This window comes from Leiobunum rupestre, chromosome 3 (genome assembly GCF_980474605.1).
Source record: "Leiobunum rupestre chromosome 3, qqLeiRupe1.1.hap1, whole genome shotgun sequence".
In the NCBI taxonomy this organism is placed as follows: domain Eukaryota; kingdom Metazoa; phylum Arthropoda; class Arachnida; order Opiliones; family Sclerosomatidae; genus Leiobunum; species Leiobunum rupestre.
Genome location: NC_143386.1, coordinates 26,375,669 through 26,664,026, shown reverse-complemented (window position 1 = coordinate 26,664,026; position 288,358 = coordinate 26,375,669). Strand labels below are relative to the sequence as shown.

Here is a 288,358-nt window from a genome sequence, read left to right as displayed (position 1 = left end):
AAAATGCTAAAATTTACACGATCTTGGAGAAACGTCCCAAGTTAGTGTTTCAATCTCTTTAAGTATAAATAAATATTTATTCTTTTTAATAACGAATGCCTTTGTTACCGCCCATCAATGTTTCGACGTTTGGAAACTATTGTTTTTGAGTGATTCACTGACAAGGAGACATCCCGAAGTGTAACCCACCGATTTTGTTCAAACTCGGGGGCTTGGTAGACCTTTATGTAACTTGAAAAGTCCTAAAGGGAATTTATTCAATGGGCAACCGTTTTGCCATGGCAACGAAAAAGGTTTTTGACAACAAAAAATTTAAATTTTCCCATTGAAAATAACATGGGATTCTGACCGATTCCTAGGGCCCCCCCTGTGAAAAATTTTAACAAATTTCAAAATTTAGAAATTGCCAAAAATAGAACAAATAGATAAAATTAAAAAAAACATCAAAATTGATCAACTTTTGATCAATTTGAGGTCAAAATCACATGTTATTTTCAATGGGAAAATTTAATATTTTGTGTTGTCAAAAACATTTTGGGTTGCCATGGCAAAACGGTTGCCCATTGAATAAATTCCCGTTAGGATTTTTCAAGTTACATGAAGGTCTACCAAGCCCCCGAGTTTGAACCAAATCGGTGGGTTACACTTCGGGATGTCTCCTTGTGAGTGCGGTTTATCTAGACCATGAAAATTGTATAGTTTATACGATTTATATCATTAAGAATTGAGGGACTAACCAGTTCTTAAAAATCTGCCCACCGATTACAGGCCTATAAAATTAAGAAACTTCCGGTAATGATAATCTAATAACAATATTTATAATCAGCTAGGCTAATATCCGAGTCATCTAGCGACTTTTAATGTCATTAATTTAGGTGGCCGAGTTAAATTGCGCAGGAGGGTGGTGGCAAGCCCTTAACGCCAGACCCGTACATGGGGGGGGGGGTCACCAGGGGATGCTCAGCGCCCCCAAATTAATACTTGAAAATCCCCAACCCGAACGACCCCAAAAAAATCGATTGCTCAACTACCAAAAGATATTATCTAAAATATTTGTGTCATAATCAAAAAGGAGAGCTACATCACAATTTAATTTCAGTAAATATTTAAAACGTTTTTACTATAGGTTTGAAAAAATTTGTTTTCGCGCGTTTCACTGCACCAAAAGTTGAGATATTTCAATTAAAGAAAAACCGAACTAGCCAATCAAAAGTGTTTCGACGGATATAACATGGCTTTAGTATTTTTGGGCTACACCAGGATACACGAAATAGAGAAAAATTATTAACCAATACTATACTACAACAATGGTAATTGGTAAAACGTTTTAGGACTGCAGTACATGCTTGCTATTTCATCGACATGTATCGTACTATAATAAAGAAAACTATTAGGTAATCGTCTTAAAAATTAGTTGTTATAATTTCAATGAAAAAGACGAATCCTTAAATTATATTAAAAAGTAATACCAACTAATATCATATAACATCGGTTACCTGTACTTTTAATAAAATATTCTGTTTTCAACGAAGTCGAAATTCATAACTTAAAAAATAACCAAATAAAGCACATTTTGGTATATTTACTAATTTCAGGAGCTAGTGGGAGTTAAAAATGAACGCCCCCGAGTTTTGGTGGCTGGTTACAGGTCCTTCACGCCACGCGAGCCAACAGTTCCCTACACTCACAATTTACCGTTAACCTCTCCACGTTTTTAAGAAAAGGTGAAGCCGAAAAACTTGAGAGAAATCCCCTTTAATCATTGTGGACGAAAGTTGCAAACTCAAGGCTGAAGGAGCTGGTGCGAGATTTCACCTAGTATCACTATCCGGAATCGAACCTGGTTCCTCTTGCTGCAGGGCCAAAGCGTTCACCCCTTCGCCACCCCACATCTTGAAATTTGAAAAGAGACTAGAATGTTATAGTGGAAGAATAGTATTAAAATTAAAATTTATAAATATTAGGAAGAGCAGACAATCTTAAAAACCAGATCCGAAAATTTACGATCACTAACTGAGAGCTATATCAAAAGCCTATAGCATAAATTGCATGGTATACCGGGTAAAATTTCTTTCGGGAAACATTTGAGCACCATCAAACGGTAGAAACCTTTAAAAATAGACACGTGGGTATAAAATTGCTTTAAAGTTTATCGGTTAAATATTTATACTTTTTAATTTGTTAAACCTAATTTAAGGACGACTTAGTATTATCAAAAGTGAAATAATTACCAAAAGTGTGACAATCCCTGTAATTTTGTATGCTAAAGGTTTAATGTATGCTGGACTCGAGATAGACCACATAAAAGACTATTTATTGTCTCCTTTCTGGATCTTTTTTTTTGTCTATGGTATTATATCGTAAGTAGATGGCGATAGCATCTCCACAGAACAACGAAAAATAAAAAATACACTAACTTTGACAAGTGCTACTTAGTTCCTCCGCTCCTCACTACGCGACGTTATTTGTTGTTTATAACTTCCTTCCCTCCCCAAGGCATACTTTCCCTTCTCCCCTCCCAACTTGTATTTCGCTCGTAAAATTCATTCTGAAATAGGTCCGATTGACACACTTTTGGTAATTATGTCACTTTTTGTATTATTATTGTGATAGTGATGTTAAGTCTCTGACTTGAAAATTGTACAAAAATAAAGACTTAAGCCTAGAACACGTTTTTAACCTAGGCTTAGTGAAGCAGCCCCTACGTTTGGTCTATAATCAACCCCGATCGCGGAAGCGCAATATAGAAGTTGGCAGTGTAATGAACAGTTTCCGGGGACATTTTAACAAGTTAGCTACAACCAAAACAATTAATGCTATCGCCTATTTATTTATTGGTAAAATTACAACCTATTGCCGGAAATGTATCGTTAGTCCGGAAAAACGTACAAACGCCAAAAAAAATTAAAGATAAGTAAGTAGCTGCAATCGTAAAATCCTTTTTAAGGCAAAAGACGTCATCATTCTAAAGTTTGTTCTATAATGAAGAGAATCTTGATCTTCGATACCCTGTCAGGAAAAAGATACTTTACGGTCGCCTTAATGTTTTTTATTCAACTGAAAAGAATAAAAAAATAGCGTATCGAATTCTTTGGAAAAATATCTTTTCGAGATATTTGCCAAAATGTCACTTATCTTTCTCTGGCTGGAATCCCGAAAAGTATTCCTCAAATCAATCACTGCAGCGCGACCTTAGTGGCGTCTGACACACACTGCGCCGATTACAAGGACCGGCGGTGGAAAAATGCGTTTCTTTTGTTGGAAGGCCGCGAAAATTTCTTTTAAATGTAGTCTTTTTCCGATTTCTTCCCCGTTTATTTTGCAGCGCGCGATTTTCTTCTTTATCTGATCGAGTTCGTGAAGAGCAAAGATTTCCAATAACGTTTTGCCAGTGTATACAAACCCCGAGTTAGAACCCCCCCAACAATGATATTTCTCTAATATCAAAGAATCCCAATTGAAGAAGCAGCGGCGAATCGGATACTTGAGAGGTTAAGAACCGTGAACTTCGACAGTTACCATCCTTTTCAAAACGGGGTCGGACATTCAGAAAAAAAGAATTTTTTGGTTGTTGGATTTGTTTGTTTTTCGGAGGCCGTAGAGAAGACTCCTGATACGTGTCTAGCGCTAGAAGTCTTAGCTAAACATGATGTTGCGTGAAATCTAAAAACATGACCTGTAAACTTTAAAAATATAACTTGTAATTGTTAACTATTATTAACATTTAAAGTATTTCGACATTTGGAAACTATTGTTTGAGTGTGGTTTAAATTAAAGTTTTTCTAAAATATATTGAAAAGTTATCTAGACCATGAAAATTGTGAAGTAACTGGTTGTATAGTTTATTCGATTTATATCATTAAGAATTGAGGGACTAAACAATTCCTAAAATTCTGCCCACCATTTACATCCATATACAATTGAGTGGCTTTTGGCAATGATAATCTAATTACAATAACAATAATAATAAATAAATAATAATAATCAGCTAAGCTAATACTCAATGCACCACCCTAGGCCTAAGTCATCGAGCGACTTTTAAAGCCTTTAATTCAAGTGGCTGGGTTACAATGCGTAGGAGGGTGGTGGCAACAGCTCCCTACACTAACTCTTACCGTTAACCTCAACAAGTTTTTATGGAAGGGGAAACCGAATATCTAGCTAGGCTAATATCCAAGTCATCTAGCAACATTCAATGCCGTTAATTCGTAGGAGGGTGGTGACCGGCCCTTGGTGACACGCGAGCCAACAGTTCCCTACCCTTACCTCGGATCTGTAGATGGCTCCGGCTCCGGAACCGAAAGCGGCTCCAAAACCGTCTGGAGCTGGAACCGGATCTAAATTTCGGTTCCTACTATTATCTGGAGCCGGATCTGGATCTGGATCTGAATCCACGAAGCCGGTTCCGGAACAGGCTCCTCCTTTATCGTAATGTTTATATAGAAAACAATTAAATGTACAATTGCTCGCAAAAAAAGTCTCAGGTTGAGTTTTGCTTGCCTGCGTCTGTCGGGGGTCTGTTGATACATGGTTTTAGGAAAAAGTATTATGTATGGACGTTTTCCGCGCGTTATACTTTTTTCCTAAAACCATGTAACTATGTATCGACAGACCACCGACGGACGCAGTCAAGCAAACTAACCCTGGGACTTTTTTTGCGACCAACTATACTAAAGCGGAATTAAAGAAATTAACAAACGTATTAATTCAGTTATAATGCAAACTTAATTATTAATTACATTAAAACTTAAACGAAAAGGTTTTCAATTTTATAAAAACTTAATTAAATGAAAGGTTATTAATTGTATTAAAACTTAATTAAATGAAAGGTTATTAATTGTATTAAAACTTAATTAAATGAAAGGTTATTAATTGTATTAAAACTTAATTAAATGAAAGGTTATTAGTTTAATTAAAACTTAATTAAATGAAAGGTTATTAATTGTATTAAAACTGAAATAAATTAAAAGGTTTTTAATTGTATTAAAACTTAATTAAATGGTTATTAATTGTATTAAAACTTAATTAAAAGGTTATTAATTGTATTAAAACCTAATTAAATTAAAAGGTTATTAATTGTATTAAAACTTAATTAAATGAAAGGTTATTAATTGTATTAAAACTTAATTAAAAGGTTATTAATTGTATTAAAACCTAATTAAATTAAAAGGTTATTAATTGTTATAAAACTTAATTAAATGAAAGGTTATTAATTGTATTAAAACTTAATTAAATGAAAGGTTATTAATTGTATTAAAACTGAAATAAATTAAAAGGTTATTAATTGTATTAAAACTTAATTAAAAGGTTATTAATTGTATTAAAACTTAATTAAAAGGTTATTAATTGTATTAAAACCTAATTAAATTAAAAGGTTATTCATTGTATTAAAACCTAATAAAATTAAAAGGTTATTAATTGTATTAAAACTTAAATAAATAAAAGGTTATTAATTGTATTAAAACTGAAATAAATTAAAAGGTTATTAATTGTATTAAAACTTAATTAAAATGTTATTAATTGTATTAAGACTTAATTAAAAGGTTATTCATTGTATTAAAACCTAATTAAATTAAAAGGTTATTCATTGTATTAAAACTTAAATAAATAAAAGGTTATTAATTGTATTAAAACTGAAATAAATTAAAAGGTTATTAATTGTATTAAAACTTAATTAAAAGGTTATTAATTGTATTAAAACTGAAATAAATTAAAAGGATATTAATTGTATTAAAACTTAATTAAAAGGTTATTAATTGTATTAAAACTTAAATAAATGATAAGGTTATTAATTGTATTAAAACTTAACTAAATTAAAGGGTTATTAATTGTATTAAAACTTAATTAAATGAAAAGGTTATTAATTGTATTAAAACTTAATTAAATGAAAAGGTTATTCATTGTGTTAAAACTTAACTGAGGACTTAATTATTAATTAATATAAAACGTAATTATTAAAAAAAATTGAAGACGAAGAATAACATAAACGTTAAAAATCGCCGTCTGTTGTATTACATTAACTAAATTTAAGAAAAACCACGGGTTTTAAATTATTGCTACGAATTTAGATTTATTTTAAATCAAAGATTTTACCAAGTGATTTACCGGCTCCGTTTAACGTGGAATCGGAACTGGAACCGAACCAAAAAGAGTGGATCTGGAGCCACGGTTCCAGATCCGGAACGGATTATTTTGGATCTGGACCCGGAGCCGGCGGCCTCTGCAGCCGTAGGGGTCGGAGCCGGAGTCGGAGCTGGAACCATGCGGAGCACTAACAAATATTTATAGAAAGGGAAAACCGAAGAGCTTGGTCTAAAACCCCTTAAACCAATGGTGAGAAAACTTGTAAACTCAACGCAGAAAGAGTTGTTCCGAGTTTTAACCCACTGCCACAAGTTGGAAATGAACCCGACTCCTCTTGCTGCGAGGTGAAAGTGCTAACCACTCCGTAACGTAATTACATAATTACAGTCAAAGATAGAGCTTAGAAACTAATTACGTCAAGAGTGCATTCAGGCATATGGGCGTAGCGCATTAGCTAGGCTAATCAGCTAGGCCAATACCCAAGGCACCAACTTAAGCCCAAGTCATCTACCGACTTATCATCATTCTTGCATATTTAGTGATGTAAGCTCGTCTAGATTTTACTCACAGAACGTGTCATATTCTAAATTTCGTTTCTGATATAATCACAATTGTTAAAATATTTGGCATAAGAAAGTGTATTTGAAAGATATTTAAATGGTACGGTTAATTTCCAATCATTTAGTATTATTACTATATATTTATCATAAAATAATAACTTGTTGAGGTTAACATTATTAGTTAGTGTAGGGATCTGTTGGCTCGTGGCTTGCAAGGCTTGCCACCATCCTCCTACGCATTGTAACCCAGCCACCTGAATTAAAGGCTTTAAAAGTCGCTCGATGACTTAGGTCTAGGGTGGTGCCTTGGGTATTAGCCTAACTGATGATTATTATTATTTTTATTAAATATTCAATAGCAAATAGATTTGCTAGATTTAAAATCCTCTGAAGACCTTACCTGTTAAAAAAATTGTTTGTTGAGTCTGATTTGGCCTAAATCATACAATAATATTGAATCAGTCTTGCCCAATGGCGTGTTTAAAATATACCAGTAGTAAATAATGATCTTCTATTATATTATTCTTCCTATTGTGGTTTACTTGAAACGTACTTTTTCATAATTTTAGTCATTTTCTAAGACCATTTTGTAGGATTTTTACATATGTTTAAGCCGGAAACTACTGAGGTAAAGCCTATTCGGGTGGTTACCAATACAAACACAAATTATAAATAATATAAAAATAAGATAACATGAATTTTAATATTACATATATTTAACATAATAAATAAGATATTAAAAAATTAATTTAAAGGGAATATAAATATTTTCAGACGAAGCGTATAATTTCTGATTAAAGAACCAAAGTTTATTTTTAAACCAGGTTTCCTACATATAACTCCATTATTTCTTGATGTAAATTAATTTGATTACAACAGACTATAGTGTCTAACGGTCAGACTAAAATCCAAAAAATAAGTTGGTCACAATGGTAACTGACACGCCTAATTATGATAATGATAATGAAGAGTACGATTTAAAAAAAAATATTTTCAACTAAAGCGCTTATTCATAACATCTTACAATTAATTAAAAACAATGTTTTAATTGAACATTAATGCTATGAAATATTTGGTCGTGTTCAGTGACGTTTAAAGGGAATATAACCTCAGGTATTTGGTGTCAGACACCAACGTTTTCAGCTTTGTCCGCTCTTGCCGTTGGCTTCAAAAATGTTTGGCGCCACTGTACAGGGTAATTTGAAAACGTGAAGGGATCTTCCATAAAGATTGCTTTGCAGGTTATATTCTCTTTAATGTAATTTGATGGAATATTTGCAGTTCAAGGGTTAGTGAAAATAATAACCGAGAAACATTTTGAATCGTGTCGCAGTTATTGCTTCCGGGGTTTGGTTCATTGAAAAGTTCCTTGATCTTGCGAAGGTTCATGTTCCATTTTTACGTCCTAAATGTATCCTTTGGCAGATTTATTATAGCCTTCTGGTTCTTCCAAGTCGTATTTTATTAGCAATGACAAATATAGGCGGCGTGTGCGAAGAATTTAGAGCGCGCTCTTACGGGGAAAATATAATTAACTATGTCTTTGCACGCGATTTCTGCTTTCCCGGTAATAGCCTTTCAATTTAAATGAAAGCTGGAACTTGTTAGATATGCATAATGGATAGTCCTTTGTAGTCCAGTATCTATCGGACTTTAGAAGCTATATATAGATATCTTGCTGGTTGAGATGACCATTGCTAAAATGAAACGGAGATCAACCAATTAAAAATGCCTCGGGCCTTAATGATGATGCTACGGAAGGTAACAAACACGGCTGGCCAAGTAGAAAATATATGTGTAAAGTATCGATGCATTCAATCAAATGTTCTTTTTATCATTTAAACAGGCTGTAGAGCGCCCACTAACTGCAATGGTTTAAAGTAGTGCCATTATTATAACATGAATATCTAGATTCATACTTGGTTTAACCTATACTGAAACTATACGGATTAGTTAAAGAAACTACCGATTAATCATTGAAACTACCGATTAATTATAGAAACCTCCGATTAATTATAAAAACTACCGATTAATCATATAAGTTAGCGAAAAACATAGATATTACCGATTAGTTATATAAACTGCAGATTAATTATAGAAACTACCAATTAATTATATAAACTACCAAAAAATCATATAAATTAACGATTAAAGATTGAAACTACCGATTAATTATATAAACTGCAGATTATTCAAAGAAACTACCGATTAATCATAGAAATTAACTATTAACCATAGAAACTACGGATTAGTTATTAAAACTACTGATTTATCATAGAAATTACCGATTAATTATAGAAATCTCCGATTAATCATAGAAACTACCGATTAATTATATAAACTGCAGATTAATTATATAAACTGCAGATTAATTTTAGAAATTACCGATTAACCATAGAAATTAACAATTAACCATAGAAATTAACAATTAACCATAGAAATTAACAATTAACCATAGAAATTAATAATTAACCTTATAAACTACCGATTAATTATAGAAACTACCTATTAATGGATCCAAGAAAATACCTATTAATTGATTATAAAATCTACAGACAATTCATTAAAAAAACTATTGATAAATTGTTAAGAATTTCGATTCGTAGAGATGGAAATGCCTGAAATGTAAAAAATTAAATTTCACTACTGTCGTCTTGGCCAGTTAGAAAATGCTGTAAGCTGTGTAAGACAGAATACGACCCTACCGTCTACAATTCAATACCAAATATAACATTTTAAACAAAGTTCTCGGCTGTCATAATCTATTTCTTAATGTAAACTTACATTTTGATTGAATTTCAACCTAAGCTCTAGCTTATTTCAAAGAAATTTTATTTTGAAATGTAAATGGCAATATTTCTTTAACTAAAATTGAAATGAAATTTTCAAAATGTAAAAGGTAAAATTTCGAAACGTAAACCTACACTTAGATTGGAATTCGGAGTAAACTCTAACACTGTTTTAAGTGAAAATTATTATTTCAAAATCGAAATGAAGTTTCAATGGTTTATGCCCACTAGCGCAGTTCCCATTTGCGCGGTTTCTCAAAAGCGCAGTGTCCCAAAAGCGTGGTTCCCAAAAGCGCAGTGTCCCAAAAGCGCGGTTCCCATTTGCGCAGTTCCCAATAGCGCGGTTTCCCAAAAGCGCGGTTTCCTGTTTGCGCACTTTCCCGAAAGCGCCCGGCTAACCTAACCTATCCTAATTTTCATTAATTTTTATATACATATACGTAATAATTGAAACCACGCTTTTGGGAAACCGCGCTATTGGGAACTGCGCTTTTGGGAACCGCGCTTTTGGGACACTGCGCTTTTGAGAACTGTGCTTTTGGGAAACCGCGCATATGGGAACTGCGCTAACGGGAACTGCGCTAATAGGCATATACCGTTTCGATAACCATAAGTTGGTTCCTTCAGCGTTTTTTTTTTCACTTAAGGGGCGTTCAGCTAAACAACTTTAAAAAGCTAATTAGTTTGGACAACTAGAAAATTTTATCGGATACGTGACCAATTATTGGTTGTTCAAATTGGTCGAGATATCCAACTTTTTGAAATTCAACCATTGAAATTATGCTATTCACTGACGAGGGAACTTTAATAATCAGCTAGGCTAATACTTAAGGCCCCACCTTGGGCCCAACTCATCGAGGGACTTTTAATGCCTTTAAACAGGTGGCCGGGCTACAATGCGTAGGAAGTGATGGCAAGCCCTTCATGCCACGCGAGCCAACAGCTCCCTACACCCACTATTGAAACCTATGACTCGTCATCTGCTTACTATAGAGTGTCGCTGTTATCGAAATAGCAGACATGAATAATTTTGACAGGCTAAAGCCTAATTTCTAACTTTCATACACGAAACAGTATAGCAGACGATAATAATTAATGCAAATAATCCTATATATTGGAGGAACGCAAATCGTTAGTGTGAACAATTGCCGTACTATTGTGACACACAAAAATTCAATGAAAACGCATTGTTTGGTGGAAAAGTAAGAGCAGCGTAAGGTAACCAACTTATTTCCTACCAATAAAATTGCATATTCGAAATGATAATTTACTTAAACGACTTCACCACACGAGGCAAATTTTCTTCGATAATTTAAAATATTTATCTATAAGTGGAATGAAAGCGCTTCTGTTTGTACCGCATTAAATATTTATAGTTCGTGAAACTTTTTGGCTGGTTAAATAAAACTCAATTGGAACCTTGATCGAATTTTTTGACGGTGAACTACAAGTCTCTGAGGCTATCCAGAACCCTTTGGGAATTTCAATCGCCGGAGGTTCCGGGTCTATTGACTTTGGCGTTCTTGAAGCATTCCTCGGGGAGACGCTGTTGGAATGGGCAAAAAAGAGACAGAGCTCAAGTGACGTTCTTATTTGCGCGACGTGTTTTATTAATTTGAGTGGCCGCTTTTCGATTCTATACATAGTGAGCTCAAAACGTCGCTTTATATTCGAACAATAGAAAAGCTTTTAGGTCGACGGCTGGTTACAGCCCTCAAAATCCCTTTGGAGGCGATGCTCCATTAATTTGCTGTAAACGGTCTGCCTCAAAATGGCCATTTGAGGCCAACGCCGGACCCCGGCCTCTCTCAGCAGACATCTGCCGCCTCCGCCATTCCCGACAACCGCCCGTATTTTGTGTGTGTGTGTCTTTGGCGAGTAATGACACGGTAGACGCCGAAACCCGGCAATTTATTTCACTTTTGCTCTTTCTGTCATTTTTATCCCGCGAGAAATTGCACCTTTTCTGACAATGGCCGCGTACTTTGTCTATCCCCAAAGCAACACTTTACCGCAAACAAGGAACGACGCCGAGTTCCTATTGATCGCAGCTCGCGACTGCAATTTCAAAATGAAAACGAAGAGCCCAACCGGGACTTTAAAGCCATAAATCTCCGCCTTTAGCTTCCCCCAAACCCCAACCCCCAACCCCTCAACCCCCGAGCCTCGCCGTCTTCATTCTTTAGCCTCTATAAGTACGCCGAGTGAATATTGGAAAAGTTAAAAAACGGATCTCTGAATTTGGAATTAAAATCAGAACAGATTTCTTTCCCCTCGCGCGTCGTTCGCTTTTATACGCTGGCAAGTCCCGACTCGCCCTGACTCTCGACGCCCGGACTCGCCTCAACTTGACGTGCGCCGGTTGAGACGCGTGCAAATAGCAGAAGCTCTCTCTTTCTCAATAAACTGGGGATTTTATACACACACACACGCGCACAAAAGAATATGGACGATCTGTTTTTCCTTAAAGAAGGAAGCGGTAAAACTCGAATTTCGCGTCGTACAAAATGGTTTGACCCGCGCGAATTTCCATAAAAGAGGGCTGTCGGAGGGGGAAGGCAAAATACGTCGACTCGAGGAACAAAACTGAACAATAAACTTGGGAATTATTCGCAATATTGAATTGAAATTTATACAATATAAACACATCGAGGGACCAAGCGATTCTTTCTTTTTCGCTTAAGAGGGATAAATAATAATAAATATTCAATCTCGACACAAAGACGAGAAATTGAGAATGTAAAAATAAACAGAGTATATAGCAGACAGGCAGCTAGTATTTCCTGAGAAACGTCTCCTCGTGGAATTCTCTTTCTTCGAGGCATATATAGAAAGTTATGAATAAACATAAAATGATCAATTGCTGCGTTTGTTTCGAATGCTTATGTGGAAAACACTGAATAACGACTCGAGATAAATAACAAACACCTATTTTGAGTGCATGCTTGCTTAGAGGAAAGGATAATAGAAGAAAATATACTATGTAACTTTACTACTATTTACTTTATTACACACATAAAGATCACACAGAATATGTTCAAGTGCAGTTACCTGTACGTTATTATTATGGTCCGTGGGCGTGAATTTCTTCAATTCATTTTCAGCTTTATAGTTTGACAATTTTGGCCAGTACATTGCCTAGGTAACGGCAAGGTTCGAGCTTTCAAGAATTCAGACCCACAAAAAGAAATGGCGTTGCAAATAAGAAACGGTTTCATTATAGCATAATTGGGATGTAGGTTGTTAGCTTCCATAAAACCGACGTTAAAGGTAGGGAGCTGTTGGCTCACGTGGCATGAAGGGTTTGCTCCTACGAAAAATAAACTCGGTCACCAGTAATTCGAGGATCGTAAAATTAATTTTGCACGTGAAAATACGCCGCCATGTTAGGGTATAAAAGCCTGCTGTACATCATGATAGTAGTGTCGCGATCAAAAACGTAATTTTTGAAATCAGTCAATTGACTTCACAAGTCCCTAGTTTACTTAGGCCTGTGTGGTTCCTTGTGTATTAGCTTAGCCGATTATTATTATTTATTTAGTTGAATTCGCAAAATTTAAGAAAAAGGAAGATAACGGTACATATTTCATTAATTTAAATGGTTGTAATATAAATGATTGTTTTGCCTCAATGGAAGAGATTAAGCCTAACGTTGTGAAAACCCCTTATAAGGTTAGTTAATTAGAAGCTAACAAACAAATAGTCACATCGTTAAAATGTGCCCCCTGGTAGGGAGGTGTTCACTGGCCTTAATAATCACGTAGGCAACGATGTGATCTGGCTAACACAATAATCTAATTGTACGCATGGGGAACACTTGGTTTGGATCACGATTAAGACGTTACTAGAGCACATAGGCTCATTGTGAGAACTGTTCTTTAAAGGGAATATAACCTGCAAACAGGGCCGTCTTTACCTAATTGGAGGCCCCTGGGCAAAGCTATGGGCGATCCCTTGTAACTCCACCCAAGTTTCTAGCCTCCAGTCCATCATCGCTCTAATCTACCACTATCAGTTCAAATAGTTTCACTTGTCCTACTAAACGTTACTAAAGAAAGAGCTTATTCCGAATTTAAAAATACTAGCAACCAAAAGTCTTTTTTCGTTTTAGATTTACCCTGTCTATAGACGCGACTAAATACGAAGTTTAGGACTTTCGAGCAATGTTAAATATTGTTTTTTTTTTTAATTTCTTTTGCATTTCACAATTTGAAAAATGGGGCCCTCCAGAATCTGGGGGCCCTAGGGCAGTGCCCTTTTTGCCCAATGGGAAAGACGGCACTGCCTGCAAAGCAATCCTTAAAAATGTTCCTGTACAGTGGCGCCAAACGTTTTAAAACAAAAGAGACCAGAGCTGCAATCGTTGGGGTTCCACATCAAATAGCTGAGGTTAAATTCCCTTTAAGCGTGTATGATCTTAACTCGTTACTTTTTAGGGGATCTCTATGCGAAATATTTAGTGACCTATAATTTGTTTTCAATTTGCTGTGTAGTTCAAGTAGCACATTTTCATTTTTGAAACTAGTACATGGCATAAATGATTAACTACTCACCTAAAAATCACCAAAATCATTTTAAGCAGAAGTTCCTAATTGGTCAATATTTAGCATTTGAAGATAGCTAGGGATGCACCGATATATTGGCTTTCATGGCCGATAATATCGGCCGATATTAACAAAGTTATCTAATCATAACAGTAGTGTATATGATAAAATCATTGTAAAAGACGGTTCAGTACACTGTCATACCATTTTATTCAAATTTTTCATAAAAAGAAGTTTGCAAGAGCATATCCGAATATGTATCTTTTCATTTTACTTGATATACATTTTCTATCACAAATCGAATATCGTTGTTTTTTATTTGATAACACTCGTAACCAAGTGTCTAAAAAAGGTACGATTTATCTTCTGAAGTCTGATGTACGTGGCTTTGCTTAAGCCGATATTGGCCGATACCGATATTAGAAAAATAGGCCGATATATCGGTGCGTCCCTAACGATAACGACATTGAAAATGGTCAAATCAACCAGCAAAATGTTAATCTACCATAATTACCCGAAAAATGTGATCTTTAAAGTTGTGCCTTCCTGCTGTGCAAGAGAAATGAATGAACTATAATTAGAAAAACGGTTTCTTTTTTTCAGTGCCAAATATAACACAGAATGCTTCGTTAACGTTTTTCGAGGTCTTGCCATTTGCCGGAATCGGTGAAACTCGCCCTAAGATCATAAGAGTCATCTCTGTAATCGCTACTCATTTTATAGTCCAACGGTAGCGCTCTAATCATTTTGTAATCACTGTAGTCGATTCTTGATGGCTTTATCCGAACAAAGATCACAGATTTCGTAATGGGTCCGTGAGGGCCGTAGTCACAGATTTCGTAATAAATCCGTGAGGGCCATAGTCACAAATTTCGTAATGGATCCATGAGGGCCGTGGTCACAGATTTCGCAATGGATCCATGAGGGCCATGGTCACAGATTTCGCAATGGATCCGTGAGGGCCGTGGTCACAGATTTCGCAATGGATCCATGAGGGCCCTAGTCACAGATTTCGTAATGGGTCCGTGAGGGCCGTAGTCACAGATTTCGTAATGGATCCGTGAGGGCCGTGGTCACAGATTTCGCAATGGGTCCGTGAGGGCCGTGGTCACAGATTTCGCAATGGATCCGTGAGGGCCGTGGTCACAGATTTCACAATGGATCCGTGAGGGCCATAGTCACAGATTTCGTAATGGATCCGTGAGGGCCGTGGTCACAGATTTCGCAATGGATCCGTGAGGGCCGTGGTCACAGATTTCACAATGGATCCGTGAGGGCCATAGTCACAGATTTCGTAATGGATCCATGAGGGCCATGGTCTTAGATTTCGCAATGGATCCGTGAGGGCCCTAGTCACAGATTTCGCAATGGATCCGTGAGGGCCGTGGTCACAGATTTCGCAATGGGTCCGTGAGGGCCGTGGTCACAGATTTCGCAATGGGTCCGTGAGGGCCGTGGTCACAGATTTCGCAATGGATCCGTGAGGGATGTAGTCACAGATTTCGTAATGGGTCCGTGAGGGCTGTAGTCAATCACAGATAATGTAATGATACCGTAATAGCCTTAGTCGATCACATATTTGGTAGTCGATGTTCATAAAAATGTGACTTGCACTTGATATCGTCAAATAATAATTTTGTTAAATATTATATTTGGCTTAAAGGATTTTAAATCCTTAAGAAATTTTGAAAATCTGTGGGTTATTTGAAAGTTTTGAAAAAGATTTAGACACTTTTGCTCTGAATTTCTAATTATGAAGCCGGATTCCGAAGTCACGGTGGATTTTTTAAAGCCCAGTTTTCTCGTTTTGGGCAAATTCAGCAACTAACAAAAAGCACTTCCTTTGAAACGCTCATCTGTCCAATAAAATATAAAAGAAAAGCAACGAATCAAACTGGGAAGATTTTAGATATGCTTCCAATTCTGAGGGACAAAATGAAACCTTGGGACTTATTTTAACTTGTGAAACCGTTCCAGGAAGAGCGCGTCATTCGAAAGGAAATGAAAAGTTTCATAAAAACGGACAAATCTCGAAGATTATGAAAAACGCTTTTTTCGATAAATGAAAAGCCAAGTAGACCATATTAAAAACGGTGAAGCCCATTTTGAAACTCGTTTTTCTGAAACCGCTCGGAATTAGTTGTAAATGTCTAGTATTATTTCCAGACGAAGCGTGTAATTCCTGATTAAGGACCAAAGTTTATTTTTAAACCAGGTTTACTACATATAACTCTGTTACTTCTTGTCCTAAAAAATCCGAATTTTAACAGACTATAGTGCTCCTTAGCGGCCTAAGCGAGAAGTTCAATTGCGTAAATAGATGGATTTTATTAAACATAGTGTCTAATAAGCAGACTAAAATCGAAAAAATAAGTTGGTCACCATGGTAACTGACACACCTAATTATGGTGATGATAATTAAGATAGCATATTCTTAAAATTAATTAAAAACAAAGTTTTAATTGAACATTAATGCTGTGATAGTACGTTGAAATATTAAGTCGTGTTCAGTGGCATTTAAAAAAAAATAGTTGTCTTCCAAATTTAGACACTTTTGGATCTGCATATTAAATTTTAAACTTTCCACGGAAGCCCGTAAAAAAATAATATTTATTTACTATTTTACAAACAGTAATAAAAGAGTAGATTGCAAATTATTCGTTACCGCCTCAATTTTGTTATGAAACGAAGCGCGTACGTTTAAAATACCAAAATATAAAGTTTCATTCCTTTCCGTTTCGTAGTTAATTATAAGTAATTAATAGAACCGCCAAACAATTTGAATTTTAGCGTGGTGATTGACATCATTGACTAAACCTTATTTCTAATTGGCCGCTATCCCTAACATAGAGTTTAGACTTGGATACAAAATGTAGATGCTACTGATTCCGTGGCCGAATCCGAAAAATTTCCTATGGAACCGCGAGATTCTACTACTGAATTTTGTACGCGAGTGCTAAATTGGCATCGCCATATCTAGCAAGGATATTACAAGAATGATCTTGGTAGGATAGTGGGAACTATGTAATCTACCTGATGCAGTGGGGAAAATTCTTAAAAAACCCTATTCAATGATGTCACAAACTAGGCGCGATAAAATTATCGTTCAAAATAAAAGCCGCATCTAGGCGCTACACGTAAATTTCCTTTAAATACTAAATACACTTAACGACGGTATATAGTCAAGTGAGTTACATTTTAAGTCAATGATAAAATTAACAAGAAAAATATAAAGTAGTTAAGTTTCTATTCCAAAAATATATATGCAACTTACTCTTTAAGCGTTTAATTTTATAAAATTTGATAGTCGTTATAAAATATTACTGTAGTGGAGTGAACGAAGTAAACGAAGCTTTCTTATCAAAATCTTTATGCAATACATATTTGCTCCAGTGTAGGAGCGGCTTATATTAAGGTACATTTGTAGAGTATCATTTCGCAACAACAATTCAAAAATGGAGTGAAAATGGTGTATTAATCATTACAAAGTAGCTAGTGGCTTTTCCCCTCTAAGTACTCAGCTCTACAATTGTGTATATTTATTTAAATTACAATTAATTATTAAAAACCTACACAAATAAACTCGGTGGCCTGTCAGGAGAATGGTTTAAGGGTCAGTAAAGTAGCAAAGGTTACCAATTTCAATGGCTGTGGATAACCTAACTTTTTTATTCCTGGGTCTATGAAATTCACCAATCGATGGCTATGCCTAATTTTTTGCAGTGTTTCTATTAAATTGGGACAGTTTAAGGTTAAGTTGCGGGTTAAGTTAGGTTAGTATAAGGGGTAGGTTAGGTAAGAGTTAAATTGGGTTACGGTTAAGTCAGGCGAGATTAAGGTCAGGCTAGAGTTCCGGTAGGTTAGGGTTTGAGTTATTATAGGATACAAGTAGGTTTTCATAAGATAAGATTAGTTTAGGTTAAGGTTAGCTTGGGCTAGAGTTACTCTAGCTTAGGGCTCGGGCTAAGTTAGAGTTAGAGTTATGTTAGATTAGGTTTACAATTTAGATTTAGGTTAAGATTGCGTAAGGTTAAAATCGTATATGTTGAATTTATTGACCATGGTTTTTAATTTAAAACAATAACATTTTACGACGACCGATACTTCATGGTAGTAATTTTATTTAAAAAATATTTACAATTAAAATTAATTATTATTTTATGCGTAAGGTTAAGTTAAATTAGTAAGTAGGCCTATATTAATTCTAAGGTCTTTTGCTTTACAAATTACTTAGAGTGGTGAAGGATATTTGACCAAAGATAATTGGAAGCCGTTGCTACGTTTAATCACAAAGTTATTTCATCAAGAAATAGGTAAATCAGCGAGCATACGCGAAGGTAAAATTTATTAGTTGTTTCTCTTTACTAAATCTGTCAATTTGATTTCGAGACTCTAGTTTCATCGTCTTTCCTAAAGCCGAATCAAATTTAAATTTTATGTTCGATTATATGAAATGTTGTTAAGTCGTTATAATCGTCTTACTGAGATAGGTTTATTAATTATCGTAAGCGAAGAAATAGTGACAAAAGACGAAAGAAGGGGGAGGAGCCATCAACAACAGGACACGAAGTCGTACGCCGCGGCGCTCATTTTTCCCTTCCTTAGTAGACAACAATAAAGTGGGAGATTTTAGTCACTTGTCGAAAGGGAAAATTCTAAAAGTCTCCGGGTCTCTTTAGGCCTTTGTTGAGTCATAACGGTCGTACGATGGCGCTCAGTACGTCAGTACAAATCCCTTTATATATATATATATATAATAGCCCCCGTATATGTATAAACTCTATTCAGGTATCGCGTGATTAAGACGCCAAGTCTAAACATACAAAGGGGATTTCTGCTCGGCGACGGAAGGGAAGCGGAATGTTTTCCGAACGCCTGATCGCCCCGCACGCCTCATTTGGCGAGACGCGCCAGGTAATCAGAGGGTTTGGACCACCTCCTTGGCCCCCACGCGAGACAGTCTGCGGCTGGCTAGCGCCGCCTGGTGGGCCTCCCTCGAACCGCGCGCGTCTCTTTTCGGCGCGGATATGATTGACGACAGGCCAACCGATAATCGCGAATTTATTTTGTATACCTTCGGACTTAACCGGAAGCGTAATGGCGGCCCTCTCATTACTTTGGATTATAGTTCGTCTTTTAAACTTTTCCCGTTTCAAGTCGGAAGTGAGTAACTTTCGGCGACTGACTCATTTGAATGCCAACGCTGGAGGTGATTAAAAGCGTCACCACTCGCCTGACTTTTTCCCGGAGACACGGTAATGCGATGTTTGTTTCCGCCCAGCGTCCCCTGCAGGAGCTTTTCGGTACTTATTAGAACCGAATCCGTCGCCAGAACTGCGTACGTTATCGATGAAGACGCAAAAACGGCAGAAATAACGGCTTTACCAGTTTTTGGGATTAAGATTTTCTTTTGAAGAATGGTTTCAAACGTTCAAGTCGTGTTTGTGTTAATTTCAATTATTCGAATTGTGTCTCGAATGTCCGGAATTCTTTGGTCCTAATATAAGAACGAAATGGGTTTCAGATGTCGGAATTTCTTGTTTCGTCATTTATAGGTTCCATTTAATTTCATTTCCACAATAAATAACTTTAATTTTTTTTATACTTTTCGTTAAACAAGATTAGGTTAGGTTATGTGAAGTTGGGTGAAGTGAGATTAGGGTAGCTTAGGTGAGGTTGGGTGAAGTGAGATTAGGGTATTTTGGGTAGGTTAGGTGAGGTGATGTGTAGTGCGGTTAGGTTAGCTTATTTTAAGTTTACTGAGGTGACGTTAGGTGAGTTGAGGTGCAGTTATAGCTTAGATTACGTGAAGTAAGATTTAATTTCAATAAAATTGTTATTCTAATATTACAAAAATATGTGTTTTATAATTCCTGGCGATCATTTGCAATTTTAAATGCATTTGACAACTTTGAAACCGCATTTCGGATAATAGGAGGCATATTCAGAGTTCGTTCAACTGATTTTTTTTATAATTTTAAAATAGAGCTAATACCCAAGGCACCACCTTCGACCACATAAGCAATGTTGCTTGTGCGTGATCAAGTAACAGGTGGCCGGGTTACAATGCGTAGGAGGGTGGTGGCAAGCCCTTCATGCAACAGCTCCCTACACTAACTATTACCGTTAACCTCAGCAAGTTTTTATGGGAAGGGAAACCGAAGATCTCGGGGGAAAACCCCTTTAACCAGTGGGGAGATAACTTACAAACTCTACGCAGAAGGAATGGTTCCGGATTTTCACCCAGTGCTACTAGCTGGGATCGAACCCGGCTCCACTTGCTGCGAGGCGAAAGTGCTAACCACTCCGCCACCCCAATATTCCGGAAAACTCGAACAAATGATAAGAAATAGTTTCCAACCATTGTCGGAGCCGTGTAAATTATTTGGTGTGCCCTGAGCACAATGCGATATGGGGCGGTTGGGGCCCTTTAAGGCATTTGCATTTTTTGCAGGAGTATAAACAATAACAATTAATGGCTTTAAAAGTCGCTGGATGACTTAGGCCTAAGGTTTTGCCTTGGCTATTTGCGTAGATATACATTTTTAATTTTGATTTTTTCTGTAGTAATAATAAAAGGGGCAAATTTCAGAAACTGCTGTTTGATTTACACCAATGGCAATGAATCCTAGTTAAAGTTCACAAAATTATCCCTGTGTGTTCAATTTTAGTGTAAAATGTTTCACAGCGAACCTGCGCTTAATCTATAATATTACCAATATCCATGGTAAGCCTCAGTTAGGCGTAAAAGTAGACTTTTTTGTCATCGGTTACTTACTTAAAGGGAGTACAGAGTAGGTTGTCCATGATATATCAATTAATTTCATGTTTTGGACGCTAGGAGCCCTGTTGATTGGTTTTTAGGCTGTAAGGTTTGCAGGTGCAACAGTCTTTACCATCTTATGCATGATTAGGAAGATGATTCTACCAAACACCTCTGGGGGAAAGTTTTATCGTGGTATACTAGAGTACAGATGTTTCCGTGTACGAAATGGGAAATTGAAATAAAAATCCTATCCCCAATAAGTGCTACCCTTACTTTCAATACACTTTATACTCCCTTTAAATTAAGCTAAACTGAGTAAAATTAAATATACAAACCTTAAAAGAGGCTTTAGGCTTAGCGAGTCTCAAATAAAAATCATACGTGGAGAAGCTTTTTGATATTGTTAAAAAAAATATGCGCTAAATAATCAAACAAACTTACCGCTTATAATTAGCGAATCAGAGAGCATCAAACTAATTTCCAGGCAAATTTGAAAGCGGTGGCTTTGAGCAATGAAAGCTGAATACACGAGAAATGCTGTTTGCTGAGTCATTTATTTATTTTCAGTGAAAGGACTGTGAAGTCTCTTTCATAAGAATTTTATTCATTTTTTCGTAACTAATCGCATTCCGACCATATATTTAAAATAAAACATGCCCGTTGAAACTAGGAAAACTAGCTTTAACGAACCTACGGTGGCGTAGAAAATGGGATGGGTACAGTGGTACAATGCGCAGCTAAGCCGATAATTTAATTATTTACACTTCGGGATAATGACTATATTCACGCTCTAACAGTAAGATCCTCCTACTTAAAGCAAGAGTCGGCTGGACGTCAAGTAGCTCTTTTTTCAACAGATGTCGCTATCGTCGACATGAAAACAAGATAGTTCAGCTGCATTTTGACCTGAAAGGCGGGTACTTATAGGTACGCTTCGCGTTGATTGGGTAGTCTGTAAATTTGACGATAAATTATAAAATTATAGTAATTTTTAAGTATATACTTTATATGGGAAATAAAATTATGGTTAAAGTTTACTTAGTAGAGTATAAGTTGTCTAATTATAATACTCTACAATGGTTCTCTGACGACGTCATTGTTTCGCTATTTTGGATTTTAGCTTCCTTTGACATTAATAGATGGCACCACGCTCTCCACTGAAGTCGCTTTTTTCGAAGAACCGGATAGATTCATGGCCATCTCTAATAACAGGGTGCCTTTTCATAATACAGGTGGCAATGATAGAGCCGACAACTGCTTTAAAAAATATAAAACTTGCCAGGTATATCATTGGTTCCATAAAGCTTACGACTTCGACGCGATTGAAACACACGACAATGAAGTTTTTATTCCCCTCTCGTGGGGGTAAAATTCTATCTTGATAGAACAGTGATGCGAGATCGCGAAAATGAAATTTCCCTTTCTCCGCGTAAAAATTGACTTTTCGGACCAACAATTTCGTAGTTCTGTTCGTGTTTACTTAAAACATTACATAAGTAACCCTGGGAATAATAGTTTTCAATTTTTTCAAAATAATTTTATCGGTAGGCCACTAGTAGAGAAAATAAAGCGTTATTTATATTTTCAAAATCGAACTACTTATCCATAATTTATCTCGAATATTGTTGGATTTTTCAGTTTAGATCTTTATCAAAACGTTAAATAAATTATCAAAGCAGGGGTGCTCATTCAACCAAAATTCGACCAAAGTCTTACTTTGCCTTACTTAATTTTGACAAATCTTCTGAATCCCTAATAGCTTCGATTTAGAATCACCCCCTAATTTCCCTTTTCCAAATTTTCGAGGTCTAAATTTCCCTATATGTCCGAATTTTCCCTCTATCTGGCATCACTGCTCCTGATATAAAAAAAAATTCCTTAAATGTTTTATTTCGATGCCAAAGTGAGCAATAAATTATATATTTATTCATAGATTAATTTTATTCGGTAAAATATGAATATTACGAATTACAAATGCAGATGAAAGTTCAAATGCTTCGTCCGGAAATTGCTTACTCTGTCCTTTAATATTCTTTCCTTGTGGTTGAAAATAACGCGTGTTTAATATTGGTGCCTACTCCCCTGAGGGAATACAGGAAAGTATAACGGATAGCATCATTCAAATTTCACATCTTTTGTCGCCTAAGAAAATGTCATAAATGGACGTTTATGCAGTCTATCATAAATATTGAAATTTATTTCCGCAGATCGAGCTCCGACAGTGGTGCTAAATTTCGGCTCCTGGTTTATAAAAAAATGGTGTCTTAAGGTTTATTTTCGGTTCTCGATTGTATAACTGGCGTAAATTTGATTGATTTGGTCGCACCCAACACATCACTATATGGATGAAAACTATTGTTTTTGGACGAAACCTGACGTCATTTTGGAAAATGGTGTATAAAGTTTATAAACCCTATTCGATAACTGCTTACGTTTTTAGGCGATTTTGCTGACATTTTCTGTAGTTGTTGGTTCCACTTGGAAGAAGAGACCATTGGTTGTAGGTCGACGCCATCTTGGAAAATGGTATCGACTGTGCTCCCATCTGGTGAACCACCTCGTTACAAAGAGGCTGTATTTTTATATACAAGTCTTCAATAAAATCTTGAATCTTGTAGAAAGGATAATCAATAACAGCCGTAATTTTAATTGAATATGAAGACTCGCTCGGCCTGTACTCTAAACTAAATCCTAGTTCTAATACAAGATAATTTCATTTCCTTCCTGAAATATTTATTTCATCTTTATAATTCAAATAAAGAGCAAAAGTATCCCCGAAATGAAATAAATACCCCCCTTTCAATATCCAAAAATATCCATTAAAATATGAATTTTAATGCACGGTATATTTCGTTTGATTCCACCAGAATGATCTTCTTGTTAAGACTAGCGAAATTTCGATGGGGATTTTGGGTGGATATCTAATACTCGGAAAATAGCGTATCTTTTATTCGGATAAAAACAGAAAATCCAGAGAGAAATGTATATAAGCTCTCTAACCCGTAAGAAGCAATTTTATTACTCTCATTGCAGATTACCGAATTCTTGGGATGGGGTGCGCGGCTCGGGGGGACTTACCCCTACAGTCAAATTGCTTCACTTTGGAAGACAATGGTCTCCGGGATCTTACCCGGCTCTTATGCAGAATGAAATGGCGGCGGGGACTCCCTCGCTTCATGAATAAATAAAAATATTGCTCGAATACCGAAATAATGGGAAACATTGTTTTTCGGAATTCCTGAGAAAAGCAACTCACTCACGGGGAGTATCTGCCCCTAGTGATGTCGGCGATATAGTTATACAACGCCATCTACCGTGGCGTATGAAAAACGAAAAAACGCCACATTCTCTTGATGGGTCGTGGCACGCAACTTGGGCATATAAAGCGTACACAGGGTGTTTCGATTCGCTCGATCAGAGCGCTTGTTTCGGGAGATATAAAAGGTTTTGCCAAATTTTATGCTATTTTAAAAGTGAGGGAATAAATTTAATTTTCAGGTTTCAACCATTTTGAGAAACTGCATTTAAAACTATTCAATAAAAACGATATCGAAGTTATTTTATTCAAAGTATAGTTCACAAGAGCCTTAAACCACAACTTAAATCCTCCAAGAATGCCTTTTAGTATTTTTTCTATTCAGTAGGATAAGTAAGCATGGGCTTTTTCATGTTTCTGTAGTACCATTTAATCACATTTTCATCTTCGTGTATCCTGATTTATCACGAAATTTCAAAAGCCAGTGCTATATTCTGCATAGCTACTCGTCGGTCCCTCTTCGCGCTTCTGGTGAGTCAGTGTGCACGAATTGGTTTGGAACTTTTAACTTGTTTTAATCGCTTGAGAAGCAGGTGATTGATTTTAGAAGGAACATATATATGAATACACATGGAATGTATAAGGTAGCATATAGTGGTCCTGATTATTCTCATGGAAATGGGCGTGATTTTCAGTCTAGATTTTCGCTCGTGACAGCGGAAAGCCAATGATGAAAATAGGCGCAACATCATACATTTGACGTAGTTTAAAGCAAGTGTCGGCTGGACGTCAAGTAGCTCTTTTTTCAACAGATGTCGCTATCGTCGACATGAAAACAAGATAGTTAAGCTACATATTGACCCAAAAGACGGGTACTACTAGGTACCCTTCGCGTTGATTGGCTCGTCTGTAAATTTGACGATAAATTAAATGATAGTAATTTTTAAGAATAAATTTTATACGGGATATATAATTATGGTTAAAGTCTAAGTTGTCTAATTATAATACTCTACAATGATTCTCTGACGACGTTATTGTTTCGCTATTTTGGATTTTAGCTTCCTTTTCCATCTCTAATAAGAGCGGCCTTTTCATAATACAGGTGGCAATGATAGAGCCGACAATTGCTTTAAGCCCCATCCATATTTGTGGCAAGGTGCCAATGGATCCCAGGACATTCCAAGTATAATTATACATAATTCCCAAGTTTTATTTGTCAGATTCTCCGCTCCTCGAATGGAAAATTGTATTGCTCCAACCCGGGCTTTCCGTTCCAACTGCGGCAAAACGGCGAGAACCTTCACGTTAAACTAAGTACAGTAGCGCCATCTATGTACAGGCAGAGTAAAAAGATTCTTAAGCCAACTTCAAAACACGCGCCTTTTTACTACATTGATAAATATTGCGTGAAGAAAAAAAAGGGTTTTTTTAATAATCATTTAAGCTAATACCCAAGACGCATATTTAATCAAAATAAATTCAGTAAAAGGGTGGTTCATCCAACTTTGGATTAAAAACGTGTTACTGGATATTGCACTTTGGGATTTAGTGATTTTCAAAAGTCTCATGTGCCGCTCGCGCCATCTATCGATTTTTCGTGTTTTGCTGATACAAACACGACGGCGTGTTTCTTATACATGCGTTTTTCAGGACAAAAGAATTAGACCTTTTTTGGCTTTCCGTACATTTTGCGATTTGGTTTTATCAGCTTTTCCATGACAACACCATTTTTTATGCCATTCGTAACGCGCTCGAAAATACCATGGCGAAGGTAGAGTGTAATACAGGGCCGGACTGTCTAGTAGTTGACCGCACCGGCTATGCAATCGGGTTGGCCCCATTTCCCATTAATGCACAATATTTCCACTTTGGCCCCCAATTTGAGTTGGCCCCGATCTGACCGGCGATTGCCGGTTAGCCGCCCGGGTCAGTCCGGGCCTGGTGTAATATCCAGTAACACATTTTAAATCCAAGATCCAACCATACCCATTCGTTTCATAGTTTTTGAGAAAATGACCGGATCGAGCGATAGGCAACACCCTTTACGCGTAGTCGTTTCCTTTTCCTTTTAAGCCTTGTCGTGGGCCTTGGCCGGGTAAATATAAAGACCGCACATCTTCAATCTTTTGAAAGGTTACTGGCTCGCTATCCAGAAAAGGAATTAGAGACACGAGCGCTTCTTCTATGACGTGACTTCATAGATTTAAAGAGAAATGTTCTGCCCGCGATGCCACGTAGATATATATACTTGGGTGGCCGTACAGCCATATAATCATGATAAAAATATAAGGAAGGATGCGTGTTACGTAGGCCGGAATGGAAAAACATCATTCTATGTCCTTCTCTCTTAAAGAATTCGCGAAAAATGCGAATCTTCAGAGAGGAAAAGGCGGTAACCGGGCCATTGAGTACGCTAGTCTCCAGGCTGTTGCTGCTTAATTGAGTCGCTTTCCCAAATGGAAACGTTACGATCACGTCCTGGTTAAAGAGTTGCTTTCAAGTTCTTCCTTCCGAAAAATCGATTTTAGTTTTAAGAGCGAATTAAATATGAAATACTGACTTTTTCGGTCGTGAGAAATCATTAAATAAAAAGTTATAAAATTCACATACTCATAGTTCGGTTTGAAAATTGTGGATGGCTGTGTACATTATCTAATAAAGTCAGATAATCCACGGTTGAAGAGTTGATATTGAGTTGGTGGGCTCTAAATCTAGTTTGCTTATTTTCTTAATATTATTAATTAACTTTTATTTTCTGAATAGTAAAAACTAAAAATTAGAACTGCTTGGTAAATTTCAACTGTTTTGGATCAAAATTGATAACCGTGCCTGAACATCATGAAATAGATAAAACCATGTATGTTAAACCGCATCTCTCAAAACTTTTCATTATAAATTCATGGAATAGTTCTTTTATTAAAATAAGCTACTCTTGCTGAACTGGCTTCTATGTATCTCATTCGTCACGAAAAACGTAGAAGTTCATTTCAGCTTATGCTTAAAAAAAGGCTGCCTCGTCGAATTTACTCTTATGTCCAGTGACTTTCATAGTTAAACGTCATCGATACGTCACCCGTGACGCAGCAGCAACATCAAAATGAGAAGGCCAATGTTACATTATCGAAAGGCCTATTACCCTACAATGTTTAGTTCGATTCAAAACGTGAAATTATGGAACTCGGCACTTCTCTAGTATAATTTTCCTTTTCAAAGAAACAACTCGCCTTCTATCGCATTGTATGTTAAAACATATTTGTATTAAATTTCTTAAAATTTATTCCAAGATTAGATTTAATTGTTCTTCACGGTTGACCAGAACCACAATCAGTGCAATTAATTCTAACTTCTAATCGATCATCGACATCATGTATGAGCATTTTACAGTAAAAATATTTAATCGGGTAATATGCAGGAGTGGATCTCAAACTCCTTAAAATTAAGTGAACCATATAATTTTGTGTAAGGCGTTTAAAACACAAGCTATTAATAATAATAATCAGCTAGGCTAATACTGAAGGCACCACAATTATAGGCCTAAGTCGTCCAGCGACTTTTATTCCCTTTAATTCTGGTGGGCGGGTTACATTGCGTAGAAAGATGGTCCCACGACATCCGTCGGCTCATTATGGTACATGGACTATTATTTTAACCACATTGGATCAAACGGGGATCAAACTATTATTTGATCCACATTGGATCAAACTATTATTTGATCTACATTGGATCAAACGGGGATCAAATAATCGCCGCTTTGTAATGCGAAATGTTAGTCCATATCCCCTTAGCTTCATTTTTCCAAAATTATCAGCCATTTCCCAATATTTTAGTCGCCGGCCGAATATAATAGAGGGATTTGTATTGTAAGGTAGGCAAAGGACGTCAGTGATCAGGGCCATCAGTTCAAGGTTGTTTCCCCTTTTGGGGGTTTTTAAAGTTTACTGCGCTTTGGGGGTGTGAGATTCTATTATTGGCGTTATACTTTTCCCCTCTCATTTCCTTCCTTATATTAAGAAAGACTCAAAGAGGATTGCCAAAAATATTTTTACCGTTTAGTTTCCCCATTGTAAGCGATAAAAGCCCGGGTAGTGTGTTTTTCCACTTCGTGAGAACAAGAAGCACGTGTCCCGTGTGTGTATAAAATTCCAGAAAATAGTCAGTCCCTGGGACGTCAGCGAAATTCCCCAAAAAGTGGGAGCGGACAAAAAGAAGTAAAGAAAGGAGAGGAGACCAGGTCGGAGTTCCAGAGGAGCGAGATGAAAATTTAAGTCTCCGGTGCGAACTAATAATTTTTAAAATAATTAAAAGTCAGAAGTTTGATTTTTAAACAGGCCTAAGTAATGAAGGCTTCGCGCTAGATCAACAAAAAAAATTGTACGCGCAGTGTTACGACCTTATGGGTCAGCTTCAAAGGCCCGACACCAGTTTGATCGCCACACCAAGACCTGACTACGCCGAACTTACGTCGGACTCACGCCGGCACCCCACGTTGGACCGCTTGACCAGTACGTTGGACTCTCGTTCTCGGCAGCGATGGATTCTCATCAGCAGCAACGTTTAAGTATCATTACGGTATTTTAAAAGAACCGCTCGTAAAATGTTGCAAACTGTTTACAAACTGTGAACCAATGTTTGCCCTTTTATTATTTTATTAATTTCGATATATATCGACTATATACATTCTGTGCCCCAAGAAATAATGCCCCCGCGAATATTTGATTGTATATTACTGATTCTAGTTCATAAGTTAGTTTATTTTTACTACGCCTAGTTGTTAGGATCAAGTGTAATGTTTGTTTATCTTTAAAACTTAGTATGGTATTAAATAACTAATTCTTTGGCAATCCTCAAATTAGTTTGAATTTCTTAGTATCTTTAAAATTTACCCCTAGACAACAACCCTTAATATTCATTTTTGCAGTTTAAATCCCCTAGACACTATAACGTTAATTTTGGACCCTCGCTAACCCGATCATAGCAGTTACGCGAGTACCCGGGCAAGTTAATTTTAATTGTAGCAGTAATTAACAAACTCCCTAATATTTTTAACGCTACAGCTTGAGAAAGTTTTGATCCAATTCTGATGCAGTGTCTATAGAAATTTGAATAATGAAATAAAATTATGTAAGGTTATCTGAAACGGTGTTTAATACATCTCCAGGATAGTTAATAATAATGCAAGAGGTTGAGCTATTAACAAAACTAAAACTGTGTAGATGTAAATCCGAGGCATTGATAAAGCGATGTCTCTATTTCGAACAATATTTAACTGATTCGCACGATAAGCTTTCTCACGGGTATGTCTTACAGAAACAAGTTATTAAAAAGGATTTTAGTTAAGTTAATTAGAATCTGAATTATTAAGACTAACGTCATAAGTGTAAGAGTGACCACTCAATCTCCGCTAATTTTATAAAACTAGGATCAAACTTTGATAAATATGTTGAAATTAAATGAAACAAGTCACAGTGAGGCAATAGGTCCCCTATTCTTAATTTCATAAAAATTTGATATTCTTTCATTATATCCCAAATATTCGCAATTAAAAATTAGTTCTTGTTATTAAAGAGCTTCAAGAATTTCGAAAAAAGTATAACGAAAAAAAATAGTGAGAGGATTTCCTGGTTTCTTTTGACAAATGTCAAAATTTTTAATAATTACGAATTTTGAGTTTATTTTTGGAATTTTTTAACAAATGGTAACTAAGCACTTTTATGAGTTTAATGCGAATTGAAGAAAGTTAAAATCTTGGTAAAGTTTTGATTAGGTTTTAAAATATAAACTATAAAATTAAGTAGAACAAAAGTACATATATTAAGGCCTAGGATTATAATTGCTTTATTTGATTAAAAAAATTCAATATTGAGCAACGCCAGGTTTGATTCAAAAATCATTTAAATTTGATTGTCAATTAAGATTTAATTGAATTAAAATACTTGGTATCCAAAGTTCGTAAACTCTTAATTAGAAATAATAATTAAAAATTATAATTGATAATTAATCATTAATCATTAATATTATCAATAATAATTATTATTAAGTATATTTATAAATAAAAATTATGTAATAAAAATTGTTAAATGTTTTCTTTGATGTGTACTTTTGATCCAATCTTGATCAGGATTTATGGGTTCCAAAAATATTTTATCCTTTCTGGATATAACTTGATCCAATCTTCATCGAGATCATTTGATACAAAATTAAATGATCTTTCTCGAAATGACTTGATCCAATGTTGATCAAGTTCATTTGATCAAAAATTATATGATCTTTCTCGATATGACTTGATCCAATGTTGATCAAGATCATTTGATCCAAAATTATATGATCTTTCTGGATATGACTTGATCTTATTTTGATCAAGATTATTTGATTCAATTATTTTTTAGTATTTCTGGATATGACTTGATCCAATCTTGATACAGATTATATGATACTTTCTGGATTAAACTGGATCCAATCTGGATAGAAGTTCTTTGATCCTTTCTGGATATGATTTGATCCAATCTGGATTCAATGCCCAAATTTTGATCAAGTGATTTTAGTAAGGGCTGCTACAGTAACGGGAAAAAGGCCACTGAACTTCAGTTTAGGCTTACTATTCGGTCGTCGTGAATCCTGCCAAGTATTTATAAAGTGCCACAAGCTGTGATCGAACCTGGCTCCTTTTTCTGCGAGGTGAGAGTGCTAACCACTCCGCCGCCCCACCGCAGTTGTTTGACCAAACTTAGGTCGTTTGGAAAAGCGTGATCGAAGATTCTTTATACGCAACTCGGTCCGGATCTGAAATTCATAATCTCCGTTATATTCATTGGAAATCAAGGCAAATTGAACAATTTGGCAATCTTGCCAAAATATGCCTCTCCTCGGAAGAATTTGCCCTTGGGCGTATTAACTACTGGACACGGCACTCAACGATATTTCGCCATGTTCAAAGCGTCCTCCAAATAAACGTAATCCCGGTGCTAACCCAACCAGTATAATATTTTTTATTATAATTATAATAAATATTACAAATGTTATTGCCCTAAACAAATTTCCAATATCAATAGAAAAAAAAACAACTTTAGACCCAAAACGTTATTAAATTAACAAAGCAACAAAATGAGAAATAGAAAATACAAAATTTAAAATTATTAGAACGCTGACGAAACGTAAAATATACGTGCGAAAAACTATTTTATAGACAAAAACCAACCCATTGTATTATAGGTCTTAAACAATCAAATTTATATGGAAAACAAAAGTTAAAGAGAAAACCAAAACTATAAGTGAAAGCACTAATAAAAACTGCGTGGGCTCATGACGACAACCCAACGAAGCCGATAAAAATCAATGCAAATGTAAAATCGTGGACATGAATTCTCCCCCACATTATCAATACTTTAGATAGACGAAATAAAACAAGAAAAATAACCAATAGAAAAATATATAATAACCCAACCAAGTATCAAGTTAATTAAAATACTTAGGAATCAAGAAAAAATCAATCTAAATACCCAAAGTAATGACCATTGTATTATCAGAAATATGCAATAAAAAATAAATAATAATAACCCAATCAAACAACAAGGTAATTCAAATACTTAGAAATCCAGAAAATGTCGATCCATATACCCACGGTAATGAAAATTGTAATAGAAAAAATCAAAAACACCTTACCGTTAACAATACCCGGCTTATAACGCACACAAAAAAACCCTTAACTGAATAGTGAAGGCTTAACAACAGCGCTTATCTCAAAATAAATAAAACCAACTTAACCACTTTAATGAAAATGTATCACACATTTGAAGCCGATAAGAAAACACGTAAAATAAATTACGAAGTTACGAGTAAAGTAAGCAAAACGAAAAAAGCGCGTTATATACCACTTGAAATTGTATTCATCAATGACCCTTAACGGTTCAAAAGTACCGTTAGACACAAAACTAATTGGATTACCCACGGGCTCTTATCTCTGCTGACTGCGCTAAAACAAGATTTGACCTTTATCATTTCATACGTAAAACATTTAAGACTTTAAAAACTATATAATAGTGGTAGAACACTCGCCTGTCATGCAAGAGGGCTCGCAAAATGATACTATGACGTATACCGTGAACATTTGGTGGAAACCCTGCCATTTGGACGTTGACACGACTACCGTAACCCTTAGCACTCGGTTCGTCAAAGATTCGTCACGTGCAATCACAATTCGCAAAAGAAAATTATATTACATTTAATGACTAAAAGAGGGCTCTTTTGGAAAAACCTTTTCTGTTCATTAATATGTTAACCTTGTATTTTTCAATTGCTGCACTAAACACGTTATTTCCTGAAACATTCTCATCACGTTTTATCACCGAGAAGATTCAAACGCATTGTTTTTTTTTTTAATTTATTTCACATTATTAATCAGATGCTTACTGTCCACAATAGTTCTAGGGATTCCAAATAATATTAAAAAGGGACTATTATAACGCGGAAGTTAGATATTTGCCTTAACTCCATTAACAATCGTGCTACAAGGGTTTTATTGCGTTTTCACTGTCACGTCAAAATCCCATCTTCCCGCTGCAGATGTAACGGATAATTACAAGTTACGGAACATCAATGCAATAAAGTACTGTTCAATAAAGACACATTAGCTGAATACAACCATTAGTGAAGGATTTTCCCCTCAAATTGTTAAATCAGTCAATGGTCAATGGATTCCGAGAAGACTCAGAGTGGAGCACCAACGTGATATCACACGTGTTTCTTCACCTGATGACTTTGCGCGTAGTTGACGAATTTACTAACGTACATATCAATTTTTTTATTTACGAATTTCGTGATAAGCAACGTTTGCGATTCTTGTTTCAAAGTCTGCTTATTGTGAAATACTTTGACTAGCTGTTTTAGCAGCTACTTTCCTAACAATGGAATTTACATAGTGATGAAAAATAACCATTGCTGACTGCTTCTGGCATTTCCCTCTGCCACTTTAAATTCAGATTGATATCGGATAAGAACTCAATTTCCGACTGAAAGGTTTTGCAGTATTTATGTTCGCTGGTTTTAATATGACAATTATGTTGCTACAGTGGTCCAGAAAGACAATCGTTCTTCTGTTGCTTCTGAACGTCTTCGTTTTATTTGGGAAGTCAAAAGGACAATTAAGCGGAGGTGTTAGTGGGGGAAAAGGAGGAGCGAATGCAAACTTAGGAAGTGGAAGTGGTAGCCTTGGAGGAGGTGGTAGCTTAGGAACGAATTTGGGTGGAAGTAAAGGTGGCCTAAGTGGAGGTCTTGGAGGAGGAAATGGTCGCCTAAGTGGAGGTCTGGGCGGAGGAAATGGTGGCATAGGTGGAGGTAAAGGTGGCCTAAGTGGAGGTCTAGGAGGAGGAAATGGTGGCATAGGGGGAGGTTTAGGTGGAGGTAAAGGTGGCCTAAGTGGAGGTCTGGGAGGAGGAAATGGTGGTCTAAGTGGAGGTCTGGGAGGAGGAAATGGTGGTCTAAGTGGAGGTCTGGGAGGAGGAAATGGTGGCCTAAGTGGAGGTCTGGGAGGAGGAAATGGTGGCCTAAGTGGAGGTCTGGGAGGAGGAAATGGTAGCCTAAGTGGAGGTCTGGGAGGAGGAAATGGTGGCCTAAATGGAGGTCTGGGAGGAGGAAATGGTGGCATAGGGGGAAGTTTAGGTGGAGGTAAAGGTGGCCTAGGAGGAGGTCTGGGTGGAGGAAATAGTGGATTAGGAGGTAGTCTGGGTGGGGGAAATAGTGAATTAGGTGGTGGTCTGGGTGGAGGAAATAGTGGTGGTCTAGGTGGTGGAAATAGTGGATTAGGTGGAGGAAGTAGTGGATTAGGTGGTAGTCTGGGTGGAGGAAATAGTGGATTAGGTGGTGGTCTGGGTGGAGGAAATAGTGGTGGTCTAGGTGGTGGAAATAGTGGATTAGGTGGAGGAAGTAGTGGATTAGGTGGTAGTCTGGGTGGAGGAAATAGTGGATTAGGTGGTGGTCTGGGTGGAGGAAATAGTGGTGGTCTAGGTGGTGGTCTGGGTGGAGGAAATAGTGGTGGTCTAGGGGGTGGAAATAGTGGATTAGGTGGAGGAAGTAGTGGATTAGGTGGTAGTCTGGGTGGAGGAAATAGTGGATTAGGTGGTAGTTTGGGTGGAGGCAAAAGACGATTAGGTGGTAGTCTAGGTGGATCGAATGGAGGTGGGCAAGGGGGAAGTCTGGGTGGATCGAATGGAAGTGAGCAAGGGGGTAGTCTGGGTGGATCGAATGGAGGAAGCGGTAGTTTAAACGGGGGTGGTTTAAATGGTGGTACGAAATCAGGAGGTGGAAAAGGAAATGTAGGTGGAGGAAAAGGCAGAAAAAATGGTGGTGGAGTTTCAGTTGGATCTGGAGGTAATGGAAGAGGAGGTAATATTAAATTAAATGGCGGTGGAAGTCGTGGAGGCAATACAGGAAATAGTGGTGGTCTGAGAGTTGGAGGCACTAATGGTGGTGGACAAAACAGTGGAAAATTCTTGAAAAACCTTCAAGGAAAACTACAATCTGCGAAGACATCTGGAGGAAATAGACAAGTTAGCGTTATGCAAAGTAAGTGAATACTTATTCATACTCTTAAATATCTGAGAGATTCCACTCTTTCTTATTAACGTTATCATTTGCCTTAGATGGTGGTAGTCAAGGGGTTTCTTACGTTCCCACTGGTGATGTACGAATGGTACAAGGTGGACAAGTACGAAGCAGTGGTGTTTCCTACGTTCCAGCCGGTGGTGTACGAATGGTACAAGGTGGACAAGTGGGAAGTGGTGGAGTTTCCTATGTTCCAGCTGGTGGTGTACGAATGGTACAAGGTGGACAAGTAGGAAGTGGTGGAGTTTCCTATGTTCCAGCTGGTGGTGTACGAATGGTACAAGGTGGACAAGTAGGAAGCGGTGGTGTTTCTTACGTTCCTACCGGAGGAATGAGAGTTGTTCAGGGAGGCTCTTCTCAAATTTCGTCAGGTGGCGTAAAATACGTTCCAGCTGGTGGTATGCGTGTTGCACAAGGCGGTAGTCAGTTAGGAGGTGGGGGTATGAGAACAGTACAAGGAGGCTCTACAGGACAGTTCAGTAGTGGTGGCCAGCGAGGTATACAAGGAGGTAGTACCGGGCAATTAAGAGGAGTTCCAGGTGGTTCAATGGTTGGCAACGTGAAAAGTGGTACGACTTTATCTCGACAAGTTCTTAAAAGAAATGGAGGTTAGAACTTTTGTCCAGTATTTGTAGAAACGGGAAATGCGTTCAACGGTTATAATTTCAAGTCTGTTAAGTTGAGTTTCTCTGTACCGTATACTAAATAAATATATTATGAAAAAGTAAACCTTTTACTATCGTGTGTAAAGTAGAAGCACTGGCATCCTTTTGTAGGAATATAAATACGTCAAAATTGGAATAGCGAAATTCCGTACAGTAATACTTAAAAGTTAAAGTTGGTTCGGTGAAAAAGGTAAATTTCAACCGAAGAGCTATCCGCTTTCTAGAAACCTGTACACCAATTACAGGAACATGAATCTGAGTACAGCCTTTGGTTTTGCTAAATCTGAAATCAGTTACATCATCAACTTTAGTACACTCAAAGCTTCATCTTATATGACAATTACGAGGAGTGATCAGTCCCTCCCTTCGTTTCCAACTGAGGGTAACAATATTTTTAATACAAATAGTCAAATATTCAACCCATGAGATTTGTTTCTGTCAGTTCTGCATTAGTTCGAAATAACCATTTATTCATTTTCATTATTGGTTAAGAAATTCGATTTATTTAAAGTTCAACCAAAACTTAACTAAACAAGTGCTGAGACCTGCCCAAATTTCCAGTCCTGCCAGACACTGAACATGCCTTCTAAGAATAGAAATTCCAGTTGAATTTGTAGCTTAATTGGTCTCACATTCTAATTTCGTACCGTTCCCATAAATTGCACCGCCCATAGCTCCTCAAGTGGCTTTAATTTTCGTAACAATGTCACACATGGCCACGTATGTCAATAGAGCAGATCAGCCGACTGGGCAGGACCAAGGCTAATTTATCTCTTGTAACAATTTCGCTTAGATCGGAGCTACCGACCATTCTTCAATCCCAAATGACGCCCTAAGGGTCCGGGCAGACTAACCCTCGGTCGCCAATCCTATTGCACGCAAACGTTGATTGCTATATGCATAAAACCACCCGAAGTACATAAGCACGCAAACCCTCACGTTGCTAAATTTATTTGCTTGAATCACATTCTTTCCATGGTTCGCGTTGCTTCATCGAAATACGATGTGTATGAGAATTAGGGCGAAGTACAGTTTGTACATCGTAATAGTGATTTTTCGAAAACAAATATAACGATGACGACGTATAATTAGGCCCCTCTATTTTAGGGTCTCCATTTTGTTCATTCGACGGGGGAGTGCAATAAAAACTTGTAGAGGTTAACGTTAATAGTCAGTGTAGGGAGCTTTTGCTTTGCAGTATAGCTCGGCTACCTGAAGTAATGGCATTAAAAGTCGCTAGATGACATGGGCCTAAGGTGGTGCCTTGGGTATAAGCCTAGCTGATTATTATTATTATTAAACATAACACTGCAAATATTTTTTATTGGTCCTAAAAGGGGTTCACCTATAAATCTCGAAGGGTGCAAAATGGGCGCCAAAATCACTCAGCGCCTAGGAGCCTATAGTGATACAAACGGGCCTTTTGGCTACTTCATCTCTTATAAGACGTTTTATATACTTGTGATAATAATCTCCATTCTCTATGGCGTGTCGTAGCTCTATTTATACGAATGCCCCCTCCTATCGTTCAAACACGGAGAAAATGGAGGCTCATTACTGAATATTAATTACGTCAAATATTGGAGCGTGCCCACTGACTTGGGAAATTTCAATTATCCCTTTCATCGTTAAAAATCAAAAGGGTGCCAAGCCAGCCAAGGCCCGAAGCTGCCGCCGAGTTACGCGCCAACTAAAGCCGAGACTGCAGCGGCGAATAATTTTATCTGGAACAAAAGATTCAATTATCGTCACCGCATTAAAAGCTCCTGTTGAAAATTGGGCAGTAGAATAAATAGCCCAATTTTTTCGAATGGCCGGGGTGAGAGAAGGCTGAGAGACAGAGAGCGAGCGTTAGGCCTAGCTGGCTCCCAACCTCGGCGCAAAACCTTTCATTAGAGGGGCCGCGCTAACCGTGCCTCATCTTCGGGCGGCGCGAGGTCGTCAGCCTCCGGATGCGCGGTCGATACTTCCGTCACGGACTCTCAAAATAGGAAATCATTTTTAGCAAATCTCCAGAGAGGGAAAAGAGAGAAGGGAATATGAGAGGACCAAAAAGTTTCGAAACGAATGTTTGCAAACCCGCCAGTTTTGATATTTTTCTGACGAAATTTATTCTCGCTGATAAAATGAGGCGGAAATATGTGTTTAACGAGTAAATCTGTATTTAAAGTATAATAGTGTTAATTGAATATTACCAGGGAGAGTTAAGATTATATAACATTGAAGGCGTAATGTTTGTTTGAACTAAACCATTTTTTTTGTTCCATTAAACGGAATATAACGCAAGAGTCATTTGACTACTTAAGAAATCTCTTCAAATCTAAATCAAATGATACGAATCACTTTTATTTTACATTTTATTCCGAAAACTACAAAAAAACTAGTTTCCTATCGCAATGTCAAAAAAGGCTATTTTTCTGTGACCGTTTTGAACACGCATATTCTTAATTTTTCCTAATTTAAAAAATAAAATCATAGAAAGACATTGTTTAACAATTACTACTAAATTAAATAACCTTATGTCCTGCCCTATCAAATTTAGATTTTGTTGAAATTTGCAAAGGTATTAAATTGAATATAACCTCAGGTATTTGTTGTAGAACACCAACGTTTGCAGCTCTGGCCGCTCTTGCCTTTGGCTTTAGAAATGTTTGGCGCCACTGCACAGGGTAATTTGGAAAATTGAAGGGGTCTTCCATAAAGATTGCTTTGCAGGTTATATTCCTTTTAAAGGTCCAAAGAATCGTTTTAATAATTTGGGTCACGTGACTGGAATAGCTTTCGACGTCCCAAAACACGTGATTCTGTAGCACCAGCATCAAAATTCAAACTATCCTGTGTCCTTTAATGTAACTAAGAAACAGTTAGTCCCAAGTCGCTCGATGACTTGGGCCTAAGCCTTGGGTATTTGCCTAGCTGATTATTATTATTTTGTATTATTAAAAATTTAAAGAGCTAAAAATGATCCCCAGTTTTTGACTTTTCTGAAATTGGTCAATTTCTAACCTATTGACTAAATATTTCATAGTTATTCAAATTTCGTTACAATATAAGTGGCACCGAATTTAATCGGACCGGCTAAAATTTATGTTGTTGTCCAAATAATTATATAATTTACTGCTTTAAAAATTTTAAGGAGTTGTAGGGGATGAGTTAGGAAGTATGCCTGTTTTTTCCCATTTTCCTTGAGTTATAAAAAACCGCCAGAGAGCTTCAAAGTGTGGCCTACTAGCCCCTGGAAGTAGGCTGCTACAAGGGCAAAACCAGGCAGCAGAGAAACGCGAACATTAAGCTTTTGGTTCGTGTGATAGGTAAAAAAGGGCTTTGAAAACCAATCGAGGTACCCAGCGTAAAAAAGTAAATTTTAACAGAATTTAAAGTCCCTGCTTCTTGGTTTTGCGCTTGTTGCAGCCTACTTTCAGGCTGGAGCTCTAATAACTCATCGTAGGAAAATGGGGAAAAACAGGCATACTTCTCAACCCACCCCCTACAACTCCTTCAAATTTTTGCATAACCTTTTGAAACACCTTGTATATGACTTTTATCAATTTTCCTTAAAATAAATGTTTTTTTTTCATAGGGAATTGTTCAAAAAATTAACATGTGTATCATTTTTCGCTCATAAGTATTGGAAATTATAGTTTTAATTGTCTCAGAAACATTTTTGATAACATTATGTATTCCAGGACAAATCAATGAGGGTTTATATACTAGTTTCCATACTATTTTTCTATTCTCCAATAAACAAGATAAGGTTTTTTACAGGGCCTTAGTTATCTACAAAAAAGTACAAAACCTTTTACAAAAACATTGTAATGAAATGAGGTTTGGTTATCCTAAATTTTAAATTTATTTAAAATATAATTTAAATTTAAATGATTGAAATTTGTGTGGCCTTCCTAATAAGGATCATATTACCTTCAAACTGAGTCGTAGATCACAACTCAAAATCAAGAAGAACCAATGATATTACTAATTTTGTGATTAAATAAATTTTCTGTTCAAGGCTTTGCTGCTCCCAAATTATTATTTTCAGACTTTTGCTTTAGATAAATTATTTGGTAGTTCACCTACTCTTATTTTCCTATAAAGGTCAAAAGGATTTGACTTGGAATACATTTATTGAAACGCCTTTTCTTTCAGGATGAGAAAAAAAAATTATTTTTTATTTCCAAAAATATGATTCTATATTTAACGTAATGCAATGAGAGGTGATAACTTGTAGCGGCTTATTTTTGTTAACCCGTAATAAATCTTTATCGTTTGAATACGACACCTGGTGAAATAAATTCAAACTATTCCGAGAATTATGGGAAATCGCATTTTACCCAGAGTTCTTTGAAATATTTCCAGAAAGACCAGAAATATCGTCTGATTAGGAAAAGTTTTTTTTTTATTAAATCGTTCCTGCATTATCTTAGTAATTTAATGATAATGAAAAAGTTGAATACTTTAAACAGGTAAGCAATTTATTCCTAAACTATTCTTTATAGTTTTCGTACATAAAATTATAACAAAATACTACATTTTTATAGATAAAGTTGAAATTTGTATCTAAGCCTAGGTGGTAATGTGAGGAATAGAAATCTCATATACATATTTCAAACATGGAAAACCATAGTGGTGTAAATATAGTTACCGTTGCTATTGCTATGTAGTTTTTAATATGACAATGATTTTATTTGTAGATTAGTGGTTAGTTTTTCATCAAGTAACTGTGATATAGCGTAACCTAACATACCAACTGAAAATTGGTCAAAACAGTTGGCAAAATTTATTAAAATCTTCAGTGAACAGGAAATATAAAAACAATCACAAGTCAGGTAAACATTTTACGAGAGGATATAAAATGGCCAGATCAAAGAAAGTTAGGAACACCATAACGATACGCAAGATCACTTACCAGTAGACAAACACGCAGCCTACACAGTACCAGGAAGAGCTGATCAATTTCAGGAATATATAATTGTTTTCTACTTCTGGAATTTTTTACATCTGCTAATTTTTCACGAGCTACAGCATAACCAGCCATTACAAATTTATAAAATCTCATAAACGTTTCTTTGCTTTCGAAGCCTGTATAAAATTGTAACTTCTTCTTACGCTGAATGACTTATTAGTTGCTTTGTAAACCTCAAATTGCATCTCAAGATTTATGAATTGTTTACATTTATTCGTTAATTCATTTAAGGTGACTTCGTTATTTTTTTCTAGAATTGAAACCTTCTCTTTAAGCTCCTTATTTTCAAATATCAACTGTTTAATCAGAGCATCCTTTCCATTGATAATTGATGGGTAATGGTCTTTTATTATATACGAATGTTCACAGTGGCTGATGGTAAACTCATTCTTCATGCTTATTTGTGGTACTGGTAACGTACTTTCCTCGTTGTTAATAACAACATCTGCTCCTAGCGACAATGTTTCATCCGGAGGAAGAACTAGATAGTTATAACCTAACCATTCTGTAAATAAAAACAAGATAAAAATGTTATAAATGACAATGGATTTATAATTTAATTTCCAACCTTTGAGAGGCTTTAAAACAACATGTTCAAATGATTTCCAAGGAAAGTAACGAGGGAGAAAGTCATTGTAATGTTTGGCTCCAGCTGGGTTGAAATGGTATCCGCAGATTTTGCTAGTTGCTGAAGGAATCCAGTTTCAAAATTGGCTTTTGAACTTGTGCATGGTTTTGAAATCATGAGGAGCTGATTGAATCCTACTAATCCATTCCTCTTTCAAAGTCTTGTCCCTTGGAAACAAATGAGAAAGCTAGCTTTACTCTAGTAGCTGTTTTTACCACAACCAATAACACAACATCTTGTTCCTCCCCTTTTGGGAGTTTCTGAATAACTGAAAATAATATACTATCATTAAAAATTGAACATTCAATAAAATAAGCGAAAATATTTATTATTAATTACCTGTTTTGTCTCTCCATTTCGTTTGAAAATCGTATTTTACACGTAAACTGATTAAGCCTTTCCGATAACTTACGTAGCAGACGATTTATACGGTCCTAGCTAAGCAGACGGAAATCGCGAAAATGTTGATACCCATAATACCTAGCGAATCCCCAGTAGATGGCGCGTTTCAAATGATAAAGATCTATACCAGGAATCCATAACGCTACTTGGAATGAATAACGGCTTCGATTCCCCGCCGTTGTGGCGGAACATAGTAGGCGGAGCTTATAAGCCTTTGTTTGTCACTGAATTTGACGTTATTTAAGGCGGTATAAGCCATTTTAGCCCCTCCCACAATGTTCCGCCACAAAATACCACAGGGGATATGGGGAGATACTCATTCCAAGTAGCATTATGGATTCCTGGTAATACTAATAGTAGGAATTTTATACATTTTTTTAAAGAAACTTAATTGATTGTATTATAGGGGCACCAAAATTACGCTTTGGAAATTTAGGTGGTTTCAAGATGCACCCGCGGGATATTTTGAGAAAATGCTTCATATTTAGTCTCAAATATATTTATTTATACTTTACGATGCGCGGGTCGAATTTTGCGCCTGCATGAGACGGAAAAAGTACATTATTCTGTTTTAAACAAGATCCGCCAATTTTTATGAAAATCAGCCTAATGTTTCTTTTGAAGCATTGACAAGCTTTTGAAAGAAAAATACGTTCGTCATACTAGTACCATTTTTAGTGTAGCAAAATCCGAACGACACTATCTCAATTTGATATCATAGTTACAGATATCTCAAATGTTCAAATTTTAGAAACAGTAATTGAAATAAAATAATAGTAATACACTTTAATTTTTTAATTTCTTTTGTAACTGCAGGCACTTTTAAATATTTTATGGAAACTAAATTTTAGTTATTTATTTTAAATACATTTTATTTAATAAATAAAGATAAAATATATAGTTGATGTCTAAACAGAAATATTTAAATGAAGGTGGAAATTTTCTTTCCCAAAAAAAAACGCCAAAATAGCAAATACACCTAAGTCAATTTACTAGGTTTTGGAATTAATGTAGCGAATTGATATTGAATAGTAAGATCGACTTAACATGTGACCTTCAAAACAGCGAGATTAAACTGCTAATTGTAACTTAAATACATTCGGCTAATAGCCCAGACAGACTAGAGTTGAATAGGAATCTGAAAATTGATACATCCATAGGTAGTTTTTAGCGCGAAAAAAATATATTAAAAGTCCCCGAGCCTAGGACGCTTGCGCTCGCTGCCATCTTGGAAAATAGCCTATAGCTCTAAAACTACATAACCAAATTTGTTTTTGTCTTTGGGTAACATGCACGAAAATGCCAGTTTTATTCCAATTTTGGTGGAGGTATTAACTTATTTTACCAATGACCTATGACCTTTTGACAATAAGGACGTTCTTTAAATTTTCAACGATAGATATTGCACGTAGAATAAGAATGACCCCATATTTGTTACTTTTGGTTAAATTGCTTACGACTAATGGCGTCCATTTTCCAAGATGGCGGCGAACGCAAGCGCCCTAGGCCCGCGAGCTTTTTGGGCTAAAACCACCTATTTACCAATTTTCAGCTTTATGGGAAAATGTTCCATATATTCAACCGAGGGGCAGTTCACTCCTTTTTGGAGCGCAGATTTAATCGGATTAAATCCGATTAAATGTATTAAATCGAGTTAATCACGATTAAATTTTTAATCCGATTTACTCACGATTAAACTTTTTAATCATGATTTAATGATTAATGAAATTAAAAACGACTTCGTTATATTTGCATATTTAATAAAATATTTATGATATTTACAATGAAAGTCCGACTAGTTTCGTCGTGCCTAGCATGATATATTCAGGGACTGAACTTTCCTGGTGAGTCCTGCGTCATCTTTATACAAAATTAACTCGACCTTTGTCACGGTATAACCGATCGTTTGACAAAAAATAATTATTTTATTTTTTCCCTTTTTTTTGTTGTTACCCTTAGGTGCCATCTGGAGGTCTTTTAAGTTATACAATTAAAATAAAGGGGGGTTTAATTATTATTTCTAACAAAATTAAATTGAGAGGATAATGTTTAAATTTAAGAGTTACAATAATTTGTTAATCTAGTACAGGTTTTAATTTTTAACTGAAATTTTAATTAATTCATTAATCATCAACTACGCATATTGAACTTGCAAACATCCTAAGCCTTAATCATGATTTAATCATGATTAAACTTTTTAATCATGATTTAATCCAGATTTAATCGGCTTAATCATGACCTATTTTTTTAATCACGATTTAATCGGCTTAATCATGATCTAATTTTTTTAATCACGATTTAATAGACTTAATCATGATCTAATCTTTTTAATCACGATTTAATAGACTTAATCATGATCTAATCTTTTTAATCACGATTTAATAGACTTAATCATGATTACATCTAGTTAATCATGATCAGGTTTTAATAATTTTTTTGTATCGCCATCTAATCTTACATCGATAAAATTAAACCAATTAACTTTACTGACGTATATAATTTGGAGTATTTAAATCTAAAAAGAATATGCCCCAATTCCGCGAGAAAATTGAAATATTGCGGTTAAACAATTATAAAAACAGGTGTTAATTATAAAAATCGTCATAAAATCTCGCATAAAAGGCTTCATTATAAATTAACGAATATAAATTTAAGTACAATATAAACTTACCCAAACAATATAATAATGTATCGATGGATGCCAAACTAAGCTCCTCAAGGTTTAAAAACGGAATGCCGCTTTTTTTCTGGAATTTTCTAACTTATCATTTCGTTGACGCGAGCGAGCGAACGTAAAGTTCTAAAACCGAGCCGTCTAAAACTCAGAGGGACACGTAAAGTAGAAATGTAATAAACTATATTTTATTTTAGACGAAACTATGATTTTTTTTATAAGAAATGATATTAATTTTTCCGAGTACTTTCATTCTCAAAACGTAATTTAATCAGCTTAATCGAGATTTAATCTTTTAAATCACGATTTAATCGTATTAATCGCGATTTAATCAACTTAATCACAATCTAGATTTAATCGTGATTTAATCCTGATTTAATCGCGATTTATTCCTGATTTAATCGCGATTTAATCCATTTAATCATTTTAATCATGATTTAATCGGATTTAATCGGCCAAGAGCGCAGATTTAATCATGGGAGTGAACTGCCCCTCGTATTCAACCCTAGAACCCATTTTTAATGAGGGTAGGACACGTTTCGCTTAGACGTTTCATAGTTACACTAATAAATAATTAGTTATTTTTACCTCCGATAGCCTTAAATTATTTTACCTCAGATAGGCTTAAATTATTTTACCTAGGATAGCCTTAAATTTCTTTTCCTCGGATAGGCCTAGATTATTTTTACCTCAGAAAGGCTTAAATTATTTACCTCGGATAGGCTTAAATTATTTTTACCTCGGATAGGCTTAAATTGCTTTTCCTCGGATAGGCTTAAATTATTTTACCTCAGATAGGTTTAAATTATTTTTCCTCTGATAACCTTAAATTACTTTTCCTCAGTTAGGTTAAAATTATTTTTACCTCAGAAAGGCTTAAATTATTTTTACCTCGGATCGGTTTAAATTATTTTTCCTGTGATAACCTTAAATTACTTTTCCAAAGAAAGGTTTAAATTATTTTTCCTCTGATAACCTTAAATTACTTTACCAAAGAAAGGTTTAAATTATTTTTACCTCAGAAAGGCTTAAATTATTTTTACCTCGGATAGGCTTAAATTACTTTTCCTCAAATAGGCTTAAATAATTTTACCTCGGATAGGCTTAATTTATTTTTACCTCAGATAGGCTTAAATTATTTTAAGTGGTTTAAAAGATTATGCTGTCATGAGGTAAGCAAAAAGCTCCATGTAAAGTTTAGTAACAATTTGGTTAAATTATGAGTTTTTCATTAAATATTTTAAGTAAATGTCTTTATCTATCCAACCCAAAATCCTGTTAGATAAACTGCTGCGTGAATTAATAAAAATTGTTAACTCAACCTACAGCTAATTTGTATGTGTGCAAAAAAATTCCCAAATATTTATTGACCTCTGATTAGTTACCGACTCGATCGGCTTTTCTTACAAAGTATGAAAACGCGGCACTTGTACGGCCAGTTGTAAGTTTAACTCAAACAAACCGTTTGTGTCCCTGAGGAAGTTTAGATGATGTTGACATAAGAGTTTGAAAGTTTCCTGTAGAAATACCGTTTTTAGGGTCAACCGAGGGGACCTGTCACCAATTTCATTACAGCGGGTCGGAGCAAACTGCCGTAGACCAAAACCCTTTGTAATATTTTTTTATCAATCTGCGTATTGCGGATAAATTAATGGTTAGAGGCTGGGAATTTCAACGGTGCTCTGATTAGCTCATTCATTCGTTTACCGAAAAGGCTCAGTTTGTAAAGTATATTAATTTGTTTTGTTAAAAATATTATTTTAAAAGTAAAACTAAATTTTATATGTACTTCTTCCCTTAACTTCCTCTCTGGCTATCTATCGTTATCTTGAACCAGCTATCTATCGTTATCTTGAACCAGCTATCTATCGTTATCTTGAACCAGCTATCTATCGTTATCTTGAACCAGCTATCTATCGTTATCTTAAACCAGCTATCTATCGTTATCTTGAACCGGCTATCTATCGTTATCTTGAACCGGCTATCTATCGTTATCTTGAACCGGCTATCTATCGTTATCTTGAACCGGCTATTTATCGCTATCTTGAACCGGCTATTTATCGTTATCTTGAACCAGCTATTTATCGTAATCTTGAACCGGCTATCTATCGTTATCTTGAACAGGCTATTTATCGCTATCTTGAACCGGCTATTTATCGTTATCTTGAACCAGCTTTTTATCGTTATCTTGAACCGGCTATCTATCGTTATCTTGAACCGGCTATCTATCGTTATCTTGAACCGGCTATCTATCGTTATCTTGAACCGGCTATCTATCGTTATCTTGAACCGGCTATCTATCGTTATCTTGAACCGGCTATCTATCGCTATCTTGAACCGGCTATCTATCGTTATCTTGAATCGGCTATTTATCGCTATCTTGAACCGGCTATTTATCGCTATCTTGAACCGGCTATCTATCGCTATCTTGAACCGGCTATCTATCGTTATCTTGAACCGGCTATTTATCGCTATCTTGAACCGGCTATTTATCGCTATCTTGAACCGGCTATCTATCGTTATCTTGAACCGGCTATTTATCGCTATCTTGAACCGGCTATCTATCGTTATCTTGAACCGGCTATCTATCGTTATCTTGAACCGGCTATCTATCGTTATCTTGAACCGGCTATTTATCGTTATCTTGAACCGGCTATTTATCGTTATCTTGAACCGGCTATTTATCGCTATCTTGAACCGGCTATCTATCGTTATCTTGAACCGGCTATTTATCGCTATCTTGAACCGGCTATCTATCGTTATCTTGAACCGGCTATCTATCGTTATCTTGAACCGGCTATCTATCGTTATCTTGAACCGGCTATCTATCGTTATCTTGAACCGGCTATCTATCGTTATCTTGAACCGGCTATCTATCGTTACCTTGAACCGGCTATCTATCGTTACCTTGAACCGGCTATCTATCGTTACCTTGAACCGGCTATTTATCGCTATCTTGAACCGGCTATCTATCGTTATCTTGAACCGGCTATCTATCGTTATCTTGAACCGGCTATTTATCGTTATCTTGAACTGGCTATCTATCGTTATCTTGAACCGGCTATTTATCGCTATCTTGAACCGGCTATCTATCGTTATCTTGAACCGGCTATTTATCGTTATCTTGAACCGGCTATCTATCGTTATCTTGAACCGGCTATCTGTCGTTATCTTGAACCGGCTATCTATCGTTATCTTGAACCAGCTATTTATCGTTATCTTGAACCGGCTATTTATCGTTATCTTGAACCGGCTATTTATCGTTATCTTGAACCGGCTATCTATCGTTATCTTGAACCGGCTATCTATCGTTATCTTGAACCGGCTATCTATCGTTATCTTGAACCGGCTATCTATCGTTATCTTGAACCGGCTATCTATCGTTATCTTGAACCGGCTATCTATCGTTATCGTGAACCGGCTATCTATCGTTATCTTGAACCGGCTATCTATCGTTATCTTGAACCGGCTATCTATCGTTATCTTGAACCGGCTATCTATCGTTATCTTGAACCGGCTATTTATCGTTATCTTGAACCGGCTATTTATCGCTATCTTGAACCGGCTATCTATCGTTATCTTGAACCGGCTATCTATCGTTATCTTGAACCGGCTATCTATCGTTATCTTGAACCGGCTATCTATCGTTATCTTGAACCGGCTATCTATCGTTATCTTGAGCCGGCTATCTATCGTTATCTTGAGCCGGCTATCTATCGTTATCTCAGTGCCGTCTTTCCCATTGGGCAAATAGGGCACTGCCCTAGGGCCCCAAGGTTCTGGAGGGCCCCATTTCATTTTTATTTATTAAAAAATATTAAATCTTAAAAATATTGTTTTTCTCATTTTCTGTATTAGTATATTGTCTATTCACATAAAACGCAAAGTTTCATCAGGAGCCCAGCTTTATCCTAAAAATTATATATTTATCTAAAACATGTCTGCTCGTGATATAGACCGAGTTGACCGTAGAATATTCAGGCTCGGAAACGCCTGAAACCAGGACGATCATAAGCTGTCGTGTTTCCTGCTTTACTAAGGAAAACCGAAATTAAACTGTCTGCGACAAAAATACGTGTGGCTGTGAAGTTTGCGGGTTAGTACTACGGAGTTTTTTTATATACAGTAGCACATTTTGATTTTGAGGTATGATTTTTCACATACTTTATGAACTATAGCATGGTTGAACGCATTAAAATTAAAAAGAGATATTAAGCAATTACTGTGATTTTAAGAACGTTTAACGCTCTGTCTAGATGTTCCAATGACCGACGGACGGTCGCCCCGGTCTGTAGATTTTTCTATGTCATTTAGAATTAACAAAATCAAAATTTTAGGAATTTTTAAGACGGCGCCATAATTCTGCCGAGCTTGGATCTTATTAAGCATTATTTTTATTTTTTATTTAAATTACTGAATGATCTGAATCATCATTACGTAATTTACGTTATTGCCTGAAAGTCCAAAACCTTTTAATCAATCGTAAACTAAGTACAGTAGACGTCGCGAAGAAAGTCTTTTATGTATAGATGAAACTACTTGAAAACCAACAAAATAGTACTCACGACCTAAATTAATTAATTTATGTTTTGTTTCAAGATTAATTTTTATATAGTAGATACCTTTTTGTGGATAAGTAAAATGAAGCGGACTTATATGAGTGGATATGAAAAAAGGAAAAAAGCCGCGGCGGAGGAGAAGAAAATGAGTAAAATTCCAAAGCTAACATCTTGGCTCAAATCAGATGTAATGACAGTTACCAGTACCAGTACTTCTGAAAACGCAGCATCGCCATGTACATCCGATTCTGCTTCCTATCAAGAATTTACTCTAGTTGAAGAGAATTGTAACGAACCAGACATACCCGCTCCTGCAGATACTGGGGAAGTAATGAGAGTTCTACAACAAGAAATAGACGTGTCGTTTACTACAAAAGGCTTAGAGAGTTTCGTCACAGATATACCTGTTTCTGCAGATTCAAGGGAAATAGATTTTCCGACACCTAATCCTTTAACGGCTACGAAGACGGATTTGAAAAATTACGTCACAGATCCTGGTTTATGGTGTATTAAGGAAAACGACACCTTGGAATACTGGATTCGGCAAGGACCAACTTCATGCCAGAACATTGATTGCGACTTTTCTAACTCATGCAGACTATATGTCGAAGTCGGAGGACAGAAAACTTTGTCACGCTATTTATCTAAGAAGGTTTTCAATCGTGAATTACGAAATGGCGAGATGGTTAAAAGGGAATGGCTACTTTATTCACCTTTTCATAGTCGTGTGTACTGCTTTGTGTGTCGTCTTTTGTCCAAGAAAGAATCCCCATTTGCAACATCTGGATTTAATGACTGGAAACACTGCATTTATATAGAGGCACATGAAAATTCAGAAGAACATCGCAACTGCATGACAGCTTATTTGATAAGACATAAAGAAATCGGAACTGTGGATTCCATATTAACTAAACATCATCGTTCAGAACAAGAATACTGGTATAAAGTGTTAACACGTGTGGTTTCTGTCATTCGCTTTCTAGCCTCAAGGGGTTTGCCGTTTCGTGGTGATAACCAAACAATTGGATCAACCAAAAATGGTAACTTTTTAGGTATTCTAGATCTTTTGAGCGAGTTTGACCCTTTTTTAAACGAGCATTTAAAATTGTACGGAAATCCAGGAAAGGGTCACACGTCATATCTTTCAGCTAATATTTGCGAAGAATTTATAGAAATTATGGGGCAATACGTTCTTAGTGCTATTCTAGATGAATTAAAAATATCGAAGTACTATTCTATAAGTGTTGATTCAACTCCGGATATAACCCATATTGATCAACTTAGTTTTATCGTCCGGTACATGCGAGGAAGTGCAACTGTGGAGCGTTTTCTCAAGTTTATACCTATATTTTCCCATAAATCAAAGGATCTAGCAGACACGGTTGTGGATTTCTTAGACAAGAACGATATACCGTTATCTAACTGCCGTGGTCAATCCTATGACAACGCCTCAAATATGGCTGGGCGATATACTAGTTTACAAGCACGAATACGTCAGTTAAATGAGTACGCCATCTATGTTCCTTGCGCTGGACACAGCTTAAACTTAGTAGGATTAAAAGCAGCAGAGTGTTGTCAACAATCTGTAAAGTTCTTTGACTTTGTTCAACGTTTATATTCATTTTTCTCGGCATCTACACATCGATGGAATATTCTAGTATCATCTTTAGGAAAGAATCTTGTGGTCAAACGTCTGTCGGACACGAGGTGGTCTGCTCACTTTGATGCTGTACATGCCTTGCTTCAAGGTTACGAGAAAATTAGACACGCATTGGGTTCTTTATCAGGTGACATGGACCAATATGTAAACGCGAGGAGAGAAGCCGTAGGATTACAGAAAAAAATGGATAAATTGGAAACGATATTTCTAACAATTCTTTGGAACGATATTCTCGAAAAAGTAAACAAAACAAGTAAGGTCTTGCAATCGGAAGATATGAATATACTTACTGCTACAAGTCTTCTTGAGTCTCTGAAATCATATCTCCAAGAAATTAGAGATACATTTATTGAATATGAACTGAAGGCCAAAAATCGGTGTCCAGATTTGGATTACAGTGACGTGAACCGAAGGGAACCAAAACGAAGTGTACGTATAACCGCGTATGATGGACCAGAAAAAGAGACCGTTCTACACAAAAGTGAAAAGTTTAAGGTGGAAAGTTTCCTCCCTGTTCTGGATTCTCTGAAATCTGACCTGGAAAAACGAGCTGAAGCTTATTCAACGATTGGAAATCTGTTTTCGTTCTTTAGCCAATTGAAAACTACAACTTCTGATGAACTGATGGAAAAGTGTAAACATTTGGCTAATGTTTATCATGAAGACATTGAGTATAAAGACCTTTTAAGTGAATGCAATCATTTGAAGCACTACACTGACGAAAATTGTAAGACTATTAATGATTTGTACCGAAAAATAATTTTTGACGACTTACAATCAGTTTTTCCGAATGTTGAAATTGCCCTCAGAATTTTCATGTGCATGGTGGTGACTAACTGTTCTGGCGAACGCTCGTTTTCAAGATTAAAACTTATGAAGACTCCGCTAAGAACTACTATGGGCCAACAGCGTTTGAACTGTCTTGCTCTAATTTGTTTGGAAAGTGACCTTTTAAAATCCATTGACTTTAATCCTATTATACAGTCATTCTTTGCTAAGAAATTTCGCAGATGTCACGTTGATGTAAAATAAAAATGTACTTTCAAAAGTTACTGTACAAGGTGACTCTATTTAAATTGTACCATTAAGATATTAAATTAAGTACCTTCTCTAACCAGGGTAAATATATAACAAAGACTGTTGGTTGACGATAGACTTCGCACTGGAGGTTAGAACAAGTGAAAAATATCTAAAAATGGTAGAAAAATCCATCTAAGTATGTAGGAGGGGGGAAGCTAAACCCTAACAAATTCAGAAAAATTAAAAACGTCGAGAAGAACTCTGACCGATAGGTCTTCGAGTAGGTTAATTTTCGAATTGGAGGTTAGAAACTTGGTTGGGCTTATTGGGGGCCCCCGCGCACCGCTTTGCCCAGGGGCCCCCAATCATGTAAAGACGGCCCTGCGTTATCTTGAACCGGGTATCTATCGTTATCTTGAACCGGCTATCTATCGTTATCTTGAACCGGCTATTTATCGTTATCTTGAACCGGCTATCTATCGTTATCTTGAACCGGCTATTTATCGCTATCTTGAACCGGCTATCTATCGTTATCTTGAACCGGCTATTTATCGCTATCTTGAACCGGCTATCTATCGTTATCTTGAACCGACTATCTATCGTTATCTTGAACCGGCTATCTATCGTTATCTTAAACCGGCTATTTATCGTTATCTTGAACCGGCTATTTATCGTTATCTTGAACCGGCTATTTATCGTTATCTTGAACCGGCTATTTATCGCTATCTTGAACCGGCTATCTATCGTTATCTTGAACCGGCTATCTATCGTTATCTTGAACCGGCTATTTATCGTTATCTTGAACCGGCTATCTATCGTTACCTTGAACCGGCTATCTATCGTTATCTTGAACCGGCTATCTATCGTTATCTTGAACTGGCTATTTATCGTTATCTTGAACCGGCTATTTATCGTTATCTTGAACCGGCTATTTATCGTTATCTTGAACCGGCTATCTATCGTTATCTTGAACCGGCTATTTATCGTTATCTTAAACCCGCTATCGCGAGAGTTTTACGGATGGTTCTATATATAAATTATCTGAACTTCTTTAATTTCGTGATTCAAATTAACCGCAAATAACTTAAATGTTTGATATAGTGTTCTAAGCTAGCAGAACGGTCAAGGCTGCCGACAGCGGACCCGTGGCCCACTAAATTACAAATTCCGGGCCCCAAGAGAACCATTTCTATAAATTCTATTGGAGAAAGCTATACTTCTTCGGAAAGAAACCCGGAAGAAGTAAACCTACTTTGTATAAATACGGGCCTGAGAACAGTACAATTATTAAGCACATACAGATAACAGGACTAGTAGAATTGAAACATTTTTTAAACGGCAAAATTAACCCAAATTAGGAATAGATTGGTAATTATGTCACTTTTGCAAAAATTAAGTTTTCAAAACCAAATTTTACTACCAAAATAAGGTAGAATCTTCGATTAACTTTGGATTAATTAAACACAGGGCTTACCGCTCCAGCTTAAAACTTCATTATGTAGAAGAAAAGATTGAGCCTTATAAACCCTCTATCAGAGGAAATCCCCATTGCGCATGCACAAAATGTTTGTCAAACGTTATCATCTTCACATTTTGAGCCAAGGCTTAGTGACACCCCTTTCTTTTCAACTAAATAATTTGGTAAAATCCTAATTAATATACTCTCAGGCTACAAATTTCCGTAATTAAGTTCGTACCATTGACTCGGTTGCTTATATGGCTTGGTTCTGATGGTGTAATACCTAGCAACTCAAATGCATGATCGCTAAATATTTTTAGTTTCAATTGCTGTGATGGAGAATCGCCATGCCAACGTTCACCTCTTTCTCTCTCCCCCTAGATCTCCCCTTGATCCACTTATAGCGCATGCGCTTTTGTCATTTCCGTTTGGGCGCCGATTTCACCAATAGAGGTTTCATAGCCATCGTTTTTGCTTCTGTGGGATATCCCTGTTTTTAATTAATCCAAGGTAGAACTGGCCAATAAAATAGACCCTATGAATAGAGTACGAGCGATTGACGCGCAGCGCCTCTAGGGGCGAGCTCGCGCGTAACTTGGTTAAAAATAAACTACAATTCCCGTTGACGCTAATGTAATTGTAGCGATGATATAAAGTAAATTAACAAACTGTTTTTCGAAAAAATATTTGATTAACATTTTTCCATAATAAATGAATTTAAAAGAAACCCAAAAAAATCTTTTAAGATACATTTTATCGTTTTATTTTCGAAATTGGCGGTCTCAAAGTTCATGCGTATGCCTAGATATACATCTAGGGAGAAAGCGCTGATTCCCGGTGAATTTTAAATACTTCTATTTTGTACAACCTAGAGTAATATTGTATAGAAATTATATGACAATTAAAATTAAATAACTTACATTAATTGTTATATCGTAGACTTTTTTGAAAAGTCCAGGTTCGTTAAAACTTGGGTCTATTTGAAAGATCATGTTTAAATAAACTCAAAAATATCAGTCCTAAAATTTTATCTTTTTTTAATGACGATAAATTAATTTTTAAACGATTGAAATCTACCCGCCAAGTGAGCTGCCATTTTCTTTAGTCTTCCCTCAGACAGACCGCACGCGGAGCAAGCGCGCGCAGAAACAGAGTGCTGTTATAGCGCGTACAGCGCGTGATTAAAGTCCTAAAACGTCACAGCGAAACAAAATGGCAGCTCGCTTGGCGGGTAAATTTCGCTCGTTTAAAAATTAATATATCGTCATTAAAAAAGATACAATTTTACGACTGATATTTTTGAGTATATTTAAACATGATCTTTCAAATAGATCCAAGTTTTACCCAACCTGGACTTTTCCTTTAACTGTTTCCGTAACGTTAAATATACGATTGCTTACCAAAAGAGCTTGACCTTTTCTATACGTAGATTCTTTAAAATAGGTTCTAAGTCTAATTAAAGCCAAAAATCCCACGTATTTCGTTATTTGTTTCGTATTACAATTAGCGTTCGCCATCATTTCACGATAGTACTCGGGTTTTCCCGTTTCAAAATACGCGGTAGAATAAACCGATGCTTAAGACTGATGAGCAAGATTCACCGCCTTAAAATTTTCGTCTACTTTAGAGATACATTGTGAACGAACCAATGGATGAAAAGTTATGAAACTAGCTTTTAAATAAACCTTGAAACTTTTTTCAAGTCATATCTATAAATTCACTGATGACAAAATTCGCGAAAAGTATTAATATCGTTCCGAATTACAATCTACTTTCTAAAATCTCATTTAGCTTTCTAATACGCGCGTTGACAACACACACTTTACCTAGACCAGCTGTTCGATTATTTACATGGCGCGTTAAAAATTTTATTTTTGAATGTTATAAAGGGATAAACGATTTTTCAAGTCGATTTTATATTAGATTTAAGTTCATATAAACGGGAAAACGTGAGAGTGAAATATTTTTTATATCGTTTGGTAGGTTAATTAACGTTTAATTATCGCCAACTTTACATTAATTTCAATTGGGTGAGGAGAAACATTCTACAAAGCCTATAGCTTCGTTTACGCTATACTATTCATATAATGTACCTCTCTCACATGGCAAAAATTAAAGCCTAGCCGGGATGGTACATCCTAATTGAAAAAAAAAACAAGCGATAACATTCGGGACTTCTCGCTGGGAAAAGCGGGAAACGGTGACCATAAAGATACTTTGTACGGTTACACCGTTGGCGCGATAAGCCGCGGCAAACCCCTTAAATATTACACGAGGCTGCAGACGTATATTGAAAATAGCGTCACGTATGCCTCGAACCTAAAATTGTATATCGCGTATATAGCGTACTTTATTCACAGGCGTTATATCTCTATATCTTGTCTTTCAGTGAGCAGCGAGGCTCTTCGTTTAACGAGTCTGGACGTGCCCAGCACGGTGAAGATGGGATCGGCCGTTTGGATTAACTGCACTTTAGACAAAGAAGATGACGACCTCTATTCCGTTAAGTGGTATAAAAACGACGACGAATTTTATCGCTATCTGCCCCGGGACAAGCCAGCGCTGCAGAAGTACGAGATTCCAGGGATATACATTGACGTAAGTGCGACCAGCGAAAAAAACTCACCACCCTACCCCGAAATGGTTTCTCGTTATATTCCGCGGACGATCTAAACGGCGGTGGCCACCCACTCTTACGTTTTTTTAAAGTTTTCACCCTCTTAAATAGAAATAACTGAGTCATTCGCTAAGTGAAATATCACTCTATATTCTCGCCCTTTTATTTTCGAGTTTAATATGTGCTTTGCCAAAAGTCGCGTCGTCCCTTGTTATTCTAAAAGTGGAAACCAGACATCTGCCGTTGCTTCAGAGCGACAAGGATCGTGTATGTACGAAGGAGGAGAAACGACGGGTAAAATTTCGCTTAGTAGATTTCAGTCTTTCGAATTTCGATTGCGTCCAGACCAAATACCCTCGCTTCACTGTTATGGAATTTGTTCCGGAGATCATCGAAACAAGACATCCCCCCTTTCTTAAAGGCTTTCTTAAAGGGTCACATAAGCGTTTGAAAAATTCGACAGACATTTCAAATGGCCTTTTCTCGTGATAACAGATTCGACCAATCAAATTCTGGCATCTAACACGGAATGGTACTGTAATTTAAACAATACCGTGAACCTTTAATCAGGAGGACAATGTCCATCTTTTATTTAATTACTATTTATGGCACGCTTCTCATCCTTATAACATACATGATCCATGTGGAAATGATTATTTTTGTATAAATCAGGAACTCATATTAGGTTGCCCCGGTGTATTTCAAAAATCAAAATGCGTCAGATCATGCTCAAAAGGGTCAAGCCAAAGGTTAAATCGAATTTCTAAAAAGGCTAATGATCCCTCTCATTCTATAGATTTTGGGGTTCTGGTTCCGGATTTTATAAAAATTTTCACTTAAAAGACTCTATTCAAAGTTTTTTTTTCCGGAGCCTGGAGTCCTAAGAATGAATGTGGAGCTCATCGCGATAAATACAGGATAAATTATGGTCGATGGCTGGTTCTTATGTGGTAGCGCCTACGATCTAGCGTTTGCTTTGGCCAAATTTAAGAAAAATTCCTCAATCTGGGCGTCATAATTGCTCTGTTTTACCATGGAGAAACCACTAAGCCGAAATGCAAATATTAATCTTCTATAGCTTCTATATCATCCATCAACGCTAAACCTCTACTAATGCTCAACCTATCTAGTTTTCAACGACCACCGAATGAGGGTGTAGCGATAGCTTTCGGTCGCGAATTGTTTCGAGGAAATTTTATATCCGCCAAAACCCTAGTTTGCAAAGAAATTTTAAATTAAAAACGTCGTTGAATTTCCAGAGAAAAATGCGAAAATATTTTTTGTACTTTTTAATGCATAGTTAAAAAGTTTCTTGTTTAGGGTTTAAATTTCATTTTCAATAAATGCGAATAATAAAAGTGTGGGGCGTCGCCCATTAAAAAAACACATTTTTTTCTTCGTGTATTCTGCTTTAACAGAAACGAATTTTCGCTTCGTGTATCCTACTTCACCAAAAAATGCTATCAGCTTCTTTTAATTGATACAGCATGTTCTGAAGACAAGCTAAAACCTTTCAATTTACTATCTGTATTAGACAAAGAGAACGAAAAACTGGCTAACGTTGAAAACATGATTAGACCACAAATTGACTCTTTATTCTTTTGCAAAGAATTATTTTTCTTGAAGGACCGAAAGAAACAATAAATAAAAATTATCCCCATTTTTGGTCGCTGTTGTCGACCGCGTTGTTTCGGAGAAAAACTATTAATCCTCGGTTCTTCGGGGACCGTCTGGGTTATTATTAAACTCGGGAAATATTTTCTCAAAGCGCGTGGTGTCGCGACGTATGAAGATAGAAAACCGAAAAGTGACACTACTTTTACGTTGTCGGAAATGTCGGGTTTTTTAACTGCACATTTTTCTTCCCAGCGGGTAATTTTTATATGATGCTGATGTCATTTTTACTGCTCGAAATTTAATGCGGGCTTTCAAAGAACCATTACGGTTGTACCCCGCCGGAATGGCTTCTCTGCCGCGCCCCAAATTGAGAGTTGCCTCCAGCGGAAGAGAACGGAAACGAAAATGCTTCTCGTAAAGTGTTTTGATAAACGAGTCCTCTTTTTAACAGGCGTCTAAGTGAATCGAAAACTTACGGATGGACCATTTAAAATCCACGTAACAATATCTATAAAAACCGGCAAGATAAATTACTAAATAGCTAGAACTGGTTTTCGCTATTGCAAAACGCTGAGACGGCGAGTGATGGCGCAATACAAATTTTATTTAGCCTAAAGTCTAGTTTTCACTTGGGTAAAATCGCCAGGACGACGCAAAAACCAGTTGTATTAGGCCTAAACTCTAGTTTTCACTAAGGCAAAAACAGCGAGACGACGCAAAAACAAACTGTATATTATGCCTAAAGTTTGTTTTTCCATAGGGCAAAAACAAACTGTATTAGGCCTAAATTCTAGTTTTCACTAAGACAAAAACGGCAAGACGACGCAAAAACAAAACTCTATTAGGCCTAAATTATTGTTTTCACTAAGGCAAAAACAAACTGTATTAGGCCTAAAGTTTGTGTTTCAATAGGGCAAAAACAAACTGTATTAGGTCTAAATTCTAGTTTTCACTAAGACAAAAACGGCAAAACGACGCAAAAACAAAACTCTATTAGGCCTAAATTCTTGTTTTCACTAAGGCAAAAACAAACTGTATTAGGCCTAAAGTTTGTTTTTCTATAGGGCAAAAACAAACTGTATTAGTCCCTTAACTGGTCAGAGTGTGCAATAATTGGTGGCTTTACCGGGGAGTCGGGTCCGGCTCTTGTAACCCAAAAGGGCGGTGGTGCACTGGGAGATGTTAGCTCTGATCAAATGGTGCTATCTCCACTTCCGACTTCGGTCAGGTATGGGCTGGAAACTGGGTTTCGGTTCAGGCTAACAGAGACGGTTCAGGCAAACTGGCCGCCTCGGAGGATTGGGTAGCCTGCTGTAGGGTGGCGGGTTTCCGTATGAGGCGCAGTGGTCCCGTTTCCCGGCCTTTTGGGGCAACACCGGGTGTCCGGTGCCAGCTGTGCCGGGTTACGTGGACCGCTGTGTGCCCGTCGTTCCCCTTTAGGAGCTCTTTCTGAAGGGTGTGGCTCTCTACCTACGTAGGTACGGTTTCGGCTGGTGTTGCTATAACATCCACTCTCTATCTTACAGCTGTGCGCGAAGTGGGAACTGGCCTTTTGTCGCGATGAGTGGCTTGCGTCGAGGGTGAGACCATCAGTAGTAGGGTACTACTACCCATGCTGGATTTATCACCTGTCCGGGCTTGTGGACGCTAGCGTAGGGCATTATGATGAGACCACCGGTGTAGTAGGCTTTTTGATTCGCTTGGAGCACCGGAATATAAATTTATGACCCAATGTATTAGGCCTAAAATATGGTTAAAGGCCGCGATGGTGAGCGATGACTCAAAGCTTTTTGTGCTGAAGATTCCAATGAGGAAACACTCTAATTCGCACTGTTGCTTACATTAATTCGGGATGTGTTTGTGAATATATGTATCTATACCAAAGAAATCAAAAGGCAAATTGTCTAATATGTGAGGCTAATGACTTCCGCTCTGTTAACACGGTCAGTTTTAATATTTGGTTTCATGCGATAGGTGGAGAAGTCGAAGGAAGGCAACGTGTTCCTGAGACGAACGGACCACAACACGGAAGGGACATATCGGTGCGAAGCTTCCGCCGAATCACCCACATTCCAGACAGTCAGTGCCACCAAAGAACTCTCCATTTACGGTAACTCTTAGCTTTTACTTTACACTCCCGTTCACTCTACAGAAAAGTTTTTTTAGAAATCTCTAAATCAACTTGAAAATTCTGAAATCTTGGTCGAAAATCAGTTCCAAAATTCCAAAAACCGAAATAAACACATGTTAATAATATTAGCACTATACATAAATATGGACACTATACTTCCGGTATTACAAATCGTTATATATTTATGAAATCTGATTCTTGAATTAATTAGTTTTTATTTACTGTTCTAATTTATTGCAAAATTGAATTTATTTAATAGTAACCGACAGCGTTTTTCTATATGCAAACAGTAACGAAAAATAATTTATCATATCAATAACTTAGTCACAAATTACGCGACGTAGTTAGTAAGGTCATTGGTTCTTGCAAAAGTAACCAGAAGTTCATAAAAGTAAGGCTATCCCATTCACCTCACAACAAGGTTCGATCCTAGCTTGGATGAAGACTCGGAAAAACTCATTCTGCTTAGAGTTTGCTTAAAGTTCTCTCTCCACTGGTTAAAAGGGTTTTCTACGAGCTCTTCGCTTTCCCCTTCCATAAAAACTTTTTGAGGTTATCGGTAATAGCGAATCTAGGGAGCTGTTGATTTACGTGGCATGAAAGATTGAAAGGCTTGCTACCATTAATCAGCGTTAAAAGCCATATTAGGGAGCGTGCAATATTAGAACCTTTACAGAAATACTAGATCCTATATTCCCTTTAACTTTCCATCAAATGTATTTTCTATTGTACTCCGCTCAACAATATAAGAAGAATGACCAATTCGCTTACAAGATCATCGATACCATTGAGTTTTATCTTTCGTTCCGTCTTTTAATTTTTGTATGCATTCTGCTCTGCTAATAACAAAGAAACTTGCGATCTTAGACCTATCATTTTTTATAATCGTAGTACAGAATGTTAACATATAATGAAGAGTCAAAACAAAGCGATAAGGAGACGCGTCAATTTCGGCGATTTTTCCACTACTCTGCTTTGTTGGTCGGAGTATTAATTTCCTAAGTGTAAACAGTAATTAAGTAGGTTCATTATATAATACCAAGAACGTATATATGTATAAGAACGTTGAAGGATCAAATTGGCGCCTGGTGCCATGATTTAATCGGTTTCAGAATAATTCCGCCCTAAACATCGCGTGCGGTGCGCGCTAAAGGTTAAAACCGTTTCTAGTTCAAGCGCGCGCTGCACGCGGATTTTAGGGCGGAGCTTTACTGAAACCGATTAAATCATGGCCCAAGCGATGCCTTTTGTTCAACGTTCTTATACATATATACGTTCTTGATAATACTTTTAAGGATAACGGTGATAATAGACTGGTTGAAGGACATGATCAAGTGTAGATTGTAATCTAGCGCTGGCCTAACCTGCTCATTATAATTGTGTGGATTTCAGAACTATTTGGAATCTAGGGTGTCGAGTATTTCCTTAAGTTACGTTTAGCATAAATAACGAAATTAACGTATGTATGGTGATTGATAGTCCATCGTGGAGTGATTGCGTAATCGGATGTTACGAAAAACGAAACTCTTCGCTGCCTAAATGACTGCCAAGTTAGTGTGAGGGCAATAAATTGCGCTTAGGTATCAAATTTAAAAATAAATAAATATATAGCGTTTTCCATTTGATTGCTTGAGAATCGCTCCGAATCGGTCTCTGACGTCATAGATCTCGCCCCGATAGACTTGAGTAAAACCGCAAATGGAACATTCCATAAACATATTCCCGCGCTTTTTGGTTTTTAGTCTACTAGTAATTTGAATTTTCGCGTCGAATAGCATGACTCATAGCGTCTCGTCGTTCTAAGCCTTAGTCTGCCATTTTGCCCAAAAATCTAAAAGGGTCACGCAAAAATTTGCTCCGATCTTGATCTCGATCCGTTGATCGGTCGAAATCTGCAATTTAGAGCGCTCGAGAACAGTCAAATGGAAAACGCTATTAGAAATCGTGAAATATTGTAAAACAAATTAAGTTCGCCTATTTCGGGGTTCAGAAAGTGAAAAGTACGAAATTTCAGAAAAATTCAGGTAATAAATAAGCGCTTTAATAAAATAGAGCATGGATGCGCAAGCTACTATTTATATGGTCCTTGTCTGGTTTTCCAGAGGAAATAGACGCGAAAAACCTGTGTTAGGCCTAACGAAAATATTTTGCGTCGACGAGAAAAAAATGTTAGGCCTAACCGTGAATTAATGCATCAATGATTGCCATCGCGCTGTTTTGGCATTTCACCAACAATAAGGAAAAATACGTTCATAAAGTGAATATTGACCCTATTTGAGATGAATGTGGATGGTAGTAGATTTCTTTGGAAGGCCAGGCGAATCTGGTAACCAACCAACCGAAAATATTTCTTTCAGTAATAAGAGAGGATCTTTTATCGAAGCGCAAGGTGGAAATATCGCGTTGCATACCCTAATTAGCAAGTGGAGTTTTTCTTCTGTATCTACCCTGTTGGAAAAAGTCGTTCTCGTATCGGCGGGAAATAAGAGCTAAAAAAAACTATTAAGTCAGCACCTAAGGAAAGATAATTATCGAATTCGATAAAAGAATGTTTGCATCTGGCATGAGAATTATCTTTCCTTAAATACCGCTTGGATTATTCTGTTCCACGCTTCTTTATTAACTCTGCTCATCCGATATGAGGTTAATCAGAAGTTTGGTAAAAATAATCAACTAGGCTAATACCCAAGGCCCAAGTCATCTAGCGAATGTTAATGCTTTTAATTCGGGTGACCGGGTTACAATACGTAAGAGGGTGGTGGCAAGTCCTTCAGGCCGCGTGAGCCAACAGCTATCTACATTCACTATTACCGTTAACCTCAACAAGTTTTTATGGAAGGAAAAACCAGAATAACCACTTGCAAACTTAACGCAGAAGGAGTAGTTCTGGGTTTTCATGCAGTGGCACGAACTAGGGTAGAACCCGGCTCCTCTTGCTGTGAGGTGAAAGTGCTAACCACTCCACCGCCCTACTTATAACATATCTCTTATACGAGGAGAGAATTCATCTAAGCCATTAAAATGAAACGTGTTCCTTCGTAGGCTCGACGCAGATTCCGTGCACACCGCGCCAAGGCTTAAAACTTACCAAATCTATTAGTTCGCCTAAAGCATTTTTCTTCCCTCGCGGGTATCGAAAAATCAACTCGAGCATGATAATTATATTAGCACGAGAAGTAAATAATTACTTCTCTCTTAAGATGTATATTGTATACTACTCGTCTAATTTAGAACAGGGCAAATTATGTTAGATAAATTTCAACCTCGGAAATGAAGTATTTTTAAATAAAAAACGGCTGGATTGTAAATATGGAGTCCCTATTTTGCTGATAAAGAGTGTGCAGTGTGTTATTTCTGATTTTCTCTGAAAAAAAGACCAATTCTATTTTCACATTTAGACAGCTAAATTTTCGTTCTTCAACTTTTCATTTTTTGAACCCCGAAATTAACGAACTTTAGCTATATTCACCCTGTCTATTGAATTGAAAGATACGCCATTGCTTCCAAATAAGCCGGAGCCACACACAATTAAAATAGAGAGGTTAAGCCAAAGTTTTCCAACTCTGGAAAAAGATGGTGGTAGGCCTAACAGCTCCCCCATGGTCACCTAAGGTGCTGTGTTTGTTGCTCCTAGATGGCCACACACTCCCCCAGAACTATTAAAGGCTCTCGGAGAGTTATCAGAAAAGTACTGTTTTACATGGTCATTGGCGAAACGAACTATAACATTTAAAAAAATTAGTGTCAAGGAAAAGGATTTTTTATGTTACTGAAGCGAAGTGTGAAAGAAGTAGGTTTTGGCATTGCGTAATTTGCGAACGTCACCTTACGCGGCTAACTTCGTTGAGCGTTTTAGTAGCAATTAGCTGAAACACTTAAAAACTAAGTTTACGAAAGCAATCAATTAATGAACACGTGTTGATGAAAGACGCGAGGGTGTTGCTCCGCGCATAATGCCATTTGCGGCTGAGCTTAAATTCAGTCCACGCTTTGGGCAAAACTCAGTCATTACTGGTTGCGAGTCATGTCTCGCAAATTTGACTTTCTAAATGGATGTAAAGTCGACGGCTCGCGCCTTCATTCGCAGGCGGCCTGGCTCGCGTCAAACAGATTACAGCGAAGGCAACAGTTACAGGATTGTAGTTCGCGAACTTTCTCTAAGTCAATGTTGCTAAATGTTCCATATACTTCAAACTAATTAGCATAGTCCTCGCTCGCTTCACGTCATCAAAGCCGATGTCGCGTTTCCTCTCAAAGACACCTTGGCTCAGTTTACTGATCGGCCAAACTATCCATATACTCGCGTTCGTTAGGAACTCGACGTTTCGAGGCTTTCAGATATAACAGCTCCTAGATCGACTTTGCTTAATAGATTATAGCAAGACTGTATTTCTACTTAGGGATAATGATTATGTTGAGGTGATTTTTAGCAAGCTTCCGATCCATATCACACTCCAAAAACAAGCTCCTTACAACTAAAAAATTAAATAAGCTCGGTATTTCATTGGTTCCCTAAAACGGACGTCTTCCGACTAGGACTGTGTGAGTTCTCGAACATCATCGATTACTCGGCATTTTCTGAGGTCGAGTTCGAGTACTCCGTAAACTAGTTTGAGTTCTAGAAATAACCGTTTTGAGTCAGATTACCCTGACAACACTGCTATCGTTTTTAGTCGGCTGGAAACGTTTACCTGGTAACGTTGTTGCTTCACACCAAAAATGGAGATAATATAGCACATAAACGACCTTCATTAACACGAGTTAACTAATTTCGTAAACTTAATTTTTAAGTGTTTCCGCTATGTAGGTTATTAATCCTACACCTAATAAAAAATCCATGCCTGTACGATGAACGGTTTGAAACATGCATAAGGCAGATAATTTGGTCAGCCATTTTCCAAGGTGGCGGTGATCGCTCATACCGGACGATTTTTAATTTTTAGCAAATTTTTTCCAAGGAATATTTCTATATTAGATGGACTAGTATGCCGATGAATTTTAAATTATCTAAAACAGCGAAAAATACCAATATTTTTGTGATTCTTTTCCCAAATTTTCATTGAGTTGAAATTCTATTTATGTTTCATACCCACAATGTATTTCTTTATGCTTAGGGTAAACGACGACAACGCTCGCTTCAATCGCGTTAGAAGAGGTAATTTTTAAAGAACCAATGAGATTCCGGGCTTTGTTGATTTGTTTAAGGAGGAAGGAGTTTACTGGTGGTGCCTGAGTGGAATTGGAAGCAATAAATACCTCCTTGATTTTACATAAAACATCGCTTAAAATAGTATAAGAAGTTCTTTATGTAGTAAATCAGTTTAAATATTTATTCACTTCCCACCAAATCATTTAATCTGGCGCCATGTAGTATAAATAAAGCATAAAAATAGAACATTTACGGGACTCGCTCAAATGTTTCTTTCCATGTAAGTAGTTTATTGGTAAAAGCGGATACACGTCGACGAAATTACAAAACAAATATATAATACTATGTTACCAAAGACTATGAAAGGTTTCACAAGGACAACCCGCGCCTGTGTTCTTAACCGAAAATAAACTCACCGCAAGATGGCGCTAAGCGTCTAAGAGTTGGGGGCAAACCAAAGACAAATCAGCCAAGAGCTACTTTTATCCTTTTACTAGCGGACTCGTACGCGCGTGGCTTCTGGCTAATAACAATAAAAAAAATGGATTTAGACGATCAAGAATTTGAAGAAATTTTTAATGGTAAGTTTAATTGCAAAATATATTTATATGTAATGTTAAAAACGTTTCTATTTAGAAAAGTAGACCAGAGAATATACTGACCATTTACAAATAGTTTCCGTAACTTGCAATTATCGGTACTGCTAAAAACACAGTTTCGAACGGTTTTAAGGAGATGAGGCACGTCAAAAATAAAGTAGATGGCCCTTTCGTCTACGGCATACGGATTTTCACATTTAGAAGTAAATTCTTTAGATACATTCGTATTGTAGAATTTTCGATTGGTGGAAGCGCCATCACCCACAATGCAAACAATCTTGAAACCCGACATTTCCAGTCTTTTCACGGCTTCCCATACTATATTATCCAGCATTTCTGATGTTAAAGAATTTTTTGCAAAATGGGCCAGTGGAAACTTAATGTCGGAAGTAGCGCCTCTAATCATCACCATTAAAGCGTGCGTAGCCAGAGGTTTATCGGTCGCTGATAGATCTTCCATTTTAGCAATATTTTCGTAAGTATCATTCAGCTTGGTATAACCAATTATGTCGCCGTTGCCCTTTTTGTATACCAGATCTTGCTTTATCTTGATTTCATCCAGTAACAAACAGAAAAATTGTTTGTGTAAAGGTAATGATTTAGGTTTTATTTCATTGGCAAGATCTTCAAATGTTTTGTCATGAAAACCCGGATTGACTTTAAATTCCGCATTATGGCGTAGTAATGTACTACGTTTTCTTAAATCATTGTACATTGATCTGGATTTTCGATACATATACAAACACCACTGAATTACTAGCGGATCCCATCTACGTTGACATTTTCAGCTGCGTTTCCAAGAGAAGGTCAGTAAATTTCTTTGTTGGTTCACCTTTTTCAACATGCTTTTCCAACTCATTTATTAGAGCTTCGTGTTCGGACTCATCTAGAGATTTGCCTTTCGTCTCGATTCTGGATTCAATTTGTCGTTGTAGAGATAGTAGCCGTTTTTCTAGCCTAACATTTTCTTCCATGGTTTTCTTTAAATTATCGTCAAGTTCCTGCTTGTTCATATTGCCAATTCTAATTTTTTTGTGGCAGGCCCTTCGTTATTAATCTCACTCGCACGCTTTTCGACAACATTTTCCTAAACGTACCATTAAGGCTTAAGCATTTCTCACAACTGCTTTCTTCAGATAACAAACAGCAATCATTGTGACGGAGAAGTGCCGTAAAAGAGCATAAATTCATAACTTTCGAGTTCATTTTTTCATAGTGCTCAATGTAATTTTGGTTGGGGTTGCCCTTACAAATTTGGAGCTCATCAATCCATCAGTTGATGCTATTAGAGTTGGTAAGTTTCTTAAAAGGGGGTGATTAACTTGTAGCTTTCCAAATACTTCAATTTTGTACGAAAACAGATCGTCAACAATCACAGTTAAAGCTGTTTTCATTATACAATTATCGTTATACATTTTTAAAAACCGAACTTCTCCGGGTAGGAATGTTAAATACCAGTCAATTGGAAGCTCGAAGCTGAATAACTGCATTTTTTTTAAGTTTGAAGGGTGTAGAGAATAGCTATGATCGTGAACGCCACTTATTTCTCTATTACTAAGCTCGAAGTTTAAATCTTCTTTATTAAATTCCTCGCGTTCCATATTTGGAAAGGTGATATTCGAGCCGACATTCAAATCATTCTTATAAAAATTTTCATGTTGGTACTTAATACGATTATGATTATTCAATTTTATGGTCCCAAAACGCTCTCTTCTTGTCTTATCTTCTAATCCAATATTTACCGGATTCGGGAATTCCTCCGTAGGTCCTTTTCCACCATGAAAATGCTTCGAACACAAAAAACTGTTGTAGGGGACATTACTCGCTTCAAAATCAGGACGATTTAACCATTCAATCCAATTCAAACATTTCTTGGGATCCTTTTTGTATTTCGGGAATGGGATAAAGAAAACACCTTTCATATGTTCTTTGAAAGTGTACCGGCCGTCGCTTCTACATCTTAAGTGCACACACGTTTTATTTTTTGGCATAGTTTTTAAGTTTAAAATGAACTATTAATAACTTATAATAATACCTATTTAAAAGCTACAAATACCGAAATTAACACCGTTGAAAAGTATAAATTCAAATCTAAAAAAAAAGCATTAAGCAGACGAAAAAGAAACGGAAATATCTGACGAAAAGGAAACGGAAATACCTATCTTACTATCAGCGCGTGCGCGAAATATTAGTTCGGTAAAAATCTACAAGAGAGCGCGACCGTACGCCCCGACTTCCTCTCTTGTGCTTCTCGTAACAAGGTGGAAGGCAGGGAGCCGGCCACGCGGGTTGTCCTTGTGAAACCTTTCATAGTCTTTGATGTTACAGGCTTTATACCTTTCCTTTAGTATAGACCAATCTTATTTTATAATTTTTTTTATTTTAGATACAGGATAACTGTTTTTTTTTACCTATACTCAAATCTGACTGGAAAAGCCTTTCTAAAAAATTAAATTTTTTTTTAATAACTCTAGATAACAAGAAGAGTATAAGGCTTAATTTTACTTTATGAGAATGGATAATATGTTCCGTCTCCTAACCCAACCTAACCTAACCTAACCCAACCTTACTTAAACTAACCCAACCTAACCTAACCTAACCCAACTTACTTAAACTAACCCAACCAAACCTAACCTAACCCAACCTTACTTAACCTAACTAAAACCAACCTAACTTAGCCTAACCTAACGTAACCTTACTTAACCGAACCCAACGCAACGTAACCTAACCCAACGCAAAATAAGCTAACCCAACGCAACCTAACCTAACCCAACGCAACCTAACCTAACCCAATGCAACCTAAGCTAACCCAACGCAATCTAACCTAACCCAACGCAACCTAAGCTAACCCAACGCAACCTAACCTAGCCCAATGCAACCTAACCTAACCCAACCAAACTCAACCCAACCTAACCTAGAGTTAAGCCAACTTTGGGGTACGTGGCGTTTTCCACTACACTCATTCCCATAAAGTAAAATTTAGCCGAATATAATAAATTACTTAACTCAACAAATACCCCTCATTTAGAATAGCACCAGAAACCCTAGAACTATGAAATTTCATTCAAAATTAAGCCTTTTTCTTTATGGCTTTCCATCTAGATTAATTATATAGCATTATAAATCAGAAAACACAGAACTAAATTACGACTGTTAGATTAAATGATTCATGATTTTTGTTCTCGTATAAAACTCTCATCTGTGACGCAACGTTTATACAAACCCCCCGCTTACTGCGTTGCGTAATTTGCGAACGCCCCCTAACATTACTTCCTTAAAACCTTCGTAAACAACCGTTGATTTTTCAAAATAAATATAGTGTTATATTATACTATCATTCATTTTCAGTTAAAAAATAAATTTTATTTTGAATATTTAACGCTACATTTAAATTTTAATATTTAACGCTACATTTAAATTTTAATATTTAGTGCTACATTTTAAATTTAATATGTAATTCTAAATTTTAAGTTTAATATTTAATACTACATTTTAAGTTTAATATTTAATACTACATTGTATGTTTAATATTTAATACTACATTTTAAGTTTAATAAATATTTAATACTACATTTTAAGTTTAATAAATATTTAATACTACATTTCAATTTAATATTTAATACTACATTTCAATTTAATATTTAATACTACATTTCAATTTAATATTTAATACTACATTTCAATTTAATATTTAATACTACATTTCAATTTAATATTTAATACTACATTTCAATTTAATATTTAATACTACATTTCAATTTAATATTTAATACTACATTTCAATTTAATATTTAATACTACATTTCAATTTAATATTTAATACTACATTTCAATTTAATATTTAATACTACATTTCAATTTAATATTTAATACTACATTTCAATTTAATATTTAATACTACATTTCAATTTAATATTTAATACTACATTTCAATTTAATATTTAATACTACATTTCAATTTAATATTTAATACTACATTTCAATTTAATATTTAATACTACATTTCAATTTAATATTTAATACTACATTTCAATTTAATATTTAATTGTGCATTTTATATTTATTAATTCATGCTACATTTAAATTTAATATTTAATAATACATTGTAAGTTTAATATTTAATACTATATTTAGAGTATAATATTTAATATTTTTATTTTTTTAAGATTCTCCTTTACGTTAATTTTAAAGTGCATTTTAGAAATTTTCTTTATTTTGTTAAAAATAGTTATTGTTATATTAAAAATATTTATTATTATATAAACAATATTTATTATTATATAAACAATATTTATTATTATATCAACAATATTTATTATTATATCAACAATATTTATTATTATATAAACAATATTTATTATTATATAAACAATATTTATTATTATATAAACAATATTTATTATTATATCAACAATATTTATTATTATATCAACAATATGTATTATTATATCAACAATATTTATTATTATATCAACTATATTTATTATTATATAAACAATATTTATTATTATATAAACAATATTTATTATTATATAAACAATATTTATTATTATATTAAAAATATTTATTATTAAATTATTATATTAAAATTCGATAATCAAATAATTTTAACTAATCAACGTATCAACCTACTGTTTGGTGTTGCTCAATGTTTAAATTCGAAACTGAAATAAACATTTGTAAGAAAGGCCAATCCATAAAATATTTCTGCTTGCTTTCACTGTTTTTTCTACGTCATCCACCACCAATTTCGCTAAAACTAAACAAAAAGTTGACTGTACATTTTGCATTTTCTGGTAAGATTTCCCCAAACATTTTACACGGAGCTCGGGGAGGATTAATGACTTCGGAGTTCAAAATGATTTCAATTTATTTTCGATACTAATTAAATGAATTATTATTGCAATACTCATATCAACTCTGTGAAAGTATTGTTAATACTTAGATATTTATTAGCTAGTATTTTATGACAAACAACAATCTTTACCTGAGAAACCAAGTGGCGGATACATATGGGGGGCGCGTGCCCCCCTTCACGCGGGTGGCCCAGCACCAAGCGCGGTTCACGGCAAGGTGAGGGTGGGCCCCCGTCATGTGACTTGATGATTTGTCATTACACCCATAGCTCAAGATGTCTTTTAGCACCCCTCCCCCTTGAGTTTTTTCTGTATCCGCCACTCAGTAACCTGATACACTACCGTGGCTGTCAATGAAATGTTAAGCCTTAGAATTTTGCGCATTGGGAAGTGGTTTGCTGTAGCTAAGGCTCATATAGGAGTTGTTGCATATATAATTCAAATATAGTTTTGGTGGTCTGCATGGGAATAATTTGTCATAGTCAGAATACCATTTCGACTCAATATCAAATTTAATTATTGTCTCGATTTACACTTCTGTTTAAGTTATTGAGAACGAAATTGTGACGAAAACACTGGCGTTGGAGTCGGGAGGATGGGAGACGATTTTGAGCGTTGATCGCAATCCCCCTCACACTCAAAGAGCAAGCTCTTTCTAACCAGTTCCACCTAATCCATAAGGCAGACTAGGCTAAGTTCCTCGGGCCTGCGAAAATTTTAGGGTAAATTAGGGCGTACGATTCCATATAATAGGGTTTACAAAGGTGGTGGTATTTATTGGAGGGAGTATTAGGGAATCACCTGATCAGGTTATTCCCGTCGTAATTCTCACATGTGTGAGAATGATCAGTTAGCCAGATCTGGCTCTTATTAGATATTCCCCTCACCTAGTAATCTGATCACAAATTGAATCTGATTCATTTTCCAAACACTGCAAATTCTAAATTCACATCAAGATCACAATAAATCACTTGTAGATCACCAATATCTGTCCCAATTTTAGATCACTACTACACTCTAAGATCACATGTATCCAAAGTGATCCAATAACGTTCCCATGTGTTCAGAAAATGATCGTTTACGATCCCTATGTGAACATTTACGATCCTTATGTGATCAATGTTAAGTGATCTGTATGTGCACTAAGAGATCATATTTGTCTCAATTTTAGATCGCTAGTACACAAAAGAACGCAAATGGTACACAATACATTAGGAAGTGGGGATCACATAAGAACGCAAAGAGTACACTAGACGTATGTATTCTCCTCAACTGTATAGAAAATCATGCATTTAAAGAAACAAGTTTATTTCCAAATTTTATTGATTTCCACTGACATTTTAACAGCTTTAGTGCCTTATTTATAAAATTAGTGTCCAAGAACAAATTTCACTAAAATACCCATCGCCTGTACATACTGCTTGGGGTAATCAATTTCAAACGAATAATAAAAGGCGATTAATATGTTCACCCAATCTTTATTTTGTTCTCCAAGTGGAACAACACTTACTAACCCAAGGATGGTAGCATTTTCAGGTGAGCAGTCACGGAAAGATATTCTAGTATTAACATGACCTGGTTTTAATTTTTCCAAGGTATCTTCGAATAATTCTGGTTGTATTATATATTGCAATAATTAATATTTGGCATAACACTTTTTAAACAAACACACATGAAACTATTAATTGTCAAAAAAATAATAGTTCTATTTATTTCCAGTAAGATTAAATTTAACTTAGCAATGAAATTAATAATAATACTACAACTTAATAATTTTTGGAATTTATTTTTAATGAACCCTAATTATTTTTCTAATTTAATTAAAATACTTCAACATGCGTGTGAAAAACATTATATAGGAAGATATTCTTTAAAATAGGAAGATCAATTAACGCTTCGCGACAAATTGTGAAATAGTTTTAAGATATCGTATAGAATATATAGGTAAAAAGCAACCATGCATTATTTGATTGTTGTTCAGTGAGAAAGATTACAAAACTAACTTACCGATACTTCTTTTATTATAGTTTCAGACTTTACTCCTTTAGTATTGGTAACCAAAATTGATTGGACTTATTGTTTGGGATATTACATGTTAAAATTTAAAAAGTTCCCAAATTGAGTAATTATTGTAACCAAAAATGGGTTGTTTGTGTTAAATAAAAAAGCCCAAATTTAGTTATTATTGTAACCCAAAATGTGTTGTTTTGGGTATTAACACAGTTTTGGGTTACGAATAACAACAAAATTAACCCAACTTTGGGTTGTAAGTTTTACCCATTTCTTTGTTGAAATTAAAACAACCCTAAATAATGACCCAGCGTTGGGTTACAAAAATAATCCTTTTTTGTCAATTTTGACCTGTTTTAAGAGTGTAGGCATTTTGTACTCTGAATTTTACGTTACATACACAAAATCTAGAATATTGCTACAAGCATACGGAATTAGTTAGTTCCAAGCCAAAACTAGGACTCATATGCAATGTATATTGAAGCTTCATAGAATCTGCCAAATTGAAATCCTGACTTTTAGGGCTTAGTTTTAAATTCCTGGACTTTTTGACCCATTTTCATTTTCCCTGACATTTCCAGGTTTTACAGACCGTGTCCGAACCCTGCATAGCTTTCCCACCTAAATTTTGATGCAAGTCAGGTAATTACCCAATGTGTAGGGTATCTTGATATTCAATTTGGTACCCCAAAATGGTATTTGCGCATCCCTAATATTTTTCAAAATGATAACTTTCTAAACTAAACAATTTCTACAATTAGGACCATTTCACTCGCCTGTTTTTTACATCCCTCTTTTGAGAATGTGGTCCAGTAGATGTACCAGGCTGTGAAAAATTGTCACTTACAGCAACACTCGCTATTTTTAAAAAGCCTTTAGCAAGCCTTTAGGGTCTTTAGATGTCTTTTCACCGAATGCTTTGTTTCGTTCCTTTCTTATCCTCAACCTTAAGGCAGAGATAAACTGAGTCTAAAAAAAAATTGAGCCTTTTTACCGAATATTGAAAAAGGGGGAAGAAATGTAATAAAAAATTACCCATGTTTTTTTTCCTGGCGCTTGCAGACAGGGATATTTTGCTGTCATTTCCATACCAATCTGTGCGCAAACATTTTGATTGCAAACTTTGGGATCTCTTACGTAATGAGCTCCACATTCTTATTTTTTTCTTGAGATCACAATTTAAATCATCATCAATCAGTGGGATTGGATTAGGGCTATTAGGGGGACTGTCTACAGAACCGTCACTAAAAATATTTCCATTAACTTCCATTTCTTCATTTTCAGGCATTTCATTTTCTAGATTGTCTACATTACGTAAGCAGCCTGGGTGATGGCCACGACAATGTACCTTAAATGCACCGTAGCTGTTAGTTTTATAAGGGCACACTCTAAATAAGGGCACACTCTACAAGAAATGCTAAACAAGCTTTCGTTCTTATGAAGTTTGATAACATGTTCGTTTAATGTATGGATGAATTTTGTTGTAAAATTGCACATTTCACAAGAATAATTTTGATTATTCTCAGTCATTTTAAAACAAAAGGAAAAAGCCAGGCTATTTACTAATTAAACATTACTCTTATTAAAACGTACCAGATACTAGTCAAAACTATAGCAACAGAAATTAGGTTGGCCGGGTTAGGGCTAGCTCGCCGTGGTACATAAAAAGCCTAGCCCAGAATTATTAAAGATAAACTAAGTATACTCAATACTGTCTAATACTTCAAACATCCACGTAAATTACAGACTCATATATAACAAATACCAACTTTTTGAAACTGCCATTGTGAGAATAAAAAGTATAGTAACTACGAGTCTACAATGAACAAAATTGAGCCAAAAAACTGTTAACGCATTCAACGGACCAACTAAACCATGGACAAATAAATTACTTCTGGACAAAGAATATAAAGTATATAATAAGAGTATATTCTTTGTTCTGGAGAGGTAAAGTAGGCGCGTGTTCAGCTGCACGATTTAACGTGGTGCCTAGTTGAGTGTCGACACCTATGGATGCGCTGAATTCCAAGTGTATACCTCTATAGTTTCCTGGTTTTACTATTTAGTATACAGTTTCTTACTGTAAAATTGAAATTGAATATCGATACAAAATAAAAGTTACGATGTTATTGTTCTAATCTGAAGGTGAGATACTAAAATATTATTCCCAAGAACAAAGTGAAAAATATAGTAACATTATTTAACATTATTTTAATTGAAATGTTTATATTCAAAATAGAAAAACGATCATAGTAAAATACAATAACAATTAATTTTAATTAGAAATGTCAAATTTTGATTGAAAAATATTATTGAAAAAAATTTACAATGGGAAAGTAGAATCACAGAAATGTTTGGGACGCAGGGATTCAAGAATAGTAGTAAAAATAGAAATAGCCTATAAAGTAATTGAAATTTTATCTTTTAAAGTGTACCGAAATAAAATTGAAATTTAAGTGATTTCCATATGTAAAAAAACTGTCTAGATGAAAAAGGAAAAGTGATCTGTAAACGTCTAGCGATCTCATTCCTGCTAAGACTATATAAGAACGCTTTACTTTGAATATAGATCACTCGAGAAAATTTGGAGATCGCCTATGAACTATTTAAGATCACATTAATATCACTTTAAGATCACTCTTGGTACACCGTAAACGATCTTTTAATGTTCGAATGTGATCTGAGAGTGAATTAAAAATTTGCAGTGAATAATTCTTCTGACCAGACTCAGTTCTCTAAAGAGTATTCTGACTTAAGTTGTATCTCGACAAAAGCAAAATAAACAGTAATTAAAATTTCAAAAGGATTTGTAAAATCGCTAACTGTGAGGCATCTAAAATCTGGTCACTTTCTTCTATCGTTTTATAATGAATTCAGATTAGTTTCGGGCTAAACTATTTGGTTTGCATTTTGACCCGTATCAACTTTTCTGATAATATCTGAACGTAACTACAGATAACTTTATGTCTGAGTTATCATAATAATTTCCTCTAATCAGATAACGCAACCTTTTCATATAGCTCATGAAAAATGTAATAATAATTTTAAATTTACGGTCCCCTAACTGTACGTTACATGTTAATCAAGATGCTATGAAACTTTTATACAAAGGCATACTAATAAGAAATTACGTTACATATGGTAAGATTACGTATTTAAAAACAAAATGGAAAAGTTACTTTAAAGAAAACCTATTTGTTTAATAATGATATTAATATTTTTGATAGTTTATCTAAATTTAAATGCAGTTCCTTCAAATTTGATGGTTTCTCTTTATTGTGAAATAGCGATCTTTTAAGAATTTCCATGCCATTCTTATTAATATTGTTTTAATCATATTTTATTATTGCGAAAGACACATGCTTCAATAAGAATTTACACTTAGTAATACCTTTATGATAAACTCCTTTTATTATTAAAAAATAAATAAGATTGTTAGCAAAGTAAAACAATTAACAGAGTTCAACTTAATTTATCTCCGCAGTAAGTCAAAGTTTTCAAAATAATATTTCAGCAATGTGGTATTAAGAAGGGGTCCTCTTTATAACTTCATCCAAAATATTCGGTAATTAAAGTGTAGGGTAACGACCATCATTGGGTCATACAAAGGCGGCCGGGAGGGGGGGGGGGTTGGAACTGATCTGAGATTGGTTCTATAATGAGGGTGTAGGCTATAATAATCGCGATGAGTATCTCCTTCGCGCGGGTAACAGCTGAAACCATAATTAATCCGTGCCTCTCCTCGTGGCGGTTGCTATTAAATTGCAGCTCTTCCGACGGAGGGCCCGATGATCGCGGGCAACCTCCCGAAGTACGACCCGGGCGATATCATAAACGTCACTTGCAAATCTGGAAGATCGAAGCCCCCGGCGACGCTGAAGTGGACGATCAATAGCAATGAAGTGAGCGAGATTCTCCCCTTCCTGCACCCACCATCTCGATACTTAACCCTGTTGCCTTACTTCGAATACGTGATAACTCACGTTTCAAGAGATACGCTGGTTTTCGCTTTCATTGAATTATTAATTTGTTTTAGAGCAAAGGTTCCCAAATAGGCGATTTTTTGATAAATGGAGATCTTGACCTTCGAAATTAGTAAAAACAAGGATAGTAGATACAGAGACGAGAAACTTTATTGGCGGCCTCTGTTGGAATATATCAGCTAAAGCGACCTAAACGCAAGGAGAGTTATTGTAAACAAAAAAAATGGCGGTCACCTAATTTTAGCGGTTCTTGACGAGGCTTAAGTGTTCAAAACAAATGGGCATTTTTTTATTTAAGCTCGTAGTTTTATTTTTAATATAACATCCAAATGGTAAAAACTAACTACAATAATACTGCCCATAGTGAACCACGTCTTAAAAATGGCCGCGGTTTTTTTACATCTAACTCCCCGTGAATATGAAGACGTTTAAAATCGTAATTTTTTTCCTGCTTTCTTGTCCCTGTATCTACTGTCCTTGGTAAAAAGTAAAAACACTTCAATCTCGACCTGAGAAATGGTGATCTCAACGTTCGAAATTGTTATCATTTAGATTTGAAATCTGGGTATAGCTCTTACTTACGTAATGCATAATCGACTTTTTGGACACCCCACGCGGTTCTAGAGGGTGGCCCATGAGGAGCACTTTCATATTTTTTAAAGTGTTTCACTATGGTCTTAATAAATCATCTCATTATTATCCAGAATAGCTACTGGCCTCATAGAAAATAGTAATACTTGGAAAGACCAATACTAGGTAGATTATTCGATTGTTAGAGCACCATGACAACGGGGAAAGGGTATACAATGTCATGAAGTTATTTAAAAGTTCCACTGGAGGCGCTGCCGTACTACACCGAAGGTGCTACCTTCAGAGTCACGGTGTAGTTTGAGTAGCTTCTGCCACGAAGTTCTTTTGTTACTGGTTGAGTATCTGTTAAGCGGTAGTTGTTAGACCTTGGTAGCTCCTAGACAAAGCCGATTGAAACCTACCCTTTCCCTTGGCATAGTGTTCTATTTCTACTAGCTTTAAAATATAAAGCGGGCTTTATATCAACGGAATAAGTGTTGCGTCTGGTTTAAAAACCATTGACCAACCGGTAAGAAAAGTGATTAGCTAACCATTGTTTTACCACCAATCGGTAACTGCATTTAACTAAAACCAAGATAAAGCCACGCTGAGGATCTTGTCTTTGATCTGTCATCTTAAGAATATTTTAGGATTAACTTAACAAATTTCATATATCCACCTGAAAAAGGTCAGTAGCTTAAAGTCGTATTATGTTAATTCTAAATATTAAAAATCCATCTGCCACACCGCTTTTATCTTAATTAATCTTAAAATGTTAGATGCTTAACTTCAAAATATGATCTTCAATGGTGATATTTGAAAACCAAAATGTCACGTTTGGAATTAGCACGTATTCGTCTTAAGGAAGTGGATTTAACTACGGGGCATCCAACCCTATGTCTCTCTCTGCCTCTCTTCATTCAAAGTCGCGTGACTTGAGGAATCTCCAGTCGTTGTAATAGAATTCTCTTCGCCACAGGCTCTTCCTCATTATCTCATTAACTATCCAGCTATTAACGATTCGGAGGGGCTAACCATCACAATGCTGGGGCTATTCTTCAAAGCGGACGCGATGTTCTTCACGGACGGCACTCTAACGATCAACTGCACCTCCATCGTGTCCCACGTCTTCGCCATGAGCAGCGAGCAGCTCATTCTGGGAGACAAAACGCCGCAGGTGATCGCCGACCCTCTGCCCAGCTCCACCTTCAAAGCTTCAGGTACGTCCCTGTCCCTTCCACCCACCTCCCTCTTCATTACCGAGTCTCGGCACGTGTTCAACTAGCGTTTTCCTTTAAAATTTATAACATTAATTTTGGATCCGGATTGTACTTGATGTCCTTCCTGATTCTTTAGAACAGTCGCTTTGAAGTCAGAATTCTCCTCAAAGGCAATCGCGTTCTTTTGAATGATTAACCGACCAATTGTCTTAACTCTTATGACGAAAATCTATTTTAAAATTCCTTAAGTATGTTAAGCATGAATAATTTTAGATTTGGGCTTATACAGCTTCAATTAAATCTTCATCCATCTCTGTATACACACAATTGGTGAACAAGGGAATCAGTAGCGTAGAAAGAGAAGTACCAAGGCTATGGACTGCATCGCAAAGAGTGTTAAAAAACGCGAATAAGTAGAATAGTCCGTAATGAAAAAGGATAAAAAAGCTATACCCTAAAAAAATTTAAGATATTTAAAAACTTACAAATAGCTCCTGCCAATAGTGTCTTCGAGCAAACATAAAGACGCGAATCTCGAACCAAATAGATCTTCGAGTGAAAAATTAAATGAAATAAAATGAAATAGCCCGAAATTCCAAGGGTACGAGCTATAGTTTTGTAAGTTTTTAAATTTCATCAAATTTGTTTAAGCTTTAGCTTGTGTATCCTTTTTCAGGATGGACAATTCTTTACTTACTTTCTTATTAATGAACTGAGGCGTAGCTTTGCGTGTTTCCAAATTTCTCACCTTCGGAAATTAAATTGCTCACTGTACATTTTTCAAATTGGCATACATTTTATATGTACCTTGACCTGGGCTACAATAAAAACGTTAACAAACAAAACTTAAAAGTAGCTTCACAGATTCGCCTAAATAACAGACTCGCACTTTCAAGGAAATCCACCGATTTTATTTACCATAACTTGAAAATTCCTAAAGGGAAAGTTTCAATGGGCTATAGTTTTGCTATGGCAACCGAAAATGTTTTTCAAAACGCAATATAAAATTTGTTTTATGTGATTTAACACGGGAAGATCATAGATTTTAAGGTAAAAAAATTAAAAATTGACAAAATTAAAATTTATACAAAATATCAAAAATTGGGTCCAATTTACCTAAATTCATTTAAATTTACTAAATTTTGCTTATATATATATAGCTTGTTTTACTTCATTTATTTTAAATTTTTGGTATTAACCCAATATTACTCAATTTTACCCAATTTAATATTGACTTTGTCCAATTTAGTCGAATTTACCTCAATGATTTGGGATTTACCACATTTGAATAGTCTAATTTACCGAAAAATACTCGCATTAACCATTTTTTTTTAATATTTTTTATACATTTTAGATTTTTCATTTTTCGAATTTTTTCACATTTATAAATTATTTTTTTTGTGTTGTCAAATACATTCTTGGTTGTCATGCCAAAATTACAGCCCATTGAAAGTTTTACCTCTTGGAATTTTCCAGCTACGTCAAGGTCTACGAAATCCGTCGGGAGGTCTGCTTGTTTATACAATATTCCCTGCTAAAGTTTCTAAAAATAATTAAAAAACATTTTACAACTATTTGTATGTAAAAAATTAATACTAGTTAATAATATCTAACCTACATACCTGGAAGCTTAATTGCCAAGTAGTGGGCAACTCGAGAAGTTAATAAATTGCTAAGTCGATTTTTTTGTACTTCAAATGGCAAATCGTGTGCAAGCCGACAACAATCAGGTAATTTATGAACTTATCTAGTTGGCACCTAGGAGCAACAAACACAAAGATAACGCAGCTAGCCTTTAAACACTCTAAGGCAGTGTTGTGTACAAATTTCATTGGACGAGCCTTCATGCTGAACGTTTTACGGGCGGGGGAAGACAATTTTCCAAAATTTTCCCTTTCCGACGCCAGCAGGCGCTAAAGCTTCTAACCAATGAAAAATGTACGCAAGAAAATGCACGACTTTTGACAAATTGCTTTATCCTTGTGTGTGTTGCTCCTAGCTGCCAAAATGTCCACGTAAATGTCTCGTGTGTTTTTTTCATTCATTAATGTAGCAACTTGATCGACACCCCCTACCTTTTTTAGGTTGTCTAACCAATGAAAATTGTACACAAGAAAATCCACTTGTGTGGGGTGCTGTGTTTGTTGCTCCTAGGTGGCTCAATGTAAGCCAAAAGTTAGTTTCCACTGCAAACACAGTAATTTATTTTGTACCCAGTCGCGGCATCATTTAGCAGGCCAGATAGAGCATGACTTACCTTGGTACTTGAAAATATTACTAAGAGGATGCAAAGTAATTAAAAATTAAATAATTTACATTTCTTTTAAATTGCACACAAAAAATCAATTGTAATCATTCTAAGGGGGGCTCAAAAGATTTAGAAGCTCTAACGTACTTGGCCTACCTACCTGACTCTACCCCTGGTTTTACTTAACGTAATTATAGTTACAAAGGGAATAATTTAGTCCTACAGCACACATATTTTGTTCCCTTCAATATTCCATTATGTTAATTTATCTGCGAGTGTTTTCCCCCTTTTGACGATGAAGACACAAGAGTTGGTTTCATAACGTTTTTGAAGTGGGGAGGCCCACAAAGAGAGATAACAAAACTTCAAACCAAGTTACTTGTTTCGTAATGGAGATATTAGAGCGAAATCTTACTCATTTATTATTTATACTTTTAAACAAACCATTATGTACAATGAAATAACGATATCGCCTTAATTGTGTAACTATTCTACTTATAATGTTGTTATATTTTTAAATATGCTCTCTTCATGTAGATCACCTTAGCTCTTCACAAAAATTTACTTTATCGCTGGTGTAATATTTTGAACTGAAGAATAGTCACAAATTCAAAGTATACCGAAGTAGCACTATTTAGTTTGTGTGAATTGTTTAAATAAGATTTTATATAATCACAGGTACAACGACAACCAAGATAGACCTATTGTGTCACCGTTACAACCACGGCAGCTATGTAATTTCGCTTGATATTGATGCTTAAAAAAGTACATCTTTAGAATCTAATTTATCCAATTAATTACCAATATTTAACAGGCAAATAACAAGAATAATCAGCTAGGCTATTACACAAGGCACCACCTAAGGATATTAAATCGTTCGGATTTAAAATAATTAGTTAAACAAAACATCTATTTGAGACTTGGCGAAACAACCGTACAAGTACCATTAAAAAATTCCCTAAACTCGAACTTCAAAATTATTTCTGGTTGATATTTTAACGCTCTTTTCTGAGTGTTTTCACATTGCGAAGGTCATAGTGGCGCAGTAGGTCGAGGACTCTTAATATTCTTCGAGTAGTTATAGGTCACTATGTAAACGACCGAAGTCTAGAAGACAAATCCTATTCATCATATTCTAAACTCTACCGAGATCCCTACCAGTCTTCACCATCACCTGAAGCTGTTAGATTATAACACGCTTAATGCTCAGACTAAGAGTCCTTGAAACACGGAGGATGTCAAACAGGAATTCTATAAGCAGGAGCTTCAGGCGTTTAGATCATTCTGTGTATAGATAGAGGTTCAACACCAAAGTTTCATCGGAAGCCCCTGTTTTAGCTTCCAAACATTAGAAACTTATAACTTACATTAGTGCCACTTGTAGTAAGGATTTCTTAGCTTCGTTAAAAGCGCGCCACAAATTTCATGCAACGTGGTGACGTGAAATAGAAGTTATATCTGGTAAGTATCTATTAAATCGTCATATACATAAACAAAAAAAATGGTAGAAAGCATTTGGGAACTATCTTTTAAATTCGTTAAAATTCATATTAAGCTTAGATATAGAAATTTTGGAGTAGAATCACAAAATTGTTTTTCTTTAAAGAAGTAAAACTGGGCGCCAAAATCCAGGGTCTGCGAAATTAAAATACAGGGTGTTTCAATTTGCTCGATCAGGGCTTTAGGTATGGAAGGCTTTGGTTTCTAAATTTCAGAAAAATCAAACAAGTGTTCTCGGTTTTGGAAAATGTATTTTTCCACCGGTAGAGCATAGTCGTAAATTTAAAAATAAATCTGGTTCGGTCAAAAAAGCCCTAATTTTCAAAGAGCTTGGAGGTTGTGGGGAAAAAAAACAGTTCTACTACTAGCCAATAGCCTTTAACGTACACAATCTTAAATAAAAACAAACAATCGTGTATATTTATTGTAGGGAACTACTGCTTTCAGCTATGTTTTGAGTATTCAAATCTGCAACACCCTGTAGAGAGCCCTTTTATTTGGTATAAGTGACCAAAACCCTGCGTAGCCATGGTTTTCAGCTACTGAAGAGAAGTTAGTAGTTTACCTTTTTTGTTGGTAGAATGACTACCAAGTTACGTTGAAAGCCATAAATACCAGTAAAAACACGTTTTTTATCTAAATTTTTAAAAACGGAACGAGTGTTTATAAGAGTCATTTTGATGATTCTATCCAATAATTTGTCATTATTTCGCCGAATTAAGCTTCCATTTTCATAGAGACGCGTTTTAAATTTCCATAAGCCTTGGTCTCAAAGAAAAATTAGTTGGTGAAGGAGATTCCTCACTCATCGTTACCTGAAAATTACACTTAACACCAAGTTTGCAGAGTATGTGTGAACTTTGTAAGCTAGGTCAATAAATATTTTTAGGTGTCAACGAAGTTAACAGGGCCCTTTAAGGTGCCGAGCGAAATCAAAGCTTTGTTGCAATTAGTAAAACAGCGAATCGTTTAATTATCTGTTGCAGATGATGCCCCTCTAATAACAGGAAGCCAAACCAAATACCGAGTCGGAGATTCAGTTAATGTCAATTGCACTTCAGCCAATCCCAGGTTTCCACCCGAACTCAATTGGTTCATCAATGACGGCCAGGTAAGGCTATATTCTCGTGTTTAGATCATGTATATCAAAGCACAACGCAGTAACCTTTTGAAGATTTGTTGCGACAACTCCACTTGTGGTATTTGATATAAGAAATATTTATTTAAAAGATTTTTAGGAAAAAATGGGAAGTTTGTAGTCGATTTTATTGAAGGTACAATGCCTAGTAAATAAAGGAAACTATAGGAAAACTTGTAATAAAAGTATAGAACTTACAACAGGAAACTATAAATGTATACACTTGGAATGCCTACGGATGCGTTCCCACTGTGCTCAGAAAGCAGCTCGATAAACGGGCGGGGCTTAAACTACGTCGAATATAAGACCAAATGCGTTTTTTCAAATTCATTGGCTGACTGTCGTCGCTAAGAAACCATGCTAAGGAAAAGAAATCAACGATACTAACTCGAAAAACAGACTTACCATAATATAAATCTAAGAAACCCTGATTAGTTTTCTTCCTAAACCTGGTCTAAAGCACATTATTTAGATGGTAAAAAAGAGCAAAGGAGACAAGGCTTAGTGTCGACTAGGAGCCGAGTCTAGCTTAACACGTCGCGAGCAAAATCTTCACTGTGAGCCACACCCGTTTTTATGAAAATCATCAGGACCACAATAGTCTTCCCTAGATATTCCCAATCTATTCAAATATAGTTTGCTGGTTACAAATATTTCAGAAGGGAAAACAGTTGGTTTTTAAAGGGAATCAGATTTAAAGTAACTGTCGGTTTTATCATTGCCACCTGTATTATGTCGCTCAATAACTGATGTAATCTGGGTTGCAATGTTTCAAACGTCTAAAATTAATGTAAAATCGGAAGACCTTCAAAATAGGTATATTTTTTAGAATATACCAGGTGTGGTCAACCTGCACATGCGAACTTCTACAAAGAAACCAGTTACGGACTGTCTAAAACACGGGCCCCTAACCGTGAGGTCTATTAGGCCAAGGATTCTACATTTTTAGAAGGATAGGAAGTGATGGCGCTTTCGCGCCGGGAAGAAAACTCGCTACTGCGCAGTAGCTCCTTCCAAAAATTACCCATCCAAGGTCAAATATCACTAGCGTGAAGGCGCCAAAGCCCATTTCGCCGTTGAGCGATTTGGCCTTGGGGGTGAGTAAAAGCGGTAAAAGTGACGTCACTCTTTTGTAAAACTCCACGCTCTTCCCGCCAGGCCGTTTATACAGGCGAACCTAGTCACTTCCTATCCTTCTAAAAATATAGAATCCTTGATAAGGCACCCTGACCATGCTCTTGCATAGTCACAGACTCCCCTGCCTTTTGGCAATACGCCACCAACAATTGTAAGATAAACTAACATTTCAGGACAGAGTCCATTATTAAATGTATTACGTTCCGAAACTCTACAAACGTTCCGTGATGCATATGTAACATAATAACTCATAAATATACCATAAATGAATTTTACATAAAGAAACCTTGTTCACGGGATATGACGTAAATTAAGCGAATAGGCCTTTGTATAAAGTAACATTGGTCTTCTTGTTTTGATGTTGCTGCTGCGTCACGGGCGATGGATCGATGAAAAGCCCTGAACATAAGAGTAAATTCGACGAGACATCTTGTTTTTACTGAACTTCTCCGTATTTCGAACAAAAAACAAGTTTAGCAAGCGTAGCTTATTTTATAGAAAGGCCTATTCCAAAATAAGCGTCATCAACTTTATAGAAGGGAAACGGAAGTTAGTTAAACGGATTTTGAATAAACGCAGAATTCATCGAGTTTCTTACTTTGACAATCTATAACTTAGCTCGTGCCTCGTGAACACCCAATTTTTTTTTCCATTTCAACTTTTTCAATATCACACCATAGATATATATAATGCTTATGGATTCCCTACTGCGGGAAAACGCAGACAGCAAATGTCTTTCAGCAGTCAGCGCCATCTAGTGACGTCACTTCAAAGTGAGTCGGAAATTGGGTGGAAAACTTTGTTTTTAACCAGTCTGTCGTCTGCTCGTGAATCCACGTGTATGATTTACGTGAGCCGCGGCCGCGGCCACAAATGTCTTGAATTTACTATTCCTGATTTTATATCACTGGTAAAACTTAAGGTAAGTTGATTAGACTTTAGCATAATTTTAAAAAAAACCTTCAAAACTTCATTATTAATTAAAAGAAAAAAACCATCTGAATTCTGAAAAGACTTTTAAGAGCCGAATGGAAACAAGGTTTGAATTTGATCATGTGCAGAAGATTTAAAAACTCGAATTTCCGGCTAACCTGGAAGGGGGTGGTAGGGGGCGCGTTTTTTTTTCTCCTCAAACGGAGAGCGTGGCTGAATGCCTTGAGAAGCCTACGATTAGGAAATCCATAAGCATTATACAGGGTGTTTCAAAAGGTTTTGCAAAAAAATTAAGGAGTTGTAGGGGGTGAGTTGAGAAGTATGCCTGTTTATTCCCATTTTCCTACGATGAGTTAAAGAGCGCCAGGCGGCCAGAGAGCTTCAAAGTGTGGCCTACTAGCCCCTGGAAGTAGGCTGCAACAAGGGCAAAACCAACTGCACATTTGCAGGCAACCCGTGGTCGACCTTCTTCGCTCCTGTTCTGTAAAACGAACAATACGTTTGTAACGAACCAATCGTAGAGAAGTTCTAGTAAAAATTAAGTAACATACCCAGAATGTGCCTGCCTCCCGTAATCGAAGATGGACATTGGTAAAAGTCCGTGAGACTGAGATGCGCTGGTTCGGGTAGAGACGTTGAGCAGCCAAAGCATTGCCATCCGCTAGTCCATACACGAAATGAATATCCTACAGTTCTTCCGAAGTGAACTCCATTGTGGCAGTTTGAATGTGATGAGAAATCGCGGTCCATCACGACTTTAAACACTGTTTAAGTTTACTTTTTTTACGCTGGTTACATCGATTTGTTTACAAAGTCCTTTTTTACCTATCACACGAACCCAAACCTTAATGTTCGCATTTCCCTGCTGCTTGGTTTGGCGCTTGATGCAGCCTACTTCCAGGGGCTAGTAGGCCACACTTTGAAGCTCTCTGACACTCTTTTAACTCATCGTAGGGAAATGGAAAAAAAATCAGGCATGCTTCTCAACTCACCTCCTACAACTCCTTAAAATTTTTACATAACCTTTTGAAACACCTGTATATATCCATGATCACACGGATTATAAGAATTATCCCTCTACGGTACATTCCGTGTGAAACAAGTTCTATAAATTGCACTGGACTGCTCACATATAGGGCACTCTGATTGTTTATTAGTTTTACTGATATCGGCAGATTTCCGAGGATAGCCAGAGTTCCTACACAGTACTGATGAGCCCCAAAAGGGCGAAACCGGTCTACTGTTGGAATCTCTGGCTGAAATTTTGACTTTTAAAAAAAAGTTCTTATTGAAATATTTTATGTGGAAATTTGATTCAAAGATTCTTATGAGTACTGCGAATAGCCAAAATACATAAAATCAGAAGTAAATAATATATTTCTTACGAGATAAGTATGAATCTACCTATTTTCTAAAGTTATTCGCTTTGAACATGTACCAACGTAGATTCCCGTTGTTTGAAAAACGTTTGAGAAGAAACAAAAGTGCCAGGTGAACACCGCCATATATCAATTTTCAATTATTTTCATCGGTAAAATATGATTTATCAATTCGCAGTGTAATGTTTACATTTTGAATCTTAAAGAGAAGTAATAGACTTGCCAAATTTGGAGCCGAGGTGCGGTACACCATAAGTCTATAATATTGTTCCATAGGTGTGTATCTTTGGATAATATTTTACTGAGAACTAATCATGGAGTGACATCATCACAAGAAATAAATCACCGCCTAGCGAGGCGTTGTCAAGGACTAACAAGTTGTAAGTGAGACGCGGTTGCGAGCGGACACAAAACGGTTACGAAGCCCGTTATAGCGTCTCTAGTGAATAGCTCTCAGTAAAACGTTTGTACGTTAAGAATCGAAAGTGTCATACTCATATTAAAATCTTATAAACTTATGGTATACACATCCGCGATTTGGCGGGAAATTTGCGCCCAACGGAATCTGCGTCGAGACTGCGATAGTACATGTTTTATTTTATTGGCTTCTCGTAGTAGCTTATAGAATAAAATTGTGATAAAACCTAGCTAACAAACAGTTTATTTGCGGAACATCATTTGACTTTGTTTTAATGGCTTTTAGGCTCCCAAAAATTACATAATAGCGTATAGTCACGAGAAATCCGAGGTTCCAGTGGTGGGGCTTCAGTTCCAAGTCCGGCAGCACCATTTCGACAAAGGCGGCGAGTTAAGGTTAAAATGCACTGCAACAGTATCCAAGATTATCAACACGAGAAGCGAGGAGAAAGTTCTGGGAAGTCACCAGTGGACGTCCGGCTTACACGCCTCCGAAAGCTCACAAAAGGGTTCGTTTTCTTCATAATTTACTTAACACCTACAAGTATAACACTTCTTTATTAAATTCATACTAATTTTCCGTTCGAACCTTTCTTAGGACACTGATACCCTCGCCCAGTGAGAATTATCATATAGTCCTTACTAGTTTATTTAGCCTTGGGCTCATTTAGACACTAGGGGGCTCTGTACTGAACCAAAGCTGAACTAACCCTTGATTCCAAATATAACTCTGAAAATCAGTTCAGTGACTATTGGTGATAATGAGCACAACACAAACAAGGAACCAGAGGTTCTTTAAGGTACATGGAGGTGTACACTATACCCGAGTTTGAACAAAATCGGTGATTATCACCTCGGGTCGTCTCCTTGTAAGTGGCTTCTATTTAAGAGAGAGGTTAAGCCAGCGACAGAAACCACCTAGGAGGAACTTGTAGGAGTGAAGTCGTACCTTTGTGTGTTCCTCAAGATCCGTGGCACGTGTTAATTGGATCATGCTAACTAGGAGCCACAAACACAGCACCCCACACAAGGAGAACGCAACCCGTCAAAAGTCATCTATTTTCTTGTGTACAGTTTTCATTGGTTAGACGCTTTAGCGCCTGCTGCCGTTGGAAGGGGAAAATTCGGAAATTGTCTTCCCACGCCCGTAAAACGTGCAGCGTAAAGGCTCCTCCAATGAAATTTGTACACAACACTGCGTTAGCGTGTTTAAAGGCTAGCTGCGTTCTTCTTGTGTGTGGTGCTGTGTTTGTTGCTCTCAGATGCTAAGGAGAGTGCATCGCGCACCGTTATTTAATAAAAGCGGGATCTTGGACCAAGAATCTAAGGGGACTCACTGTTCAGGCTTTAAAAAGCACGCGTCCATACTGGGAATAAGAAAATCACGCGTAATTTTAGTTCAATGTGGACAAACTTGGCGTCGCTGAAGTTGATTTCCGACTTTGTTTGGTAGAGAAGCTGGAGCGTTCCCGTTCAAATTTAACATACAGGGGATGTTGTTGTCGGTTAAATGATTAGGCTTAAGAAGTAAAGTTTTAGACCTTTTATTTTTTAAATTGGTTCTTTAAAAGATTAGGTATGGTAACTAACCATTGTGTTAAGTAAAAATAACCAGTAAACCGCATATGGCCGAGGTTTTTTTTATAAAATTCACTGGAATCCATTTCATTTATAAACCTAACTTTATCGCACGTTCTGTCGCCAGAACCCCTACTAAGTCTCTCGTAGTTATAGTTGAACATAATTCTTGAGGAGCTTCAAAGCGGCTGGTGAGCCTCAGTAAGCCTTCCGATTTAGGCCACGCTTACCGTGACAAAATATTCAGAACAGTGAGTCCCCTTAGATTCTTGGTCCATGGTAGGACAAATCCCCTAGTGTTTTGTAGCGCCATCTTCGGCTTAGTCGGTGTAAAAATCTTTCTCATTACCCCAAATTATAACTTAACTGATTTTCGGAGTTATTGTTCAATGAAAGTGTAGTTCAGCACAGAGCCCTCTAGTGTCTAAATATGCCCAAAGCGAAATTTTTTACTACCAAGGACGAGGGTCAGGGTCCAAAAACGTTCCGATTAAAACAATATGGAAGGGTCTTGCTTCTTGTTATTTGGTTTCTTATGCTTTTACGTACAATGAACCGACCTACCACCACCAAGCTTCAAAATCAATTTAAATACCAAGCCATAACCCAATATGAACTTTACGAAATGCGATAGCGGATGTATGCATTGGAATGACCCCGGCTCGAGTTAAGCGACCTATAACAATTTCAAATTCCTAGCAAAAACAAATTTTTAATAATTTTAAATGAATAATTTATAATACCTGTCTTACGTCGAGAAGATAATTACCATGCATAATTTATGACTATGTTGAGACGATTAATGAGATGCTGAACTGATTGGATTTTTTTAAAGGGAAGGAGCTTACTCTGAGAGCATAAAAGTTGTCGTAAATAAATGCAATACAAATAAATATAATCAGATGTATTCCCGCATAAGGCATTTTGAAAAAGCAACGAGAACTTGCTTAGGTTTATTTAAGTATATCATATATATACATTATATGCTACAGTTAGTTTCTTATTTGCAAAGCGTATCGGTAGATTGTCTAGAATAATATATGTGCAATTGAAAAATGTGCCCCTATTGTAGTTTCATAGTACAAAACACTCTTTATATGGATATCATATTTTAGGAGCTTTTATTGGACCGTAATTTTAATCTAATAAACCCGCTTTCGTAACCCTTATTTGCATAGGATATAACTGATTAAAATTGATTTATTCATTATTTAATTTAACAACTTCTTCGGATTCTATTAACATTATTTTTATTAATATGGTTTTCGTAGTAATAGCAAAGATGATTTAGAGTTTTATAGCTCAGCTTTAAATTTTGTCAAAAGATTTTCGACTAGCCCCAAAATATTGGTCTATTTTTAATTGCTATATATTTTAACCGGCACACAGAATTTTAAAACCGCAATGGTTTTTAAGTAATTGAAACGCTGATGGCTCGAATCCGCTTGTAATATGCTAAAAGTTAACAATCGCTTATCTAGCGAATTTGGGCAGGCAAATTCAAAGACACTCTAATCCAATTGAAAAGTGTAAAAGAACACAGTTAAAATGCATAGTCTAATAAAAAAACCTACTACAAAACAGTAACTGAGGTACAATGGTCATTCCATGACAAATCAACCAGAGGTATAATAATAATTCTTTAATAACAATAACATAGAGGTTACAGTTTTTTTGGCGTGGCCAAGTCGAAAAACGACTTTTAGGCCTAGGGTTTAGAAGAAAAAAAAAGAAATAATAAAAGTAAATAAACATAAGTATACAAGTGATTTGAATACAGAAATTGTGACACTATGACCAGTAATCAGGTCTATTAGTAATGTAGATTCTAGTAAGCGATCTATAAATTTCAATACTTGTATTTAACGGTAGATGAGATTGATCCCCACTACTCTCTTAGATTTCGCTAAAATTTGGTTTATAGGGTAATTTTGGGCCAAAAATCCGATTTCCAATTTTTGTTTAATGAACTTTAAATGGTTTTGGAGATATTTGATACCAAATTTGGCCAAAAATGGAAAAAAGGCACCATGGCCTCTAAAGTAAAAAATTCATACCTTTTGATATAATAGTCCGATTTTAACCAAAATAAAGTTATTATAAAGAAATGTTTGCGTTCTTTTCAAATAAAAATCAAGAACATTCTACATTGAACCGTTAGTTATGAAAATTAAGATTGAATCATTTGACCTTTGACCTTTACTTGTTACTCAATTTTTTAAAATATTTTAATAACTTTTTTCGAATTCCCCATCCATGATTTACTAGATAATGTTGAAACCCCAATATATTATTTTTAGTTTTCGAGAAAAAAATTATTTTCTACAGCACCAATTGACCAAGTAAATGCCGCAGTTCTTTCGTCAATAAAAGATACGAAACCCTTCGGAGCAATGAGACTTTGTTTTGGTTAAAATCGGACTATTATATCAAAAGATATGCATTTTTGACTGTAGAGGCCATGGTCACTTTTTTCCATTTTTTAAAGTTCATTAAAAAAAATTGGAAATCGGCTTTTTGGCCCAAAAATACCCTATAAACCAAATTTTAGCGAAATCTAAGAGGGTAGGCTGGACAAATTTTAAAAAATGGTTGATTTGTCATGGAATTTGCCACAAGCCAGTAGTACGTTATATAATGGAACGAATAATGGGGGTTTTCATACTATGGTATGAACTTATGATTGTTAGTTCTAGGTAAGAACTTACTTACTATACCGTAATATTTAGGAAGTTGGGATTTATATATATATTTTTCTTGGGACTATTTTTAGGGGTGTGGCTTATCATCCGATGCGGCATGTTTACAGTAATTCACGCTAATTTATTTCATTTATTGCAGATATTTATTTCCCTAATTTTATGTAGTGCAGCAATTATGACAATAAATTACACGAACCTAATTAAAATATAATTCTATAAACCTATCAAATGTGAATATATATCGTGATACCCGGAAAATATTCTACGCCTACAAGGAGAGAGCCTGCAATCGTAATAATCAAGGCCCAAGTCATCTAGCGACTTTTAATGCCTTTAAACAGGTCGCCGGGTTACAATGCGTAGGAGGGTGGTGGCAAGCTCCCTAGACTAACTATTACCGTTAACCTCTAAAAGTGGGGAGATAACTGGCAAACTCTACGCAGAAAGAGTGGTTCCGAGTTTTAATCCAGTGCCATAAGTTGGAATCGAACCCGGTTCCTCTTGTTGCGAGGCGAAAGTGCTAACCACTCCGCCACCCCACCTAAAACGGAGTGTTTCCCCCCCCCCCCCCCCGTGCTGCCGTCGGAAGGGGAAAAATCGGAAATTGTCTTACCCCATTCCGTAAAACTTTAAGCGTAAAGGCTCGTCCAATGAAATTTGTACACAACACTGCCTTAGCGTGTTTAAAGGCTAGCTGCGTTCTCCTTGTGTTTGTTGCTCCTAGCAAATCTATACTAAATCCAGATTTGTTTTTGAATTTTGCAGTGACGAACAAGTGCAGTCGAATCACGAAATGGAAGTACTGGATTTTTTTGTTAGCGTTGATTTTGTAACGTCACACTCGGTCATTGCCCAACGAAGAAATTCTCGTGTAAATATATTTATATAAGCGTGTGTACAAAATATATTTATAAATGCCTGAGTATACGATATTACGGCTATTATTGCGCTCCAAATGTTTGGCGTTGTTTCCTATTTAATATATTGAAATATAACAAAAAATACAAAATGTCAATACTTGATGTTTATATTATACGGTATTATATGAAAAAAATTGTATAATCTATATTATACGTAGGTCTAATTTTGGGAATTAATGCTAAATGCTTTTTATAGGAAAACAAACTTAAAACAAAAAAGAAAATATCGGTCTCAAATTCTTGTTGTAATAGTTATGATCATCATTGTAATATTCGTTTTCCGTTTCTTTTCGTGCTTATGGAGGAACAAAGAACAATAAAATTATCCATTTTTTCTTTTATAAGAGTCCGGTAGTTCATTTTGTTGGCAGTAAGATCTAACTCTTACCTACTTTAACTAACGTTTATTTCCCATTTGGACCAATTATTTGAACTTCAGTGTATATTCTAATTTTGACCAATTATTTGAACTTCAGTGCATATTCTAATTTTGACCAATTATTTGAACTATAGTTAATTTCTCCTTTGGACAAATTATTTGAACTATAATTTATTTCCACTTTGGACCAATTGTTTGAACTATAGTTTATTTCCAATTTGGATAAATTATTTGAACTATATTTTATTTCTCCTATGGACAAATTATTTGAACTATAGTTTATTTCCAATTTGGACTAATTATTTGAACTATAGTTCATTTCTCCCTTGGACAAATTATTTGAACTATAGTTTATTTATCCCTTGGACAAATTATTTGAACTATAATACATTTATCCGTTGGACAAATTATTTGAACTGTATTACATTTATCCCTTGGACAAATTATTTGAACTATATTACATTTATCCTTTGGACCAATTATTTAAACTATAGTTTATTTCCCATTTGGACGAATTATTTGAACTATAGTCTATTTCTGCCTGGGACAAATTATTTGAACTATAGTTTATTTCTCCCTTGGACAAATTATTTGAACTATAGTTTATTTCTCCCTTAGACAATTTATTTGAACTATAGTTTATTTATCCCTTGGACAAATTATTTGAACTATATTACATTTATCCTTTGGACAAATTATTTGAACTATAGTTTATTTCCATTTTGGACCAATTATTTGAACCATATTGCATTTATCCTTTGGACAAATTATTTGAACTATAGTTTATTTCCACTTTGGACCAAGCATACGGTTCACCATTATAAAAAGCGTCGGTTTAGCAGATAAAAATCCAACACCTAAGTTAACTTTTCGCGTTGCTCTATGTTACACTATGTTAACTGAGAAGGCTAATTAAGAGTAAATTAACTAATTGCATATTAACAGAACTGTAACAAAATACTTCAATAAATGAATCTGTTCGATTTTAATTTATTAACAAAGCTCAAACAATGTGAAAAAGTAAAAAAGAGCAAGAAGGTAATCTGAGTTTTGTTAAAGGATTAACCAGCGTGTTTTATCCCTTGTCATACACGCTGTAGTTTGAGCCCTTTCTATCGCTTCGTTGGTCCCACTCCACTTTTGTTGGATATTAATATATCTTTGTTTATCACCATTTTGTTGGCCTTTCTTTACACTTGGACGATAACAGAGACTTCAAACAAGGAATATGTTACTGACCACTTCAACGATCACAAACCAGGGTAACTACCATATTTTCAGATTTATTTTACCTCACTTTTCCCTGTTTACCCTTTACGTATTTTATCTTAAGTTAATGAATTTACTTGAAATTGTATTTTAGTAGGAAGGTAATGCTTTAACTAAAAAAAAGTTTTATTGCGTCGTTGGCAATACAATGTTTAAAAATGAAACAAACGCTTAAGGTACAACAGAAAATTTAAACTCGCCGGCTTATTACATTTATTTAAAATTCCCAGAAAGTGGCGGCTCTTGTCTAGTTGCGTTTGCTTGCACTAGATGTCGTTAGCGTAATAATAAAAACAAGTTAAGTAAGCTTCAAAACCTAGCTTAAAGGTGTGGCGAATTGGGAGCTTCTCGCGTGGATTGGCTTTTCGGAATCACGTGATTATTATCTTATTAAACACGTGGTGTCGGGAAGCCATTAGACGGCAGACAACTCGCCTTTCAATTTAAGGCCTCGAAGGTGCTGCCACCTAGAAGCGCTTTTAAAAGCATTTTTTAAATTTTTTAGATAGAGCCGCCACTTACTTTAAGTTTTAAGCTTATTTCGAAATCTATAACATTTCCAGGTGAGTGGCAATCCTACTAACTTACCAACAAATCGCCGGTTTAAAGAGAAAACTCCTATTGAAAATCAAGCGATTTATAATTTCGATAAAGAGTGTCCAGCTGGTTTTAATGATAAGTTATGTGTCAAGCTAATTATCGGTGGTGTTCTAGCATTTTTTGTAGAGCGTTTAGCTTGTTAAATTGGACGCCTGCTTTCATCCTGGTAGGGTGCTTTTCCGCTAGCCTTCGACCAAATCTCGATTTTTGCCTCTTGGTTTTATTTTACCAGTTTTCCAAGAATGCATTTATATTCAGGGAAATTACTATTCTGATACGATTTGTATTTTTCTCATAGTCAGTCATTATGTTTCTTCCACTAAAATCAATCCAAGTATGGCACTGTGACGTCCTAGTACTTCAACTATATTCTTTCCTATAGATAAAAAATTTGCGACCAAAATGGCGGCCATGGCCAAAGCTACGGAGTAATAATAATAATAATCAGCTAGGCTAATACCCAAAGCACCATCTTAGTCCTAAGTCATCAAGCGACTTTTAAAGCCATTAATTCTGGTGGCCGGGTTACAATGCGTAGGAGGGTGGTGGCAAGCCCTTCATGCCACGCGAGCCCACAGCTCCCTACACCAACTATTACCGTTATCCTCAACAAGTTTTTACGCTACTATTTTATACGGAACTGATTTTAATGTAAAGTAGTAAAATAAGCTATGCAATATCTTCGTTTAGCGAAAAACGTCGACCGTTCGACAATACTTAAACGTCACGTTATGAAAAGAAAATCGAAAACGATTCAAAATCTGAAGACTTTCTCAAACATAAGAAATGTTGTTAAAATAGCTGTATCGAACCGCATAGCAAAAGAGCTTGCCGATGATGATTAGTGCACTGTACATAAATACCGAGTAAAACTACCACTGTTACCAAGAAAGGTTTGATCAATATCATCAGTTCCGTTGGCGGAGTCACGGAGTGGTTAGCACTTTCGCCTCGCAGCAAGACGAGCCGGGTTCGATTACAGCTTGTGGCACTGGGTGAAACTCGAAACCACTCCTTCTGCGTAGAGTTTGCAAGTTCTCTCCCCACTGGTTAAAGGGGTTTTCCCCTTTTCATAAAATTTTGTAGAGGTGGCATGAAGGGCTTGCCACCACCCTTCTACGCATTCGCATTGTAACCCGGTCACCTGTTTAAAGGCATTATAAGTTGCTAGATGACTTGGGCCTTGGGTATTAGCCTAGCTAATTATTATAGGGAGCCACCAGAAATATTTCTGAAGCACCTCTTAAAATGTTCAAAAAGCACCTGTTAAATGCATTTCCGAACTTGAAACTCAACGGAGACTATTCTGTAAAAATTAAAAATTACAAAAAAATAATGATCCGTCAAATATGACAATGCGCGTGGGCAGAAGAAATATCAACATGTATTGATGTATTGGTCAAATTAAAAATAATGCCGACGTAGGTGATTTTAATTAAATAATTTTTCTGGCGCGAAAATTGCCATAGGATCCGGATAAGAGATGGCGCCACCGGTATCGCCAGTTAGTAGCGCGCGTTTCAACACTAGCAGAGGACGACGCAAAAACTAACCAGTTTGCATTTTATATTGCCAATTTATTTAATTTGTAAAATTGTTTAAATATGCAGAGATCGTTTTGTTCAGCCAGAGATTGTTTCGCAGATAAAAAACAAATCTCTGGTTTTTCTTTTTTCAAGTTTCTAAAGGAAGTAAGTGAGTATGCGTTTTTATTAAGATCTATATTAACTTTTTTCCTAAACATTTTTATTAACATTTTGTGGCTGGAAAATTTAAAAATCGAAAAACTTACAAATAAATCAACAGTATACGTTACAGTTTATGTTTATCATAGAATATACTCTATTTATTTCTCAAATTATTGTCTTATGAAACTTCAAACTAAAAATAGGCTAACAGTATATTCAGTTGTGTCAACAATGTTTTACGTTAATGAAGGTAAAATAACACTTCCAGAAGCACTTAAAATTGCTTTTTAATATTTACTGAAAATTTATAAATACCAAATATAGTTATCAGTATATCTAACACCAAGAATGGATTTATTTATATTTAGGAAGAAGGATTATGTTGCGACAATCGCCGGGCACGTTGAACACCTTTCCCTCGTCTCGCGCGGGGGGAAAGACAAAACGTCACCGGCGTTTGATTTCCATCGCGTTAGGTGAAGTAAATTTTAAGCAGCCAATGAAATACCGGGACTATTCGTTTTATTTTAAGCGGAGGAGCGTACTGGGGGGGCCAACGGGTGGATTGAGAGAAAGGCTAAAAACCGTCTCGACATAGACATTCTCACTAGGTATAAATAAATGCATTCTTGCTAACACACAAGCTCTTTTTAAACCATCGGTGTTTTTGTCTTAGTCAAATCAAATAAGATAAATCAATTATTGACCCTACGAACGTGCTTAATTATTTTAAAGGTAAAAAAAACGCGAAAGACTTCTTTTGGAAATGTATTTGTACCAAGCTATTAATTTTTGAAATTTATAACAGAAATAAATGAGGTTTTTGACACAAGTTTTAATTTGCTCTCTTACGTGACAAACATTAAAGGGAATCGCAACAATTCCTCAGTGGGCAAATTGATAAGGACTCTGCTTTCATAATTCTGAAACTGTCTTTGAAAACATGATACATTTCTTTATTGGGTTTTGAGTACAAAGTGCCCTCAAAAAATTTTAAAAATATAGATATAGATATAGACCACGATTCTTAGGTGCCGATGTCCATATTCATCTTTGCCGTTCGAGGAGGAATAACCTGACTACTGTAACGAATATTTTTCAATACGTTACCCCTCTTTTAGATTTTGTTAGGGAAACAATTATTTTACGTCCCTCGGCATCCCCATATGGTCGCGTTGGATAGTTTGTAGGAATGGGAAGTAGTTAGAGAAATAGTCTAGAGGAATGGTGAAAAATTGTGCACTTTATGATAGAAGCATGAAACTTTCTGTAAGTAAAATTAAACACTTATTAAGCCGATTAAAGATTGGAGCCATTCTCTATCTGGTCTGTGACGCTTGTGACAAACGAGTTAAGTCAGTCACAATCTGTAAAATCCATAAGTGAACGACCCCCACTCTAACAGAGGCGCGCGCTTCTCCGAAACCGAGCGGAAGGGAGAGATTGTTTTGGGGGACGTCGCTAAAACAATTTTCATTTCTAAACTATAAAAAACGAAAAGTTTAGTTTAAAGGGAATATAACCTGCAAAGCAATCTTTACGGAAGACCCCTTCAATTTTTCAAATTTCCCTGTACAGTGGCGCCAAACGAAAGGCAAGAGCGGCCAGAGCTGCAAGCGTTGGTGTTCCACACCAAATACCTGAGGTTATATTCCCTTTAAATGCTCATTTTATTAACAAATAATGCAGTGAACTAAACGTATGGTTTTACTTAATTGATCGAAATATCTTTAACCTTTAAGTATGAGGTTTTTGATTTTAATTTTATAATTTTTACTGGCATCAAAACTAATTTAACAATTTATGACAATATTATTTTCTGGTCTAACTTAACGGCATTAAAATATTAACAATGTTTAATGTTTGATTAATTACAAAGATATTTATTAATTAATTGAGAAGTTATTAATTTTCATTTTCGAAATTTATGATTTTAACTATAATTATTCAAAGAATTTGGATTACACCCGCCACATTTACACAGAGCTGTGCATGGTAATTGGGCTTTAACACAGCTACATTGTCCTTTACAAATCTGTTTGCAACCGCATTTAATTATTTCGCGGCAGGCGACACTAGCTGGCGGTAAAGTTATCCAAGTTATTTGCCATTCACTGTTGCTATTGTTTTTGATCCATCCAAAATCAGACGGAATAGGTAGTTGTGGGGACTTATTTAAAGACTGACCCCATATATGGCCGGCTTGGTAAGCGACCCGTAGTAAATGCTGATTAAGGGCATCTCTAGTCGGTGGAATGTTTTCTATGTCTCTATTTTTTTGCGTAAACATACTTTGTCTAGCTTCATTAATATCTTCCTCTGAGCTACAGCGGTCGTACATTAAAATGACAAAGCGCTCGATTTTTGGTAGCAATTCTTTGACTTCGGATACTGATACCCCTTTGGTCAATTGTTGTAACGTCGGAGTTACTCCTCCATATGAGCTCCAGGTCGCCCAAGCTGTTCGTTTCCCTTTCCCATTAAAACTAGATACGGTATCGCACCCTGTCAGAGCGTGAAATGATGGAAGAGCCTCACATTTTTCAATTCCTAATTTGTTAGCGATTGACGTAGCGTCCAAATATCGGAAAGACTTTCCGGTTCCAAAGCAACAATCAAACGCTCACTTCTTACTTTCAGAGCAAAACTAATACAAAGAACAAGGACGTCGGTATCTACTGTTCTTATCAATGCCCTTTTCAATCCCTGTTTGCAACTATGAGCTACGTGTAGCAATATTCTGGTGTCCGCCTCTTCATGTGTACATGGTGAAACGTCTTGAAGATACATGGTATTATTAGAAAGTTAATTAAGACATCACCTGGGAAATTTGATCTGGCTACTTCATGACTTAAAAACACGAAGAGTTATTCCTTATTGTCGTCTAACCTTAAAAATTCGGACCAATTTTTTGGAACCGCTTTGCTTCCTTCATATCTTCTTCTGACTCCTTTACCTCGTTTTTTTCTAGTTTGAGTTTTTAAGCTGTTTTCTACATAAGCATCAAATACGATGTCGATTCGACGAACGCTTTCTTTAAATTGACTTGAAATATACTGTATGAAGTGTTGTGCATATTCGAAGAAAGTACGCGCTGTCCCAGGTTTGATCATATTTACAAGAACTGCTCCGTCTATAACTATCACGTCGACCTCTGGAACGGAAGTATGATATTCGTCTTCAGCCAGAACGTCTTCCAGGCAGTGCGTTAGATCAGATTTATTTCCAAATCTTATGATTCCATTGTCTGGCAGTGACGGGGGAAAGGGTTGATTTTCATGTCTAAAGAATTATTTTATGTCACCTTCGCGAAACTGGCATGCAATGTATAATTTAGAAAATAAGTCCCGGTCTTTTTTCATTGTCATAATTTGTAATTGATTCCGTGATTTATTTTTTTCTGGAGGTCTTTTGAATAAAGGAAATTTGTTCTTCTTCAGTGATTCGTCTAGCAAAATTGAGCGTTCCACCAAACGTTTTAAAAAAAAATCTTTGCATTGTTCTTTCCCTGCATTTTTTAAACTTTTAAGTGAAATGGCGATCTGTTTATCAACGATTTGACGGCTGTCTAAGACAATTAGGTCATTCGAGGACTCAGTAAAGGGGTTTCCCATATCTTTAATGACGTCTATGAGTGATTTTACGTCTTTTGAGAATTTTACTTGTTTGCTTGGTGTGTTTTCATGATGTTTATGATTATTTTCTTCTTTACCTTTCCCAAGTATATTGGTGAACTCCTTTACTATTCGGGCTAGTTCTGGTCCTGCAACCATCCACCTTAGGAGAGCTGTTGGTTTTTCCGTCAAACCAACAGCACCACCATCACCTTTGACGCATGCGTTATTCTGTTCGTGACTTTCGTCTAACGACATTCTCGAAAACGGACGTTCGGATTTCTTGACTGTAAATTTGCCTTTGCAAAATTCGTTGTAGACGTCTGGGTGCGTATCTTGAAGAGTTACCATGTCACGAAGGTGGATGGCAACTGCTCGTGCGTAATTTGTATGGTCAAGAGCGTAAAACATCCAAATCAAACTTTTCAAGCTTTCGACATATAATTTGAAATTGCCTTCGTGTATCGCTCGATCCCACACAATAATGCTTAACTCGATGTTTAAAATGAGATCCCAAAATTGGAATTGAGGGCTTTCTTTGGATTTAAATTCGCACCATTGTTCAAACGCCAAATTCGTGTGACTATCGAGCTTATAGGCCTCTTTTCTTAAATGAAAAAGGACACACGCTGTCACTTGATGTGCTCTTCCAGTTTTCTTTACGTGTGAGGCTTTTATAAATGAGTTGGCCGTACCTGATGAAGCCACATTTGCTTGTTCAATAGCAGATATCCATCCACTGCCTTCTAAAAGATCACCTAAAGATTTCAGAAGTGTCATTTTTATGTGAAGGCCACCAAGCATGACCACCATTGTATTTTCTCCGTGTGTTTCTGGCCACATCCATTGGATCTCTTTTGCGAGTTTGTAAAGAGGTTGATCACAAGCTATTACCGGAGTTTGGCCGGGATTTAAAATAGCTGTCGCTTTTCGGATAACGTCCATCGAATGGCGAATCATTGCCACTGATTTGGATTCATCAGGGAATAATGGCAGCAAAGCGGATACAGATATTGGTTCTTTTTCGCCAAGCAATTCGTTTAAAATGGAGGTCGTTGAACTATGGAACGCTGCCCATGACATACAGCGGTCATTAACCTGTTGCTGACTGATGTAATTTGATACTTTATCGCACCATAATAGTTCTTTGTTGAAAGCTTTCTTTACCAAAACCTCATCGGCCACTTCTAATTCTACGAGACCTTTTATTTCAGGAACTTGAATCTTTTTCTTCAATGACGAAACTGGTGGGACATTTGAGTAGCTCTCGGGCAGCAAGGAAACCTTTCGGACAGATCTCTGAAAGTCTAGATTTTGTTTTTCACCTATTTTCCCACACTCTGGATGCTGAAATAGTGAAATTCCAGTGCCGTGAAATGACCCTTGCGCAGAGGTTTCTGACGGGTTATGGTCTATGTTGTCCACCGCAGATGTAGTAAATACACCAGTATTTAATGACGGCGGACACACTGCCCCTACACCCTCGAAATGTCTAAGAGACGTATTAGCAAGATCGGAAAAGCAACCAAGAACACGGTCGTATGAAACGGAGAGACCAAGTTTATATAATAACTCTATTACGTCTTTTGATGTGGTTTTAGCGTGTATCATAGAACCCAAAAATAGAGGTAGCGGTGTTTCCATTTCTTCGACATGCTTTAAATTCGATGCAATATTTCGTATTCTAAAACAACAGTGGAATGCCAGTAACTGAGCTATAGATACGCAAGGCTGAGTCAAGTAATCCGCCTGTGTTGTTATATTGGATCCAATAATTATCATGGTAATTATCATAAGCAAAGTTTTAGGCACAGAATTTTCTTGACAACCCGGAGAGAATGATCCATTAAATTTGTTGCGTTTTCGTTGAAGTAGATCCCTTCGAACAATTTTTGCAGCACGTGAAAGTATCACAGCTTCACTTTCCGCATCCGTGATACATGACGATTTCAGTGATTTTCCAATTAAATCGTTAGGGACGAGTAGTACGTCTTTGCCTTCTTTATGAGCTTCAAGTTCAGGAAAGTAACATAAAAGTTGGTTTTTAAAGCGCGTAGAGTGTGCGTTAAACGTTGCGCTACCACCAAGCTGAATAACTCTATCAACATAAAGTTTTCTTAATTCACTCAATTTGAAAACCACGGATATTTCTTCACTAAGAGTACTTTCAACGTAAGAAATTAGTTCAGCAAATGCGGTTTTTTCGAATGAACCTGACTCTTCCATATTAGATAATTTTGGGCGGTCTCTATCACGATTGTAAAGGTTGACTAAACAAGCATTATGATAATTTGCTTCGATAGCGATCATATCTCCCTGACTTAGCTTCGCTTTAAGTTTTTGATCGTTTAAATTAAACGCGCAAAGTCTTACACGATTATCTAAATCAAACGTCGATGCTTCGTGTAATGTCTTCGAATTAGTACCAATTTCATCACAGAAAAAACACTTTGCAGTGGAAGGTTTACTCACTTCTAGAGCAGAAAAGTTTCTTGTAAATTTCTTTCTTTTACTAGTATTTGAGTCATCTATTTCATTAGTAGTACACCGTTTGGTCGCTCTCGTAACTTCCGTTTTGTTAACACGTAAACTACACTTTTTATGGAACTTGGCTTTCATAGTATTAAGAGTTTTTTCGAGACCAGAACCATCATCTAAACAGTTAATGCTCAATCCACGTGGTAATGAGTTTAGCTTACTCAAAGTTTCGATATTTTCCGAAATCGATTTATAGCTAGCTGATTTAAATCGCTCCTGGTATTCAGCGGGACATGTTAATTTTTCGGTAGCTACATTTTGACATATAAAGCACAAATTCCAGTTAATAGAAATATGTTCTTTCTCTTTAGGAACCAAGGATTTGTCCGCGACTAATTTAAATTTACTCATAATTTTAAGGAAGCGAAATCGCGATCTACAGAAAAACTGAAGCCGCAAAAAGTGGACGTTAATCCTACCAACTATTTCGAAAGTGGAGACTACAGAATGACTAACCAAAAGCGAAAGTATGCCTATAGGATTTTCCAACAATTCCGAACCAGATTCCCCAAATACTATACAATGATAACAAACACGTGTAGAAAGCCTTATTGGGTTTTTTCTCAAGAAGGGAAATAAATGTTCTGGCATTCGTTTGAACATACATTACTAACGCTTTTAAAAAATCTGATATGTGTACCTTGTTTAGCGTAAAACGTTTTTTAAACATGTGTTCTTAAAAGAAGCGGAATTGAAGAGAGGATTCATATGGAAATTTTTGTATAGCAAAGTTTGAAAATTGCTTTAGCGACGTCCCCGAAAACAATCTCTCCCTTCCGCTCCGTTTCGGAGAAGCGCGCGCCTCTGTTAGAGGGGGGTCGTTCACTTATGGATTTTACAGATTGTGACTGACTTAACTCGTTTTTCACAAGCGTCACAGACCAGATAGAGAATGCCTCCAATCTTTAATCGGCTTAATAAGTGTTCAATTTTAATTACAGAAAGATTCATGCTTCTATCATAAAGTGCACAATTTAAATTAAAACTGGTTTATATCCTCTAGACTAAAAGGCCAAAAGAGGGATCCAACGTGTTTCCATTGTTACTACTCTGCTAAAAGGAATCTCTATAGATGCTCGAAATTGCCCTCCTGTCAACCCAGGCCCTGATTTATAGTTTTACGATCGTCTTTAGAATCGACGGTGAATAGCGTATAGTGTGCATGCCACGTGTATTTATTATTGAACTCGAACCTTTGCCAGATTTTCTCGACCAATGCTTACAATTATAGTAGTGCGCCTCGATTTTGGTGATTGGTCAAATCATAGTCTCCCTCCACGTGACAGCCCGTCATAGTAATTCGATTGGGTAACTAAAAACCAGGACGGACCCAAAAAGTCACGTGGCTTATACAACAAAACTGGGAGACAAGAAGAAAAGGGAGAGAAGAAAAACGGTATCTCCGGACCGAAAGGGAAGGATGATCTTAAACCACCGCTCCAGATGACCTTAATAAAAAAGGAACATAGTTTTCGCGCTGGTCGCAATCTATGAATGTCTCCAGCCAATTGATCAGTTATCGCGGGACCATGGTTTTCCTCTGACGATCACCACCACGACACCTCGTAGACGATAGTAGTAGCCTCATCGTATCTCCAACGTCTCAAGCCTTCAACTCGTCTCTTCAACTCTAAGAACTCTCTCCTCGCATCTACATATTTCATTTATTTTCAAGTCTCGAGACCAACGATAATCAAGAATAGTGATGAGTACTTTTATATGGCGCAATTAGTGTATATAGTAGACCGCGTATTTTTAGTAGTCTGGCATTGGTCGAGTGCATGCTGCATGTAGTTATTTTGGGGGTCATGTAAATTAATCTAGTAGTATTTTATTTGTTAGCGGTATTGTTTGTGTTTTATTTAGTAGTTCGATGCGCCTCAAATTACAATTTACAACCAGTTGCCCATTGGCTGAATGTAGTCACATTGGCAGACGTCCCGCTTGAAACTTTTGCTTGTGCTTAAAGATATCTAGTAGGATTTCATCGACGCTAGAACTAGAAGCGAGTCCCGATCTAGTTTCGTGAGGTCATCGAGTTGGTTTTTGTGAACCACGAGCCTTTTTTTTTACAAAAATCGTCAATCGTGAATTTTTTGCGCCTAATAAAATTTGTATGCCTTTTTTAGAAGAAAATTTATCGCAACTTTTTGTCTATTTTTTTAAAAAAATCCAACAAATTTCTTCTGGGTACATTAGTTTTTAATTAGAATGTTTTGAAACTTCACTCAAATGCGTGAGCAGACGAACTTCTAATTATATTTCTATACTACGCATGCCCAATTTTCTTCTTCAACTAAAATCAAACGTGTGAACAAAAAGATTTCCAAACGCTAAGAACCGCAGCGAGATCGAAACGAGGCAAAACGTTCTAGGGGGTACGTGTGAACGTGGCTATACAAAGTTTAACGTGTATGAAAACTGAAAAGCTAGTAGCGCTTCCGTGTATTTTGAACTATTTCTAGCTCACGCTAAAAGCTTCCGTGAAATCAGGGCTTAAAAAGATATCAAATCAGACCGGTGTCTCATTGCTTCTCTAGATTGAAACACACCATGGTCGGGAGAAAATTCGACCATGATGTCCAAGAAAAAATAAATTATTGATTTCCCCATTAATTATTTAATAAGCTTATTACAATTTATTTCAATTCAAATTTAATAAAGAAAATCACCAAATATAGTGTTACACAAAAAGGATAGTCTTAAAAGACGAATTCACCTTTTATGAAAACTCGATCTTTCGATGTGTTTTAAATATTATGTTTTTTAGTTTTAAATGGTATTTTAACATAGAAGACCGATGGATCGTACGTAATATTACCAACTTTCATTTATTAATAAGACATGGATATATACGCTCCGTGTTATCGCCGCCTACCGACAGAGTTTCAAATCATCTTGAAAAAACGCGTTTCGTCTTACAGTAAACTTACGAGTTAGTTTAAGGTAGGAGCACCAAACACAGCACCCCACACAAGGAGAACGCAACCCGTCAAATGTATTCTATTTTCTTGCGTACAGTTTTCATTGGTTAGACGCTTTAGCGCCTGCTGCCGTCGGAAGGGGAAAATTCGGAAATTGTCTTCCCCTTGACCATAAAAAGTTCAGCGTAAAGGTTCGTCCAATGAAATTTGTACACAACACTGCGTTAGCGTGTTTAAAGGGTAGCTGCGTTCTCCTTGTGTTTGTTGCTCCTAGTTCACAGCGATAATTTTAGAGCCGAAAGGTTAGTTTTCGATTCTTTTAATGTTTTATAATTAATATGAGTAGTTTACTAGATCTAAAAATATTACATATTTATAAAATTATCTTTAATAAGTTAGGCCTTTGTTCGTGTAAATAGTCCGAGGCTTAGTTGAGTAGGTGGTATTTAGACAGAGATAATACATGCACGGTTTGCTTTTCGGCATTTTAGAAGGTTAATACATACTACGCATTCCTTGTAAGGTAAATATACATAAAACCTAAAGCTTTAATTAATTTAAATACCGTTAAGGAGTGAAAACTGACAGATAATAGAAATTCCGGCTTATTTTATCGCCATTTTGAAAATTTAAAGTCACGTGGTACAAATGACCTTCGCAGACTCCCATAGAACCTCTCGGGGTGATCGATCCTTTAAAATGAGCTGTGAAATATCTTCGGACCTATCTACTAATGTGCCTTACTACACGGACAATGTTTTTGCACCGGATGAAGAAAGGCCAATTTTCTTTATCTCTGAGGCGTAACACTTAATGAAAACTGTTAGGAATGCTTTGTTTTCATCGACAAGAAAACTTTGGAAAAATAATGAAGAAATTTCTTCTAAGGTTTTTTTGAAACTATATTATAAGCAACTTCGTGCAAAAGGACAATTTAAGCACGTAGGAAAATTGACATACTCTCATGTTCACCTAAAAATGAAGGTATTACAGATTGAAGGGCAAGAAAATTGTTAAATAAATTAATCTCAATCATCTAGTTTTTAAGGTATTTTTAGCTACTCAACTATTGAGCGAATCTGTTGCCAAAGGAATTGAATGTTTGCTTCCGTATGGGAAAATTAAATACAAAGAAACTTTGGAATTCATTAGGACTTTTAACAAGTTATTTGACCTCTGCAATGTTAAAAACTGCTCGGAAGGGTCAAGAAAAATGAAACCAAACAAGAGGCCCTATGTAAATTTCGATGATGACAGATTAATAGTTAGTAATTTTAAATAAGGTTTTCTCTACTCCGAACTAGTGTAGTATAAAATAATGAAGAGGCTTTACAACGTTTTCATGTACACTATAGGACTTAAATAAAAAAATTATTTTTCCTATGTAAAAACGTTGTAAAGTCTCATTATTTTTATAATATTTTTAAAGTCTACTAATATTTTCCACTTCTTATTTAATTTCCGCTAGTGGGTATACAGACAGATTTCATCAACTATTTAGATAACTGGCAGCACGAAGTTATGACCTGTAATATTTAAAATCAGCGGGATATTTAATAGTTTTCTATGGCTGTAAATTCAACTAGTTAATCCTTTTTGCATTGTTTTTCAAAAACTTCTGGAAAGTTTTTGAAATACAACTTATGATTTGATCTTTATCTAATAACTTTTCATTTAAAACATTTATTTAATTAGAGTAATATGCTTATATTGAGTTTTATTAGTTAATTGCTAAGCCTAACCAATGTTTTTTGTTTTTCAAGTTTTCAAACCAGTATTCGCATTTATTTTATCACAATTTTAAATAAATAACCAGAATGTTATTCATATTATTTAATAAATAGCTTTATTATTCTTTAAATTAAGTCAATGTCATTTAGCATACCAGCTGCTTATTATTTTTCAAAGCAACTTAAAGGTGTAGAGCTCCACAAGTTAACCATTTTAGTTATCCAAGAAATAGAAGCTTGTGGTTTCTTTGTTATTAGATTAGTGACAGACAACCTCAAAACAAATTTCGCCATGATGCGATTGCTTGGTAATGGTCCTCGCTCCACCCTTTTACCAACAGTACTACTTCCTGTGGACAAAAGCAGAGTCTTGAATCTTAGTTTTGTAATGAAGAATGTCAAAACTAGATTCCTAGAAACTGATAGTGAAGAAGGCTCTGAAGATGTTTCGGGTCTTTTTGAAGCTCGTATGTCCATTTAACGTACTTACGTTAAATGGACATACGAGCTTCAAAAAGACGAAAACATCAAACCAGTTCGTTGCCTCACGAGAAAAGCTGTTTACCAAAGTAATATTGAAAAGATGAGTGTAAGGCGAGCAATAGATATATTTTCAACTCCTGTAATGCCTAATGAACTACCAAGGAAGTCATCCACAAGCGCACAAGTTTAAAACAGCGGGTCCAACTATCACTTATATGAAAGTTATTCAAAAGTGGTATGACATTCACAATGTAGCCACTATGAGTCTTGGATACAGGTCCAGAAATCAGAACAAGTGTCCATTCTTCTCTGTTAATGACGAGAGACTGGCTTGGCTAGAAAATTATTTTCCTCAATATCTAGAAAAAGTTCAAACCGACTGTCAGAAGAAAATATTGACAAAGGAAACATATGAATCTATTAGAATAACTTCATTGTCTACAATATCTCGCGTGTCATACCTCCTTAAATCTGGTTTCCAGTTTGTCTTAACAAGAAATTTAACGAAATGTTTTTCAGCAAATGGCTGGAGGGAATGACATGCTTGATGCAAGAGCCACTATATTCAGTTTGGAATCCATCCTTAACAAAACCTAAAACATCTAACGTTCCCCAAGACAGCTTCACAGATCTATCAGCCGTGATTGATACTAGACTCGATGAATTTTCAACTATTTTTAACATCAATGAAGTTATGTTACCAACTGAAGTTACTGACATACTAAATGCTTTGGATGAGTACCCAGATACACAGAGATGCACCTTACGGCTAGCAAGTATCGCATACTTGGCTGGTTATGTTGTACAAATCCTAGAAGAAAAACATTTTTGCGAATTGTGCCTTGAAAATGTATCACAGACTAATTCTGACTCACCATTAGTGGGATTGATAAAATTATCCGACAGAGGAAACCTTAGGTATCCCCAGCAAAGCTTTATCATGTTCATGGCTATAGTAACAACATTCATAGAGAGAGCTGTACCCTATCTCCGGGTATCACCTGCAATTTTAAAAAACATTGAAATCCACTTTATAGCCAAAAATTGCTTTATGCCCTTACATCCAATATGATTTGAATAATAACCACCCTGATTTAATTTGTAGAAAGGTCGTACCTCCAATTATCACAAATATTACCAAAACTCTGTCCGCAAAATTTGAGAAAGTGAAAGAACTTGTGCGTAAGCCTCTTTCTCGAAAAGTACTCAAGTTGTAAACTCTAGTTTTCTAAATTTTTCCTATCTATTGTTTAGTTGTGTATCATTCAGTGGGAAATCCACCTTGGTTTATTACATTTATCAGATTTAAATACATTCCAAGTTTCCATCACTATTTTCTTTCATAGTGATCTTCCAAGTGACAGTTAGTTAATTAATTAAAAATTAAAATTCATTTATTTTACTACTTTAATTAAATTAAATTTTTAAACATTAATACAAAACAAAGGCCTCTGGAAGTTACTACATAACAAAAATACAGCTGTAAGGAGAACCTGTTTATGTTTACATTTTTATACAGAAAACGTCGACGGCGACTTCTGGCTCCAGAATTACCAAATTTTTATAACGTTTTTCAAAACTTTACTTTGCGTTAAAAAAATCTCAAGAGGTGTTTAACTTTTTTATTATTAATTAACTTAATTATTACTAAAAAAATATTTTACAAAAAATTACACATTACGCGATAATAATTGAAGGTTTAAAAATGACAGGTAGTTCCTATTGGCACATTATATTAGCGGATTATGTTCCTTTGAGGCCGTAGGGGTAATATTGTAATGAGGACCTTTATGATAACTTTTTTCTATACCTTGATGATAGTGGTTAATAATAGTTTTCCTCTATTTTTTTGTCAATTTTTGGCTCTTTCTACAAATTGTAAATTTCATGCTCAAGAAAAACGCTTCATTTGTACTAAGTCAGCATTTGAACCAAGATATTCTGGAGCAAGAATTTGGGCGATATCGTGCGGCAGGAGGAAGAAATACCAATCCTTCAGCCTGGCTTTCTCAACGTAATATTGATAAACTTAAAGGAGTTGTGTGGGATGCAATAAATGGAAACACAAAAATCCTTTAAAACAATGTTTTTAATTTATTACATTTAATAAAATATCCCGTATTTTACCAAAGGACATTATTTGTACATATTAGTAACATAATTCATAAATAAATCTTTATAATTAACTAAAAATAATTATTATTAAGCAAAACAATAGTATTTAAATATTAAAATATTATATTTTAAAGTATAATGTCCAGCTCTGTACCTTAACATTTAAAAATAATGGCATCTTTATAAATATGAACTTATTTCTGTACGTGAAAATAATTTTTGGAACTTATATGTAGTAATAGATAAATAGGAACTTATGTATAAGGTCTAGTCGTATTTTATTTAAAAACATTTATTACGTAACTAAAGTGATTTAAACCTAATTACCCCATACGTATATATATATACCAGTAGATTGGACTAAAACCTTATTTGAATTTCAAAATACATAACTATAAGTATTTTACTGGTATTTATGTACTGGTATCTATATATTTAGTAATATCGACATACGCTTTAGTCAAAATAGTTAGTTGAAACATATGTAACATAATTACTCATAAGTATGCCTCTGTATAATATTTCTATTGAAAAAAATTCAATGAGACCTTGTTTCACGCGTAACATACATTAAGCAGACCCAAAAATTCAAAAATGCGTATAATCCTTGCGCTATTGAAAAGGTTACCATGGAAATGAAATCATGTGATCGCAAGGTACGAACTAAACTTGACATAGGTCAAGCCAGAAACGCGCGAGGAATTCTCACGCGTATTTCGTCACGGAGTTGTAAGTGACGTAATTTACGTCATATCCCATGAACAAGGTTTCATTAGCGATAAGGCTTTTATGGTATACTTATGAGTGATTATGTTACATATGGTTGAAATGATAATCACAAATATTGTAAGTACAGGATCGTCAGCAAGGAATTGTAAATCTTGAGTAAGGCTTGTTGATGGCACGTAAGTCTGCATCGGGATCATCAGCCAGAAATTTTAGATCTTGAAGTGAATTTGATGCAATTTTTATATTAATTTCAGCTCTTTTTTTTCCAGCAAATATTTTTCCTGTTATTCCATGTTCTTTGTTTTTTTCCTTAAGAGCATTTCTGAGAGCCTTTTTACACCTTAAACTTTCTTTGGCGGCACACTGATAATGTTCTTTAATTTCTTTGACAAGACATTTAAAAAAATGCTTAATAGTTTTGAAAAGTATTTTTGATTGGAATTAATACCTTGTGTTGTCATTTCCCAATCTTTCATCACAGTGTCATTTTTAATATCTCGTTAATGGTTATTTCTTTTAAATTAACGTGTTTAGTCTGGGATGGCTCCAATTTATAAAACTTATCAGCAATATCTTTTATTTTTATAAATAAATTGAAACATTCACCCGAGACATTAACCAGGCTTCCTTTTGATACAGTTTTTGTCTAGTAATGACAATGAAAATTTCAATGACCTTGAACCAGGTCTTCAAGGTCATTCAAATTGTATCTCGAGAACCATTAGGATTAGAAGAATGGTTCAATTAGAAATGTGTTCTACGTTTACGTTTAAGTCTAAACAGCTTTGACCCGATCTAATTTGACCAATGCGAAGCCGAGAAATTTTAAACCAAAAACCAGAAGGTCATGTGTGGTATTCTAATCAAGACACGACATTTAAGTGCTTTTAAATCGAAAACTACCAGATCTAATGGATCAATGACCACCAAGGCTTTTTAAGTAAATTACCTTTTACCCGAGGTAAATAAACCAATAAAACTCCAAAATAAACGTTAATTAATTAATTTAAATTTAAATTTAAATGACCTTGAAGACTTGGTTCAAGGTCATTGAAATTTTCATTCTCATAGGTCCCCCTGTACCTTCTATGTAACCTGCAAATTTCAAATTCTTACATAAAACACATTTTGAGTAATTGGCTCTGTATCGTTTTTTAGTTAACACCCTGTATATATAATGCCCCTTAGACATGGTCTCAATCATACATTCCAAAGTTTCGAGTATAATGGTGTCGAAATCTAAAAAAAAAAACAAAAAAAAACAATATTGTAGCTAAGACTTAATAGTTTCAAGGGAACATTTCGCTTACCATTTATATTCTCCATTTAAGCTCTATTTCATTTAGTTAGAATGTATTGTGAAGTAAAATTAATATAGTATACCATAAACTTAAATTTGCATAAAAAATATAAATATTACAATACATGTAATAGTTAGTGTAGGGAGCTGTTGGCTCGATCTCATGGCATGCAGGGCTTGCCACCACCCTCCTACGCATTGTAACCCGGCCACCAGAATTAATGGCTTCAAAAGTCGCTTGATGACTTAGGCCTAAGGTGGTGCCTTGGGTATTAGCCTAGCTGATTATTATTATTATTTATTATTATTATATAATAATGACGACTTGACGGATAATGAGTGGCGTCCAAAATTGAATTGATGGGGAAAAAGGGAAATGGAGATTTTCAGAGATTCCTCACCGTAGCGTCACGATTTCGTAGCGGATGTTAATAGCCCTAATATACCCCAAGACGGAAACGGCTCCAACTCCAGCTTGCTATTAATCTCATATATTTTCAATCAGTTTCTCCTTTCCTACCCACAATTCCCGCGGAAGTTCGTTAAAATCATTTCAAGGTAAATTTTAAGCCTAAATTCATAATTTTATGTCCGTTTCATAGCCCACAATCTATCTTTACAATCAACGATAATTTTAAGGCGGGGAATTACCGGAGCTGTCGGAGTGTCGGTTGCATTATAGTATTAATATTATTGGATTAACAATAATATATAAGAGTATCCAGAAGAGTATCAAGGCATCTTATGGCTAAACCTTTATCATTAATCCAAGCTGGAACTGTTGAATTAAAACAAGTTTAACTACATAACATAACTTGTTGAGGTTAACGTTAATAGTTAGTGTAGGGATCTGTTGGCTCGCGTGGCTTAAAGGGCTTGCCACCACCCTCCAACGCATCATAATCCGCCCACCTGAATTAATGGCTTTAAAAGTCGCTTGATGACTTAGACCTAAGGTGGTGCCTTGGGTATTAGCCTAGCTGATTATTTAAAAAAAAGTACTGAAATGTATTGAATCTCTTTTGATTTAAATAATAAATAGCTTTAGTGTTAACAATAACTATGCTGTATATTAAATATGGTATGTAAATATTAATCTTTAATTTTTTCATATTAATATATTATATTAAGATTCCACGATAGTGGAATCTTTATAAAGGGCCAACATGCTTCTCCATATACTTTGAAAGCACTATTAATGCTATCAAAAACGTAAGCTTTTTTTTCACTTTTAAATTTTAAGCGATTTTCATGCCCAAGATTCAGTATTAGGGAGGCTAGCGATAGCTTAACGAGTTTGTTATTACTGTCAACTTAAAATATAAAACACTTCATAATCGCAATACATTGCATGGTTTACTCGACAGTAGGTAAAATGCTACCGAAGGCTTTGCTTTATTGAAACATTTTTGACATGACGGCTTTACTTATCGGCTGGGAAGTTCATGAGCAACCCTGTTCCAAAGTTTGAAAATAAAATTTTTGGTCGGTACCGCCCTAAAAGTTTTAAATCTTCTCAGTGTTAATAAACGTAAATAAATTTGGTTGTGGTGCATTTAATTATACATAATGAATTATTTAAAAATATAAAATAACCATAATCTTGTGTAAATTAATTGTAATCAACATTTAAAAACTTAAACCTTTGCACCCCTTCACGTATACGGTAATAGCTAAATTATACAACTTTCTTATATAATAATTAATCATTCTGGATCGATTAGTTTTTACATATTTAATCTTAGCTATCACATAGTACTAACTATTATTACTAAACATTTTTATTAAAGTTAATGGTTTATTTGGTTGAGCTGCTTTTAATAATGTGTACATTGTTTATTAAAATAACCATAATCTTTTTAAATTAATTTTATTTCACTTTTAAAAATTTATGCCTACGCACGCATGAATGTAACACTATAAGAGCTGCAGTATCAAAAATTCCCAGTAAACTAATTATATAGTATCAATTATTATTTTAATCATTGTTAACTATTGTCAATTATTAAGAGCTTTACCGTTTAATAAAATTTTGAAATTGGTGCCTCAAAGATAAAAATTAGTATGACATCTCTCATGGTCTATGGGAAAGATAATCACTTGATCAGTACCCAGCAAACACAAATCGTCCCTAGGACGTCCCTGCATGGTCCATATAGCCCAGCTACGACCAATCCAAAATACGTCACTGTAACTCCAAAAGTAAGTTTTGGGGTGGTCTCTTAGAAAGAAACGGATGATTCGCTGTTTTCCAAGCTTATTTGGGCCAATAACTTTTTATTATTTTGCTTCTAGAGTGTATAATTTTTCACTCTTATTCAAGGGTTCACTTAAAGCCCTAATTTATAAAGCAGTAGTTTATTTAGTGAAATTTTAACTCCAAAAGTAAGTTTTGGGGTGGTGTCTTGAAAGGAACGGATGATTCCGAGGGGTCGGACATTTACCAAAATCCCGTACACTTTGTCTAAAATCGCAAAATCTTTTAACTCTCTCTATGGTAAATTAACATTGAAATCCCAAAATCAATTCAACATGTAATGATAAAATCGCCAAAATCTCTACGAAATCCCGAAATCCCGTACAAAATAATGGCAAGTGTCCGACCCCTCGGATGATTCGCTGTTTTCAAAGTACATTTTAGCCAATAACTTTTTATTATTTTACTTTTAGGTTGTATTATTGTTCAATCTCATTCAAGGGTTCACTTAAAGCCCTAATTTATAAAGTAGTAGTTTATTTAGTGAAATTGTAACTTCAAAAGTAAGTTTTGGGGTGGTGTCTTTGAAAGGAACGGATGATTCGCTGTTTTCAAAGTACATTTTGGCCAATAAATTTTTATTATTTTGCTTTTAGGTTGTATTATTGTTCAACCTCATTCAAGGCTTTACTTAAAGCCCTAATTCATAAAGCAGTAGTTTATTTAGTCAAATTGTAACTACAAAAGTAAGTTTTGAGGTGGTCTCTTTGAAAGTAATGGAGAGTTTACTGTTTTCAAAGTTCATTTTGGCCAACAACTTATTATTATTTTGCTTCTAGGGTGTATTATTTTTCACTCTCATTCAAGGGTTCACTTATAGCCCTAATTTATAAAGTAGTAGTTTATTTAGTGAAATTGTAACTCCAAAAGTAAGTTTTGGGGTGGTCTCTTTGAAAAGTATAGCGGAACGATCACTGTTTTCAAAGTTCACTTTGGCCCATTACATTTCATTATTTTTCACTCTCAGTCAAGGGTTCACTTAAAGCTCAAATTTATAAAGCAATAATTTATTGAAATGCATTAATATATAGCTTTCAAAATTAAAATAGGAGAAAATATGTATGGTTTGCAATATTTTTTTTGTAATTCACAATTGTATGTATTTCATATTTTAAATTATGAAATAAAAGTTTCACTGAAAATTGGAAATTTACTGTGAATAAATTATTTTTAATTAATATTAAATAGTAATTAACGTCCCTAAGACGTCGTTGCTGGCGCAAAATGAATCCAAAATAAAACCCCAGATGAACTATTAAAAAATTCAGCTGACATCCCTAGGATCGTCCTAGAGGCTAGGGATGTCCATAGGCTCTAGACAAACCGGACATTTGGGCGTCTGTTAACGTCCGAGTTCGACCGACGTCAACCGCGGATTTTGGGGTGTCCTACGGACGAAGGAAAGATCCGAGTGTGACGTCAATCGGATGTCCAAGGGACGATTTTGTGTTTGCTGGGTAGAGATGTGGCCGTGTTTAAGAAACAGCGTTGCCAGATCGAAAATCTGAAATTATCGTATCTAGGCCAAAATATTATCGATTTTCCTGGAAAATATCGTACATTTCTTTTTAGCGCTAAATTTTAATTCATACATAAATGCATTGAATTTAGATGATTTTTTTAAAGCACTACAGGAGTTTTATTTCAGGGAAATAAACAAAATGTCTATTATCATTATTAACTGAACTTAATATGTTTAAAAATGTATTAAAAAATGCGATAATAGCTAGGAGTAATAAACTCACACTCAGGACTACGCGTACAGAAAATGTATATCATTCATTTTTAGGTAGAAAAGTTATATAAATTAATAATAAAATATAAATCGTTCGTAGGTTTTTTATAAAATCTAAAGATTAGGCAGAATTATCGAAATAATGCTACGATATCGTACGCCATGATAATTATAGTACGCCCTAAAAATTTTCATTAAATTATCGCACTGTTCGATAATTATCGTACGTCTCATCATTGTTATAAAATTTTACAAGCTTTCTGTCACATCATTGTCATCGAAATAAACTATTGTAGATAAATGGTAATTATTAGATAAGCGTTCTGGCGAGGGTATTCTTTCTCTATTTTTAATCAATATTACATTACGAAACTGATCTGTAACAGTGTTTTCCCTTGTTCAGTTTTCATATTACATAATCACATCCATCAAATACCAAAATGCTATAAATACAAAATGTAAATGTCAAAATATTGTCTATTTAATAAAAAAAACCTATCCAAGTAGCTTTGTCTTTCAATTTCAATATTAATGACCTTATGCAAAAATAACCAACTACATTCTGAGGATTCAATCTGTGAAATTCTACAATTGGCGATTCCAGATGATCTAATGCTGGGTCACTTTTAATGCGGATGTAAAATAAAAAGTTTCGCATTAGATTTAATAAAATCTTCCACTGGGAAATCAAGATCAGTTTTCTCTGAGATTTGTGTCTTTCACTGGTACTCAACGAATCAACAGATTCCAATAACTTTTTTCAAAAGTTAACTAGTTGTCTGAAAAAATTAGCATATTTAACTTGCTCACTAGAACCAGTTATACACCTATAGCTTGTTATCTAAACCCTAATGGACAATTAGAAGTCAATTTTACATAAAACAATTATACATTGTTTAGTATAACATATTTAAAACTATTTTAAATACTGTTAATTACATCCAATAATATAGTAAAATATCCTACAGCAAAGTATTGATCTGTTCTATTTAAAATATTTTTAAAAATAAAACTTTTTATTTTCCAACTTATGGCTTTCATTTACAAACATAAATTTTAGGCAAAATATGCCCTGTGGGGCAGAGCAAAGGGACAGCTATTAAATAAAAAATGCTTTTATCAAAGCAGTTGAAAGGTTGAATTAAGGGGGAGAAGTTGAGATCTATGAAGGCGCAGATATTGAAAATGTTTTAGGTTTAAAGAGTTTTGTTTTTGGAATTTTCAAAAGCAAAATATATTTCTAAAATAATTTCCATCGATTTTCGTCACCTTTTATATATTTTAAAACCCTTCCCTTAAATTTGAGCCTTGAAACTGTAACAGTAAACTGAGAAAATTTTTAATTGTAAAGGATTACGTGTAAAATGACAGCATTTATCTTCTATATACACATATAGAGTAGTTTCACTCAAAAAGCATGGGTGACGTCGTATCACGTAACACTGAAATCACTGTATAAATACATATATAACAGAAACTGAACTAGAAAAAAGTCATAAATAAAAGAGATTTGCAATAATTTTAATCAAGACGGTGTTCAAGTTAACAGAGAAAATTTGGATGTAACTAAAGCTTCTATCTTTACAATCAACAGATGGCATTCTCTTCCTATAGAGAGCCTGTAAGTGCAAATAGAGCCGTGTGTCGTAGAAAAGATAAGTCATTGTTTTTCTTCAACTAACAATAAATTCTAATAGGCCTTTCTAGAAAGAAACATGGCGTTTTAATGTAACTCTTAAAGGGGCTCCAAAGTTCGGTGGCAAAAAAAAATTGAGCATGCTTTTCTCCCCCCCCCCCAACCCCTCACTCGACCGTAAATTTCGCACTTTACTGACTTTACACACATTTTGCCACAGAACTTTGGAGCCCCTTTAAGTCTCTTTTTTTACTACCAGCGCTTACTCGACTTGTGTGGAGCTTCAGATTTTCATTAGGCATGCCAAAACTGTATAAAGCGTAATTATAAGATGGATTAATGAGGTTAATTATTAGAGTAGTATCGCTCGGTAGCTTTGGGCTATGGCCGCCATTTTGAGGGCAGTTTTTTATCTATAGGAAAAAGCATGGGTGACGTTGACATACGTCACGCCGATATTACTCTATTCATGATTCTACTTTAAACGAAAAGTTTAAAAATGCAGACTATGATAGATAGAAATTAGTATATGACTTATATAACATCAATTTAGTTCTTCAAGATAATTAGCTTACATAGAACGTTGCCAACTCCTTTAACCGTTTAATTTCTTTTATATTCATACAACATTTTTAATTTAACATAAAAAAGGTAAATTAATTCCGTTATAACTCATTACGAGTACTAATTTGCAAAATAAATCTGCACGAGCTAGTTACAACAACGTAGCAGACGTCTATCGGATGGAAAATCAACGCCAGAAGCCCAGAAATAAGCTTTTCATTTGAAAAATATGGTGCCGTATCAACTATCAAGCAATGTAGCCTACCTCGTATTTTTGTCTTTTTCTTTCTAGATTTTGGTCATACAGCCCTATTAATTTATCCATGGCTAAATGCGCGTGATTTTAAAAATTGGTTTAGCCATTTTCACTGTGTGTTGTTGTGTGTTACAATTGCATTTTAATACTGGGCACTTTATCAGTTTGGGTAGTAGCAAAGACTAGTTTCTGGCGGATATTTGAAGTCGGCAAGTATGGTAATGCAGCTTCAACAAAATATTGGAGAGTCTCCCCTGTTGCAATGAGTGCTTTGCAGGGGTACCGAAGATTTCTACGATCAGCACTGCTAATAAGCCTAAATAGTGGTGAGTGTGAGGCTGGTGTGCTCAATTCATTGAAATCATAAGCCTCAAAAGCATAATATTTTTCACAGTAGCGGAGAATCACACCACCCATGTATGCCAACGTAACTGGGTTAATATAAACTGGCCTGTTGCAGGTACACGGGGAAGTTTATCAAGAATTGTCATTATGTTATTAGGCATGATTTTTGTACAATCATGTTCATCTTCAGAAAATATGTCTTGGGCTGTAGAAACACATTCAGTTTCTGGAATTCCAGAGATTGATGTAAAGGCTGTCTTTAAAGTTTGTCTTTAAGTGTGTAAATACATGTATAGTCAATAAAAGTGTTTTAAATCCAATCTAGACGTTCATCGCTATTTGCATAAAATGGAATTTAGTCAATATTTCGGCTTTGGAGGTAATGGGAGCGATTTCTAACATTATTCATATCAAAAAACATTTTTCATTACTGATAGATACTCATTTGTAGACTGACAGTTTTTAATTTGATAGATAGTGGGTGTGTAAATTGGTTATTTTTTAAAAAGTCTAACGCTGTTGTGACTTGGGTAGAAAAAAAATATTGTTTCCAAATTTGTAGGACAGACATGTTTTCGAGTTAGGTTTTTGACTGGTTTGAACTTCAAGTTTGAAGCTCATATTTTTGTAGTTCATATAGCTATTTAACATATGTCCCTGAAGAATCATCTCTCGCTTTAGCTTCCAAAAATTATGTTCTCACATTTTTAATGGCTTGGGTCAAAACTGACGAATAATTTTTAGAAAACTAAAAGGCTAACCGTTTCTGATTTTCTCCGTTACAAAAACGACAAATTTAAAGAAAAAAGTGAGACCTTGGTTTTTGTCTCAACTCTACAAGGCGATTTAATTATTCAAAGCGTCCGCGTCGGTCGAACTGCGTCGAAGTTAATCATAATTTAGTCCCCTTTTGAATATTAACGATCCCAATGCGCGCGGAACCACCCTTGTTTATTAATATTAGTGGTTTAGATCGTAAATACCGCGTTAAGAGTCGTACCAAGGCCTAGTGGCGCTTTGGGGCCGGTATGTACGGCGAATAAGCGGCTCGCTTCCTCCTACACTTCATTATCTTTCTTTCGCATTAGCAGTAGGAGAAGCCAGCTCAGGCAACCGTCCGAGTACGAACCGGAGAAAATCTTCGTGAAGTAAATTGATTTTGATGATCTCAAGATTCCAGACCCGCCAAGAATCGTTGGCGTTTCCATAGAAACAGGAAATGATTTGTCGTGGACTCCTTTTCCTTTACTACGCGCGCCGGAGAACAATCTTCGTCGGCGTAATCGTATTAGCGTATCCTGCGGGGTTACGTCCGTGACGCCCTCTCACCTTATAACTGCTTCTAATCGGAATTCCAACGTTTGATACGACCTCGCAACTCCACCCCGGACGCATTCTGCAAATAATATTGCCGCTCTTACAATTAACAAAACAAATGATCCGAAAATATTGATAAAAATGGAAGTTCTCGGCCATTATCGGTTCTTAAATGGACCCCAGGGATCGCTTCGAATAATATTACGATCGTAAGTGGAATAAAGTGTATAAATGATGATTTTTAAAGTTTCTCACAGTCTGCCAGTATGTTCAAAGTAAAACAATGGTAATTGGACCGTTAATTTTAATAAGAAAAAACGAGGTACATGTACTTCAATAGAATATCCCATTAAAATAGGTAATGCATAAATAAATACATCCTTGCTGACATATTTCACCATAGTACGTGATATTCCCTTGGGATTATTTACCATTTTTACGAAAAGGAATCCATACCTCTACTTGGAATGCTTATCCTGCCGTATCGCGTAAGATAACTCTGACGGCTTTGTCCCCGCCTACGAGAGTAAAAATCCCCTCTGCGCGCGCTCCCCTTTCACGTTGTTGTTTGTTAAGTTAACATAGTGACGTCAAAAAAACCGGCAGCCACATCGAGACGAAAATCTGCCGCGATAAGCATTCCAAGTAGAGGTATGGATTCCTGTTCTTAATAATAATAACTATATTGAGTCGATATACCCGTTAAAAATATAATCGATCCTAAAATTTAGGTCACGTAATAATAAAAATAATAATCAGCTTGGCTAATACCCAAGGCACCACCCTAGGCCCAGGTCATCTAGTGACTTTTATTGCCTTTAATTCAGGATAATGACTTTGTTGAGACGATTTTTAGCGTTGCTTCCAATCCATATCACGCTCAAACAGTAAGCTCCTTACCCCTAAACCAAATAAATAAGCCCGATGTCTCATTGACTCCCTAAAACCTAGGAGCACCAAACACAGCACCCCACACAAGGAGCAAAGAGTAAGGAGGAAATAGAGATAAAACAACCGTTAGAGGTCCGCAACGAAACGTTCACCACCGAGGGGGTTGACAATGGGGGAAAACATCTGTAAGCCGAGCTTCAAAATAGTTATCGCAGCGCCATTTCGGGATTCTTCGTAGTCGAAAAGGCACAAATTTAATTGCAACAATAGCGCCAAAGAGAATTCTTCGATAGCGCTTGGTCTTACCTTAGAGTACCTTTTCAATTTGTAAATGAATTTAGATCATAAATATAAATCTACGAAAAGTTTCAAAACGAAAAGCAGGACAAGAGTCCCGAAATGGCGCTGCTGTAGCTATTTTGAAGCTCGGTTTACAGAGGTTTTCCCCCATTGCCAACCGTTGCGGGGGACCTCTCCCGGTTGTTTTATCTCTATTTCCTCCATACTCTTTGCAAGGAGAACGCAACCCATCAAAAGTCGTGCATTTTCTTGTGTTCAGTTTTCATTGGTAAGACGCTTTAGCGCCTACTGCCGTCGGAAGGGGAAAATTCGGAAAATTGCTTCCCCCCGCCCGCAAAACGTTCATCGTAAAGGCTCGCCTAATGAAAGTTGTACACAATACTGCCTTAGCGTGTTTAATGTTATCCGTGTGTAAGGCTGGTGTGTTTTTTGCTCCTAGCCAAAACTGACGCGATTGAGGCCGGGAATCCTCTAACATAGTCAGATAAATAAATATATTCTTGGTTCAACTAAATTCTAGTAGAAATTTTATCGTGAAAAGGATAAACATACTTTCGGTGCCTTAGGGACCATAAAGATCTCTAAACCCCATTTTAAAATCTGAAAGGCTAATTTGTTCAACCTTTCAAACTACACGTGAAATCCGAATATTTTCCTTTAAAAAGTCTTAATATTCCGAACAGATAAAACGAAAAGACTACTTTTGTTTTGGTGTCACGTCTCTATGTTTTGAAGAATCTAAATTAAAATTTTATTGTTTTCAGCCTTATAATTCAACAAAACAACACTTTCACTCAAAAAATATAGCGTTAGATATAGAAAATATCATACTTATGAACGTTATGTTACTATGCTTATAATATCAAAAAATAGATTGTGTACAAGAATCCACGATAATATTTGGTAGTATTCGTCACCGAAACGAGTCTAGGTGGGGTAACGGCGCTAGCTTCGCCTATGATTTAGTGTTTGCTACAAACAATTTAAAAAGTCATAAGTACGTTTTTTCTTTAATGAACTTATCAAAATATAAGCAAACGATGCCAATATTATATTAAAATGCAAGTATTTTTATTTATAAAGTCAAATCTTCAAATAACGACGAGGAAAAACTAATAGCGTCTGCTTTAGCCGCTACCTATCTAGCTTTCAATGGCGTACCAAAGGGGGCGTAGCGATAGTTCTCCGTCGCGAATACACTATAAGGTAATGTACCATCAAGATTGTATTTATTTATACTTAAGGAGAATGCCAATGTTGATACGAACCGCGGTCAACATTATCTAGGCTAGAGCCTAACGCCGCCGATCCAACGCCGAAATTTTCTCTGGCGCCGAACCACCGCCGCGGATAAATTTTGATCCCGCCTCCGAAATTTTCAAAAGAGGGGAGAAACCTTTACCCCTTCGCGCCACCTAGGAGCAACAAACACAAGGAGAACGCAGCTAGCCTTTAAACACGCTAACGAAGGGTTGTGTACGAATTTCATTGGACGAGCGTCACGAGCCTTTACGCTGAACGTTTTACGGGCGGGGGAAGACAATTTCCGAATTTTCCCCTTCCGACGGCAGCAGGCGCTAAAGCGTCTAACCAATGAAAAATGTACACCAGAAAATCCACGACTTTTGACGGGTTGCGTTCTCCTTGTGTGGGGTGTTGTGTTTGTTGCTCCTAGGTGCCACCGCCAAGGATTTTTAAAACAATTGGCGCTCCATCTTGCCGCCGGGTGATTTTCGCCAAACGACGCCGCCTACCCAAACCAAATTGGCGCTATGCTCTAATCTAGGTTAACCCCGTCACGAGAAGGGGGGCGGGGGAGGAAAAACCAGTAGCGGCGCTAAGGTTTTTTCACAGGTGGGCTAATTATTTTGTGGCCCCGAAGAATTTTGTGGCCCTTAGCGGGAACCTTTGATTGACCATATTTCGCAAAAGTGGTGAAATCGAGTAAACCCACAATTTTCCAGGAAGCGAGAAGAGCATGGTCGTTTTATTGTTGCGGCTCTCGTCGCGTTTTCCGGACCCCCTACTGACCTTGTATCTGACCTGGAGGGGACACGTGCATGCCTGGGGTATTTCCCTAAATTCCCATAAGCCCCTTTCTTTTCAACTTTCTCTCAATTTCCGCTATCTTCCTCCCGAATCTATACGTTTATGGTCTACTACCTTTTTGAGTAAACAAATTGATTTTGAAAGATTTTTTCCAGAAAAACGTTTCTTCGCAATAAAACAAATTTCTAGAGATAATGAAAATTCATAAATTAAAATATGTGGCCTCTTAATTATGAATATGTGGCCCTTTCAATATAAATATGTGGCTATGTGGCCCCTCTCAGAAATGCAGGGGGCTAAAGCCCACTTCAGCCCACCCTTAGCGCCGCTACTGGGAAAAACGTCACGTACACATGCTTCAAGCTCCTCCAAATACGTCAGTGTTAGATTTTGTTTAGGAGGAAGGACCTTATTTTTCGGGCATGAGATGGATTGGAAGCCACGCCCAAAATCGTCTCAACATTTTTGGTACTCGATATTTCCTTTGAGATCATTTGCTATTATTTTCATGTTTTTAAATTGTTAAGCCAGGTGGCGCCACATCCTTAGACATTTAATGTCATTCTCTCTTCTTCATCTAAACATGGATTAAAAACTAAGGATGTTCAGCTGAGCTAGAATATCTCTACTAAAAGAAGTGTAGCTTGGTGTCCCAAACTAGTATATGTCATCCCCATCCCACCCCTCCTTTTACTGCGGCTAACGGAAAAATAATTTTAAATACGGCGCCGCCTTTCATTTATTCACGGCACCAAATGTCACGTCGGGCTCTCGTAGCTTGTTTGAAATATAACGGTTTTAATTTTATAACTACAGGCGAGCCAACTCAGCCAAGGCTTAATGTTATTTATAAATTAAATGCATTTAGTAATTGAAAGGCTTACCCATTGATAAATCTGAATAGGAAATTTCTTTGGCATAGTTTGATGAAGACAAACCTAATGTTTCATATGTATAATTCGAAAACATAATCAATTTTAATCATCTCCGTGGTAACCGTTGTTCAACATTCGTCTGCTCCTCAGCTCTAGCCTACATGTAGGTCACGTGTGACGCACAACGAGGTAGAATAAATAGAGATCCAAACAAATCTGGGATTCGCGGGACACGTTTTATTAGAGTAGGAGAATTATGCTTAAAGGGGCTCCAAAGTTCGGGGGCAAAATGTGTGTAAAGTCAGTAAAGTGCGAGATTTACGGTTGACTCTGCCCGCCTCTGCCAAGGCCGAGTGAGTGGTTGGGGGGGGGGGGATGAAAAGCATGCTCAATTTTCTTTTTTTTTTGCCACCGAACTTTGGAGCCCCTTTAAGTTTCAACTTTATCCAATCGTGTTGGCGCCATCTGTTTCTATAAGCAGACACTTTTGCAACATATATTAAAGTTTAGTTTTCCAATAACACGATAAATGGCGCCAACACGATTTGATTAAGTTAATTTACTAGGCCTAACTCTCCAACTCAACAAATACTATCCCGCGAAACGGTAGGTCCTGGAAGGCGGATTTGGATCTCTATTTATTCTACCTCATTGGTGACGCAACAAAAACAAATATTACATCCGTTTTGACGATTTCGCCCGCGAGATAGCGTTCGTGACAGGTATTTTTAATGTTCCTAGCTATGCTGAACATCCTTAGTGTTTTTAATCCATGATCTAAAATTCTAAATATTCCTATCAGTGTTTCCACTTTGCGGCGAAAAAGGGCGTTTTCGGCGAAAACTGTCTCGGTGGGCACAATAAATTTTAAAACCGGCGAAAACCATTGAAAACGGCGCAAATTGCGGCGAAAATATTTTTCGATATTTTCAGTCAGAAAAACTAAAAAATTGTCGTCTCTGTAGTCCCTCTACTCTGACCCCTATGACCGCCCATTCAATTTTTATATATACCAATAAAAAATGTGTAACATTTAAAGAAATAAAATGTATTTTTTTATATAAAAAAATATTCGGCCGTATTCTGCATGACCCCGCAAGTAAGAAGGGAAACGCCTACTTACTTCGGCGCTACCATTCGACGAGAGCTCACTGATTTCCCTCTTCTTCCCCTCTTGCTTGGCCAATTGAAGGGCTGCAGCGACGTCACTAGTGTGACGTCACTCTTGACGACCAATGTTCCGGAAATAACGTTAAAACGCCCCCTACACCAAAATTGAGCGTACAGTGTCATCTAGTGTTATTTTAGGGAAGATAATTTGCAATGCCATCTATTTTTCATTTTTTATTCAAAACTTTTGTAATGCCATCTTCTTACAAACAAAAAAGTAATAGCCCTAAAACAATGCCATCTACTTTAAATTTCATTAACTTTAGAGCAACATCTTTTATGATAATAACAATAATTAAAAATAGCCTTCCATAGTAATCTGAATCTTGTTTGAAATTAAAACAGAATAAAAATAATTATTTTTTACAATATTTTTATTACATATTCAGCTTTAGTGTACAATTTATTGAATAAAATTTACATAAAAGTACAGCCAACTTTGACCACTCAGTTGCGCGGGAAAAACGGAAGAGCTTCGTGAAGTTTCCAACAAGTGACGAATATTCTTTAGTTTGTTTACTTTATGGAATTAAATTCTAACAAGAAATATTAACCTGTAGGCTATATAAAATTTTGCACCTATAAGTCATATCGAAATAGGAACCTGTAGGAGTAGCGAATTAGTGATTGTATTATCAGTAGCTACTAAGCGGCTGGAGCTCTGTTCCAACAGCCAAATGTAGGCGGTGGTGATAATTACACCTTTTATGTTGCTATAATTGGCTGTATTCAAATAGGGATGGCTCTTAAATCCACCTATGAAAATAACTGCTCAAACATTCGCCATCCCTACAGGTTTTTTTCTCTAAATCGCAAAAATAAATAAAGGTTTTTAGTATATTGTTTGGAAAATGTGTAGAAATTTGTGAAATAAATATTTGACTCAATTCGATTTTGTGAAATATTTTGTTAAGCACTAAGCAATTGTTTAAAAATGAGTGATGAAGACCCTTCATATACTGTGGAGGAAGTGGAAGCCTCGATTCCCCATCTTAATGAACCCAAATGTGAAGAGCTTCAGCGGCATAAAAGCAGTGCTCATAACTATAAGCAGAATAATCGATGGGACACAGTTGCACTCGTGGTTAATCTGATTTGCTAGCTCCCAAAATTTCCTCATCTGATATGAAAATAATGGAACAACCTACAAACTGATGCAAGAAATAACAATACTGGTAACGGATAATATCCAGACATACTTAAAAATGAACCACTTAAAATAAAACACTTGTACATATTATTGAATAAGTGTCGTACGGAATAGGGGCTTTCTGTGAAAAATCTGGAATATATAAAGAGTGCACTGCAAATTTGAGGTACATTTAAAGAACACAATAAAAACACATTAAGATCACCTAAAACGGTATCGATTTAAGATCACATGCACTTCCGGAATGTTTGAAGAACACATACAAAGTGTCCTAAAAGTGCTCTAATCATGTTCTTAGCACTTTTCAACGTTCTTAAAACGTTCACATTATATGAACTAAAAATGTTCTTATGCTATTAAAGTGAACTTAATATGTTCTGAAAGTGTGTGGTGCTCTTAAATTCCCAATTTAAGAGCACCTAAAGTGTTCTACAGATGTTGTTTTTGGAAGTGTACTTAAAATGTTCCTGGAAAAATAAAAATCAATTTAATGGAATTTTATTTACATTTATTTACCAATAAAAATGAAAATGAATTTAATGAAATTTTAATTTTATTTGTTTAAATAAAAAAACCTATTTTATATTGAAATAGAGATTAATTTAAGAAAATGTTAATTATATTTGTTTAAATAAAAAAACCTATTTTAATTTGATTCAGAAAGGAATTTTAGTAGGAAATAAAACTTAACCAATAATTCTAAGATACAGTCGACTCGGTTCAAATAATACCCCCCCCCCCCCCCGGGTCAAACAGAAGTTACCCAAGGTACAGCAAATTAACCCAAAAAGACCCACCAAAATAATCTAATACAGCTGCCAGTAGATTACATAAAAGTCTAGAAAGTCTGGTACTGCAATAGAAATAGTACCTGGTGGCAGTACTTGACCATTACAAACCAGATTGGTGTTTTTTCTCATACTTTTGTTATCCACTGGTAGCAGTATTAGATTAATTTCGTGCTTCGCACTTGGAATAGTTGAGAAATAACACCTGGTGGCCGTACTTGACCATTACAAACCAAATTGTATTTTTCCTATACTTTTTGTTATCAACTGGCAGCTGCATTAGATCATTTTAGTCACTGGCACTTTGAATAGTTGAGAAATAGTACCTGGTGGCAGTACTTGACCATTACAAACCAGATTTGTGTTTTTTTTCTCATACTTTTTGTTATCAACTGGTAGCAGTATTAGATTATTTTGGTGTTTTGCACTTTGAATAGTTGAGAAATAACACCTGGAGGCAGTACTTGACCATTACAAACTAAATTGTTTTTCCTATACTTTTTGTTATCAACTGCAAGCAATATTAGATTATTTTGGTCGCTCTCAGCCTCACACTGAGTAGTTAAGAAATAGCAACCATTACGAATGGTCAAGTACTGTAAACTAGGTGCTATTTCTCAACTAATTTTAGATCAAAACACCCAAATAATGTAATAGAGCTGCCAGTGGTTTAAATATTTAAAATGAAAAATCTAATATTCTGAATCAAAAAGTTTTGAACATTAAAATGTGTTCAAAACCTTAACACGTTATGCCTGTGTAATATGAAAAACCAGAGACATCTCAAGATCACTTTGAAAGAATAGTGTTCTTGATATGCGAACCAAACGTTCTTGAAATGTAAAGTGTTCTGAAAATTTTAATTCTACAATTTTAGAACACTTGAACACTTTAATAACACCATAGTTTACAAGAAGAACACATAATGATTTTTAAGAACACTGTGAGTTTACATAGACACATTACAAGATCACATGGGAGCACATAAGTGTTCTCGACATGTTCTCTAAATGTACCTCAAATTTGCAGTGTGGTAATATGCGAGGAGATAATTGTTACATTCAGCATTTTTAATTAAGTTCATTCGGTAGTATGCATCTGCAAATAAAAATATTTGTATTTCCAAATTTATAATGTAATCGTAATTTACAAAGAGTATTGTACCATTGGCTCTTCAATTTTATCATTTTGTACCTGAAAGCCGCTTGTGTTGATGAGCGTTACTGAACGTAGCCCAGTTTCGTGGTTACTAGACAAAACACGTTGAAAAGAGCCTTATCTGTAAAAAATAACGCCAATTAATTATAACCTTATGTTCAACGATTGTAAAGTACATATTAAATACCTGCTTCTTCAATGATGCGCTTAGCTAAATATTCTCAATTCCATGCTACCTTCGTTAAAAAATTTTACTTCTTCCGCTAAGCCTATCGTTTCAATTCCCACGACAGCAGCAATAACTCCCATTGCAGTTTCGGCATAATTCACTTGACAAATGATATTAAAAATGTCGGAAAATTTTAACCGGAAGTTGGGAATTAAAAACAAGTAATACGTCACACTAAAGCAACCCTTCAATTGGCCAAGCAAGAGGGGAAAGAAGAGGGAAATCGGTGAGCTCTCGTCGAATGGTAGGGCCGAAGCAAGTAGGCGGTTCCCTTCTTACTTGCGGGGTCATGCAGAATACGGCCGATTGCCTAAATCTAAAATTGGAAATAAAGAGAAGTAAAATATGCAGTGACACTCAATAAAAAAAATTAAGGTAAATCTATGGGGGGAAATTGCGGCGAAAAAGGCGGCGAAAATCGACTATAGAACCGGCGAAAACTGGTAAAATTTCCCCTAAAATAGGCGAAAATCTCTACCGCAGAGTGGAAACAAATTTCCTATGAAACAGAGACGCGCCAGAACGGAACCTGAAAGCCACGCGCGCCGAGCTAGAAGCTCGTAGATTTGTAATCTTCTTGTAAAAATAGTTCGTTGTTAATAGTGAACGTATCGATTTCTTATTAACTGAAGTTTGCAGACTACCGATCAGAGCTAAGTTTATCAGAACTAGTTTTAATTAGATTTAAGAAGAAAGTCACTTCTAGGCTTCAGACCGCAACGTAACAGTTATCAAGATCGCATTCTCACCATTAGGTATTTGGAAGAACTGACGGTTTTTTTTGACCGAGGCTTAGCTCCAAATATTTAAATGTGCTTAATTATGAGTTAATGGACAGGTTAAGCCAGCACCAGAAAATGTCCGGAAAACGTGTAGAGGGAACTTGTAGAAGGTGCAAGCTGTACACACAAAGGTACGTCTACAATCCTACAAATTCCCCCTTTCGGCTCTATTATTGCCACCTGTTTTACGAAAAGGCCCCTGTTAGAGATGGCCATGAATCTATCCGATTCTTTGAAAAAAGTGAATTTAGTGTAGAACTAAAAGCTAAATTCACCAACCAAACTGGCAGAATTTGAAATTACATTCATGCGCGCGACATGAACCACTTATTTGCCTTATTTGCTTGCTTTTTTGCCCAAAACATGGCGGGTTATTTTTATCTAAAAAGCCGTAAGAAAAATGTTTAATTGCGATTTTTAACTTTTGGGTGGTTTTGGGCATTTCAGGCATTTGGGCAGTTTCTGACCACTTCATAAATATACTTCAATAAATTCCTATTCGTATTTATCGTTTTATGATGAAAATATTTTTATAACTATCTACATTTACAATAAGGTGGTTTCTTTTCGCTTGTTCCGGGATTTCGGAGTAGGGTGGCGAATCGAGGGGTCCGACCTTTGTACAAAATCCCGTACACTTCTCAAGAAATCTCCGAAGAAATCGCGAAATCCCTGACGAAATCGCAAAATCTCTGACCAAATTTCAAAATTTCTGACGAAATCGCGAAATCTTTGACGAAATCGCAAAATCTCTGACGAAGTCACGAAATATTTGACGAAATCGCGAAATCTCAGACGAAATCGCGAAATCTCAGACGAAATCGCGAAATCCCTGACGAAATCGCAAAATCTCTGACCAAATATCAAAATTTCTGACGAAATCGCAAAATCTTATGAAATCGCGAAATCTCAGACGAAATCTTTGAAGAAATCGCAAAATCTCTGACGAAGTCGCGAAATCTTATGAAATCGCAAAATCTCTGACGAAACCGCGAAATCTCCGACGAAATCGCGAAATGTTTGACGAAATCGCGAAATCACAGAGATTTCGAAATCCCGTACGCTTTTTTTGGGAATGTCCGACCCCTCGTGGTGAATAGTTTGAATCGGAGTAAAAACGTTATTACAAAATGGCTACCCGTGGTCTTTCTTAGCAGATAAATTCTGACTAGCAAACGATCAAATCCAATTTACTCCTTTACACCTCCTTTTCAGAAGGAGTAAAAAGAGTAGACCTAATTTAACAGCTTTAACAACTAAAACGCTATCATGTTTGAGGGGCCCACTTCATGAACGGTCCGTGGGGCCCACCTGCCATTGGGCAGGTTCACTCTATGGCCAGTCTGCCACTGGGGCAGAGTAATTCTCATCCCCGGAACACGCGAATAAAACGGTTTATGGTAAAAAGAGAACACTTTTATTCCGAGAACAGGCGAAAGGAAACCACCTATAAATATTTTAACCTCAAAACGTTGCCTACGTTATTATAGAGGCCTGTGCACGGGAAATTTCTATAATTTATTTGTGGTATTTTAGTTCGGGAATTCTGACTAAGTACCAGGTTCTCTCGTATCTGGTCCCCGTTGCCTAGGCAACGGCGAGTTTTCAACTTTCAGTCAAAACCATAGAAATATAAAGGAGACTAGAACCACTGCGCTATCCGGTAATCACAAGGAAAACGGCCAAGCTAGTTCGCTGCCATTAGAGTGGAATCGCTACTAATCCACGCAGGAGTGCGCCATCTTTAAAAAAATAAACTTTAAAGTTTTTCAAATAGGTGGCGTGCTTCCACAAAAAATACTGGCGATTCCATATTGATGTCGCATTCATTCAACAATCAATTTTATCAAATTATTTTTTTTATATTCGGGGGCTGCCATTAAATTAGCCCCCTTTTTCTTTTATCAATTATCTCCTAAACAAACTTGTCGCATTCGTTAAAAAGAGTGTCGCATTAATTCGCACTGACGTCTCATAAGTCATTATAGTAAAGGTTATTAAAATTATTAACTATTATGTGGAGGCTACCGTTAAGTTAGACCCACACTTTCTCCACTTATTTTCTCATAAACAATTTTTCGCATTCAAAATTAAATATGTCGCATTTCATAGCATTGATGTGTTGTGGCTAGGATATTGTGTATTTGTTGTTTAACGAAATTATGGGGGCTGTTGCTAACTTAACCCCCCCCTTTAGTTTTAACTATATCTAGTTAATGGTTAAGTCGCATCTCTTTTTTTCGTTGTCGCATTTGGTCGCATTGTGGGTGCATAAGATCTAAAGATAAATTTCCCGGGGAAAAAAATAGGGGGCCACCTTAATGGAGCCCATCGGGAAGCTGAAAGTTGTTTATATGTCGAAAGAACCATGAAATGGTTTTACGAACATTTGGCTGAAACCGAGTTGAAGAGTATTAATCGGTTATTTTGTAATTAAATTTGGAAGTTTGGATATACTAAGTTTCGAATGAAATTTTGACAAACAAAAACCAGCGTCCTCCGATTTTCTTCCGGTGCCATGGCAACCGGCTTAAAGCCTCAGTATTAATCTATACACTTTGATTTTGCGTCTTCCGTTGTGTGGCTCTGCGCATGCTCTGCGGGTGGAAGCCTTTTTGAAAGAAAATGGCAGCCAATTTTTAGTGGGAAAGATAGACTTCGAAACGGAAATAACCATTTCAGAGCGTTCGTACTTGCTTGTTAGTTAAATGTAAGTGTTATTAATATTTAATTATTTATTATTTAAAGTAAAAGCAGCACTTGTACATAAAATACGAAAAAATAAATTAAAATTCTATTTATTCGCTACCGAAAGTTAGCGCTACGCTATCTTTTGGTTGGGTTCGAAAACTAGATATCTTGCGTATTCGTAATTGTTATTAGCGGTTGGCTGCCAGTAGGACTTTTTATGTTAGGTAATTAAGAATATTAGAGGTATATGATTAAAGAAATAGAAGCTGTGAAGATTAATATTTGCATTTATTTCCCTACTGGTTTTAGGGGTTGTCCCCTGAGTTCTAACTTGTTGAGGTTAACGGTAATTCACGACGGAAACGAGTGTAGGCGGCGTAACGGCGCTAGCTTCGCCGTGGTAGCGTCGGCTACAGAATAATTAAAAAGGCATAAGAATGTTGTTTCTTAAATAAACTTATCAAAATATAAGCAAACGATGCAAAAATGATATTAAAATGCAAGTATCATTATTTATAAAGTTAAATTTACGAATAACGATAAGGAAAAACTAATAGCGTCTGCATTAGCCGCTACCTATCTAGGTTTCAATGGTGAAACATAGGGGCGTAGCGATAGTTTTCGGTCGGTCGTGAATAGTGAGTGTAGGGAGCTGTCGGCTCGCGTGGCATGAAGAGCTTTCCCCCACCCTCCTACGCATTGTAACCCGGCCACATGATTTAAAGGTAGCTAGATGACTTATTATTTATTATTATTTATAATTTTATACTTAAATAATTTAACAAAAATAGACTCTAGATCATAACCGCATTTTAATGATTTCCAGTTATTAAAATAAAATAAAATAAAAACAACCACTTTTGCATAGTAAAAATTTTTAAAACATTTTATTTAAAAATGTTGGTCACGACTAGTTTAATTTTAAATAATGGTAATATTTTATAGGATTTTTTTTCGAATTTAGGCTTTGAATTTCGTACAGCTTATTTACGTTCTTCAATTTGAAATTTCGTTTAGTCTGGCCAATGTGAACATTGTCGCAAATGCACGGTAAATATTCCTTAGATTTCGGAGTTCATAGTTTATTCATTAATAGATTGAAAGTAAATATAAAGTTTAATATACAGGGTGTTTTTTTTGCTTCGAATAGTGATTTTTTTTTTCAAAAACTATGTTCTCTAGATGATGATTTTTTTTAAAAAACGAATTAAAAGCTACTATAGCGCAATACTAAATGAGGAACCCGATTTCAAGACCCATTGGGGCTTGACTAACTGGTTTGATTTTATTTTTGGCCACATCTATTGAGCGACATTCGAAATGAGTCGAAGCCGAGACTCGCTTTGTATAAAATTCCATATTTATAATGGACAACAGTTAATTTCACAATTATACCACCAGGTTTATCAAAATCTAAGGGTAACGGGCGCTAGTTACTTAAAAAACAGGCCCGGACTGACTCCTTTAGGGTCCTCGGGCGGGGTGGGGGTATGGAATAAAAATCTAAATGGTTATTCATAGGACAACAAATAACGTTTAAAGTGTACTAGATTCTACGTGCACATTAATGTGAAACGTCAAACGCGTCTAAAGGACTTTTAGGAAAAATTTATTATAAGCAATTTGAGGGCCCCTTGAGTCCGGGCCTGGTTAAAAACCAATTGCATCGCGCATTAGCAGACGATTTTTCGATTTAGAGTAAACTCCTTTTAAAAAAGAGCGTCCGTCCGTCTCTCCGAACATCGAAGACTCCAAAAGACATCCTTCAGACGACAGAAAGATCCGTCAATAATATGATGGAGTAATACGATAAATCGATTCTAGATGGCGGCATTAGTCGACGTCAGTAGCGAGACCCGTTAAACCGTTAATCCGGCAAGACCGCTATAATTCTCCTGGAATCGCGATAATGAAAAGGTCGATGGCGACACAGGGCGTCGATTTTTGTCATAACGATTATCAATTTACGCCGTCGCTTCCTCGCTTTAGCACATTCGTTAATGAAGTTGACAAAAAAAAAGAGTGAGTGGGCTCAGTCTGAGGTACGCCGGGAAAGAGCCGTTTTTTAGCAGCGCCCTCTCTCACCAATCCTTTAACGTTAATTAAGCGTCACTGATTGAAAGATAGCGTGCCGAGTCACGCTCTATTACTTTGACCCCACGTTACGCATTTGCATTTTCAAGAGAGTTCAAGGAAAGGGAACAAGGTGGGGGGGGGGGGGGAGCGATGGACGGATGAGGATCCCCAACCCCCTTAATGAAACTGGAAAAAAGATCGATACTACAATACAAGGGACTACGTACGCAATAGAAGGATTATGAAGTATTCGATGTACGTTCACGGCGAGGTTCTAGTCACTCGGCGTAATCGGTGTCCAAGCCAGTATCTTTGCGCAATTATAACACCACTAATAGTGCGACTACGTTTTACCTTGAAAGCCTTCCTCGTAAACTTCGCAAAGTCAGTCCCAGATACAGGGGAATTTCATTGTGGAATGCTCTTCCTTCAAAATTCTTATCTCGCAACCCTACGCTCTCAATTTTTAAGTCAAATATTAAAGATTTTGTTCTAACATTTTAATCCAATTTTACTAATATGCAAATGTCTTAATTCAAATTTGTAAATGTTTTGTATCGTGGACTCAGCTGGAAATCAGTAATCGTTACTGAGCAGAATATCCCAAATAAAGCCTTATTATTATTATTATTGTACTAATAATGAGCTGACGCGTACTATTCTTTAGAGTCTGTACCGTTATTAGTGTGCGTAATCGGTGTCCAGGCCATTTGACAGTGGTTAGCCCCTCGGTTCACGGGACATAGTTTGAAGTATAAAGCAATAAACGATTTGTTCTGGGACATGCCGGTCGAACGCTTGTGTGTATAAACACTTTCGTCCGAGTGGGTAGTCAATTATAAGTAATCAGGTGCAGAAAACGTATGTAATCACGAAAAATCGATAGTAATAAAAACGAATGAATGCGGGCTTGTTTAGAAGCTCAGGACGTTCTCTTTCCAAAAATGTCATTGACGAAACAAATTACTAAGCCTAAGTGTATTAACTTTGAGTCTGAAACTGACCTTTTTCACTCCCCAAAATCCTGAAATTTTCGTCGAATTTCTCTCCTCCGTAGCACGAGCGATTTGGGGCAAATCAAAGCTATAGTTTTATTCCTAAAATAGAAGGAACTGAAGTGGAGGGATTCTGTTTACTTGTAGAAGTTTTCAAACCAGAGGTTTTTAATCATTATATTAGGCTTATTATCGAAATATTTTTTTTTACGCGCGCGCCACCCGACGTTTTAAGAAGAATTTACAAGGAGCCTTCGGTTTCATATCGTTTTTCTACTACGTAGGCTTGTGTATGCCTATTTCAATTACTACTGCGTAGGACTTTTCCCTGGGTGTTAAATCAACCTGCTTTTAATCCCAGATGTAAAGAAATGTATAACAGACAATTAGCCAATGATACGCTTCGCATTTTCTGACGTCATGGGTGGCGAGAAGAATTTTAGAAGTCTGGAAATTCGCCGAAAAACTCGATTTCCACCATTTCGACTTCTTTTTATAATAATTCAAAGACCACTTAACCGATTTTGATGAAATTTTCCGTACTTGCTATAAAATGTTTATCTTTCTAATGAATCATTAACTAGCCATAGCTAAAATTTCGTGCAACCAACACTTTAATAAAGTAACCGAAAAATAGCGATAAATCACTGGGAATCACCGAAACTTTACTTGAAATCATTGGCAAATCACGGAACATTTATGAGATATCACACGAAATAACGGAAATTGTCAGAAATCAAGGGAAATCACGGACAAATATGAATAATCACGAAAAACTATAAGAAATCACGAAAAACACGGATATCTATAAGAAATCACCGAGAAATTATAAACAATCACCGCAAATCCAGGAAATTTGTGATAAGACATCAATAGGACCGAAATACAAGCAATATAAAAGGTTCATATTTGCATTTTTAGTATAACTATACACTGTTTTGTGTTTCTTCCATTTTAACTCGGAGCAATAGGTGTTTACAAAAAATACGGGAGGTCATGTGACAATGTTTTGTTTACGTCACTTAGCTGTGGCTCTGGAAAGTAGAGAGTACGCTTCTAGTTGTTTAACATACTTTAACAGAATAAGTCTCTTACTTTTAAAAAGAATTTTATCAAGAATTCAGCAGATAATTATAGGTACTAATCTATTAGGTGTCAGTTTCTGTTACTTAATATTTTTAAAGTTCGTAACAAACAATCAAAACAAAATCCATATTGGGGCAATCGATTGAAAAGTAAGTTTATATTTGTGCTATTGTTACATGATTATCGTTTATTATAAAAGTTATGATATGCCTAACATAGTAGTAATTAAAAAAAACTAAGCCTTTCACGTTAGTTTTGGTAAAATACAACAAACGGTAAAAGTTAGGAACAGTGTCAGTAATAGTCCTATTTATAAAAGAAAAGTTACAATTTTTAAAAACAGGACTAATATTGACACAGTTCCTAACTTTAAATAAAAGTGTTTTAGTAGAAAATGTCTTAACGTAAAGCGAATGGCGATTATTATCGGAAAAGGAAAAGAGATGCCGATGTAGAGGCTTCTAAATCATTTACGAGGGGTAAGTCACTCTCGGATGACCTATACACCGAGTTCGCGTACTTAGTACTGTTAAAGGTACGGATTTTAAAGAGTTCACGAATCCTTATTAGGACAGTCAGAGGTACGGCAGTGTACACCGAGTTCAGGGCCGGATTACCCAAAAGGCCGACTAGGCCTGGGCCTAAGGCACCAAGCCTACAAGGGGCACCAAGAGGTTTCGAAAAAATAAGTACAAAAATTCAATCATTTACTTTCAGAAGAAAAAAAATATTACGGATTAATTTTAGTAAATGCGTCCACATTTTCTGATACCATGTAAAGCAATCATTGATTAAAGTCACGAAAATATACGCAAAGTCTACATTGAAATTGTATTTTCCATCCATTTGTCAATGAAAGGGGGCACCAAAATTAGCTTGGGCCTAGGGCCCCACAAGGTCTTCATCCAGCCCTGACCGAGTTCGCGGAGTGACCAACCCCTCGATCACTTACCTACGTTATTTTGGATTGGGTCTATGTATCGAAGATGGCTATGGTTGCTCAGATCGCCGGGAAGGTGCTTCCACCTAGTATCGACTTTCAAAAACGATTTATCATTTATTTTCAAGTCGACAATTACGTGTTTGCCGAAAAGCCAATCCAAGCGAGGTCGACTGAGCACGTGATTACAAATAGTCTTTTCTGATACGTGAGTAAGAATACCCAATGACCTAAAAGCATGCTTTTGGGGCACGCCATATAGGTAAATTATGTTGGGTAATGTGCCTAATCAACTTGTTTAAATTTGCACGGTGGCGACAACTGTCGATAAAGAACGAAACTCAACTAGAGCCGACACTTGCTTTAAAGTAGTGTGTAAAGAATACTTGTTCCTAATTTACTTTAATTGGAGGCGCCATATACACATTTTGAACCGGGTGCCAGAAACCCTCGGTACGCCACTGAGCGTGCCCCCTTAGGAATTTTTAGGCCCCCTCAACTGCAAAATCCTGGATACGGGCCTGTCGGTTTCATTGCCATGGTAACAAGCTTAGGTCGGCCAGGACATTAAATCACCCGTTGTAGTGACGTTATTATTTATATCGCCGGATCGTGTGGCAATTTCCCTCGTGATCTGTGACGTGAAATAATTGAAGGCGGGGCGTATGCATACGACGCTACGAGCAAGCACCGAATAGATCGACTCACAAATTGTTCACAGAGAAACAAGCACACAGAGGCAAGCCTTTTAAGTATATTTTATTCTGAATGCTTCTATTACTATTAAATGGCACTAGTTTAAACGTTTTGGCAGGAAATGAATTAATAAGATCTCATTTCTTAGAAAAAGATCTCAACAATTTGAGCAAAAATTCACTAAAAAGCGCCAGAAATTTCTAAATCTGTATAATAGAGCGGTCAATATTGGAATTGTTGGTGTTCTACAGCTAATACCAGCAGTTATATTCCCTTTAAGCGAAATTTTTCGTAAAACCTTGAATAAAAAGAAGCACTAAAATATTCAAAAAAGTTCATCCATTTTAGATTTTAAAATTTTACGTTTCAGTGGCGCCATCTCTTTAGACTTCAAGTATTCAAAAATTCAACATTTAATGGCGTTAGTCGCGTTACCCATATTTTACAGTAAAATTCGCGAAAAGGTAGAAACGTTCATAATAAAACTGGGGGAAAAAGCTAAACACTAAGAAAATTATAGTTATGATAAACTTACGAAATACTCTCATCCGAGAATAAAATTAAAACGCGAAACTCGGAACAAATAGATCTTCGAGTCAAAAACAAATTAAAATGGAATTAAAATAGCCAGAATTTCCACCGGTAGACTGGTTTCCCTCTGTTTGAAGCTCATCAGTACCGCGCAGGGAATCTGGCTTGCGACTAAACCGAAAAGATAAGTTAAGCCTAAACATTGAAAATTTCAAAACGCGTTGCGTAGCAACGGAAAGCCGAATAGGGGGAGAGTGGTTGAGAATAGCCGTGTTCACACTAAACATTTCGGAACCGTTTTTAAACGGTTTCCAAAGATAAAATTCACCATTTTCGGTGTCAAATGTATTAATAGCCATACGATAAATACTTTCGATAGCAAAATGTTACAATTTGAGCTTTTATTTGACGTATTAAGACTTATATTAGTACAAACACGACGTTCAATTTACAGGTGAAAAGTTACGATTATTTCAACAAGCACTATATAAACAGAGACTCGCATGTCCTGGCACTCGGAAATATTACTTCTTGGCAATTTCTTTGAAGATGTTTTATTGAAGCGCCTATTATAAACGGATATCTGTAGGTTTTATACAAACAGAGGAGGGAGGAAATTATTAATTCGCTGACAGCGGTAATTTGGGGGGAAATCTCGTACCGCATAGTGCCAAATTGTGTAAAATGGAAGCGTTTTTGGAATGAATGCTACTCGCGAAGTTAAAGTGGGGGGTGGAGGAAGGTGGGTATGTATTGGGGAGGGAAATATGTCGAATAATAGAAATAATGCCGCCTTGTGAGAGCTTTGAGTACTAAAGCCGGGTTTTCATGGACGCTTGTAGTTTGAAAACATTTGGCTTGAACTAGAAATAGTTTAAAGTGTTGGTTGCACGAAATGTCATGGTCGAAACAAATTTCCAAGCCTAAGTGTATTAACTTTGAATCCGAAACTGATCTCTTTCGCTCCCCAAAATCCTGAAATTTTCAGCGAATTTCTCTCTTCCGTAGCACGAGCAATTTGGGGCAAATGAAAGCTGTAGTGTTATTCCTAAAATAGAAGGAACTGAAGTGGTGGGATTCTGTTTACTTGTAGAAGTTTTCAAACCAGATTTTTTTAATCATAATATTAGGCTCATTATCGAAATATTTTTTTTTACGCGCGCGCCACCCGACGTTTTAAGAAGAATTTACAAGGAGCCTTCGGTTTCATATCGTTTTTCTAGGCTTGTGTATGCCTATTTCAATTACTACTGCGTAGGACTTTTTCCTGTGTGTTAAATCAACCTGCTTTTAATCCCAGATGTTAAGAAATGTATTACAGACAATTAGCCAATGATACGCTTCGCAATTTCTGACGTCATGGGAGCCGAGAAGAATCTTAGAAATCTGGAAATTCGCCGAAAATCTCGATTTCCACCATTTCGACTTCTTTTTATAATAATTCAAAGACCACATAACCGATTTTGATGAAATTTTCTGTACTTGCTATAAAATGTTTGCTCTTTCTAATGAATTATTAATTAGCCAAAGCTAAAATTTCGTGTAACCAACACTTTAAAGTTCGCGCTCACGCTGCAATCGCTTCTGTTTTCAAGAACGCTTGTAATTTGCGCATGGAGTGTGCGCTTGTGAAAACAGATTGGAACACGCTTCTAGCGCCGATCAATTCAACTAGATATTTTTATGCCCAAGCGAAAATTTCGCGCTTAACGTCGGTCCATGTGACTTCAGTCAGCCAATGGGTACGTAATATGTGGTAGTGTTGATACACTATTGTACGCTGTTCGAAACAAATAACAAAGAGTTCAACCACAACCAAATTAACTAAAATACAACCACAAATTGATGGCAATCAAGATAATTGTTCAAAATTTGGAGAATACATGGCTGCTATGGAACTTCGATTACCAATTAGTGAAAGGGAGGATTTTGAATTTGAAATAATTTCAGCATTGATTGTTTTTATACCATATTTTATTATTTTTGGCTTTGTTAATTACTAAAAGTTTAAGTAATAACATTTTTTTATTAATCAAAAGACGTCTGTGATTCGGAACCGCCATATTTATTTTGGCAAAAAAATAAACGCGGCAGCCCACAGCTAACTCGGCCCGCTAGAAATATCTTGCATCACAGAAGCGCTTTCCTTGCAGTTTGAGCGCGAAATCAAAAATATAGTATAAGCTTCCCGCAAAATGGAAAAATCTCAATCTTTTCTTTTTCAAGCTATACGGCTGTTCCATGGCAAAACCTTATAACCACCAAATTTTTGAAAAATTAGATTTTTACACATAAGTTTTACTAAGGCATGTACAAAAGTACTGTAAAAGTTTCAGGTAAAAGTCATAAATATTTAACTATTTATGACTTAAAAAATAATTTTAGATTTAATAATTTTCGCATTAAAAACCACGTTAAAATCTTATAACTTAGGTTTTGAAAAAGTCAAATATCTCAAAATTACGATCGTGTTGGTTAAAAGGTTTTGCCATGGGACAGACGTATAAGCGTCCATGAAAACCCGGCTTAAGAGAGCGCTGGAGAAGGCTTATTGATTTTTGCCACTCGACGGAAACGCTACAGCCATCTATCGACAGTTTTGATACAAAACACGAAATAACAAACCAGAAAGTGTGTACATCGTCCATCCTAGTCTAAGTCTAGCCTTCTTTGAATCATTTAGAAAATCTTTCGCTTTGGGAAGTAAAGGAACTGATACAGTTTCCACAGTTTTGTCTCTTCATTTTCGTCTGCTAAGCAGGTGATAAATTACAAAGCTTCTACGAAGCCGACGAAATTCCAGCAGTCTATGAGCTTCTCACGTTGGCCGCTAGATGACTCAATGGAAGCTGAAAAGGGTAAATGAAGTAAGAAAGCTTTTAGAATTGTTTAATAAATGATATATGGAGATTTTTAAGGGTGGGTCCTAATTAGCGTGGTTGCTAAATCCAGACCCCGGCTCAAAGAAAGCAATTATTACCGAATATAACTATTTTTTTTGAAGAAACCAGAGAAAAATAATCCTACTTTTGACAAGATCCGAGCCCCGTTCATTTGCACCGCCTTCCAATCTGGCATTAGGACCGCGGCCCAAAGCTCAAAGGGAGACCTACCAAATATTGAATAAATATTAGTTAACGCTATTTTTCCCGAAGTTAGGCTTTCATTTTGGGTTCTAACAATGCATAGTCCCTTCAGAAGATAAGCAGTCCCTGAATATTCAAACCCAATATATTTTAAGTAGAGCATTAAAGTCAGTATAGAATGAGTGCTTTTAGCAGAGACGTGCTTTCTTCGTGGAACTTTAATAATTTAATTGCATGAAGGAACACGAACAGTATTTAAAAAAAAATTATTTCCGTTGTTTAAAAAAGTTATGCTATTGTATCTTATGTAATTGTAAATCGGCTGGACAAGGCATTTTCAGATACTGCCACTTGTAAAATTTCACATAATTTCCCATTTTATATTTAAAGAAACGTTTTAATTTTTAAAAAATCATAATAGTCTTAGTCGATAGCTACTGCGCAAAATTTTCGTTTTGAAAACGAAAACATTTGAGAGAGTTGGCCGTTTTCGGTCTATAGAAATCTGGCAGCCTTGCCTGCCTTCCGGCCTGTATCTCCGTACCGAAAATGGCCGACGATTACGCCGCCGAAAATATTTTACTAAACTTATCGGCGGCGTTTTTGACAGTTATTTTGAATTATCGACTAAGACTATTTTGTGCTCATGATTAATGTATCCATAATCAACCATAAATATCTAACTGTACTAGGTTGTCAGCCCTCAGTCGTTAATATGGGAGGGGCTTAGATTTTATAACATTGGTCAATCGACTTGACTGTTTTTTTTTGCTAAGGTTTTACGCGAAATTTAATTTGTAAAATTTTAATATACACTTTTTCGATTGAACCAAAATAAGTAAAACCATAAACTTATCATAAGGTCCCCATAAAGGTCTAGCATAAAGCCCCATGCTTACGGCATTGTCCATGCGAGAAGAAAATTATCGTACGACGATAGGGCAGTAGCGACATCTTCTTTTTCAAAATTTCTACATATAATGCATAGTTGAGGTGCAGATTTTGAATACCGATTTGGTGATCGTCAAAAATTTGGCCTAGACCTTTGCTCATGGGGACCTTATGATAGGCTTATGGTAAAACTATTAACAGTCATTACTTTTATTTATGATTATTAAAGGATTTTTTAGTGATACAGGTATTTTTCTAAGAATTACAAGTAATATTCTGGGCCGGGTTAAACGAGAATTATACTGCCGTGATTTGCACAAAAGGCATTAACGACCATTTTTGACATTTTGATGTTTTAGTCTTATCTGAGTAAGTCGGTGGTTTGTTTCTAGCGCTCTTAGCGTTTAAAATATACGCTTGTCACAAAAGCATTATCTCGGTGTTTTTCGAGGAGGGGGAGCGAAGTCTATACCCCACTTTTAATTCTACTGTGAAAGCATGGAACTAACTAACTTAGGGACCCTTCGCTCTCCCTCAAAGGCAATAATAACAGTTTCCCACGCCACCTGGCGAGGGAAAAATCTCTAGCGGAAATGAAAATAAAATTTCCAAATTGGTGGTACAAACAAAGGCCACGTGCATAGCAAGTTAGCGACATGTGTTATCGAATTCAATAATAATTTAGGTAAATAAGTTTTATATTTCAAACTGAGTTATATTTATGAAATTGGGAAAATGTCGACATTCTATAGTCATACGTATGATGTAATATTTAATGGGGAATATAATAATATGCCTAGTACTGCTAGTACTAGTAGTAGTTGTCCACTAAGCCCTAAAGATATCAATATATATGAGGAGTTACCATCTGATTCTTCAGGTAATTAAGAATATTAAATATTCAAGCAGATTATTTAAACTACTACATTTCTGTAGTTGACTTCGATCATGCATTGTGGACAAAATGTGCCCTTATGATGAGCGACACAGAATCAGAGAGCGAAAATGTGATAAAAGCATTGAATAATGCAGATCAGTAAATTAATTGCAATATATCAAGCCATTGTGCTAATTTTTTAATTTTTTTTTATGTGTTTAACTAGGAATGTTCCTATTAAAAAAGTCAATAAGCGGAAAAAAGTGAAGCCGAAGGGCAATTCTTCATCTATACGAGTGAAAGAAAATTCACGGACAAGAATAGTGGACGGTTAGTAATTCTTCTTGTCAATAGTATCAGTAGTAGTTAGTGTAGGCTCAAAGGGCTTGCCACCACCTTATTTATTGAAGCCTTCAACCTGATAAAATTGTTTAAAGCAACAGATACATTAGTCTATTTATGTTTGTGACATTATTTCTTTTTGTTCTAGAAGTGCAATATGATAGTATGTTTGAAAAAAACATTTGTAAAGGCAAAAGAAGCTACCATTAAAGAAATTACTAACTTTTCAGAAGAAGGAAGGAATGAAAAGTTAAAGGAATTGGTGATGGGTCTAGAAATAAATGGGGTAGTTTTCTTCTCATTAAAAATGGAAATGAAAAGTCTATTCACCAACTAGACAAACTTTACCAAAGTTACAAAAAGCTTGGTGAAATATTTGAGTGGCATCGCAATTGAAGTACAGTAGGCATTGTAAAGCAGTCTTATCACTGTGTTCATAAATATAGCAGGAAAATCTTTCATTTCAGTTAAAGGCCCGGGAAATCACTATGGGTTGTCATTTAGTGATTCAGCACATCTACGAAACTGGAATTTTGTTCAAACATGATTTTGTACCTGAAGTAATGAGAAAGCCCACTGAAGAAACGGAAAGTGATTTATATTACGTGATAGGCTTCATTTTGACCAAATTTTAGGGCCAAGAAGATCCAGTGGCATGAAGAAATTAGGAAGTGCCCTAAAAAAACTATAAAACTATAGTTCCTGTTGCTTATCGAAAATGGACTGAGGCTCAAGACAGGGGGGGGGGGGTTAAAATATCCTAATTTAGAGGCCTTTGCCTCGTTTAAGGAAAACACTATAATGAGTCTTTTACAATTTCCAAAAAAAAATAAAACAAAGCCACTACAGGCATTCAGCAAAGATGTAAACATAAAAAAAAATGGTTATCCATTTATACTAATCATGCTTATCAGGTTCCAGCTCTTCCCCCGACTTCTCAATTTGCTTTTGCACTTTTTTTAAGTCTTTTGCTTTTGGCTTTCAACCTAAATTCTGAATGTTTTGAAAATTTCAATTTCGAAATTAACGCCTGCTATGATAAATTATTGAAAGCAGTAATACTATTTTGGCACTTATTTCTCCGCCTGCGTGCAATGACGCTAAAGCTAACCCTATGTTTTAAACAGAAAAGGCAGCGTTTCTTTTTTTGGTCTGAGAGTAGAAGAGTACAGTTTTGACTATGAATTGCACCGTCAATACCTTCAAAGCCTAACGGGTCACTGCGATTTTTAAAGATATTTAAATAATCGACTTCACCATTTCCAATACATGGTTTTAAGGCCGATATTTCATTAACGGCCATGTCTAGCTCAACATGCCTCCTGATAGTTTTCGGCATTATTACTGGTATGCTGGCGTCTTTTACTTTACGACCATTAACTATATAGGCTGCTTCTGACATATTGTTGACTGATATCCCCAAGATAACTCCACCAGTTTCTTCATCTAACTTTCTAACTTTATACTAATCTTCTAGCTTAGTTACGGACCAGCCAAATAAATTTTAAAAAGCTTCTCCAAAACTTGCAGGCGGCAGTTCAGAAGGTATTTCTTTATGCGACTGTTCTACATTGATAACAACATCGTCAGTTTGTAGTTCCGAAGCATTTTCTTGTTGACATTGTTCCACACCCACAACAGTGTTGCCATTATTCATGTCATTATTGGGATTCAAGTTCTCATGGAATTGGTTTGTTGAATCAATAAGAACATCAAGGCAAGAATTTCTTAATTCGCCATCGTCAATATTGGGAGATAAAACATTGCCACTGTTACTACAGCGATTCAAACATTTGCGAGCGATTTTAGGCGTAGAAGGAATGACACAATTATTGGAGATTTCCATGTCATGGTACTGTGCATCTTCAGTAGAAAAAGGAACATTACTGTCACTATCATTTAAGTTGTTCGCATCTTGAGACTCAAAATTGAAGTTCATCCCCAGGCTCCCCGCCAGCAATAGGCACAAGTAGGCACGTGCCTACGTTGAAAAAGTGTAGGCCTACTTGGGGGCCTCCAAATTTTTAAAAAAGGTGCCTATGATTGGGCCTCCAAAATCGAAATAAACTTTCGGTTCGTAAGATTTTTACATTTGGGCCTTCTAAAAATGCTTATTTAGAAAGCAGGTTTCTTTGCCAATTTCAAGAGAGTTAGAATGAATGACCGCGATTCCAGATTTTTCCCTTAAAAACTTGATCTTTTGAATCGACTGAAATACTTACTACATGCTAGGCAGAAAGGTGCACCTGACACCTGTTTGCCGTGGTGTCAGTGAGAAGCTACAATACACTGGTTTCACCAATAAGCAACAAACACAGCACCCCACAGAAGGATAACGCAACCCGTCAAAAGTCGCGCATTTCCTTTTTCAAGACTACTAAGCTATTACAAACAGTATTTTTCAAGACACATTGGATTTTGAGGTGTTGAAGTATAAACCGGAATTTTTTGCCAAGATTCAACTTTAGAGAGATCCTGTTGTAACTCGGCGTTAGATGTGTTTGTACTAAGAATTTTGATAAGTTTTGTGTCATCTGCAAAGAGACTGGGGAAAGAATGATCGACAGCTGAAGGTAAACTATTGATGTATATTGCAAATAAGAATGGTTAACATTAGGAGAGCAGGGCTATGAAATTAGATATAAGAAAGGTATAAATCATTCTAACGCTGATGGACTAAGTCGTTTACCTTTATTATCAAAACCAATAACACCACCAATACCATCCGAGTATGTCTTCGCAATTAGCCAACTCAATCAAGGACCTCTCGACTCGATACAAGTAGCTGAAGAAACAGCAAAAGACCATATTTTGAAGCAAATCTACAAATTTGTTCAACAAGGATGGCCAAACAAATTAGAAGAACATTTCAAGCCATACTGGAAGAGAAGATATGACTTGACTATTCATGAAGGAGTCTTATTAGCTACCGATCGGGTGGTCATACCGAAAACTTGCCAAGAAGTTATTCTGTATGAACTGCATAGTTCACACCAGGGAATGGTGCAAACAAAGCGATTAGCCAGGAGCAAAGTTTGGTGGCCAGAATTGAACACCAACATTGAGGACAGAATTAGAGCATGTTCAAGTTGTCAGCAAAATGCAACCATGCCAAAGGCTGAATACTTGAAGTGGCCCGAGGAGATCCAACCGTGGACTCGTGTCCATATAGACTTTGCCGGACCGGTAAATGGGAAATATTTATTAATATTAGTGGACTCTACCACGAAATGGATGGAAATCGGAGTCACTTCAACAACCAGTTCAGCCGTAGTCATCACATTCTTACGACAAACTTTGGCATGTTATGGAATTATGAAGACCCTGGTGAGTGATAATGCCACTTGTTTCACAAGTAACGAGTTCCAAATCTTCACGCAGAATAACGGCTTCAAGCATTTGACCATTGCACCGTATCACCCTGCTTCAAATGGTCAGGCTGAAAGGGTGGTGCGTACCGTGAAGACATCATTAAAAAAAATAGATGGTACTTCTAACTCTGCCATTGATGTCATTGACGAAGGTTTAAAAAAATTCTCAAATGGATCTCTCGACGTAAGACTAGCAAGATTGCTCATAAACTATCGCCGCACTCCGCAAATTAGTGGTAAATCTCCAGCGGAAATCATGTTTGGAAGATAAATCCGCACCAAACTTGACATGGTCCATCCAACGAACTTTAAAGAGGAGAGAGGTAATGAGAATATCAACATCGATAAACCTATAATTGAAATGCTAGAAGTAAATAATAATAGCGATAAAACCATTAGTAAAAATTAGTGATGTTACCTATAAGTTTCATCCTAATCAAAAAGTCTTTGTAAAAAAACTATGGTAAGGGAGAAAATTGGATAGAGGGAACTGTAAAAAATCTATCGGAAATATGATGTATGGGATTGATATTGGGAGAGGTATTATTAGAAAACATCAGAACCAATTGAGACTAAGGAGTGAGAAGTTATTAAAACCAACCGTGTCTGAGACATCAACAACTGGAGCCAGTAAAATGAATCCAAATCCAGATGCAGGGTACAGATCAGTATTACAACCACTGATCCAGAGTCATCAACAACCACCGATCCAGAGTCATCAACAACCACCGATCCAGAGTCATCAACAACCACCGATCCAGAGTCATCAGCAACCACCAATCCTGAGTCCTGACAATGAATCTCCAAGCTGGAGTAGCAAATCATCACCAAGTCGATCACCGAGTCGCAATCTTATCTTATTACCACGACAAGACTCGAGACCAGAGCAACAGCCTACCACAAGCATCTCTATTCATAGTGTAGCCACATCATCAGAAGGAGCCCGATCAAGGATACTTATTAGACAAGATTTTGACAAAGAGCCTCAGTCGAGTAGACACAGACCACACGTACGAAGATCCAGTCGAAGACGTAAATCAATTAAAAGACTTAATTTATGAACTGAAATGTTTAATCGTTAATGTAGTTAAAATACACTATAATCAGTCTATTTAAAAAAGAGGTGATGTTATGAACTATAATAGCCAGGGGGCGCCACTGGGTGGGGAAGCTGAGGGAGCTCTAGTTTTATGACCACCTAAACAGTGGTCTACTTTTAATTTCAGTAAATCAATAATATCTTTTTGAAATCCAGTTCTGCAAGGTAAGTTTTCAAGCCAAGAGTTAAGGGTTCGAGGCAATGGTAAGTGAAACATTTTACGTAGCTATCTGTATACTTTGGGCCTTTGAAAATGTAATGCAAGACAAATTTGTTTTTCATAATTTGAAAATCTCCTACCCCTAGCAGCCTTGTTATTAAGCCGTAATTGCATTTTCAAAAAAATTACCCTTTACAGGTAAATTTGAAAAATGAATGTCAATTGGATCCAATTCGAGCTCTCTCTCCCGTTTACAAACTTTCTTAGTGAGATGTTGGTTTACATTATATTGAGTTTTAAGCAATCGTCTAGCTTTTACAAATTTTCGTTGGTAATTAACATTAGAAATATTATTTTCTAAATTGACTTCATTCATTTCCAGTACTTCAACATTTGCATTCTCAGATTGTTTTTTCATTAATCACCATAGAATAATCGGCATTTTCATTTGCTAACTTGGAATCATTTTCATTAATCTCCTTGGCATTTCCATTTGGGGACTTGCATTCTCTTTCATCAATCTCCATTAAATCTTCGGAAATCTCATTTGCTGATCCAGATTCACTAAGTGGCTGATTTTCCAATTCAAACAGGACAATTTCTGGTAGTTTTTGGAATATAGTTGGTACCACAGCGTTTCTTAACAAACTGTTCCTGTCATTTTTTTAAATAAGGTTACAAATTTAAAATACGTAATTTTAACACTAACCTCTTTTTGACATCTGCAAAGACATTTTCTTCAAAATGATTTGCACATAAAACGACACCAGTCTGACCGCTGAAATAAATAAAGCCTTCCAGTATTCTCAATCCATTTCTGACACCTACATTATGAGTTTATATAATGCACGGTATAATGATATTTTGACGAAGTTTATAATAATTACCTTTCTCTATCCTTAGGAAACCGAAAAAATTATACTTGTGGACTATTTGCCCTCGAATTTTCACATTTATAGGCCGCGCAACTTTGTGAATTCCAACTAAAAACTTCTCCGCCGTCGGTCATTTTAAAGTTCTAGTCGATCGGAACAAAAAATATTTATATTTATTTCCGCAGTACCAGCGCTGGCTCACAGGCGGCGCTTCAAAATCCAGTCTGCAAAATTTCATATAGAGTCGCGTATCCTTATGACTGTATCACCTTCCAGTCATATCCTTCATCCATGTCCATACCTCTACTTGGAATGCTTATCCTGGCGTATCGCGCATAGTAAGATCACTCAGTAGCCCCGCCAAGAATTTTCTGCACATAGGCCCAGCCTGATTTAGGGGCCCCATCTATAATGTTTATTTCAAAAATTTCCTGACTTTTAACGATTGTTTTTAAATTTTGACATGATTTCTAAAAGTTTCCCCTGCAATGGATTTTTTTAAAGGCATTTTAATCAAGGAATGACATTCGTCGATTAGATTTTTCCGAGGGGCAGGTCACTTCCATTTTGGCTGCGTCTTAATCATAGTAAAATGATTAAATCAGGGTAATCGTGATTAAATCAGGGTGATCGTCATTAAATGAGGGTAATCAAGATTAAATCAGGGTAATCAAGATTAAAAAATCTAATCTAGATTCAATCAATCTGATGTGTTTGTTCTTGTTAATTAAACACTCTATTGAAGCTATAAGATTTATTTCCATGATGATGATGATTTTTACATTTAAGTAAGAGTACCGAACATGTCGGCAGCCGGTAGACCACTGTTTAGGTGGTCATAAAACTAGAGCTCCCTCAGCTTCCCCACCCAGTGGCGCCCCCTAGATATTATAGTTCTTAACATCACCTTTTTTTAAATAGACTGATTATAGTGTATTTTAACTACATTAACGATTAAACATTTCAGTTCATAAATTAAATCTTTTAATTGATTTACGTGTTCGACTGGATCTTCGTACGTGTGGTCTGTGTCTACTCGACTGAGGCTCTTTGTCGAAATCTTGTCTAATAAGTATCCTTGATCGGGCTCCTTCTGATGATGTGGCTACACTAGGAATAGGGATGCTTGTGGTAGGCTGTTGCTCTGGTCTCGAGTCTTGTCGTGGTAATAGAATAGGATTGCGACTCGGTGATCGACTTGGTGATGATTTGCTACTCCAGCTTGGAGATTCATTGTCAGGACTCAGGATTGGTGGTTGCTGATGACTCTGGATCGGTGGTTGTTGATGACTCTGGATCAGTGGTTGTAATACTGATCTGTACCCTGCATCTGGATTTGGATTCATTTTACGGGCTCCAGTTGTTGATGTCTCAGACACGGTTGGTTTTAATAACTTCTCACTCCTTAGTCTCAATTGGTTCTGATGTTTTCTAATAATACCTCTCCCAATATCAATCCCATACATCATATTTCCGATAGATTTTTTACAGTTCCCTCTATCCAATTTTCTCCCTTACCATAGTTTTTTACAAAGACTTTTTGATTAGGATGAAACTTATAGGTATCATCACTAATTTTTACTAATGGTTTTATCGCTATTATTATTTACTTCTAGCATTTCAATTATAGGTTTATCGATGTTGATATTCTCATTACCTCTCTCCTCTTTAAAGTTCGTTGGATGGACCATGTCAAGTTTGGTGCGGATTTATCTTCCAAACATGATTTCCGCTGGAGATTTACCACTAATTTGCGGAGTGCGGCGATAGTTTATGAGAAATCTTGCTAGTCTTACGTCGAGAGATCCATTTGAGAATTTTTTTAAACCTTCGTCAATGACATCAATGGCAGAGTTAGAAGTACCATCTATATTTTTTAATGATGTCTTCACGGTACGCACCACCCTTTCAGCCTGACCATTTGAAGCAGGGTGATACGGTGCAATGGTCAAATGCTTGAAGCCGTTATTCTGCGTGAAGATTTGGAACTCGTTACTTGTGAAACAAGTGGCATTATCACTCACCAGGGTCTTCATAATTCCATAACATGCCAAATTTTGTCGTAAGAATGTGATGACTACGGCTGAACTGGTTGTTGAAGTGACTCCGATTTCCATCCATTTCGTGGTAGTCCACTAATATTAATAAATATTTCCCATTTACCGGTCCGGCAAAGTCTATATGGACACGAGTCCACGGTTGGATCTCCTCGGGCCACTTCAAGTATTCAGCCTTTGGCATGGTTGCATTTTGCTGACAACTTGAACATGCTCTAATTCTGTCCTCAATGTTGGTGTTCAATTCTGGCCACCAAACTTTGCTCCTGGCTAATCGCTTTGTTTGCACCATTCCCTGGTGTGAACTATGCAGTTCATCCAGAATAACTTCTTGGCAAGTTTTCGGTATGACCACCCGATCGGTAGCTAATAAGACTCCTTCATGAATAGTCAAGTCATATCTTCTCTTCCAGTATGGCTTGAAATGTTCTTCTAATTTGTTTGGCCATCCTTGTTGAACAAATTTGTAGATTTGCTTCAAAATATGGTCTTTTGCTGTTTCTTCAGCTACTTGTATCGAGTCGAGAGGTCCTTGATTGAATTGGCTAATTGCGAAGACATACTCGGATGGTATTGGTGGTGTTATTGGTTTTGATAATAAAGGTAAACGACTTAGTCCATCGGCGTTATACCTTTCTTATATCTAATTTCATAGCTGTGCGCTCCTAATGTTAATCATTCTTATTTGCAATATACATCAATAGTTTACCTGCAGCTGTCGACCATTCTTTCCCCAGTCTCTTTGCAGATGACACAAAACTTATCAAAATTCTTAGTACAAACACATCTAACGCCGAGTTACAACAGGATCTCTCTAAAGTTGAATCTTGGCAAAAAATTCCGGTTTATACTTCAACACCTCAAAATTCAATGTGTCTTGAAAAAGACTGTTTGTAATAGCTTAGTAGTCTTGAAAAAGGAAATGCGCGACTTTTGACGGGTTGCGTTATCCTTCTGTGGGGTGCTGTGTTTGTTGCTTATCGGTGTAACACAGTGTGTTGTAGCTTCTCACTGACACCACGGCAAACAGGTGTTAGGTGCACCTTTCTGCCTAGCATGTAGTAAGTATTTCAGTCGATTCAAAAGATCAAGTTTTTAAGGGAAAAATCTGGAATCGCGGTCATTCATTCTAACCCTCTTGAAATTGGCAAAGAAACCTGCTTTCTAAATAAGCATTTTTAGAAGGCCCAAATGTAAAAATCTTACGAACCGAAAGTTTATTTCGATTTTGGAGGCCCAATCATAGGCACCTTTTTTTAAAATTTGGAGGCCCCAAGTAGGCTTACACTTTTTCAACGTAGGCACGTGCCTACTTGTGCCTATTGCTGGCGGGGAGCATGAGATCACTCTGACGGCTTTGGCCCCGCCTACGAGAGAGAAAATCCCCTCTGCGCGCGCTCCCCTCTCACGTAGTTGTTTGTTAAGTTCACATAGTGACGTCAAAAAAACCGTCAGCCACATCGAGACAAAAATCTGCCGCGATAAGCATTCCAAGTAGAGGTATGGATTCCTGTTCTTATATAACTAGCTGACAGCTGTGACGACGTAGGGGGCTAATAAATCTAATGCTAGCCCTCCATAAAGTACTACTTTCTCTAAAAATGTATCCTTCTATTGATAAGTATGAAAAAAAGTTTAAAACGTTATTTAAACAATGGTTTTTAAGTTTTTTTTTTAGTTTAAATTAAACAGGTTAAAATATGGAATTGTGTTTTAAACAATAAAAAAGTGTTTTTGTTCTTTTAAAAAAAAAAGATTTTGCCCAACCTGGTATGAACTAAATAAAAAATTATGGTCTGCTAACACACGCTACGACTTAGGTTTAACGTAACTAGCGCCAATCATTTCTAGCTCTTGCTATGCCTGGTGGAAGAAATGGCAAATACATGAAAAAGGACCTAAGACAATAACTCAGAGTATAATTAATATTATTAAATAGCATTTAAATTGGTTACAATATTTAAAACAGCAACAGCGAACTTTCTGTAAGATCTGCTTAAAACGATGTTTGGGCAAATAAATTTATACAAATGTTAAAAAATATATTAGCACCCAGAGACGTAAAAAGTTGTTATTTTCAACATTGACCCACCATAAATGACAAACTATTGAACAGATTTAATTTTTTTTTCAAAAACCTACATTGGTATTTGTCATTGTACCGAAAAAAAGTATAATTGTACCTATTTTGACGACGCCTGAGACGCCGTGGATGTACCTAAATTTTAAGCTATTACTCCTTATCATATGTGAAATAGATCAATTTGTATTTACAATTTAAATTATTTTGGTAGTCATTTGATGAATTATCAGGTGCAACGTAAGCGATATGTAAACAGATCCAAATTACAAGCATTTGTGTTGATTATGGATGCAATTTTACAAAAAGGTAGATTTCGACAACCTACAAGAGCGCAGGAGACCACACCCCGCGAAAGAGCGCCTTCGAATCTATAAACCACCAAATTTCCATGTTTCAATTTCTTTTGGGTCAAAACATAAGATTCCTGTAGAAAATCCACCGTTCATTTGAGAGCTATGGAGTTTGAAGGATTCAGAGCCCCTAGAAGTGGATACAGGGAAGGTTCTCAACTTAAATAAACCACTCAAACATACCCAGACACACTTCTAGGTGCTTTATTTTGCCATTGCTATAGTTAGACGCGTTCTATTATCATTTTCCCTCCTTAAACCAATTGCTTAACATTGAGCAAACCATTCTACAAACTTAGCAATGAAAATTTCACCCCGTGTACCAGTTGATAACGTCCAATTTTGATAAAAAAAGTAAATGATTCGTAAAAAAGTCCAGATTTAGTTTTTGGCTACCTGAACCTCAATTTGTCAATTGACCAAACTTATTGGGATGTAGGCTTGCCCCCAAAACATTCCTGAGTTGTGCTAGGACATATGTATTTGGAATTTTTGCCAAATATCTCGAATTTCATGAAAATGTTCAATGTACTGGTAATCGTTGAAAAGTTGTTTATATATTATCTCCATGGAAATTCCAACTAATAAAATCTAAAATAGTTTTATTGAGACAAGTTTTCTGATAAAATTTATTATTAAGAAATGTGTAAGTTAAAACAAGATATTTGTAAAAATTAACAAAACAAAACAAAAGATGTGTTTATTAATAAATCCACGAAAGGTACTCCTTATTTGGAGGTGGCTTGTTGTAAACTGGATTGTCCCTCATGTAATTTTTTATGGCTTCAGACAACCGATAAAAATAATTTGATCCAAGCGGCACCTTTATCATGTGGTCAACCAGATTCGACCGAAATTTGTCACTGTAAACAAAAAACCTCAGTTAAGTTTTACGTGATTGATACGTTATATGTTTTCTTCGTATGCCTCTATGAGTTTATATTTTATTAACTTTATTACTTATTTTACTATATTTATCTAAATTAAGTCTGTGTACAGATTGCATCCCAAAAAATCACAAAAGTTTGTAAAACACAACAATCTCCTCGTTCTCTAAAGGGTGTCTGATTTCACTCTGACACCACATTTTTTTCAAACACTATAATAGGTAGCGTTTTGAAATTTTCAGGGTATACGTAAGACGCGGAGAAAATTATAATTTATAATAATTTTGACAGGTAGGTGTGAGACTAACACTTTCAATGATAAAGTTGTAGAGCATACTTCAAAACGTAGAAAAGAAGTTTTTTCGTTTGAAAAAGATATGACGTTATGAAAAATAAGTTCGTCATAGGAGGCAATATCCTTTTCAGGTACTGTAAGAAAACACTTTTAAAGCATAACACTAATGTACCAAAGATAAATATTTTAATTCAATCAAAACCAAAAAACACCCAACACATTTCATGTGGGGGTTTTATTTTGTTTTAGACCTAGGTTCTAGCACGGTCGGTTACATTTTGGTCAACGTTGATTTTTTAAATTTAAATCGACAACTTCCTAATGTAAGATCCTTATCCCTAGTTACGGGAGCCTCTTTATTTTCGCAATCAGCGTGCGATAACGGTTCAATTATTTTACAGCGAAGTGAATCAGAACGCTACTTAAGTAAGTTAGTTCTTGATTATTCACTAGATCCGAACAGAAAACCAAGTCATAAAGCCGGCTATACACTAGAGTCCGACGCTGCCGCTGTTCACGCCGCCTTTTCCCTTATTTTCGGCGCGCCACGCCACCGCCGCCGACGTTTACATTTTTTTACATTGCGGGCCTTTTTAATGATTTCGCTGCAGTGGTGGATACAGAAAAACTCAAAGGGGCGCTAAATGACATTTTGAGATACGAGTGTAATAACAAAATGAAATCACATGCAAATCTTATACGTCCAAGGGGGGCGCCCCGCCCCCTGCATCCGCCACTGTTACGCCGGCAAGCGCGGCCGCCGCTGGTTTAATTATCCTTACGCCGCCGCCACCGTTGAAAATTTGTCGGCGCGCCGCGGCCGAAGGCTCTAAAAATGAGACACGCCGCCGCTGATCATTTTTACATCGGCGTCGGACTCTACTATACACACGAGACGCGATGCGTGTGCCTTGGGTATTAGCCTAGCTGATTATTATTATTCTCGGAGCTGATCGAGATTTCAATCCCAGGTTCCGTGAAGTAGGTCGTCAAAACTGGGTTTCACCAGAGACTACGTCTGGAGAACCCTCCGAAACCACGGCTTCCATCCATTTCGGGCGATTCTTCACTAAGCATTTCACGATGGCAATACAGAACGTCGTTACGATTCTATTCTTTGTGTCCGATGGATGTTCGTTTTCCATAGATGGCCCTTTCAACCACCAAAATAACCACATGCGGGAAGATGTTAATCCTCACTGGGGATTCGCTCACCATCATAAAAGTCCAATTTAGACTAATCGTCGGCGATCGACTGATCGGCCCCCTTTTTTTGCCAAATCGTCTGAACGGGCAGAAAGATTTGGATTTCTTACAAAACGTAGTAGCGGATGCGTTGGATGACTTTCCTAGGGCCGGCTGTGGTTTCAGCATGACGGAGCGCCACCACATCAAGGAATTGGAAGGAACGGCCCCGTGCGATGGCCTCCAAGATCACCAGCCTTTCACCGCTTCACTTTTTCCTCCGAGGCTTCATCAAGTAGCACGTTTACCAGCCGCCTATTACGACACTCGAAGAACTGCGCCAAAGAATCATTGATGTCTTCTAATTTGTTACTCGCGATATGATACAGCGTTCATTTAATCGTGCAGAAACATGCATTGCAGCAAACGGAGTAACAATTGAACCCCAACTTTGATTTGTTGGTGTTTTCTTTGGGTTTTGATTGAATAAAAAGACCAATCTTTGATTCATTTGTGTTATGCTTAAAATGTTTTTTTCGTACAACACCCGAAAAAGCCCTTGCCTCCTATCTTTAGGAAAAATCGTTCTTTTTCGACCGAGCCATTGTACGTTTTCAAGTAGGCTCTACAACTTTATCATTGAAAATTTTCGTCTCTCCCCTACCAGTCAAAAAATTTTTTTTTTAAAAACCTTAAAATCTTTTTCGAATTTTCTTAAATGTTCTCTTCGTCATACGTATAAACTGAAAATTTCAAAACTATTACCTTTTATAGTTCGAGAAAATGCGATGTCAGAGCAAAATCAGACACCCTTTATATGTACAATTTGTACACTACTCGTAACCAATTTCCTTTATCTTATAAATCGACTTTGTCCACTATATGGACAAGTGTTGAGAAAGGTTGTTTGATTAAATCAAAATTTAAAGTTATTTAAAAAAAACATACTTCAATGTATTTATGAAAATGTACAAAAGTAAGTTTTCTAGCGATGTTTATTTCAAAACAAGCTAAATTGAGTTGTTTTTAAGTAATAATTAGATTAAATTATGATACAATTAAATTTTATTTGACATTATCACTTAACCACTCAAAATAATAATCAATCGATTTTTTTTAGAAAAATCAACAATCCTGGACTGTTGAATATGAATTTTTATGTACACCAATATTTATTTGCCAACCAATAATGGTATGTACGTATGTTAATTGGAATACCAGTGCTATTAATTTCAAATTCCAAATACAATTTTCATATGAAATTATTAAACAATTTGTCATTGATACGAGCATCAAAGGCTACTTCCGTAAACCAACTTTAATTACTTGATTAATGAAAATCTAAGTTTAAAAAAAAAAAATATTGCATTAGTAAAGTTGGTTTTTACTTAACTAAATTGTTTCTATTCTATCATATTTATATGACCATGTAGTCATCTATAGGGTGTATTGTTGTGACGTCATCATCGCTGTAGTGGAAGGCTAGTGTCATCCCCCTTTCCCCCATGACTATCTACCTTAGTGCAATGGCCGCCATCTTCTTGTGAATACCACCTATATTAAAAAAAACTTTAAAGCTTAATAATCAGCTAGGCTAATACCCAAGGCACCGCCTTAGGCCTAAGTCGTCAAGCGACTTTTGAAGCCTTTAATACAGGTGGCCGGGTTACAATGCGTAGGAGGGTGGTGGCAAGCCCAGCATGCCACGCGATCGAGTCAACAGCTCCCTACACTAACTATTACCGTTAAACTCAACAAGTTTTTATGGAAGGGGAAACCGAAGAACTTGGGGGAAAACCGCTTAAACCATGTAAAAGTATCCAAGGTTTGAAAATTCCAATCCTATTTAATTGCGAAAACTATTTCACTGTCTCAAGATAACTGGTATGTTGGTTAGAAGCATTATTTATTTGAATTGGAAATCAGTTTTTTAATTAACATAGGAATTCCTGATAGCTATCTGACGATAACACAATTTTAAAAAATAAAAAAAATAGTGTACAAAGCTCGAACAATCAGATAACGGAAGATGGTTGATAAGAAGCATTATGACAAGACAATTTTTTTTCATTTGACGTATAATTTATAACCTTTAAGTATTTTGATGGCGATTTATAGATAAACTAAAAGCCTGAACACTGTAATGTTATGGTTCTTGAAATTTTAAATTTACTTGTGATATAGATTTTATTATTAAAACATGTATCAAAAGTTAAAATAATTGCCAAAATAATTTTCACCTGGTAGTTGAGTTTTCTGGCTAATGTCAAATAAATAACTTATTCACAATTAATAGTTAACTATTCAATACTCGTTATATTAATTTAATTACCATACCTTATAACACCAGTTTTTTCGATAAATGTTGGCAAAATAGGTTCTCTGAGGTAATCATTGAATTGAACTTTGTATTGTGCATCAAATATTAATCTCCAAAATAAACTGTGCATATCGGCTTTTAATCTGCAAACAAGAAAAAATACAATTTTACAAAAAGTATTTCCGTATCAATGATGCAAAATCTACATAAATGAACTGTGGTAAGCCAGATAAAAAATAAGTTGACTATTTGAATATTAAATATTTCAGCTACAAGAGCTTGTTCCACTTTCCAGGCAACTATTTTTGATATGACTTAAGAAACTAGACATATTGATCTAAAAATGTAGTATTTTATTTCATTTCAGTACATCATGTTTAAGGCCCATAAAAGTGGATCATTTTTTATTCCAAATCGCTTCTAGACCAATATAATTTTGCTACTTCCACCATATGTGAAACACGCTATGTATTAGGGTGGGTGGGAAAAAACCAAAGTTCCAAAACAAAAACGCCTGAGAGTGCAAAATTTGTGTATTGGTTTAAGGTTTAAGTAATAGAAATATTTTCAAAATCAGTTAATATCTTCACCTGCCCCAAGCTCCTTCAAATATTGGTCGTTTCGTTAAAAAATCGTCTTTTACTACTTTACATGAATACATTATTTCAATTCACAACTGTTTTAAATTGATTGAAACATCATATAAATGTTTAACAGGAACGTTAAAAACATGTGTAATGACCAAAAATAAATGAATTTCATTTTCCCAAACCTTTTTTTAGTAGTAAAAAATTGTTATTTTTGGTACATACATCAATATTTAATACTTAATTTTCAGCTTATATCAGTTGCTTTCAATTATTAGTTATTAATAACGTGCAGTACAACTGCAGCTCTTCGCTTTATCTTAAAAAACAACCTAGCTAACACTCACCACATGAAGGTGTTTGCAGAGTGAGTTCATCCCACCATCCGACCAATATGTTTAAGAAAATTGCTTATGGCTTGTAATGAGATTGTTATGAAAATGGGAATTTTGTTGTCGTGACATTAGTGCTGCCCGAATGTAGCCACCTGTTCTTTCTACACCACACACTTCCACTAAAGCTTCAATAACTAACTTGACAAATCTCTCAACGGCTTGAGTGTGGCATGAAAGACCAATAAAGCAGTGGCATAGCTGAGAACTCAGAGCCCCCATGTAAGGCCTTTGCTTTACTTTGCATAGGTTATTGTTTTCTAGTTTCATATCTTTCTTTAACTTTAGCATCAGCCTCTTCCCCAGGGTCTTCATCTGTTTCATCAATAATCCCCCAAAGGCCAAAATCTAACAAGGCCATTTTCATGTTGAACTTCCAGTTCACATAATTTTCATCATTTAACTTATTAAATGAAAAAGATGTTCCTCTAGTTATATTCTGTTTATCCATCTTTTGTAAATATTGTAAATAATTCTTTCTTCAATCTAGTTCTATTGTCTGGTTCTATTATACACTCAGCTAAGCCTAGGTCCCTACACTAATTGCCAATTCAATGATCTAACCACAGTCTGCTACCAATTGTGGGGGATTAATGGCAATTAGTAAATAATCTAGACATCTTTAAATGAAATATAATTAAGTTTAATGAAGACCAAAAGTTAGAATGTCAAAATATACATATCTCTCTCAAAAGAACATGACACAACATGCTGTACTTTGTATAGGTTATTGTAAATGTCGTCTGCAAAAAAAAACTAAAACTTTATTTGTTGTGTCATGTTCTTTTGAGAGAGATATGTATATTTTGATGTGCTAACTTTTGATCATCATTAAACTTAATTATATTTCATTTAGAGATGTCTAGATTATTTACTAATTGCCATTAATCCCCCACACCCCACCCCCGCAAAAATTTAAATTTTTTTATGGTTGTCGCTGGTTATGTTTTTAGGGTGAGTGTAATACTCGTTTCGTTGAATAATAAGATCAATTAATATAAACGTAATTCTGAACATGCTTATCCATGATAGAAAGCATATAAGAGAGTTGGCAGTACATTGAATAATCAGTTTTAGAAAGAAAGGAAATACTTCAAATGTCAGTAAAGTTCCAAAAATTTATTTCAATGCTGAAGATTATATCGACTTAAGCGACTGGAATTCATTGAAACTGGCATTGGAGCCACCTCTAGTTACCAGTTTTTCAGAGGACGGACTTAGTAACAAATAAGTCAACAAAAACCAGCTACAACTTTATCGGTCTTCCATGCCATACTCAAGCCGTTGAGAGATGGGTAAAGTTAGTAACTGAAGATTCAGTGGAAGTGTGTGGAAACTAAATCTCAGAACAAGCTGTAACTAATTTTCTTAAACATATTAGTGGGATGGGGGGAGGAACTCAATCTGCAGACATCTCCATGTGGTGAGTACTGGGTTGTTTTTTAAAGAACAAGCAAAGAGCTGCAGTTGCACAGTACTAATAATTGAAAGCATTAGATACAAGCTGAAAATTAAATATCACAAATTTATGTAAATGTACCAAACAAAACCCATTTTTTACTCCTGAAAAAAGGTTTGGGAAGATGAAATTCATTTACTTTTGGTCATTACAACGTTCTTTTGAAACATTTATATGGTGTTTTAATCAATTTAAAAGAATTTTTAATTTAATTTATGTATTTAAAGCAAAATAGAAAATAGCAATTTTTCAACAAAACGACTTATATTCGAAGGAGCTTGGGGCAGGTGAAGATATTAACAATTTTGAAAATATAACAAATAAATAATAATAGTGTTGTTAATTTTCCGGAAAAAAAAATCCAGAAAAGTTTCCAAAAATTTGAAATATAAATTACCTTTTAAGGGTTTTTAATGTTTTTAACTTTTTATCAATATAAAATGTCTAATATCAGTAAACATACTACAAACATTATTAGCGTTACATTGTTAATCATTTTAAACTAGTCTAGAGGTTTAGTTTTACTTTCAGATTCAAAAAAACGAGGCGAAAATTCCGCTTTATTTAAATTTGCAAACAATATATTAGACTAATCATGGAATGCAAACTTTTTTTATTTTTTTGGGAAAAATACGGAAAATTTTACGGAAAAAAGGCCTCGGTCATTTTCCGACTTACAACACTAAATAACAATAAGGTACTTACACTGATACAGAACTTTTACACTCTCAGACGATTTTTATTTCGAACATTTTTTTCTGAGCCACCATACTGTATATTGCAAGGAATATATATATATATATATATATATATATATATATATATATATATATATATATAATGAAACACTTTCAAGTGTATATATATATACACTTGGAAGTGTTTCATTAAGATTAGCGTGGTGATGATATTTCCCATAGAAACGGGCCTGGGTTTATGGAGGAGTTTTTTGCTCACAACATGCCAAATTCAACTTGTTAGCTCTAAGCCTTGCCTCTAATAGAAGTTCATTACCTATTGTGCTCTTTTTGAACTAACTAAATACATGATTTTATGTGGAACTAGACCAGTTTCCCAAACAACATGACAAATTCTTAAAGATCTTCAACGTGGGAACTAACTGGGATTTCATAAATTTATTTTTAGGTAAATCCATTATCCTAGTGAAAGTCATTCCTTACTTTTAGTCCTGACTTCTTAAGACATTTCAAGTATATACGTACATAGTTTCTCACTTTACTGGTATATTAATAAACATACTTTAAATTACTTTAATCATTTTAAAATAAAACTTGTTGCTTGTCATATAAGATGGCCAAACATGTTAGACACATGATAAAGATAGTAGAATAGGATTTTAATGTTATGCCATTGGCCAAATCTGTAATACCATACATAGTTATAGAATCGAAATAGAAATAATAAAATACTTACAAGGCATAGTTGTCTTTAAACTCAATAGATATGTTATTATGATGGAAATCCATATTGGCATAATCAGTCATAAACTCTTTTGCAAAGAACGTCATGTTGTGTATGTCCGTCAAACACTTCAAGAAAAAGCATATTTTATTTGAAATAAACATGCTTAAATTAACCTGAACAAGATTTTAAGCAAAAAGCTTACTATTTATTTACTGACTTGGTTGAAAGGGGTAAAAACCAATACAAATATCAAAAGTATATTCAATAACAATTCGTCAATAAGAACTTCAATGGCGCATTTAACTAGTACTTTAGTGAATAGTTTAAAATCCAAGGACTTAAACAGTTTTTAGCTTGCTAATGAGTTTAGCAGTATTTTTTTGTTTGGGACTTTTGGATGAATGAGCTAATTATGTACAAGGTCTTGCAGACATTTCACGCCCTGGGGCTAATGTAATTGCAGGCCCTACTAACTTAAATTTTCAAGGGGAGGCAGGGTTGGCAATTTTAAAATATTTTAAAAAAAAATCAAATAAATCGATTTTTTTGATTTAAATCTGATTTTTATTGATTTATTTGATTTTAATTAAAATTTCAAAGTTTTATATAATTTATTATAATAATTTTACCTAAATCAAATGTTTTAATTTTTAAAGACTAATATCTATAATTAATTTGTTAAATTTAAGCTAATAATCATATAGACGTTTTTATTTTTTAAAACCTATTTTGGTGCTTTACAAAACAGATTCGGCAAAATCCCCAGCCACAGGTAGAATCCAATGCAACATTAGCAGGGAAATACAACAAAGATTATAATTAAGCCTAAATTATTGCAATTGGAGAGGTTTTTTCTTTTTCAAAAATGCTATATAAAAATTGATTTAAATCAATGATTTTTTTTGAAAAAAAATCATTGATTAAAATCGCGATTTAAATCAGCCAACCCTGATGGGGAGGTAGCTTGTGAAGGGCAAGGCCCCTAAAAAGCGTTTTTATTGGCCTTTTTCTGTCAGGGCTTGGGGATTAAGCAGCTCCTCCCGTCCCCCTCACAGCCCTGAAACTGTACATTTACTAAATTAAGAAGGATCCAACCCGGTAGTAGAATCATCCTATCAGCTAACGACCTCCAATACAAAATGTTATAGCATTTAATTCTTATTTATTTAGGCAAGAACCGATCGATGCGACTGAGAATGACCAAACATAGCTTTGGGCCTTAGTGTCAAGATTGACTACTTATTTTGAAAACCTCGCCTACTTCAACTTTTGTGTCAACCTCTATTGACTGATATTGGGACAATTTATCACGTGGTTTTTACATCAAAATGGCAGGTGTAGATGGAAGCACAGATTTTCCTAACTTCATTTAGTAGAAATTATTAAAAGGAGCGCAATTATTAATGCAGGATTAACAGATCTGAGTGTAAAGTTAGTGTATAACGCAAGAAAAACTGGTAGTTATTCATTAATAATTACAAGGGCAGAGGAATATTATTTTCCCAATTGTCTCATCATCCATGAAGTTGTCAACTGATTCTGCAGGTAAATAATTTTAAAATACACGTTATTCTATTGCGCCCATAACAAATTCTCAATATGAACGGCGAAGGTTAAGGTTATTTACTTCAGATTCTTTTTTAATATTGAAAGATTTCTCAAATATTTCAATGCACGTTTTCCATAGGAATAATGTAAGGTTTTCAAAATAGGAACAACTACCGGTTTTAGCAGATGAGTCATTAAGCCTTGTCGTTTCTTTCCAGGATTTCAGTAAAACACTATTAAATCCGTTCATTAAATATATTTTATCGTCTAAAATTTCAGTCATACGACTAATTACGACATCTTTACTAATTCCGTTCAAATATTTCACATTTAACTCTATTTTAACTGGTGATTTAGTAGTATTATCCCCAGGCGACATTTTCCCAGCTTATAGAAAGGCAGCAGACGAAACGACCTATGACTTTAATAAAAATCGTTACGATAATGACCCACAGATGGCGACTAAGACTTCTCTGTAAAATTAGCTCCGCGGCCAAAATTTGAGAAAGAGTATGTCTTGGAAACGTAAAATACCCGATTGGTTCTTGATTTAGGGCATACAATCCTTCCTTAAAAAATGAGAAAACTAGATTCGAGCCCGAGCCAGTGATTGAGGCTATAATAACTTTGTGAATAAAATTCTAAGACTCTCATTCAATATAAAGAAAAACATTTGCAGTGATTTCTAATATAATACAACCAAATATCTGATAAATTTTGTATCAGGGCTCTTAGTAAATGTAATAAAAAGCCTGTATTATAAAATTTCACTCTTAGAAAACTTTGGGTTTTACCAAATTCCTAGTACTTGTTACAATGTCTGCATACGACAAACTAAACGCAATTTTAAATATATTTAAAAATGAACATGAAAGGGCATTCCTTGGTGGGTGACAGCTGGAGGACGTCGTACGAACAATTGAATCAAGTTTGAGGCGGTCCGCGATCATCATGGTAAAATTTTCCTACAGAAGATGAGGGAGGGGGGGGGGACATAAACATCTCGCACCACAATCAGTTTTAAGGAACCAAATATATACCAGTCCCATTTGATATTTTTAGGGGGAAGCTTTCTTTTTAAACAAAAGGGGAATCGGGAGCACTGCTTAAAATCATCTCAACAGTCATTCTTCTAATTTACATAAATACATTCCTCCTAACATGTGCCCAATAACACTTAGGGAAAAAAGTATGGTAAGAATTAAACACAATCGACAAGAGTGCTAAATAGTCTAGGAATCAAAGTTGAATATCTAATCTATGGCCTTACCTCTGGCAAATCACACAATTTATACATTTTCTTTTTGACTTGATACTTGTCAATTTCACATTGAGTGATGAAGTAACTGACTTTTTCGTGATCTTGAAGATCTGATTTCAATATATTTAACAATTAGAACACATACGTGAAGTGCTAAAAATTCTTAACTTTCAATTCTTAATGAAACTGAATGCACCAATACAATGGTGAAAATACACTGCTAAGCGTACCTTTTCCTATGGGAGCCATACGAACATCAGATATTAAAGAATTATAATTTATTATCCCGTTAACCGTGGCAAAAGATAAGTGTACTAATAGTTTGCCATCCATAAATCCCAATTCAATAATTTCATTGTTGAAATATTTTCTTGAAATATTGCGAAAGGTTTTCATCCTATACATAAAAAAAATAGCACAATGAAATATGATTGAGTTTAGGGAGCAGTTAAGCAATAATATAGAAAATTGCACGTGTTTAAACAATACTATGATATTTTACTTTACTTTACACTAAAAAAAAGTTGAACTTACTTTTTAAACATATCTTCAGCGCACAATTTCAAATCTAAGAATTAAAATAAAAGCGTCCGTTAAAATAAAAGCGTCCGTTAAAATAATAATTTTTCAAGATGAAGCCAGTTATATTAAAAGTTCTGACACACTTAAAACTTTGATAAACAACTGGATGAAATATGATAGACACCAAAGGGTTGTGCAGTAGAGTTGGCCATTGAGGCCCTGCGTTAGGCACCAAAGGGTAGTACCGGAGGAATTTGGCCAAAGCCCAGTTCTAGACATTAAAGGGTTGTGCAGGAGGGAGTTTGCCAATGAATGAATTAATCAATAATTTACTATCGCCAAAGACTTTGGTCCCTTTTGTAACAGGGAGGAGCATAATTCACCAATACAATGATAAATACAAATACTAGTAAAACAATTAAAGGATATTGAAGGTGAATTGCGCAATTTAACCCATATCTTAATCTGCCTGATAATACTTATTCTATACCATTGAAAATAATCTATCACTGACTGCTTTGGTCCCCCATTTCAACCATATCCCAGTAATATTTTCATTACTAATTTATATCACAAACAAGCAAGTCAATTACGTATTATTACCTCAAGATAAATTATGTAGTTTTGTAAGCTACACCTACAACTCTAAATTGCAAACTTGAACCAAGAATGTATTTATTAATACTTATAGACTATGTGGACACTTTTTGGAGTTTATCTTTCAATAAAAAAATCCACCCGGTATCTTATTGGTTCCCTAAGTTAGACATTTTTTATAGGCATTCTTCCTAAGTATAAATAAATACTTTCAAAAGTAATATATTTACACATTAAACTGTTCAACAAAAAGCCTCGAACTTTTTATGGTAAAATAGGCGCTTAAATAAAACATCTTCAAGGAAATCGCCAAGAAGTAATATATCCGATAACCAAGACCTGCAAGTAACTGCTTTTTTAAATAACGGAAACTTTTCACAAGTAACAGAATGTTGTGTTTTTGCAAAGCCTAAATATGTCCAAAAAATCTACCTGGTTAAAAGGAAACACTTGTTACATACTGTACAGGTGAGAAGTTTCCATTATTTCAACAAGTACTATACAAACAGTTAACTTTCAGGTCCTGGTTCTCGGAAATATTACTTCTTGGTGATTTAATTGAAGCGTCTATTATAAGCAAATATATCCCGTGTTTTAATTGGAAATTGTTTTTCCTCTCTAAATTAATTACCAATAAATAAAATTAGTTTAAAAAATGTTAATTTTTAGTAATCATACAAACATTACAATTTGGAAGTTTCTTTTTCAATTAGTTGTGAAATGGCTTAGGCCACCTACTACCAACTTGTAATTCTTCATGACCTAATATCTCAGTAACAAATTGACCTATTCCTACCAAACCAATTTCATTTATGGTTTTCTGGTATGCTCTACAACTTGTTTATTGACAGCTCTTTTCTACCACCTTGCGTTTAAAAAATTAAAATTCCAAAGCCGTGATAAATGACACTATTTTACTGAAATTTACAAATAACAACGACCTTCCCTGATAGTGTACATCATGAAATTTTCACATTTCTAGGTAATATAGTTTTTGAGAAAAATGCCTGAGGCTCTAAAATTAAAACATCCTGTAGATATGTTTATATAGTATATGCATCTAATCATATACTTACCTACAGATTCAAATCTTACAGTTGACGATGATGGTGGCATGAATCCAATTATGCTTATGTCAGAAATATCAGCCATCTAAATATTTAACGTAAAAGAGTTTAAAATATTTTTTAAATACACAAAAGCACAATAATACATCATAAACTGATAGAGCAAATTCGCTATTTTACATAAAATTATATTGGTTTGTACATGTCATTACTGCAATTAAAAGTATTTGAATATGCTTTGATAGTTTTTGAAATATACCTTTTGAGATCGAAGGGACACGTCAAAATCCAGTAGATTTTCATTACTTGTTCCAGAAGCACAATCCATTTCACTAGGTAATTCAACATCATCCTCCTTAACAGATACTGAGAGCGAGGAGTGTCCTTCAACTGGAATTTCAATTTCCTGAATTGAATGCATTTTAGAAGAATTTAAACGATTAACAGCTGATTCAACATTCTTGGGTGATCTGATGATTAATGATTCATTCATTTCCTTTACTTGTATTTTAACACTAGATACCACTAACTGGTTTAGGTTATCTGCTAGTGAACATTCCGGGATGTCACAAAATTTTTCTTCTGTGGATATTAATGACAATGTGGACTCCAACTGAAAAGCTTTTTCAGGACTATCTTCAACTTCTTCACATTCTTTTTCATTTGCAGTAGTATCAGGTACTAAATTCAAAGTTGAATTATGAGTTACTAAATGTGATTGGTTATGAGAAACCATTTTGTCATCTTGTTTTTGTTGTGTGCAAATATTTGGACAGTGAGGCATACTAACCTCCAGTAAGCTTTCTTCTTGAGGTAAATCAGAGCGCGGGATTTCACTGCTTTGTTTTGAAGAATTATGGTTCACCAATTCATTACCATCCGAGATAATTCTGATCTTTCTAACAGGAGAGACAAGCCCGTCATTTGGAAATATTTTAGGTTCAACCCTGTCTTGCCTATTTTTTAAAAGCATGTCCAATTTTTTGGTCACATCAATCCTTGAGTGTTTGGTCATGGAAAATTTGGGCTCAGGTAGTTTTGGTTGTACATTTGATTTGTTTCCTATGTTTAAAGTATTCTGGGTTGGCATATTAACCTCATCTTGAACAGTTTCCAGTGGTGAAAGTATATCATCCACAGGAGCTTTCTTGTCACAAGGAGCCTTTCCTAATGATTTTTCCACTATCAATCCTTGTTGTATAAATCCGAACCTGCTTCCAGGCTTTATAATGTTCATGCTTTTAACTCTTTGTGATGAAAATATATTTGTAGTTTTTTGTAAATCTTTCAAAACTGGCTGAGATTTCATAACATTAACTGCAGAAGGTTTTTGGGGTGGTGAAAGGTTGGTTTCAGCATTAATGTTAAACTCATTAAATTTAAATGTTGAAATACTACTCGGCAAATTATACGGTAAAAGTACATTTTCTTTATCAAATAGCTGTGGAGTAAACACATCATCGGATTTATTTTCCAAAAGTTCTTTATTATCATCAATTTGACCTAAGTTATCTGCATTAAGACTTAAATTCTGCTCCAAGTTTTGAAATTCGAATTTCCCTTTGGAAGTTGCCATAGAATTATTCACAGTTGGTTCTAAAATCACGTTTACACTCGCTTGCTCCTTTACTCGACAGTTAATAGTTTTATTAATTGCCAGAGTTAGAGACATATCTTCAGTTGTGTACCTAGTTCTATTGAAGCCACTAGAAGGTAAAGCGGAAGTGAGAACCTCCTTATTTAAATTATCCAAGCTCATTTGTTTAAAAATTGTTCTTGAAGAGGTATTGTCTTTGATGCACAATGGATCTACAGTTCTGTTGAAACCAACATTGGTTAGAGACATATCTCCCATTGCATATTGTGTGTGGTTAAATGAAGAATTTCCACCTTCACTGACATTCAAATTACTTTTTAATGATAGATTTTCTTTATGAGATCTTTCAATATTGTCATTAAATACAGGCTCATATGTAATTTGCATATCTTCTACCCTATCCTGATTGCCTGTTATTCGATTAACAGCGTCAAACATTTCTTCGGGTTCTTTCCTAATAGCTGGCCTATCATCTGTTTTGAATTTATTTCCTCTACCACCATCTTGCGCTATTAGTTTATTCACAGTTGATAAGAGACTTAATTCCATATCCTCAACATGGTAGTCATCAGATTGCTTCATGGTATTTAAAAGTTGTTTATTGTTAGGCAAATTTTGTGGTTGAAATGGTATGGCTTCTTTAGTACAAACAATTTTGTTATCAAGGGTCATAGTTAGAGACATTTCTAAAGAACCAGAGGCCCCATTTTGTTCATAATGGATTTCTGAAGAAAAAAAAAACAAACCATTCATTTGTTATAGTGCAAACCAGTATAAGTAATAAACAGCAATAATAAAAATAATTTAATATGAATCACAAAAATTATCTTACCAGTTTCTGGTCTAAGGTTATTCTTTGGCAAATCCCTCATCATAAAGCTTTGATCCATATCTTTCAGACCAACAGAAAAGTTTTCATTATGATGTTGGGTGTGTTTCTTGCAGTTGTATGTTTCCACTTCCCTTTGAACGCGACAATAAAAAAATAATTTAGTCATTTAAATTAATGTTTTTTATATTGTTATTGACAAACCTTACATGAGTTTAGCGTAGTTGGAATAGCCATCAGGCCCTAATTGTTCAATACCAAATAATGCTAACTCTATAAACAAAATACAATTTTATAATAATCAGCTGGGCTAATACCCTAGGCCCCACCTTAGGCCTAAGTCATCGAGCGACTTTTAAGGCCATTAGTTCAGGTGGCCGGGTTACCATGCGTAGGAGGGTGGTGGCAAACCCTTCATGCCACGCGATCGAGCCAACAGCTCCCTACACTAACTATTACCGTTAACCTCCACAAGTTTATATGGAAGGGGAAACCGAAGAGCTCGGGGGGAAAACCCCTTAAACCAGTGGCGTGAGAACTTGCAGCCTCAACGCAGAAGGAGTTGCTCAAGAGTTTTCACCCAGTGCCACAAGTTGGGCTCCTCTTGCTGCGAGGCTAAAGTGCTAACCACTCCGCATATTATTATGCTAATAAAGTTCACACAGGGTTTTTTTCATGATAATTAAATCATTTGGTTAATTTTGAATACCAACCAAAAGATTCATGCAAAACACATTAAAGAATGAGTTTTATGAGTGGTAAATAAAAAACGTTTCATGAAGGCTTATTTTATTCTTCTTGCTGGGGGAGAGGGGGGTAGGCGGCGGCCACTGAGTTTTATTTTCTACTACTTGCTCTTCCGCATTCTTACCTTGCAAACTGTCAGTTCGACTTGAGTCATAAAGTAGAAATTCCCTAAAAATGGAAACAAAAAGAAAGTAAAATCAATTAATTTCTTAGTAGTTTTAAAAAATTTCACTTCTGTTGCCAAAATTAAACCTCAGTTAATTGAATGATTATTCACAAATCCTGCAATTTTTTAAGCAAATAAAAAAAATTATGAGGTTACTGTGTTATCACGGTTCTGATAAAGAATGTAAAATAATATTTCGTCTATTGCGTCGGTTTAAGTGACCTTGATATTATATATATATATATATATATATATATATATATATATATATATATATATATATATATATATATATATATATATATAGCCATACCGAATTATCAGGCAATCACTCTCCAGCTCACTCCATTACTTCAGTGCGAAATATATTATGAGTTTAACTGTTGAACCAATTTGTATATCTCAATTGAGCCTGCCGTAACATTACATGGTGTCAGAAGTACTTAACAGTCCAGGAGTTCCAGTAGTCGGCGTATAGTCATTGCCAAAGTCAAAGTCAGAATACAATAAGCAAGCTACCAAGGTCCATTCTTCCTCTACTAGCAGCGCGATGGCTACTTCTACTACAGGAGCCCTATATCAAGTGTCCACTCCAGAACTGTTCAACTTCGTCTATCCTTCTGAATGGAGTACTTGGAAACGTCGCCTTGAAAGGTTTCGCTTGGCTTCGGGATTGAAGAAACAATCAGGAGAGGAGCAGGTGAACGCACTTTTTGTATATAATGGGTAACAAACCTGAAGACATTTATGAAGCCTTTAAGCTCAACGCGGAGGAACGTCTGGTGTTCGACCATGTTATGGAACAATTCGACGACTACTTTGTCAGCAAGCGGAATATTCCATATGAGCGTGCAAAGTTTAACAGTCGTATTCAAGCTGAAGGGGAAGGCGTGGAAGCCTTTCTAACGGAATTGCATGTTTTAGCACGTCACTGTAAGTTTGGCGAGCTGAACTGATGATTTGGTCAGAAATCGATTTGTCGTCGGCATCCGGGACAAAGCCTTGTCTCGGCAACTACAGATCTAACGCTTGAAAAAGCAGAAAATAAAGCTCTACAGGTTGAAGCAGTAAAACGACAACAACATGAATTGGGTACTAATGGGTCAGGTCCAGCAATGGTAGAAAAACTGCAAGCCACGCCACAAAGCAAGCCCGAGAAGAGTGGCAATTCCTTAAATGGGAAAACTCAAGGCAGAGCTCGAGAAAATGATCCAGCAAGGTGTCAAAGTCTGTCGATGAGCCAACGGAATGGTGATAGTACAAAAACTGTCGGGAGACATCAGAGTCTGCGTTGACCTCACAGAACTCAACAAGCAGATTGCAAAAGAACAAGTACAGATGCCAGAAGTTGATCATTTGTTGGGCCAGTTGGCGGATGCAAAGGTACTCAGCAAACTTGACTGCAACTCCGGGTACTGGCAAGTACCACTCTACGAAGACTCAATGAAGCTAACTACATTTATAACGCCGTTTGGAAGATTTTATTTCACCAGACTACCTTTTGGCCTCAGTTCATCAGCGGAACATTACCAAAAACATATTGGCAAATTCATCGAAGGGATAGACAAAGCTGTCAATCTCCAGGACGATATCCTCGTTTAGGGAACAGATGTTGAAGAGCACGATGGGAATTTAAGACTAACTTTGGCAGCGTTGGCAAGTAGCGGAATCACTCTAAATGAAAGTAAATGTCAATTCGGGAAAGAATCTTTAAAGTTTTTGGGTCATTCTATTAGTTCTACTGGAATACGGCCGGATATGGACAAGGTTAAGGCGATCACGGAGATGAAGCCGCCGTCTAATGTCTCCGAGGTGAGATGATAAATTATTTGGCAAAATTTATTCCGAAGATGGCGGAGAACCTACAGCCGCTTAACAGCCTTTTGAGCAAGAAGAACTCATGGATTTCGTGTCCACGGCAGAAGGAGGCTTTCCAATTTGTAATCAGGACATTTTCAAGCGAGAAAGTTTTGGGTATATTTAATCCATCCAGGGAGACAACAATGTCGGCAGATGCCTCCAACTATGGTATTGGAGCATTACTTCAACAGTAGCAGCCTGATGGGTCTCTCAAAGTCATTGCCTATGCTTCTAAATCTCTCACTGAAGCTGAAAAGAGGTATGCCCAGATCGTACAACGCCTACACGAAGGTCATCTAGGCATTGTGAAATGTAGAGAACGGGCCAGACAATCGGTATGGTGGCCTGGGATTTCCAAGGAGATAGAGGAGCTGATCAGAAAATGCGAGAGTTAGGGGGCTAGTTCTCTCAACATGTACTGTCTCAGAAACTGCAACAAAGACAGACAGTAGAGCCCTAGGAAACCCTCTAATTAATCTCTTATACTTCAAATTTTCCAATATTTGGCAAGGGCACAGGGTGTTCTTTTGGCCTGTGGAACATCTTAATAAAAATGAAAAATAAAACTGTTTTCATTATAAAAACACTTACTGTACTTCATGTGTGTCAGCAAAACTAACTCTTCGTGTACCTAATGGTTGTAAGATTGGTTCCTCTTCAGTCTTGGCACCCTTTAGGATCTACAAAATATTTAATAAGATTTAGTATGTAAAGTAAAATAATTTGCCTGAATTGATTAGGTAGCCACAAAATATAATTTATTTGCTTGGAATTGTAGAAAAAATTCCAATTATTTCAAAAACCATTTAAAATTATTGTGATAATTCACATTTTATTGTGTACCCTTTCTCCAAAAATAAAGTTGGTTTCTTTTACAGGCATAAAAATTACCACTAATTTGTTTCATAAACCCCTTTCTTTAGGATAAAATATGATATTATGACTGTTAGCACTTAATTCGGAATAACTTTAGGCTAGTAATGGTTACAGCTTTTGATAGCTCATACAGCCAATTACATTCTGGGATTTTGGGCGCTATTTCTCAAGCTCATGTGGGAAACTTTGTAAAATTCATATGACAGTATGGCCCTTGATTTATGAAGTGTTCTCTTGGATATTGAACGTGATTTTAGAAGATCTACCTTGATTTGTGTATTTTTCCTTGATGAACTATTTAAGAGAATTTTGTGGATTTGTTAAAAAAATTGTACTTTAAGAAAATCAGCGCAGATTTTTATGAATGTCTGACCTATCGGGTCTTGCCCTTTACTACGCTTTCTAATTTAGACCTACCATTGCCTTGGTGACCCATGAATTTATCATAATAAATCTGGATAAAAAAAATAATGTCCCCATCCTCTGATGCCGTACTATTTTTCCCTATTTTTTTTAAAATTATTGGCTCTGAATAACACTATTCTATGTTTTAAATATTTGATTTAGTATCGGATGTGACTAGAAAACAAATATTTGATGTTCAGTTCAATGTCCAAAAAATGTAGTGATGTAAGTCGGGTAAATACCCAGTGGGTAGGCTATTTTTAAATAGGTATTTACCCGGGTATTTACCCCATGCACGGGTAAATACCCAAAACTAGGGTTTTTATGATTAGGGCGTTAGTTAGTATCGGGTCGACATCTTTTGCTTGGTTTGGGCTTATTAGGTAGGGTAATTTGGGCAAACTACATTCTTAAAAGCAGTTTTATATTAGTCAATTTTATTTCTAGCCTGAGAGTTATTCAAAGATAAAAATTAAGGTGTTGCTTTCATATATATTGCTGTAATTAATACAAACATTCTAATGTCAACAAAATGACAAAGCATATCAGGAAATGTTTTAATGGCCCAGATGAAATGAATAAAATCCTTAATTGCTCATGTTACTGTTAGTGTTAAGCCTGGTAATAAAATAGTCATGATGAGGAGTCTGAGGAGAGCCAGGGGCAGCAGAGACTGAACTTTCAAGTGATCATCCAGATAATGAATAAATAATATTTAATAGTTATCTCATATGTAATGTTACTATGTAAAATTTGCAAAAAAAGTAAAAAAACAATAATTAATATTTAATATGAGAATAACTTGATGTGTTTGTGGGTTTTTCAATTACCGTATTCTTAATTGAAAAAATTAAAAAATATTTAACAAAGAAATTAAAGGTGTTTATAAACACCTGGGTATTTATGTATTTTGGGTATTTACCCGGGTAAGTACCTAAGGTATTTACCCTGCGTTATAAATACCCGGGTATTTTACATCACTAAAAAAATGGTATTTGCACACCTTGATTTTACATTTCTTAATACATCAATTCTGTTAACTTACCGATGATCTTCTTTTATAGGTCTCTTTTTTATCTCGTTTTGATGGATCTGAATCTGGCCTAGATGTAATTAATGAAAATTCAATACAATCAAAGCTGCAATCAACGGATGGGGTTGAAACCATCCAATCATTGCCAAAGTTTCCAGATACAATATTTTAAATTAATCTTTTTGTATCAGTTAAATTCTATTTTTATCACATATTTCTATGTTAATATTATGTTGCAGTTTTAAATTCAGAAATCTTAGTTAAAACAATCCTTATTTTTATCTATAATGTACAGCAACATTTTGTCAAACAAAATTACCAAATTCAGTTTCAAGCTCGCTTCTATTTTGTGACTAATTAAGTATTCTTAAAAAATTTCCAAATTCAGTGATATTTTAATGGTTTTCAAGCTTGCTTCTATTTTGTGACTAATTAAGTATTCTTAAAATTTTGAAGAGATTTAAAGATTCCATAAATATTTTTTTCTGTGGGAATTAGGGATGTGCGAGTACTGATTTTTGGTATTAGAGTATCAAGCATCCAAATTTTCAGATTTCAAGTATAGAGTAATCGAGTATTTAGGCAATGGTCAAAAACAGGTTTCGGAGAACTCTAGAAGTTAAGAATATATTGTGAGTACTCGAATAGTTAGGCTTAATTATTGACAGGAGAAAACGACAAAAGAAAACTTAGAGGAGATCCTACTATGACCTAGACAATACTGTAACTAGCGCCACCAAAATAATGCTATCGCCCTCTCTACTTCTGCCCGTAGAAACGCTCCCATCACTGTTGACTTTTAATGACACGCCTGTAAATTAGAAGAGCAGACTGAAAAGAACTAGCGCCATCTCTTCCATCTTACGGGTAAAACTATTTTTCCAGTGCTACCAAATTTTTTTCAAGAAATAGGGGGAGTTGGCTTTCCTTGAGTCCTTGTCTTTCCTAAGTGGTATGTGGTTTCAATTATAGTTTCATTTTCGTTTTGCACAATGCACTTATACAATACTTAAAATATTATCCAATCAGGAACAGCCTATACTTATTCTCAACCAATAAACTTGAAAGCTCTTGAATAATTTGAAAACTCGCGAGTAAGGACTTCAACTCAACTCAACTAGGCTAATACCCAAGGCAACATCATGCGACTTTTAAAGTCATTAATTGAGGTGGCCGGGTTACAATGTGTAGGACGAGGGTGGTAGCAAGCCCTTCATGCCCCGCAAGCCAACAGATCCCTACACTCACTATTACCGATACTTTTTTTAAATAAGGTTCCCGGGTAATCGTAAAGTTAAGCCTTGGCTTCGGGTAGACACTTTTTTTTGAGTTTTTGAAACGTTTTTCGAGAATTGAGTCAAGATTGAAATTGAATAATCGCACATGCTTAGTGGGAATTGGAAAACCCCCTTGAATTTACATCTTAGCCAAATTGTATTTGATCATTATACAATACAAACATAATAGTACGATATTCTTTATTAACACAAAAAATTAAACAAAAATTGTTCTTACATTTTTCAAAAGCCTATGATCTTCCTTCACGATGGTTAAATAATTAGATTTTACTGACAGTGGAAAGTCCAAACTACAAAAAAAACTTAATTGCTTAAGTTTATCATTATTTTTCTTCAATGCAGAACAATATTATTTGTTTTTACGTCACAAATAAGAGAAATGTAAACCAGAAATATTAAATTAAGAGCTATACAAGCGAATAGGAATTTTATCTATAGATAGTCAGAAAATAGGAAGGTAGAAAATTGCGTAACAAATAGTGGAAAATTCCAGCGTGGACAAAAATGATTTTAGTGGCCAATATATTTTTATAATATTAAAAATGTTTAAAATTAATATTTTGAGCTTAATTTTTAGATTGAGGTTATTTTAGGCAAATATGTTTCGCAGTTGTCTGTTTTTTTCTACTTTGGCTTCAAAATGTTTTTAGGTAGAGACTTAGCATTTGTCTTGGTTACTTTTCACTGAGCCAACACACATCGTAATGCACGGGGGGGGGGGGATTAATGTTAAAAACAGCATTAGTGCATGCAAGAGAACACCTGGGGGAATGGAAACGTTGGGGGTGGACTGAGAGCAAGATAACGCTTGGATTTGAGGTAGATTGGGAGTGAAAGGGGGATTGGCGCATGGGCAGACACAGTTTTTATCTGTAAGATAAGATTCCCACCTGCATCGTGACTTGTGTTGTCCTTTAAGTTAAATTCCCAAAAGTTTTTTAAAGGAAATCGTTTAGAAAACTTACAGCCATGCAACTGATGGATAAGTTTTTTGGGGATGGAACGTATTCCTATTGAATTTATAAATTGCTAGTATCCATGGAGCACTGCTTCGATTAAAAAAGTTGTTAACATTTCTGTTCAAACCGACTAACCTGGCAGGAGAAAGTTATTAAATTGAACTGAACCTCCTAAATCTAATTAATCACAATCTAGTAAATTTAAAGTGAATTAGATTTGGAGGAACCTACCCTAGTCATAGTTGGTCAAATTAATAGTTAAAATCATAAATCTTAAAAATAAAGACTTTAAAATAATAAGTGCTTTCTTACTAATACCCCTGTGGCTGTAGCACATGAATACGTTTTAGGGTCGGGGTACGGTCGAAAAGTCGCTTTATAGTCGACGACCAAATGCCGACCTAAAAAAGTCCGAACGTTTTTCTACACTAAAAACGTAAATCCTTTTTTGGGACTATTTATGGTCGGTATGCCGACCATTATCCGACTTAAAATAGACCTTACATTTAATTATTACCCCTGTAGCACAAAGAGTCGATTTAAGGTCGCGCTTTGCCAATTCAAAACTGTGAAACTTTGGCGATTTAATAAAACAAATTGAAATATTTTTAAAATAACTTTCTGTATTATATTTTTTCGAAAAAGATTATATATTCAATCTGAGAATGTTTCCTTATTAAAAATCTCTCAGCTCAAGTACGTTACATTCATATAGCTAAATATGTTAGGCTAAGATATTATTAATGAAGATTTATTCATCACTATTACTAAGCCCCAACAAACTCCAGAACTCTGTACTCTAGATTTAAGAGCTTTCCGATTGACGGAAATAAACTCATTGTTTCACTCCCGTTCATGGAACTTGACCAACTACATACATGTATATAGCTGTATTTTCGGTTTTATTTGGTCATTTTCAGTCACATCAAATATCAAAAAGTAAGTCGTTTCGACGTAGTTATACAATACATTCTAAGTCGGGATGACGTCGTTTCGGAGTTGGTTCTTAGGTCTATTAAAAGGCGGTAAAGAGTCGACGTTTTGTAGGCCGACCCTTTTACCCCTAGGACATTTTGACCCTAAATCCAAAGGTCGGCCCGACTCTAATATGCTACAGGGGTAGATATTTTATGCCTCAGGCACACTTACAAGTGGTTTCTACCCAAGTGTGAAAGGGGTAACACACCCAGTTACAAACACTTCAAACCGTTTTTGAGGTGTAAATGTGAGCGTTGCTTTAAAAAAATCTATGCCTTTAGCATTTTTACAACCATTTCTCTTTACTTGCCACTTTTTGCCAGTATATGCATATTTGCCACTGGTATGAGACTTTTTTCCAATAAGTTGACTTTTAGAGAACACTTTATGAAATTAATTTCAATATAGACTTTATAGTATAATTTTACTTGAATTAATGGAAGCTCTAGTGGATAAAAAATAGAAAGTTTAAGTAGTAAATAAAAGGTTAAATTGAGGGGTCGGTCATTTGGCAAGATCCAATACAAAATTTGGAATAAAATCCACAAATCCAAAATCCAAGAATTTTGCAGGGTTGCCAGTTGGGCGGTTTCCCTCCAATTTGGGCGGTTTTCGATGGTCATTTTGGGGGAAAAACTCGGTTGGACGGAAAGTGGGTTATTGGGCGGTTTTCAATTTAATTCAATTCTCCGTTTTGTGTCGGATATTGGACTTTTTAAGTCTTAAGGTTCGGGTTTTGCACAATGGACCTCTGGTCGACGTGCGCGAACGGGCATTTCCAAAGCCCTTCACCCCTTCATCAATAATAATAATAATAATAATAATTTAAAAAATCCCACATGTATTAAACTTATTTTTCCGGGAAAAAAAATAAAAAGCGTATAATATTTAAAGCGTGTCATGGTTCCATATTTTTTAAAAGACATTTCTCTTATTTAAAAAATAAACAAAACGCTATATAAAGGATAAAAACGCATTTCGAAATTTTAGTGCGCATAATTCTTAGGTTCATAATCTAATTTAATTTTTGTGGAGTCGTTTTGCTTTATGACGAGTTCAATTTCACCTAAACTATGGGAAAGTGGGCTACGTACAAAATATATGATGCCCTTAAACTCCATTTTTCTATTGTCGTTGATAAAGAAAAATGCATGGAAGCGAGGATGCTCCATGAAATGTACCAAGACCCCACCATTAAGCTGTATTTAGAATTTTTAAATCCAATTCTAAAAGAACTAAACTGATTAACGAAATTGTTTCAATTGGAAAATGGAGATCATGTTACCATATTTGATCAATTACAATTGTGTATCGAACAGTTTATGAGTAGGATTTTGCAACCAGTAATTTTTAATGTGAACAAGGAAAATGACACCTTGGGAAATTTAGATATCTCCAATTTACAAAAAATATTTTTAGGAATAGAAAATGTAGACTCCATCAATAGCGCCATTTACGATGAGTAAATCTTTAACCTCAATAAAAGTCCTTTTAAAAATAGTATTCTTTCCTTATTTTTTTGACGGAAATTGGGCTTGTTTTAGAAAAATTATTTATTTTGGGCGGGAAATTGGGCGGTTGGTATATATTTTTTGGGCGGGTCATGAAATTTTTATCTGGTAACCCTGGAATTTTGCTCCTATAGACTTGGTATGACAAATCCACAATAAAAAATCCTGGATTTTCAAAAAATCCAAAATCCCATACACAAAACAGGCAAATGTCCGACCCCTTGGGTTAAATATCTTTTTGCATTCCAAACCAAGAAAAATGGAAAATTCTCTCCTGAACCAATAAAAACCAGGTGAATTTTTATTGGTCATTGAATTGCCCAGGAATTACCAATAACGTCAAGCTTATAAGTGAAAAACACATGATACTCATTGGATAAAAAGGCATCCTAAGCCAAAGACAGTTACAATTATAACATAGCTTTCAAAATTTTTATGAAATTAAAAACACTCCTTCAACTAATACTGTACAGAACAGGGTTAGAGCATATTTTAGAGAGTAGATAACACTAGCAGTGCACTTTATGTACCCAACATGAAGCAGGGATTATAGATTTCATAAATATGCCATAATGCTTTTAGCAAGTCTACTAATCTTACCATAAAGAACATGGGTTATGAAGTTTCAAGGTTGTAGTTTCGGGAAATTATAATATTATATTTTCTAATATGGAAAAACGTATTTCACTAACGACGAAACAAAAAGCAAACTAGCTAATGAAAATATAATGAATTCTTTTAAAGAAATAGTTATTTGAACAAATGAATAAATAAAATGTTTACCTTTCGAAGACGATTCCCGCCAATATTTCAATTTTCAAAAGGTAGACTAGCGTCTGCTAACTTACCATGGAAATCGAGGACTAAACACACTTTTGAGCGACTCACAGTATTTATTTATCAAACGTGAAGTAGAAATTACCAAAGAGCATATCACGACCGAAACGAGTGTAGGTGGCGTAACGGCGCTAGCTTCTCCGAGGTAGCGCCTATGACCTAGCGTCTGTTACAGAAAAATTAAAAAGTCATAAGAACGTTGTTTCTGAAATCAACCTATCAAAATATAAGCAAACGTTATATAAAAATTCAAGGATAATTATGTTTATAGTCAAATTTACGAATAAGATGAGTAAAAACTAATATTAGGAGAAATCAAAACGGACGGATTCCGGACGCCAACCATGATTGCCATTTAGCGTTGTGGTACCGTAGAAATCTCATAGGTAACTAGAATTCTGCCGTGTAACTGGCAAATGGACCAAACGCCGTGGCAGACGATAGCCAGATCTCAGCCAATCAGAGCTCAAAGAGTGGTTCTGCAAATAATTTAATTTCACCAGAGAGAATGACGTCACCTAGCTCCCGCGATAGTAGCGGAACCAAGGAAGATTATTATCCTCCTTGGCGGAACCACTCTACGGCCTCTCATTGGCTGAAGGTTCAAAACGAACTGGCGACAAGCGCGGCCGTAGGCGGCAGCATTCTAGTTACCTATGAGATTTCTATGTGTGGGACGTGGTCGGCGTTCGGAATCCGTCCGTTTTGATTTCTCCTATATAAATAATAACTTGCTGGTCCTGGCTCTCGAAAATATTACATCTTGGCGATTTCCTTGGAGGATGATTTATTTAAGCACCTATTGGAAAAACAATCAACCCCCTAAATTTTATAAGAAACCATAATTCCTTCACGAGGGTTGCGAATTACCAAGGGGCCCCTGACCTGTACAGTCCTGATCAAAAGTTTCTGGCCGTTTTTGTTTGGCAGTCAATTTGTTTCTATTTTAGGTAGAGAGCCGAGTGAGGGCTTCACGGAAAGAATACCCTCACGAAAATATTATGCCGGTTACGATAATGCGCTACCACTAGTAAACGTGAAAGTAGTAATATTTGAAATAATATCGCGCGAGACCATTTATTAAAATTTATAATTATAATTTATTAAATAAATGGTCTCGTGCGATATTATTTCAAATATTACTACTTTCACGTTTGCTTTTGTTTCACTTGAAAACCAAATTAGGGTTAATTTTCGTGTTTTACGCCGTCACTATTTCTTCAATAACTTTTCAACCACAATTCCGATTAGAAAAGTGAACCCAGATTTGGTTTTTAAATAGGATAACGCGGCGAACGAGCGTAAACACGACAAATTATACTAATTTTTTCGTGACGCCATTTCGGAGGGGTTTTACTATTTCCGGTATGGGTTGTGCCCTACTAGTGGTAGCGCATTATCATAACCGGCATAATATCAGAGAGGGTAAAGTCGCTTCGCTACTGAGAGGCGTCTCTCGTTCAAAAATCCGTATTTATTTTTTTCGGCAAAAATGCCCATAGGATCCGAACGTTTGATGGCGCTGCAAGCGTATCCGGAAGTCCTAGCGCGCGATTCAATATTGTTTAGTACGACCCAAAAATTGATTCGTTTTTAATTTACATTTTAAGTAGTTTTTAAATGTTTTAAATATGCCTGGACCATTGTGTTCCGCCGTAAATTGTTCTAATACGAAAAATAAGAATTCTCGATTATCATTTTTCAAGTTTCCAAGGGAAAAAGAACGGTGAATACGCGTTTTTTACATAGGTTTATTTTTACTTTAACTTTCTTATTGAAATTTCAGTTCCCTATCATAGTTGGATAATGTAAAAAACGAGAAACTGACAAATAAAACAACGGAATACCTACACTTTAACCATAGGTTTTGCTCTAATCATTTCACTGACGAGTTTTATGAATATTAAAACTAAAATAAGGGTGTGCGAGTCCTGTTTTTTGAAATTCGAGTCGAGTCTCGAGTCTTAGAAACTTGGACTCTCGAGTCCAAATATTAAGGACTTGATCGAGTCCTCGAGTCCTAAAGAATTAGGTTTAAAGCTTTCGAGTCCAATACGAGTACGGAATGTTTTTAACGAGTCCAATTCGAGTCCGGAATGTTTTTAACGAGTCCTAATTTTTATCGAGTTCAATTCGAGTTATCGTGGCCAATTCGTCTGAAATTTATTTGTCGCTGTTTAAATAATCGCCGAGAAATAATGGACTTGCCCAATAATAATGGACTCGCCGAGTAATAATGGACTCGCCGAGTAATATTAGACTCGCCGGGTAATTTTCAAATTATCTATTTACTCGAGTCCGCTTCGAGTAATTATGTACCCTTTTCGTGGGAATCGGGTACCCGTGCGAGTAATAAAATTACGTATTCCGAGTCCGAGTACTCGCAATTTTCGAGTACTCGCACACCACTAAAAAATAGTCTAATAGAGACTTGGCACTCCGTAGCTTTGGCCATGGCCGCCATTGTTGTCATATTTTTCTCCCCACGATAAAAACTATTGAAAAAAAACTGTGACGTAGCACTGCCAAGTCCCTATACCATCAGCTGTGCCAACAATATTTTATTAACACAACTCATTTTCCAGTACAGTTAGTGAAGTATAAAGAAAAACATCTAAGGGTTCTTAATGTGGTTTAAAAAATTTACTGACAATTAATATACTAAAGTGTATAGCATATCCATACGCGACATATGAACATGGGTTGGAAGAAAGCGCGTTGTTCACAAACGCATCACAACCAATTTCAGAGGAAAACACATTGAATGTTCTAGATGAACATAATTACACTTTGTCCAACAGTATTTCATGCGAAAATTCAAAAAATGGTAATTGAAATTTGAAACTGTCTATCTCAAAAATAAATAATTTTAATAAATTACATTACTTTAGTTGTTAATCACAATGGTAAAAGAACTTAAGATTTAAACACGCAATTGTCATCATCTTCTAAACACATTCGAACAGAGCATATGCAATTCAATTGAGAGTCCAAATCTACTTGAACAAAATGTCCTTAGCTATATATCAGGATATTTAATCCATCGCTGTTTTTCCAACCACCAATGCTCCTCTTGCCTCAGCCAACTCAAAAAGAACAATCCAATTATTGATCCTACAAATGTGCTCTCCTTCTTCAAGTTTTTCAAAACAACAAAGAACTCTTCTTTTGGTAGCCTTATAGTACCTACTGACAATTTTTTAAAGTTTATTACAGAAACAAATGAGGTATTTGATACTATAGCTTTAAACTACTATCTCACATGCCAAATGTCAAAGAGCGTATGGAAAAATTTATTACACGTCGAATTGACAAGACTTGGTTTCAAGCATCAATAGATTCAACATGTCCGACTGTATTTCAAAACATGATAAGTTTCTTCGTTGAGTTTTGCATGCACAGTGCCCTGAAAAAACAAGATCTCGATCATGATTACAAAAAGACACAGAAAAGACTGGACAGGAAATTGATGAAGATACAGCACTAAACTCATACCTCATATTCGTCTTTTTTGAACTACTTCGAAGCTTTATCTTATATATTTATTTCTTATTTATTTTCATTAAGTTATTTGATCTTATTTAATTTCCAATATATTAATTTCTATTGTTATTGTTGTTAGGCCTTGGCTATTTATGTTTCCCATTATTTTAGGCGGTTAAAAAGAATTGACACTTCAATATTCAAATATAATATTTAAAAATAATTAGTTGTACTTACTTGCGTCATAAATTCACATGAAACAACCATTTCACATTTTATTTAAATTTTTTAGTATCAGAAATAAGAAAATAATCGGTGCCATATTGCGGATGTAACAAAAATCTTCAAAAAAAATTTAACTAACGACACCCTGTAGCACCCTGGTAGTGGGATCCTGAACTTCATTTGTAATTTCTTCTATTCGCGCGTGCGTCAAAAACTGGTATCGAAATTTTAACATTGCGGGAATAGGAAGAGACGCCTCTCAGTAGCGAAGCGACTTTACCCTCTCTGATAATATTTTCGTGAGGGTATTCTTTCCGTGAAGCCCTCACTCGGCTCTCTACCTAAAATAGAATCAAATTCACTGCCAAACAAAAACGGCCAGAAACTTTTGATCAGGACTGTACAGTTGGCCTCGGATATATAGGTTCAGCAATATTTAGCCCTTAACTGCTCAGAGGAAAGGACAAATGTAATGTAATCACCTACAGAACTAGAATCTGTCATGAACTTCGCTTTACCCAAAAAAGGAGAAAAGCGGGCTTTTAATTCTATGAGCAGCTATGTTGCAAAATAGTGGGGTATTATAAATTTTCAATTGGCAACACTGATTATTTTGGCGGCAAAAATAATTAATTAACTGAATACCGATGTCACTGTTATCACCAGTGAACTCAAAGTCCGTCAACCATCATCCCCACTCCCACCCTAGGTTGGTAAAAATTTAGAAAATTCTAAGTCTCATTAAAATTGAAGATATGAAATTACATAACTATTTCATAATTTTTTTTGAAAACCAATCTCACTATTATAAATGAGAAAAATAAGTACTAATATTAAAGTTCTATTAAAATAAATATATTAAATGTACACATGACTATACAAACTGCTTTTCTCATTAGCAGGGAACCTGTTTTATTATACTTTTTTGGCATTATTACTAAGTTATTTTTCTCTCTATCAATGACACCCATTTGAAACAGGCCTGGGCTGCTCTACATAAGTGAACTTAGCAATATAAACTACATTTACTTACATTCAAATATTTGATAAAATATAATTGAAAAAACGAAAATCATATAGGCTAAAATCAAGTTACTTTAACTTTAACATTAAATTTATATTTAAACTCTAATTAGAGTTTAAATTAACTAGGACTCCAAGTGGTTCATGTACATACATCACTGGCTCCCATTTCTTTCCCTGCCACTTCCCCAATATAGTGCAGACCTCTGATTAATCCCATTCTTGGTTTCCCTGTAGTCGAAAGCCTAGTAGGTGGTGCCTTTCTGTATTACCTTCCGCATGTAGTCGTATCCTGAAGTATTTTTTGGGGTTTATTTCCTTGTATTTAATGTAATTATTTTAAAGTCTAGGTCCCTTTTTTGGTAATTATGACTAGGACCATTTTGTAAATAAGAATTTCTGTAGTCTCTTAACTTAAAAAAACCAGCAAATATAGCAACTAAAAATTAAATAATTTAATTTTGACATAGAAACGTCAGAGAGGATAATTTGAGAAGTTAAACTACAAATAATTATTTAATTGCCAGGCTTTTTCAGCATATGTAGTATTTTGATATTTAAATTTAAAACCCCCTTTTGAGATGGTTTAAATATTTTGGTTTTAACTCTTTTTAGGACACCTAATTGTTAAAAAAAAAAATGTCCTCGCAATCCTCAAGTTTCAAGCGTGAAGAAATTCTGCATGATATTATATTAGAATACACTAAACTGAAACATTTAAGAAGTGACAATCCCTTAGTAATTAAAGTTAAAGATGAAATCGCAAAAGTATTTGATGTGCACAACGTCCAAGATACATCAATGGCTATTGAAAAGTTGTCAAAACATGAATATCTTTCAAGTTTGTCAGATGACCTCTTAGTGGACTATTTTCAAGTTTTGCCATCATGGGGTTACAATGTTTTTTATAGTTTTATAAATAAATTAGAAAGGATTCAAGATATAACGAGCAGTCTTCAAAATATGACAACATGTCTTGGAAGTTTTACAAATTTTGTTACTTTTGCCTGCAACTGTAAGCGAGGTAGTACAATAATATTAACAGAGAAAAGTTTAAAAGCAGTTTTTGACTGCTATTTTAATTGTATATGCTCAAACTCATTTTGTAAAGTAGTTGATGATGATCAATTTTTAAAAGACCAATCGGAAATCCTTTTAAGAGAATGTAAAATGTTGCAGAAGTCTGTCATTAATCTTCTTGGAGAGTCAGATTTTACTGGCATTGCTCAACACGAATTACCAATTTTTGTGTCATGTTGTAACATACTATTACAATTAATTATATCATTTAGTGACATTGATCCGAAGCAAAATGTGCCGTTTCTTAAAACATTCGCCATTTTATTCAAATCTAACGATGGCCTTTTCATTAAAGAGCAGTTAAATACAAACATTAACGCTTTGATTGTGTATCTTTGTCAGTCTTTGATGAAACAACTATCTCCATTCTTAACTGAGTCATTGAAAAATAAGAAAACTATAAACCTAAATGCTTCAGAAAAAAAGGGAGTGTTAAAACTTTGTAATTTTGAATTGAAGATATTAATACTGTTAACTGGTAGCATGCAACATGATCTCTCTGGTTCTGTAAATGATATAGTGGAATTTCTACTGTTTCTGTTTGAACTGTCAAAATCTAAGAAAATCAGTGTAGAAAATCAAAGCAGAAAGTACATCGCTCCCAATAATGAGGAAGAAAAGGATCTTAAAACTTTGATTTTGGTAGGAATTGAGCCGCTGATAATACCTTTAATATCAGATAGGGAATTTCTTCACTGCATGTTCCTTCGAAGAAAGAACATTACACCTTTAGCATACTGTCTGTTCCAAATATTTATCTTGGATAAAATTATTGAACTGGAAGAAGAAGTTTTAGAGATGTGGTTAAATTACCGCAGAGAGACAGATGACAAAAACCTGTTGCTCATTTTATTTGATACTATTGAACTGTTATGTTTTGAAAATCTATCACCGACATATGTGCCTTCTATGATGCTAGATGGCCAAGCTCAGTTATATAATAGCATTTACCAACATGTTTGTACCCATATTTGTATTTTTATTGTAAGCTTACCAGCTTGTTATTTCCATTTAGTGGAGGATTCTTTGCTAAAGGCTTTATTATCACCTTGCATTTGGTTAAGCGTTATGTCTTCCGATATTTGGTGCTTCGTATCTAGGTATTGTACATCACATTTATGCTTACAACACTGTCAATTATTGGGCAAACTCTACATAGAACTTCCAGAAGAAACCAGAATAATTTCATTGCTAACAAAATTACATAGTTTTTTATCTCCTGCACATAAAACCCAATTTGCTATAGACTTCCCTTTGCTGGAACATCTAAGTTTGTGGACTTACTTATCCATTGAAGAAGAAAGCAATACCATCCACTCACTTTATCAGTCACATTCAAAATTGTTAGGTGAAACTAGTGAAACCAATGTACAAACGTTCAACTTAAGCTTTAAAATTTCCTTAACTTGCTTATTTTTAAGACATTTGCCTTCTTTATTTGATGCTGATGCTTTTAAATTTCTAAACTTTATTTTAAATCGTATCTATGTATGTGATGGGCAATTTCAAGAGTGGTTTTTCTCAAAATTAATATCCTGCATATATATTTTTAGCAAGAGCATAACCAATGACAACATAAAAAGTTTAGAATCAATGTTAGGTTATCTCTTAAACAGTAATTTAAGTACTCCAAATATGTTTGTTGAAAATTGCAAAATTCTTTTAGTGTTAACATCATTGAAAGGTTTAAGCATGAAAATGCTAGGAAATAAGATGGCGAAAGAATTACCTCCATTATTTAGATTGGTTTTAAATCATGAAAATTACATTTTACAATGTTTAGGCTTTGAACTTTTGTCTGTGTTTGCCCATCTTAATACTGAAGAACAGATGCTGAAAAGTATTTTGAAACTGGATGTGCAACAACATTTCTCTAACTTTCTCAAAAAGATACCTCATTTCAAAAGTTTAAGCTCTGATGAAATTAAATATATTTCTAACTTTGTTTTTAAAACAAAAGATCATCTTATCAAACCATACGCTCAAATGGCACCTCACCAAAATATTTTTATTAGAGAACTAGTTGATAATAATTACCAAACAGATCTACCAAACAAGAAAATTAAAATTGACGTATCTTCAAGTATTTCTTCTATATTGGTTGATTCAATAGTAAAATTGGAAGACGCTCTTTTAAACATTGAACAAGCTTGTTTAGTAGAAGCAGTACAGAATGATGATGCGGCACGAATCGTATCAGTAGCCAAGAGGTTATTGGAGCTTGGAAAGTGAAAATAAATTATTTCAGTATTCAGTTGTACTATATAAAAATTTGTAAGATATAAAAATATTGATATTTGTTGTATCAATTTTACTTTTTATACATATTTCAGTACAAAATTAATGAGGTGTAAAAAGCAGGTTTAAATTAACAAAATCAATTTAAAACAACAGACGTCATAAGTAACATAATATCTATTTGCTATTGTTATAGTACTAATTTCCTGACCAAACCCTTTTTTGACATTGACATTCTTTCCAAGCTCTGACTGGGACTTGCACTCGAACTGAGTAGCGTGTTATCGTCCTTGGTAGTAATATATTTCGTCTTGGGTGTATTTAGACACTACGGGGGCTCTGAGCTGAGAACTAAATGTAGATAATATCGCAATAATTAGTTCGGTGATAATTTCTCATATATGACATACTTATTGTTATTATTTTGTTATTATTATTATTGAGAGGGGGATGGGCCACAATAGGCCCAATCGCACACTTTGAACAAATTTAAGGTCCATTGTGCAGCCCCAGACCCTTAAGACTTAAATCTCCAACACAAACTAAGAATTGTTATTATGTTACTTATGCAGACGTGTTAATATCAAAGAAGGAGAACAGCTAGTTCCTCTGAAAGGTTGGATTTTTAAATACTTCTATTGTCAATTTAAACAGCTTTTTACACCTCATTATAAATTTAGAATTATTTCGCAATGTGCTGCCCTTACCAAAAAATAAGTGGTCTTGTAACTTTTTAAGTTGGTTTTAAGTTGGTATTTGGAACAAATGCCAACTAAATACCAACTAAAAACCTACTTAAAAACCACTTTACACCAACTTAAAACCAACTAAAAGCTTTCTTAATAAAGACCACTTAAAACCAACTTAAAACTTACTTAAAAAGACCTCTTAATAAAGCCACCTTATAACCTACTTAAAAATTTTAAGTAATTATCTGACCACTAAAAACCAACTTAAAACCAACTTCAAAAAATGAGTATTTTCCAGCCAACTTAAAAACAACTTAAAAACAACTTATTACCTCTTTAAATAGTTTATTAAAATATGCTGGCAACTTGAACCTACTTAAAACCAACTTAAATGTGAAAACCTACTAAATACCAACTAAAAACCAACTTAAATGTGAAAACCAACTAAAAACCAACTTATTTTTTGGTAAGGGATGCTCACTTGATCCATTTTTCATTAATTTAAAGTTCTCAAACTATTTGAGTGTAGTTCATATTTTAACACCAATTATTTCACTTAAATATTTTATTAACATATAATTGTAGATTGAACCTGGAAGATTTCCATAACCAGTTTTATTAAGAATATTTGCAGTTACAACCAGAAAAAATTTCCAGAATAATGTAATGGGGATGTAAGAGATCATGTTTTATTTACTAGTGCACCCGAAAAAACATTTGTACAATTTGGGACCAACATTTGTAAAAATAGAGAGTTTGTATATCTTAGAGAAAATTCCTTTATTTTTTAAACATAAAATATACAAGGTTTTAGTAATGTTGTGCTCCAAGTACAAAGCATGATTAAACTTGTGACACTACAAACTATTCGTATGAAAATGATTAGAAATATTTGAACCGCAACTATTTGAGACAAAAGGCAAGTTATCTGTTCCCCTCCTTAGCCATGGTATGCCATCCGTCTCCTGAAAATATGGTGTTCCTTAAGTACAAAGAAAGCATTTCAGTATGCCATCTTTCTAAGAATTTTCAATCACTAAAAGTTGAAATAATCTACTTGTGATGCACAATGATTGTTAATTCATGGCTGCTGAAGCTGAAATTTACAAAGCTGCTGATCAAAGAAAATCCTAAAAAAAATCTTGCTGAATATAGAAAAACTAAAATCAAACTACACTTAGAATATTACCAAATATGTGGACCAAAATTTGGGGCACAACTTCAAACAAAAAACTTAAGATAAAAGTTGTCAATTTAACAAATGTTTTGGTGTAAAGACTGAAGACATTATGTAGAAACTGCTGTTTTTAATTTTTACTGCTCAATGCAAGATAGCAGTAGAGCTTAGCACTGACCAAATTTATCTGAAAATACATTTGTAGAGTGAACTTACCATGCTACATCGGAGAAAATATACTAGGTTGGGTATGGTAGGGTTTTTACGAATAACTTATTTTGGTTGGGCTGAGTTACTGGCTAAGCAATTGCCTAGGGCCTGCACTTCTTAACTTAAAGGCCCAGATTATTTACAGCTTAGTGTATCCAAAAATAAGTCAGGTAAGGCTGCATGTGCAAGGTATTTGTCACTATTCGAACAAATTATTTGGCTGAATTTCAGCCCTTACCAAAAAATAAGATGGTTTTTAGTTGGTATTCTCATTTAAGTTGATATTAAGTTGGTTTTAAGTGGTCAGCATATTTCAGTAAACTAGTTAAGTTGGTTTTAAGTTGGTGGGAAAATGCCTTTTTCTTTAAGTTGGTATTTAGTTGGTTTTTAGTGGTCTTTATTAAGTAAGTTTTAAGTTGGCTTTAAGTGGTCTTTATAAAGTAACATTTTAAGTAAGTTTTTAGTTGGTTTTAAGTTGTGTTGAAGTAGGTTTTTAGTTGGTATTTGTCTCAAATACAAACTTAAAACCAACTTAAATAGTTTTTTGACCACTTATTTTTTGGTAAGGGAGGTTTACAATTCGCAAGGTCTTAAACAAATTTTTCTTATTAATATTCTAGAATTCCAAATAATGAATTTGAAAATTCTGAGTACTCAATTTATATTTTGACAAATTTTAACCAAATTTAACAAACCATTTGATATTCATATAAAAATTTTCAGCTGTGAGCCCTGCAACCTCTGTCGTGTTTGTAAGAAGGCGCTTATTTATTTCACATACCGTCATGGGGTGTCACCGCGCTAAGTCAACAATGAGAGGTTGGCCTGACGTTTCCAAGACATCTCTAACTAGAGAATGGATTATCAAAGGACAAGCTAACTGGAAATATAAGGAATGGCATGTTGTGGAAGACTTCATTCTTGGGGAAGAGTGCCATTTATCTTAAGCCATTTTGTCCCACAAATTTTCATAGTTTTTTTACAACTAAAAACTAGTCATAGTTCATAAAAACTAATTTGTTATTATTAGTCAAATTAAGTGTGATAGAATGGTGATATATAAATGCTGAAAAGTCAGCACCAAGCAGTGATATTTCATAAGGTTCCCCTAAGTAAAGGTCTATCATAGGGCCCCCCCTTACCAAAAAATAAGTTGGCTAAAAACCACTTAGGACAACTTGTATATCAACTTGGTTTTCAGTTTGTATTTGGGACAAATGCCTACTTAAAAATAACTTAAATCGTCTTTATTAATCAACTTATTTCCAACTAAACCAGAATCAACATTTACATTTAACTACTTAAAAGCAACTTAAATCCTACTAGGGAAACATCTAAAAACCAACATTAAAATATTGTAATTTCCTGACTACTAAAAACCAACTAATTATAAACTTAGCAAAAGCAGTATTTTCCTACCAACTGAATAACAACTTATTACCCCTTTAATAGTAACTTGAAATATGCTGACAACTTGAGCCTACTTAATACCAACTCAATATCAACTAATAATGTGTATACAAACTAAAATCCAACTTATTTTTTGGTAAGGGCCTTGTTAACAGCATTGTCAATGCGAGAAGAAAATTAATGTGCATCTAAAATATTATCTAATTATTTGGTAGAGCAGCCACTCTCGGGCTGATAAATGTCACACAAAACACATCTAAATCTCAAATTTAAAAAATAAATACCTTCAGAAACAGAACTTTTATTTCTATATCATAATAACCATACTTCAACAACCCAACAAATAAAACATGGGGTGCCTCAGGGCAGCGTCCTGGGGCCCCTCATGTTTAATGTATATTCCATGGACCTTCATAAGAGCCTTATTCATTCTGTAGCTAATGAATACCCTGACGATAATGCAGTCTCATCGGCCAATGCTGACCTAACTACACTAATTTCTAATGGCGAAAGTGATATATTTTCACTTGAACAGGCTTTGCTATGCCTTAACAAAGAAAAAACTAAAATGATGCTTTTCTCCCATAACCGGGAAAAGGCTGCAGTTGCAAACGCAATCTCCTCTATTTATAATGGTACTATCGTTAGAACGACTACCTTTAAGTACCTCGGTGTATACATTGAAGAATCTTTAGACTGGCATCCTCATATACAGTATATTATTAGCAAAGTGAAGAGCAGGCTATGGCTGATGAAACCTCTTCAAAGTCATATCTTGACCGACTCACTTAGATTAATTTTTAATACCTTCATTAAACCTATTATCGATTATGGCATAATTTTCTATGCGTCGGCTACTAAATCTGACCTTACAAACATCCAGAAAGTACTAAATACAGCTTCAAAATTAATTGCTGGCTTCCCAAAATTTTCCTCCTTGACTGAGGCTAAACATATTGCACGTGTTAATTCCATTTATTTTACAGACTGGTATAACCTTTTAATTTTCATGTATAAAATCAAAAATAAACGAGCCCCTCAATACATCTTAGATAAATTCCCGCATTCCCCCCATAATATTAATACGAGAGGTGCTAAAGATAATTTTTACATTGGAAAATGTGTTAAAACGTTTGGGACAAGGACTCCGAAAAGTGTTAAAATAGCAGGTTCTCAAAACTGGAATAAACTTCCGAATCCGTAAAAGACGTTGAGAGTATTAACCTCTTTAAAAAAATAATTACCACCCATTATTTGACTCATTTACTCGTCACTCTGGTGATTACTATTATGTCATTTACTTTTATATAAATCACTCGTAGAACTTTTCTCATTTAATTTAATTATAACTGGACTCTTATGTAAAGAAGTTGTAAACTTATAAGATGATCCAATAAAAATCTATTATTATTATTATAACGGATGGAGATCCCCTTCCCTGTGATACCACAACGTAATATACAGAGACAGTGAACTTCCACCAGCTATATTCGAGATTAACCCTCGGTTAATCAACGTGCGTGACTGAACATAAATCTAAGCCTTTGGTAGTGTAGGTGGAAGAATCAATTTCACCAATAAATATATTAAACAATTTATTTCTTATTTAATAAATTCTTAAATAAACAAAATCAAATAAAGTATTATAATAATTAATTTCAATTAAGTCCTTTTTCTCACCAAATACTCCATGTCCCCGCGCCTCTGTTAAAATCTTTCGCTCTCAATTTCCACGCTTCTCTTTTGCGTATAAAACTCAAAGTCCCTTTTCTATTAGGGAAATCCAATATAAAAAATAAACTAATAAAAAAACTATGTTCTTTTGCGGCGGCGACATCTGGTAGGAGCGGTTTCTTAACTTCGATTGCAACGGATGGCGGGAATTTTAAGCTCCATCCATTGTATTATTATTCAGGTCTTTCTTGGTACTAATTTTTAAGTCTAGTCAAAGCTCTTCAATTAATAGGTTATGCCTCATTGCTATTTGTTTTTTTGTAATTAGTTACTACTTCAATTAATGTTTAGTTATCTGTATATAAACCCATATTTTATTATTTATTAAATCAGTTAACATTGTGCTTTGAGTTATTTGACTTCCTTTAAAAATTATTAAATAATACACTACTTGAACTATAAAACCCTAATTCAATTGAATTAAATTGATTATGGGGGATGAAAACTGACGACAATCTACAGATGAAGAAGAGAACTTACATTGTCTTATCCAAGGCTGCAAGTACCAAAGAAAAGGTGAAAACAAAGCCAGGAATAATATGGTAACCTGTGATATCTGTCTTGTTTACTTCCATTTACCTTGTATAAATGTAAAATTGGCTGACGTACAAAGGTTCTACTGCTGTAAAGCATGCAGAGAACCATTTAATACCTTTGGAATAGGCAAAGCCTAAATACTCAATAACCACAACCAAAAACTGCCATAACTGAGTTTAAAGTCTTATGACACTGGAGCAAATAATTATTGAAAAACTAAATGATAATCAAAATAATAACAATGAATTTGAAAAACTGAATCAACCTCTCAAAGTTATGTTGACATAACAATAAACCAAAACGATTTTCAGGCACAAATTATCGATATTAATCCTGATCTTACAAATCACCAAAAATCAAAAAGAAATGGAAATTTAACAAAACAGATACCAAAAGTAAAGCAGATTGGAAATAGTTTACCAACAATGAGTAAGAACAAAAACTAAGAGAGACAAGCGCTGTATAAACAAAGTATGTACACAGACGAATCTAGTAAATTTGGACTTATGCCACAAGAAAGAATGGCCACTTGCCAATTGATTCCAATACAAATGATGGTGATTATTTTATTAGTAATTGTAATCCCCAATCTGATGAACTCTCGCTGACTGAATATATACAATCACAAAAAAATTATTGTAGACGCAAACAAAATGACATGGAAGATTGCAAAAGTTATCCCAGCCTATAAAAAAGGCGACAAAGACGACCCGGCTAGCTGTAGACCTCTTTCAGTCCTAGATGCACCCACAATCTGCTGTGAAAGACTGGCCAACAAAAATATAAGTTCCTATCTTGAAGATAATAAGTCCTTATACTGGAATCAGTCTGGTTTTCGACCTGGTCACTCGACTCAGACTTCAATATTTAATCTTCTCGAAACTATCATTCAACACCTAGAAAATGTACTGTATGTGCTAGTTATCTTCATCGATCTTACCAAAGCGTTCGACACCATACAACATAAACCATTATTACAATCTCTCAGTAAGATTGGAATTGATGGTACTGCCCACAAATGGCTACAGTCATATCTCACTGATCATCAACAGATTGTATATCATAATAACCATACTTCAACAACCCAACAAATAAAACATGGGGTGCCTCATGGCAGCGTCCTGGGCCCCCTCATGTTTAATGTATATTCCATGGACCTTCATAACAGCCTTTTTCATTCTGTAGCTAATGAATACGCTGACGATAATGCAGTCTCATCGGCCAATGCTGACTTAACTACACTAATTTCTAATGGCGAAAGTGATTTATTTTCACTTGAACAGGCTTTGACCAATAAAGGCCTCCCTTACCAAAAAATAAGTTGGATTTCAGTTTGTATACACATTATTAGTTGATATTGAGTTGGTATTAAGTAGGCTCAAGTTGTCAACATATTTCAAGTTACTATTAAAGGGGTAGAAAGTTATTCAGTTGGTAGGAAAATACTGCTTTTGCTAAGTTTATAATTAGTTGGTTTTTAGTAGTCAGGAAATTACATAATATTTTTAAGTTGCTTTTAAGTAGTTAAATGTAAATGTTTATTCTGGTTTAGTTGGAAATAAGTTGATTAATAAAGAGGATTTAAGTTATTTTTAAGTAGGCATTTGTCCCAAATACAAACTGAAAACCAAGTTGAAATACAAGTTGTCCTAAGTGGTTTTTAGCCAACTTATTTTTTGGTAAGGGCTATGCCTTAACAAAGAAAAAACTAAAATGATGCTTTTCTCCCATAACCGGGAAAAGGCTGCAGCTGCAAACACCATCTACTCTATTTATAATTGTACTATCGCTAGAACGACTACCTTTAAGTCCCTCGGTGTATACATTGAAGAATCTTTAGACTGGCATCCTCATATTCAGTATATTATTAGCAAAGTCAAGAGCATGGCTATGGCTGATGAAACCTCTTCAAAGTCATATCTCGACCGACTCACTTAGATTAATTTTTAATACCTTCATTAAACTGATTATCGATTATGGCATAATTTTTTATGCGTCGGCTACTAAATCTGACCTTACAAACATCCAGAAAGTACTAAATACAGCTTCAAAATTAATTGCTGGCTTCCCAAAATTTTCCTCCTTGACTGAGGCTAAACATATTGCACGTGTTAATTCCATTTATTTTACAGACTGGTATAACCTTTTAATTTTCATGTATAAAATCAAAAATAAACGAGCCCCTCAATACATCTTAGATAAATTCCCGCATTCCCCCCATAATATTAATACGAGAGGTGCTAAAGATAATTTTTACATTGGAAAATGTGTTAAAACGTTTGGGACAAGGACTCCGAAAAGTGTTAAAATAGCAGGTTCTCAAAACTGGAATAAACTTCCGAATCCGTAAAAGACGTTGAGAGTATTAACCTCTTTAAAAAAATAATTACCACCCATTATTTGACTCATTTACTCGTCACTCTGGTGATTACTATTATGTCCCTTACCAAAAAATAAGTTGGTTTTTAGTTGGTATTCACATTTAAGTTGATATTAAGTTGGTTTTAAGTGGTCAGCATATTTCAGTAAACTAGTTAAGTTGGTGGGAAAATGCCTTTTTCTTTAAGTTGGTATTTAGTGGTCAGAAAATTACATTATTTTTAAGTAAGTTTTAAGTTGGCTTTAAGTGGTCTTTATTAAAGGGAATATAACCTCAGGTATTTGGTGTGGAACACCAACGGTTGCAGCTCCGGCCGCTCTTGCCTTTGGCTTTAAAAATGTTTGGCGCCACTGTACAGGGTAGTTGGAAAAATTGAAGGGGTCTTCCATAAAGATTGCTTTGCAGGTTATATTCCCTTTAAGTAACATTTTAAGGAAGTTTTAAGTTAGCTTTAAGTAACATTTTAAGTAGCTTTTTAGTTGGTATTTGTCTCAAATACAAACTTAAAACCAACTTAAATAGTTCTTAGACCACTTATTTTTTGGTAAGGGGTCATTTACTTTTATATAAATCACTCGTAGAACTTTTCTCATTTAATTTAATTATAACTGGACTCTTATGTAAAGAAGTTGTAAACTTATAAGATGATCCAATAAAAATCTATTATTTTTATTATTATTATTATTAATAGAAGCAAAGGTGCTTCACCCTAAATAGCTCCACTGACGAACAACTTCTTAATTCAGACGCTTGGCCTATTGGAATCTCATGTCATAGGCTGCGTGCCAATCATGATGCGAAAAAGAAAATATGGGGAATTAAAACGCAAGAAAATGAACTGCAGTTATCCCAGTCACTGACATACAAGTATTTCTTATCAAATTGCCCCAAAAATACAACCTACCAAAACATAATTGAACATCTGGAAGAGTTGGGAATCGAAGAGTCCAAAATTACCTCAAAGGATTCTGATAAAAATCGCAATTGCAAAAGAACTAACTTATTGGATACTGACAAAGTGTGACAACCAAATCTAAAGCCAAAATTAATTTCAAACCATATTCACCCCAAAAAACAAAGGTCTAAAAATTGGCCATGTAAATATAGGACAAATGATCCCACACTTAATGACTCAAAGTATACCATCACTAATCATAAATTTGACATATTGGGTGTAACCAAAACATGGTTATCCCACGAATTAATGGATATAATTTACTCAGAAAGGATCGAATAAATAGAGGAGGTGGAGGTGTCTGTTTATGCTATAAAGAAAATCTTACCATGAGCATCTAAGGAAGTCGATCTAATTGAATTTTTTAATAAAAAAATACAGGGCTAAAAATTATCATAAAAGACATTCAAAACATTGTATCTTATCTCAATTAAATCAGACTCAGAAATTATCATGGTGACTTCAACTGCGACTGAGCCAAAAACCAAAACATTACAAAAATGTCTGGCATCATTTTAGCAACTGATAAAACAACCCACCAGAGTAACAAGTGAAACTGCTATCCTAGTAAATCACATCTACACATCACACCCAAACAGAATTTTATCCAGTGGTGTTATCTCATTTGGTGGGTCCAACCACGTTATAATACATTGTACAAGACAAACAGTGTGCCCGAACAAAAAGGTTGTAACTAAAGTTTGAGATTATAGTAATACGGAGGTCGACTTATTTATTGATTCAATCACAAAAAACCTGGCCAACTTTAATATGGAAGACATTGACCATGGAGTCACCAAGCTCGAAAACACAATCAAGAGACATCTTGATAAATATGTTCCTTTAATACAAAAACAAAAATCCATTATCACATCGCCTTGGCTCACCAATGATATCAAACACCTTATCTCCTCAATGTAGCGAAAAAGAAGTCAGATAAGAATATGACCCAGTTCGAACAATATCAATATCTTCGTAATATGGTCAATAATCAAAGGACGGGAAGAATAATTATTTCAAAAAGCAACTGAATAAGCAGAAACGAAAATTTAATAAATGGAAAACACTGAAACCCTATCTAAAAACACAACAATAACAGCCTTAAAAGTAAAAGACACCTTATCTAACAATGCTTTTGAAATTGCTTCACATCTGAACGATTACTTTATGAACAACCAAGTACATAAAAGAATAATAAATACTTCAGATGGAAATGAGAACAATAACATGGTAGCCAACAATTCTACTTTTAGCTTTTGAGAAGTAAGCTTGGACGAAGTATTTATACTCGTAAAAGCCCTGTTAAATAGCAAATCAACAAGCACCGATGGCCTACCATTGTCAATTATAAAAGGACTAGCAATAATTATATTTCCTGTCCTAGCACTAATTATAAATATAAGCCGTTACAACCTATTTAAAAGGATACTTCCCAACAAGATGGAAAGAAGCAAAAATTACACCAATTTATAAATCAGGAGACCACAAAGAAGGAGACAATTACCGTGGAATCTGTATTACAATCTATCAAAAACACCGGAAAGATGTGCCTATAATCAGATAATAAACTATTGCCTGAATAACAATAAATTCTATTAAATGCAATTGCACAATGGACCTCTGGTCGACGTGCGCGAACGGGCATTTCCTTAGCCCTTCATTAATAATAATAATAATAATTAAATGCAATCCAGATTTCTACCAGGACGCTCTGCAACAACATGTATTTTAAATGTACATGAACGCATTATTAAGAACTTAGAGGCGGGCAAATTTGTACTTGTTGCATTCCTCTCAACATGTCAAAAATATTAAAAACTTTATTTGGATCCATGGCGAAAAATATAAATAAAACTTTTTTTATTAACGGAGGAAGCACATGGATATAACTAAAATCATAATTATTTTAATTCAAAAATGAAAAATAATTAAATAATTAACAGGTGAGCTTTCGACCCGTGGGTCTTTGACAGTGTTAACCATGTCATACTCATAAAAATCCTTAAGAACATCGGCTTTGACAATGTCAAGCTGGAATCGTTCAATTCATATATAACAAATAGAAGACAAACTGTAGTAGTGAATGGTACCTGTTCCCAATTCTTCACAGTAATCTCAGCGGTACCTCAAGGAAGTGTATTTGGGCCCCTACTACTTAACATTTATACTAGTGAAAACCATACAGCCTTAAAATCCTGTTCCTTAGCAAAAATGAACTTAGAGTATGACATTATTGCATTGAATGACATACTACTCTTAAAAGGATTAACCCTTAACACTAATAAATCAGCGTTCATGATATTATCACCAGGAAAATCTAAAGCCACTGAAACCCTAACCCTTACTGAAAGAGTGAGAATAAAGAGGGTCCCTACATTTAAATACCTTGGATTATATTTTGAAGGGCAACTCAACTGAGCAACACGTTAAACAAAGTTAAACAGAAATTATGGCTATTTTAACCATTTTTTACTAACCTCAACTTACACAATCTCTGCTTCTTATAATGCTTTAGTCCAGCCCATTTTTGAGATGCAGATATATTCTACAATAATACTGGTCCAACCAACTCAAGAAATTACAAGTCCTACACAACAACACTGCCAGAGCTATTCTCCAAAAACCAGTGAATTCGTCAGCCACAGAAGCCCGCAACGAGTTAGGCTGGATGACCCTTTCCGAAAGAGCAAATACCATACTCTATTTTCCAAAAATATCCCACCCAAAGTATATATTACATATTTTCAAAACATCGTACGTCCAAAACTCTGTCAATACAAGAGCCGGAGAGACTAACTTTAGTGTCCAAAATAAGATTAAGAAATACAGTAATAAAAGTTTCAAGAGTAAATGGAATTTAGCCTCTGGAATTCCTTAGACAGAACCTTAAGTATGGAGAATTGTTTAAGATTTTTAAAAATCGGTTGAAAAATCATTTTTTGGAAATATGTAATTTAATTTAATTTTAATTGATGACTCATATAAAACAGTATACTGATGGGAATATCCAAAATAAAGCTTTTATTATTATTATTATTATTCAACAACTCTGGCCAACTATCCAGAATTTGGTCCTTTTGACATTCTGCCAATAATGTCAAAAGGACCTAATTCTTAAAATTTTTAATTTAAATAGGGACTCTTATGTAAATAAGTTTTTAACTTATTACTTAACCATGTTTATATATTGTTCATTCCCTGAACGTATTTTGAATTTTTCTGCTATAACAAAGTCTTACTTATTGTACACATTTTATTTTCCATATTGTAATTAATTCTGGTTTGATGTGGCTTAAATAAATCCTTTTTACTCTCTCCAAGATTAAGATGTGGCTTCTAAGTAAAAGTGTCAAATGTTTTATTTTTAACAATATTTAAGGTTGTACATTTCATTTTAAAATCTTATGTATAAATGAATTGAAAAATTTCTAATGAATCTTTAAACTTGGAAAGCAAGGTTTTTGTGGACTGATTTCTTTTTTCACTCTAAAACAAAAAAAAAACGAGATAACTAATAAGTACCACACAATTTTCGGTATTTCTTTTCCAATCTTTTTTTTTAAATATTTTTGCTTTCATTAGTAATCAGTAGTTTGAACTTTTAACTCTAGCTATGTTTGTAATGGTGTCAAACAGTTAATTTAAGTAAATTATATATTATAGAAACAATGTGTAACAAATTTAATGCAAGTATGGCACTTCTATTTTAGCACCATTAATTATTAAAATTATAACACTGCTAAAGATATCTGATATTGTCTTTGGATAATTCCTCAGAAATCTCTGCAGTCATCCCGTTTCTTTTACAGAGAATAATATTAGTAATAGCTAATTACACCTTAAGCAAAAGTCTCAATGAAATATTAAATTTAGAAAAATGATTTAACAGATTATACATTTTAGTTCCCGACTAATATCATTTTGGAATTTGACAAAACTGATTAACACACATCATTTTGTATCATACTTATGCCGTAAAGATTATAATATTGACATGAGCGAGTCCAAATATTAAGGACTTGATCGAGTCCTCTAGTCCTAAAGAACTAGTTTTGAAGCTTTCGAGTCCAATACGAGTCCGGAATAATTTTTAATGAGTCCAATTCGAGTCTTAAATTTATTTACTGCTGTTTAGATAATCATTAAATTTGTAAATTTATTAATAGTGGTTGCTAATTAATATGATATCTTTAAATTTTTAGGACTTTTAAATTTTACTAAATAATAAAAAAATCAGTAATTCAGTAATAAGAATTTTGAAAAATAACTTTTAATTTGATCTTAAGTAAGGATACAAGGAGTCAATGCAATGACACAGCTTGTGGAAATTGATACTCAAGAACAAAATAAAAAACTCAAGTAACTATAGAGCAGATGAAATCCAACTGGGGTGAAGTGTAGTACAGCGGCCTCATCGAATTTGATATTAATTTTGGTTGCGCCTGATAGACCTTGTCACGTAGATGTCGAGGGTATTTTTTATTTTGGCCGCAAATGATTATTTAATTGTTTAATTTAATTTTTTTAATTTTAAAAATTTCTCATTTTCATTGAATTTTATATTAATTTTGGTTGCGCCTGATAGACATTGTCACGGAGATGTCGAGGGTAATTTTTATTTTAGCCGCAAATGATTATTTAATGGTTTAACTTAATTTTTTTAATTTTAAAAATTTCTCATTTTCATTGAATTTTATATTAATTTTGGTTGCGCCTGATAGACCTTGTCACGTAGATGCCGAGGGTAATTTTTATTTTGGCCGCAAATGATCATTTAATTTTTTAATGTAATTTTAAATTTCTAATTTTTGGGCATTTGCACGTGTTTTGTTGTACTTATTTCCGTCGTGTGTTCGCCGGGAACACAGTTTCGGTGTCCTAATGAATTCCACGTGATATTCTCTTTTTGTATAAAATCAGTTACAGTTTTTGTTATTTTCTCGGCGTTTTGTATTTTTGGGCCACAAAGTGATATTCCCGTACTTTATCAAATCTTTTACAGTTTTTGTTCATTTTCTCGGTGTTTTCTATTATTGGGCCACTTTGTTTCTGCTTGAGATTAAAAGTATATATTTGATGCGTAAGGCTTGGTACTGTCCTCTAGGTCGCGTTATAGATGGCCCATCGCTTTTTTTAGTATGGGGTTGGGGAGGCGCTGCGCGCCCCCAGCGCTTGAGCGAAGCGAGTGCGCGGCGCCGTCAGGCGCCAATACGGGGAGTTTAGTAACGTCTTTTACGTGTTTTGGAAGTAATTATCTTCGTCGGGTTGTCGCCTACACCACGGCTTGTTACTGTTTGTTTAGGTTTCCACTCTACTAACTTTTAACATTAAGTTAATTAATTTAATTATCATTTGCGGCCCAAAAAAATTGTTTCGTAATCTACGCGTCAAGTGCTACATTCTCCGCCACCCAAAAATACAAAACCACGGTAATTCCCTAAAATTAGTACATTTTTAACATTAAGTTAATTAATTTAATTATCATTTGCGGCCCAAAAAAATTAGTTTCGTAATCTACGCGTCAACTGCTACATTCTCCGCCACCCAAAAATACATAAACACGGTAATTCCCTAAAATTAGTACATTTTTAACATTAAGTTAATTAATTTAATTATCATTTGCGGCCCAAAAAAATTAGTTTCGTAATCTACGCGTCAAGTGCTACATTCTCCGCCACCCAAAAATACAAAAACACGGTAATTCCCTAAAATTAGTACATTTTTAACATTAAGTTAATTAATTTAATTATCATTTGCGGCCCCAAAAAAAATTAGTTTCTTAATCTACGCGTCAAGTGCTACATTCTCCACCAAAAAAAAACACGAAATTACATGAGGCCGCTGTAGTGCAATTTTGCCTAAAACTGTTTAGGGCTCGACTAGAAAAACTTAAAAAGTTATCAGTTATTTGATTCTTTTTAACTTTTAACTTATCACAAGTTATCAGTTTCTAAACTATTACAAATTTAATTTTTATACCACATTCTTTGATATAATCAAACAAATACTGAAACTAGTAGTCTAGTCGAATTAATATTCATATTTTTAAGCAATTATTTCAGCTGTCGCTTTAAGTTTTCATGCAAAACCGTTAACTGTTCCACATGATCTGGAAGGAGTGCAGCTCTCTTTGCAGTTACTATATTCCCAGATGGCGAGAACATTCTTTCACTTGCTGCTGAAGATGCTGGAATTGACAGATATTTCTTTGCTAGCTTTGCAATAAATGGAAATTTATCTGCCCTTTCCCTCCAATAATCATGTATCTTGCAATCATCATTCTCAACTGGTTCTCCTAAATAGACATTCACCTGATCGCTAGGGCTTAAGTTCTTCCCTCTATGTTTAACCAGTTTGCTAGTCTCTTCTGAATATTTTTCCAAATACCAGACTTCTTGGGCTGTTTTGCATTCTTGTTAGGCTCATTGTCTCCCTGGACTTGCATATTGCTTGCAGCCCCTGGTTCACATTCAGCTTTCAAAAGCATAGAAGCTACCTTCTTCTCATCAGTTTTCAAAAGAACTGTTTTGATGCGAGGATCCAAAATCATTGACAAGAGGTACAATTTTTCATATCTGTAATCAGGAAAACACATTCTCAAATTGGCCAAGAAACTGTTTGCATTCGCAATACTTAAATCGAGCATTTGAGATAGTTTTTTTAAAGTAATCTAAAAAGTTCAAAGCTGGGTAGACAAGGTTCATGGTTGGGTACTGTTCAGCTGATAAATAAATCTCGAAAGGTTCCAAAACCTCTAGAAGAGCTTTAATTACTGTCCAGTCATACAAAGTAATATGAAGATTCGATTTACTTGCAGCAAGTGCTTGGTTGATGGGCAATTTGAGCTCATACATCCTTTCCAACATGTAGAATTGGCTGTTCTACCTGGTCTTACAGTCTTGAATGAGCTTTTTCACTTTCGCCTCTGGTACACGCAGGAGCTTAACTTGGGCCGGATCCAGGGTTCGAAAACAAAAAACCCAGTGGGTTTTTTTGGACCCACCCACCCCAAAAACCCACTATAAAACCCACCTGAGAAAAACCCACTTTAAAATTGTAACAGACTGATTTTTGCGCTTCCTTAGTTTACAACAGTATTAGGCCTAAGCTAAGTGTGGTAATAGCGTTACCCACTTGACAACCTGCCACATCCTATTTCCTACTTATATTATCTTTTTGTATAACTGTGAAGACCGCTGTTATCAATTAACTCAAAGTTGTTTAACTTACATCGTTATGTTCCTAGTGCGGGGCATAGGGCAAAAGTCACTATTTTTTATATGAGTTTCTCCACGCACCGGACAGAGGGCGTTATCATCAGTCGGGAGATATAAATACCTCGGCGGCAGAAGGAGAAGGTCAGAACGATACAGAAGGGAGAGAGAAACAGGAGGGCTGTGGAGAGAAGAGTCTCCACTGCAAGAGTCCAGTCCAGCCAGTGTAGTTGTTCTTCCACTGAACAACCCTCTCGTTAGTCCTTGGTTAGCGATTAGTTCGACCAGTATTGTTTTGCCGTCGTTATCTCGACCTACAGAGGTTAATTGTAGGGTCTGTTTCACCGGTCGGTCGCCATGGCTCTAAATGCATTGGTGAGTGAACTTTTGCCCTTATGGTTTCTCGTAATTATTAATTATTAAAGCAACAAATATTACTTTAAACTCGTACTTAATTTCTTAATCTTATATTATTTAAATAGGCTTAAGCCTTAGAACACTGTAATGTATCGATGTTAAATGATGAACAGTAAACACCTTTTTTCTAGTCTTTTTTTTGTCTTTTAGTCATTACTTAGTACGTAGTTAATATTTAAGCTCGATCCCAGGTCTACTGGATCCATATCGGTTACAAAATGTCATATTTTAATGAAAAGGCATTTTTTATATATATATTTACAAAGTTAACCGGCTTGTTAACTTAATAGTTGAGACTTGAGACTTATAACTTGAGATTTCTACCAGTCCTTTGGTTCAGCTGTGCTGCCTTTGCAGTATCTGTACACTTTTACAAGCTTTTCAGCTTTATCCATTGTGTTGGGAATAAATAGAGGTACAACTAAATCTAGCTGGCGTGGGACCAATTTCGTTCAATAAGGAGACTTATTCCACTTTATTTTTCTACCGTCGCGGCATCTGTCTCTAGTGGTGGAAACTATATTGCAATTGAATATTTTCGCGAATCTGATGCGAAATTGAATTGTATAATTTCTCGTAACAAACAAACCTTTGAAGTTGTTTAAAAATAATTTTATTCTGTTAACACGATCCTTTTTAACTCAAGTTACACTGAGTTAGCTAATATTTTTTTATTTTTAGCCATGTAATTTTACAAAATATAGATGGCGCTACCACCTAATTATAAAGATGAATTTCGTACAGCCTTATCAGAACAGGTCCCGCGTAACCATGACAACCGAAATCGTAATTGTAATTCTAGCAGTATTATTCCCAATTCAATGGCTTTATCTGACACAAAAAAGTGAAGCAGTCTACCTAGCAGTCGATATCTAGTCCCTACAATCTTTTTTAGCAGGGCTCGACTATAGAAATCTCATAGGTAACTAGAATGCTGCCGTGTAACTGGCAAATGGACCAAACGCTGTGGCAGATGATAGCCAGATTTCAGCCAATCAGAGCTAAAGAGTGGTTCTGCCAAGAATTTAATGTCACCAGAGAGAATGACGTCTCCTAGCTCCCGCGAGAGTAGCGGAACCAAGGAGGATTATTATTCAAAACAAACTGGCGACAAGCTAGGCCATAATCAGCAGCAGTGTGAGAAATAAGGCAATATCACAGGCCAATTTACAGTTTAAAAATTAAATGCTTGGGGTGTTAGTGGTCCTGGTGACCACTTAATTAATTCAAAGTTTTTTCCCTTCAAGAATTTAGTTCAATAAAAAATACTATATTAATCCCTGAAATGAAAGCCTGATTTTGAAGGTTAAAAATGGTAAGCGGCCAGTGGCCAGTTTTTTAATTATACTACCTAGGCTCTACTGGCCACAGATCCAGTTTAAAAAAATTCCTTATTTCTCAGCCTGATCGGCAGCATTCTAGTTACCTATGAGATTTCTATGGGCTCGACATAAGACATTTCTAATTTCTCTTGATTTGGGTTTTTTTTTGACATAACATGTAATACAAATATGGAAATAGTATACTAAAATAAAAAACCCACCCCACTAAAAAACCCACTGGGTTGGGCTTTTTGAAAAAAACCCGGGTTTTTTCGAACCCTGGCCGGATCCAACATTCGACTGAGTTTAAACTGTGATTAAAATGCCCAACAACACTTCTACATTTAGTGAAAATAACACCAATACTATTAGTATTAGGTGACTTCGCTCCTTCCAGGTAGGTTTTCTGTAAAACACCTTCCACCACCAATTGTAAAGTGTGACTGACAAAAACATGAGACGTGTGTACAACTTGATTCCATTATTGATTTCCTCATATTAGCTGCATTGTCTGTCACTATGTAAATAGGAATTGTGTCCAAATGGTCGTCGGTCATTATGGTTTGAAGGTATTTGTAAATTGCGCACTGAATGTTTTCAGTTGTGTGCTCTTGGTCAAATGGCAAACAAGCCAAGGTTATAAATTTGAGATTATAGCTGCTGTCGGTGTAGTGGCATGTGATACTCATGTAAGAATCCATCGCTTTTGATGACCAGAAATCACAAGTAAATGAAAATGATTGTAACTCTTTGATTGAATTTTTGATTTCAAGTTTTATGTCAGCCATCATTTTGGAGTAAAGGTCAGGTACGAATTTCCTGGAAAATTGGGTCCTTGATGGAATCTTGTATTTTGGCTCACATTAGTAAATCACATCAACAAAACCAAAATCCTCCACCACAGAATAGGGCTGGAAGTCTAGAGGAATCATTTGAGCTATTCTTTGTGTGATTGTCTTAGCTCTAGGGTGACTGGGAGAATATAATGTAGGCTTTGTATAATCTTCAATAGTGGTTTGTCTGCTCAGATTATAGCTCTTTTCAACATCCATAAGTGTAGAATATTCTACTACATGTTTAAATTGCATGTGTTTTCTCATACTTCAAGTATTGCTATGTTTCAGGTTAATGATTAAGTTACACAACTTGCACTGTGAACTGCTTCGATCAACTCTCTTCTCAAAATAATTCCACACTGCAGACTTCAAGACTTTACTCCTGGTCCTCTTTCTTGAATTAGGATCATTTGATGCCAAGGCTTCAGGCGTACCACTACCACCTTCATTTTCCTCTTCAGCACTTATATCGTCATCGTAGTTTTCGTTATTCTCAGTTAAAGATTCATCAGACATATACCCTTCGGAAGGTAAAATTTCCTCCACAAAAGGCTTTGTTGGTATTTCACGAACTTTAACTAACTTGAGATCATCGAAGTTAAATAAGATAAGAGCAAAAAGACCTTGCTGAATATTTGAGAAAGAAACTAAAACAACAGACAACCTGAGGCACACTTGATGCCGTGACTCATGGCGAACAAATCGAGAACTGCAAAATCGCTACGGCAGCGCCATTTCGGAATTTTTTTAATGCCGTATGAAAGTAACCAAGACAGTATCAAAATTAATTTTATTTTTTTAAATTGGACTCGTCAGGGAAAGTTTGGACTCGCTGTGGAAAAATGGACTCGCTGGGGAAAATTTTCAAATTATTTATTTACTCGTGTCCGCTTCGAGTAAATATTTTCCCTTTTCGGGGAATCGGGTACCCGTGCGAGTAATATAATGACCTATTTCGAGTCAGAGTACTCTGACTGACTCGATACCGAGTACTCTCACAAACCTAAAAATTACCTTATTTTCTTGAACGTAAGAGACTTTTCTTTTTACTTCTTAAATTATGGGATATTGACTGATCATTTTCTGAGCTCTAAAAGAAATTAATTTTTTGGATTAGTTGATTTAATTACTTAAATAGGTGAAGTTGAGGTTATAGGAACATTTAGACATTAAGGGCCCGGTGCAGAGACGTTTTTTAAATCTCGTAACTTTACAATCCTCGTAAATTTACGAAAAAGGGGGCGTGGCCAATGAACTTACGATTTTTTTCTCGAAAATGGTGTGCAGAGACAATAGGCTCGTAACTTTACGAGTGACTTTCGCTCGTAAAGTTACGAGGGCTCTGGAGGTGTCGTAAAGACGAAAACGGCGCGAAATATTGAAAACAACAATGGCGGAGTTTGTCGCTTTGCTCGCGATGCGAAGAGCTGAAGAAATTAATCGAGGAATAAACGTTGTTGAACCAGTAGAAAATGAGAGAATTTATCACGAGAGACCAGACCCTTTGGAGTTATCAGACAGAGTTTTTAGCAAATTATCGACTTCCAAAAAGGGTATTCATTAAACTTTTGGAAGAGCTAAGGCCCGACCTTGACCATGAAACATTGAGAGGCCGGCCAGTATCTGCAGCTTCCCAGGTAGGAAAATAATTTATTATCACTATGCAATTGTGTTTTACTACTATTATACACTTAAGTTAATTTTTTATACAACCTTTTGGAATACATTTTTTACATCGTACTCTTTCATACTCAAAACTGATATTTTATCTAGGCATATTTTTGAGTGACACAAAAAGCCATTGGTCGAAGAAAGTATCCTAAGACTTAGGAAAAGCACTTACCTAACCTCACCCCTTTCTTGAGCTAGGGGGAAAGACCAAATCAGAGAAAATTTGTTGTATAGTCAGTTTTTGGGAGATGTTTCACCCTCTATGTACCGTCGGAATGAAAAATTTCCATATGGCAAATAACTGAGTGAAAAACATTCTAAAATAATTTGGTCTTTCCAACATTTTCCCTCCGTGTGTTGCACTATAATGTTCATAATTTATGTTGCCACTTCTAATCATTGTTATTTTATATAGATACTCATTTGCTTGCATTTTTACGCTACTGGAAGTATCCAGTGGGTGACGGCCAATGATCATCGCCACATGGTGGAGAGATCCACAGTATCAAGGATCATTGGTCGTGTTACAAATTCCATCAACCAGCGAATGCACCGATATGTCAAATTTCCATCTACCCAGGAAGAACTTAAAGAAACATCTCTTGGATTCTTCAAGAAGACCAAGCTTCCTGGGGTCATCGGATGCATCGACTGCACCCACATACCTATCCAGAAGCCATCTGGTCCCGGTGCCCACGTTTACATGAACCGCAAAAAAACGCTATCCAGCTTATATGCGATGCCAACACCCGCATTCTGGACGTTGTAGCGGAGTGGCCCGGGAGCACTCATGATGCAAGCATTTGGGCTAACTGCGGCCTCAGGTCCCACCTCTCTTCCGCAAATTTGGAAGGGTCATGGCTCATAGGGGACAGTGGCTATCCCCTTGAGCCTTGGCTTATGAGACCCATACCACATCCAGAAGGTCAAGCTCAAGAGAGGTTCAACCATCGCCTCTGTAAGACTAGAAGCTGCATTGAAAGGTGCAATGGCCTCTTTAAGTCTACTTGGCGTGCGTTGAGTGATTACGGAGGCAATTTGCTGTATGCCCCGGATAAGGTTTGTAAATTTGTATTCGCTTGTGCCATCTTGTACAATTTCTACCTTGACGAGGGTGTTGATATGCCCGAGCCAATGGTAGAAGAGCAAGATGGCCCAAGCGACCAGGATCCCCCTGAAACCACTTATGCCCAATTACAGGTTCGAGCGAATCAAATTTTAAATCAATTGGTAGAAAACTTGAATAGGCAAAGAAATTTACATCAAGAATAATATCAGTTTTCTACAAATTGATTTGATTTGATTTTTCGGCCTGTAATTTTTTTAATTGAAACTACTCTGGCCCATAATTAACTTTCACCTTGGGGCATACTTCTCCAATGATTTTGTTCTCTTGTGATATTATTCTTTGTTATTTTAATACTGGTTCAATAACATGTTAATAATTTTTTTTAATTTAAAACCAAAAAAACTGCAATTAATTATAGAATAATGGATATTAAAATATTCTTAATTCAAAAAAGGCGCCAAGTTTTTTTAAGTTTGTTTTGTCTAATGTGTTACAAACCTTGGGTAGATGGAGGCTTCTTTAGGTAAAAAAAAACAGCTGATTGAGAGTTAAAAACACAATAGCTGATAAGAGGTACATGGTAATGAATTAAATAGTTTCCAAATGAGGAAAATAAGTAGATTACAAATATGAAAATATGGGAAAATATTTGTCTGGTAATTTATAATTTGTATTAATGCTATTTTTCAAAACCAATGATTTTATTTTATGTTTCATAGTTAGAAATGGGAAGTTCAAAGTGTGTAGTGGGTACTGCTGTGATACCAGGAATAAGATATAAAGGAACAATCAGATTTTCAACAGGTAATAGAGCACAGTGAATGCCAATAAGAATTCTAATTGCATTATCCAAGTGCCTAAAAAAAATGTAAAGAGAAATTTGGCCTCTTGTTACCATTTCGTAAAGTATTAAACCGAAAGTTTAAATATACCCTTCATGATTATTCGCAACCAACTGGGCTGCCTGGTTTAAAGTGTGTGGATGTTAGAGTCACTAGTGAAACCAGGGATTGGTTTCGGGGAGGGCACAGAAGGAAACAAATAAAACAAAAATAATCATTTGTACATGCAACCATACATTGGGGGGGGTGCAAGTAACATCTATGCCACGCCCCCCTGGCTACACCACTGAGTAGGAGAAGGTTCCTGGTCCCTGGGAGTTAACCTTTTTTTGTAACTCCTTTTTAACTTGTCACGTGAACCTTTGGTAGGTATAGCAGTTATATGTAAATTTATCTATATTTTCAAAATTCTATATCCACTAATCAACATTCTAAGGTAGCCATAATTACTGTAATTCAATTCTCAGAGTTTTCTAGGCATTTGGTTAAAATCCCCTGGGCCCACGAGGGACTGGTTGGGGGCCCTCAGCTGTAGGAGTCCATTGAGGTGTCTAAAGGGAGGATGCCAATAACCAATTTAAAACATTGTAAAGGCTTTAGGGGGGTGGGATTGCCAATCAACAAAACTTGAAAAATGTTGTATGATCTTGAGTTGGGGGCAAATAAACAAACATTCCAATGGAAAAGGCCCCCTGATTATAACTATTGCCCTCGGCCCCAGAAAAGTTATGCCAGCCCCAACATGTGGAAACCCTCTGATTACTCTTGCAAAATATGAACTACAATACACAGTTTCTATTTGTGGTGAAATAAGTCTTTTTACCAAGATCAGGACTCTTTTTGGAAGTTCATAATCAGCTTAAAACTATTAATTTATCTCTCGTGTTATAAAGAATATGAATGTGGCAACTGGACTAGAGACAACATTATCTGTAGGAACAATTCTGCACTCAACAGGTACCAGAGCGTTGTGAATTCCAATAAGAATGTTATTTGTATTATTCAAATGGTTTGAAAATGCAACAGCGAGTTGGGAATTTTGAGACCGTTGGGCAACCATTTCAGTGTGTATTAAGGACAAAATTTGATTTAAACGTTCCTGATTATTAACAACTGACTGGGCTGCCTGATCAAATGTGTCAGCGGATGTTACAGTAGGAGTAGGTTCCGGCGCTCTGGGAGTTTGCCTTTTGTGACATCTTTTTGTTTTGTCATGTGAACCTTTTATATTTCCCATAATTTTTGACAAAATAACAGCCTTTCAAAAATTATCTACATGTAATTAAGTGTTAAACTTGGAACTACTAATCGAAAACTGCATTCACTCTCTAATGACCAAATGGAGGTGAAAACTGAATAGCTGATAATTTTTGCGTCGAAATTCCCGCTTTTCTATTGGCTAGTAGGTGGGCGGAGCTTCAATAAAAACAAATTCCAAAATACCAGACTCTTCATTTACGAGCGCCCGAAAAATTGTCTCTGCACCGCGATTTTGATTTACGAAATCGTAACTTTACGACATCGTAAATCCACTCTCGTAACTTTACAATCCTCGTAAAGTTACGATAATTTTTAAAACGTCTCTGCACCGGGCCCTTAGTCGCAAAGGAGTGCATTTCACTTAGAATCTTTAGTAACATTATGCAAAAATTATTTGCTTCATCAGGGCTTTTAGCATAGTTCAACGACAGTAGAGATTTTTGTGAATGCTCTGTTGAGTAAGTCTATAATATTGTTCCATAAATTCGTCACTTTGGGGAATATTTTACTGAGAGCTAGTAACGGAATGACGTCATCGCAAGCAGAAAATCGCCTCCTAGCAAGGCGCTGTCAAAGGCTACATGTGACGTGTTAGCAAGCGGACGCAAAACATTGACGAAGCCCATAATGCAGTCCATCTTGTGAATAGCACTCAGTAAAATTTTTGTGAAGAATAGGAAGTGTCACACTTATGGAACAATATTTTAGACTAATGACAACATTAATCACTTTTAAAAGTGGAAGGATTTTATGAAGCAAAATAAAATTAACGCAGATCAGATACATTTATACCGTATTTAGACCTATGGTTTTTACTTTGATCAGGAGCTAATAGTTTTAAATAATATCCATTAATTATTAATCGGAATGTGCCACTGGGCATGCCATTACTAAATAGAGACGGAAAACCTAAGTTTTTTGTGGCACTACCTTCAGGATTATTTTATCATCTCAATCCTAACAAACGTTTTCAATGATATATAAAGACATCCTACAAGTTATAATTGTATATGGTTAATATAAAATTGTTTTTAAAATAAAACCGAATAAAGCAAACATGTAAATCTATCCTTCTTATACAGAGCTTTACTAAAGGAACCTTATGATAACATATAGATAAGGACAAATGTTTTTTACTTCCAAATTGATATTAGCTAGCTGAACTTACCTCAAAAGAGTCATCTGACGAGCTTAACTGAAGTCGTGACCTTGATTTATTAGATCTTTTAGATACATTGTTTTCATCTGAACTGTATTCTAAAGTTGATAAACGGCCTAAGACCTTTTGACCAACAACAGCTTTCTTATTTAGTGCCTTTTTGGAAGAGTTTGCATAAATTCTTGTATTAGATTTTGAAACAATAGGTTCTTCAGAAAATGAACAGTCATCTGTTGAGATGTTTTTATTTCTCCGATTTCTTTTGGAAGATGGAGGAGCAGGTGAATCGTTAGAAGCTAAATCTCTATTCTTATTCGGTTTTCTCTTGCGTTCTGGTTGCGGTGATGACAGGAAGGCTTCCGATACATCCGAATCAGGTATAGTGTTAATTGTACTTGGAGTATTTAGTCGATGAGATTTTCTTACAGCAGATACAGGTGTCTTAGGGGTTAAATCAGAGTCATCACAAAGTAAACTGCCATGAGCTAAAGCTGTGGTTGAAGCTGCAGTTTTCCTTTGGCCAGTGGATGGAGGCGTAAAATTTGACCGACTTGAATTCCTCATAGATCTAGTTAATCTAACAGCTTGTGTTGAATCAAGTTTACTTTTATTTTGTGCTCGAGATGATTTAATTGGTGACACCTTTGGAGTAGAAGATTCAGAAGGGGCGATTGTTTTGCTTGTAGTGCTTCCTTGCGATACTGGTGAGGATGAAAATATATCCTCTGAACCAGTACTACCAGTATTTGGAACTTCCCTTGCTGCTAATTGGGTTGAAATTTGACTTTTCCTTGTTTCCCTTGTACTTAATGTTTCCTTCTGAGAATTATTTTCTTGTGATAAAAACTTTGTTCTTGATGAAATTGATTTACTCTTGGCAGAGTCATTAGATGAGGACTGGGTTGCTGTGGATTTTCCAGACCTTGTTAATCGTTGTATTGGAGATGTACTATGATTTATTTTAGATACCTCATTTTGCGAGGGAGTATTCTTAGGAGTGGAAGTTTTCTGGGAGGATTCTTGACTACTAAGATTAAATTTTTTCAACAATTCAACACCATGTGGATAGCTTTTCCTGCGAGTTGTTAATTGACTGAAGTTTTGCTCTGCTCTACTTTGAGATCGTGTACTTACATTTGGAGACAAAACAAGATTAGCCTTATATTGATTTTTTTCATTGGTTTCCAAAGTTGTACTTTTTGTAACATGATATTTCCTTATCTCTGGAGTTGTTAATTTGAAAACCAATACTTGTACTTTAGATCTCTTTGCTTTTTTCTGCGAATCTGTAAGTTTTACACTGTCATATTCATCTATATTATCTTCACTATCAGATAATCCAAGCGATACTGGTTTCGAAGTATTTTTATTGCTTGAGCCTTCAACAGTTTCAAATTTATCTTTTTCAGTAGTACCTATAGCTAAGGCTTGAGAAGCCTTTGCTTTAGGTGTTAGTTTTATTTTCGATAACAGGATAGGGCCATCAGAATCACTTGCAGAGCCTTGAACAGCTGGATCAGTTTCAGATGATACACTTTCAATCTTAGAATCTAGCATACTATTTGTGTCAACAATTGTCACCTCAGAGTTCAAAATCGCATCTACTATCTTTGTGAATGTTCCAATGTTTCGTAAAGTAGTTTTATCTCTTACTCTCTGAAAAATTTTAACATGGATTTATTAAGAAAAATTTAAAAATAGATTCATTAAGAATCTGATCTGTGTCATGGTACAGTTTCAATAGGTCCTGCCTTGCAGGTTTCACAATCCCACTTTTGTTGCCCTTTAAGTACCAACCCTTACCAAAAATAAGTTGGATTTCAGTTTGTATTTAGTTTGTATACACATTATTAGTTGATATTGAGTTGGTATTAAGTAGGCTCAAGATGTCAGCATATTTCAAGTTACTATTAAAGGGGTAATAAGTTGTTATTCAGTTGGTAGGAAAATACTGCTTTTGCTAAGTTTATAATTAGTTGGTTTTTAGAAGTCAGGAAATTACATAATATTTTTAAGTTGGTTTTGAGATGTTTCCCTAGTAGGATTTAAGTTGCTTTTAAGTAGTTAAATGTAAATGTTAATTCTGGTTTAGTTGGAAATAAGTTGATTAATATAGAGGATTTAAGATATTTTTAAGTAGGCATTTGTCCCAAATACAAATTGAAAACCAATTAAGTTGAAATACAAGTTGTCCTAAGTGGTTTTTAGCCAACTTATTTTTTGGTAAGGGAATAGTCTACCGTTGAATTTTAAAAACTAAAACCTACCCGGTTAATTTTTATGATAAGTGTTTTTATATTTTTATGAACTGGCAGACAACTAGAAGATAAGTAGAGGTTTGCTAATATTTGACTCCACTTTTGGTTTGAAAAATAATTCTCCAGATCTTTCAATATTTCAAGGCAAATTTTTTCAGCAATTCTGTCATGTGGCTTAGATTCTTGAACATCTAATTCTCCTTCATTCTAAAAACAAGAAATGTAACTATATTACTACTGTGCTCTTCAGATTCTAGTTGAACATGAAGTACTTTAGTATATTATTATTATTATTATTAGTTCCCATAAATAAATTAAGCTTAGTTTATCATTACGTAGCACTTCAACTTGGAATAAGACAAGCCAAGCGCAACAGAATACTACCTTCAAATTGATTAAACAAAACAAACCTAAGAACATCTGTAACTTCAAATTCAAAAAACATTAGGGTCAAGCTACTTCATGCAGTTGCACAATGGACCTAGGGTCGAAGTGTGCGGGTTTCCACCCCTTTCAATAATAATAATAATAACTTCATGGGCTTGATAAAAAGGTCATCAGCTAAAGGTATACTAGAGCTATGAATAATACTTCTATATTTGGGTGTTAAATACAATTTAGGGTGAAGTGCACTACAGCGGCCTCATCGAATTTTATATTAATTTTGGTTGCGCCTGATAGACCTTGTCACGTAGATGCCGAGGGTATTTTTTATTTTGGGCCGCAAATGATTATTTAATTGTTTAACTTAATTTTTTTAATTTAAAAAATTTCTCATTTCATTGAATTTTATATTAATTTTGGTTGCGCCTGATAGACATTGTCACGTAGATGCCGAGGGTATTTTTTATTTTAGCCGCAAATGAGTATTTAATTGTTTAATTTAATTTTTTTAATTTAAAAATTTCTCATTTTCATTGAATTTTATATTAATTTTGGTTGCGCCTGATAGACATTGTCACGTAGATGTCGAGGGTAATTTTTATTTTGGCCGCAAATGATTATTTAATGGTTTAACTTAATTTTTTTAATTTTAAAAATTTCTCATTTTCATTGAATTTTATATTAATTTTGGTTGCGCCTGATAGACCTTGTCACGTAGATGTCGAGGGTAATTTTCATTTTGGCCGCAAGTGATTATTTAATTTTTTAATGTAATTTTAAATTTCTAATTTTTGGGCATTTTCACGTGATTCGTTGTACTTATTTCCGTCGTGTGTTCGCCGACACCACAGTTTTGCTGTCCTAATGAATTCCACGTGATATTCCCTTTTTTTTATAAAATCAATTACAGTTTTTGTTCATTTTCTCGGTGTTTTGTATTTTTGGGCCACAAAGTGATATTCCCGTACTTTATCAAATCTATTACAGTTTTTGTTCATTTTCTGGGTGTTTTCTATTTTTGGGCCACTTTTTTTCTGGTTGAGATTAAAAGTATATACTTGATGCGTAAGGCTTGGTACTGTCCTCTAGGTCGCGTTATAGATGGCCCATCGCTTTTTTTTAGTATGGGGTTGGGGAGGCGCTGTGCGCCCCCAGCGCTTGAGCGAAGTGAGTGCGCGGCGCCATCAGGCGCCAATACGGGGAGTTTAGTAACGTCTTTTACGTGTTTTGGAAGTAATTATCTTCGTCGGGTTGTCGCCTTTTCCTGTCAATTAAATGCTTCAAACCTGTGCTCTTTTTTGTTCATATTTAAGTTGATACGATTTCACTAGGTACGATTACAGCAGGCTCACTGTCAATGCATGGAATGGGGCTGGGGAGCGTTAAAAAAGTGGTGTCGACGGATACACAACGAAAATATTTTTTAGAAAAATGTTACTAACTCCTAAAATGACGCCCTTTTTAAAAGTTAAGTTGATTAAAAAATTATCATTTGCGGCCGCAAAAAAATTGGTTTAGTAATCTACGCGTCAAGTGCTACATTCTCCGCCACAAAAAAATACAAAAACACGGTAATTCCCTAAAATTACAAAATTTTTAAAATTAAGTTAATTAATTAAATTATCATTTGCGGCCCAAAAAAAATTAGTTTCATAATCTACGCGTCAAGTGCTACATTCTCCACCAAAAACAAACGAAATTACATGAGGCCGCTGTAGTGCAATTTTGCCAAAATTTTTACTACATAAATGTGGTATTTGTATTGTATTGTTTGGGGTATTTAAACCACACTTCGACCTGAGGTCCATAAATATTGAATTAAGAGGGGCTATAGCTCACATGTTAAATAATGTTTCTACTATCATATAAACCATTTAAAAAAGCATTTGATTTATTTAAATAGCATACTCTCAATGATATTTCAGCATCTATATCACGGGGTTGAATTAATTCCAGAAGTACTTTAGCCATGTGAACTGAATTAACTCTGGATAGTGGACTCGTATTTGGTGCTTCCAGCACAGTTAAAAGGCTTGGAATAAAAGCATCTTCAAAACTCTGCCTACTATGCCTAATGAAATAGAAAATATCTTTAGCTTTTGAACTTAAATCTATTTATATATATTTTAAAATACTAACCTTCCGTGTGTAGCATAAGTGGGTATAAACACACCAAGGAAGTGGAACAATAAAGAATTTGTGTCAGTTGATGGATTGAACCAAAGCAGGATTAAATGACTTAAAAGTTCTGAAGAGTAAATGTGTCCAAGGAGAAGCAATTTTCCCAGACCCTGTGCTGAAACAGCCCTAATGTCATCATACTACAAAAGAAAATATATGCATCATGAAAACTATGCCAAGAATTTATTCAGTGCACACATTATGAGGTACACCTTACTAAATGAGTGGTTTTTGGAGAGTGCTAAACTATGTTCCTACAACTATTGGCAAAGCAATTTTCCTGATACATCATGGTGCAAGATAGCCTCAATAAAAACCAAGGTTACTCTCCATGTCATTGCTAACTGAACCAATCTTTTAGCGAAGAGGTAAAATGATTAACATTTAAACTAAATTCGTTCGATGTTATATTACATACAAGAAGCAATAAAGTAAAACCTTAAGGAAAACTTTTTGATGCAGATTTTAACTATTCAGGGAAATTTATGGAAAACTTTTGGGCCCCATAAATTTCTCTGGTTTATACTAAAAGAAGTGGGAATTTCCCCAATTTTTCTGTCGACAATCTAATTCCCTGATATTTCCAGGTCTGTATGAACCCTGCAAAAGTCTAGCGTTTAATAGTTGCTTAGAATGGGTGCCAATTATCTCAGTCAGCCTTTTCAGTTTACTCGAAGCCACGTTTTAAAACCAAGAATTTAGCTTGGCAGATTAAAATTCTACAGTTTATGAGCTTCTTGCATTGTACATTTGAAACCCTCAGGGTTTAGGTGTGAAAAACAGAATATGATTTTTCATTGAATTATTATATTTTAGCAGAAATCAAGAACAGTACCCGTATTGTAGTGGAAATGTACAATTTTCTGCTGAAGTTCATATGAAATCAACAAATTTGAAAAACCTACTTTGCTGTCAAGATGAGATTTTAAAATTGTAACAATATTTGTAACGGTTTTTGTTTTTCCTTCACCATGTGGTGGTGTTTCTTGAAGAAGCAGCGATGTTTCATGGTTTTCATCTTCCACATTCTCTGTTTGAAACATCTCAACACCGTGCATGTGTAGTAAATCATATATAACTTTTAAGGCCATAAGCTGTATTGTAGGCTGATCCATTTGAGAAATCTAATACATACAAAAAATTCAATGAATATATAATAACTCATAGTAAATTTGAAAAATATGCAGTTAATTTCCATCAAGAAGTGTGTCAGTTTTAATACTTTCCAATGCTTAAAGAGTACCCTAACGTTCCAATTGAGATGGAGACATTGAAGGTCAAAAGTGAATAAATTACAGTGGTTAATTCTGTCAAGTGGCTTAAAATTTATACACCTGTATTATCCCCATGTACTTCCTAATTCTTATCGGGTGGCACTATTTCTGCTTTTAAATGCATACGCTTGTTTTCCCTTTTCAAATTTTAAATAGGGAATTAAATTCAGTTCAAAATCAATCTAACCAACAAACTTTTAGTAACCGTCTCTTAAGATACTGCTATTACAGTTTGAAAAAGCTAAGAAACAAAAAAATAGAAGATATTGGGTCATCGAATCATTTTCATTTCAAGTCTACAGAAAACCAAATTGTTACATTCCATATAAGTTAAGATACATCTAAGAAATTGAGATTGAGTGATGTAGGCAAAAAATATTATACATAAACTATTGTGAAACTAGAATCAGATCTATCTTCTCAAAGACACAATAATAAAACGAACTATGAACTATACCATATGATATTCTACAATTCAACGCTGGAAGATGAAGCTTCAAGAGGATTTAGTGACTTATTTCCATGGCTTTGGTTTAAAATAGGGATACAATTTCCAACCAAATGTTGCCTAATGGGTAATTTTATTTAAACAATGATCAGTTAAGATTTATAATTTGTATGCTGCTATAATTCTACATACACCCTGTCATAATTCTGATAGCCCACTGTTTAGCAAGAAAATAAGCGGAATAAATTTTAAAAACTATTTTGCTATAGTTGTATATGGGCTCCTGAAATAATTGAACAACTTACCTGAAGAAAAACCACAAAATACATGTTGGCTACTGTAAGATTAATAAGAGAACAAAGCCCAACAGCAAGAACTCCTTGTTTGCGAACTGCAGGATCTGGACTGTGCAAACCAGGAACCAACTAAATTAAATTTAACTTAATTAGAAAAAATCCACTTAAAAACAGTAAAGCAAGTTTCAGTATCATGTTTTGGTTCTATTAGTTAGTTTCCAAGTTTAATAAGCTGAAAAAAAAGCAAACTAATTATAGAAAATTAAAAATGGTAAAATTCCAAAGGAGGCTCATCCTCAGTAACACATCTTTTTACTCTGATCATTTTGACTTATCAACTGAAATTGCTATGCTTGCATTTACTTTTTACCTGTGCCTCGTCTCCCACTACAAAAACTTTTCTACAAAACCTAGAGACTTATATTGCTTTGAGCACTTTAAAATACTTGGGTGTTAAACCTAGGAGCAACAAACACAAGAACGCAGCTAGCCTTTAAACCCACCAACGCAGTGCTGGCTGTGCTGTGTACAAATTTCATTGCACAAGCCTTTTCACTGAACATTTTCCCCTTCATATGGCAGTGTGTCAGAATTTATAGCCCGGTGTACCTAGTAACAGAGACCATACCATCATCATAGTGCCCTACGCCAGCGTCCACCTAGCTCGGACAGGTGACAAATCCAGCATGGGTAGCAGTACCCTACCTACGTAGGTAAAGAGTCAAACCCTTTGGAGAGAGCTCCTAAAGGGGAACGACGAGCACACAGCAGTCCAAGTAACCCGGCACAGCTGGCACCGGAGATCCCGGTGGGAGTCCAAAAGGCCGGGAGATGGGTCCGCCGCCCCACAGCAGGCTACCCAATCCGCCGAGGCGACCAGTTTGCACGGACCCTCTCCGAAGCTCAGTATCCCACTCCAGATGGCAGCAGGCGCTCAAGCGTCTAACCAATGAAAACTGTACACAAGAAAATGCACGACTTTTGACAGGTTGCGTTCTCCTTGTGTGGGGTGCTGTGTTTGTTGCTCTTAGCTTAAACTATGTACATTTAAAAATTTATATCTGTCATATGTCATAATATAAAGTGCAATATCCCTAGAAAAGTGTAATTACCAAATTATCATGTAATATTGATAGAATTTCAGTGTAAATTAATTATTATTTGAAGTTTTTAAAATAGAATAGAAATGGAATTTAGATCTTATCTGCGCAAAAATCCTATCTCAGGATCTTCCCCCAAAAATACTACCCTACCACAAACCAAACCAAGTAAGATCATAATGAAATTTTTAACAGTAACGGAGCACTTAGAAGGCTATTATTACTGTTTCTCTTTGTTCATGGAGAAATGTTTAGAGAAATAAAGGCGGCATCTGACTTCTCATCAATTTCGCTTAGCAATCTTGCTTTTATTAAATATGAAGCTCTAATAATAGTCACCCTAAATCCAACTCAAACAAGACGTCAGTGTAAGGATTATTGGGACTCAAATATTTTGCATATGGAAATCCCCCTGAGAAAAATACTAATTTGTAAAAAAAAAAAGTTTTCATACCAAAGAATCCAATAAAGTCTGCAATGTCGGAGTCATTTTCTTGAAAGGCGCTTGAATCATTAGCTCAGTTACTAGAGTTATACATTTAAGAAGTGTGTCGGAATCAGTCTAAAAAATAAACAATTTTGGCAATTATTTTACAGTAGAAATAAGCAATGTTGGCTTACAAATCTAAAAATTTAGTTTCAAGGAAAATAACTTCAAATATACCAAGATTTAGTTCTAAATCTTTGTACTAAAGGCACAAACAAATTAATCAACTTACTCTTTCAGTTCGCACTTCTTTGGTACAAGGCATGAGATCCTTTGTTAATTTATCCTTTTCCAATTTCAACTGGTCTATCTGTTCTTTAGCTTCATGAGCTTTGTCAAATTCACTCTTATCAGCAAAATCTTGCTGAGCCTGCCTTAATTCATTTATCTGTACAGTTATTTCCGCTATCTGAAATCAAGTACAGAGCTTACAATAAGAATATTTACAATGCTTTTAATATGAGACTAATATTAATTAACATTATACAAATGTTGCTAATATACTAATGAATTTAATCTTCTGGGCAGTGAGCAAAGCCTCAGAACCATTCGCCTTTAATTCTGCGATATCTAACAGTTTTACTCAAAATGCTTTGGTATTTCAAACAAAGAGTAAGATGCACTGGGGACTAAATTTTTGTGTCAATTGATTATATCCAAAAAAAGGTCATCTAGCTGATGGCTACTTAAAAATATTACCAGTTAAAAATTTAATGGCAAGTGGCAAACCAAGAGTTGTTATACTTTTGGTACACAGAGCTGCAGCTTATAACGGACTTCTCTCAAATCTCTAATAGCGTTTTCCATTAGGCTGCTCCGAGCCGTCTCGGATCGCCCCCAAAAATGAAACATTCCATTGGGGGAAAAAGAACAGCTCCAAGACGGATTCACATTTTCCATTGACCCTGTTGCTCCCTCGCGGACTGATTAGAGCTGCCCCATCTCTCGATCGCCAATGGAATACGAACTTTATACACTTTTGCTTGACTTACCCCTTACCAAAAAATAAGTTGGCTAAAAACCACTTAGGACAACTTGTTTTTCAACTTGGTTTTCAGTTTGTATTTGGGACAAATGCCTACTTAATAATAACTTAAATCCTCTTTATTATTCAACTTATTTCCAACTAAACCAGAACCAACATTTACACTTAACTACTTAAAAGCAACTTAAATCCTACTAGGGAAACATCTAAAAACCAACTTAAAATATTATGTAATTTCCTGACTACTAAAAACCAACTAATTATAAACTTAGCAAAAGCAGTATTTTCCTACCAACTGAATAACAACTTATTACCCGTTTAATAGTAACTTGAAATATGCTGACAACTTGAGCCTACTTAATACCAACTCAATATCAACTAATAATGTGTTAACAAACTAAATACAAACTGAAATCCAACTTATTTTTTGGTAAGGGACGAAAGATAGCAGACGCTACGCCACTCTCCTAAAAATTTGTATTTCATTGGGAGCAATTTAGATGGTTCCTCCAAGCACCTACAATCTAGAGCGATGACGTAGGAAACACAATCAGGTCTCTCTCAGAGTGGTTTCAATGGAAAACACTATAACCGGTGTACAAATGTCTTACATAGAGATATTAGGTCACAAAAATCCTTCAGCAACAGCCTCCATTGAGACTACTCTGAAGCTGCTATTTGCTATTGAGCTACATTAAACCATAATATTAAGGTTAATTACTTTAATTTTGGTAGAAATCCTTTCCTTTTCGGTAATTTCAAATTCCATTGTAAGTACAGGTTCTCTTATATTAGAAATCATCTCTGCTACCATCACAAGTCGTTCCTCCGGGTCAGTTTTAGTTTTAACTATACATGATATAAGTGACTTCACTAATGCTGCTCCACAGTTGGCAGTGACAAGAATGTCATTCACAACAGCATTCAATTTCTGGCTAAAATAACCATAGTAAATTGTTTATTAATAAACTCATGGTAACCAAATAACCATTGGCCAAAGTGGGTTGACAAATTTCCCCCAACACTGACAATTATCTATCCATTGCACCACATTAACTGCACTGGCCAACATATACAATTGGTTTCAACAAGGATGTATTTATTTATACTCAGGGAGAATGAATATGTCGAGATTATTTTTAGCGTTTTTCCAATTCCACCCGTTGGGCCCCCCAGTATACTGCTCCGCTTTAATAAAATCAAATAATACTGCAATCTCATTGGTTCTTAAAAATTACGTTTTTCGACGCGATTAATGCTGCTGCGAGGACGCAAAAAATAAGACCGCCTCCTTTTTCCTCCCCCCTCCCCTTAGCGTGACGGGGTTAGGGGCTCAACGTGTCCGTCGATAGTCTCGACATATTAATTCTCCCTGAGTATAAATAAATACATTTTTGGTTTCAACTTCTCAATTACCAATAGACACTCACCTTCCAGCCATGTCCGTTAAATCATATTTACTCCCAATAGCCAGGAGTTGTTCACAAATAAACTGGTGGTCCAATTTTTTATTAAGGTCCCATGTAGGATCAGCTGTAGTAATGTAGCTTTATAAAAAAGAAAGAGTTACGATTGTACTGATAACATTCTGGGAATTCTACCTATGGAGATAACAAAAAACAAAACTAGATTGGTGCACGACAAAGTGCCATGAGTGCATAGTTATTTTAAACTAGATTCATAGCAAAAAGATTGCTGCTATAAAGACTAGATAATATTCATAGTTCTTCATTGATTTAAGTTGTTTCTAAGGCTGGACGAATATCTCCTTTTAGCCTATCGAGACTAATATCGCACACCCAAAATTTTCTAATCGAATACCGAGATGAATAGTAGCTTTCAAACCAAATAACAAATAGTTAGACAAATACTACCTTATCAAATGTTCGTCGAAAAACATTTCTAAGAGTCAAAATATTAAAATTTTTATACCCAAATGGTAGAACTGAATTATTTCAATATGTCATAGATAAAAAAAACTGTTCACACAAAAAGTTTCTGATAAGAGCTAACTGACCAATGACGTATGGTCATTTATGTAGAATTGCCATATAGATTATATTTGACTTTTACTGAGCGCCACTGCCCTAGTCGTCAATCACCAAGTGAGAGACCTACTGTAGAAATTTCTTCCCCCCCAAAACAGGTTTTAGCTTTGCTCTCCCCATAGACCAGGGGCTTAAAGAAGGATTTTTTAGAACTGCCCAAAAAAATTATGTCGATCAAGCCACTATAAACAAACTAAATCCGCAAAATATACTTTCAATGAGCTATAAAAGCACAGAATTAAAAATCTGTAGCAGACAATATTTTAACAAAATTATGAGAGGAAAAAAAGTAAGTAACTTAGTTCAGCAAAACTGGTTGAGTTGGTCAATATGTACCGGAAAAACCTGTTGACCGCAACATCTCACATGAGTTAATCAGCTTATATAAATCTTTCATACTTTTTTGTGATAAATTCTCAATAAATAGCACTGCCCAAATCTGATTTTAGAACTGCAAATCAGAGTTTTAAAACTGCCCACTATTTTAGGCCCTGCCGTAGACAGCTATGGAGTGGCACAGGCAGATTGGGGTGGCGGGAATTGAGACTATATTTTCCAAATATGTGTTATTCAATATTTGATCTTATACAAAAAGAGGGGTGCTAATTATTCGGTTATTCGCCCAGCCAGTTTTGTTAATTTTTTTCATTATCACACAATTTCCATTAAAGGTATTCATTAATAATTATTAGTTATTAGTGTGATCTTTATAATAGTAAGAGTAGATTTAAGGTAAAAAAATGTATTTCTGTACCCGTTGAAATATCTCTTACTTTTTCATATACTGGCAATAATGGATTAATTCTGGTTGAATTTGATCTAAAAGATTATCTTCACTCTCAGCATCTAGTTTTTGCAAATAGATTATCAAGTATTTCCAGTAAAAAGCATTTTCACAGTTCAATTCCTCTTCTGGAATAACTTTTCTTTAAAAAAATAAAAGTTTAAAATTTCATGCACAGGGATTTTATGCCAAGATAACATGCCAGAGAGCTTACTCTTCATTTAACGTTTTCACAAAATCATTCACAGCTTTTTCCATAGTTTCATTTTCAAGTATAGCATCCAAAACTAATTTGATTGCATTCAGATTTTCTTCAGTTTCCTGTGATCCAACATCAAGACATCGCAAAAGGTTTTGTACACTGCCATTACACATTTTCAGCCATGTTGGAACCAAATGAGATACAACGCTGTTTTTAACAAGCTCTATACATAAAAGCAACAAAAATCAAAAGTTTGTAAACCATATTGCAACCAGCTTCTTTATTATTAAATATTTTTTAAAAAAGGGTTTGAAATTCAAACAGAATTATGGGAAAATTGGCTTTTATCACCATTTTACTAAATGTACTTAATTTTTTTAAATAATTTAGAAGTTCAATTAAATTTTAGGCCTACAATCGTTCTAATTTACACTTAAGAAAAGAGGTAACAGCCCTTACCAAAAAATAAGTTGGCTAAAAACCACTTAGGACAACTTGTATTTCAACTTGGTTTTCAGTTTGTATTTGGGACAAATGCCTACTTAAAAATAACTTAAATCCTCTTTATTAATCAACTTATTTCCAACTAAACCAGAATCAACATTTACATTTAACTACTTAAAAGCAACTTAAATCCTACTAGGGAAACATCTCAAAACCAACTTAAAAATATTATGTAATTTCCTGACTTCTAAAAACCAACTAATTATAAACTTAGCAAAAGCAGTATTTTCCTACCAACTGAATCACAACTTATTACCCCTTTAATAGTAACTTGAAATATGCTGACAACTTGAGCCTACTTAATACCAACTCAATATCAACTAATAATGTGTATACAAACTAAATACAAACTGAAATCCACCTTATTTTTTGGTAAGGGAGACCTCTGCCCACCAATGAAAGTACTCATTTTAACCATTAATATCAAACTCTTATCATTACCCTTCCTACTAAATGCGGTTAGGATGGGAGGTGCCTTTCCCTTACCAAAAAATAAGTTGGATTTCAGTTTGTATTTAGTTTGTATACACATTATTAGTTGATATTAACTTGGTATTAAGTAGGCTCAAGTTGTCAGCATATTTCAACTTACAAGTTGAAGTTGTAATAAGTTGTTATTCAGTTGGTAGGAAAATAATTCATTTACTAAGTTTGTAATTAGTTGGTTTTCAGTAGTCAGGAAGTTACATATTATTTTTAAATTGCTTTTAAGTAGTTAAATGTAAATGTTGATTCTGGTTTAGTTGGAAATAAGTTGATTAATAAAGATCATTTAAGTTACTTTTAAGTAGGCATTTGTCCCAAATACAAACTGAAAACCAAATTGTAATACAAGTTGTCGCAAGTGGTTTTTAGCCAACTTATTTTTTGGTAAGGGTTGTGTTTTAGGTAAACGCTAAAGCCAATCAGGAAACAGGCATTCATCATTGACTTGATCCATAATGTTTCCAGGATTGCTCATTTCAATTACTTATCAATCTTATAAAAATCTCTATTACTACAAAATCAGTTGATAATCTTAAAAGAAAGTAAGCTTTTAACTTCGTGTTAAACCTCCGCAACAAAACTAGCCAAGTTTCAAAACAATTTTTGAGCAGCATATGACCAGAAATTGATTCATAAATGCCATCCCTTACCAAAAAATAAGTGGTCTAGGAAATGCTTTAAGTTGGTATTTCCAAATACCAACTAAATACCAAGTTAAAACCTACTTAAAACCAAATTACAAATAATATGTAATTTTCTGACCACTAAAAACCAACTAATTACCAACTTAAAGAAAAAAGTATTTTCCCATCAACTTAATAACAACTTATCACGCCCCTTTAACTAGTTTATTGAAATATTCTTACCACTTGAGCCTACTTAAAACCAACTTAACGTCAACTAAAATGTGTGTACCAACTAAAATCCAACTTATTTTTTGGTAAGGGATTTCCTAATTATGTAGCAAGTAGTAGTCGTGGTGGTGGTGGTGGTGGTGGTGATTAATTATTTTTTCATGACAATTTCATGAGCTTCTTCGAGTTTCCTTCTTTTATAGAGCTCTTAGTACCAAATAAATTGATCAAAAACATATGTGCCTTTTTACCAAGGATTTCAGGTAAATTAAGTAAAAGTTTGGTAATTAAGATCCACTATGGATACTTCACTCTTACTCTACATTAATGTGTTATTACCACAAATATAAAATATGCAAAATACCTGAACGATCCTGAAGCCCTTCCTTCAAAAGACGTACTCTTTTAGAGATTGACAATGCCTTGATATGCACTTTCTCAGCGAGAAGTTCATAGGCTTTCTTTCGTACTTTCTCCTTTTCATCTCTAGTACGATCAAAAACTGCATCTAATGTTACTACAGTAGTGCCTATGCATCCCAGTATCGCTTCTCTAACTAAAGGGTTGGGATCCTTTTTTAAGTGAAACAAATATTCTGAAACAAAACAAACAAAATTAAAATTATATTTATTCCATTTCAAATAATTTAATAATAATGATAAAAACCGGTATTTAACTGATGAAAATTATAAAGGATGGCAAATGCTAACTGAAAATGTGAAAGTCGTACTGTGTTCACCTGGTGTTTTATTGAAGAAAACACACAGATTATCTTTCCCCAGCTAAAGGGTATAATTATTATTATTATAAAGGTTGGGTGGTTGGGTCCATTGTGCAGCCCCAGCCTTTTAGACATGGAAAAGCCCAGTCTCCAAAATGAAGCCCAAGATTTGCTTCCCAAGATATTGGAAAAATCACTCATCCCCAGCCTGAGTTAAAGGGTAAGACAAAATGCTTGGCTCATAATAACATGCTATCTCTCTCCATATGTAGGTGGACAATATCATGCGTAAATATTAAAATGTCTCTCACATACTAAAAAAATAACGGTGCGTAAATGAGATTTTTATAAAGTGCGTTACAAAATTTTGAAGTCAAATCGATGTAATAAATAAACAAAACAAAGCTTACGTTTTATCACTGGACATTCTTTATTCATGGGATCTTGTAGTCTGAAAAGAGCCTTCACCGCCTCAATACGAACATTTATAAATTTATCTTTTAAACAGACAAGCAGAGACTGAGTAAGGTTTTCAAATAAATCATCATCAATTACATGGTCAGTATTCATATCATTCAATAGTAGTTTAAGAAGGCGGCAAACATGGAGGCGAAATGAATTGTCAGTAACATCATAAAACTAAAGAAATAAAATTAAGAATGAACATTTTATATATGTAAGCACCTACACTATCATTATTAAATTGTAAAAATCAAAATAAATTTTGTTGCATACATTTCGGCAAATATAATTGAAATTAATTCAATTTTGAGTTGAAGACAATTGTTCACTATCTATTGAAACACTATAGACTGATTTAGAGATATTTAACAATACCAAGAAACAATTACATTTAAAATCTGAAAAGGAGTATCGGCCACTAGCGTTAAAGAAACCTGGGAATTAAACCACGTAATAGTGACTTAATAATCTAGAGATTAATAGGATAAATTAAAAATCTGTCAATTCAAATAACTTATTTTCAATTATGTTTCAACTGTCAATTTGTTTAAAATAATTTGATTACTAGTAATTTCCATTTTAATGGCTCTCAAACGCTCGAGATTGCTCTGATCAACTTTTCGTGTTCCATATGAATCTCTAGATTTGCTCTGATCAATTTTCCCATATCCCATTTATTGCTCTCAAGAGCTCTTATCTCTAGAAAACGATCTGATGATATACCACTGATTAACTCATCGAGACTTGTCTTGGGAGTATTTCTGGTTCTTCCTATGAGCTTGTACCACTTAAAAGAGCGTTTTTTAAACATGCACTTTTACAATTTGTAAATGAAATCGCTCGAATCCTCATAAAATATTCCATTTATCTCACAATCAATTACATCAGAGACCGATTTGGAGCAAATATAGAGTAGTAAAATAGAAAATTTTATTTGTTAAATCAAATAAGCACTAACCTGAATTAAAAATTTCATCAGTTTTGAAATAAAAGGATTTGGTGGACTCTCTGGACTTAAACTTTCTTCCGAATCAGTGTTTTGGGAACAGTTCATTTCATTTTCTTTATTTTCCACAGGTACAAATAAACTTAATGCAAATTTTGATATGAATTCCAAAATATTATTGACGTAAGGATTTGGATCAGGCATATTTAGAGCCAATAAAAGATATTGTTCAAACTCCTCAACGAAGTTAGTGAATGGAGTCTATAACAGAAAGAAACCAGTTTAATATTTTGATTTTTTAAAATGTAAATAAAAATTGTCTACAGGAAAAAGCATTTCTTTACTATTGTGTGATAAAAATTTCTTAGCTACAGCGCACTAATGTCTCAATTCACAATTCGAATTGAACCCATATTTAAGAAAGGCCCAATAGATAATTTGGCAAGGAATTCCCATCAGTTCAGTAAAATATTAATGACAGAGTTCAATAGCGGGATGACACTATTTCTAAACCTCAAGTAATATAAACGAATGACAGTTACTAAAATAATCTGTCGTTATTGACATGGAAATTATCACCAGCTAGTAGTAACTTAACCAGGACTTACTGATTGACTGGGAGTTAACTAATTCCACATTAATAATTTCCTACTACAAGAAAAGCTAGACTGTTGAACAATACAGTTTTAGTTTCCAAAAATAATTTTACTCAAACTACAAAATTACATTTGCAATAAACTTACAGTTTGGTAGAGCTTCTTTGCATATTCCAGTAACCTATTATGCGCCTGCCTTTTCTCTTGACACTGCTCAAAAATGTTTTTCAATGACATGCTAGCTGACCGATTTCTTCCATTGACTTCCATAACCTAAAAGTCAGTGTTATTAATGAAATAGGCGTATTGAAAAAATCATCTGCAGTCTAGATTTGCATCTCTACATATACTCCTATTTCTTATGAAATAGAAACATTCCAGAAAATAAACCCTCTGTTTTATTAATTCTCTAAAAAACAACTGAAACTATTTCTTTTGTTTTAAAAGAACACATCTTATTCGAAAAAGCAGAGCAAAAAATTAAGAAAAACAAGGGCCAAGAATTTTAAGAGAATATGCACAAATAAACTATTCGCGACCAAAAACTAACATTATGCCCCCTTTGGTTCGCCATTGAAACCTAGTTAGGTAGCAAATAAAGCAGACGTTATTAGTTTTTCCTCATTGTTATTGGTAAATTTGACTTTATAAATGATATAATTTTAACATCATTTGCTTAAATTTTGATAAGTCTAGTTAATAAACAAAAACATTCTTATGACTTTTTAATTAGTCTGTAACAGACACTAGATCATAGGCGCTACCTCGGAGAAGCTAGCGCCGTTATTCCACCTAAGCTCGTTTCAGTCACAAATCATTAATAATAATACTGGCAATTACTAGATTTCCTAAAGGATTTAACTCTATCAATAGATTTCTAGAATAAGTTTTTCAATATATGTATTTGATATGATATAAAAGCAAAAGGTTGAACAAGAAATAGATCATTTACAAATAACAGGGATTACACATGTAACTACCATCCGCTGAACCTGGTGAAAGTGGATTATAACTACTATTGTTTTCTTGGATTCAATAAACCACTTATCATGTTGGCCAATGTGAAGAATAGCCCCCCCTATTATTTTTCGTTTTTTATTCGATTTATTGGTAGCATTTTTTACGCTGAATTTAATGGTGTATTCATTATTATCCGCAAACATATAAAATAAAAGTTATCGGGAATGGGATTTTTCAATTTTCACGGGTATTATCCTGAGATTTCACTGGCTATTCTACCCCGAGATAGAGTAGGACACATGAAAACAAACTTTCATTTTTGTCTATACTAATTGAATATCAATTAATGATTTGGGCCAATGTGAAGAATTGAACATCAATTAACTATTTGGCAAAATTGCACTACAGCGGCCTAATGTAATTTCGTGTTTTTTTTTGGTGGAGAATGTAGCACTTGACGCATAGATTACGAAACTAATTTTTTTTGGGGCCGCAAATGATAATTAAATTAATTAACTTAATGTTAAAAATGTACTAATTTTAGGGAATTACCGTGTTTTTGTATTTGTGGGTGGCGGAGAATGTAGCACTTGACGCGTAGATTACGAAACTAATTTTTTTTTGGGCCGCAAATGATAATTAAATTAATTAACTTAATGTTAAAATGTACTAATTTTAGGGAATTACCGTGTTTTTGTATTTTTGGGTGGCGGAGAATGTAGCACTTGACGCGTAGATTACGAAACTAATTTTTTGGGCTGCAAATGATAATTAAATTAATTAACTTAATGTTAAAAATGTACTAATTTTAGGGAATTACCGTGGTTTTGTATTTTTGGGTGGCGGAGAATGTAGCACTTGACGCGTGACGCGCAGATTACGAAACAATTTTTTTGGGCCGCAAATGATAATTAAATTAATTAACTTAATGTTAAAAATGTACTAATTGTAGGAAATTACCGTGTTTTTGTATTTTTGGGTGGCGGAGAATGTAGCACTTGACGCGTTGATTACGAAACTTTTGTTTTTGGGTTGAAAATGATAATTAAATTAATTAACTTAATGTTAAAAAGTTAGTAGAGTGGAAACCTAAACAAACAGTAACAAGCCGTGGTGTAGGCGACAACCCGACGAAGAGAATTACTTCCAAAACACGTAAAAGACGTTACTAAACTCCCCGTATTGGCGCCTGACGGCGCCGCGCACTCGCTTCGCTCAAGCGCTGGGGGCGCACAGCGCCTCCCCAACCCCATACTAAAAAAAAGCGATGGGCCATCTATAACGCGACCTAGAGGACAGTACCAAGCCTTACGCATCAAGTATATACTTTTAATCTCAACCAGAAACAAAGTGGCCCAATAATAGAAAACACCGAGAAAATGAACAAAAACTGTAAAAGATTTGATAAAGTACGGGAATATCACTTTGTGGCCCAAAAATACAAAACACCGAGAAAATGAACAAAAACTGTAACTGATTTTATACAAAAAGGGAATATCACGTGGAATTCATTAGGACACCGAAACTGTGTTGCCGGCGAACACACGACGGAAATAAGTACAACAAAACACGTGCAAATGCCCAAAAATTAGAAATTTAAAATTACATTAAAAAATTAAATAATCATTTGCGGCCAAAATAAAAATTACCCTCGGCATCTACGTGACAAGGTCTATCAGGCGCAACCAAAATTAATATAAAATTCAATGAAAATGAGAAATTTTTAAAATTAAAAAAATTAAGTTAAACAATTAAATAATCATTTGCGGCCAAAATAAAAATTACCCTCGACATCTCCGTGACAATGTCTATCAGGCGCAACCAAAATTAATATAAAATTCAATGAAAATGATAAATTTTTAAAATTAAAAAAATTAAGTTAAACAATTAAATAATCATTTGCGGCCAAAATAAAAAATACCCTCGACATCTACGTGACAAGGTCTATCAGGGGCAACTAAAATTAATATCAAATTCGATGAGGCCGCTGTACTACACTTCACCCAACTATTTTAATTTTTTAGCGTATTTGGACAATACTTGATGCGTGGAACATAAATTAATTATTTGGGCCAATGTGAAGCATTGAACATCAATTAACTATTTTAGTTTTCCGCGTATTTGGACAATACTTGATGCGTGGAACATAAATTAATTATTTGGGCCAATGTGAAGCATTGAACATCAATTAACTATTTTAGTTTTCCGCGTATTTGGACAATACTTGATGCGTTATGGCTAGGTAAATAATGTCCTCTAGGTCGCGTTATAGACGGCCCATCGTGATAGCAAGAATGGGGTTGGGGTGGCGCCGTCAGGCACCAATATTCTGTTTTCGATTGCACAAGTTGAAATTCAGTCGATAAGAACTTTTCTTACCCTCGCAAATGCTTTGAAATTGTAGATTTTTCACACGTGTTAACGAAGTCCTTTGGGCTATTTTTAACAATAGGTACTTTTGTTTTTTTATGGTTTTTTTTTTATTGTTTTCGGGTTTACGATACTTGATGCGTCAGGCTTGGTGCTGTCCTCTAGGTTGCGTTATAGTTGGCCCATAGCCTTTTTTAGTATGGGGTTGGGGAGGCGCTGCGCGCCCCCAGCGCTCGAGCGAAGCGAGTGCGCGGCGCCGTTAGGCGCCAATACTTAGAGTACATTCGACGTTGTATAAGTCAACATCACACAGAAGTCATAGTATGGTTAAAAAAAACCTAAAATGCGTTGAAATACGAGAAGAATTCCCAACCCTTAAAAGTTAGTACTGTTCTGCATTTCAGCCTTTTCCTTTTTCGTCATCAGTACTACGTTCTCCAAAACGTATTAAAATCTAGAGATTTAAAGAATCGTCCTCCTCATCAATCCTACGTCATCAAATAAACAAACAAATCTCGAAATATGTCGTATTTCCCGTTGTAAAAATTGCTGGCAAGTAACAATTTACATTGATCATATCTTTTTAAACAATAAATTGCGATTAAAACTTTTTGCATTGTTAAAAAATCCCGTTCTTTGAGGTACATATCATTAACATATTCAGTTCCCTCCCAAATCCTTTATTTGTAAGAGTTAAGTATAGTCTACACTACCACTACAAATTTCATTTTCAGTATTACTCCTTAGTACACACCAAACATAAAGTTTGATTTCACGTGTCCTGCTCTATCTCGGGAGAAAAAGTATAGTACTCACATTAAACTATTGTCGGAAATGCATTGAAATTGACGGTTTTCAAAACGCGTTAACTTAACTAATTATCATTTGCGGTAACTAAAAAAAATACCTTCGTACTCCTTACACACTGGGCTTTCTTCTAAGAAAATAAAAAACCAATAAAAGGAGGGGGGGCTGTTCTTCACTTTTACCATAATGTTTACCACAAGGCTAACTGTTTTTCCATTAAAAAAGGATAGTTAAATAATCAATGGCATGATGTCAAATGTCCTAACAGCACTGTTTAAAACAGGCTTAATCTCTCCATCATCATCTTAAGCGCAATCTCTATTTAATTTCTATTGCTGATATTCAGATGTTCTTGCTAAAATAAATATTTGTACTTAATATTTAAAATAAAGAACAGAATAATTGTAAACATAATTACAAAAGAGACGAAAAATGTCAAATTTACCATGAAGCTACTGTGTTCTTCTTCAACTCGATTTATGTACTAGAATTTCTAGAAACCTACGTCAGGAAAATAAGCGTTACATATTTGATAAGTATCAATTAAATACCGTAACTCAATAACCTCAGCGCACAAAGATTGCCCGCGCGATTATAATTTTCAAATTTCAATTATAAATAGACTAAAGAACAAAACCGAAGTCAGATGATTTTAATCCTTGGTCCGAAAGCGCGGTACGCGTGATCGAAGTTGGCTGTGGTAATACTTTCAAAACTGAAATCAGTGCTGCCAATGTTTGAGGAGCAAAAATTTCACAGTCCATTTTCAAAATTTTCGCCCAAACGTTTTTAGCCACGTCCATAGAAATGTTATTTCTTTGTGAAATATCTTCGAAATCAATCAATTGGAAGTTGGCCGCAGCTGACCTTGAAAAGGCTTGAAGCCTTGAATACACTATGCTTCGGTGTGAGGGAAAGAAATAAGTTACTAGCTAACTCTTTTCTCGTAGTTATAACAATTTACTACAATACATTAAATTAGATACGCTAACGCCAATCTATTCGAACTGTTATAGTTAATGATCATACATTATAAGGTTAAAATTTTAATTCACTCAAGCAGAAGTAAATAAATTAGAGTAAACCCAAGTTACACTCAAGCTAAAGTAAATGAATTGAAGTAAACACAATCTAATTTAAGTAGGGTATACTTTGCCTTCATCCGCTCTTAAAGGGATCAAGCATTGGCTTTAATGCCAAAAGCCAATGCTTGAAAAAACATCAGAGTAGTAAAAAATCACAGGAGAAAAATTTGCTCCCTCCTAAACTTTGTTGAGGAGGACAAATGGAGGAATATGTGAAAAGTTTGGCTGGTCCATTGCACCATTTGCTGTTAATGACAAATATTGAAAATTAAGTCTAGATTGACAATGATGGATGATTGTTGCTCTCGGCATTTATGTGGAACCCTTTATAAAAATAACAAGAAATCCAGAGACAGAGATGCATGGAGGACATTTCCTAGTACACAATGATACAGTCTGCTGCATAATGATATGACTATAAGGGATAATACAGAAAGTGAAAACTTTTAAGGTTATTTTTTAATTCATTTGGTTATTTATTGAAAATTTAAATTTTCGCTGTAGAATTAGTACAAAAATGAGTATGAAATAAGAAATATATGAGTCAAATTTAAAAAAAAAACAATTATATGAAATAAATACACTGATTAATTTTTAGAACAAGTTTAACAATTCTAAAAACCAAGTAAGCTCATAGTAAATCATACCCTGAATATATCTGGAAAAGCTTTTTGTTATTATTTTTCTTCATACTTCAAAATTTACCGATTTCAAAATTATGTTTTTGCACGCGACAATACCTTTACATTATGAATGAGGTATAGCAGGCTTATTTACTTGCTTTTATACCCTAACAAGGCGGCATATTTTCACGTGCAAAATGAATTTTAAAATCCACCAATTGTGACTTCATGCATAGAAAGCAAATTCTTATTTTAAGGTTTCTACCAGCTAAGTGAAGAAAACATGCATTCTCCATCATTCTATCCAGATTTTATATTTGATATTTTTCACTTACCAGCACAACACCCCATCAAAATTATCACATTTTTCAGTTATCTCTCAAACCCAACTAAGTTGTTGTTTCTCATCATGCCAGGTTTGTGAATCCCATTAAATGACAATAGGAGTGTATGCAGACAGGTCGGGTGTGTATTTTTACTGGGTTTTTCATGTTGCGTGTGGGCATTCGTTACTTTGTGGTATGTGGGCCTCTTTTATTTTCCTCAAGTATTAAAAAAATGGTGCTCTACCCCTTGTGGTGTATTAACCAATAAGCTGAATAGAGTAATATCGGCGTGACGTATGGCGACTTCACCCATGCTTTTTCCTATAGAGAAAAAACTGCCCTCAAAATGGCAACCATTGCCCAAATCTACAGAGTGATAGTACTCTTATAGGCTTAAGCCTAAGGACCCAGAACGAACCAAAAAGTAGAGGGGCCCAAGATGAGGCAGATATAACAAGATCAAGTTCATTAAAAAGGCTCTAGGCAGTTTTTAATCCACCACTGTCCACCCCCTAAATTTCTATTTTATACACCTTTATAAAATACTATGCAGTTTTAAAGAAATTAAAACTTTACCCAAAACATTTTGGTACGATTTTGAGGCTCCCTTACAAATTTCTAAGGCCAGGGGCTAGGTGGCGTTGCCCCTGTAGTGTATACAAAATGCTCTCAGGTTGTTTCATCATATTTCAAGGAGAATGCTATTGCAACTGAAACTGAGAACTTCCCAAGTATTTAAGAGGATATTATACTTTTAGCACTTTGGTTTATATTTCTTTCCTTGTTTCATTCCAACAGTTTTTATTTCAAAGATATCAAATCTCGGCATCGCAAATGGCCAAACGATCCCTTTTCTTTAAGCAACAAAATACCAAGAAACTCAAAAGTCAAGAAGTGTCGTTAAATGATTGTGAAAAAGATGACAATTTCATCCCTGAAATTAGTAAAAGGCGTGTGCAATTTTGTTCTTCAATCAAAGATTTCAAATTTAATAAAAAGAGGGTGCGAATAATATCAAAAAATGAAGATGTGGCAGTTGATTGTAAAGCGGTTTTGTATTGGATGTCAAGAGATCAAAGAGTACAAGGTTTGTATTTAATGTCATAAATGCAGTGTAAATAGATTGTGGGATAACAACTAACTTGTTTGATAGATACATTTACTGAATACATTATTGTATGCTCCAACCAAATTATTATTATTATTATTATTATTATTATGTATGATTCGTACATTTCCCATAGAAAAAAGTTAAGTGTTAGAATAATAAATTTTTTAAATAACATTTTTGGACTTAATCATCTTAATTTTTATTATGAATATAATAATCATTTAATTAATACTTCTAAAACAGCTCGACTAAAATTTTGGTCTGACTTATATTTGTTAAGTACTTGTTATTTGGTTTTCTTCTCAATTTAATTTGTTCCAAAAAATATTTTATTCATTTCATAATTACTTCATCAAAGTACATTATTTCAATTAAATCAAAATTTTTTTTTAAATTTGGAAAGTAATTTTTGAGAGGAGCAAATACTTGGCACCCCCATAACAGCTTTAAATAAAGAGAATATAATTTTAAAATTTCGGACCCCTTAAACACAGTGGTCACCACTTTTGCCTAAGTTACTATTCTTTGGGTAAAGTACTTTTTGTGAATTGTTTTCAATATTTTACAGATAACTGGGCTCTTCTTTACGCACAGAGATTAGCTTTAAAAGTGGGCTGTCCTTTGGTTGTTTGTTTCTGTCTTGTACCAAAGTTTCTAGATGCCACAATTCGACATTACTCTTTTATGTTAAAAGGCCTGCAAGAAGTTGAATCAGAATGTGATAAACTAAACATAAATTTTCATTTATTATTTGGTTATGCAAAGGATATACTCCCTAAATTTGTTCAAAAGAACAAAATTGGTGGAGTGGTAACTGATTTTGCACCACTTCGAGTTCCACGACAGTGGGTTGAAGACGTAAAGAATAATCTTCCAGATGACGTTGCGTTTTGTCAAGTAAGCTGTGTGGATTTTAATTTCTATGCCAACTTCATATATTTTCCGACAACTGAAAAAATTAAAAAGCCACAACGAGATAGGGGATGTGGGGTGGCAGAGTGGTTAGCACTTTCGCCTCGCAGCAAGAGGAGCCGGGTTCGATCCCAACTTGTGGCACTGGGTGAAAACTTGGAACTACTCCTGCGTTGAGTTTGCAAGTTCTCTCCCCACTGGTTTAACGGGTTTTCTCCAGAGTTCTTCAGTTTCCCCTTCCATAAAAACTTGTAGAGGTTAACGGTAATAGTTAGTGTAGGGAGCTTTTGGCTCGCGTGGCATGTAGGGCTTGCTACCACCCTCCTACGCATTGTAACCCGGCCACCTGTTTAAAGGCATAATAAGGTGGTACCTTGGGTATTAGCCTAAAAAAAAGTCCGAAAAACTACAGAAATGAAATGAAGTGCGAGGCTGTGACAAATGCAAAATCTTAGACCAACAGTCACTCTTCATAGAATAATTTATCATGGATGAGAAAACTTTATGGATATCAAACTTTATTTGCTGTATTGATAAAAAAAATGTCAAATTTTATACTGCTGTTTTAACCGCCAAGTTTTTAACAGTTTGTAACATTTTCACTCTTTATCACAAATATTGAATTCATTAGTAATTGTCTTTCCAACCAAGTGACACAGAATGTCGTTTGATTTACATTTTTAATCATAATTAAAATTAATTTAAGTTTAACAAAATCAGAGTTTATGAAAGGGGCATGGTTGGGATGGGGGATTAAAATGGTAAATGAGAACTTCCAATAAAGGGATATGGCAGGATAAGCATTCCTAGGTTGAGGTATGAATTTATAGTAATTACAAATAAGACCACTTTCGTATTACAGGTTGACAGTCATAATGTAGTACCATGTTGGATTGCATCTGATAAGTTAGAGTATGGAGCCAGAACAATCCGAAGGAAAATTATGGATAAGCTTCCAGAATTTTTAACAGAGTTTCCACCAGTTATAAAACATCCATACAATGCTTGCGGTGAATTGAAGGTATGAAATTTATATTTTCCATCCCATAAATGGTAATTTGTTAAAAATTTTGTAGCCGGAAAAAATCATTTGGAAAAATGCATTTGCTTCATTAGAAGTTGACAAAAGTGTAGTTGAAGTGGAGTGGGCTAAACCAGGAACTTCAGAAGGCTTGAAACAACTTGATAGTTTTATAAGTAAAAGGCTTAAAGGATTCTCCGAATTGCGTAATGATCCAACAAAGGATAATCTCAGCAATCTTTCTCCATGGATTCATTTTGGTTAGATTACAATTTTTTTTTAATTTATATTTTACCAGTGGCGTAGCCAGAAATCCTTCAAGGCCGGGGTTCAAACTATAAAATACCCGAGAGGGGCCGAGAAGGTGTTAAATTTTAGTACTGAAACCTCCAATTGTCTATGCCACTGTATATGTTCACTGTCCCTATCTGAACTGTCCTTAATGGGGTACTGGATCCCCAGGTGCGATCCATACTCGACATTCTATAACCTTTCGGGGAGGGTAGTTTGCAGTGTAAGAATAAGTCTCTCTAGTCATCAGCTATGCGAGGGTGGGTTCTGGGCAGCCCATGGTGTAGCCTTTAGTTCGGCCATGATGAGAGCGTTTGTTTGCTATATGTGAGGCACTCATGTTGGCTGTCTCACTGGCCGAACGTTGTTTAGCAAAGTTCACTTTGCTACCAGCCTGATTAGAAATTCTTGAAAATTATTACTGATGTCAATTCATCAGCATGTTATTCTTTGCAAGGGGAGAAACCGAATTGGGTGAATTTTTTAAATAAGATTTAAATAAAGTAAAGGCAATGTGATTAATTAAAAATACCACAGTGAAATTGTTTTAATGTTTATTAAAACCTGTGGTCATCACCTAGCTTTTTGAATGTTTGCAATTGGTGGTGTACAAATATAGCAACAATTAAGGCTAGCTTCCACTGAAGAGACCCTTTTTGCATTAAATGTTTATCTTCTTAAGAACTAAGATGTTTGATATTAGGTTGATGCTTTTCGCTTGTTCTGAGATTTTGGGGTAAGGTGTAAGAAGAATAATCTATGACATTATTATATTCCGATTCTGTGGTGGCGAATAATTTGAGTTGGGGTAAAAATGTTTTACGATTTTATCAGTTTACTCTCTTTACACCACCTTTTCAGAAGGAGTGAAAAGAGTAGCCCTAGAACAGACGAATAGTTTATGGTGTAGAGTAATTATCAGCTCTGGAACAAGGGAATAGGTCATTTTAAGGTTAAAAGAGTACAACTTTAGTCCGAAAACAGTATTCACCTATTAAAATTTAAATTAGGTTAATAGTTCTCCATAGCTGCTATCTTGTAGTCTACCCATTTTCATAGTTTCAATTAATATCACAAACTTTATTAATCGTAATTAAAACTGAATTGAGGATCTTTTTAGCATTACTTTTCAAAAGGGCCCAAGAGTTATTTGGGGTTTTTATCTCAAATTGTTTTGTTATATTATTTCAGGTCAGATTGCAGTTCAGCGTTGCATTCTGATGGTTCAAGATCATAAGAGTAAAAGTTCTAAATCTGTTGAAGCATATATTGAAGAAGCTGTTGTGAGAAGGGAACTGGCTGACAATTTTTGTTATTACTGCCCTAATTATGACAATATAAAAGGTGCTTGGTCATGGGCTCAGACAACTCTTAAGGAACATACTAAGGACAAAAGAGAGTATTTGTATTCGCGGGATTCTTTTGAAAAAGCGAAGACCCATGATCCTTTGTGGAATGCTGCTCAAGTATGTATCAATCAATAACTTTCATATTCCAGTTGCAGTGCATGAAGTGTTTAAAATTTCCCACCACCCACTGCACTTTCTAACTTATCATAGAGCAATTTGAAATTTAAGTTGGTTCACTTTGTTGGTTATACAATACTAAATGGACAATATCCTTTCGAACTGAATGCTATAGATCACAGGAAAAATCTCTTAGAAACAGACTCAATTGGCTGGCTGGCATAAACATAGAAAAAACGATGGAAAATAGAAATCAACCAGCGAGTAATAAAGGAAAAGCAAATGAATGACTCCACAGAAATTATCAAACTAAAGTTAGAGGCCTTAAAACAGTGGCGGCTTAAGAAGGCTGGGTCCCCCGGGGCGGCGGCAGTGTTTTGTGACACCCCCCAGGACCGTGCAGAAGTTTTCACGGGTCCATCTTCTTAAAGTTTAATCGTTCTGATTTGCACCCCCCCCCCCCTCGAGCTTCTCCGATGGCACCCCCTGCTGCCCTGGTACCCGGGGCGGACCCCCCCCCTTAGGCCGCCACTGCATTACAATAGCTTATCTTAATATCAGTAGCTTAAAACCGAAAGTCAACGAAGTGGAAGTCATACTACAGAGGTACAAAATGGATATATTTGGAATCTCTGAAACTTGGTTAGACCCTGAACATCCAGACATCATTTTAAGAATACCATGATACTCCCTAATTAGAGAAGAAAAGAATAATAAATTAAGACGAGGACTGGTAATATATTACAGAAACGAAATTCCTCTGAATGTTGTGAATGTCCCAAATAAAAATACAAAAAATCTAGATATGGAAACTATATGGACTGTGTTGAAATATAAGAGTTCAAGTGCGTTAATAATTGGATTTATATATATCCCCCCAATATACTTTGATCAAAATTACATGAATGAAATAAAATATCAACTTAATAGTGTAACAAATAAACAGAATACAGAAATTATATTAATGGGCGACACAAATTGTAATATAATGGCACAACCGATTGCAACCAAAACAAAGCCCTTACTGAACACTTTAATGGACTTTAAACAAGTATTTAAAAACCCTACCATAGTAACAACTGGCAGTGAAACCCTCTTAGACCATGCCTATGTGAATTCTCCAGATAGGATACTAGATGTCAATGTATTTCATACGGGAATCTCTGACCATAGCGTAATAAGCCTAATAAGGAGGAAATCGTGTCCCAAAATTAAGAAAACAAGAAAAGATGGTCCGAAATTATAGTAAAATGAAAATTGAAGACTTCGTCATTACAATACAGAATGAGCTTAAAGAAAGAGGAAAAAGTATGACATCCGAATAAGGGAATCACAATGCTCCAACAGGTGATTACTAAAAACTTGAACTATCACGCACCGTATCAAAGAAAACACGTCCCTCTTAAAAGCACCCCCATGGCTGGCCTCACAGGTGAAGCATGAAATGCACCTTAGAGATAAATACAAAACTAAAGCAAGGACTGGAAGTAATCAACAATACCGTCTACATTACGAAGAACATAATAAAAGTCAACGTAATAAAGTAACGGATCTAATTAAGAAAGCTAAAAACTAATATTTCAAATCAGAACTAACAGATAATAAAACCTCAAAACAGCTATGGAACTCAATAAAATCCTATATAAAATCAGGGAAAACAGACAATTACAAGTATAACTCACAATGGTAGGCTGTATGAAAGCCTACAAAAATAGCGGAATGCTTTAATGAAATTAATGACCACTTTCTGAGTGTAGCGGACAAACTCATTTCAAACCTTCAAATACCACAAAATAAATCAGCAGAAACTAGCAATCAAGTAAATCAAGTAAATTGGGATTAAGCAGTTTTAAATAGCTTTACGCAAGTAACGGAAGATCAAATATTCAAACTATTGAAAAAAATCAGGTTAATAAGGCTTCCGGACATGACGACATATCTCCAAAAATCATATATAATTTGGCAGCAATAATCTCAGACTGTTGCTAAAATAATTAATCTCTTTTACAATGGGAGTCTTCCCTCAAACCTGGAAAACTGGCAAAATTATCCCGGCCTACAAAGAAGGACCTAAGGATAACTATAGACCGCTTACAGTCCTGGCCAGCCTCTCTGTGATCTGTGAAAAGGTGGCTAATAATGATATCTCCCAACACCTAGAACAAAATAATGCCTTATATATCGGTTAGTCAGGCTTTAGGCCGGGCCATTCAACTACTACTTCAATCTTCAATCTATATGAAACAATTATATCGAACTTGGATAAAGGAAAATACGTCATAGTTACCTTCATAGATTTATCTAAAGCTTTCGATACCGTGCAACATGATATTTTACTCGAGACAATTAAAGAAGTTAGTATGCAAGAGAAAGCTCTGGATTGGCTTGCTTCGTACCTGGAAGAACGATGGCAAATAGTATCTTATAATGGACATCAATCAATTTCACAGTTGGTGGCAAAAATTTGGTACACAGACACGTTTTTTATTTTATATATATTTTATTTCCGAAATATTTAAGTGGTTTTCAGTGCAGTAGAACCAATGAAAAAAGTAAACCGTCTTTTTGTGTGCTTAAGGCGTTGGGGAATGCAAAGTTGCAGCAGCTTCTAAAAAAGCCAAAAAGAGGTTTTTCCCTTGATTTTTTGCCCTACTCATGAACATGACTGTTGCCAAATAACCCGGAATAAAGCGCTTCCTCCTGCCGGCTGAGGGAATTGCTCTTTTAGCATGTGCCCAAAGGCCTTCAATGCGGTTCGTATGGACCCCGGTTTGAGGATCTTTGAAGTGCAGTGAATGATTAACTTTAAAATGGGTGAAATCGGGGTCAGCATCAAGGGCATCATAACTTCTCCAGAAGTCAGTATGTATGGTGGTGCCAGGCTTGACCCATGCCTGAATGATAGGGATTAATGTGACCGCATTCCTCTTGGCAACAGGAACCATAAAAAAAGCTTTACTGGTCCTGTCAACCCCCCCAAAAACCCATTGCCCTTCAACTCGTTGGCCGCGATGAAACTTTCGTTTACCGAATTTGGACTCATCGAGTTCAACGACAGTTCCTTCACCGCCAATTCGTTCGCTAGTCATAATAGCTGCATCGAAAGCAACGTCTCTACATTTTCTAAACCAATCTGAAACAGTAGATTTAGCGACATGCAGCTCGTGGGCTGCGAAAGTTTGCAGAATATTGTAAATGAAAAAGTACACAATCAGCAAAATATCCCTTATCAAGAGAGGAGAATTGCTAAACCAAGAATCTTTGCCAATTGAAAGTTTAGTGTTGCACCTCATCTTTTTCTTTCTTTTCTTCGATTCGATGACCCTACCACACCTCCATGTAAAACCATCTAAGGCACTTGTATCTGGGTATAATTTCATGTCCTTTTTGCATTTATTGCAATCGAAGCCCTTGCCTATGAGGTTATAAGTTTGAAGCCATTCAATCATTTCTTCTTTGTTTTTGGATAACCTGTCGATTTCAAACATGTCGAATAGTTCTCCTTCGTCAATACCACTATTCGAATCTGATGAAACGGTTACCTCGCTTGCTTGAGAAGGAAATTCTTCTTCATGTTCTGACATTTCACTGCCACTACCAGCCAAATTAACGGTTCCCTTAAAACCTGAAGGGCCCGCTTGTTCTTCTAATGAAGACATCCTAATAATTCGCTCTTTATGACGAATTAAAATATCTTAAAAATAGCAGAACACGTGCGACAACACCGTTTAAAACCAAATGAATGGAACATAGAATAAATGGCACTGCCTCAGAACACACGACGACGAATATCAAGCGTTCCCATTATTGGCGCCTGACGGCGCCGCGCACTCACTTCGCTCGAGCGCTGGGGGCGCGCGGCGCCACCCCAACCCCATACTAAAAAAGCGATGGGCCGTCTATAACGCGACCGAGAGGACAGTACCTAGCCAAACGCACCTAGTATCGTCCAACTGTCAGGTGTTCTACGTTATCTAAAAATTCGAAATCAGGAATTTTTAGTAAACATCCATTGAAAAATCTAAATTTTTAAAGTTAAATATCTCCGCGAATATAAATTTGCGCCGCATAATTCTTGCACCCAAATATTCCTCATCGCCCAAGGTATCAAATAAATATAACACTTCGTCGAAAATCTCGTGTGTCTGTGTACCTTACTTCACCCCAATTGGATGGGTAACGAGTATGCTCATGACAACGCTATTACCACTACTAATGAAATCTTAAACGTTGATATTAAAAATATGGAGGATATCGAAAATTTGACTAATATGCTAACTATAAAACAACTATGTCTCAACAGGAAAAAGACGAGGTTCATGATCTTCTCGCCAAATAGTGTGGGGGATTAATGGCAATTAGTAAATAATCTAGACATCTTGAAATGAATTATAATTAAGTTTAATGAAGATCAAAAGTTAGCATATCAAAATATACGTATCTCCAAGAGACATAGAAGAAAAAGAGTCTGCCTCTTGAGCTCTTGAAAACTTCCAACTTCACCAACCTCCCTCTTACGCCCTATACTAGCGAGCCAATCATATTGTTAGAATTCAAATCTTTTTTTGGGGAAAAAATAGTATCGCGACACTAGCGACCCTATTAGTAATTCGGCCGAATTCGCGAAACTTCGTCTGCTTTAGTCAACAAGTTTCCAAACATAGGCTTATTACGTTATAATCGTTTTTTATTATATTTTTACGTGAAATAAATTTTAAAATGTCGGGAAAGAAAAGTAGGGTGAAGTTGACCAATAAGTCAACGCAGTACAATGCTTTTGCAAAGCTTAAAGATGTTCGTTAAATTGGTGTTCAGTGCCTTAAGTTATACTGAGAACTCATATTTTCTAACATTTCTTTTAGGCATCCGTTATCTCTCATGCAATTTATTTCCTGTTTTCTTAATCCAGTTTCATCAGTTGTAAAGAAATCATCCTTCTCACAATCTTTGACTCTTTTAATTTAAACTTGAATCTGGACTCTTTTGTAAATAAGTGTAAGCTTAAAAGATAATCCCAATAAAGCCATTTTATTATTATTATTATTATTATTATTATTATTAAAGGGGCATCGCTGATTGACCATATTTATGTGAATGTACCCGATAGGATCAGTCAACTACTGTCATTCCAAATAGTATATCTGATCATGATATATTATGTCTGGTTAGGAAAAAGATTTTCCCAAAAATAAAAAAGTTTTAAAAAATGTGAGAAATTTTAGAAAAATGGAAACTAAGGCTTTCATAAATGCAATTCAGTTAAAACTTTATGATAACGAAGAGATATCAAACGTTAATGAAAGTGTGGCAAAGCTGGAAACTGTAATTACAGAACAATTGAATATTCACGCGCCAATTCAGAAAAGACACGCCCCTGAAAAACATACCCCGTGGATGGCAACTAACATAAATCAACAAATACATATTCAAGAAAAGATAAAAACAAAAAGTAAAAACGCAGCTACGGGTCATTAGAAAGCGGAGAAATCTGGTTACGAATTTAATCCAAAAGGCTAAAAATAACTACTTTAAAGATAACTTGAGGAAGGTAAAAGGCACCAAACATTTCTGGAGAATTCTTAAGCCACACTTGAAATCAGAAAATAAAAAGATAATCAATAAAATATTACATGACAATAATTTATCATCGGACCCTCAAGATATAGTAAATTTGTAAGGCCTTTGCTGTACTTTGCATAGGATATTGTAAATGTCGTCTGCAAAGTCAATGCAGACACTTTAGCAGACTAATGTTGTCTGCTAAACGTAACAGACAATATAGCAGACGAATTTCGTCTGCAAACCAAAACTAAAACTTTACTTGTTGTGTCATGTTATTTTGAGAGAGATATGTATATTTTGACATTCTAACTTTTGCTCTTCATTAAATTTAATTATATTTCATTTAAAGATGTCTAGATTATTTACTAATTGCCATTAATCCCCCACAATTGGTAGCAGAGCGTGGTTAGATCATTTAGAGAAAGTAATTAGAATGTTTAGTTTGAATTGGCAATTAGTGTAGGGACCTAGGCTTAGCTGAGTGTATAATAGAACCAGACAATAGAAATAGATTGAAGAAAGAATTATTTGCAATATTTACAAAAGATGGATAAACAGAATATAACTATAGGAACATCTTTTTCATTTAATAAGTTAAATGATGAAAATTATGTGAACTGGAAGTTCAACATGAAAATGGCCTTGTTAGATTTTGGTCTTTGGGGGATTATTGATGAAACAGATGAAGACCCTGGGGAAGAGGCTGATGCTAAAGTTAAAGAAAGATATGAAACTAGAAAACAAAGACCATTGTCAAAATTGTCATTGGGTGTTGATGAACAACACAAGAACTTAGTGTCACAGTATGATACGGCTGTGGAGGTTTGGACTGCACTTCAAGAGTTACATGAGCCAAAGTCAAGGGCTCGGATAGCATCCTTACGTAATGCATTTCTAAGTTTGAAATATTATCCACCTGAGAGTATGTCTGGATTTTTAGGGAGAGTTAGTGCTGCGGCTGAACAATTAGAATTAGCTGGTCGAACTTTAGCCCCAGATGAGATAGCATACCAGATGATTTGTAGACTACCAGAACAGTATGAGAACACCATTCAAAGAACATATCAACTAGATGATGCAGAATTTACTCCATATAGACAACTAATAGGAAGTTTATTGTACCTGTCGCTGCGTACAAGACCAGACATTGCGTTTGTTGTAACAAGTTTAGCTAGTTATTCTTCGAATCCTGGGCAGAAACATTGGAATTATTTACTGCAAGTCCTACAATACGTGTGCCAAACTTGTGATTATGGTCTACATTATAATGGACTGAATGGGATAAATCTAAATGTGTTTTCTGATGCCTCTTGGGGATCAGATTTGGATGATCGCAAATCAACAACTGGATTTGTGATTAATTTAGGTGACAATCCTGTATGCTGGAGATCAGTGAAACAGAAGAACATTGCACTATCATCAATGGAATCCAAATACATTGCATTAGCTGAAACATCGAAGGAAGTTGTATGGCTGACCAACATTGTTGAAGAACTATTTGAATTTGTGAAATTAGATAAGAAATGTAAATTACCGATTATTTACTGTGATAACCAGGCGGCAATACAATTTTCTTTGAATAACATAGAAAATAATAGATCAAAGCATGTTCAGATTAAATATCATTTTGTTAGAGAGTGTATCGACAACCGTATTTTTGAAATTAGACAAGTGAATACGAATAACAATATTGCTGACATTTTTACTAAGTTTCTGCCTAAAAGAAAATTTCAAGAATTTTGTGCTATGTTAAAATTGACATATTAACTAGAGTAAATTAGGGATTGGGAATTTACATAAATAATTTTTGTATATTGGCTTTACCTATGTCAAAGTAAGGGGGAGTTTGTAAGGCCTTTGCTGTACTTTGCATAGGATATTGTAAATGTCGTCTGCAAAGTCAATGCAGACACTTTAGCAGACTAATGTTGTCTGCTAAACATAACAGACAATATAGCAGACGAATTTCGTCTGCAAACCAAAACTAAAACTTTACTTGTTGTGTCATTTTCTTTTGAGAGAGATATGTATATTTTGACATTCTAACTTTTGGTCTTCATTAAATTTAATTATATTTCGTTTAAAGATGTCTAGATTATTTACTAATTGCCATTAATCCCCCACAAAATTACATGAACGATTATTTTATTGGAATGGCGGAACAACTACTGTCTACCATGAATTATAATGATGGATGTAATAGAGCAGGCTTAAATAGTTTTACTGAAATAACAGAAGACAAGACGATGTTTTTAAAGCATTAAAACGAATAAAGCTACAGGAATGGATGGCCTATCATTTAGAAAAAGGACGATATGTAACCATAACTGTTATAGATCTCTCAAAAGCATTTGATACAGTTCAACACAATCTCTTATTAGAAACACTGAAAAATGCCGGTATTGATGGGAAAGTACTATCGTGGCTTCGGTCGTATCTGAGTGACAGAACACAAATAGTCATGTATAATGGGTTCTCATCAAAACCAATGAATGTAAAGCATGGAGTACCACAAGGCAGTGTCATGGGCCCTTTATTATTTAATGCATATACAGCTGACCTACACAAATCACTTGAAAACTCCCTGGCAAATGAATATGCGGATGATGACGCAATATTAGGAGTGGACAAAAATCTTTAGGTTGCAATAAAGAATATGGAAAAAGACCTAAATAATATAAGCATTAAACTCCTTACAAAAGGACTTTGTTTAAATAAATCTAAGACAAATTTCATAATTTTTAGTCCAAATAGAGAAATGAAAAAATTGCATCAGAAATTGAAACCATCTGCCAGGGTACTATCAAGAGAACAAGCTCATTCAAATATCTGGGTCTCTGGATTGATGAGAATTTAACATAAGCCCCACATATTGACTACACTGTAAAGAAAATTAAGACCAGACTATGGTTATTAAGACCACTACAAAACTCACTATCCACTGACACTCTTAAAATGTTATTTAAAGTACTAATTAAACTTATACTAGATTACGGAAATATATTCTACCAAACCACCAAAAAATCCACAAAAAATAGATTACAAAGCCTATTTAAAATGATAGTAAAACTTATTGCAAAAAATCCAAAATATTCTTCCTTGTCAGAAGCTATCGAAATAGCGAATGTAACAAATTTGCAACAAAATTACGAATTAAACTTTAAAGTTAGGCAAGAAAAAGCCCCGCCGTATATTTTGAAGTGGTATAAAGCAAAACATATTAATGATTCTGGACCAGCCACTCGGGGTCAAAGAAATAATTTCCATGTAGAAAAAATTGGAAAATTTGGTGAAAAAAGTGTAAAGAGAAATTCAGCTACTATGTGGAATAAGATGAACGATGAACTAAAAAGTATAAATTCATACAAAGACTTTTAAAATAAAATAAATGTTTTAATATGTAAAAACCAGGAAGTGCTCAATTGAGCAATAATTTTGAATGATAATTTTGTTCGCACCCCTAAATTAAGTTTTAAATTAATGGACGGTGGACCCTTTTGTAAACAAGTGTAAAACTTAAAAGGTGTTCTAATAAAAAGCATATTATTATTATTATTATTATTAAGTCATTCTTTTTTCTACTACCACTATTAAACCAAGCACTCTATTAAATGTTTGATTTTGTTATTTCCAAATTAAGTCAGATATTTCTATTTAGTTACAGATGGTTCATGAAGGAAAGATGCATGGATTTTTGAGAATGTATTGGGCAAAGAAAATACTTGAATGGACGAAATCTCCTGAAGAAGCTTTGTCAGTTGCAATTTATTTGAATGATAAGTATGAATTGGATGGACGAGATCCAAATGGATATGTTGGTAAGAATTTTTGAATAAATCTGAATTTAGCTTGATGCGTGAAATAAAGCCACCCATTTCAAATTTATAAACAAGGAAATACCACTTTTACTAAGAACTTACGGCTTACATGTATTAGCATAATTATAGAAACAACTTAATTACTGTGGGAAAACCATTGTTTATCATGACCCTTATAAATTGCTTAGAGTCGTCTGCTTAAGACGTGTGTTTTTAGTGCTCTGCCGTTTTCTAAAGTATATTTTATGTTTTCTTAAGTTTTTTTTGAGAATGATTTTATTTCCTATTATAATCTAACAATGGAAAGTGCTATAAGTATGACGGAAAATACCTATTTATTTATTCAAACCCAAAACTCAAATCATAGTAAAGCCAAAATATCTTATCGTGGTGCAGTACTTAAGAATGCGCTACCACTGGAACTATAAAGTATAAATATCAAAGACTTAAAATTGTTTAAGAGTCATTCCAGGTCAAATCAACAAGGTTTCAAGTCACAGATTTTGATGAAATTTGGTTAATTGGTGTAGTTTAGTATAAAACGATCCCACGTAAAGTAATTTTGTCTTGAAATTTTTTTTATGGGTGTTATGGTAATTTTATTATGGAACTTAAAAGTATTTTTCCTTACGAAGTTTTTATGATATTTTAATTGTTGGCACTCGAATTGCACTTCAAAAAATATTTAATTATAAAAATCTGTGAACTATATACATAGTGAAATAAAATAAGTTTAGCTTCAGTTTCTACGCTACAATTTTAATCTCGCTTCGACAATTTTCGTAGCATTAATCGATTCTTCAGTTGGAAGTTTCCATAACCTCCCAGTAGTAGTAGTAGGATTTACTATTGAGGGAAAAACAGCAAGTGAAAATCTTCATGGCTGGGATAGCGCAAGGAGGAGGCTGGTCCATGAGGATGGAGAAAGCACAAGTTCAGTTCTTCATACAAATCAATCTTTTCTATCACACACACTAACCACCATTTGTTCTCGCGCTTCACAGAAGCGAATCCACGAATAGTTCGACAGTTTCTTCCGCAATAAAAATGGTTGAAAAATTATTTGAAGACAATATTCTGGCATTTAATGTAGTTGGTGATGAAGGAATAAACGAATGGAAAGAGCGTACTGATTTGATACGAAATGCGGTTGCATATAGGAGTTTTAAATGGGTTTCCATTTTGTAAACTTCTTCCAGTGTAGCCTGGTCCAAGATCCAGTGGATCGCATCTTGAACAAGAAATGTGTAATTTTCAGAGAAATCACCAATTACGAGAACCTTATTAAGGACTAGATTAGCTTTTCTCCATTGCAAATACTTTGATTGTTCCTTTGCAATAAAATCGTGCGTCAATAGTTCCTCTAAATTTTCAATTCGTCTATAAAGTCGGTAGATGGTTTTTGAACAACCTCAAGCGTGCTCCGATCAACATTTACCCACTGTCGATAGGTGATTGTGTCAATATTTTCATCTTCAAGTACATTTTCGATGAAATCTTTGAGAACCTCAAAATTAGGGCATTGATGACACGCTTGAGGTGGTTCTAAAACCATCTCCTGACTTTGTAGAGGAACTATTGACACACAATTATATTGCAAAGGAACGATCAAAGTATTTGCAATGGAGAAAAGCTAATCTAGTCCTTAATGAGGTTCTCATAATTGGTGATTTCTCTGAAAATTACACATTTCTTGTTCAAGATGCGATTCAGGCGATCTGTTGTGTGGATTGTCTTGACGATAAATAACGGTGGTCAAAATAGTCATGAAAACGTTAGGTTTAATAAAAATGTTTAAATTATATTTACAATACAAACAAGGGCAATGTAAGAGACTATTATAAGTAACAAACATTACAGAGCGCGGCGAACATCGTTGGTGATGGTAGTAGTCTGCAGCGGTTTATATACCCGTAATCGGCGACTGCAACGCGTAACAAAAATGTAAACAATCTATGCTCAGAAGTAAAGGAGCTGTGTGTTAGTATGACAAAGTTAATATAGTAGGTTTTTCCAACACTCTTCCTCTTGGGCATACCGAGTAATATATTAATTACCCACGTGGAACAATTGTCGAAAGTGGCGCGGTTCAGAACTTTCGTACAAATGTCCGAAAGGTTGTTCCGTGACTGTACATATTCCAATTTAAAAAGATCGTTACTCAAGGCATCACGAACGAAGTGAAATCGAAAGTTGATGTGTTTCGATAGCTGGTTTTCGACGTGGTTCCTTGCAAAGTAGATGGCTGATTGACTGTCGCTGTTAATTGTCGGCTGACCGAACGTTACCCCAAACACCGTCAGTTCCATGAGGATAGGTAGATACCATAACAGTTCTTTCGTTGCTTCTGACAGAGCAACGTACTCTGCCTCCATAGTCAATAGAGAAACTGATTGTTGTCTGACTGACCGCCATGCTATTGGAGATGCACCAATGCAAACAACGTATCCACTGACGGACTTCCTAGTATCTCGGTCCGAAGCCCAGTCACTCACGAAATATAGTTAAATGGGGTTTCTCTACTGGTTTATATAATAAATCAATAAATAAATGCTTTATTAGGGATAACCTATTAAGTCAAAAGACTTATTTACAAGAGGATCCACACATTAAATAATTACATTAAAATACTTAAAGATACAGAAGATACATAATGTCAAATACTAAGTGTAGAAAGTCATAGGCCAAGTTCTGTTAAGTGTTGAGTTATAAGCTTTTTAAATATTAATATTAGTTCTGAGATAAAGGTGGGGTGGCGGAGTGGTTAGCACTTTTGCCTTGCAGCAAGAGGAGCCGGGTTCGATCCCAGCTTGTGGCACTGGGTGAAAACTCGGAACAACTCCTGCGTTGAGTTTGCAAGTTCTCTCCCCACTGGTTTAAGGGGTTTTCCCCCGAGCTCTTCGGATTCCCCTTCCACAAAAACTTGTTGAGGTTAACGGCAATAGTTAGTATAGGGAGCTGTTGGCTCGCAGGGCTTGCCACCACCCTCCTATGCATTGTAACCCGGCCACCTGAATTAAAGGCTTTAAAAGTCGCAAGATGACTTAGGCCTAAGGTGTTGCCTTGGGTATTAGCCTAGCTGATTATTATTATTATTATTATTATTATTATTCCAGAGGCAATTTCCGTTGAATTTGGTACTGAGTTCCCTATACCTAGAACTACAGGTTTCAACTATGAAGTCGTTTTTCTTACTCCTAGTTGTAGATTGTGCGGGGGGGACCTTTCGTAGCTGTTGTCAACAGGTAAAGGGGCCAATTGCACCAGACGACACCAGTGGACATAGCCGGGATTGCTATTGTACTGTGACAGTGCTGTCACTGAATAAAGAATGACGGTCTTGTTCGTTGCGCAGTAAATAAGACGCTACCAATCAATGTGCGGTAGGGGTAAGATTTCATTCGCTGGACCTCCTTGTTTTAAGATATTATGGAATGATTAAACTACTAAATAAATCGAAATAATTTATTAGTTGGTTACTGACTATGTACAAAGCTTAATGACATGTTACACCAATGATGGCTGGCTCTAGACTGACTAGAAAAACACTACCTGCAGGTTTGCCAGACCTGAGACTATTATTACACCTAATCTCAACTCCTCTATTATGTACATAACTTTAACTACATCCTGATTATGGAAAAGTTCACTAACAACACTCTCCCAAATGCTAGTAAATTAACACAATTAGTAAAATTATTTTTACACAATACTTTGGTAAATATGTTGGCAACATTATTTTTGGATTGTACATACTTTAGAGTAAAGAGTCCTTCTATTAATTTTTCTCGAACGAAATGACATCTAATATCAATATGTTTAGATTTCTGGTTCTCTACACTATTTTGACTATAATAGATTGCCGATTGATTTTCACAATACACAATGCGGTTCAATAGATGAGGTTCAAAATCTTTAAGTTCTTTCATTATCTGTGTGATCCATATAAGTTCTTTCACAGCTTCAGAGAGGGCAACATACTCGGCCTCCATAGTTGAGAGTGACACCGATTTTTGTTTCACTTACCTCCAGGCCACAGGACAGGATCCGATAAATAAAACGTACCCGCTGGTAGATCGTCTTGTATCTCTATCTAAGCTCCAGTCGGAATCGAAATACATTATTATAGCTGGGTCTTGTTGTTGACGTTGATACGTCAGTCCGTAGTTCGCTGTGATAAGAACATGTCGCGTTAGTTGTCTGACTCGATTCCAATGAACTATACCGGGATTATTATTAAATTGCGATAAAGCGATGACTGTAAACAGTACATCCGGCCTTGTTCTTTGGGCGAGAAACAAAAGACAGCCTATTAGAGCTTGATATGTCAACCTCTCCCGGATTCTTTGGACAATTGTCTTTTGTTAATATGATGTTTGGACTCATCGGGAGGCTTACTGGTTTGAGCCTTTATACTGAATCGTACTGCCACTTGCTTGATATACTGTGTTTGTTTAAGTTTTAAACTAAAATCTTCTTGGGTTTCAAACTCAATTCCTAGTAATTTTCTGATTGGACCTAGGCATTTCACTTCATACATTTTGGCGATTTTATCTTTTATCTCATATAAAATGTCAGTGTTCTTGGCAATGATCGGTATATCATCTACGTACACCAGTATTATCAAACTAAAGTTGACCACAGGCGAGAATGAGTCATCATAATCAATTTGATTGTAGCCTTGGGCGACTAGACGTGCTCTGTAACGTATAATTCTCTCTTCGCTGTCCTTCTTTACGGCATCCTACAATCTTCTTATCATCAGGTTGTGGTACAGTCTCCATGACTTGTCGATTAATTAAGGTTTGATACTCATCTTCCATGGCCTCCTGGCCATTTATCTTTCTCCGGGGAAGAGATAGCTTCATCATAAGTGCTTGGAATAATAATATCAGCACATAGAGCTTCAGGTGTCTCTTCCATTTGCGGTAGTGATGCGATATGTGTAGATGTGTGGTTCTTCTTAGAAAAATCAAATATTGCAATGTCATGAGTTAAACTCTTATCTTGTAAATAATTGTAATGTTACGGTAGGCTAAATTGAGATACACAAATTGGTTCAACAGTTAAACTCATAATTTATTTCGTAACATAAAAGTATAGTAAAAATAACTGCACTGAAGTAACGGAGTGAGCTAGAGAGTGATCATAATAATTCGGTACGGCTATATATATATATATAATATTGTTATTTATTTATGGTTGTTGACAATCTAATGAACTGCTGAACTAATAAGATGAATTGAACTGGTTTACGTAACATGACGTCAGCAGCTTTGACGTCATAACACAACTGAATTGAAATGTGTTCGTTTAATTTTTAATCTCACTCACGATGTAATGTTGGAAGCGATAACAGCTAATTTATTTAACTAATAAATTACACCTTGTTTTTTTACTTGGATTTACTTTATTAACGCGTTAAGAAAGTAACATGTGGTAGCAGAGCGTGGTTTCTTTCTATGGCCAAGTAACAAGTGCCGGGAATTACGTGGAGACAGGCCAAGGCCCAAGGTGAAGAGTGAGTCGGCGATTACAATATTTTACAAAGACCTTGGATTACGGCATTACGCAAGTGATTAGGCCTAACACAATGGCAGACAGTGTGTCGTCTATGATTATGGGACACATGATTGTTTTGAAGTCGGATAATTTTGCCGATTGGAGGTACGTTATGGAAAACATACTGAAAAGTAAAAACCTTTGGGAGATAGTAATGGATACGGAGAAGCCCCCCACAGGTATGGGCAGTGAATTAACCGCTAGAGAGGCCGAGGCCCTACGTGCTTATACTTTACGGAAAACACAATCTTTTTCTCTACTTGCATTAAGTATTAGTGAGAGTTTAAGAAGCATTACTACAGAAGCTATTACCCCTGCGGGGTTATGGAATATAATATGTGATACATTTGAACCTAAATCTCGTGCCCGAGTCACTGCATTGTTAAATGAATTTTATGGATTAACATTTAAAGAGGGTTAATCTATGCCGGCGTTTATAGGAAGGGTATACCAGATTAAACAGAAATTGGAAAATGCGGGTACAACTATTGAAGAAAAGCATATATCGAACAAGTTAATAGGAACTTTACCCCCGTCGTACGACGCTCTAGCTTCCCAAATATATCAACTAAGCGACGCAGACTTTAAACCTGAACCAATTAAACAAATGCTAATAGCAGAATATGGTAGACAACTTCAAAAAGAGCTTGACAAGGAACAGGGATCTGGAGCTTTAGTAGCCCATACTACGCATACTGCGCTTAGTACAAATCATATTTCAAGGGTTCAGTCACATGATAATCATACTAAATCTTTTTCTGGTACATGCTTCAATTGTGGTCGTACTGGACATAACTCAGTGGATTGTAGACAGGGTCCATCGAGGTCGAGGAAGAGCAAGTTATGGAATGAAGAGGAGATCACAAGGTCCACAACGAGGAGCATATTTTGTAGTGGCACATTGTACAACAGCTTTGACCAAGGAATGGATTATAGATAGCGCTGCTACACGTCATTTCTGTAATGAGAGAAGTTGGTTCCACACGTTTACAGACTTTGAATCTAAAGCTACAGTTGGCGAAGGGCAGTCTTCAGTTTAAGGACGTGGGAATATATGGATTCAAGTAAATACAAAGGGGAATAATTATTTTTATCTTAAAGACGTTCTCTACACTCCGAGGATGGGGAGGAATTTGATGTCATCACGACTAATGGATGAAGCGGGATATAAGGCGTCGATCCAAGATAAAAAGTACACCTCATTTTTCCCTAATGGAAGTTTGGCTTTTGAATCGCCTCTATCAGCAGATCATTTTTACACCCTGGATGCTCGAGTATTACCGAACGGCCCAGATGATGATTGTGAAGCTTATCCAGTTAACAGTGGATCATGTAACACTATTACTCTTTGGCATTACCGCATGGGTCATCTTCATGAAGCGAGTCTACGATACAAGGCATCACATGTCATGCTACGTGGATTAGACTCTCCAAGGTGAACTGGGTCATTGCGTAACTTGTGAGTTGGCCAAAAGTACGAAACAACCCCATAAACCATTAGCAGAAATTAGTAGTACCGACATATTGGAGTTAATCCACTCAGATGTTTGGGGACCGGCTCAAGTTGATTCTGTTGGTGGAGCACGTTATTTCATTACCTTTGTGGATGATAAAAGTCGGTATTTATATACTTACACGATGACCAAGAAGAGTGAAGCCATTAGTTGTTTTAAACGTAAGCAAATCAGGAACCTCAGGACTGATAATGGTCTAGAATATTGTTCAACCGAGTTCTCTGAGTATTGTAAGCTGGAGGGGATCAAGCATCAACGAACGAATGTTTATTCACCAAAAATGAATGGGGTGGCGGAACGCATCAACCGTACCTTGTTAAATATGGTGCGTTCATTTATGGAAGACGGTCATTTGCCATCTGTTTTATGGGCGGAGTTGGTTGTTACTGCATCGTACCTGAAGAATCACTCAAAACACGCCACACTCGATGATATGGTCCCATTGGAAATGTGGAGAGGACGTAAACCAAGCGCATTACACCTGAGGCGTATTGGCAGCTTGTCGTTCGTGCATATCCCGGCTCAGTGTCGTCAGAAACTTGATAGGAGAGCTAAATTGGGTGTTTTAGTGGGTTACGCAATGAATACGAAGGGACACCGAATTTGGTACCCGGAGGAAAACACGGTAATTGAGACCATGCATGTCACATTTGACGAAGAGAAACGAGGAATCAACCATATTCAGCCTCTGAGGCCAAGAGAGGAAAAATCTCTCATGGATTGGATTATGGATATTCCCGATATTAGAGACGTAGTGGAATGTGACGACCAAACAGATCAAGTGGTCTGTCAATCACCTTTGCCCACTATTCCAACAGATATCCCTGCAACTACCATTCCACCTGTAGTGCCTCAATTACCAGCTGGTTTCCGACGAGAGGTTGTGGTAAGACAGGGTGGAAATTCTAGAGGTCAAGCTGACATATATTACTTCGATCCTACGGGACTACGTTTAAGATCTAAACCTGAGGTGGTGAAATATATGGAAGACCATCAGTTAATATGCGATATTACGGCGTTCGATTTTTCAAAGAAGTCGTTGGTTTCGTCTTTGATGTCAACCATAGATACGGACCCTGATGAGGAAGAGTATGCGGCCTATTGCGCAGAGATTGTCATTCCCAAAACATATCAAGAGGCGATCACTTCTAAACAGAAAGAACAATGGCAAGCAGCCATGCAAGATGAAGTGGACACTTTCAAGGAAAGGGAAGTTGCAGTTGTTGTGGAAACCCCCACTAACAAGAAGATAGTCGGTTGCCGTTGGGTTTTTGCAGTAAAGAGAGATGGTAAAGGCCAGGTTATTCGGTACAGGGCTAGACTGGTCGCCCAGGGTTGGAATCAGACAGAAGGTATTGACTATGATAATGCATTCTCTCCTGTGGTGAACTTTAGCCTTATAAGGTTTTTCATTGCACTATTTGTTATTACTTTTGGCTGGGTTCATCATCATATTGACGTGAAAAATGCGTATCTATATGGCACACTGGAGGAGGAGGTGTACATGAAATTTATCCCTGGTTTTGAAATCCCTGGTCCATCCAAATGTCTAAAGCTCCTAAAATCATTATACGGCCTACCCCAGAGTGGTCGCCGATGGCATATGGAGTTCGATTGCAGTTTCGGAGAGTTGGGGTTCAAGAAGCTGGCCGGGACAAATTGCATCTATTACTTACCATTTCGAGCAGTGGTATTAGTCTATGTCGATGATTTGGTTGTTTTGGCCAGAGATAAGGACACAACTGATGAGGTTTACAATATCCTGGCAACCAGATATCAACTGAAAAACCTTGGTCCCATAAGGAAATTACTTGGAGTGGAGTTCGATTTTCGCACAGACGGTTCATTACGGATCCATCAGGAAAATTATATTGTAGAAATGGCCAAGAAATATCAATTATCATCAGTACCAGTGCGATTACCTCTGAATCCATTGGTTATACTCACTAGGAATGATTGCCCAACTGCCTTAGATGAACAACAAAGGATGGAACAATATCCATATAGATCACTAATTGGAGCATTGTTATTTATAGCTCAGAGAACGAGGCCTGATGTACTTTTCTCAGTAGTGGCTTTATCTCAATTCAGCTCAAATCCGGCGTTCAGTCATTGGATTCATCTACGTAATTTGGCTTCATACGTATCTACAACTTGTAACGTGGGACTCATTTATCGTAATGAGATCAAACCCCAAATAACGATATACAGTGACAGTGATTGGGGCGCGGATAAAGACACGCGTTGCTCTCACAGTGGCTATATGGTACTACTGGGAAACTCATTGGTGTCATGGAGATCAATTCGTCAACATTCGGTTTCTTTATCCTCCATGGAGGCCGAGTATTACGCTCTTTCCGAGGCAACAAAGGAACTTTTATGGTTTCTACCTATTATCGACGAACTCAAATCTTTCACTACTATGTTTCAACTTCCACATATTTCATGTGACAATCAATCTACCATTTTATGCGAGAAATAGTGTTGAAAACCAAAGGTCTAAACATATAGATTTGCGATTTCACTTCGTTAAAGATAACTTAGATAAAGGTCTGTTTGTGTTAAAATATATAGAATCGCGTCGTAATCTCGCAGACATATTAACAAAAATATTAACTAAAGATAACTTCCATAATATTTTACGGTTATTGAATTTGGGTTAAAGACATTTAATTAATTTGTTTTGTTATTGTTTGTCAAAATGGAGGAGTGTTATTTATTTATGGTTGTTGACAATCTAATGAACTGCTGAACTAATAAGATGAATTGAACTGGTTTACGTAACATGACGTCAGCAGCTTTGACGTCATAACACAACTGAATTGAAATGTGTTCGTTTAATTTTTAATCTCACTCATGATGTAATGTTGGAAGCGATAACAGCTAATTTATTTAACTAATAAATTACACCTTGTTTTTTTACTTGGATTTACTTTATTAACGCGTTTAGAAAGTAACAAATATCAAGGTCACTTAAACCGACACAATAGACAAAATATTATTTTACATTCTTTATCAGAACCGTGATAACACATCCTCCCCGACTTTTATAATTACATCTTCAAAGTTAAGTTCATAGGTTCAAACGTTTCGGTGAAACAACAACTCCGCCGGATCTAGTGGTTATCGGTGTAGACTTCTGTTGAACTGGACTTGACCTCAACTAACCAAATGACTCATTTGTTAGTGTCGGCGTATCTGCATCGTTCCAGTCCATATCAGGTATGGTAGTCTGAACGGATTTTGGACCAGGTATGTCCATAGTCGGTGACTGGTAGTAGCACGGATCAATGACAGGTTCTGGTAGTGGAATGAGGTGATAGCGGTTGCGTTGTAGCAACCACGTAAAATCTCGGGCGCTCAGCTCTCCGGATTACTCGTCCATCGACTCGTTTTGTCCCGAATCCACATCCGATCACCGTTCTTCAAATCTGGCAGGTCACGAACGCCATGGCGTCTATCGTAGTTGGTTTTCTGGGCCAATTTAGACTGCGCTTGTTTAATTACAAGCTCTCGTGGTGGTATAGCTGGAAGTAGACTGGATGGAACGGTTGTACGTAGTCGTCTGTTCAAAAAATTTCTAGACAAAATTACTTTACGTGGGATCGTTTATGCTAAACTACACCAGTTAACCAAATTTCATCGAAATCTGTGACTTTGACATGGAATGACTCTTAAATTGAAGTGTTTAGATTACCTAAAGACTGGAAATTTTTAGACAAATTTTAAACTTTTCTATTTCTTCTGTTTTAACTTAAATTTAGAGGGCCAATATGTAAACTAGCCTCTGGCTAATTGTTGATATCCTCAATAAAAAATTTTATTATTAATATACCTTGTTCGGCTTCAGTGGTGGTTTGCTAGAAATTACCTAGTCTGAATTTAATTTAATAACTACAATTACTAGAAATTTGCTATTGGTTGGCCCCAAATTCTCATTGCTACAGAAATAAATTCATCTAAATTTATAAGAACAGTCGTTTAATTATAAAATTTAAGTTCTTTGAATCCATTTTATTTGAAATCTAACAAAACTAACTATTTAGATTCATATCTGGGATAATTCATAATTATTTGTTTCACAGGATGCATGTGGTCCATTTGCGGGATACATGATCAAGGTTGGGCTGAACGAGCTGTGTTTGGCAAAATTCGCTACATGAATTTTAAAGGTTGTCAAAGAAAGTTCAGTGTCGATACCTTTATAAATAAATACAAAAAATACAAGTGACTTTCACTAAAGTTGGGACCAGTGGTATTGCTTACACTGCCATTATTGATTTAAGTATTATTTTAATGCATTTAGGGTTTAAAATTTTGAAAAATGTAAGTACAAATTTGTTCGCTCATTAACATACTCTGAGGTAGAGTAATTGTTTCAGAAAGATCAAAATTGATTTATCATCCTTCTAGAATTCTGAGAGCTATCACAAAACTTCAGTATGACTTATCTAACAAAGTTTTGTCTATTTTACTGAGTGTTCCAAAATTACTGTTCTTGCAAGTTGCATTATCTCATTTTTTAACTGTGTATTGTTAATAAAAAACATTTTAATAAACGTTTCATTTTCGTATTTAGAATATTTATCTCAATATTCACTGACAAGCAACAAATTCTCGCACATTCATTTTTCTTAGAATTATAGTTCATTTTCTCTTGAGTTAATTTATTTTCTGATAAAAGAAAGTTTGATTTATTTAATGAGCAGATAAGTGTCATAATGCTTCCTCGATAGTTTATCCACCAAGGAACAACTATCCCTAGAAAAAGATTCTGTAAGAATATTTTTAGAAAAAAGCTATCTATAGCTGTGCGTTCTTCACTGCACCTAAAATTCAGAGTATGGTTAGTAGAGTTATCAAGAGGAAATTTGAATTTTATTGGTAACAGAAATGTTATTTAAAAATAGAATTAAAATAGTGTACTACAAAAATGGTATTACTGTTTCCTTCTTCAGGCAAATATAGCGACCTAATTAGCAGTTTCCCATTTAATTCAAACAGTTTGAAGTTATTCATACATTTCATTATATTCAAATATAAGTTCTACTGTAATAAATGCAGTACCAGGAAATCCTAAAATTATAGTAAAGGCAAATTTATAGGTATTATTAAATTACAAACCCTCCAAAATCAGGTTTTCAAGCGAATATGTCCTTTCCTAAAACGGTTAATTAAATTTTAAGCTGTTACACCTTGAACTGGTACTTCAGTACTTATGTTGCCATATTGGTTTGACAAATACCTAGTTTCTTAAGGTGTCAGCTGTCTAAATATGGGAGTATGTGTATTCCAGAACAAAATATCATAAAACCCTAAAGAATTGAGTTTCCTTTCTGCTGCATTACTCAATTAGGAACTAAACATCATAAATTTGGTTTTGTTGGGTAAATTTCTTTGAGATTTTGCATGTTCCGTTCCACCCAAAAAAGTAATCAGTTAGGCTAATAACCCAATCCACAAGCGGTCCATCTTTTTGGGGTATTTTCTCCATATGTCCAGAAAGTCTACCTCTTGTATCATCTCTTCCTACTACTAAATGTATATTGGTCATCTAATTCACTAAATAATTAATGAAAGTTATTCAAAAAGGACAAAATTTAATATATTTATTACATGCTTGTAAACTGGTCCATATGATTTATAAATTTACAAGGAAGGTATAATGTTACATATTTATCTAAAAAAACGTGGTATAATACATAGTTTTGGGAAAATATATTGCAATAATATTTAAAATTGTTCAGAATATATGACTGACACAGAACTAATTTTTCACAAGGTATGAGTTACCATAAAGTTAATTAACAGAGAAGTATCCATGCAAACCATAGAAATGAGACTCGCATCTTCAGGCTTGTGGCAGTTTTTAGTGGGAGCAATTTTCCTGCCAATTTCCATAATACATAAATACTGCCTAGTAATAACATGGGCTTTTTGGAAAATCAAATTTTATTTCCCTAATATTTATAAATATCATGACCAAATTTTGATCTTTTGAAACTTATTTGGAAAAATTGTAAACAGCCCTGGGGCGGGATCATGTTTCAAGCGAATAGCATTAGCAGTTTATAAAGTTGGCTACTTCTCTGGTAATAGGTATGTTCTTTTTGTGCTGCTTAGGAAATTGATGCATATCTTCAAGTAATAATAAAAATAATAGCTTTACTATTTCTTTCATTATTACTTTCTTAACTAGATTAAATAAATTCAATACAATTTGGTGGCATATAGCTCCGTAAAGTATTTATAAATCCCTGCTAGTAATATTTTAGGAAAAACCCTTTATAATTTTCGAGTTTTAAACAAACATTTATCATAACACATTAAAGAAATTATCCCATGGCAAACGTAAGAATGGGCAGTCTTTAAGAAAGAAAATTTTTTTATTAAAAAAATTTACTAGAAATATAATCTATAATGTCAGAAAGAGGACATTTTCATTGTTAGTATAAAAGGTAATATAACTATTTTTAATATAAGTTTTGAAAATAGAGTGAAAGATACTGTTACCATGTTGGCAGCAAAGATATGGATTTCTAGTATCAAAGCTTTGTATTCCAAAAGTATAGTCAATTATTTGAGCTTTCATTTGCAAATTCTAGAATGGTTCTAAGCCTTTTTCAATAAAAAAATCTCCTTACTATTGTACAGGGTTACCACCAATCTTACGTTGGTGACACACTTCTCAAATAATCAAAATGTGATATTTTATCCTATGTGATATGCAATATTAGGTCCCAATTAAAATTACACTCAAAACTCCGCCCAACTTTTAAAAATATACAACAATTTTTAATTCTTTAAATAAAGTTACTTTATTATTTATCAATTTGTAATCATTATTATAATTGTCCTTCTTTCTTTGCAAAAAGAGCGTTACTTTTAAAGATATTTAGTGGAAACTATCAGCTCAATTAATGTTATTTTTTTTATTTGTAGAGGACCTTGATGTAAGCTAACATTGGCATCCTCAATAAAGATGGTTTTATTATTATTATTTAGAGTTCCACAAAATATAACTATTGTCACTGTTTTTGAAAAATGAGGTGGCTCACAACACATTTCTTTTGAGAAAAATGCAACTTTGGCTATAATCACACTGAAATTTAGGAAAATTAAGTACTTCAGTTAGTTTAAGGGTAGACAAAATTTATCATAACAATTTACATAACTTAAATAATGGAACACATTATGTATTCTTTCAAATTGCAACTCGGATACATAATTGAGGACAAAATTAAAAATATTTCATGAAATGCCCCAAAATTCAGGGTTTAAAATGATAGATTTCACTGTGAACTGTGGAAGCAGTTTCCTATGCTCTAACATAGCAACCAGTAAAATTAGCATTTTCCACCTGGCCAAAATCACTTATTTGAAAAATATTTTGAGCTTATAAAAAAAACTATCACCAACAACAATGTAGTGCATTAAAATTTAAAACTAAATGCCAAAAAACAAATGGTACGATCATACACTTGCTAACTTTGGTCAATTTGATAAACTATTACTTTTATAAATATCAAACAAAACAATTTACTAGTTTTCATAGCTTTTTAATAAAATTATACAGACAAATGTTTAAAAAAATTACTTATTGACTTTGCAGGAAAAAAGTTCCTAAAAGCACTACCTTTTTACTGGCAAGACATAAGAGAAAAAAATAAAAATTCAAACAAAAATAAAGCTAATAATGATTATTATAATCTTATTTGTTATATTAATTAATATAACTGAAAAAATTGGGCCACAAAAAACCCATAGTAGTTGCATAAGTAACATAATAGTTATAAGCATGACACATTGTTTTATATTAATGATAGTCAGTCACAGAACAATTGCTTAATCAAAGTATCCCAACAGGAAATCGGTAACTCTCTACAGTGGCAAGTTTACTGTCGAGTTAGTTTGATGAAAATATATTTGTGCCAAAATGTGTATTCAAATTTGAAACGAAGCATGAGTTTATAATATTAAATTTTATGATTCAAAAATAATCATTATAGTTCCTAAGTTTTACTTTTAAATGCATTTCCATTTTCATTTGCCTTGGCTGATCTACTAAGAAAGAATGGTGGCAGCGAATTCGAGCATCCTTACCTGACAATTTCTAACTAGTAACAAAATAACGAGTAATTAATTGTCAGCCATTAACTATGTTATGATTTTTATATTGACGAAACAGACTATCATTAAAAAAATGGAATTAAAAGAAAAGGAAGTGTTATTATGTTACTTATGGTAACAGTAAATATTTATCAATTCAAAGATAAGCAGTATTCAACAATTTCAGTTTATAGGGAGTATAACGAATTGGGTAGTTTACTAAAATCTTAGGATTGATCATAACCCGCAAACTTCAGACGAAAAGTATTCTCCATCCTGGTAGCATACAATTAAATTTTGATCAAAGCATACAAAAACCTTTACACCCCCTTTGAAGAAATAGTATACAACACTTAGACAAGTTTTCAACAAACCTAAAAAAAGAAATGTTACTGATACCAATATAAAAAAAATGTAAGCTTATAATGCCCATTAAAACTTGGAAATGAAATAAATCTCAATCAACTGGAATAAAAATTAAATATTTTGTCATTGAAAGTTCAACAATGGTATGTATGTTAAGTACACATCAAGACGTTACAGGTACAAAAAGGGTTTGATTACACTAAATTCATAAAAATATCTGTATAGTACATCACAGGACACTCTTCAACATTTCATTTATATTTAAAAAAACTACTTTTATCACCGTCAGTCTACCATTGCAAGCCTTCCATTTTTGGAAAATTAATTAATATAAATTTAGCAATATATTACAGAAACTGAATTTGAAAATTAAGTACAATATTATATAACAATTTCTTATCCTAGCAATTTAACTTCATATATTAAATTTATATAAATTTGGCTATAAAGTCATCTATAGTACCATTTTGCTTTTTAAAAAATAGTCCATTGGTTTTTGTGTTAAAAAAATAAAGTATATTGGGTTATTTTCATGATTCACAGGTACCATTTAAGGTGGCTTCATTTTCTCCAGGAAGGTTTAGAGACAAGAGACTTTCCTTATGCTTGTGGTACTCGCTTATCCTTCCAAAAGCATACCTAATGAAGAAAAACATGATGCTATTGAATTTAACTACATAATATAGGCATCTCTTAAATAATAAAACCATTCTAATTTCTGCAATTTTAAAGTAAGTAAATAATGGCCCAACATAATAAGATGTTATTTAAGTTTGATTGATGTTTCTTAAATAGAGGCAACTGTAGCTTCTAATTTCTTATCAAACATGTAGGACCCCCAATAAAGGAATTCATATAACCAAGCCTTTTTCCATACCTTTTATCAAATTAACAATATTAATTTATTTGTAAATCCCAACATTTTGAATGAACAGTTCCTCCAAAATGTGTAATTTAAAATTTCTATTGGAGATTTTTACGGTTTTAAATCGGATTATTAATTTCTTTGGTTATACCGGAGCTTATAACATTGCAATTCCCTTACAGTTTAAAATTATTTAAAAGCTTGTCTTTCTGAAAAAAGAAGTACAGCCATCACCATAGCTGTATGACCAGAATCTAACTGGCCTCATAATTACAAGGAGAGTGAGTATCCAAGGTATTTATTTCCGATTTTGTTCAAAGTCGGGCTTAATGTAGACCTATATGAGATATGAAATTTCCCAAAAGGAGACGTTGCACTACCCATTTGATTTGCCATGGCAACCCAAAATGTTTTTGATCACTTGAATCTCCATTTAAAAAACCATGGGATTTTCTTGGTTTTTAATTTTTTTTAATTTGAAAATCACCAAATGTGTTATTTGAACCACATTTACATAAATTTCATCAATTTTTGGGTAAATTGGAACATTTTTGGGGTAAAATTAATCAATTTTTGGGTAAAATAAGTAAAAAATCTTATTTTTGTTATAAGTGGTCAAAAACATTTTCAGTTGCCATGGCAAATCCAATGGGTAGTGCAACGTCTCCTTTTGGGAAATTTCATACCTTATATAGGTCTACATTACGCGCAACTTTGAACAAAATTGGAAATAAACACCTTGGGTACTTTCCTTGATAGAGGTAAACATCCTTTGGGATTTGCTTAGGCTCAACTATTAAAATATATCATTAATTTTCCACTAGATGATTTCTTATTGGCCTTGTCTTTTCCACATACTCAATAGTTAACTGTTATCTTTTTGCTTGGTGATTGCATCAGATATTTTTAAGTGTCGCAAACCCGCAACAAAATTAATATATCTATGAATTATAATCCTTAACAACCATCGAAAGTGTCCAAACTAGTTATGTTCTTCAAATGCTTACTGTGCGCTTATAGTGATTTAAATAAAACTTGACTATTTATATGTCCAATTAATTTTTAATAAACAGATAAAGAAATTTTGAAAATGTTTACCTGTCTTCATTGTTATATAAATAATTTCACTTACTTTAAGAAGTCAAAATCTAAAGCTGAATGTGTTGCCTGAATGATGGCCCATATACCCCACATCATGTGTGCTGCCTATAAAAATGGTGATAAGTATAAGTCCATGAAACATTTAAATAACTGAATTAAGCCTAGTATAATATAATAACCACATATCCTCCAGAGATGAGAGGTCAAAATGAATTATTATACTGGTAAAGTTAAGGTCACAAGCCACCATAGTGTGAACCAAATTAACTCGAGATAAACAAAAAAACATTTTAGGAATCATTTTGATAGCGTTAAGGTTGAGAGATATCCAAACTGGTTATTATTGCAGTCTATGTAAATTCTTAACCAAATGACAGCAACCGTAGACTAGCATAAATACTACTAATTCCTTCACATAGCCATACTCACTTAAGATGGCAGCTCAAAACACTTATCATATTTTCCCATTACCAAAAGTAACATAATAAGTATGACACTTCCTATTGCTTTAATGCTAATTTTCTAACTGAACCTTTTTCGGCACTGATACTCTCTTCAAGCTGTGACTTGGACTCTCGGCTTACCATTTTGGATGACTACTTTTCGATAAAAATTGAAGCCTAATATCAGAGAGAGCGTCCTGGAGTCGTGAGGGGCTTTGGCTTTGTTATTAAGCCCACGTGCGAATCACGCGGGATAAAAAAACATGACCTTGTGGCGCCGAGAAAAACTTTTTAATTTTTATCATTTTAGCCTAATATTCCGCCTATCTATCGGAAACCAGATATTTTGGCTTAGCGGAAGTCTCGCATATTTTAGACACAAGAGGGCTCTGTGCTGAGAAAATTAACATCTTGATTACGCAATAACTATGAAAATCAGTTTGGTTGTAAATCTCATTAATTGTCATACTTATTGTTATTATGTTACTTATGCCATTACTAATTCATAATTCAACAGCTTTTTTATGAAGCAACATTTTAGAGGAATAAATAATGATAGTAAAACCACAAATTATTGAAGTGACCTAACAAATAACACTGCATGGAGTGATTTACAATTCACATTTCATACCATTTTTAAGCTCTTTCCATGCCTACTTTATGAAACAAATAATAATAATAATAATAATAATAATAAAAGCATCTTTATTGAGGATACCAACATTAGCTACAAGCTAGTTTACATACCAACATAGAACCACTATGTCATCTATTGGGAGTTTAAGGTCTAATTTATACCATTATAGATTGTTGATCACTACAACGTAGGGAAATTCCTCTGTTAAATAACTGTTTCAGAACAGTTCTACCATATTTATTTTCACTGAAATGTTCCTAATACAATACTTTCACCCACATATGGCTTACTGCTCTAGCTTTTGAAGTCCTCATCTCATTAAAGACAGACATATATGAGAGTACAGAGCAAGGCTACTATAATAGTCCCTGCGCTAAGACAACTGCCAGTACAAACTCCTTAAATGCCTTCAATGCTATTAGCAACACGAGGTCTCAGTTAAGTTTCAAACTTGATTACAATTTCTACTCCATTCAGCCTGATAACCTCAAGATAACGTGGTTGGCATGTAAAGCGTCAAAAATTTTCAAAGCGCATTGTTCCACTACAAATCAACAACATTTTTCAGAAATAAAATTGTTAATGAGTGGAATAGGCCTTTCTATAAAATAACTTTTTTGATGTAGCTCATTCATTACGAAATATGGAGAACTTCAGTTCAGTTTATGCTTAAAGCAATTGTCAGCTGGACGTCAAGTAGCTCTTTTTTCAACAGAGGTCGGGGCAAAGAGAAAGCGGTCCGTGGAACAGAGGGAAACCGTGACTGCCTTTCGCTTCGTTTCTGAGGTGGTTCAACTATAAACAGCGCGGGACAGAGGGGAATCGGGGCTCAGGGATGAGCGTATTTGTTTCTGTTCGTCATGAGGGGGGAGCAAATCTTCCATTGGGTACAGGGGGGTTTGCGACGAGAGAGGAGTTTTTCTTTATTTTTGCAGGGGAAAAGGGGGAGGGTTGCCTCACTGGGGGGTTTGGGACGAGAGAGAAGGAGAGCTTTTCAAGTTATTTTAGCGAGGGAAAAAGGGGGTGGTTCGACTATGGGGAAAGGGTACCACGCAAATTCTCGCATGGGGAAAACTGGCAGGGGGGCCTTACTAGGGTGGGGTGACTCGAAACACACAACTAGCTGAGGGCCCGCCTGTAGGGGGGCTTCTCTGCTAGTTTTAAAATAAGTCAGGTTACTGTCATCAACACTATGGTAAAAGGTTATGCCTTATGATAAGGAATTACACAAATATCTTTGTATAATTACCATCATTTTTAATTGTTTAAACTAAAAAAGACGTCAAATTACCAATGAAAATTTATTAACTTGGACGTAAAGTATTTCAACATCATGTTGAGTCACGTGCCTATTATCACCTTCACATTCCCTCTTCGCTTCCAAATAAGTTTTGAGCCATTCTTTTTGGAACGCTTCATCAGGGTAAAGCTCAGGAACATATGTATCCAAACCTTTATTTAAAATCAAGAATTTTTTTATAAATCTGGGAAATGCAAGAGAAAATGCCAATAAATTAGTTCATTTATTTATTAATAAATTAATTAGTTCATTTATTTATTAATAAATTAATTAGTTCATTTATTTATTAATAAATTAATTAGTTCATTTATTTATTAATAAATAAATAATTAAATAAACTGACAAATTGATGTATAATTATTATCATAAGAGTTGCCCCCCCTAAGTTGGAATTGGGCATAAGGGCCCAATGTATTCAGCACTAGACAAGTGCAGGATAAATCAAAACTAGGATCTACACTACCTGACGGAGAAAATGAGCAAATTCTCACTGCTACCATCTATTCTACTGCTTGCCATCAACAAAGCAGTTTCCCGTAGCATACATTGGGGGATTTGTACATAAGTTTACGTTTTGCCTTGAACATGCAATTGAGTTCAAAGAAATAGCGCTAGCTGTTTTTCTGGATATCAAGGGGGCTTTTGATGAAGCTTCTAAGGCTGCTAAGCATTTGGTATCCAATTACACATTGTGTCTATGGATCGATTCTATGTTGACTGATCGAGTCGCGAAGGCATACTGGCTAGGCAAATCGCTGAGGGTCACCACCAGCCGGGGCTGCCCTCAGGGGGGTATTCTTTCACCCCTGCTGTGGTGCCTGGTTATGGACAAACTCTTGGTGAGGCTAAACAGGGATATCTGACGCGGCTTTGGTTATGCTGACGATGTCGCAATGATCATTACTGGTGAACCATTTTGGCTATGATGAGAAAAGCTCTCATCTCGGTGGAAGGCTGGTGTAGGGAGGTTGGCCTCGAGGTAAAATACCTCGGTGTCACTCTCGACAGTAAACTAACATGGAAGCCACACCTTAATCTCAGTATCACGAAGGCTAAAATGTTATACTGGAGAGTAAGGGGTACCATAAGCAAGTCTTGGGGTCTTAGCCCAAAGGTTGTGTATTGGATCTATGCCATGATAATCAGGCCTATGCTGACTTACGTAGCAGTGGTTTGGTGGCCGAAGGTAGTGCTTAAGTCAGTTCAGGCTGAGCTACGGACTGTGCAAAGGCTGGCCTGTGTCAGCATTACAGGAGCTATGAGAACAGCCCAAAGCGTTTCTCTGGAGGTGCTCCTGAATATTCTACCGCTTCATCTTAACACAGAGGAGGTTGCAATTATGAATGCCTATCGGTTACTACATAATGGTTGTTGGAGGCCTGCTAATTGGGAGTGCAGCCACACCAAATTGTTTCAGCAATATTCTGGTCATTTTCGATCTAATTTATGGGTTCTGACAACATAGCTGCAAAGTTAAACTTTGAAAAGCAGTTTAGTGTTTACTTTCCAAGTCGTCTAGACTGGTCTGGCGACACAGTTCGGATGGCTTTAAGACTCACTCAGGGGGTGGGTGCTGGAGTTTATTGTTAGACCAAGAAGTTTGGCTTCTCTGAGAGCCTTGTCGTTTTTGCTACAGTTTTTCAGGCTGAGATTTCGGTCATATGCTTCTGTGTAGACTTCTGTATTAAGAAGAAGCATCAGTGCAAAACTGTTAAGATTTTCTTGGACAGTCAGGCTGCCCTTATGGCTTTTAATCAGTTTAGTATTACTTCTAAGCTCGTTTTAGCTGTCTGGATCTCCTTTCAGATCTAGGCACCCATAATAGGGTTCAACTGTATTGGGTGCTTGGTCATAAGGGGCATCATGGCAATGAGATGGCCGACACTCTGGCCAAGGAGGGTGTGGAGGCTTGGTTCTTCGGTGCTGAACCTGCTATTCCGATACCCTGAGAGACAGGTCAGGCTTTGGCTTTAGACGGATGGTCAGAGGCAGGCCAAGGAGTTTATTCCTGGGCCTTCTAAGAAAAGAGCAACTCAGTTGCTCTCGCTCTCTAAGCGTAGTATCATGGTGGTTACGGGCCTACTTTTAGGTCACTGCCAGCTTAATAGACAACTGCATCTGATTGGTATCAGTGAGAGTCCTATGTGCAGGGCATGCCTTGCAGAGGATGAAACTTCCTCAATTGTCCTTTGTGTCTGTGATTCTTATGCGGCTCAAAGGTTTGGGCATCTTGGTATGCATGGGCTGGAAACAAGCGATTTTTCCAACATCCCGGCGAAGCAAATCTTGCGCTTCGTTTCAGAGACTGGGATTTTCCATGTTTAAAAGGCTGGGGCTGCACAATGGACCTCTGGTCTTAGTGCTAGGTTGGGTCTAACCCAACCCTTACTAATAATAATAATAATAATAATAATAATAGGTGTCACTGTAGAAAATGCATTCTTCATATCAATAGGACCATTTTTCCAGATACAGTATAAAGTGATTTTATGAAATTTCATCCTTGACCCCTAAGGTAGCTAGATTTTAAGGTTTAAATGGCTTTTTTGAATTCTATGGCCATTGTAAAATTTCTTGTTAATACAATTTTCAGTTTCTCAGAGTTAAAAAAAACTGACAAATTGATAACTTTAATCTACATTATGATTAATTACTGTGGATTTTTACAAGTGGGAATTAAAACATATTACCTGCAGCATTTTAGGCAATTTTGTAAGTCATGGGTGGAGAATTGGTAAAAAGCTATAAAAGCTGTAATATGTATGTCAATTCTTTCAAGCCTTACACTGGGGATCAAAATAGGGTTCAAGGTCTAATTTGGTAAAATCAAATAACTGTATAGAATTGGTTTTCTCAGTTGAAAGAGCCCTTGAATGTTCAAAAGGTTCATTAAAAAACCAATGATGAATTCAAACATCACCTGCATATTCACAGAAGTGGTTTCCAATATCAAATGCTTGATAGTTTGGTGCGGCATATTCATAGTCAATGAAAGACACCTTTCCTGAAATTGTTAAAAAGTAAAAATGGAAATTTAATAAAAAAACTACAAAATCACAACAACCCAATTAATCCCAAAAATACATATAAAACACCCAATTAAAACCTTAAATAAATTAAAAAACCCAGTATTACAAACCCTCTGGTTTTTTGGGTACAGGTTTTTTATTTCTAACCCCTGTCTAGGGGAGACAGTAATTTCGAAACTCGGGTAAGCGGTTTATACTATCTTTGATGCTACGTAGCTTATAGGTTTGAGGAACTTCGTATGTATCGGTTGAAAACATTTGATTTCTTTAATCACGTGGTCAAACCGATTCTGAGTATGGTGTCGAAGATTAGACTTTTAAGTCTTAGGTTTAGGGTTGTAAAGACAATTAAAAAGATATTGAAATTAAGCCAAGCACTAGCCAAGCCACGGCTGTCAATTAAACCTACAATTTTTCTGCAGCTTGCCACGTAACTGCACTGTGGGTGGGGGCTATGGCTTAGGCCAAATTTATGGGCTTTTAGCAGGACGAGCATACAGGCAGGTCTATTGGAGAAAATGCTAAAAAATCGTCTCAAAATAAGTAAAATACACATAAACTTGGTAGAAATAACCGTTTTTTAATAAGAGAAAACCGCGGTACTTCGGCAATATATGCCTTCAAGGCGGGTACAAGATTTAAATCTTGTACCCGCCTTGAAGGCATATATTGCCCAAGTACCGCGGTTTTCTCTTATTAAAAAACGGTTATTTCTACCAAGTTTATGTGTATTTTGTAAATGTTCGACCGTTGGTGGCTTCTCATGTCAAAATAAGTAAGCTTATCAATAAATTTTTGGCACTAAAAAGTTGTAAAATGACAACAATGCGACAAAAAATCATACAAATTTATAAGTTCCTTAGAGGTTAGGTCAGAATTTTATTTGATATTAATTTGTTTGATTAATCAAGTTTTTGAGGTAAACTTCAAAATTAAAATCTGAAGTTAGAATATTAGGGTTTTTTAATCCTAAAAACTCATTGCCAGATTACATTTCATTCAGTGCATTAGTCGATACCTTACTATATCATTAATTACCTGTTTTTTGATCAAATAGAATGTTCTTTAGTAACAAATCATTATGACAGAACACAACTGGTGAATTTAAACTGGTCAAATGCTTTTCTAAAAATGTTATTTCACTTTCTAGAGCTTCTCTCTGAAGAATATCCACCTTGAAACTGAAATAAAAATTAATGTCATTATTTAAATGTATAAATCACAGATAATACCTCAAAAATCATACGGTTAATCAAGCATTGCCTTCCTATAAAATTAAAAGTATCTAAATTCTGCTTATTGTTTTTGTACTAATGCAAAATAGACAGACTATTAAATCAATGTAACCACTGAAATACCTGTTTTTTACTTGCAATTTATCTGGTACTAATGCAGCATATTTTCGGAGTAGTGGAAAAATGCAGGCATTTAGGTCCACATGCTTAATGTAACTTTCATCAAGTTTTACACTGTGCATTTTGGCCATTTGCACAGCAATTAGTCTAAGAGCATTTTTACATTAAATTGAAGTCCAATCATAACAAATTTTTAATGCAAGACTTAAGTGAACTAACTTTGATATTAATGGGTCTCGAACACTGTTTTCATCCAGCACATCCCCGGGTGAGTAACCGTAACAGAGACCATTCTTGAAACCACAATAAACAGGTGATCCTAATCCAGTTCGCTCCATAAACATCATGTTAGCTACCTCTAAATTTCGATCTATGAAGAGTTCTGTACTTTTGCCATAAACCCTTATGAGAACAATGTCTTCTGGATCATTGTCCAAATAGCAGCCTACCAGTCGATTTGTGTGTCCATCTGTAAAGAGCTACAACAATTTCCAATGGAGTAAGATATTTTAGGCCTAGTTAATCATTAAAATTGCAAGAAACAAATAGATAGAACAGCCCATCTTTAAAAAATTACAATAAACCAAAGCTGTACAAAGGTAAGAGTGGTTGATATCTTTGCTGAAATCTAGTTGTTTAGTAACCCTGAGTTTTTCTTCCTTTTTCTACTACATACAATCGTCATAGTGATGCCACAAATATCTAAATATATGTGTTGAATCTAGGTAAGTGAGAATCCATATACATCAACCTAGGAATGTTTCTTTGGCCATATCCCCTTAAGTAAAATTTAGCACACTGATTTCATCCACCTTCTGGACCACAACCTCCTCATAATACTGCTGTCAAAAACCCGAGTTTCCTCATATTTAAGGTTTAAATGCCATTATGGCTGAAGATGTTTGGAGAGTATTAAAAATTGATGAAAATATAATATAACAATAATAATAAGGAAAAAGGCACAACCAGGGGGGGGGGGGCACAGGGGTGACATTCCCCCCCGAAACGTATGGTTGTATGTACAAATATATATTTTTTTTCAATGGCGTGCCCCCCAACCCGAAACAAAATCCTAGCTATGCCACTGATAACAAAGAAATTTAAATGATGCCAAATACTAGCTAATCCACATACGGCTGTCAATTAAAACTACTATTTTGTCTGCCATCGTTTAGACTTGGTGTTAAAACAGCAGAACAAAATGCATACATTTATTTGATGGCATTAGCTTTTTTAGATTATTTTAAGTTTCAAGTTTGAATCAATATTGCAAATAAAAATAAGACTTCAAGGTTTTTAATCCATTTTCTTATTCATTTTAAGTTATTCTATAAAGAGTGTTCTCCCTTTCTCATTTTGGCTTAGCAGTTTTTGTAAAACTTTTTTTTAACCAATGAAACATGTAAAACCCTAAAAGTACAATCTAACGTCAAAATGATGAAACAATATTTTTGCAAGATTGAGACAAAACCTGCCGTGATAGCCATTCCTAGGTAGAGTTACAGAATCCTGATGTAAACTCGCTATACTAAGATATAATTATCTAGTTTCTATGATATCGAATAAATTAGATCTTCACACTTTTTGTTGTTGGCCATTTATAATGTAAGACTTCAAGGTTTACTAATTAAGATATTTATAAGTCATTTGTGACAATAGATCAAACAAACATCCGGGAAAGACACAAAAGCAAAATCACTTCTGCTAAATCAAGAGAACGGAACTATATGAATGATACAATATTAATAATGAGATTAAAAAACAGTTTATATAGCTTGAATTTAGATTAGAAATTTTAGAAACAACTTTATTTAGACAATACAGTTTAAATTGTAAACTTATCCAATTGGACTTTAAATTGTAAACTTATCCAATTGGACTTTAAATTGTAAACTTATCCAATTGGACTTTAAATTGTAAACTTATCCAATTGGACTTTAAATTGTAAACTTTTCCAATTGGACTTTAAATTGTAAACTTATCCAATTGGACTTTAAATTGTAAACTTATACAATTGGACTTTAAATTGTAAACTTATACAATTGGACTTTAAATTGTAAACTTAAACAATTGGACTTTAAACTGTATTGTGTAAATAAAGTTGTGTTTCTAAAATTTTTAATCTGAGTTTATACACAAGTCGCTTTACATATATTTCTAACTTGAATTTAAACCATATTTTGTCCCATAATTAATTTTTCATATAGTAATTATGTTGTTTATGGTACAGACCATACCATTCTGTACATCAGTTCATAAAACCAAGAATGTATTTATTTATACCTAGGGAGAAGGTCTATGTCGAGACGGTTTTTAGCCTTTCTCTCAAATCCACCCGTTGGTCCCTCCAGTACGCTCCTCCGCTTAAAATAAAACGAATAGTCCCGGTATTTCATTGGCTGCTTAAAATTTACGTCACCTAATGCGATGGAAATCAAACTCCGGTGACGTTTTGTCTTTCCCCCGGCGCGAGACGGGGGAAAGGCGTTCAACGTGCCCGGCGATTGTCGCAACATAATCATTCTTCCTAAATATAAATAAATACATTCTTGATAAAACCTAAAACCAAAATAATCTATTTCAATAGCTTCCATAAGAAATTTTCCTCTATAACTAAGAAATATATATGATATTATGACACTAGCACTTTCCGAGGGTCTGTGGCCGACGAAATCTGAAGGTGATGGGGATTTACCATAAAGAATAACCGAGGTTATCGTTTAAGGGCCCACGCATTAAATTCGAGGGAAAGATCTTAAATTTATTCCCCGTGTCGTAAGTATCGAATTTATTTGTTCAGGATATTAGAGCCGTATTTTGTTCAGCTTGGCCGGTAAAAGAGTTAAAAAAAAACAATGGTGAGTGTAGATAAATAGAAATATTTAATTGGGCTTTGGCGTTAATAACTACCATTTATCACCACAATAAATGACACTATGAAATTCGTCTGCTCGATATTTTGGAAACAGGTCAGGACAGAAGGGTTTCATCCTACTGCCTTAATTTGATATTTATAATAACAAAAATAATAATATACTTGAAAAATAAACAACTGAAAGGGTTTTTAACTGCACTTAAGGGGAGGTGGGTGGAGACAAGCTGTGATATAATATTGCGCGTTGATGTAGATGGCGTTAGTGTTCTGGTACAGTTTTTCTTGAGATAATGTTGTCTATGGGTATGAAAAATGTCATTTAGGGCGGGAAAAAATGTTCGGGTAAAAACAGGCTGAAGATTTAGTTAATTCCCATAATTTGTCTGCTTTTGGGGATTTACCATTGCTTTGTCCAAGAGTACGGATAGTTTTTATCTTTTCCCAACAGTAAAACGGTATTAAAATTTGTTTAAAATGAGGAGGTTGCAGCTTAGAAATTGTACCCCAGATTTATATATTGAAATGGAGAGCTGAAACTTGCCCAAAATACTTTACACGCATATACTGCTCACAAAATATGTTTAAGTTTGTATTTACTATGGACTTTTCTCTAACAAATATTCCCTTATTATTTTTGCAATTAAAAGTTATTACTACCCCACTCCAAGAAAAATTCATAAATTGTAACCAAATCAAACTACTTAAGATCAAACAAAAAATTTATTCAAAATATGTTCTAAGTCAAACCCTAAATTGACAAAATATCAAAAAAATATTTAAACATGACAATATTAGATCATTTAAATTATAAAAATGGTAACGAAATCTTTACTACTGTATGTAAAAAATTTATGATTCAAGAATCTTTAGCTAACCTTAAATTTTATGTCTTTTGCATTCCAATCTTCTTTCACATGCTGTAAAACTTTTACAGCGCTTAAGCACAGGTCCTCAAATGGTTCACTTGGAACATGTATATTCAGGCGCTGTCAAGAATTAAGATAAATAATTACATTACTACAACAAAACTTTTATTTATTTCACATATCACTAGTTCCATTACATAAAACCCCTCTTGCTAATTCATAAAGAAGGAAAATGCAGGGTAGCGTATCTGCCGGGGTAAGACTGGGTTTACTGGCCCTGTAGCCTGAAATAATGGAAAAGTCAATACGGGCAATAAAATAGGGACTTGAGAAAAAGAGGGATGAAAGCCGGCCGAATATGCTACACAGTATTATACTCTATTTATTTAATAATAAAAATTGGTACTCGAGACAAACCTCATCCAGGCTTTCTTGTATTGTCGACATAATTTAGTAATTGTTATGACTACCTAATATGTACAATAACATTAATAAAATTAGAGTAAAAACATGACTGTATTCTACTCTAAGCTTGTCGCCATTTTCTCGTATCAGTACGATGATACACGTGATCAATGCTGCCAGTTTTCATGTGACAAATATGGCTAGGAATTAGGGAATCCGCATATCCGACTGTTATTATTTTTAGTTTTTAGACGAGATTTTAGAGTAGATTTGACAATTCAGTCCACTAACAGCTATGCGATTAATCAGTGGTGAGATATGTGTTAAGGCCACGCCAACGGGTGGATACATGGGGATAGGGACGGGCAGACCTGGGCAAAACTCCGAGTGATATTTCGCGAGTGCTGCCGTCCTCCAATTTTTTTACTTCAGTTTTTGAAAATTCACTCCACTCCTAAGAGTGAATTTTCCGCTTTATCGTCACTCCCCGAATTAGAGCTAGCGTAAGAGAGTGAGATTGAAAGGAATAAAATATTTTCACTCTCACTCTAGAAAGAAATAAAATATTTTCACTCTCACTCTAAAGTGAAAGAAGTAAAATATTTTCACTGTCACTCTAGAAAGAGATAAAATATTTTCACTCTCACTCTAGAGTGAAAGAAATAAAATATTTTTACTCTCACTCTAGAGTGAGAGAGAAAAAATCACTATTATCGTAAAGCACTCTTTTCATAGAGTGAATTTCTTTGAGATCACTCTATCCACTCCAAAATTCAGTGGGGAATTTGAATTTGATATTTAATTTCAAAATATTTTTAAACATTTATTAGTTTTCTAATGCTACCAAAGGCTCAGCTGACCCACTGCCGTTTATATTTAACAATATTTATACGCGGGTGTTTTTTAATAACCCCCGTCGACTAGCAAGCGAACGTAGAAATTAGCATATGCAACTAAGATTATACTCGAGATCACTGTTACCTGGGGCAGTAAATTGGTCGGCATTTAACAATAATACTCATACGCGGAGCTTCATTAACTGATCAGTAGATGGCGTTAATCGTACACAGTGGTTTTAGCGGTGCTACTTATAAATAATCGCACCCACGCAACAACGATCTTGCGGACTTTGCAATCAAGCTCGTACAGGAAAATCAACGTGTTAATTTACATAGAAATATCAAAGGTTTTCTGTCCAATCGCTAGTCTTTGGTTATGTATTATTTTAAAACAGTGTTGTCATGTCCTTTTTAGCGAAGAAACCGTTGTTACGACCAATGACAATGGTCGAGATAGCGAGGTCACCGTGTTACTTTAAATTTGAATTTTAGGTAAAAATATGTATTTACTTAAATTGTAAATATTTTACTAGCTCTTTTACGTTTCTAGTTTATTTTGGTGTCAATCTATATATCAAACTTTACTCTTAGCAAAATTTTCTAACGAGCAATCGCTATCTTTGGGGGATTATATTTCCGGAGGACGTCAAAAATCCCTGCCTTTGGTAGTGTACCCAGGTAACAGTGATTTCGAGTATAGTTCAAATAGGCTTAAGGCCCGTTTTCATGAGAGCGATTTGCGAGAAAAAATCCAGCGATTTGCGAGAGATATGTTTAAAAGTCGCGCGAGAAAATGCCTTGGTGTTTTCATGATCGCGATATTTTGAAGCGAGTAGAGAGAAACCTCCGAGCGAGGGCGATTTGCGGAAAATCGCTCTCTTCTAACCAGAGTAGACTTTTTCGCGTCTCGCTAGGCGATTTTGGCGAAACGTTTTTCATGTGATTTATAACGTGATAGGCTTCAGCCAATGAAAGCTCACCAATATGAATCGGAAGGTTTTGCGTCGCGTAACCGCGTTGTACAAACGATATATTATTTGCGTTGTATTTAATTAGATTCCGCAGTTTTTGTCTCCTTTTTTTATATCGTGTTTTCTTCAATATGGAAAGTACGACTTATATTAAACAAACAAAACCATTATCAAAGAAGAAACTATTAAAAGAGATAAAAGCTGGGGTAAAACGCGTAGAAATTGAAAAAAAAAAGGAAAATTTAATTGAAATAGTTAAAAACTTCACGGAGATATGGGACAAAAGGAGTAAAAATTATAGAAATAGAGACCTGAAACAATTAGCTTGGGAGGATATTTAAAAAAAATGAATGAAACAGGGAATTAAAATGAAATTTCTATATTAATTTGCAGTAAATTGTAGTGATAATTTAAAAAAATATTTATTATAGTTGATGAAGTTAAAAAGATATGGAAGAATCTAGTGGATCAGTTCAGAACTCACTACGAAAATGTTACAATCATAAAAAGTATAAAATAGGTTATTATAGGCCTATGTTCATTTTTAGAAAAATTGGAAGTTACCAGTGTTTCATAATCTCCTTCCGTGGCTCTATTTTCCCAAATAGGGGTTTACCCCCAGCGTTTTGGAGTATATTTCCTCTTATTTTTCGCGTTCATGAAGAGTGTAATTTTCATAAATAAAAGCTTTTTTGTAACAACAACAGTTTCAACAAATTCTTCTATCGGTTAAAGACCGCCATTTTAAAACACCTAGAAATCGCTAACCGAAGTTAAAATCGCTTCAAAATATCGCTGTAATCAAAACTTAAAACTCGCGCGATTTTTTTGGTTTGGCAAATTGCGACCACAAAGCGATAGCTCGCGAAATCGCTCGAATTTTATTTCGCTCTCGCTTTCAATATTCGCGCGAAAAATCGCTCTCATGAAAACGGGCCTTTAGACTGGGAAAGATTCACCGCCTTCAAATTTTCGTCTACTTTAAAGAATATTTCTGAACGAACCAATGGATGAAAGTTATGAAACTAGCTTTTAAATAAACCTTGAGACTTATTTCAAGTTATATTTATAATTCACTGTTGACCAAATTCCCGAAAAGTATTAATATCGTTCTGAATTACAAGCTACTTTCTAAAATCTCATTTTGCTTTCTAATACGCGCGTTGACAACGCAAACTTATTATATTATTATAATAATTTTAATTAATATTAATTTTGAATGTTTTAAAGCAATAAACGGTTTTTCAAGACGATTTTATATTACATTGAAGTTCATATAAACGGGAGAATTTGTATGTTGAATATTTCTTATATCATTTGGTAGGTTGATTCGCTCGGGTTCTACATGTCGAACAGTCTCATCGGTGTCGTGTTTTCTTTTCAAAGCATTGATACTGGTCTTTTGGATTTATTCCTTACGGCAGAAAATATGAACGTAAAATGAAGTGACCCATTATTTCGACTTTCCCATCATTTTGTCTCACACAACCTTCACAATAGCTTCATTTTCAAGAGATTTATTGCATAAATAACAAGAGTTAGCTAGGTGGTAAAATTAAAACGCGGTTACACGAAGAGCGGCGGTCGCGTTTTAAGTCAACGAAGGCTCAAAATTATAAGACGCGTTTTGGGTACAACGTTAAAACCGCGAATACGACACAACGATTGCTCGCATGTAAAATGTTCATAGTGGGAAATAGGCGGACCCTAATGTTCATACTTGGTTTTATAGCCGTACATACAATACTAACGAAGATATTCGCGATAAACCGGTTTCCCCCATACCCATTGCTCGTAAAACAACTATTTCTAACAGTAACCCGTGAAAAGATATGTTTTTGTTTGAGTAATTACTCCTAAAATATTTAATTTTGAACCATTAATCAGTTTTTATTAAAAAAACTAGCTTTCTATGATTTGAAAGACGATAATAAAACTCGTAAATAAATAACAAAAAACTCACAGGTTCTACCCTTTAACCCTCTTATCTCTGCTGACTGCGCTAAAACAAGATTTGACCTCTAAAATTTTATACGTAAAAAATGTAGACTTTAAAGGGAATATAACCTCAGGTATTTGGTGTGGAACACCAACGTTTGCAGCTCTAGCCGCTCTCGCCTTTGGCTTTAAAAATATTTGGCGCCACTGTACAGGGAAATTTGAAAAATTGAAGGGGTCTTCCGTAAAGATTGCTTTGCAGGTTATATTCCCTTTAAAAACCATTAATATACTCTTCCACTAAGCTGAGTTTATAATTTTCAAATAAATTTTACATGTATCGGTGGTTCTGTGGTAGAACATTCGCCTGCCTTGTAGAAGGGCTCGGGTTCAAAACCTGGGCGGCGCATTCTTTTTAATCAACAGAGAAGACGCTACATTAGAATATTTTCGATGCAATAATTTAAATGGAACACGAAATTTCGTTCTATTTTAATAAAAACCGAAATTTAATACTCTGTTAATTTGTAATAAACGCTTCCGCTTAGGCTGAGCTTATAATTTTCTGTGAACTGTAACATTTTTCGGTGGTTCTGTGGTAGAACACTCGCCTGTCATACAGGAGGGCTCGGGTTCGAATCCCGCCCGATGCTATCGCAAATTAAAACTAAGACGATTACCGTAAACAATTGGTGGAAACACTGCCATTGGAAGTTGAGAGTTTGCCATAACACTCAGCACTCGGTTTGTCCCAAAAGTCAATAAGAAGGAGTTGGAGAATGCGCACATATAACAAACGTAGCGACGGTAGGCGTTAACAAAAAAAATAAACGTAATCGCAAATTTATCCGTTAACGCTTATCGTCACACGGTGGTTTTGCCAACCTTTAAACTGCTGAAGCGGTTGTTCGACTGCGTACGCAGTGATTACCCTTTGCCCCGAAAATGCGAACGCGTTCGCAGGCCACACACACACACCCACCCACCAGTGCTTCCACTTTGAGGGTATTTTACCCTTTTTCGCGTAAAATTGACCTCGTGAGGGATTTTTTTTCGTGATTGAGGGTAATGGGTAAAATGAGGGTATTTTGAACATTTTATGGGAAATTTAAGGGTTTTTAAAAATTTAAAAAATAATCTACCACGAAATATAATTTCCCTTTTTGACAAAGTGTAACTAACAATTTGTAAGTTGGCCGTAAGTGGAAAACTGGTTTTGCTTATGTCGCGACCCTTTTAGGTTCTTTCTCTGTTGTCAGCTTTGCCGATTGGAGCAGATAAAAATATTGTTTTCGTCCCTTAGTAAGCGAATTACATACCTACCATTAATATTAGTGAAAAAACTGTGATAATTAAACTACATTTTTTAAATTGGTGTTTTTATGGGAATTTTCAGTATTTTTAAATTTAAAATGGGTAAAAGTGGGTATTTTATTGTTTGATTCTTGTGGGAATTTTAAGGGTATTTTTGAAATTTGGAAAGGGTAAAAGTGGGTATTTTTCAGCATATGTCTGGGTAAAATGATCTTTTGGAAGTGGAAGCACTGCCACCCACACACACACCCACAGACGGACACGCTGGTTGTATAACCCCTCCTAGGGGACTTTGTCGACTCGGAGAGGTAAAAAGAGGTGACGGTTTTTGCAGGTTTGCCATGCAAATACGTGTTATGCTACCGATTCAAACGTCACCAACAGGAAACCGAATTCTAGAATGTCGCCATTTACCTAAAAATATTTTTGACCGTTTTAAGGGATAGATTTGAAATTTTTTGTTGTTTAGACTGAGCCTTAAATATATTGAGTAAAGTAAGTGAAATTATGGGAAGTTTTACTTATTGATAGAATTAACTGGTTGTAGATTAAAAACAGTATAAAATGAGAACCAAAATTTGCGTGTTTAAATAATGCAAAAGTTATTCTCGGTATTTAGATAAAGAAAATATGCGCGGAGTATTCTTTTTACTCTTTCCAAAACCAAAAACAAAATTAGAAAAGTGTAGGAAATCTATTTAATGGTTGGGAAGAACAGATTATCTGATTGAACCCGTAAATGTAAATACATATGTATTAGATACCCTTGACATCTCTAAACTATTTAAAATAACCTAAAAAATTTAATTTTGACATGTGTTCATCTGAATCATCTCACGAAGGCCATAGGAATTCTACCACCCTCCCCATCACCCCTTGAATCGGTACGAATACGTATTTCCGCTTGAGTTTTGGGGGGGGGGGATAAGTGTTCTTTTCACGTTTTTCTCGAACCAGGGAGGCTATTCTCTAATTTATCTCGATCTCACTCTCGATGTCGACTCGAAATCGATCTCGAAGGCGATCACTTCGATCGAGAAGTCATTTCTCGATAACCGCTATTCTATACTTCATCGAAATCGACTTCGAAGTGATCTCTATTTTCCGACCAATAAGAATACACCATCACATAAACAGCTGATTTCAAACGCCCATGTTTTATAGTTTAGAGAAAGGATATTTATTTTCATTGTAATACTACAGTATATATATTTAAAGTCCAAATAGAGCTCGGCGAAACAGCTAAATTAACCGCTAAAGTTTTGATTAACCATAAAAATTACGATTAACTGTTTATCCATGGATATTATCCACGGCTATATAGCAATTTAACATGTAAAATAATCGGGTTTTTTTCGGATAATTTTCGTTTATGGATAAAAATGAATAAAGTTATTATTTCTTATCCAAACGCCGAGCTCTAAGTCCAAAGGATTTATTGTTTGGTCTCTTATAACTCTTTATCTTTGAAAATTACGAATATTATCGATTTCTAATGCTATATTTAACAATACAAGCCGAGCTATAGCAAGCGCCATTGCTTTTTTCCCTAAGAAAGACGGTTTGGGTAGTGGTAGCTTTTTGGCAACACGGGAGAGGGGGGGAGGCAGTTAAAAAGAACAACTAGCTCGATGACTGGTTGAAACCTCTGTCGAAAGCGATCTCGTAAGCTTCGGACACGACGAGATCGACTTCGAGAAATCCATCGAATTCGAGTAGCATTTTTCGACAAATATTTTATAGAATAGCGTTTCTCGACATCTCGTGAGAACGATTCGAGATCAAGAGAGATCTCGATCGAGAACTGCTTACAGAATAGGGCCCCAGTGCTTTGCTGTAGGATATTGTACTATTTTATTGAATGTAATTAACGGTATTTAAAATAGTTTTAAATATATTATACTCAACTTAACGTATAATTTTTTTATGTCAAATAGACTTTTAATTGTCCATTAGGGTTTAGATAACAAGCTATAGGTGTTTAACTGGCTCTAGTGAGCATGTTAAATACGCTAATTTTGTCAGACAATTAACTAGTTAAAAAAGTTATTGGAATCTGTTGATTCGTTGATGATCTCGAAGCAGCTGCGAGAGCGTGAGTACCAGTAAAAGACACAAATCTCAGAGAAAACTGCTCTGGATTTCCCAGTGGAAGATTTTATTGTGCGAAACTTTTTATTTTACATCCCTGTTAAAAGTGACCCAGCGTTAGATAATCTGGAATCGCCAATTGTAGAATTTCACAGATTGAATCCTCGGAATGTAATTGGTTATTTTTCCATAAGGTCATTAATATTGAAATTGAAAGACAAAGCTACTTGGATAGGTTTTTTTTATTAAATAGACAATATTTTGCCATTTACATTTTGTATTTATAGTACTTTGGTATTTGAACCCAATGTGATTATGTAATATGAAAACTGAACAAGGGAAAACGTTGTTACTGATTAGTTTCGTAATTTAATATTGATGAAAAATAGAGAATGAATACCCTTGTAAGAACGCTCATCTAATAATTACCATTTATCTACAATAGTTTATTTCGATGACAATGATGCGACAGAAAGCTTGTAAAATTTAATAACAATGATACGGCAAAAAGCTTTTAAAAATAATTTATCCAAGATACCAGCAGACCAGCGAAATATTTCTTAAACCCACATCTTTACTGATCGAGTGATTATCTTTCCCATAGACCATGAGAGATGGCATACTAATTTTTATCTTTGAGGCGCTAATTTCAAAATTTTATTAAACGGTAAATCTCTTAATAATTGACAATAGTTAACAATGATTAAAATAATAATAATAATTGATACTATATAATTAATTTACTGGGAATTTTTGATACTGCAGCTCTTGCCGTGTTACATTCATGCGTGCGTAGGCATAAATTATAAAAGTGAAATAAAATTAATTTAAAAAGATAATGGTTATTTTACTATACAATGTACACATTATTAAAATCGGCTCAACCAAATAAACCATTAACTTTAATAACAAGTTGGCAAGCCAAAATATACCTCTCCTCGGAAGAATGGTCACTAATGGTATTAATTTCTCGACACGACCCCCAAAGATATCTCCGCAATTCCTAGTTATTTACGAAAAACGTATTCTCGGTTCAGACCCTGCCCGGTATAAAATTTTAATTTTAATTTAAATAATTGAGACGAAACAATCGAGTTTAATTTATTCAGAATATTATAAATTAAGTAGTTACAACAGCGAGTTAGACTTACTAAAACAATGCACAATTGAATTTAACCCTTTTTACAGTACATGTTTATCAGTTGAATATAATACTAAGCAAATTTTAATGAAAGAAATATCTACAGATGGTATTTGTATTTTTCTCGCTTACGAAATACTTGCCGCATCTTTAAAGCTCATTTTATTTCAACGCTCGTAGACTTCCAGTTGACGTTGTGACACATACCGCATGAAAAAGACCAATGCCGTCCAATTTCCAATATCATATAATGACTCGCACACCCAGGAAATCATTGACTGCGTTAGAAATCGTAGATATCCAAATATCCACACCAAATATATTTACAAGAAGCAAAAACCTTACCATCAACAAAGCACAGAGAGCCACTTGACTAACCGCCAGCTCTTAAAGCAATTAACGTTAAATTATCTCCTTTGAATTAACACAACTATATATAGGTCGTTAAGAATACCCGTAAATAAATAACAAAAAAACTTACAAAGTGGACCACCCACAGGGTCTACCCTTTAACCCTCTAATCTCGGCTGACTGCGCTAAAACAAGATTTAACCTTTAAAATTTCATTCGTAAAAAAAAAACAGATTAGGCCTTCATAAATTCATTAATAAAAAAAGAATTTATTACCTATTATGCTTATGATGGGTGTCTTAATTTCAGTGAACCTGAGCAGCTATCGGTGGTTCTGTGGTAGAGCGCTCGACTGCCAAGCCGAATGGTCTGGGTTCGAAACCTGGGTGGCGGATTTGTTTTTAATCAATAGAGAAACGCTAAATTAGAATTTCTTCGATGCAATAATTTCAATTTCAATTCTATTTCAATTAAACCAAAATTTCGTACTCTATTAAATACGCTTCCGATAAAGCTAAAGGTCTAATTTTCAATGAAGCGTAACAAGTGTCGGTGGTTCTGTGGTAGAACGTCCTCCTGTCAAGCAGGAGGTCCCGGGTTCTAATCCCGCCCGATGCGATCGCCAATTGATACTAAGAGGAATACCGTGTACAACTGGTGGAAACCCTGCCATTGGACGTTGAGAGGTAGCATTACACTCAGCACTCGGTCCGTCCCAAAGTCATTAGGAAGAAGTTGGAGAGAAAATGCCCATACAAACACAACAGACTCAACATGCACAACCATCAGAACACAAACACAACAAACTCAACACTCAAAACCTACGCATAAACATTACAAAAACGTAATACACCAAACCATCACGACGGTGAGCGAAAAAACACCATCCAAACCAAACCGCAAATGATTCCGTTAACGCTCACCGTCGCACGGTGGTTTTGCCAACCCTTCGAGAAACTGCGAACGCAGAGATCTCGAGAAACTGCGCACGCAGTGATTACACTTTGCACCGAAAATGCGAACGCGTTCGCAGGCCTGACAGACAGACAGACCCACAGACAGACACGGTGATTGTATAACCCCTCCTAGGGGACATAGTCCCCTCGGAGAGGTAAAAATGTTTAGTAATAATAGTTAGTACTTTGTGATAGCTTACATTAAATATGTAAAAACTAATCGATCCAGATTCCAGAATGATTAATGATTATTTAAGAAAATTGTATAATTTAGCTATTACCGTATAAGCACAGGGGTGAAAAGGCTTAAGTTTTTAAATGTTGATTACAATTATTTCAAACAATATTATTGCTATTTTATTTTTTTAAATAATTATTTATGCATAATTAAATGCACCACAACCAAATTTATTTAAAAATATTACGTTTATTAACACTGAAAAGATTTAAAACTTTTAAGGCGGCACAATGGCGGCACCGACCAAAACTTTTATTTTAAAATTTGAACTTCTCAGGCTCAGCCGATAAGTAAAGCCGTCATGTCCAAAAGTTTCAATAAAGCAAAGCCATATGTAGGCTTTCACCTACTGTCGAGTAAACCATGTATTTTTTTTGCGAATATGAAGTGTTTTATATTTTAAGTTGACAGTAATAAAAAACCCGTAAAGCTATCGCTAGCCTCCCTAATACTGAATCTTGGGCATGAAAATCGCTTAAAATTTGAAAGTGGAAAAAAAGCTTACGTTTTTGATAGCATTAATAGTGCTTTCAAAGTATATGGAGAAGCATGTTGGCCCCTTATAAAGATTCCACTATCGTGGAATCTTAATATCGGCGGCACGAATACTTACATTCCAAAAAGTAGCAATTTTAGTGTTTTACGCCAGTCGTTTTCATAACATAATTAGGGGAGTCATCTACTAAAATCAGGAGACATGACTAGGAGTTGACAGCGGTTGCCGCGGTGAATGGACCACGGCGTCGTGA

At 35.3% G+C, this 288,358-nt stretch overlaps 6 protein-coding genes and 1 long non-coding RNA gene across 20 annotated transcripts in view; 3 read left to right on the top strand and 4 right to left on the bottom strand.

The window, feature by feature from the left end:
* LOC149950968 (uncharacterized) overlaps positions 1 to 91,547 on the top strand; it is a 107,069-nt gene extending 15,522 nt beyond the window's left edge. Inside the window, exons 1-8 of one of the 2 annotated variants that reach the window (XM_090169337.1) lie at positions 53,818 to 53,853; positions 55,012 to 55,220; positions 58,831 to 58,966; positions 75,370 to 75,503; positions 77,134 to 77,374; positions 82,109 to 82,233; positions 86,413 to 86,635; positions 91,172 to 91,547. In XM_090169337.1, coding sequence (XP_090025463.1) covers positions 53,835 to 53,853; positions 55,012 to 55,220; positions 58,831 to 58,966; positions 75,370 to 75,503; positions 77,134 to 77,374; positions 82,109 to 82,233; positions 86,413 to 86,635; positions 91,172 to 91,239 — 1,155 coding nt within the window. In that variant the 5' untranslated portion in view covers positions 53,818 to 53,834 and the 3' untranslated portion in view covers positions 91,240 to 91,547. Of the gene's footprint in view, positions 1 to 53,817; positions 53,854 to 55,011; positions 55,221 to 58,830; positions 58,967 to 75,369; positions 75,504 to 77,133; positions 77,375 to 82,108; positions 82,234 to 86,412; positions 86,636 to 91,171 lie in introns of those variants that run through there. The other variant, XM_090169336.1, reaches the window with a different exon arrangement.
* A 61,420-nt stretch (positions 91,548 to 152,967) lies between these two features.
* On the bottom strand, positions 152,968 to 175,063 carry LOC149950967 (uncharacterized). The gene is made up of 14 exons (XM_090167960.1): positions 174,977 to 175,063; positions 173,474 to 173,531; positions 171,739 to 171,827; positions 169,246 to 169,289; positions 168,584 to 168,647; positions 168,378 to 168,508; positions 166,208 to 168,270; positions 165,958 to 166,033; positions 164,297 to 164,330; positions 163,993 to 164,159; positions 163,772 to 163,872; positions 160,963 to 161,078; positions 157,108 to 157,233; positions 152,968 to 153,266 (listed from the first exon to the last, which is right to left on the bottom strand). Coding segments are annotated over exons 1-14 (3,231 nt in total). The 5' UTR covers positions 174,979 to 175,063; the 3' UTR covers positions 152,968 to 153,106.
* Positions 175,064 to 179,191: 4,128 nt separating this feature from the next.
* LOC149950964 (condensin complex subunit 3-like) lies at positions 179,192 to 233,712 on the bottom strand. 6 transcript variants are annotated; one of them, XM_090167952.1, is made up of 20 exons: positions 233,694 to 233,712; positions 233,574 to 233,629; positions 229,139 to 229,264; positions 228,408 to 228,656; positions 227,398 to 227,626; positions 226,631 to 226,861; positions 224,435 to 224,645; positions 224,210 to 224,362; positions 222,819 to 222,935; positions 222,110 to 222,323; positions 220,636 to 220,812; positions 220,371 to 220,478; positions 218,826 to 218,945; positions 217,704 to 217,922; positions 216,757 to 216,938; positions 216,526 to 216,688; positions 214,243 to 214,440; positions 211,985 to 213,631; positions 206,989 to 207,064; positions 199,605 to 199,671 (listed from the first exon to the last, which is right to left on the bottom strand). In XM_090167952.1, exons 2-19 carry the CDS (start codon positions 233,574 to 233,576, stop codon positions 206,990 to 206,992), a joined length of 4,422 nt encoding a protein of 1,473 aa, XP_090024078.1. In that variant the 5' UTR covers positions 233,577 to 233,629; positions 233,694 to 233,712; the 3' UTR covers positions 199,605 to 199,671; position 206,989. The 6 variants fall into 6 exon arrangements, with proteins under 6 accessions (XP_090024081.1, XP_090024079.1, XP_090024080.1 ...); XM_090167955.1 differs by lacking the exon at positions 199,605 to 199,671 and adding an exon at positions 179,192 to 179,210 and having other exon boundaries at positions 233,574 to 233,704; XM_090167953.1 differs by lacking the exon at positions 199,605 to 199,671 and adding an exon at positions 188,729 to 188,747 and having other exon boundaries at positions 233,574 to 233,704.
* LOC149950966 (uncharacterized) lies at positions 182,061 to 182,626 on the bottom strand. The gene is made up of 3 exons (XR_016479977.1): positions 182,540 to 182,626; positions 182,345 to 182,450; positions 182,061 to 182,233 (listed from the first exon to the last, which is right to left on the bottom strand). It is a non-coding gene; the product is annotated as an uncharacterized LOC149950966 (long non-coding RNA).
* Positions 183,397 to 187,124, top strand: LOC149950965 (FIGNL1-interacting regulator of recombination and mitosis-like). 2 transcript variants are annotated; one of them, XM_090167957.1, is made up of 2 exons: positions 183,397 to 183,461; positions 184,391 to 187,124. In XM_090167957.1, exon 2 carries the CDS (start codon positions 184,415 to 184,417, stop codon positions 187,085 to 187,087), a length of 2,673 nt encoding a protein of 890 aa, XP_090024083.1. In that variant the 5' UTR covers positions 183,397 to 183,461; positions 184,391 to 184,414; the 3' UTR covers positions 187,088 to 187,124. The 2 variants fall into 2 exon arrangements, with proteins under 2 accessions (XP_090024083.1, XP_090024084.1); XM_090167958.1 differs by lacking the exon at positions 183,397 to 183,461 and adding an exon at positions 183,944 to 184,062.
* Positions 233,713 to 233,999: 287 nt separating the features above from the next.
* LOC149950963 (deoxyribodipyrimidine photo-lyase-like) lies at positions 234,000 to 260,881 on the top strand. Of its 7 annotated transcripts, none has more exons than XM_090167944.1 (8): positions 234,000 to 234,165; positions 235,961 to 236,249; positions 236,842 to 237,170; positions 238,048 to 238,206; positions 238,262 to 238,466; positions 239,689 to 239,963; positions 249,184 to 249,343; positions 260,505 to 260,881. In XM_090167944.1, the coding sequence occupies exons 1-8, from the start codon at positions 234,148 to 234,150 to the stop codon at positions 260,648 to 260,650; spliced, it is 1,581 nt and encodes a 526-aa protein (XP_090024070.1). In that variant the 5' UTR covers positions 234,000 to 234,147; the 3' UTR covers positions 260,651 to 260,881. The 7 variants fall into 7 exon arrangements, with proteins under 7 accessions (XP_090024070.1, XP_090024072.1, XP_090024073.1 ...); XM_090167946.1 differs by having other exon boundaries at positions 234,000 to 234,248; positions 260,505 to 260,880; XM_090167947.1 differs by having other exon boundaries at positions 234,000 to 234,664; positions 260,505 to 260,880.
* A 2,076-nt stretch (positions 260,882 to 262,957) lies between these two features.
* On the bottom strand, positions 262,958 to 278,130 carry eas (ethanolamine kinase 1). Its single transcript, XM_090167942.1, has 9 exons — positions 277,783 to 278,130; positions 277,375 to 277,485; positions 273,844 to 274,103; positions 273,628 to 273,771; positions 273,308 to 273,450; positions 272,161 to 272,244; positions 269,232 to 269,392; positions 266,892 to 266,965; positions 262,958 to 265,533 (listed from the first exon to the last, which is right to left on the bottom strand). Exons 1-9 carry the CDS (start codon positions 277,810 to 277,812, stop codon positions 265,425 to 265,427), a joined length of 1,116 nt encoding a protein of 371 aa, XP_090024068.1. The 5' UTR covers positions 277,813 to 278,130; the 3' UTR covers positions 262,958 to 265,424.
* Positions 278,131 to 288,358: the final 10,228 nt, after the last annotated feature.

What these genes read in the sequence shown, in the direction of transcription:
- LOC149950964 (XM_090167952.1), bottom strand. An exon ending in AGGGCTTCAGGATCGTTCAG is followed by an intron (nt 224,646 to 226,630) that starts GTATTTTGCATA and finishes TTTTATGTATAG; the next exon opens with AGCTTGTTAAAAACAGCGTT. An exon ending in TTAACGGACATGGCTGGAAG is followed by an intron (nt 222,324 to 222,818) that starts GTGAGTGTCTAT and finishes TGGTTATTTTAG; the next exon opens with CCAGAAATTGAATGCTGTTG.
- LOC149950963 (XM_090167943.1), top strand. Translation starts at nt 235,861, where the DNA reads ATGCTATTGCAACTGAAACTGAGAACTTCCCAA. An exon ending in AAGAGATCAAAGAGTACAAG is followed by an intron (nt 236,250 to 236,841) that starts GTTTGTATTTAA and finishes AATATTTTACAG; the next exon opens with ATAACTGGGCTCTTCTTTAC. An exon ending in ATGCTTGCGGTGAATTGAAG is followed by an intron (nt 238,207 to 238,261) that starts GTATGAAATTTA and finishes AAAATTTTGTAG; the next exon opens with CCGGAAAAAATCATTTGGAA.
- LOC149950967 (XM_090167960.1), bottom strand. An exon ending in CCTATAAAAGAAGATCATCG is followed by an intron (nt 171,828 to 173,473) that starts GTAAGTTAACAG and finishes AATATTTTGTAG; the next exon opens with ATCCTAAAGGGTGCCAAGAC. An exon ending in TGTCCCTTCGATCTCAAAAG is followed by an intron (nt 166,034 to 166,207) that starts GTATATTTCAAA and finishes TTAAATATTTAG; the next exon opens with ATGGCTGATATTTCTGACAT.
- eas (XM_090167942.1), bottom strand. Translation starts at nt 277,812, where the DNA reads ATGTCGACAATACAAGAAAGCCTGGATGAG. An exon ending in TCTATTTGATCAAAAAACAG is followed by an intron (nt 272,245 to 273,307) that starts GTAATTAATGAT and finishes TAACAATTTCAG; the next exon opens with GAAAGGTGTCTTTCATTGAC. An exon ending in CCACTTCTGTGAATATGCAG is followed by an intron (nt 269,393 to 272,160) that starts GTGATGTTTGAA and finishes TTTTAAATAAAG; the next exon opens with GTTTGGATACATATGTTCCT.
- LOC149950965 (XM_090167957.1), top strand. Translation starts at nt 184,415, where the DNA reads ATGTCCTCGCAATCCTCAAGTTTCAAGCGTGAAGAAATTCTGCATGAT.